General features: G+C 41.3%; 2 protein-coding genes and 1 pseudogene across 3 annotated transcripts; 1 reads left to right on the top strand and 2 right to left on the bottom strand.

Moving 5' to 3' along the window:
- The first annotated feature begins 57,628 nt into the window (after window positions 1-57,628).
- On the top strand, window positions 57,629-251,213 carry CRADD (CASP2 and RIPK1 domain containing adaptor with death domain). 2 transcript variants are annotated; one of them, XM_045165491.1, is made up of 4 exons: window positions 57,629-57,875; window positions 59,094-59,397; window positions 97,809-97,905; window positions 99,803-107,145. In XM_045165491.1, exons 1-4 carry the CDS (start codon window positions 57,669-57,671, stop codon window positions 99,822-99,824), a joined length of 630 nt encoding a protein of 209 aa, XP_045021426.1. In that variant the 5' UTR covers window positions 57,629-57,668; the 3' UTR covers window positions 99,825-107,145. The 2 variants fall into 2 exon arrangements, with proteins under 2 accessions (XP_045021426.1, XP_006064551.4); XM_006064489.4 differs by lacking the exons at window positions 97,809-97,905; window positions 99,803-107,145 and adding an exon at window positions 250,524-251,213 and having other exon boundaries at window positions 57,718-57,875.
- On the bottom strand, window positions 204,809-205,326 carry LOC102404995 (annotated as a pseudogene).
- LOC123465696 (electron transfer flavoprotein regulatory factor 1) lies at window positions 229,496-229,953 on the bottom strand. Its single transcript, XM_045165492.1, has one exon. The coding sequence runs from the start codon at window positions 229,945-229,947 to the stop codon at window positions 229,681-229,683; it is 267 nt and encodes an 88-aa protein (XP_045021427.1). The 5' UTR covers window positions 229,948-229,953; the 3' UTR covers window positions 229,496-229,680.
- Window positions 251,214-288,358: the final 37,145 nt, after the last annotated feature.

The raw sequence follows: 288,358 nt of genomic DNA, 5'->3' as shown, positions 1-288,358 counted from the left end.
TTGAGAATGCCTTCAAATGTCAGTTAAGCAATATTTATCCTACCTGCTTACCATTGTTATACTTTGAGTGATGTTTTGCAATATCTGAAAAGGTAACAACGCAAAGACACTTTGGCTGAATGGGAAGAGCACTGGCTTGGAAGTTGGGAGGCCCAGGTATGAAGGGTGACTCTAAAAGAGAAGGAGATGCTTTTGATGGGATGGGCTGGGTTTCCCACTACAGTCAAGCAGGCCTCATTCTCATTCTGTTAGAGGCTGTTGGCCATGAGCAAGTCACTGAAGTCCAAAGATCCCTTGCTTTCTTTAGGTCTGCTCTGTTGTTATTGTTCAGTCGCTTAGTCACGTCTCTTTGCGACCCCATGGACCGCAGCATGTCTTTCACTCTTGAGGAAGCATGGGTTTAATGGAATCAACATAGGCTCTAGAAAGTTACATTCTTGAACCACTTTGGCTTACTAGCCTATAGTGATTCTATAGGCAGGTTACTTGTTTAAATCTCAGTTTTCTAGGTGAGGATTAAAATACCTACCTCTCTGAAGATGCTGTATGATCAAAGTGATAAAATAAAGAGCATCCATACAAACTTTTGACCTGCAAAGGATGCTCAATAAATATTGGCTTACCTTAAAGCAGTAATTCACAGCTGTCCCCTAAGGATTTGTGAAAATCTCCAATGGAATCTTCAAGCATCTCACCCACAAAATTATATTAATTTTAAAGTACACATACCTCTGTTAGAACAGTGGTTCTCAGATTTTAGCACACATGAGAATCATGTGGAGTTAATCAACCCATTTCAGATTGCCCTGGACTTTACAGTTTTGACACTGGAAATTCCTCATCTCAGGAGGCTCCTCAACCCTGGACAAGCTTGGACGCTTGGTCACTCTGCCAGGAGAATTATTCAAACCCAGTTTTCTGGTCTCCCACTTTCAGAGATTCAGAATCAGCCAGACTGGTGTGGGATGCATGCGTGCTCATGTTCAGTCGGTCAGTCATGTTTGACTCTTTGTGACCCCATGGACTGTAGCCCGCCAGGCTCCTCTGTCCATGGGATTTTCCAGGCAAGAAGACTGGAGTGGGTTGCCATTTCCTACTCCAGGGGATCTTCCTGACCAAGGGATTGAATCCACGTCTCTTGTGTCTCCTGCCTTGGCAGATGGATTCTTTACCACTGAGCCTGATAATTTGCATTTCTAGCAAAGTTCCAAGGTGCTACTATGAGTCTGAGGACCATACTTTGAGGAGCTCTAAGAGTACCTTCTCATATTATTGTCTGTGGTTGGTGTTCCATTTCTAAATGTGAAGGATCACTCACCTTTCAAAACTTCACAGGGGTTCTCACAGTCCATTGTACTGAGGCTTAGCAGGGGGTTAGTAATTTGGTTGAAGTCACATAGATAGGAAGTGACTCAAACCTAGATATGACACCAAAACAGCCTTTCTCAGTCTTGTCCTCTTAAGCCACAAATCTCCAGGCTCCCACTGCTTTAGTTGGGATGAATTCTCTCTAGGGAGGTGCCCTAGTCACCCCCACCCCCGGAGAGAAATGCACTTCTGGCCAGTATTACCATAGATCTGCAGTCGACACAAAAGAGCCTCAAGTGGGGACTTCTGCTATGACATTTTTCTTATATATATGTACTTTTTCTAATGAAAAAATGAATTGTCACTATGTGATTTTTGCTTTGCAGATTGCCTTATTTCAACAAATTTTGCACCATCAGATACAGAAATCAGTACATAATTGCTTAACAAAAAATATTTTTAAAAAGATTCTCTTTCATTACAGTGTATTACTAGCTGCCTTGAGAGTCATCTTATTCTGTTTCAGAACAGTGTACTTGATTTCTGCAGTTCCCCAAATGCAGCATTGCTAAATGAATGTAAGAATAAATCAGATCTAAAATTTTATTGAATTTTGTTATAATGATCAATGCTATTATGTGTATATTCAGTAAACTTTGCTTTGGTCTTCAGTTTACATTGATTGCTTTCCTTTTTCATTTTCCACAAAGGCATCCAAGTCAGATAGCTTCTCTGTTTTCCTTAAAATTCCTCTCTCTACTCAGAGAACTGGCTAGTTGGATCTCAGCCCCCCCATCAGTTCATTGTGCTTTTGACTCCATGACTGTCAGGCTTGTCACTTCTGGCTTCACATGGCTCCAAGGAATGTTGTTCTTTGATCTCAGGAGATGCGAGAAGGGCCTGGGAGCAATACCTTCCTCATGAAGTGAACTAAGGGATGGATTGAAAGTGCTGGACACAGTGACTGACAGGTGGCACTTAATTCCTTTTTCCCTTCAGGGATGTTCTCCAACCCATTTCCCTTCCCACGCCTTCCCAATCCAGGGCTTTGCAGATGGGCTTCCCCTGCCTGGAGCCCAATGTCTCCTTTGCATCTTGGCTGCACTCTCTCAGGTACTGTGCACCTCTCCTTTGCGGCCCAAATTGCATGCATTATACATTTTTTTATGATTATGTTATGGCTGCTGCCCCATCTACCAGACTACATGTGCTGGACGCTCTGATGAGCTGCTCAGACCTACCTTCAGGATCAAAGGCTATTATTGCCCCCACTGCTGGAAATGTAACCTCTTTGGCCCTGAGTCAACTGAAGAGAGATCCCCAGTACCCCATACCCCCTGCCCCACTGCCCTGAGGCCACACTCCCTTTCAATGATTGATCTACATGGGGGTGTGAAGGTCTGGCTTTCTCACTTATCTGGGGACAGGTCTGAAAAGTCACCCCTCTTTGGAACTCCATGTGGGGCTGGCTCAGGCTTCCCTTGAGGCTGTTTCATATTTTGACTGCATCAGAGGATGCTCAGTCCTGCTAACTTGCCTTCTCTGCATGGATGTTACTCCTAAGAGCACTCTCTAACACAGTGTATGCATTCTAATCTGTCTCAGAGTCAGCTTCCTGGGGAACATAACTTGCTCCACTGTACTCTAAATAAAGGTAAGAATTACATTGGTTTTTGCCAATTGTGTGCATTCTCAGAGCCTGTGAAAGTCCCTGGTACCAAACGTGGAATAAGTGAAGGTATCCTGATAGTAGCATCGCTGGTAATTTCTGTTTTAGGTTCCACCCCGTCTCCTTTTTTCAAGGGGAAATATAACTTTTACACAAGAATTGGTTGGGGTTCCACTCAGGGATTGATTTTGTTTCCCTTCATTCCCCTCTCCTTTCCTGTTCTCAGTCCTCTCCTCCTACCCTTTCTCAAATCCCTGCCTAGCAGTCACCCTTAAATGCAGCTGAGGAGGGAGGAGGAAGCTGAGATGCAGCTGAGAGGTGGTGATGGGGAACAGCTAAATTACTCAGAGGCCAATTCAGAAACTCCAGCTTCCCTTCTATCGGGAGCCTGTGTGGAGCCCTATGAAAAAGGGTAATACCAAGGAACAGAGGAAATCAGAATCTGAAGGCTCTACTAATTGCATGGCTGTCAGAAGGTTTTTGCTCATTTGGAGTGAGAAGAAAGGGCCTTTTAAAACGACAAAGCTCTCGTACAAATAGAAACAAAACTGAGAACTCACATTTTGAGTCCACATGAAAAATGGTCTCTTTGCTATTAATTTCGCGTCCTCATGTAAAGCTTCGGCAGTCAGCACTTTATTTTTTGCAGCTCAGTTTTTTGTTTGGTTTTGGCTTCTTTCAAGCCCTTCCTAGGAAAAACATCTTGGATTCAAGTAAGAAGCTTGGGTTTGAGATCAGCTCAGTCACTTGACTTAGATGTGGAGGGTCTCTGAGCCTCACTTCCTTGTCTATAAGGTGGGCATTTGCTAGTTAAGTCACTGAGTTGGGTTACTGAGAAGCTCAAATGAGACAATGGATACAAACAAGCTTTGAAGATCGCGACAGACTCTGAGATGTTGTCATTGGCACTGTCATTGCTGCTTAATCTTTAGTGAAACAGAGCTTGAAAGTTAAAGCTAGTCCAAAAAAAAAAAATAGAATGCATTTCCAAGTCAAATATAAGCTAAAAAAATTACTCCTCATTCTGCAGGACATTTGGCAAAGGTCCCTGTTATCTTGCATGATTGAGAATCAACTGTCTTTGTAGTGGAGTGAGAATGTCAAACTTCTGTGGAAGCCAGCCATTTTTTCATTTATTCCTTAATTTATGACAGATTTAGCCATTTCTTTTCTAGGTCCCATGTCAGGTCCCATTTCAGGTTGATCAGGACTTCCCTGATAGCTCAGTTGGTAAAGAATCTGTCTGCAGTACAGGAGACCCTGGTTCGATCCTTGGGTCGGGAAGATCCCCTGGAGAAAGGAAAGGCTACCCACTCCAGTATTCTGACCTGGAGCATTCCATGAACTGTATAGTCCATGGGGTCACAAAGAGTCAGAAACGACTGAGCAACTTTCACTTTCACTTAGGTTGATCGAGTAGATGTTGTTTTCACAACTCAATGCTTCTCCTTGTTTCTCTTCATTCTAAGGCAGTCCTGGTGTTCAGATGCATCTCTGCTTTTCCTTCAGACACACGATACTCTGAGGATTTATGCCATTAGGAATAATCTCTTACCCAAGCCTGGGTGTGCAGAGTGCCATGATTTCTATTGGGCAGAACAATCTTCTGTAGAATATAGGACTTTCTCCCTTCTGTAGAAGGAAGACCTATGGGCCTCTGTGAGCGGCCAGCAGAGGGTCCCAGGTGTCTCCACTGGATGCCGATGGATTATTGTGCCTGCAAGCATGTGTGCCAAGTCCCTTCAGTCGTGTCTGACTCTTTGTGACCCTATAAGCTGTAGCCCTCAGTCTCATCTGTGCATGGGATTCTCCAGGCAAGAATATTAGAGTGGGTTGCCAAGCCTGCCTCCAGGGGATCTTCCTGACCCAGGGAAAGAACCAGTGTCTCTTATGTCTCCTGCATTGGCAGGCAGGTTCTTTACGACTAGCGCCACATGAGAATCCTTGTAATAATATTCGGCGGCTAAGAGATCTTGAGCTGTTTTATAATCAGCTGTGAGGTGTGTCTTTTAGCAGAGACTTACAGATCACCTTTAAACATTATGTCTCAGGTGCAGGCATTTTTTTTCTGAAGAGTGAACGTTATGTGGAACAAGGTAAGGGTGTGAATAAACAGACGTACACACAACAAAACTACAGAAGCAAGTGGTCAGATACTGGCTATTGAAGTCCTTCCTCTATCATGATGGTGTGAGCACTGACTTCTTCTTTTTAATTAAAAAGAGTATTTATTTTTCAGCTGTACTGGGTCTTCGCTGTTGCACATGGGCTTTCTCCAGTCATGACAAGTCAGGGCTACTCTGTAGTTGTGACGCGAGGGCTCTCACTGCAGTGCCTTTTATTGTTGCAGCTTGTGGGCTCTAGAGCATGAGCTTCAGCAGTCGTGGCACATGGGTTTAGCTGTCCTGTGGCTTGCAGAATCTTCCCAGGCTAGGAATCGAACCCCTGTCTCCCTGCATTGACAGGTGGATCCTTAAACACGGAACCACCAGGAAAGTCTGTGATTACAGACTTCTTGAAGACAACTGGTCTTATGTCTCCCTGACCCCACGTGACACTGGTAGATGCTTTGTAAATAAGAGCGATATTGTGTTACCTTCCTGCTTAACATCCTTCAGTGGCTCCCGAGCATCTCTATGGTACTCCAGGAGGTACATCTTCTTGGTTTGGTCCTCCAGGTCCCTTGCAATCAAGCCTGGCCTTACCTCTTGCCACTGTCCCATTTAAATTTCCACATGGCAGCCACTTGCAACAAACTGCAATGCTCGAGCCTGCCCCGACTCGCTGGGTGTGAATGCTCTTTCCCTGCTTTTCTTAACTGGCTAGATTCTCCTTTCTCCTTCCAGACCCTGTTCAGGATCTCCTTCTTAGAAATAACTTCCCTGACTATTCTCTCATCTCCTTATACCCCAAAACCCTGTCTCCCACTGGGTGTTGTGTCTCTCACTTGATCTACCTTACCATCCTGCCACAGTCCGTGACCTTCTGAATTGTCAATCAGCGGTTTGCTTCTGTGTGCCCATCTCAAGACTGTGGTCTTAGAAAACAGGGGCTGTGCCTTCCTCGTGTTCATTTCCAGATCCTAGTACAGTGCTGGGGTTGTAGGAAGTGCATGATCATTGTTGGTGGAATTATGACAGTTCCAATTCCATCCCTTCCTCTCCATTGGCACCAGCCTCTCTGGCTTGTGTCTCTACAGGGTTACTGGGGGCAGAGATCCCACAGAGCAAATGGGGAAGGCCTGCACTATGGTGGGTCTTACCCCTCCCAAATGACTTACCATGTAGGTGGTTATGTCCCTGCTACTGCTGCTGCTAAGTCCCTTCAGTCATGTCTGCCTCTGTGCGGCCCCATAGACAGCCGCCTGCCAGGCTCCTCCGTCCATGGCAAGAGTACTGGAGTGGGGTGCCATTGCCTTCTCTGGATTATGTCCCTACTGCTTCCCATTTTAATTGGCTTGAGAAATTATTCTTTGGGATGTAAAAATACTATGTAGCATGCCCATGAGAAATTAGGTAGAGTTATGAAGTGTCAAAGTAGAAGGGATATTAGAGGTTGTAGGGTCCATCTGTCTCTTTTTGCAGGTGAGAAACCAGGCCCAGAGCTGTAAAGATCTGTCCAGGTCTTATGATTAATTAATAACTGAAGAGGACACCTATGGCTGTTGCCTTCCTCAGTCCTTCTGGGGAATCAGCCCCTCCCACTCTGTCCTAGCATCTTGGGTGGTGCTAACTTTACTCTCAAATCCACAGTGAGCAAATGAGCCGAGCCTCATTAACCAGAGCATCAGGACATGTGTTCCCAGGAGGCCAATCAAAACTAAAGAGACTTGATTTCAGGACTTTGGAATAGAGAAGTTCATGGCCTCCGTTGGGGTTGCTGGGAGGGTTGGACTGTAGCCAGAGAGCCAAAGACAGCAGTGCCAAGATGTGGAGAGAGTGAGTCTGCCTTTAATGACATCTTGGAGACCCTGATATAGCTGTGTCTGATCCCTGACCCTAGTAGGAACTCATTCATCTCTGGGTTTTTTGTTTGTTTGGTTTTTGCTTAAGTTGAATGCTGTCACTTTCAACTAATTAGTTATCCTAACTGATGTCATGTTAGAACTAGAACCAGACCCCTTAACTCTCAGATGCAGTGCTCTTTACACTAAACCATCATGGCCATTCCTTGGCTAAATCTGATATCACTCATTATCACATAACAGAAAGCAGAACTGGGAGAGAATGGAGGCAGGAAGGCTACATTTTGATGGGTAGGGCTATGCCTGCTTCCAGTGAGGGACTCTGCGGCCAGTGGGAGGCATGAGGTTATTGGAGTAACAGGAGGGGCCAGAATTGGAGTGAGCAAGAGAGTCCATTCAAACCAAATCTTGCCTGCTTCCCTGTTTTGACCCTGGTGGTGTAATGAATGAGGACTGGTGGGACAGGGATGAGAGCCTTCCTGCGACTTGGGGCAGATTCAGCTGGACTTTCCTTCTGATTAAAGAAGACACCTTTTAGTCTGGACCTGGGAAAGCTGCTGGAGTGCAGACTAGGAAAGCAATGACAGAAGTCAAGACATCACTGTTTTATTCTTAACATCTCACGAGTCATCTAAGGTGTGGGGAAATGTTATTCTGCATGACAGGCACAGCCATGATAAACAGACATTCTAATACATACCCAGGACTACTGATGTGACTGTGCTGGGCCGTGTCCACTGATGGGGATCCACTGTGATACGCTAATGAAACTGCTTCATGCCTTGGGGATAATTTGGTTCCTAGTCTCTGAGGTCAGATCTTCATCACAATGCCCAGGAAGCATGAACTGAAACTGAGGGCTGGTCCCTAGTGGGAATCCCATGCTGCCCACACACTGTGATGGGATTTTTAGAGGCCAGCTTCATCCCATTTACATAACTCTCATCTCCGCATTCATCAAAAGTTCCAAAAGAAGCTAAAGTAAATCATGGTGCTAGAAATCAAGGAGAAAGTTACACTGGGAGGGGTGGGGTGGGGAGTGACTTGGAGAAGGCAGGAGAGGGGTTCCTAGAGGGTTAGGTTCTTAAACTTTGTGTTGGTTCTGGAAATGTTCAGTTTGTGAAAACGTATAGAGCTATATCTTCTTACGACTGGTATTCTTTTCTGTATGTGTGTTACATTTTAATAAAATCATCACATTATGTTAAATGCTGTCATTGTTGGCAATCATTTGGTGCTGGGAGGTCTTAGAATCAAAATGAACTGGGACCACTGAAATTATGTGATAATACTATTCTGTTATAAGATGGGCATACAGATGATCCAGGATATGTTCACACTAATTTTGAAATATATAACCACTAAAATAAAAGTATAAATTAAAAAAATATAGTAGAGTGCTCACCATCCTCTAAGGGTCTAGGACACTGGTTGGGAAGAACTGAAATATGATGATACCTCAGGGTCACCGTGTAAATGAATCTCAAGTTCATTCACATCTCTCCACTGCCATTGCCAGCCTTCCAGTTCAAGCCACCAGCAGCTCTTCCATGGCAATAACCTCCTACTCTTGCCTGATGCATAATCCATTGCCCACACGGTGGAAGATTATGGATTCAAAACATCGCTCAAATTACTCCCCAATCTGCAGCCCTCCAAAAACATCCTAATGCACCTCGTCTCTGAGTCCAGGCCCCTTTCCATGGCCCATCACACCCAGCACTGGCTGGCCCCTACTGCCCCTCTGACCATCCTTCCGCCACTCTTCCTGCAGGCCACCAATTTCCAGCCCCAGTGGCCTCTTTTCATTATTCCAACACCTCATGCTTGTCTTCACTGTAAACTCTTATACAGCACTTCTGCCTGAAATAGGGGTCTCCCAGAACTTTGGATTGCTGACTCTCCCTCAGCTTTTAAGTCTCTGTTCAAATGTCACCCCCACTCCCGTTGAAGCCTCTCTCTTTATCACATTACCTTGTTTTCTTCTTTGTACCCATGGCTATTTTGCCTATGCAATTGTTCATCAGAATGTAGGGGCAAGGATTTGTCTGCCTTCTTCATCACGTATGTCAGTCAGAGTCTCAGTAAGCAGCAGACTCGAAAGTTCAACTGAAGGGAATTGCATAAACAAACCACATTCAGGGTGAAGGAAACCCACGAGGCATGGTGGGGGCCCCAGAAAGTGTCATCCCCACCCCTTAGCATGAAGGGGCAGGAGGAGGGAACTGTGTCTCCCAAAAGCTGAGAGCTGTGCTAAGGAAGAAGAGCTGCCTACCACCCCCATGTTGAGACAGGGAGGAAGTGGAAAGCAGGGTAAATTGTCCAACTTCTTTCTCCTCCCACCCTCAGATTTCCTGCCAGTGTTTCCAACTGGAAGCCAGAGGGCATGGGAGCCTGGGTGATGCAGTCCATGGTTGTCAGGCTCCTGGGGCACAGCACAGAGCAGCAAGGAGTGTGGAATGGAATTGGATGAGAATGGACCAACAATAACCAGCCCAGTGCTGGTACGTGGCGGGGGCTCAACCCTTGTTGAATGAGTGAATGAGTGGATGAACAAAGAAAACAGAAGAGAAAGAGATAGCAAAAGAATTTGCTTTAACAATTTTCCACTATGGGCCAGGCATCCTATATAAATGACCTTGTTTAACCTACACGGAAATCCTCTGAGATGTATTATTGTTCTTGCATGCAAGTAAAGAACCTGTGACCTCAGAGGTTATCTTAAGTCATTTGCAGAAATTACAGGGCCAGGGTCCCAATTCAGGCCCTGGGTTCTTTCCACTGCATCACATTAAACATACCTTGCATGTTTCCATACCTTCACCAGTATGGACTTGATGCATCCCACCCCCTGCTTGGAATGCCCTTTGGTCTCCTGAAATCCTGGTAAGCCTCTGGTTCAGCGCCCACTCTGCTCCTCCTCACAGCCTGCCTGGGTCACCACAACCAGAGGTCAGCTTCCCCTCCTCCGAGTATTATAGCAACTGTTATAAATTGTTCATTTCCAATTACCAAATTTCTTTATGATGTAATTGTTAGAGAGCATCTCATCTCCTTGATTATTTCGAAAGCTAATAAAAGCAGGAAGAAATTTTTTTGTTTCATGTCATTACTTTGCATCTACAGTACTTGGTAGTTAATACATACTTGTCGGTTTGCCTATTATATGAGACTTGTATTATATGTATTGTATTATATGAGTCATTTTCAGTGTTTTTTATTCTTTAAGAAAAATTCATTTAAATGATGTATTTTGATATATGCTGTACAAACAACTTATGTCCTTTTCTCATTTATTATTGGATCTTAAGTATTTTTCTATTGCATTCTTTGTAAGCAGTGTTTTTAATGGTGATCTAATAGTCAATCCTATGGATATACCAAAATACACTTTTTTATTGCTTGACATTTAGGTGTGTGGTTTTCCCACACTCCTCTCACCTCTACCCCCATCATTTTTGGAGTTGCGTTTCTCCCATTGGAATCACTTCTGTAAGAGCCCATTTTTAGGGGACGTTTGATTAAGACTGATTAAACACTACAGTTGTTAATTTATACCAAGTGAATTTAGCTTTGAAGCTCTGTCCATCTTGGAACTGACTCTAAGGGAAGAGTCAAAATAACAACGTCTCCTACTGTATGCAGATGTGTGTACCTTTGGAGCCAATTCATCATCCATCCATTCATCCAGTCCACACCATCTAGGAGCCTTGGTGGAGAAGTTGGCTGTCACCATGAGAATTTGGTGGTCTTTTCTGAAGGTACAACATTTCACCAGGTTCAGAGCATCCCTGTTGTTTGGTGGCCAAGAAGCTGAGCACAAATGTCATAACAGTGGTTTCACCTTCCAGCCAAGACCATATAGATTTCATTTATTATGATATTGATTACCTGCCTGGATATTATGGCAGATTTTGAGGTGCCAAACTGAAATGACAACTGTCATTAATATCTAACATGCGAAGCTGTCCTCTTTAGCATCAGAAAAATCCCTAATTCTATTTCTGAAATTGCCTCAAGCAGAGGAGGCGATGGGGTTGGGGAACTTACATAGACTATCAATTGCAGGTCAGAAATTTGTATGGAATGTTTTACAAGCATACCATATTGACTGCTGTTGTTATTTAGTCGCTGAGTCATGTCTGACTCTTTCCAGGCTCCCATGATTAAATGTAGTGAAATCTGGAGCCAGATTACCTAGGCCCAGTCTCACATTCCTGCTGTACTTCATCGTGACTATGTGACCAGAGCAAATTGCTCAACTTCTCTTCTCCTTACTTTCCTTTTCTGTAAAGTGGAAGTGGCAGTTACATCTCTCCATAAAGCTGTTGTAAGACCTGGTTACATATGAGTATTCGATTGGTAAAGCAAGCAAAATGAATGGTGCCTGGCCCATATTAAGTGCTGTGTGAGTGTTTGCTATTATTATTACTGATCTTATTTTAAACACATTGAATTCAGTACTCACAGCAACTGTCAGAGGTACTTCAAGGGTTGAAAACAGTGTCTGTGGGCTGAATTTGGCCTCCAGATGTCTTTTGTTTGGCATGCACATATTCCTTTAAGCCAACATTTAAAAAATCTGGACTCCTGGCTCTTCTTGAAAAATCCTCATCTGGCACCCACCAGTGGAAGCTGAGTGTGCCTGAATTCTTTATTTATTTTTATTTATTTATTTGGCTATACTGGGTCTTAGTTGTGACACATGGGTTCCTCAGTCTTCAATGAGACATGCAGGATCTTTTGTTGCAGCATGCAAACTCTTAGCTGCGGCATGTGGGATCTAGTTCCCTGGCCAGGGATTGAACTTGGACCCCCCTGCCTTGGGAGCATGGAGTCTTAGCCACTTAGCCATGAGGGAAGTCCCAATGGTTGACTTCAGATGATGACGAGTGCCCCCTTGGTAACGTGCCACGATGCAGAGAAGATGATTTCAGTGTGAGTGATAGAAAGCCAACTAATAGCTTCAAGTATTTATTGCCTCAGTTAAGGTAGGGAAGCTCCAGGTTTCGTACAGTGGCACAAAAATGCTGTCAAGGACTGCTGCCTCCTGCCACTGATGCTGTCCACCTTTCTCCTCTGACATCTTCAGCAAGTCTGCTATGATGTTCCTCTCATTTCTATCAATGCCTCCAAATAGCGCTCATGTCACATGCAGACACACACATGTCTGGAAGAGGAAAGCTTGTCTTCCCACTGGTCTCTCCCCATTCTTGTAAAACTTAAAAAAAGAAAAGTCCCTAACTGACTTCCCCTGAAGGAATGATGCTAAAGCTGAAACTCCAGTACTTTGGCCACCTCATGCGAAGAGTTGACTCATTGGAAAAGACTCTGATGCTGGGAGGGATTGGGGGCAGGAGGAGAAGGGGACGGCAGAGGATGAGATGGCTGGATGGCATCACTGACTCGATGGACGTGAGTCTGGGTGAACTCCAGGAGTTGGTGATGGACAGGGAGGCCTGGCGTGCTGCGATTCATGGGGTCGCGAAGAGTCGGACACGACTGAGTGACTGAACTGAACTGAACTCACCAGTAACCAAGACTGGCTCATATACCAGTATCCTAGTTGCAAGGGAGCCTAGGAAAGCATATCTCCCACTTCTTGCTGCTCTAAGTAGGAAGGCAGGATCTGTCTACAGGAAAGAAGAGGCAAGTTTATTTTTTATTTTATTTTCAAATTTTAAACTTTTTATTTTGTATTGGGGTATAGCTGATTATGTTGTAGTTTCAGGTGAACAGCAAAGGGACTCAACCAAACATATACATGTATCCATTCTTTCCCAAAGCCCTCTCCCATCCAGGTTGGCGCATAACACTGGGCAGAGTTCCATGTAAGAAGCAGCATCCTATCCTAGTAAATAGGCCCCCATGATTACCAGGTGCATCTCACTTAATAAGCACTCAGTACTGACACGTAGCTCCCTCTACTTAGTTAGTTGCCTGTCAGCAACTGACTTTGTGATTCTAGAAAGACAGTGTTTTCCCCATTTTACAGATGAACTGAAGCGCGTAGAGAATACATGATTTACCCAAAGTGGCACAACTACTAAATGCTTAGCAGAATGCCTTCCACAGAAGAAGTGTTCAACAAGTGATATTTACTAATTGTTTCGTGGGAAGTTTGAGACATAATAATGTAGGCAGATTTAAAAATTCAATTTGAGTTCTTTAGAAAGGAGCCCCACATAAGTTCAAAGTAGCGTGATGCCTTTGCTATTTAGAGTTTGAAATACAGCTGGGGTATTAATTCCTGGCTGGACAATCAACAGTATCAAGCAGTATTTATGGTGTCTCCAGGCGTATATAAGAAGACGTTTAAGGTGCTAGACAGGGATGTGGGCACCAATCTCTAGGTACTCGTCACCCAAACAACTCTGGAGGGCTTTGTTTTATAACAAACAGGGTAGGGCCTGTGAATGTTGCAGACATCAGAAATTGCTGGAGAATCTTGACAGGGCTTACAAGCCATGCTATCAACCAAGTAAGGGAAAAGCTTTAGCAGAAACTGAGTATGTAAAGTTGGTTTTGATTCCATATGAAAGAACCTGAACCAAGCTCTAGCAGGAATTGCTGGAAAGGATCTCGTTGGCTTAGCAATCATAGTAGCTGATGCTTCTTACTGTTCTTTTCATCTATACCTTATGAGCTGCTTTTAGAACAGGCAGGGTGGAGCCTGGCCCTTCAGTAATCCCCTGGGATAATCTTTTTAAGACTCTCAGCAACAACGAAGGTCCCACTTTTCCCCCCACCTGTGATGTCTCTTTCAGATCCGTTCACTGGTCACGCTTGCCCTTACTGGCTATTTCCCATGCTGAATCATTCACTGACAATCTGGCTGTCTTCTAGGGGAGCCAAATGATTTTAAACAGTTTCCATGACTCATGTATCCTTACCAGTTCTCTTATTTATTTATTTTTTGTTGATGTCTCTCTCTCTCTCTCACAGACACATGCAGAATCAGTTTAGTTCAGTTCAGTTGCTCAGTCGTGTCCGACTCTTTGCGACCCCATGAACCATAGCACGCCAGGCCTCCCTGTCCATCACCAACTCCCTGAGTTTACCCAAACTCATGTCCATTGAGTCAGTGATGCCATCCAACCATCTCATCCTCTGTCATCCCCTTCTCGTCCCGCCTTCAATCCTTTATAGTCCAATTCTCACATCCATACATGACTACTGGAAAAACCATAGCCTTGACTAGATGGACCTTTGTTGACAAAGTAATGTCCCTGCTTTTTAATATGCTGTCTAAGTTGGTAATAACTTTCCTTCCAAGGAGTAAGCGTCTTTTAATTTCATGGCTGCAATCACCTCTGCAGTGATTTGGGAGCCCCAAAAAATACAGTCAGCCACTGTTTCCACTGTTTCCCCATCTATTTCCCATGAAGTGATGGGACCAGATACCATGATCTTAGTTTTCTGAATGTTGAGCTCTAAGCCAACTTTTTCACTCTCCTCTTTCACTTTCATCAACAGGCTCTTTAGTTTTTCTTCGCTTTCTGCCATAAGGGTGGTATCATCTGCATATCTGAGGTTATTGATATTTCTTCCGGCAACTTCTTTCCCATCAAGAAATTCTTAAGCTTTACAGTGCTGAATCCTGACTTTGACACTCTTAGTTAAACTTGGGACTTGGTTAAAGATTAAACAATCAAACTTTTATTTCAACCACATAAACAAAAAAATAAAATACAAGTGAAGACACATTGACAAAGAAGAGATTGGTTTTCTGTGACTGAGTAATGGAAACTTTTTTTTTTTAGCATCCTATTCTGCATGTGGCCCCATTGCAGAATATGATGCTAAAAAAAAAAAGAGTTTCCATTACTCAGTCACAGAAAACCAATCTCTTCTTTGTCAATGTGTCTTCACTTGTATTTTATTTTTTTGTTTATGTGATTGAAATAAAAGTTTGATTGTTTAATCTTTAACCAAGTCCCAAGTTTAACTAAGAGCGTCAAATTCAGGATTCAGCACTGTGAAGCTTAAGAATTTCTTGATGGGAAAGAATGCCATATAATTACGATTTGGCCCATGGGTGATCAGTTGCTTTGCTGTCTTCAACTGCACTGGCATCAAACCCTGTATCTGAAATCTAAGATTGCCAGTGGTGCAATCTTATTTTATCATTTTTAAAAAGCCCTGAAAATACAGGGTGCTGAGTGTGAGAACAAGGCCTGATGAAAGGAACAGTAGAGATGAGAGGATGCAGAATGGATGCGGTAGTGAATACTTAGTCCAGCTCTTAAACTGTCCTAAGACTTGGCTTTTTCCAGTTTGAGATCCTTGCTTAGGTCTTTCTAGATGGTTCCAAGTGGCTCCGTGGTAAAGAATCTGCCTTGGTGCTGAAGATGCAAATTCGATCCCTGAGTTGAGAAGATCCCCTGGAGAAGGAAACGGCAACCCACTCCAGTATTCTTGCCTGGAAAACCCCATGGGCAGGGGAGCCTGGTGAGCTACAGTGCATGCGGTCGCAGAGTTGGACATGACTAAGCATAGAGCATGCTGCTGCTAAGTGGCTTCAGTCGTGTCCAACTCTGTGCGACCCCATAGACGGCAGTCCACCAGGCTCCCCTGTCCCTGGGATTCTCCAGGCAAGAACACTGGAGTGGGTTGCCATTTCCTTCTCCAATGCATGAAAGTGAAAAGTGAAAGTGAAATCGCTCAGTCCTGTCCAACTCTTAGCGACCCCATGGACTGCAGCCCACCAGGCTCCTCCGTCCATGGGATTTTCCAGGCTAGAGTACTGGAGTGGGGTGCCATTGCCACATAGGGAGTATTTAAAGTAAAATGAGACTCTTTTTGTTAATTCCACAGCTGCCATTTTGTCTGAACAATGTACTCCCTGAAGGCTTCTGAAGGAATGCTGATCAGCCAGCTCTTTACTGGCTATGCTAAGTACTGCTGTTCCTAGACGACTGCTTATCTCTGTGTTGCCTGTTTAGATTTGCCTATTCTGGGTGTTTCATACACATGGAGTTATGCAATATCCAGTTCTGCAGCTCCTTGTGTCTGGCTTCTTTCTCTTAGAGTATTTCCAAGATTCATCCATGTTATGTGGTTTAGTCGCTAAGTCGTGTCTGATTCTTGTGACTCCATGGACTGTAGCCCACCAGGTTCCTCTGGTCATAGGATTTTCAGGCAAGAATACTGGGGTGGGTTGCCATTTCCTTCTCCAGGGGATCTTCCTAACCCAGGGATCGAACCCAGGTCTCCTGCACTGTAGGCAGATTCTTTACTGACTGAGCTTACCAGGGAAGCCCATGTTATAGGATATATCAATACTTCATTCATTTTTACTGTTGAATAATATTCCATTGTGTGAATATACTACATTTTATTTATCTGGCCATCAGTTGATGTTCATTTGGGTTGTTTCTACTTTTTGGCTATTGTGAATAATGCTGCTATGAACATTTATGTACATCTTTTCATGTGGACATACACATGTTCATTTCTCTTGAGTATTACTTAGGAGTAGAATGCCTGGGTCAGATGGTAACTATGTTCAGTGTTTAACATTTTAGGAACTTGTAGAATTTTTCCAAAGCAGCTGCATCATTTTACATTCTTACCAGTGAACTATCCTATCAGTTTCAAATTCTCCACATTCTCACCCACACTTATTATTATCTGCTTTTCTAATAATAGCTGTCTTGGTGGGTTTGAAGTACTATCTCATTGTAATTTTGATATATGTTTCCTTGATGGCTGATGAAGTTGAACATCTTTCTATGTGTTTTTTGACTATTTATATATCTTCTTTGGAGAAATGCCTATTCATATTCTTGGCCTATTTTGTAATTGCATTTTTGTCTTTTTATTATTGAGTTGTGAAAGTTCTTCATATATTTCAAATAGAATTCCTTTGTCAAATATATGAGTTGCAAGTATTTTCTCCCATTCTCTGAGTTGTCTTTCCACTTTCTTGATAGTGTCCTATAAAATAATAGTTTTAAATTCTGATGAAGTTCAATTTATCTGTTTTTACTTTTGTTGCTGCGTTTGTGGATTCACCGGTGGCTCCAAATGGTAAAAGATGGTAAAGAGTCTGCCTGCAATGTGGGACACCCGGGTTTGATCCCTGGGTTGGGAAGATCTCCTGGAGAAGGAAATGGCAACCCACTCCAGTATTCTTGGCTGGAAAATCCCACGGACGGAGGAGCCTGGCGGGCTACCGTCCATGGGGTCACTGTGTTTTTTGGTGTCATATCTAAGAAATCATTGCTTAATCCATGATCATGAAGATTCCCACCTACATTTTATTCTAAAGGTTGTGTAGTTTTAGCTTTTACATTTAAGAGATTTTTGATCCATTTCAGTTAATTTTTGTAAATGATATAAAATAGAAATCTTACTTCATTCATGTGGACATCTAGTTGTTCCCAGTACCATTTGTTGAAGAAATTATTCTTTCCATTCAATCATTTGGGCACTTGCTGAAAATCAATTGACTATAAATGTGAGGATTTATTTCTAATTCTCAGTTCTATTGATCTGTATGTCTGTCTTGTGCCAATACCACACTGTCATGCTTACTGTAGTTTTGTACTAAATTTTATAATTGGGAAGTATGAGTTATTCTTCTATTTCAAGATTGTTTTGGCTATTCTGGATCTCTTGAATTTTCATATGAATTTTAAGATCAACTTGTTAGTTTCTACAAAGAAGCCAACTAGGGTTTTGAAAGGATTGCATGAATCTGTGGACCTATTGATGGAGTATTGCCATCCTAACAATATTAAGTCTCTTGGTCAGCAAACATGGCATGTCTTTCCATCTATTTAGATCTTCTTTAATTTCTTTCAGTAGTATTTTGTAATTTTCAGTGTATACACTTTGCGCTTCTTTTCTTAAATTTCTTAATAAAAGTGAAATTGTTTTCTTAACTTCATCTTCAGATTGCCTGTTGCAAGTGTATAGAAACACAGTTGGCTTATATATATTGATCTTATATCTTACAAGCTTGCCTAACTCATTTTTCAGTTCTAGTAGTGTTTTATTTATTTATTTATTTATTTTTGGTTAGTGGTTTCCTTAGGATTTTCTATATACAAGATCATGTCATCTGTAAATAAAGGCAGCTTTACTTCCTTTCCCATCTTAGTTCCTTTTATTTCTTTTTTTGCCTAATTCACTACAATATGGTGTTGAATACAAGTGGTGAAAGTGAATATCCTTATCTTGTTCTTAGTCTTATGGAGAAAGCATTCAGTCTTTCATCATTAAGTATGATGTTACCCGTGAGTTTTTCATAGATGCCTTTTCTCAGATGAAGAAAGCTTCTTTCTATTCCTAGTTTGTGGAGTTTTTATTTTTTTGATTAGTGAAGAAGCGTTGGATTTTGTCAAATGCTTTCATGCATTTTTGCGCCTGTGTTTATAAGGAATGTTGGTCTGTAATTTTCTTCTGTTGTAATGTCCTTTTTTTTAAAAAAAATCTCAAACTTCAATTTTATTTTTCAAACACTCAAGAACCTAGAAATCAACTTAGTTATTAACTTCTGAGATTCTTATGTTAGGAAAAGAGTTCTGCATTACTACACTGATTCTGTTCAGTACTTTAAATCCCATAAAATGCTGTTTTAGTATTCCTGAAAACAATTGTATTTGTGTAATGCTTGCACAGGAAAACAAATTGTCTGATGGCGTTTGAAGAATGAAAAAGCAAAATGAAATTGTCACAACCATTTCTGTGTTCACTCTACATGCCTTTTCCTTTTATTAACAGAATCTACAAAAATAGCAAGGAGAGATATAGGAAAGTTTATTATAGACACAGAATCTTTTATAGGAACTTGGAATTTAGCAGATGTTTTAAGTCAAAATTCTATAACAGAAGCATTTGTAAAGTTTTCTGGTTTTAGTTTCATGGTCGAACTGACCTCATAGAATGAATCAGCAAATTTTCCTCCCTTTTCTAATTTTTGGGAAGAGTTTGTGAAGAATTGGTCTTATTTCTTCTTTAAATATCTGTAGAATTCACCAGTGATGCAATCTGTACCTGAGGTTTTTCTATGGATAGTTTTAAAATTACTATTTGTTTTAAAACATAGCTTTTATTATTATTCAGGTGTGGTGAGGCCATTTGATCGGGAGATGATTGCCATTGAAAAGAGTTTTTTTACTCATAGTTCTCAAGTTCCCACACACATAGGGAAATAACAGGGTCAGACAGGAGGCAGAAGGAACTAGGGCAAAACACTGGCGACAACTCGTTCATTTTTTCTTTGAAAGGCAGTGTTGGTAGGTTTAGGGTTCGCTGTTTTGAATTTCAGCAGGCTTTGTGCTGTTATTGTCAAGTATACTACGCTTCTATATGTTGAATGCCCAGGAATACGACTCTATACATATTGTTTTATACAATTGCTTTTCAAATAGGAGAAGAAATATGCATTCATCCTTTCATGTAATTACTGATATAATTACCTCTCCAGGTGCTCTTTGGTTTTTGTGTGGGATCAAAGTATTCTCAATGGTCACTTGCTTTCAGCTTGAAGAATTTTCTCTAGTGGTTCTTGTAAGATGAGCCTATATATATATATATATATTTTTTTTTTTTTTAATGAAATCTTTCTTGTTCTTTTTGTTTTTCACTTAATAATGTACCATGTCATTTCCTGGCAACTCTTCTTCAAAAATACAGCTTATTATATACCTACATGATGTTTTGTGGTTAACATATATCTATTATCCTAAGGGGTTATTTTCAACTTTTCATGATTACAAATGATGCTATTATAAACATCTTTGCATAGGCATCCTTTAGGAAACACATTTTATTTTTAAAGTAGGTAATTAATTTGGGAGTATTTGTATCTAAAACCATTCAGCCTCCTTTCAGAGGTGTTCTCCCTGCCCATCCCCATCTCCTCAAATGTAATCGTTCCTATAAGCTTGGTGCGCACTTGTGTTTTCCTGTACTTGCCTATGGATTGAAAGAGAGAAGAAAGGAAAGAGGGAAGGAGGGAGGGAGAGAGAAAAAGAGAGAGAGAAAGGGGAGGAGAGGGATTGTTTTTGTTTGTTTTGCTGCTAGTTTTAGTTTTACCTCAGTGGGGTCGTCCTGTATGTCCTGATTTTCACCTGTTTTCTTTAACAACACGTCTAGGAGATCTTTCCACATAGAATTTGAACTCATTCTTTTTTTAACTGCCACGTAGAATTCCAGAGCCATTTAACAAACATTTATTGAGTTCCTACAGTGTAGCAGAGTCTGGGGATTCAGAGACTATATTCTCACAATGCTTTACTGTCACAGTATGGATGTACTAAATTTAATATTCCCATTTTGATGAATGTGTAGGTTTTCCCTAAAGACAGATGCTTAGGAGCAGAGTTACTGAGTCAAAATATATGAAAATTTAAAAGTATCTTGACATGTAATATAAAATTACTTTCCAGGAAGGGAGACCAGTTTATATTCCCAAGAGGAGTGCTAGCCTGCTAATTTGGTAGATGGAAAATTTCAGTCTAAATATTCATTTTTATATTACTACTGAGGTTGAATATTTTTCCATATTTATTAGCCAATTACATTTTCTTTCTGGGTTGTTAAAAAGTTTTTTTCCCCCAACTTTTAATAAGGTCTATTTTTATGTTTTCTTTTTAATTTGCATAAAAGTTTAATACATAGTGGATATGTTTCTTTTGTAGTTTTTGTTGTAAATATTCTTTCCTATTTGCTTTTTGTATCTAATTTTTTAAATGATTTCTTAATGAACAGAAAGATTTTATTTTTTAAAGTTTCACTTTAACAGATCAAAGCATCCATTTTTTTTCCTCTTTTTTCCCCCCTCATTGCAATTATGCTTGCAAAGTACTTCCCCAAATCAAGATAAGATAGAAAATCATATATTTGTTTAGTTATTGGTTTCATTTTTAACATCAAGTTTTTAAAGTCTGCCTGAAAAAATTACTACTTTATTATTTTTTTCCCCAAATTGTTTTCATACAAATTATTCAATGACTCCTTCTATGCTCATTGTATCTGATACCACAGAACTCTGTGTCCATACATCCATGCACGACCCTTTTCTTTCTTTTTATGTTCATGAAACAAACTTTTTTTTTTTTACTAGCTGGTTAACAATGTTTTAATAATTCCAGGCAGACAGCAAAGGGACACAGACATACATATTGCCCTCCCATCCAGGATGCCACACACATTGAGCAGAGTTCCATGTGTTATAAGTAGATCCCCGTCAGTTATCCATCTGGAATATATCAGTGTATACACAGAGCGGCTGAACTGAACTGATACATAGCAAGACCCTTTTCTTTGTTTATTCCTATTATTTTCATCATCGATTGTACTCCTGTTTTGTATGTAACATAGACCCCACCTACTAAAATGTGCTTTATATAGGTCCTTGAATAATGTGTGTGCTTAGTCGCTCAGTAGTGTCCAACTCTGTGAGCCCATGGACTGTAGCCCACCAGGCTCCTCTGTCCATTGGATTCTCCAGGCAAGAATACTGAAGTGGGTTGCCATTCCCTTCTCCAGAGGATCTTCCTGACCCAGGGATTGAACCCGGATCTCCTGCACTGCAAGCACATTCTTTATTGTATGAGCTACAGGGAAATTCCTTGAATAATGTATACATCCTTATAAAATATGAATTGATTGTTGCATGTGCTTAAAATGTACATTCATTGTAAAATCCCATGGATCATTCTGTGTTTTACTGCATCACTTTCATTAGAGTTGCATCTATTTTGTTCATCTTTTCAAATAATCCATGGCTCCTTTATTCATGTTCTCTATTTTATTTCTGTTCCTGCCATTATCATTTCTTCCTTAGGTTTCACCAGGCTTAATTTTTTTTCCAGTTCCACAGATCAAGAGTTAGCTCATTTTCTTTCAGTTTCCTGCCCCATGAATGCAGGCCTGGTCATTCACCACCTTGCTAGGACCCAACACCCTTTAGCTATCATGAAGAGTTATTTTGTTAAATTGCCCCCCTCTGCCAATTCTCTTGAGATTTTGATTAGGATGGGGGATTTTAGGTATTTGATTGGAGTTGCATTAACATGAATTTGGACAGAGTTAGGCATTTTACAATAGTTAAGACTCTCTTATTGAAGGAATGTGCTAAGTGTTAGTTTCCCAGGCTGCTGTAACAAAATACCACAAATGGGGTGGCTTAGAATAAGAGACATTTATTGTCCTGCAATTCTGGAGGCTAGAAATCCAAAATCAAGGTGTTGGCAGGGCCATGCTCTCTCTGAAGTCTCTAGACGAGGGTCTTTTATTGCCTCTTTCTAGTTTCTGGTGTTTGTCTGTGGTTCTTGATGTTCCTTGGCTTGTAGCTGCATCATTCCAATGTCTGCCTCCATCATCAAAGGCCATCGTCATTTTGTGTATGTCTGTGTACAAATTTCCTTCTTCTTGTAAGAATATCAGTCACTGGATTAGGACCCACTTAATCCAGCATGATCTGATTTTAGACCCTATTTCCAAATGAGGCTATATTCACAGGTTTCTGGGAGACATTATGTGGGGTGGCTTTTCACCCCAGTACAGTTAGGCCCTTTCTTTTATGTCTTTGTGACCATTGGAAAGGGAATATGTACATAGTTTTCCAAACCATCACATTTTTGAACTGGTAATTACTATTAAGGAATGCATTTTGGATAGTAGAAGTGGGAAGACCCCACCAGATTCCTACCAAGCTCTCCTGTTAGTAGACATGAGATTTCCATCAGTAGAATCAGAAGGAGATTGTTAATAAAAACTGGACCATTATTTCTACCCTACCTAGGACTTGTTCTTTTGTCCTTTTCTGTTAGTTGATAACTATGTGTAACTTGGCAAGAGAAGAGACTTTCTGGGCTGATCAGAAAGGACAAGTAAATTAATTTTAGTATGAGTGAATCAGCAGTTCGGCAGTAAGTGGGGCCGACCCACGCATACGGAATGGATACTTCATGTGATGAAGGGGCCAACAGTGGGAGGAGGAATTCTGAGAGAAGGAGTTGTTTCTGTCTCAAGTTCTGTAGCCATTTATTCAGTTTCCAGGCAGAGAGAGTAACTGGATACCAAGAGTAGTGGGGAAAACATATGTTTGACTCTGACATTTAGCAACTGACCTCTGGGTAAGCATCTTATTATTGAGCCTTGGTGTTCTCACCTGGAAAATGGGGCCATAATACCTCAGAATGTTGTTGTTAAAAGTTTGTGAGATCAGGATTTCCCTGGCAGTCCAGTGGCTAAGACTTCACCTTCCAACACAGGTGATGAGGGTTCAATTCCTAGTTGGGGAGATCAGATCCCACATGCCTGGAGGTCAAAAAACCAAAACATAAAACAGAAGCAATGTTGTAACAAATTCAATAAAGACTTTTAAAATGGTCCACATCCAAAAATCTTTTTTTTTTAATGAAATGTGTGAGATAATATAAAGAGAATTCCAAGCACAGTGTCTAGTCCATGGCAGGTGTTTTTAAAATATTACTTCCTTTCTCCAAACACTCCTCAATCATTTCCCTTTCCATTGAAACATTAAAAACACAAGGCAGGAGAACGAATGCTACGATTTTCACGGTATGTGAATATCTCAATATTTTATTTACAATTCTTTTTCTCCTTATTATCACAGCTATGTTTCTTTCAGTTATTGCAAGTCAGGAATACAATTGGCAATTAAACTGATGCACGGGTATCTGAAATGCAAGGAAAACCAATGAAGGAAAACATGCCTTGCTCTTTCATTCCTGTGCTTCTGCACTTTAGCCCAAGCCTTTTTACTTTCCCAAACTTTCATTTTGGCACATATCCGAATCCTAGAATATAAGCAGGTGGTGGGTAGAGGTAGTCCCCTTTGTATAGAAACATTTACAGCTTCTGTTCCAAGAGTTACATGGCACATTTGCAGTACTTTTTCCTCTTGTTCTTTCACTCCATTTTTACACTTTTGCAAAACAACTGCTATTGTTAGCTCTTCTAAGTACCCTTGTGAACATTGGGAATAGTTCTGTTGTCAAAATCTTTGCAGCTGGCTCCCAGCTAGTATTTTGTAATCCATTCTGAAAATCTGAATAGCGCCTACTTTTTCATGTCAGTTGTGTTTGCCATCATAGAGATAATTGTAAGTGATGGTCAAGGTTTGGTTGACCCATCTCCCCTCCTTTTCATATGACTTTAAGAGGCATTAGGAATTCAGATTCCTAAGGCTGATAGAAACGAATTCTTTTCTGTTTGATGTTACAACTTTCCTCAAAGACATTATTATTTATTCCACTTCTAAGCATTGATTTGTCCTTGAAATCTGTGTAATTTATCCTTGATATGCATGGGTGTTTTCTAAGTTTTCTTTTCTTTTTTTATTTCTATGTGAATGACTCGTATAGAGCTTCGGACTTTTGAGTGGGTACCAGGCTTTTCAATTTCACGGACCAATGAGAGGGAAAACAAAAAAGTTAAGGACTAAAATCGCGTTGCCAGCATTTTATTTTGCCAGGAGTATATATTTGAAAAAAAAAACCAAAACTCCACCATTTTCTATCATTGTCATTTCATAAAAGGACATTTTAACATCAAAACAAGGAAGTAATCTTGCAATAAATGACAGTCTTTCAAGTGGAATGCAATTTTTTTTTTTAAAGTGCTACATTGTCCTTTTGGCCTGGGTCCAGTGGACATCTCTATAAAGACGTGTGAGAACTGCTGCCTGCAGAGCACTATCTGTGTCCTCTTACCCGTTGTCTTTTAGCACTTTCTGTTACCTTCATTTCGTCAAGGTTGTTCCTCCCGGGCATTTCCCCTCGCGCTCCAGCAGCATTGGAAGCCCTTCCCCTCTGGCCCTGGCTTCACTGCGCCTCAGGAGGACCTTGACCGTCAGTCCTGTGGCTGGATGTCGTAGGAGCCAGTAGTGGGAAAGCCCAGCAGAGGCGGCAGCTGTTAGTGCTGAGGAGACAGAGCAGCTGTTCGCTATCATTCCAGAGCTGTCTCATCATTTGTTGTGCACAAAGGTGGCTTTACAGTTCTCCATGCCCATCCTTCTCCTCCAGCCTCGGAGCACCCAATGCCTTTCATCTTGGTGCCGTGACTCAAGGTCTTGGCCATTTGTCTTCCTTTCCTTCAGGGCTTTTAATAGACTTTTTGTGTCATAGACTGGAGTGGTTCGATGTCAAATACAAAACGCAGGCCTCCAGAGAACAAGGATTGCTGCCCTTTTGGCTTTGATCAGATTTTCTTTCTGAATTCCAAGTACAGCCTCTGCACATCTGGGAAGAATATGAAGAGTCTGGTGTGGCTGGGCTTTCCTCTCTGCACCCTCCATTTCAGTCCCATCCACCTTTCTTCCTGAGAAAGGCTTGTGGCTTTGTGCTGTTGTTTGCTCTTCCTCCAGGGGGCAAGTAATCTGATAATACCACTCACAGTAAGGGGCTAGAAGCATAATTTCCCTGCTGCCAGATGTTCTTACACACTATGAAGTTGAAAAAAGAACTCAGCTTTAGAGTTGAAGGAGTTAATTCCAGCCCTGGCTGTAGTTGTTGTGATGGGCTTGAACAATTGATACAGTTTCGGGGAGATTCTGTTTCTTCGTCAACAAAACGAGGCTGATAATCATATCTATCTCCCAGGCTTCTTGTTGTTGTTCAGTCACCAAGTTGTGTCCAACTCTTTGTGACCCCCTGGACTGCAGCACGCCAGGCCTCCCTGTCCCTCACTGTCTCCTGGAGTTTGCTCAAACCTGTGTCAGAGGCTTGATGTCAAAATTAAATGTGAATGTGAGCAGTCAAAATACTTTATAATCTGAAAAGTGTTTTGATGATTTGTTGGTCTTTTCCTTGGGTTTGTAAATAGTAGAAACCTACTTGAGCTAGCTTGTGTAAGGATACTGGGTTTGACCAAGTCTTAAGTAAGGCAAGATTGAGGTGCTGTGGGAAGCCAGGCAGTTCTCTTTCCCCACATATGGCAGATCCTTCTAGTGTTCAGCAATATCTGGTTCTGGTCTTCTTCATAGACACTCAGTGAAGCTGTATTTCCTAGCCCTACTTTCCTCTAGGTAGAACCATGTGACTGAGTTCTGCCAGCATATTGTGGGAAGAAATGATATATGCCTCTTCTAGTCCTGGATACAAAATGTCCCACGTGCTGGGATGGGATAGGATGATGCCCAGGGGATCTTGAAACCACAACATTGTGGAGACATGAGATGATATGAGAGGATTCTGGGTTCCCGAGTCACCACTTGGAGAGAACTGCATGGGGGAGCCACCCAATCATTAGTATTGGACTTTGTGTGAGCAAGAGATAAACTTGTATTGTGTGAGGTCACTGAGATTTGGGATCGTTTCTTACAGTAGTTGGTTTACCCTAATACACCATATCTTGAGTCCACTTCCCCTTGCCACTGGTATCATTTATCTTCCTTGCCACACACCATCTTTCTCTGCCTTGTTATCCATCGTGGTGAATAATGGCCACCATCAAAAGCAGCTAAGTTGACCCCTCTTCCATTCAAGAGAACAGCTTGACTGCAGCTAAAAACACTTATTTCATATTTCAAATTCCTTCAAGAGAACTGAGTCCAACTGGTATTGGATGCTGATCCTGGTCCAATCCATATGTGACATCTATGAGGATAAGGAGAAGGGGCAATTTTCAGAAAAGCAGTGATTGGCAACCAGATCCAAACATATTTATCAACGTGCTCTATACTTGCTGTTAACATTTTAAGAAGAGGAGCATGGGAAGGGTGCAGACATACTTTTCTTCTGATACACCCCTGAAAGAATGAGTCTCTAAGGAAGCTTGGCTCTTCAATCATCAGGTAATGGTTTACTTTACACTGGGTGGTGCTTCCCAGTTGCCCACAAGCTATATTGGTTCAATGTAACAATATTGCCTATACGTAGTGAGGCGCTGGTTAGCGGCTGTATCTTCTGGCTCATGGGCTACCCCAGGCATGATGACCACACTCGTACCTGCAGGAGGTGAGAGGTGGGAGTCACTATCTGGTGCGTGGGTGCTTCAAGTGGAATGAAGCAAAGTCCATAAAGTGACCTTGGGATGGTGGTGTAAAAGATGAGACAGGAATAGGAGTTTGATTCCTTCCGAAGCACAGAATGAATGTCACAAACAAAAAGGCAGCCACAGAAATGTCTGCTTTTCCGTGTAAATAATTTCCCCATCAATGTCACCTCTCACCACCTAAAAGTCGAGGTTCTGAGCATGATGAACAAGGCCCTTGGTGAATGGCTCTCTCAGCCTGATGCCCCAGTGGGTCCTCACACACTCCATCTGCCAGCCTCCAACCAGACTGGACCATGAGCATTTCCCCAAAAAAGGGCCATGTTTTCTGAAGCCTCCGTTTTCAGTGTATGCTTTCTTCTTTTCCTGCAATACCCCCTTTCCCGTTCCTGCAAAGAATCCTGCCTAGTGTCAGGACTCAGCTCTAGCACACCTTCCAGGACTAGCAGCCTATAGGTCAGGTTAAGCCATTTATTTTTCCTGCTCCATTGTAATATCTGAATGTGCTTTGTGTTTTTGAGCATTTTTTTCTCTCTCTAACTGCAAAGATAAAAAAAAAGTTAATGTTACCAACTTTGGAAAGTCCAAATAAGCACAAAAAAGAAAATAAAAATCTCCCGTTATCCCACCCTTCAGGGGGAATATATATGCAGTGTACATGAGCACACTCACACATGCACACCCAACACACAATACATGTACATATACTTTCCAAAAAATTTTTGCTTTTGTGTTTGCTTTTTCCTCTTAACAAATATATCATGAAGAATTACCTATATTTTAATAATTTTTAATGAATAGTTAATAACCTGTGGATACCCCATAGTTTATTTGATGAAACTTATTGTTGGATGTTTATGATTGTTTTAAATTTTTCACTGTAATAGATAATCCTGGGATGAATAACCTTGGATGTAAGTCCTTGCATACATCTCTGATTATTTCTTTAGGGTAAAAACCTAGAAAGAGAGTTACTGGGTCAAGGAGTGTGCAAACAAAATTCAAAGGCAAGACTGCAAAGAGAATGACTGTCTTGGGAGCCTTTTTCAGAAGAGGAAATCATTCCCAGGAACGCTTCTCCCCAGATTATTACTCTCTTTGTTTCAGGGACAGAAGTGCATACCATGTATATGCAGAAACCAGGTACTGGCAAGGGTAGCAAGACTACTACGTTTGGCTTAGACCACCCAGATGTATCCTGTCACATCCAATATTCAAAAAATGGCCTTTTGTTATTAAGAAAGATTTAAGAGTAACTTTTATTTCACATATTGCACACATACTCATATCCTTTCAAAAGTGACTGTGTTTTACTCTCTGAACCTTACAGAGCACAAAGCTTTGTCTGCCATAACATCAGCTCCAGATAGAGGCTTGTCAGATGAATGAATGCCTACATCTATGTGTGCCTATACACAGTTTGCTGTGTATTTTGTAATTGTGATTAAGAACAGGCAGGAGAGTCGTTCACCATACAGTTTTCCTCTAGAGACTGGATAGTTGAGGGATATAGACTTAAGGCAGCCTGGGAACAGAGTAAGAGATTTTCCCAGGACATAGCAGGCAGTCACTTCTAAAACTCAGCTTACTTTTCTATTAGTTTAATGTATTTTCCATTGGCTAGCTTTTTTTTTTATTGCCAGGCATCTTTCTATTTTACATCCATTTAAAAACAAACAGATAAATATTAACTATTAAATGGTAATTAAAACTTTAACCACAATGAACATATCCATAAGAAAATTTACCAAGAATCTCTGGCCACTGGCTAACTTTTAAATCAGTTTTATACTAACCATTACAACGCCATCCTTATTTAAGCTAAAAGATCACTGATAAGCTATGGAGAAAAATATCCATCACCTGGAGAAATAAAACAACCCAGATATTAGTTACAAAATTGTTCACCTGTGAATGAGTCCTAATATAATTATTATGAGAATGAATTTGCAGTTAGAAGTTGTCATGGTCTCTTAAGGCTAGAGTTATAGAACTCTGGTGGCAATAGAAAGAAATATCAGTCTATTGTTGAAGAATTAGTATGGTAAGTCATCAATTTGAGTCCTGAAGTTAATGGGAATTGAATAAGTGTTTTTGCGTAGTGGGTATTTCTGTAAGCTTCTTTTGACAGTGGAAGAGTTGGACATTTGTCTTCTAAACCCAGGACCTTTAATAAGAAAAGTGCCCAGTTTTTAAATTTCATAATTAAAAATAAAAAAGGATTTTTAAAATATGGGGAGAGAAATTAAGAACTGCCTTCTATGGAGCCTTAAGTAAATGAACAGGGCTTCCTTTTTTTGTGGTTGATGATGTCCATCAGCATGGTCATATATCAGCATCATCTCCAAAATGATGAATAATTATGCACCTTTTGGTCCATCAATAACCAACTACTTGGTTATGTTAACGTAACCAACCTTCATGTGAAAACAATATATTTGTAATTATTGATAGTGCTATTAAATTGGTTTTTATAGTAATATATCTAAATCTAACAGTTTATGTTTCTGGTCTGCTTTAAAAAAAACCATAGAGAATGAATGCATCAAATCACTTTCTTAGTTTTACTGGGATTTTTCAATAATTAAACATTGAAATGACTTTTGCATGAAGGAGATGTGGACTGTTCAAGGCTGTGTAATTGATTATGATATCCAAAAATCCTCTATCATCCAAACATGAGAGCAATCAATGGCAAGCTGATGAGAATTAACGAAGTGAATTATGAAGTGTTAATTTTACAACTCATTGGCACTCCGTTGTGTGAAAAGATCATATAAATGTGCTGGTAAGAAAAACGCCGTGTGATTCTGCCACCACTGCCTTCTCCCTGTCTCACTCAGACACAAATCTGAGCAATGGCTAGTAGTCCCCAGAGCCCAGGCTCACTTTGCAATTATGTCCAGAGGTGGAGGACGAAGTTTGGACTGATGTTATGAACCGAACATTTGTGTGTCCCTCCTCCTCCACCACCGCTCCCAAATTCATATGTTGAAGCCCTAACCTTCAATGTCAAGGTAGTTAGAGAAGGTTAGGTTAGGTTAGGTTCGCTCATGAAGGTGGATTTTCATGATGGGATCAGTGGCCTTATAAGAAGAGAAAGAGACAACAGAGCTTGCTGTCATGTGAAGACACAACGAAAAGGCGGCCAGGAGTAGAGCGCCCACCTGGAATCAAACTGGCCAGCACCTTGATTTTGGACTTCCTGGCTTCCAGAACTGTGAGAAATAAATGTCGTGGGTTTAAGGCACCCAGGCTACAGTGTTTTCTTATGGCAGTCTGGGCTAAGACAGACTGAGATCTAGGCTTCTGAGGATTTGATAAACAAATTAGACTTCTCAGGTGTATTGTTTCATGATTATACCTTTCTTTGTATTAATTTCATTCTTTTTTATTAACAATCTTATCACACTTCAGCATTTACAGATATGCAATTTGACTTTATTACTTTATTGTGCAAATATTTATTAAACATATACTAACGTAGCCATCTGGCCTTTAGCTTTGAATAAGATATGAAGGTGACTAAGCATCAGTTCAGTTCAGTTCAGTCGCTCAGTTGTGTCCGACTCTTTGTGACCCCATGAATTGCAGCATGCCAGGCCTCCCTGTCCATCACCAACTCCCGGAGTTCACTCAAACTCACGTCCATCGAGTTGGTGATGTCATCCAGCCATCTCATCCTCTGTCGTCCCCTTCTCTTCCTGCCCCCAATCCCTCCCAGCATCAGAGTCTTTTCCAATGAGTCAACTCTTCGCATGAAGTGGACAAAGTATTGGAGTTTCAGCTTCAGCATCAGTCCTTCCAATGAACACCCAGGACTGATCTCCTGTAGGATGGACTGGTTGGATCTCCTTGCAGTCCAAGGGACTCTCAAGAGTCTTCTCCAACACCACAGTTCAAAAGCATCAATTCTTCGGCGCTCAGCTTTCTTCACAGTCCAACTCTCACATCCATACATGACTACTGGAAAAACTATAGCCTTGACTAGATGGACCTTTGTTGGCAAACTAATGTCTCTGCTTTTTAATATGCTATCTAGGTTGGTCATAACTTTCCTTCCAAGGAGTAAGCATCTCTTTATTTCAGTCCCTGCCATTGAGAATCTAACAGTTTGCATAAAAGGATAACTGAGTCATAAAAGCATAACTAACAATAGAGGACTGAACTAGATCTGTGGGAACCCAGGGAGTGAGACTTCCAGAGGATTCCAGGAAGGCTTGCAAGAGGGGTGACTTTTGAGTTTTAGTAAATAATAAAAATGCATGTGAAAATTAACACTCTAAATTATGAAACATATTAAACATACAGAAAGCACAGAAAATACTATCACAAACATCTGTATATCCATTACTCAAATGAAATACAAGTAAGTTTTGTTATAGATAGCTCCCCTTCACTCTTCCTTTTTAACTTTTAGAAATAAAATGCAGTAGTTACAGATTAAGTTCCATCCTTTATCCCTTTATTTTTTCTCTTATCCAGAAGTAACACTATCTGAAATTGATGAGTGTCATTATACATATTTTGGAATGCTTACTACATAGGTGAGTATGTATACATAGAACAGTTATATATATGTTTTAAATGCACTTCATAGTGTTCTTCTCTAATTTGCCATCTTGATGTTAGCACATGTTTTTGAGATTTAGTCACATGTGGATAGGTTATTCTTCTACTTTTTTGGGGAGTGCTATGAATCAGTAGTATAATTAACTTTCTTATAAAAATCTCATATGCATTTGAAAGAGTATTCTTCAGCTGCCTGGAAATGGAGCTTTTAAACACCATTTTAAAAGAAATGCTCAGACTACATTTTAATCACTTCAAGAAAGTGTTGTTCTAACTCACGGAATTACTTCATCCCTTGAACACAAACTGCGATATGAATCTTGCTGGTAACAAAATAACACCATTGTTATTTATGGAGACTTCCTATATGGCAGGTGCTGTTAACATGTGGTACATAGGAATTACTTCTTTCATTGTTTAAACTTCACCTGTTCTTTTTTTTTAATTTCAACTTTATGTAACCCAAAGCTTTAATTTTAATACAGTCCAACTTAATCCAAATTTTTATGGATCATACTTTTTAAAAATTATCACTGTAGCATAAAATTTACTACCTTAATCATTTTTAAGTATACAGTACAGTAGTGTTAATTATAAGGATATTGTTGTGCAACACATGTCTAGAGCTTTTTCATCTTGCAAAATTAAAACTCTGTACCCGTTGAACAACAGCTCCCAGTTTCCCCTCCTCAGCAGCCCTCCAGAAGGACGTGCACCTTTCTGTCCCTATGCGTTTGACTACATTTAGATACGTCAGGTAAGTAGAACTGCACAATATTCTGCGATTGGCTAATGTCACTTAGCATAGTGTCTTAAGAGTTCAGCTATGCTGTAGTGTGTGACAGGATCTCCTTCTCTTTTAAGGCTGAATAATAAGACATTGTATGTAAATATCACATTGTGTTTATCTACTCCCCTGACATTGACATTTGATTGCTTCCACCTCTTGTGCACATATCTCTTTGAGGTCCTGTTTTCAATTCTTTTGGATGCACACTCAGAAGTGGCATTGCTAAATCATATGGTCATTCTATTTTTAACTCTCTGAGGAACCTCTATGCTGTTTTCCGTAATAGCAGAACCATTTTACATTCCCACCAATAGTATACAATTGTTCCATTTCTCCACATCCTCGTCAGCATTTGTTATTTTCTGTGTTTTGGATAGTGGCCATCTCATGAATGTGAAGTGATATCTCATGGTGGTTTTGATTTGCATTTTACTCATGATTAGTGACCCTGAGCATCTTTTCATATGCTTTTTTGGACATTTGTATATCTTCTTTGGAGAAAACTCTGTTCACTCCTTTGCTCATTTTTTTCCTAATTCATATTTAAAATATTTTATACAATTTTACACTGTGTCTGACTCTTTTGCGACCTCATGAACTATAGCCAACCAGGCTCCTCTGTCCATGGGGTTTTCCAGGCAAGAATACTGGAGTGGGTTGCCATTTCCTTCTCTAACACTGTGTTTACAGGTTATTACAAAACATTTGCTATATTTCCTTGTGTTGTACAATACATCCTTGTAGCCTGTCTTACACCCAGTAGTTTTTACCCTCATCCTTACACTGCTTCCCTTCCAGTGGTAACCACTAGCTTATTCTCTGTATCTATGAGTCTGCTTCTTTTTTGGTATAATCACTAGTTTGTTGTATTTTTTAGATTCTACATATAAGTGATATTGTACAGTCTTTGTCTATCTGACTTACTTCACTTAGTATAATGCCCTCTAAATCCATCTATGTTGCTGTGAATGGAAAAATTTAATTCTTTTTATGGCTGAATAATATTCCATTGTATATATATACCACATCTTCTTTATTCATTCATCTGTTGATATACACTTAGGTTGCTTTCATATCTTTGCTATTATAAATAGTCCTGCTATGAACATTGGAGTCTATGTATCTTTTTGAATTAGACGTTTGTTTATGTTCTTTGGAGAAATGTCTGAGTGCTCTGCCCTTTTTTTTTTTTTTAAGAAAAAATGGAGCTATTTGTTTATTTTGTTGTTGAGCCTCCAGAGTTCTTTATATATTCTGGGTATTAACTCCCTATCAGATATATGGTTTACAACTATTTTTTTCCCATTCCACAGGTTGCCTTTTCACTCTGTTGATTGTTTTTCTTACTGCATAGAAGTCTGTAAATCTGAGGTGGATTTATTTGTCTATTTTTGCTTCTTTTGTTTATGCTATACGTGTCATATGAGGCAGATCTTGAGATGCCTTCCTGAAGTTAGTCCTCACATAAAACAATGCTGGGGAAGTGGGTTCTGTGCTCTCAATTTGGGATGGCAGTTTTATTCTTTCCTTACGGTAACCTGCTTTTTCTTCCATCCTTACCTTCAGGGCCTGCCAGCAGATATTATTTGAGACTTTCATGGCTTGAGGTTCCATTAGATTGGGTCTTGAGTACAAAATTTAGTTTAGGGACAACTTAAGAAACTTGCCTGAACTATGACTAGCCACCTTTAGAGCTGGACTTGAACTTAATCTGACTACATTGCCTCTCTTGTAAGCTGCCTCACATACCACCTCCCCTTTAGTCACTGAAGAGCCAAGTAAGAAGAGGGGCCTTGGGATATTTATCATGGCTAACAATTATTGAAGTCTTCCTACATATCAAGCACAACACCCTAAATGCTCACAACAACCCTATTCAATTATTAGCCCATTTTACAGGTGAGGAAACTGAGATACCAAGGAATTAATTTACTTGCCCAAAGTCACATGGTTTTTAAGTGCTGAGGAGGGATTTCAATCTTGGCAGTCTCCAGAACCTGGACTCTTAAACCTTGTCTTCCCCTGGGTGAAGGGATGTGCCTGACCTCCATTCCTGAAGTGTCCCTGAGGCCTTATTTGTCTGAGAATGAAGTCCATCTGGGTTAAGAACCACCTCTGTGAAGTGACCAATCAGTCCTGGGCTCCCGAGAACACAGAGAACAGGCTGTGCTGAGATTTGGGCTCCAGACAGTCCCCTGGCTTTGCGGTGGGAACTGTCCAGGCACTTGCTTGATGACGGGTTCTCTTAGGCGGATCATATGTTAGAGCCAGCAAGTAGGGCCGACTACATGACTTACCAGGTTCAGTGCAAAATAGCAATGCAAGTCCCTTTGTTCAAAAAGCCAGGAAAAAAGTGCCAGTAAATTTGTTAAAATATAAAGCTGTTTCCTTTCTTTCAGTCTCACTCAGCATGGCATGATATTTTGTGTGTGCTATTTAATGTCTTTCTAAGTAAAGAAAATTTTTAAATTTTAAATAATTAGCATCAACCTTACTTTTCATGTTTATATCAGGCAACACCAGTTTTAAATGTAAACGTCAAGCATTTAATTCATGTGTGGAATCAAGGAATCACATAAGTTATATTCTACATGTTCTACATACATATTTATTTTGTTCTTATCATAACCGTGGAAATGCTGCACAAAACTAAACTAACTCAATGGTTTTTATTTCACTTCTTAGTATGCACACTTTGCATTAGCACTCTACAGAAGCTGGCAATTTCATAGTACTATATTTGCTCTCATCTCGTCTTCTGTCATGCTCAGTTGTGTCTGACTCTTTGCGACCCCATGGACTATAGCCTGCCAGGCTTCTTTGTGTATGGAATTTCCCAGGCAAGAATTCTGGAGTGGATTGCTATTTCCGACTCCAGGGGATCTTCCCGACCCAGGGATCGAGCCTACGTCTCTTGTGTCTCTGGCTTTGGCAGGCAGATTCTTTACCACTGAACCACCTAAATTTGCTCTAATATTCACTAAATTTCCACACATCATGGGTCTGAAATTCTGTGGACATCAAGAATGGGACATCAAGGAACCGAGAGTGCACAAACTGGGCATATCTCATCGGCTCATGTGCACATGTCATCATCTTATTAGATTTCACTCACAAAACACAGGTTCAAAGATGAAATCGTGATGAATTTCAAGACAGTGACAGTAGAGCATTAAACTAGGCATGGGCCATTCTGATCAGAGCATGAGGTGGTGTGTGACTCTACACCTCATGTTCAGGAAGCCAACCCTGCTAGAAAGGACTCTGAGGCTTCACTGAAGTGCATCCATTTGTGTTAGTGGGAATGCTACCTAGCCAGAGTGTGGTGACTTCTGGCACCTCCTACATCAACCAGATTTAGGTTCATCCTGAGCCTCTGATGGAAATGCATGACATTCTTAATGATCCAACTCTAAAATTCGTAGCTGGGAAGGAACGCTTTTGGCTCTTTATTGCTCTCTTTTTTAAATGAAGCCTATGTTTTTAAATATAGAAAAAGACAGAATACTATACTGAACATCAATTAATTTCAGAACCAATCATTGCTAGCATTTTATCTTTTCAGAGTCTTTTTTTTTTTTAAATTAAAAAACTGGGATATTTTAGGTAAGGATAAATACTCTTTGTCTTCTACCCCTAGTCAAATCCCACCCTCTCTTTAGAGGCAGCCATTGCTATGAATTTGGTATATATCCTTCCAAGCCATTTTAAAACACTTTAACTTATATATAATCATGATAAACAAGACAGATGTTTCTGTATGTATGTTTTGTTTTTTTCCTTAAGATTTATACAGTGGTACCTTACAATATTATTCTTTAACTTGCTTTTATCTTCATACAACACTGTATTATTTTTGAAGGTTGAGAAAAAATTTTAATTCAATTTTATTTATCAATTTATAGTTTTATTTCAGTTTTCTTTTCCTTTTCTCTATGCTAAAGAGTAACATAATATTAAAATAAAAATACCTAAATCTAAAATAAATCTTTTTTTTAAATAAACTTTTTTTTTTGTATTGAGATATAGCTGATTAATGAGACTTCCCAAGTGGCACTAGTAGTAAAGAACACACCTGCCAACGCAGGAGATGTAAGAGATGCTGCTTTGATCCCTAGGTCAGGAAGATCCCTTGGAGGAGGGCATTAAAACCCACTCCAGTTTTCTTCCCTGGAGAATCCCATGGATGGAGGAGCCTGGTGGGTTATGGTCCATAAGGTTGCAAAGAGTCAGATACAACTGAAGTGACTTAACACTGCACGCATAGCCGATTAACAATGTTGTGATCGTTTTAGGTGAACGTTGAAGGTGACTCAGTCATACATATACATGTATCCATTCTCCCCCCTGACCATCCAGGCTGCCACAAACCATTGAGCAGCATTCTGTGTGCTATACAGTAGGTCCTCGTTGCTTGTCCATTTTAAATATAACAGAGGTAACACTGTATTTTTGAGATCAATCTTTAAAAAAAAATTATTTTAATTGGAGGCTAATTACTTTACAATATTGTGGTGGTTTTGCTATATATTGACATGAATCAGCCACGGATATACATGTGTCCCCCCGTGTACACCCTCCCACCATGTACACTGGCTTTGAGTGCCGTGTTTCATGCATCGAACTTGAACTGGTCATCTATTTCACATATGGTAATACACAGGTTTCAATGCTGTTCTCTCAAATCATCCCACCCTTGCCTTTTCCCACAGAGTCCAAAAGTCTGTTCTTTATATCTGTGTCTCTTTTGCTGTCTTGCATATAGGGTCGTCGTTACCATCTTTCTCAATTCCATACATATGCGTTAATATACTGTATTAGTGTTTTTCTTTCTGAATTACTTCACTCTGTATAATAGGCTCCAGTTTCATCCACATCATTAGAAGTGACTCTAATGATTTCTTTTTTATAGCTGAGTAACATTCCTTTGTATATGTACCACAACTTTCTTATCCATTCCTCTGCCGATGGCCATCTAGGTTGTTTCCATGTCCTAGCTATTGCAAACAGTGCTGCAATGAACATTGGGGTGCACATATCTCTTTCAATTCTGGTTTTCTTGGTGTGTATGCCTAGTAGTGGGATTGCTGGGTCGTATGGCAGTTCTATTTCCAGTTTTTTAAGGAATCTCCACACTGTTCACCATAGTGGCTGTACTAGCTTGCATTCCCACCAACAGTGTAAGAGGGTTCCCTTTTCTCCACACCCTCTCCAGCATTTATTATTTGTAGCTATTCTGACCGGTGTGAGATGGTACCTCATTGTGGTTTTGATTTGCATTTCTCTGATAATGAGTGATGTTGATCATCTTTTCATGTGTTTGTTAGCCATCTGTATGTCTTCTTTGGAGAAATGTCTGTTTAGGTCTTTGGCCCATTTTTTGATTGGGTCATTTGTTTTTTAGGTATTGAGCTGCATGAGCTACTTGTATATTTTGGAGATTAATTCTTTGTCAGTTTTTTCATTTGCTATTATTTTCTCCCATTCTGAAGGCTGACTTTTCACCTTGCTTATAGTTTCCTTCATTGTGCAAAAGCTTTTAAGTTTAACTAGGTCCCATTTGTTTATTTTTTCTTTTATTTCCATTACTCTGGGAGGTGGGTCATAGAAGATCTTGCTGTGATTTATGTCAGAGAGTGTTCTGCTTATGTTTTCCTCTAGGAGTTTTATAGTTTCTGGTCTTACATTTAGATCTTTAATCCATTTTGAGTTTATTTTTGTGTATGGTGTTAGAAAGTGTTGTAGTTTCATTCTTTTACAGGTGGTTGGCCAGTTTTCCAAGCACCACTTTTAAAGAGATTGTCTTTTCTCTATTGTGTATTTTTGCCTCCTTTGTCAAAGATAAGATGTCCATAGGTGCATGGATTCATCTCTGGGCTTTTTATTTTGTTCCACTGATCTATATTTCTGTCTTTGTGCCAGTACCATACTGTCTTGATGACTGTAGCTTTGTAGTATAGTCTGAAGTCAGGCAGGTTGACTCCTCTAGTTCCATTCTTTTTTCTCAAGATTGCTTTGGCTATTTGAGGTTTTTTTGTATTTCCATACAAATTGTGGAATTATTTGTTCTACTTCTGTGAAAAATACCGCTGGTAGCCTGATAGGGATTGCATTGAATCTATAGATTGCTTTGGGTAGTATACTCATTTTCACTATATTGATTCTTCTGATCCATGAACATTGTATATTTCTCCATCTATTTGAGTCATTTTTTATTTCTTTAATCATTGTTTTATAGTTTTCTATATATAGGTCTTTTGTTTCTTTAGGTAAATTTATTCCTATTTTTTTTTTTTTCCCATTGCAATGGTGAATGGGATTGTTTCCTTAATTTCTTTTTCTGTTTCCTCATTGTTAGTGTATAGGAACACAAGGGATTTCTGTGTATTAATTTTATATCCTGAAACTTTACTATATTCATTGATTAGCTCTAGTAATTTTCTGGTGGTGTCTTTAGGTTTTTCTATGTAGAGGATCATATCATCTGCAAAGAGTGAGAGTTTTTACTTCTTCTTTTCCAATCTGGATTCCTTTTATTTCTTTTTCTTCTCTGATTGCTGTGGCTAAGACTTCCAAAACTATGTTGAATAGTAGTGGTGAGACTGGGCACCCTTGTCTTATTCCTGACTTTAGAGGAAATGCTTTCAATTTTTCACCATTGAGGATATTGTTAGCTGTGGATTTATCATAGATGGCTTTTATTATGTTGAGGTATATTCCTTTTGTCTGTTTTCTGGCAAGTTTTCATCATAAATGGGTGTTGAATTTTGTCAAATGCTTTCTCAGCATCTATTGAGATAATCATATAGTTTTTATCTTTCAATTTGTTAATATGGTGTATCACATTGATTGATTTGTGAATACTGAAGAATCCAGCATCCCTGGGATAAAGCCCACTTGGTCATGATGTATGATCTTTTTAATATGTTGTTGAATTCTGTTTGCTAGAATTTTGTGGAGGCTCAATCTTAATACATAGTGCTAGTTTACTCCTATTTAATGCTATAGTACATTTTATGAATGTGCCACATTTTATTTACTTATTATGCTGGTGGGTGGTTTAGTTGTTTCCAGTAGTTCACTGTTGTAAACAGTTCTGCAACAAACATGTTTTTTGCACATGTGAGAATTTCTGTATGATGGAATGTGACATGTACCAAACTGCTCTCCAAAGAGGTTGTGCTAATATACTCTCTCACTGACTGTGTGTGAGAGTTTGCATTTCACTACATCCTGGACAATGCTGGATAGTGTCAGAGTTTTTTCATTCTTTTCCATTCTTTCCATTTTGTAGACTTTAAAAAGACCCTGATGCTGGGAAAGATTGGGGGCAGGAGGAGAAGGGGGCAACAAAGGATGATATGGTTGGATGGCATCACTGACTCAATGGACATGAGCCTGAGCAAACTCCAGGAGATTGTGAAGGACAGGGAAGCCTGGTGTGCTGCAGTCCTTGGGGTCTGTACAGACACAAGCAAAGTCAGAAACAACTTAGCAACTTAACAACAACAAAAACCCTCAGGACTTGGGCAGAAATAGTTCTAGGACCTAGGAATTCACTCCCAAACCTAGGACTTGGGAATCAGTTTATCTTCAATTTTACTTCTTTACTTATTTATTTTTGGCTGTGCCATGTGGCATGTAGGATCTCAGTTCCCTGACCAGGAATCGACCCACACCCACTGCTATGGAAATGCAGAGTCTTAACCACTTGGACTCCAGGGAAGTCCCAGGAGTCAGTTTAAATATTAACCATTTATGCACTTTTCCCTCTACTTTGAACAATGCTTTCAGAGACAGTTTAAGGCAATTGACACAGTCGTAGGCCTGGAGTTTGGCTTTTGCCCTGACACACCCCCTCACCCCAAGTCTAGTGGTGAGGGGATACAGTCTGTCTAGCCTCCATTTCAAAAACCTCCTGGAAAACACAACCACTTGTCTTATGTGTTTTTCTGAGTATGTGTGGAGAATGGGGGCAGAGTGTCAGGGGTGACATTGTCTACTGTTATTTGAAGAGTCTGGGACACTTCAAGATAGAGCTGGAGGTAAATTTCAATGAACCATTGAATTAAAAAAGTTGCATCAGAATAGGCTCAGGCATTATTAATGCAATTGAGGAGAAAGTTTGTTTGGATAGAGATGCTGAATGATTCAAATCTGAAAGGTAGATATGATTCGGCTTAGTATGAAAACGGTGTGCTTTTGTAGATCAACATGCTTACTACTATACAAATCACGTATCATGCTACATAACTCATTGCTTGAAGTTAATATACATAAAAAGAAATCCTCCTTCTGTACTCTGTCCCAGAGGACTTCCTGTTGGCTGAAAGGTTGGAAGGGACAGGTATTCATTCACAGAGGTTTATAGGCGTGAATTAGAGCTTAAATCTTTTCTCAGAGGAACACTGGCCTGGAATTAAGCCTTGCATTTATGAATAGTGCAGAGAGATGCCAGGGAAAAGGGCAGTGTGGTGGCTGGGTCTCTGTGTAGCCACACTCCACAGAGCTCTCTCCTTTACTTAACTCAGACCTAGGTTTGTTTACTCATGAGCTAATTAACCTTTAAGCCTTAGTGTTCTCATCTGAAAATGAGGATGATAATAATTCTGACTTCACAGGACTGTTGTGACAATTAAAATAGATAATGCATTTGAAGTGCTTGTAGGGAAGCACTTGATAAATGCCAGCTCTTCTTATTATTAGCTTCTACCCTCTCTGAATTCTTAAAAGGCTTTTGGTGGAGTGCCCATCGTTTAGTAGTCAATAGCATACTGTCTTGTCTAGTTTGCTAGTGTTTCTTCCGGGTTAATCTCTCATGCATCATTGATCTTATGAAGGAGATACTATCTTAATGTCTAAACCTGCTCCTTTACAATGTACAGAGTGTGTCCACAGGTATTCTCTTACGTGTCTTTTGAATCTCTCACCTGCCCAGCCCAAAGCTGAACACAGACGAGGCAGTCTAAAATATGGATTGATGGATTGATGCTTCTTTGTCAGAAAGATGAATCCCTCCAGAAGTTACTGCGATGACTGTGAGTCAAAGAGCTTCAATTTGAAGAAAGAGCACAGTGCATTTTAAAACGTTGTAAAAGAAAGCTTCTCATCTTGAGAATTTTTGTCTGCTAGATTAAATACAAAATGATTATTCATCCTTTTCTGTGGGCGCACTCTGGGGAAGTTAAAAAGCTCCTGTGGCACACTGTCCCTTTGTGAAGAGGAAAACACAATACTGTAAAGGTTCATGGAGCCCATTGCTAAGCAACAGAGCCAGGTCTGGACTCAACAGGGGTAAAAATTCTTTGTTCAATAGGATAAATTATGAAATAGAAAATGCTTAATAGAATCTTTAGTCAGTTCAATTCAGTCGCTCAGTCGTGTCCGACTCTTTGCGACCCCATGGACTGCAGCACGGCAGGCCTCCCTGTCCATCACCAGCTCTTGGAGTTTACTCAAACTCATGTCCATTGAGTTGGTGATGCCATCCAACCATCTCATCCTTTGTCATCCCCTTCTCTTCCCACCTTCAATCTTTCCCAGCATCAGGGTCTTTTCCAATGAGTCAGTTCTTCGCATCAGGTGGCCAAAGTATTGGAGTTTCAGCTTCAGCATCAGTCCTTCCAATGAATATTCAGGACTGATTTCCTTTAGAATGGACTAGTTGGATCTCCTTGCAGTCCAAGGGACTCTCAAGAGTCTTCTCCAACACCACAGTTCAAAAGCATCAATTCTTTGGTGCTCAGGTTTCTTTATAGTCCAACTCTCACATCCATACATAACTACTGGAAAAACCATGGCTTTGACTAGATGGACCTTTGTTGGCAAAGTAATGTCTCTGCTTTTTAATATGCTGTCTAGGTTGGTCATAACTTTCCTTCCGAGGAGCTAGCGTCTTTTAATTTCATGGCTGCAGTCACCATCTGCAGTGATTTTGGAGCCCAAGAAAATAAAGTCTGTCACTGTTTCCACTGTTTCCCCATCTATTTGCCATGAAGTGATGGGACCAAATGGCATGATCTTAGTTTTCTGAACGTTGAATTTTAAGCCAACTTTTCACTTTCCTCTTTCACTTTCATCAAGAGGCTCTTTAGTTCTTTGCTTTCTGCCATAAGGGTGGTGTCATCCCTGCAACAATAACACTCATTATTTTTCAAAGCACTAATCTGCAGTCGATAGCTAATTTTCATGGTAATCTCTGATAATAGGGCTTCCCTGGTGACTCAATGGTAAAAGCACTTGCTGCAATGCAGGAAACATGGGTTCCATTCCTGGGTCGGGAAGATCCCCTAGAGAAGGAAATGAAAATCCACTCCAGTGTTCTTGCCTGGGAAAGCCCATGGACAGAGGAGCCTGGCAGGCTACAGTCTGTGGGGGTCACAAGAGTTGGACACAACTTAGCTACTAAACCACTACCACCATCCCTGACAGTAACCCACAGTTATGTTTTCTGAGTAAAAGACTTCAGCAAGAAGGTTTTGAATATTCATTTTTGTGGAAGACATGGATCTGGCATCTGGATTTTAAGTCACCATTCCCTGTGTTCTAGAATTAATCCAGGAATATAAAAATCCATCTGAAGTAATTTCAGTGTGGTTAGTCTTGATGGAAATGTGTTTATCACATAATTTAAAACAGTGATCTCCAGACAGCATCACCTGGGAACTCGTTAGAAATGTAAATTCTTTTTTTCTTTCACTTTATTTTTTTTAATTGAAGGATAATTGCTTTACAGAATTTTGTGGTTTCATCACAGAATTTTGTGGTTACATCAACAAGAATCAGCTGGAGGTACACCCATGTCCCCTCCTTCCCTTGTTTCTCCCCATCCCACCCTTCTAGATTGTCACAGAGCCCCTGTTTGAGTTCCCTGAGTCATACAGCAAATTCCCACTCTTGAGCCCCATCCCATAGCTACTGGATCTGACTTTGAGGTTAGGACCTAGCACTTTGCTTTCGTAAGCCCTCCTGGTGCTTCTGATGCTGTATAAAGTTTGAGAACTTAGAGAATCAGGATAATTGTGTGAAACATGTTCAAGGAGACAGTGAAGAGTTAAGTTCAATTTGGCACTACTGCATCATCTTGAACTACTGTTGAACTGTTGGACCATTTTGGACTGGGAAGAAAATTATAGTTGTAATTCAGAAAGTAACTGCAGAGGGAAAAGGCACATGTAATGGAGGAGAGTCTTTAAGGTAGCTTTCAATTACTTCCTCCTGAAACTGGAGCCAATTAGAAATGCCTTCCACCGGTTGCAATTGTGACATTCAATTTTTGAAGAGTTTATTTACCAAGAATACATAATAATTTTTTTTGTTATTTTTTTCCTAGGACATGAAGGAGGAATGATGTCCATTGTTTGTTACATGAGAGATTGATAACCTGAAACTTTTAAAATAAAATAAAATAAAATACAAAGTCTAGGAAAAAATATGGGCAGTCAGTATCATAAACTTGGCATAATTTTAGAAGTTAGAAGTAATGAATATTGACTCCAGAAAAATGACTGAAGAGGTCCTTGCTCAGTTATAATACATATTGAGAACTAAATTTGGTAAATGATGTAATTTCATTCTATCAGCTACCAGCTCTGCAGTTACAAGTCCTTTTACACCTCGGTGCCTCATTTTTTTTTTTTTTTAACTTTTGTGAAATAAGAGGTCCTGTCTTAGTTCCTTTCCATTTCCAGAATTTTGTGATTGTATAAATAATGCACACTGTGAAATATCTCAAGTTTGTCTCCAAAGAGAGAGAAACCTACTGGCTCACTTGACCTTTACGAGAACCCAGTCCTTCTGTACCGTAAAAAATATGTTTAACTTTGTAGACCTAAATCTTAGAAAACATGTAACAGTCATTGCATAGCTTCTGCAGAAGCTTCAGACATTTAATAATGGGCTAACTTGGCAAATGCTGTTTTGGATAGTCTTGCTGTGCCTGCAGGATGTACACCATAGGAAGAGCATTCTTATGTTAGCCAAGCCTTGATCTCCCTGTGCCTCCAAGTGAACATTATCTGTTACCTTATAGGAGAGGGATGTGAGCTCTAAGCTGAGGACTTTACTCTCCTGGTGAATGTTCACAGGGAACCTGACCCACTCGAAGGGAGCGTGCTATCAATAGGCAACCTAGCTTAGGTTGGGACTTAGGTCTTTGGGGTAAGACTGATTTGTATTTGAATTCTGGCTCTGCCACTTGGCTAGCTGTATTTCGTAATCTGTGTGTGCAAGGATTGAATAAAACTAGAAATGGTATGTGTAAAGAATATCCATAGTTCCTGGCCCATGTAAATGTTCAATAATTGTTAGCTTTGAAAGTTGAGGTTAAAGTGGTTGAGGGAAACTGGATAAATGCATTCTAGGCTTATTAGCTAACTGATTCACTGACTTCTTTATTCAAGAACTATTTATTAAGCACCTGCATGAGTCAGATTCTCTTGTAGACATTGGAAATATGGCAACAAATATGATTTAGAAAGATTAAATTTGAGTTGCCTATTGACCTGTAAGTGGAGATGTCAAGTAGACAGCTGGATACATGAGGACAGAGCCAAATATTTGGGAGATAATTTTACCTTTAGATAATATTTAGTGGAGTGGGTTGGTTGAGAGCACTTAGGGAGAAGAGTACAGTTAGAAAAGAGAAAAAATTCTAGGAGCATTCTTAAAGTTTCAGGTACTATGGCTCATAATAAAATCTTATAGTAATAACATATAACCCTTATAGAATTTGCTACATAAAAATTTATTGATATGAATTTTTTATTTTCTTATATTCTTAAACAATTTTTTTTGTTGTTGTATAGTTGATTTATAATGTTGTGTTAGTTTCAGGTATACAGAAAAGTAAATCAGTTACACATACACATACATCCACTCTTTTTTAGATTCTTTTCCTGTATAGGCCATTCCATGGTATTGAGTAGAGTTCTCTGTGCTCTACAGTGGGTCCTTATTAGTCATCTATTTTATATATAGTAATGTGTATATGTCAATTCCAATCTCCCAGTTTATCCCTCCCCCCTTACCCCTCAGTAACTGTAAATTTGTTTTCTACATCTGTAACTCTATTTCTGTTTTTTAGATAAGTTCATTTGTACTCTTTTTTTAGATTCCACATATAAGGAGTATCATGTGGTATTTGTCTTTCTCTGCCTGACTTTTTTCACTGAGTAGGACCATCTCTAGGTTTATCCACATTGCTATAATTGGCATTATTTCATTCTTTTTTATGGCTGAGTAATATTCCATTGTATATATGTACCACATCTTCTTTATCTAGTCCTCTGTCATCAAACATTTAAGTTGCTTCTGATGTCCTGGCTGTTGTAAATAGAGCTGAAGTGAACATTGAGGTGTATGTATCTTTTTGAATTATGGTTTTCTCTGGATATATGCCCAGGAGTTGGATTGCTGGTAGCTCTATTTTTAGTTTTTAAAGGAACCTCCACACTGTTCCCTCTAGTTACTGTACCAATTTACATTCCCACCAACAGTGTAGGAGGGTTCCCTTTTCTCCACACCCTCTCCAGCATTTATTGTTTGTAGATTTGTTGATGGTCATTCTCACCTGTGTGAGGTGTTATCTCATTGTAGTTTTGATTTTCATTTCTCTGATAATGAGTGATGCTGAGCATCTTTTCATGTGCTTTTTTGGCCATCTGTATGTCTTCTTTGGAGAAATGTCTATTTAAATCGTCTGTCCATTTTTTGATTGGGTTGTTTGTGGTTTTGATATTGAACTGCATGAGCTGTTTGTATGTTTTGGAGAGTAATTCCTCGTCAGTTGCTTCATTTGCAAATATTTTCTGTCATTCTGAGGGTTGTCTTTTCATTTTTGTTATGGTTTCCTATACTGTACAAAAGCTTTTAACTTTAATAAAATCCCATTTGTTTATTTTTGTTTTTATTTTCAGTACTCTAGGAGGTAGATTGAAAAAGACCTTGCTGAGCTTTATGTCAAAGAGTGTTCTGCCTATGTTTTCCTAGAAGAGTATTATAGTATCCACCCTTACATTTAGGTCTTTAATCCATTTTGGCTTTACACTCTTTAGTGTACACAAGTGGAGACCAAAAAGAAGTGTGGTTGTAATACATTGGTCTTTGCCTTCATCTGACCCATATATTTGAGCGCCTACTGCAAGGCACCATATTACATTCTATGTGTAAAATGAAACCAATAAAACAGTCATGTTGTTGGTCAAACTTATTTACTGAGCACATGCTGTGTATACAGTACTTGATGATTTGAGGAGAGATCACAAAAATGGAAAATTAACTCTCTGTCTCTAAGAGAAGACAGTCTAAAACTGTCACTCAGAAGGAGAACAAACTACCCAAAAGTGGTTAAGAACAGTGTGTTTCCTTTTCTTTTTGCGTATCTGATGTTCTTAGGCCATTAGGAGAAATCTTTGTGGGTCAAAAGAATTCGGTGAGGTAGGTCACAGTCCATTATTCATTTTGTCTTCTCCCCTCCCTTCTACTTGGCTGGTCAATGGGAGAGTGTCACGGGGTGGAGAGAAGCTTGTTTCAGCCCATCTCATACTTATAGTTAGTTGACTGGTACTCCAAGCATCCCAGCATCTATATTCTCATTATCTGCGGAGAAGAGACAGCAAGAATCCATCAGCATTTGTAATGGCTAATCTCTTTTCCTTATGAAACCAGCAGTCTCCCTGAAGAGCAGCTCTAGTTTGTCCAGAATTCTATACTTCCTGTTGTAGCTAGTGGATGGAGTGGATGCAGGCCCACTTATCAGTATAGATGGGGAGGAAGGGAAGTACCCTCTTCTGAACTGTGGTTGTATTCTTCTGACTAATGGTTATGTTTGCTTTATTAAGATGCAGCTGAACCTTTTGGAGGAGTGTTATCAGGAAGAACAGCCTGGCATCAATTATGCTGAAACAATCATTATATTTGGCAGTCATTGTCTAATCTCTAAATGGACTTTATTAAATAAATCCAGATAAAAGCTTAATTCATTCAACTACATGGTGCATTAATGATAAAGCATCCTGGTGGACTCCTGATGATGTAGTTCTGCTTGGAAAGTAATTCTCAGTACAAAGTCCGTGTGACCTCTTTTGGTGGTCACTGTGGCCAGTTGGCAGTAGAAATACTTAGGGTCTTGGAGAGGGTCAAAGTAATTCCTTTGTGCTTTATGATATCACATTTTGTGGTCTCAGCCAAATACTTGGCCATATGCTTAAATGGCTTCAAATGTTCTTTTGTTGTTCATTGAGAAACATTTTGACCCTTTTCCCTGATAACAGCATAGCTTGCTTCTATGTCACTTTGCTTGAACGAGAATGGAAGGTTAGCTACTAAATTGTTCATTACAAAATGTTGAAAACCCTTTTACGTCTGCTATCTGAAGTGTATGCATTTCTCTTCAATCAATGATATATGATGTCATCCCTGTAGATATCCAGCAGAGAGAAAATTCACCTGTTAAATCTTGCCATGTAGAGTACTTAGGTTGTGTCATTAGCTAGTAATTGAAAAGTGAAAGAAAGTGTGAAAGTGTTGATCGCTCAGTCACGTTCGACTCTTTGCGACCCCACAGACTGTAGCCCACCAGGCTCCTCTGTCCATGGGATTCCCCAGGCAAGAGTACTGGAGTGGGTTGCCATGCCCTCCTCTAGGGGATCTTCCCAACCCAGGTCTTCTGCATTGCAGGTGGATTCTTCACCAACTGAGCTATGAGGGAAGCCCCAGATAGTACTTAAGAAAGCCTAAGCAGGATCCATGTACTAGTTTCTTATAGTCGCTACATTTGGTTACATCATCAGAAAGTCATTTATTATCTTGGGCTTTATATTGGGTCAATACCAATAATGTACACTTGAAGATAATGTTGGTGTCTTCTACAAAACACGACTGAGTGACTGAACTGAACTGAACTGAACAAAACAACACAGGAAAATCACAGTTTATTAGTTTATCTGATGTTCCTTATATAAAGAATCATGATAAATTCCTACTTGACCCCAGTGTCAGAGACATATTATTTTCTTTAGATGACTCAGTATGTTTTCTTTCTTCTGTGGATGGGAGCTATACAACACAAAAGGCTCTCTATTTTATTGTGAATGGCAGGAAACTAAGAACTTATTTTAGCAAGTCCTAATATCTTTGCTGCTGCTGCTGCTGCTAAGTCGCTTCAGTCGTGTCCGACTCTGTGCGACCCCATAGATGGCAGCCCACCAGGCTCCCCCATCCCTGGGATTCTTCAGGCAAGAACACTAGAGTGGGTTGCCATTTCCTTCTCCAATGCATGAAAGTGAAAAGTGAAAGTGAAGTCACTCAGTCATGTCCGACTCTTAGTGACCTCGTGGACTGCAGCCTACCAGGCTCCTCCACCCATGGGATTTTCCAGGCAAGAGTACTGGGGTAGGGTTGCCATTGCCTTCTCCACCTAATATCTTTAGATATGTTAATATCTTAAATTCTTAACTGGTTTCTTATCCATCTTTTAAATGTCTATAGTACAGTTTTATAACTACTGTGAGTTTTTTTCTTGGAAGCAAAATAAGAGAGGTCACCTCCTCAAAGAGGCTTTCTCTGAAGAGTCTACTGAAATCAGCTCCCCTGCTCTGGCCCCCGGCCTGTTTTTTCTTATCAAAGCACTCTTCCTTTATTGCACTTACAACAATTTATATTTATTTTTATTTGTTTCCTTGTTTCTGTTTGTTTCCTTCTCTAGACTCTAAACAAGACCGGGAGCTGACTGTGGCTCAGATCATGAACTCCTTATTGCCAAATTCAGACTTAAATTGAAGCAATTAGGGAAGACCACTAGACCATTCAGGTATGACTAAATCAAATAGCTTACGATTAAACAGTGGAAGTGACAAATAGATTCAAGGGATTAGATCTGATAGACAAAGTGCCTGAAGAACTATGGATGGAGGTTCATGACATTGTACAGGAGGCAAGGATCAAGACCATCCCCCCAAAAAAAGAAATGCAAAAAGGCAAAATGGTTGTCTAAGGAGGCCTTACAAATAACTGAGAAAACAAGAGATGCTAAAGGCAAAGGAGAAAGGAAAGATATACCCATTTGAATGCAGAGTTCCAAAGAATAGCAAGGAGAGATAAGAAAGCTTTCCTCAGTGATCAATGCAAAGAAATAGAGGAAAACAACAGAATGGGAAAGACTAGAGATCTCGTCAAGAAAATTAGAGATACCAAGGGAACATTTCATGTAAAGATGGGCACAACAAAGGACAGAAATGGTATGGACCTAACAGAAGGAGAGGATATTAAGAAGAGGTGGCAAGACTACACAAAAGAACTATACAAAAAAGATCTTCATGACCCAGATAACCACAATGGTGTGATCACTCACCCAAAGCCAGACATTCTGGAATGAGAAGTCAAGTGGACCTTAGGAAGCATCACTACGAACAAAGCTAATGGAGGTGGTGGAATTCCAGTTGAGCTATTTCAAATCCTGAAGATGATGCTGTGAAAGTGCTGCACTCAATATGCCAGCAAATGTGGAAAACTCAGCAGTGGCCACAGGACTGGAAAAGGTCTGTTTTCATTCCAATCCCAAAGAAAGGCAATGCCAAAGAATGCTCAAACTACTGCACAATTGCACTCATCTCACACCCTAGCAAAGTAATACTCAAAATTCTCCAAGCCAGGCTTCAACAGTACATGAACCATGAACTTCCAGATGTTCAAGCTGGATTTAGAAAAGGCAGAGGAACCAGAGATCAAATTGCCAACATCCGTTGGATCATTGAAAAAACAAGAGAGTTCCAGAAAAACATCTACTTCTGCTTTATTGACTATGCCAGAGCCTTTGACTGTGTGGATCACAGCAAACTGTGGAAAATTCTTAAAGAGATGGGAATACTAGACCACCTGACCTGCCTCTTGAGACACCTATATGCAGGTCAGGAAGCAACAGTTAGAAATGGACATGGAACAACAGACTGGTTCCAAATAGGAAAAGGAGTACGTCAAGGCTGTATATTGTCACCCTGCTGATTTAATTTATATGCAGAGTACATCATGAGAAATGCTGGGCTGAATGAAACACAAGCTGGAATCAAGATTGCCTGGAGAAATATCAGTAACCTCAGATATGCAGATGACACCACCCTTATAGCAGAAAGTGAAGAGAATTAAAGAGCTTCTTGATGAAAGTGAAGAAGTTGGCTTAAAACTCCACACTCAGAAAATTAAGATCATGGCATCCGGTCCCATCACTTCATGGCAAATATATGGGAAAACAATGGAAACAGTGACAGACTTTGGTTTTTTGGGCTCCAAAATCACTGCAGATGGTGACTGCAGCCATGAAATTAAAAGAAGCTTGCTCCTTGGAAGGAAAGTTATGACCAACCTAGACAGCATATTAAAAAGCAGAGACATTACTTTGCCAACAAAGGTCCATCTAGTCAAAGGTAAGGTTTTTCCAGTAGTCATGTATGGATGTGAGAGTTGGAATATAAAGAAAGCCGATCACTGAAGAATTGATGCTTTTGAACTGTGGTGCTGAAGAAGACTATTGAGAGTCCCTTGGACTGCAAGGAGATCCAACCAGTCCATCCTAAAAGAAATCAGTCCTGACTATTCATTGGAAGGACTGATGCTGAATCTGAAGCTCCAGTACTTCGGCCATCTGATGCTAAGAACAGAATCATTTGAAAAGAGCCTGATGCTGGGAAGGATTGAAGGTGGGAGGAGAAGGGGACGATACAGGATGAGATGGTTGGATGGCATCACCAACTCAATGGACATGAGTTTGAGTAAGCTCCGGGAGTTGGTGAGGGATAGGGAGGCCTGGCATGCTGCAGTCCATGGGGTCGCAAAGGTCAAACACGACTGAGTGACTGAACTCAACTGACCTAGACTCTAAGCTCTAAAAGACAGAGATCATATCTCTCTTTCAGTCTAAATACCCTAGATGATTTTATCACATGCTCAGTAAAAACCAATTGCTGTCAAATTTTGATAAATTGCAGTATCCTGGTATTATCAGTCAGTATAAAAAGTTGTACCATGACATTTTAGATATCTAGAAATGTTGTTGAGATATGAAATTAGTATGCAGTAATTTGGATAACAATGTATTTGGCTCTTTTATTTTTTTATATTTATATTTATTTATTTATTTATTTATTGGCTGCATGGGTCTTCATTGCTGCACCATTTTCTCCCATTCTCTAGTTGTGGTGTGCAGGGGATACGCTCTAGTTGTGGTGTGTGAGCTTCTCATTGTGGTGACTTCTTTGTTGCAGAGCACAGGTTCTAGGGCATGTGGGCTTCAGTAGTTGTGGAGTGAAGTTTTAGCAGTTGTGGTTTGCTGACTCTAAAATGCAAGCTCCATAGTTGTGGCATTGTGGAGCATGGGTTTAGTTGCTTTGTGGCATATAGAATCTTCCTGGACCAGGGATCAGGTCCATGTTTCCTGTATCAGTTGTTAGATTCTTGCTTTATAATGTTGTGTTGGTTTTTGCTGTACAACATGAATCAGCTGTAATTATACTTGTCTCCCCTCCCTCTTGAGTCTCCTTCCCCTCCCCACATCCTAGGTCATCACAGAGCACCAGGCTGGGCTCCCTGTGTTATATAGTGACTTCTCATTGGCTATCTATTTTACACACGATAGTGTATATATGTTGATGCTACTTTCTCTATTGGTCCCAATCTTGACTATGCCACAAGTCCATTCTCTAAATCTGCGTCTCCATTCCTTCTAAGAAAATAGGTTCATTAATACCATTTTTCTAGATTCCATATGTATGTATTAATATATAATATTTGTTTTTCTCTTTCTGACTTACTTCACTCTATATGACAGGTTGTAGGTTCATCCACCTCACTGGAACTGACTCAATTCGTTCTTCATTCTTTTTATGGCTGAGTCTATATGTGCCACATCTTCTTTATCCATTCATCTGTAGATGGACATCTAGGTTGCTACCATGTCCTGGCTATTGTAAATAGTGCTGCAGTGAACATTGGGGTACATGTGTCTTTTAGAATTGTGACTTTCTCCAGGGTATATGACCAATAGTGGAATTGCCGGGTCATTTCCCTGGTGGCTCAGATGGCAAAGAATCCACCTGCAATGTGGGATCCCTGGGTTGGGAAGATCCCTTGGAGGAGGGCATGGCAACCCACTCCAGTATTTTTGCCTGGAGAATCCCCACGAACAGAGGAGCCTGGTGGGCTACAGTCCATGGGGTCGCAAAGAGTTGCACGCGATTTAGAGACTAAGCATATAGTAGATTTATTCCTAGTTTTTAAAGGAATCTCCATATTGTTCTCCATAATGGCTGTTATCAGTTTATATTCCTACCAACAGTGTAGGAAGGTTCCCTTTTCTCCACATCCTCTCCAGCATTTATTGTTTGTAGATTTTTTGATGATGGCCATTCTGACTGGTGTGAGGTGATACCTCACTGTAGGTTTGATTTGCATTTCTCTAATAATTAGTGATGTTGAGCATATTTTCATTGTATATTGGCCATCTATCTGTGTGTCTCTTTGGAGAAATGTCTGTTTAGGTCTTCTGTCCATTTTTTTGATTCGGCTGTTTGTTTTTCTGATAGTGAGCTGTGTGAGCTGCTTATATATTTCAGAGATTAATCCTTTGTCAATTGTTTTGTTTGCAATTTTTTTCTCCCATTCTGAAGGTTGTCTTTTAATCTTGTTTATTGTTTTCTTTGCTGTGCAAAAGATTTTAAGTTTAATTATGTCCCATTTACTTATTTTTGTTTTTATTTCCATTACTCTAGGAGGTGGGCAGGCAGATTCTTAACCATTGAACCACCAGGGAAGTCCATTGACTCTCATAAAAGTTTGCAATTTAGGTTTTTGTGAACAATCCTGCTGCTGCTGCTGCTGCTGCTAAGTCGCTTCAGTTGTGTCTGACTCTGTGCGACCCCTGAGATGGTAGCCCACTAGGCTCCCCCGTCCCTGGGATTCTCCAGGCAATAACACTGGAGTGGGTTGCCATTTCCTTCTTCAATGCATGAAAGTGAAAAGTGAAAGTAAAGTCACTCAGTTGTGTCCGACTCTTTGCGACCCCATGGACTGCAGCCTACCAGGCTTCTCCATCCATGGGATTTTCCAGGCAAGAATACTGGGAACAATCCTAGGATTTTTAAAATAAGCAATATTTCAGTTCAGTTCAGTCACTCAAGTCATGTCCCACTCTTTGCCACCCCATGGACCGCAGCACTTCAGGCCTCCCTGTCCATCACCAACTCCCAGAGCTTGCTCAAATTCATGTCCATTGTGTTGGTGATGCCATCCAACCATGAGGTATCAGAGAACTGAAAGAATCATTAGAATTCATAATTTAATAAAAGAATAATTAATTAGTGCACATGATTCAGGTAATATTATCTACATAATAATACCTTTATTAAGAGTTACACAGGCAGAGGGGATAGTGTAGCTGTGTATTCCAAGGGTAGTTTTAGGAATTTCAGTTACAGGCATAGATACCAATTTTTGCTTTGGAAAATTCTGTTTTTATTATTTTGTGGTATAGGGAAGGGAGGCTACCTGGGATTCTACTTGCACATCAAGGAAATAATAAAGAAATGAGAAAAAGAATTTAGTCTAGAAGTCCTCATATCTTCCTGATGATGGGCAAGTCCTTTGCTATCTTTTTTATGGCCAAGTAGTATTCCAGTGTGTGTGTGTGTGTGTGTGTGTGTGTGTGTGTTTATACTACATCGTCTTTATCCATTCATCAGTTGAGGGACACTGGGTTTCTTCTAGGTCTTGGCTATTGTAGATAGTGCTGCCATGAATATTAAGATGCATGTATATTTTTAAATTAGATTTTTGTTTTTTCAATAAGACATTTCTGATGTTCACCTGATCACGTAGTTTAGGGGGTGTATACCTGGTTTTTCTGCTATACAATTTTTTTTCTTTCTTTTATACTCTGTTGGTTAGAAGTGTGTGATTTTTTTTTGTCTCTAGCTTTACTGAGGTATAACTGACAAAAATGGTTTATACTTACATTTATAATATAACAGTTATAAATGTTATAATTGTAACAATTATAACAGTTATAACAATTATAAACAATTGTTAAACCCTTAAAACAGTTATAAAAAGTTATAAATGTAACAAAAGAAGATATACTTTTGTTAAAATTTCCAACTTTATTGTAAAATGGAAATTAATTCCTTGTGAATTAATTCATGACCTATTTCTGTAACTGTTTCATGTGTGCTTGAAAAGAATCTGTTTTTCTCTGTGGCTTAATACCCACATTTATGAAACAGGAAGAACCAAAAATATCCAGCTCCTTTGATTTTTGTTTTGGAGTTTGCAAACCAAAGCCCAAACTGAAAGACAGAAGAATATGACCCTTGTTCTTTTTGACTTTCACTGGCAAACTCATAATTGGTTATCTTGACACAAGCAAGCATGTAGGGGACCAAGAAAAAGGAAAATTGCTGTCCTTCCTGAAAATAGATTTGTTACCGCTGAGTAACAGGTGCTTAATCCTCTGTGGGGGCACAATTCCAGCCTACAGAGGGGGACGAGATGGGAATGGAGGAGTAAACACCTGTGATAGTGATTCCGATCTGTGTTTGATTCCTGCTGGCCTTGGATATTTATAAAAGGGAAGCTGAACCTTTGCTGTGCTGCTCAGACTATCATTGTATGCTTGGGTATGGTGGTCCTCCAACAGGCTGACTAATAATAGCAGCCGGCTAGTCTAATCAGAGAGCCAGCCTGGTCACTTAGGAGGCAGCATGGATGCTTACCTCAGTTTTCCATTGGAAGGGGCATTTGATGGTCAGTGACTTCACCTATGGATGTAGGTGAGACCCTTAATAGCCAACCTCTCAGGCGACTTCACTTTCCCTTTTCACTTTCATGCATTGGAGAAGGAAATGGCAACCCACTCCAGTGTTCTTGCCTGGAGAATCCCAGGGACGGGGGAGCCTGGTGGGCTGCCGTCTATGGGGTCTCACAGAGTCGGACACGACTGAAGCGACTTGGCGGCGGCAGCAGCAGCAGCAGACTGTTCAGCATGAAGATTCCATGTACCTCGGCTCCAGCACTAACTTTTCTCATGCAGCCTCTCTGTTCTCTTCTGTGAGCTCTCATGGAAGCCACTGTTGGCCTCCAACCTCCTCCAGTTGTCATCAGCAATGTTTCCTTCTCGTTCCTAGGAGATCTCAGCCTTTCCAAACACAACGAGTCATTAAGAAGTGTTTTTAAAATAGGCATTTTCATATGGGTGTTTTTGATCTTGTTTATTTCAACTTTGCTATATGTTTGAAAATTATAAAAGTTTAGGGTTGGAAAAAATACATTTTTTCCTCCCCACAAAGTCAATAACCTCAGCTATTGGCACTGTCACAAGAGGTCTGCACTTTAAGGGGATGAACACGGAGAATACAGTTAACACACCCCAGGAAAGGACAGCAATTCTAGACTGAAAGAAGAGGGGAGAGTAAAGAGGGTACCTGGAACTCAAGAGTATCAAGAGTAGGAGGTGGCACCAGAATGACTTCTAATATTTTGGTTGTCATTAGAACAGTATACTCTTCACCATGCAGGGGTGTGTAATGTACTGTGTACTGGAAAGAGCGTAATATCAGAAGGACCTTGTTAGAATTCAGGTTTTGCTAGCTGTGAAATTTTGGTTAAGACACTTGACCACTTTGATTCCATAGTCCTCACATATGTAAAATGCTAATTATAATAATAACACTTGCCACTGGATGTAAAAGTATTGTCACTGGCATAGTAAAATGGTATAGTAATACTCTAAACTGGTTACAAAAATTAGAATGTTTTGAGGAGGGAGGTTGACATTTCCATTGATGGTCAGTCACTTGCTCTATCAGTGTTGAGAAGAGGGTAGGACTCTGGAGTGGGGGTTTCTTGCCTTTCTCATTACAGGACTGATTGACTTGTAAAGTCCACATTCCAGTTTTGGCAGTATTGTTTAGGGAGTCAATCTTAGATGCCAAGACCCTCTCCAGCCTTTCTGATGATTGTGTGTGCATGTGTGCATGCTAAGACACTTCAGTCCTGTCAGACTTTTTGCGACCCTATGGACTCTAGCCTGCCAGGCTCCTCTGTCCATGGCATTCTCCAAATAAGAATGCTGGAGTGGGTTGCCACGCCCATCTTTGGGGGATCTTCCCGACCCAGGATGGAACCTGTCTCTTACCTCTCCTGCATTTGGCAGGTGAGTTCTTTACCACCAGTGCCGCCAGGGAAATCCCTACTAATGACAGTCGCTCAGTTGTGCCTGACTTGTGACCCCATGATCTGTAGACCGCAAGGCTTCTCTGTCCATGGAATTCTCCAGGCAAGAATACTGGAGTGGATTGCCATTCCCTTCTCCAGAGGATTTTCCTGACCCAGGGATCAAACCCTGGTCTCCTGCATTGCAGGCAGATTCTTTACCATTTGAGCTTCAGGGAAGTCCTTCTAATGACAGTGAGTGAATGAGTGAAGTCGCTCAGTCGTGTCCGACTCTTTGCGACCCCGTGGACTGTAGCCTACCAGGCTTCTCCGTCCATGGGATTCCCCAGGCAAGAATACTGGAGTGGGTTACCATTTCCTTCTCCAGGGGATCTTCCTGACCCAGGGATCGAACCTGGGTGTCCCACATTGGAGGCAGACACTTAAACCTCTGAGCCACCAGGGAAGCCCCTAATTGTCCCCAATTCCTCATGACAAACCCCTGTCTTTCCAGAATAGCTAGTTTGTAACTGAATCCTGACTGACTTGTAACTCTGTGGGGAGTACCCCTGTGATATAAAGGAATTATCTTATGTTGGGTGGGGAATAAATGATTAAGTAAAAGTTTTAGTAAGATAATGACACATACTCCAGATAAAAACAAAGCTGGAACTAAGGGGATGAGGAGGTGAATATTGGAATTTTAAACAGTTTGGTGGTCAAAACTGCTGCTTTGAGTAACAGTGGTCCTGGAAGGCCTCCCTGATAAGATGACTTTTGAGGCCCAACCATCTGCCAATTGAGTGTAAGACCCAGGCGGAGATAATGCGTTAAAATGCAATTATCCAATTACTCCTTTCCTTAGATAACCCCCTGCTGCTACTAAGTCACTTCAGTCGTGTCCGACTCTGTGTGACCCCATAGACGGCAGCCCACCAGGCTCCCCCTGGGATTCTCCAGGCAAGAACACTGGAGTGGGTTGCCATTTCCTTCTCCAATGCATGAAAGGAAAAGTGAAAGTTAAGTCGCTCAGTCATGTCTGACTCTTAGCGACCCCATGGGCTGCAGCCTACCAGGCTCCTTCATCCATGGGATTTTCCAGGCGAGAGTACTGGAGTGGGTTGCCATTACCTTCTCCCTAAATGATGCTATTTTCCACCTCCAGGTGGTTATTTTATTTACCCATAACAAACATGGCAGAAAAGGCTTCATCCTGGCCACCAATAAAGATGACCACAGTACTTCCTGTGCTTGCCCTTAACAAAGATGGAATCATGACTTCCTGTTCAGAGGTTCTTTGCCTTCAACAAAGATGGTGCTTATGGTACAGGTTCCCTGACAGTTTGGATTCCGGTTGCAGTTTTTTTTTTTTTTTCCCCTTAAGATACGTGTTTGCAGACGTAAGTAACAGGAAACTGGCATCCCCCTATCCATCTTTTCTTAAGGACCCCGCGCCGTGGCGTCTGCGGCCTGGTCCCTGTGCGGCTCCCACGCTCGCTAACTTCCTCGCGGCGTTTCGGAGCCGGCCGGGTTGGGGTGGCGGTGGGGAGGGGTACCTGGGCCGCTCTCCCTTCGGTCCGCTCTGCAAGTCATTCCCAGCACCCTTTTTTTTTAGCGGGTCAGGTTTCCCGAAAATCTTTCGTAGTTCTTCCCGTTCCTAATACCACAGAGCTTCAGCTGATGAGGAAGGGAATGAAAAGAAATTCCACAAGGGCGGGGGCCGCCAAAGTGCACACCCCTCTGCTCACCTGCCGCCTCTCAGGGTCGCCCGCTGTGCTTGTACTTTATGTGTCACGAGGCCCCACCTGCCGCCTTCGCGGCCCCTCCCCGCTACTTACTCTTCTAGCCATAGCTCTCCTCACTGATGCAGTGGTCTTGGAGACAAGCCTTCAATGGCGTGTGGATTGTTTTATTTTTAGTCTTTTAAAGGAAAAAACCCCACGACATTAAGTGTCCCATACATGTGTGGCCATGACAGTGTTGTGATGGAGATTCAAAATTCTTCCAGACATTGTAGATGTAAGATGTATGCCATAGACAGGGCATGAACGCTTCATGTTCTCCTTGAAGGCAGTGGTGTATAGGCCTTTTCTCTTAGGGAAAAAGACCCTTAAACTCACTGGTACCTGCCGGTTTCTGGCCCCACTCCCCTTGTTGTTCAGCTTCTGCAAAAGCACACGGTCTAAAGGGCACTTGCGTGCACCTAGGCCATTTCTGCGGTGGTGGGTATCTCTGATGACGTCAATGTTAAAATAAAAGCACTATTTCTTCCCAAGTTTTTCAGAATGAAATGCTGCTCTGTAATCCTTAGGTAAAAGCTGCTTTTTAAGCAGGGTCTCTGATCCACTTTTCCCCAAATCTCTTTATAGAACAAGGAATGGAGCTAGGTTCCCATTGTGTAGAAAAGAAAAACAGAGAAGAGGATTCATGTTCAGTGCTGTTCATCATGTTCTGAACCATTCAAAATTAATATTACTTGGCTTAACAGCCACTGTGGCCTGGTGCTTTGCTAGGGTTCAAAGATGTCCATGACCTTAAGGAGCTTGCATTGAAAGACACTATCTTTAGGGGCTCATCAGACTTCCTGTGATCTGAGTTACCATTTTGTCTCTTACCAGGGGGAAATGGAGGCTAGAGACAAGCAAGTGCTTCGCTCCCTTCGCCTCGAGTTGGGTGCAGAGGTACTGGTGGAGGGGCTAGTCCTCCAGTATCTTTATCAGGAAGGGGTCTTGACAGAAAGCCACGTTCAAGAAATTAAAGCTCAAGCCACAGGCCTCCGGAAAACAATGCTACTGCTGGATATTCTACCTTCCAGAGGTCCTAAAGCCTTCGATGCATTCCTAGATTCTCTGCAGGAATTCCCTTGGGTAAGGGAGAAGCTGGAGAAGGCAAGAGAAGAAGCCGTAGTTGAACTGCCTGCAGGTAGGCCTCAAAAAGTTCACCCCAGGCCAGCTCCAAAATTGTTGAAACTATGCCCTTTGGATTTGAAGTTGCGATTTTAGTCTGGCTGGAGGTCGGTGGATCCTGAAAGTGGGTAAAGAGTTTGGTCTGAGGGCACAGGCTGTTGGAGGGACCAGATGAGGAGATGGAATTATGAAGTGCAGGGAAGGAGAGAGGAATGGCCCATGATGGAGAGGTGGAGGAGGGAACTCCGAGGATACATTTAGAAATACTTCCAGGGAAAGTTGGCAGGTCACTTGGGAGGCATGCTCTCATGTGAGAGCCAGGTCATATCTTAGTCCTTGGCATCGGGAGCCATTTAGAAAGTGTAGATGGGAAAGCAGGCTTTCGGCTTCTTGATAACTAATTTGTGGGGTGCCAGAGCGGCTGGCTGGAAAAGGTCAGACTCCTGAAGGAGACCGCCTCCAGGAAGGCACGCCTGCACCTGTTTCCTGTCCTGCATGGCCAACGAGAATTATGTGGAAGGCTGGCTTAGTTTGTTTTTAAAGGCTATTGATTTAAAGGCATCCTTTTTAGTTTGACTTTGTTCAAACACCCAGAGTATTTACTTTTATAAGGACAGCAGTTTTTTGGGGTGGGCAGTAGGTGTCTCATTTTGATTTTAAGGAAAGTTGGAAGCTATGGAAAAGAGAAACAGTCCTGGTGCTATCAGCGTGGCTTGTAGCAGGAAGAAGATGTGATAGGAAACACTTGTTCATGCTTGACACCTCCCTGTCTTCTACTTTCTGCAGAGACTGAGGAGCAGAGAACTGAACTGGCAAAAAAAAAAAAAAAAAAAAAAAGAAGGAAAAAAGAAAGCTAAGGTTTTTACAGCAATGATAGTTAGAACTACTCCAACTTAGGGGTCCCCAGAATTTGTTATTGCTGTTTTTTAAACACCAATATAACTGGTAAAAAAAAAAAAAATACCAGTAATAAAAAGACCATTTGTGGCTTAGCTGGTAAAGAATCTGCCTGCAATGCGGAAGACCTGAGTTCAATCCCCAGGTTGGGAAAAATTCCTGGAGAAGGGAAAGGCTATCTACTCCAGTATTCTGGCCTGGAGAATTCCATGGACTGTATTAGTCCATGGGGTCACAAAGAATTGGGCACGACTGAGCAACTTTCACTTCACTTTGTTATTTTTGTCCCATGGTCCTCATATTTTGAATGATTTTCCAGACCACATGTATTAAATAATACTGATTAATTCTTCTGTTTTTATTAATGGCATATGTCTGAATGTTTGATCTGTATGAGATAACTGGTTGACTTAGGAAGGCCTTGTAAAACCCCTGTGGGAAAAGCAAAAATATTTTCATTTCATTCAATTGAATTGAATATTTCAGTTTTCAAATTGGATTATCCTTACAAAATAAAATACTCCAGGTGTGTGAACAAAGCTAAACTGAAGTAGCTAAGATGTTTCTACCACTTGATTGAAAGCAGAATAAATAACGTAGAAGTGGGGAAATGGTAAAAGAAACGTTAGGGAGTCCATGTTACATGATATTTGACTTAGAGGTTCCTCTTGGCAATACATAATTGGAAACAACAAAACAGACAAACTGAAAGCTTATTACTACCAAAATATTTAATTTCATAATCATTGTGGGTGTTGTAAATAGTACTTTTGTATGTTGTTCAAAGAGGTATGACCCCATTTTCATTTCTTGCAGTTCATTCAAAGAACAATAAAAATTGAAATTATGGTTTTACTAATGTGAAAGTTAACAGAGATGTTGAAGAAAAAAATTTTTTTAAGAGAGCAGTATGAATCATTAGAGTGGGGAAAGAATTGAAGTTTGGGAAAATAACATTTGTTAATTCTGTGGAAGAGGTCAAATGGAACAATAGGTTGGCTGCTGCACAAATGAAATCCTCTTCATTGTTTTACTTCTTGTTGAGTAACACTGCTATTGAAAAAAATATCCTGAAGAGAGAGTTTGATTTATGTAATGCTCTGTGTACCTCCCACATTGGCAATTACACAAACTCACTTTTTAAATAGTTTTTTATAATTATTGAATATTTTTAAGTAAGATTACAAAATATAATCAAGTATGAAGAATAGTGATAAAGTGAACACCCATTTCCCTGTCACTTAGTTAAAAAAATTATTGCATGGCCTTTGAGGACCCCTGGGTGTCCTCCCAATCTTAGCTCATCCCTAGCCTCCACAATAAACCCCAAATTTTGAGTTTATCATTCCATTCTTCACTTTGTAATTTTCCATCTTATAAAAATCACTTTTAAAATCAACATATGTTATGGGAAATTCACTGCACCATAAGTTTCAGCACTATCTATGTATGTAAGGCATAGAGGAAATGATATACTTTAAAGGAGTTGTTAGTTAACAGCCTTCTTTATTTGAGACCTTAAACCTTAAGTTTTTAAATCAATTAATTTGATGGCAGTATTTTAATTATAAAATTAAATTAGGACTGAATTGGAAACCTATTTAAAAACATTCTGTGAAGAGTACTAGACTTGAAATGCCTTCAGTTTAATGTCCCTATAAAACTTGCAAATGGACCCAGAGGCCTATTTCCCAGGATCCCTGTGCTTCTTCCGTGTTGTAATGGAGTAATTTTAATAAGCTTTTAAATAGTACATTTAAATTTTTTAAAAGGCATGTTTGAATTTTGAGGAATTGGAATGTAGGAAAATGTGGTGCTTATATATACATGTGTGTATACGTGAACCTCTTCTGATTTCTTACTCATTTTGGTTGCAATTATTAATTTGTGTAGGCTTGGTGGTCTCCTCTTGGGAGGCTTTGAAAACAAATGGGGAGGAATGGCTTTCTCTTTGGCCAAGAGGTCAATCCTGATTGACCTGCATGAACTGATTTTATTTTATAAAAAGTTTTCTTGTTTTGGTCTTCTTGTTTGGTTCTTGGTTTTCCTTTTGTTTGTCTGGTTAATTTTTGTGTTTCACTTGTAAACTTTGAGCTACCTCAAAGGCCATATTTGGTGATTAATTCCAGTTAGTTGCTTTTAATTTATTTTCTGGGTGTCATTTTTTAGAAAAGAATCAAGTTGTAGCTTGATCCTCTCTGTTCTTCTAAACTGTGCCTCCAGGAAATCCCAAAACATAAAAACAAAAAAGCAAACACCAAAGAAAATACTTTAAATCTTTGATTGTCTCAGAATATGCCTAGATAACGGGTATCCCTATTTTTGTTGTACATTTTTTAAAAAGCCCAGCACTTTAATGGATAATTGACTTCTTGTTTTTCTCACCTTATAAAGACTTTTATGTTTTAAAAGAGGAATTCTGGTGATAAAATGACTTAATCCGTTTTGGCACCATGGAAGGGACGCTTCAGTGTGTCCCTTACTGGCCAAGGTCACACACTAGACACTAGATCAGCTGGAAATCCTCCCGGCTCCTGGCAGGTCACTGAGAGGGTGAGGACGGTGCTGAATCGGGATAAACGTGCATGTGCTTGCGTGCCTGGCTGCCCACTACTCATGGGCCCCTGTCTAGGCTGACAAGCTCATGCGGGTGCCCGAGCTAATCTGGATCTGGAAAGGAGGTTTGTCAGCAGCCTGGTCACACCAGCTGGTAGGACTTAGCCTTAAGTCATGATGGGAGAGACTTCTGGGCCCAAGGACTCCCTGTTCTACCATGTTGGCCCCGGCTGTGGGACTGGGTCTCTGCCGTGATTCCCACTGAACAGTCAGCCTGGCAACTCTTCTTTTAATTCCAGTCCTTTTTAGGCTCAAGAGTTTTTTTTTTTTTTTCCCTTCCTTTCTCATTGGGCTAAATTTCTGCTTTTATAGTCTCTTAGCCACCAGCAAGGATGAAGGACGGATACCTTGGAATGCAGCTGATCGCCTCCTGTGTTAGCATCGGATGCCTGCTGGAGTAGCTGTCCTGGGGCTGACATTTGTTGTAACTTTGCCTGAGCTGGTTCTCGCCATGGACCCTTGCCCTGGACTGTGTGGCTGCCCTCACAGAGCAGGATGTAGGGTTGGCTTGTTTCCTCTCTACCCCAGAGTCTCCAGGACTCAGCCTGTCCCTTTTGGAGCTGGCCTTGTGTGACCACGCAGAACTGCACCAGTCACCGTTTCAGGATATACTCAGGCTGTCAGATGTATACTTGGATACATCTGAAGTTACTGAGAAATAAAGGGGGAAAAAAAACCCCCCAAAACTGTAGGTATTATAATAGGTTTATTAGAGAGATTTCTAGGGTCGGATTTTTGAATCATACCATGAATTCATACCTACTCTGGGGCTTCCCTCATAGCTCATTTAGTAAAGAATCTCCTGCAATGCAGGAATATGCCTGCAGTGCAGAACACCCTGGTTCGATTCCTGGGTCCGGAAGATCCCCTGGAGAAGGAAATGACAACCCACTCCACTATTCTTGCCTGGAAAATCCCATGGATAGAGGAACCTGGTGGCTGCAGTCCGTGGGGTTGCAAGAGTCAAACATGACTGACTTAGCGACTAAACCACAACCTGGGTATGGTAAGTTCAGGGTTGATCTTAGTTCATCAGACTCATGGTCTGTTCAGACCCTTCCTCTGTGGCTGAGTAGAGTTCACTCTGTGGCATCCTGTGTCCTAGAGAGGGTGTGCTGTGTCAGCATTCAGAGCAAGACCCCTCCTCGTGCTAAAGGCAGAGTCTACGGTGAGCCTGAGCTTGTGTGTGTCTCCAGCACAATTATCATATACCACTTGAGGGCTAAGTAAGTGCCAGGCACTAGTTAATAAGCCTCTTCAGATCAACTGAGAAGATCCATTCATTCATTTGGCAAATATTCGTCCGGACCACGTGCCAGACATTGGGTGCTGGGGTACTGTAGTAAACAAAGCCCCTGCTCTTCTGGACTCCTGTAGTCTCATGGGGACAGACAACAAGCAAGTGAATGAAGAATACATCAGGTTGAGAGTGCTTTGAAGAAGAACAGCATGCAGGGTGGTGAGGAGAGGCTTTCCACAGTAAATGGGGTGGTCAGAGGAAGCTGCTTTGATGGGAGGACATTCAGTACAGACCTGAATTCTTCAACAGAGTGGATGCCTGGAAGAAAAGCTTTCAGATAGAGGAGACCACAAGTGCAAAGGAACTCAAGTGGGAGCTCCAGTGACAACATGGCTAGAGCCCAGAACTTTCTGGGGGAATAGCCTTCCTTTTGCAGAAGGCAGTGGCACCCCACTCTAGTACTCTTGCCTAGAAAATCCCATGGATGGAGGAGCTTGGTAGGCTGCAGTCCATGGGGTCGCTAGAGTTGGACACGACTGAGCGACTTCACTTTCACTTTTCACTTTCATACATTGGAGAAGGAAATGGCAACCCACTCCAGTGTTCTTGCCTGGAGAATCCCAGGGATGGCGGAGCCTGGTGGGCTGCCATCTATGGGGTTGCACAGAGTCGGACACGACTGAAGCGACTTAGCAGCAGCAGCAGCAGCAGCAGCAGCCTTCCTTTCGGAAAGATGCTGCATCCCGTGGCTGGTCGCTAAGGCCCAGTCTCGCCTGTTTGTCGTGCTTCCCAGAATATGAGATGCGTGCACAGCCATAATCTTGGGTGGTTCTTAAAATGATTTCAGGTGATATGTGGACATGGAATTAATCCTGTTTTAATCCAAAGGAAAACCTCCATTTGGTACAAGTATTTCTGTTACGTCTCTTGCAACCCTTGACAATTTTTCTTCTTAATAGACTGAAAAAGCTCCTCATTCTTAAAGCCTTTTATGGACAACAGTATTGTTAGAATTCAGTTGTTTTGCTTTTTTTTTTCTTGTATTATTGTAGTGGTTTTCTTCCATTTATCACAAGTAAAACAGGCTTCTATTTTTGAAGTTCCTTTAAAACACATGGTATTTAGAAATGAGTTAACATAAAGGAAAATACTAAGAAAATAATAATGGTATGAGAGACAGCAAAAAGCGTGAAGATGTTTTTCATGTATTTCCTCTTTTAAAAAGAGCAATGGGAGTTTGGGGACAGGAAGCTTAGTGTGGCTGGCATAGTTGGGGTAGAAAGGCTCTAACCATCCTTCAGACAGAAGGTAACATCTAGTCAAGATGCTTTACTGTTTTGCTTTCTCAGTGGATGCACAGTAGCTGGCAACTGGTTAAATTTACTAGCAGAATTGTGAGAATGACTTAATTTTAAGTTGTCTAAATTGTAAATGCCTTCACTTGCTAATGTAATAAGTTAGCAAAATGGAGAAACATCCTGATATTGTGCACTTTTAAGTTTGGAAAGGTGATGATCATAGATCATCTGATTTTACTCTGAGAAAATTGAGGGCTAGGGAGATGAAGGCAACTTGCCCACAATCACACAGCTAATGTAACTTGTTGTCAAGACCAGAACCCAGGCCTCTTGACTCTGGATTTAGGACATTTGCTATGTAATTTTGGCTCCCTACTGGCTGAGAAATGGAACTATATAAAGCTGTAGTGTTAATAATCAAAATTAGCCTTTAAAAAATTGTACTTATGCTTTTCTCTTCATTTTAAGGGGAAATTTTCAAAGGCTTTTTGAGGTATACTACGGTGAGATTTTCCTAAAATATCTTATTTTTATTGATGCCAATTTTAATCATTTAAAAGGAAATTTTGATGTGTCAGCCCTACATTTTGTCAGAAAGCTCCTCCTCCCACCCTGTCCTTCCCCTCTTCTGCAAGGCTGACATAAAGCAAGAGCGGAAGACTTTTATCAAGTATTTATGGGACTGATGAAATAATGCATCTGTTGGCAGCAAACTGCTGCTCTTTCTAGGAACAGCAGACCATGTGACAGGTCTCTCCCCAGGAGGGATGCCTCCATATCACTCTAAAAAATGGATTTAATGTTATTTCCTTTTTGAAATCCTCCCTGTGATATTTGTTTCTCTCTCCTGTGGATGTATGGGTCGCTTGGCTATATCAGTCATGCTGATCATGCTGATCAATCAGGGTTGATTTAGCTCGGTGGTTTTCAACTCTGGCTTAAAAAAAAACAACCACCAATGATCCTCAGTATTTGCCCCAGGCCAGTTCATGCTGAAATCTTTGGAGGTGGGGTCTGGGCAGTGGTGTTAAAGACAGAGGTGCAAACACAGGCATGAACACTTTCCTAGGTAATTTTAAAGTGTCGCCAAGGTTGAAAGCCTAAAGACCTCACCATCAGATTGGGCTCCTTTTTCACCTGTTGCTTCCCAGGAACGGCCCTCCTAAAGCTTTGTGCTTGCTTGAAGAGTTGCTCTTATTTTCAGGTGGGGGACCATGAAAGGAGGTAGGAATGGAGATATAGAAGGATAGGTAGTTTTGTTTTAACTCTGTGCTCACCATTGTTTTTAATTCTTTGAATTCTGTAAACAGTGTAGCTTAAGAATGTTCTAGCATTTCATACCCCATGCAGGTGTGAGTCTACTACCAGCATTAAACTCCATTAGAACTTTGTGGGGATTCATAGGCTCTGTGTTTATAGAGAAAAACTGATGGGAGGGCTTTGAATTATCTGGTGAATTTGGATTTGGGGGAATTACTTTCATCGTCTGTTCACATTGTTTGGTAATTACAGACTGCCCACAGTACTGTGAGCGCTGGAGATCAAGCTGTGTCCAAATGGAGACAGAAGCTGCCAGCGGAGAGTGAGTTGAGTGTTGCCGTCAGCCTCAGGCGTGCGTGCGTGCTCAGTTGCTTCAGTCGTGTCCAACTCTTTGTGACCCTGTGGACCGCAGCCCACCAGACTCCTCTGTCCATGGTCTCCTTCAGGCAAGGATACTGGAGTGGGTTGCCATTGCCTCTTCCAGGGTATGTTCCCGGCCCAGGGACTGAACCTGTGTCTCTTACATCTTCTGCATCGGCAGGCAGGTTCTTTACTGCTCCTGCCACTGTCAGCCTCAGAGGGAGCTGATGGTGGCTGAAGGACGCATGAGGGGAGGAGAGGCGCAAACGGCCAGTCGTCAAGACCGAGACCGGCTTGGTCTGTCTGTCTGTGGGTTGGTCAGACAATCTGTCTGCCCACAGTTTCAATTTATAATAAAAAACTAATTTTAGTCTTTTCTGTGTCTCACAAGAGCCTCAAATAATACTAGTGGAATAATAATCACAGTATTTATTGGGGGCTTACTTTACTATGTGCTTGGCACTGTGCCAGGACCTTTGCATTTATTAATTCATTTAATCCTGACAGTAACTTGATGAGGTGGAAGGTATTATTACCCTCACTCACAGAGATGTTAAGTCACTTGCTCAAGGTTATACAACATAGTTAAGTCTAATTTGGAATCTAGAGACTTTGACTTCAAAGACTGCTGATTCATGTCCTGTAAAGACACTTTCTCAAAATTTGCATTTCTCTCCTCCCTAATCCTGAGAGCCTGTGGTGCTTCAGAGCCTGTTATCTACCAGTCTGCTTTCTTCTGCTTTCCCCTACTCCAGTCTGTCTCAGAAGTGCAGCGTCAGGGGCTTTTCTTTCTCTTCCCCACCTATTGTCTAAAGGCTAATTCCTGGTTGGTCTCTTTCTCCCGCATCTCTCACTTTATCCTTTTATTTTAGCGGGAGGAGTAGGGTGTAATGTGAGGCCATATGGGGTCAAGGAACAGGCCCCTGGGTACCTTGAGAGAAAAAAAAAAAAAAAACCTCAATCTTCTTGGCTATGGTCAGGAGATGGTGCTTCGGCTCTTCTAATCCGGGAATCAGGCCCCACTTCTGCAGCTCCTAAATCATGCTGTGGAAAGTCATCAGTTGCAATAACCAGCTTTTCTGGTGGCTCGGCCTCAGAGTTAAACTGTACGTTTAGCAAGGTAGTGTTCTCTTGTTATGGGTATAGTTCAGACTTGTAGGCTGCTGTTGTAGCTAGCTGCAGGAATGTTTGCCTTTACTTAATTTTAATAGGCAGCTGTGTTTATACTTGTTCCTCAGTTTGAGCAGTAAGGAGTATATGGATATGATTCTTTGGAGGACTTCTCCCCCAGAAGGGAAAAAGGAGTACATTGTCCTTTTCCAAACAGTAAATTTGAATTGAGAAGGAAATGTGACTTCTAGAAGAAGTTTGGGGCAGGTTTTAGTCTTAGGCTTTATTTTTGTTAGTGTTTTAAAAGAAATCTTAACTCCTTGTGAGAAGTGCCAAGTTGACAATTCCTGGAAATGTTCATGTTCTATTTATGCTCAGCACCAAAGCAGAGAGGGTGGCGACGCTGTTACCAAAATAATACTGCTGAGATGTAGCAAGTGGCAAACGAGAGGCTTGTGGTTTTATAACCTAAATATAAGACTTTGAAAGCATCTCTCAGTCCCCCATTTGTCCATAAGGTGTATGGGGGCTGGGTGGTAATGGTGCCATTGTTAACGGAGAATTCAGAACAATCAGAGCACGTCTTCTGGGACTTGCCCTGTTGTCAGAATTGGGGAAGGTTAGAGCCAGAAGGCGACTTAGCAGCAGCAGCAGAGCCAGAAGTTATCTCAGAAACTTTACAGATGGGGAAACTAAGGGATGCAAGTTAGTCAGACTTGTATGTGGGCCCTCTGGTTCAAGCAGTAGACCTCTTGCTAACATAAGCAAAAGTAGGAGTTTCTCTAACATGCACTGGGTAGTTCACAACTTAAAAGGAGTTGCTCAAATTCCCGGACTTAGTAAGGGCAGGAGTGAGGCAACCCTGGGGATTTCTGGGCATTGATGACTGTCTGCAGCTCAGTTCCTCCACTTCGTCTTCTTCCAAGGTTCAGAGTCTGGTTAGCTTGCATTGAGTCGTGAGCCCTTCCCTTAGGACACCAGAGTCACATGGAGCGAGGGAGGGACAGATCCACAAGGAAGAGGTAAGAGCTGATTGAGAAATGTCGGCTGTACTGTATCACTCCGGTTCTTTTTAACAGATTCCATGTTTGTGGGCCTGGAAAGAAGTGGTAGCCCTTTAAGGAAGGAGAATATTCTACATCTTATTTCAGCAGGGTCCAAGTTGAAGGCCAGCAATGGTAGGAAGAGTAAAGGAGAACAGTTTTGAAAGAAGATAGGTCTTCTGAAACCTTTTTGATAGATGCAGATTTTCAATTAGTATTCAATATCTATTTCAATAGGGATTGATCAGTAATAATCAGGTGATACTGGGGAAAAAATGGATTGAGCACATTGAAGTAGAGAGGAGGTTAGAAAGAGAATTTGGATAGAGTTCTAGCCTCAGGGCTTTATATATATAAACTTTATCTTTATCTTCATAGAGCTTTGAAGTAGGTACATTATCGTTATTAGATAAATTGCCCAAGGTCACACAGCTCAATGGTAGCAGACCTCAGATTTGAACACTGACGCTCTGGTCCTCCAGTCTTATGGATCACTAGGCAATCTTGCTCTAATTCCAGTTCTTGGTTCTGGTTGGAGTCACATGTCTTAGATGACCTGACCTGGGCTAGCCACAGCTTCTTTATTTTCCGACCCTTTCTTGCCTTGGGTCTCACCTGTGGCCAATATTTGCATTGATTTTTTTTTTTAAACAGTTTACCAAATAGGAGATTGAAAGAAATACCAAAAAATATAAAATATGTTTTCTAAGAAATGTGATTAGACATAGATTTTAAAAGAGATTGGCATGCCAATTTTTATTTGTTGACTCTTTATTTCAATTTCTTTTTATTCTTAATTAGTCATTTGATGGTGCCATGGGAAAATGTGCTTCTTCAGGCCTCTCATATTTGTTTAAGAGGCCTTTTATTCCTTCATGTGCCTGCCAGAATCCATTCTAGAGACAAAAACCACATTTGAATAAGGAAAATTTAATATAAAGCTTTACACACTAGTAAAAAGTTAACAATGCTTAACTACTAATAGGGTGAAAGAGGTCTCCAAGGAAAGCAGGCATAACAAATGGAAGAAGCTACGTTTTTCAAGGGCTGAAGGGGAGTACAGGATGCAGTACTAAGAGCTTGCAAGAGGCCCCTTTCCACCCCCAAGACTGAGGTTCAGACATCATTGAAGATGAAGTGACTGCCACATGAATATGCAGCCTGCTGGTGGCCAGTGAACTTGCTGGAAGTTCTGCTGAAACTGGTTTTTAAGAGCAGCTTACCAGGTTGAGAAACTTGATAGAAAATGCAGTAATACACTTTAGAGGGGATAAAAGTGAAAATGAAAAATGAAAGTGTTAGTCGCTGAGTCGTGTCTGACTCTTTGTGACCCCAGGGACTGTAGCCTGCCAGGCTCTTCTGTCCATGGAATTTTCCAGGCGAGAGTACTAGAGTGAGTAGCCATTTCCTCTCCAGGGAATCCATTGCAGGCAGATTCTGTACTCTCTGACCCACCAGGGAAGCAGAGCATCCCAAACCAGGATGAAAAGCCCCTTCCTCTGTAATCGTCTTGCAGTATCTCACCAGTGCCCTCTATGGATGAAAACTAACACTGTACCATCTGACAAAGGAGAAATGTTTGCAGGGTCCAGCCCCAGTATTATGAAGCAGTACAAAGAGGGTAAAATTAGAGCTAAGAAGTAATATGTTGGGGTTTCCCTGGTGGCTCAGGGGTAAGGAATCTGCCTGCAACGCAGGATTCTGTCACAAGAGTCAGACAACTTAGCGACTAAACCGCCACCAAATAATATGTTGCTAATTGGTACACTTCATCTGTAAAAGGATGATAGTAATAGGGATCACTGTAGTATTAATAATTACATAATCCACGAAATAGTTCTTAGAACCTGGTTTATTCATTCATTCATCAGGCAGCATTCATTGAGTATCTACTATTGCTGGCTGTTCTGCTAAGTCTTTGAGATTATGATTGTCATTGTCATTTTTTTTTTGTTTCTCCCTGCAAATAGAATGTAATCTTCTCTAAGGCAAAGGCTGTTTTTTTAATCTTTGTACTTGCAAAATCCATCTAGCAGAGTCTGCATGCGTGTGTGCTCCTTGTGTCCAACTCTTTGCGACCCCATAGACTCTGGCCCACCAGGCTCTTCTGTCCATGGGATTTCCCAGGCAAGGACACTGGAGTGGGTTGCCATTTTCTACTTCAGGTGATTTTCCCAACCCAGGGATCAAACCTGTGTTTCCTGCATCAGCAGGCAGATTCTTTACCACTGAGGCACCTAGGAAGCCCCTCACATAGTCTAGATACGTGTTAATCCTCACGTTTATTGAATGAATGGCTATAAAGATAAAGTTATGACCAACCTAGACAGCATATTAAAAAGCAAACAAAGGTCTGTCTAGTCAAGGCTATGGTTTTTCCAGTGGTCATGTATGGATGTGAGAGTTGGACTATAAAGAAAGCTGAGTGCTGAAGAATTGATGCTTTTGAACTGTGGTGTTGGAGAAGACTCTTGAGAGTCCCTTGGACTGCAAGGAGATCCAACAAGTCCATCCTGAAGGAGATCAGTCCTGGGTGTTCATTGGAAGGACTGATGCTGAAGCTGAAGCTCCAATACTTTGGCCACCTGATGCAAACAACTGACTCATTTGAAAAGACTCTGATGCTGGGAAAGACTGAAGGTGGGAGGAGAAGGGGATGACAGAGGGTGAGATGGTTGGATGGCATCACCGACTCAATGGACATGAGTTTGAGTGAACTCCGGGAGTTAGTGATGGACAGGGAGGCCTGGCGTGCTGCGGTCTATGGGGTCACAAAGAGTCGGACACAACTGAGTGACCGAACTGAACTGAACTGAAAGGCAGAGTCATATCCTCAAATAGTTTATTTATTTTTCAAAAGGTTTTTCTGTTTTTTAAACTTATAGGGGTCTTAGTTTCCTGACTGAAGTTTGAACCCAGGATCCCAGCAGTGAAAGCTCTGAATTCTACCACTGGACCACCAGGGAATTCCCATCAAAGTGTTTAAATTGTAACTGGGGAGAGGTGGAGGCAAATGCATTAAGTGTAATATGGTGTTCTGGTTATCTTTTGCTTGGAACAAGCTACTCCAAAACTTAGTAGCTTTGCCCATGAATGTGCAATCTGAACAGGGCTCAGAAGGGACAGCTCATTTTTGCCCTGCTGCTGCTGCTGCTAAGTCGCTTCAGTTGTGTCTGACTCCATGAGACCCCATAGACTGCAGCCCACCAGGCTCCCCCATCCCTGGGATTCTCCAGGCAAGAACACTGGAGTGGGTTGCCATTTCCTTCTCCAATGCATAAAAGTGAAAAGTGAAAGTGAAGCTGCTCAGTTGTGCCAACTCTTAGCAACTCCATGGACTGCAGCCTACCAGGCTCCTCTGTCCATGGGATTTTCCAGGCAAGAGTACTGGAGTGGGGTGCCATTGCCTTGTGCCAACTGAGATGGTTTACTTGGGGCTGGAGGACCAGTTCCCTGGGTGGGCTGCTCACATTTCTGGTAAATTGGTGCTGCTTGTTGGCTTCTTTCCACATTGTCTTTTGTACAGGTGGCAGGGGTGTTTCTCACAGTATGGTGGTTAACTTTCAAAAGACAGGAAGTAGAAGCTGCTAGTTTAAGTCTTGGATCTGGACACTCTCATAGTGTTGACTTTCACTGTGCTCTTTCAGTTAAGTGGTCCCGAAGCCCAGATTCAAAGAGAGGAGATAGAGACCTCACATATCCAGGGGGCTATGTTGATCATTTGGGGGCCTTATAGACTTATCAGATGTAGTGGTTTAAAATAAGTATATTTCTTATCATAAATGGGAAATCAGTCCGTCTAGTCAAGGCTATGGTTTTTCCTGTGGTCATGTATGGATGTGAGAGTTGGACTGTGAAGAAAGCTGAGCGCTGAAGAATTGCTCCTTTTGAACTGTGGTGTTGGAGAAGACTCTTGAGAGTCCTTTGGACTGCAAGGAGATCCAATCAGTCCATTCTAAAGGAGATCAGTCCTGGGTGTTCATTGGAAGGACTGATGCTAAAGCTTTGCATGGCCACCTCATGTGAAGAGTTGACTCATTGGAAAAGACTGTGATGCTGGGAGGGACTGGTGGCAGGAGGAGAAGGGGATGACAGAGGATGAGATGGCTGGATGGCATCACCGACTTGATGGACGTGAGTTTGAGTGAACTCCCGGAGTTGGTGATGGACAGGGAGGCCTGGCGTGCTGCGATTCCTGGGGTCGCAAAGAGTCGGACACGACTGAGCGACTGAACTGAACTGAACATGAAAGTGACTTGTAAATTAATAACAAATGTTTTTAATGTGTAATAAAAAATATGCTTTTAAAAGTGAAAATAGATTTTTTCTGAGTATAAATCCTTTTTTTTTTTTTAATAAAAATAGATATCAAGAAAATGGAAATCACCCATAATCTTATTGCCCAGAGAGAACCATGGTTTATAATAAATGATTAGTGAAATGTAGTTGTTGGGTGTTTGCCATAGGACATTTTGTTTTAGAAGTTCTCTCTTTTTTGAACTCTAGTCATTTCTAAAAAGTTACTATTTACTTAATACTAACACTTAAATCCACATGATGCCAAATGGAGAAAAAAATCCAGAAGGTTCTGTGTCTGTGTGTAAAAATATATTTATTTTCTTCAGAGAGTAAAACTTTCTGAATCAATTTGAAGTCGTCTTTTCACGTTATTATTAAGGCTGGTTGCTATTTCAGTTAGCAGAGGATGGGGGTGGGGAGCACTGAACTTAAATGACCTTCTCCAGTGACTCTTAAGGAACTATGAGTAGTAGGTTTCACTCTGCTGTTTAAAGTATTTTTCTGTTTATCTTTCTGTGAGTATTCTATTTCAAAGTGTTTCATTAGATTATTATATAACCTGACTTTTTTCCAAGTCTCCTGTTCATATGCATTTAAATACTACTGTATTTCTAAATCTTTCTTCATTGTTTTTCCCAAACTTTTGGGTTATAGGTGATTAAGGCTTTGCCTGTGGCATGTTAAGATATAATTATATCCTTTGAATTGACTAGATTTGTAAATATGCAAATATTCTGAGTTGTAGATTAGATTCCCCCCCTTGCACTTGGAAAGGCATTCCTAGTAGCTTTTTTTAAAAAAACAAAATCAGTATATTTCAAAGAAACTGTTAAGACCTTGGGCAGAATAGTCATATCCTATTCCTCCTCACTTTTTATTACCAGCGTAAATTCCATAAACCATTGTAGGAGGGGCTATATAAGGCAGAGAAAAAAAAAAAAAAAAAAACAGTTATAAGAAACTCTAAAACTTTGCTTCCTGCATTATTTTAGCAAGTATTTATTGAGTATCTACCACATGCCAAGAGTTAAACAGGTACAAAAATTAAGGTATAATCCCTGCCTTCAAGGTGCTCCAGGTAAATGAGATGATCCATGTGAAGTGCTTAGAATAGCCTGGTATATTTTACATATTCAGTTAATGTTCATTGAATGTTAGGATGTTAGTGATTGCTGTTATTATCATTAGAGGTAACTGGAGTTGTGCTGTGTGAAAGGGACAGTGACATTTCTAGTTCTCCTGTGGTAAAACAGAATTGGGAAAGGCTTTAAAGAGCATGCGTGTACCTTATTATGTTGAGTGTCGAGGGGGTAAGTAGAAGCTCATGGGGCCGGCAAAGGGGAAGGGCATTCTAGGTAGAGGTACCAGGAAGTGCCATGTTCTGGAGGCTGTGGCTGTATGCTGTGTATGCCTGCTGCCTCGTGAGGATGTGGGGGTGGCAGCCAGGGCTAGGGGTCAGGCCCAGGACTGCTCCGCAGGGACCTTGAGTGCCATGGAAAGGTCCAGCAGGCGTGGGGCACAACTGATCACTTTTGAAAAAGTGATACGCAGGAGCGGAGTTGCACTCAGCTCACTCTGGAGCATCTGGTTGGGAAGCTGGGAGCTGCTGGAATATATCAGATGAAAAACTACATGTAAAGACGAGGCACTGGGCGTTGAGGATAGAGGAAAGGAGACATGGGCTCGAGAAAGATTTTGGAGGAAGGACTAGTACAGGTGTTCTCAGTGAGGGGATATGGCCCCAAGGAGGTAAAAATTGGTTGAGGTGATGTAAAAAATTCATAGATGTAACAGTGGTTTATGGTCTGTGAACTAGAGGAGTGGGATGTGGGTGGGTGAGAGGGTGGCTCAAGAGGCAGGGGATGTGTGTATGCTTATAGCTGATTCACGATGATGTACAGCAGAAACTAACATAATTCCGTAAAGCAATTATCCTCTAATTTTTTTTTTTTAAAGGGCCACAGTAATAAACAGATACACAGTCACCCATGGTATTAAAACTTCATGGGAGGGATACAATTGGGGAAAAAATGTCGAGAAAATCTCCTTAGGAGACAATAATGAGAAATAAGGTTGAGAAGCACTGCATTGGAAGGACTTGTTACTTGACTCAACTCTGAGGGAGAAGGTGGTTTCTGGGATGATGCCCAGATTTCTGGTTTGGACAGTTATTGGAATTCACTGAGACTGGTTACACAGGAGGTATGGTGATGTACACGTTACACTCATTGATTTTAAGCTGGTCGTGACTCCCATTCATTGGGCACTTATTGTGAGCCAGCCCCTTTGGGTGCTTTACATTTGTCAATAGTGTGACGTAGATACTGTTTTTGTTCCCATTTTTTCAAATGAGGAAGCTGAGAGCCAGCCCAGGCCCAGTTAATACTTCCTTCAGTGAAAATGCTTGGTGAGCTTTTGGAGACATGGGTCTAGGTTCAGGATGAAGTCCTACCCTTTGTTTGTTGTTTGACCTTGGGGGATGCTTATTATTTTTTTTCTCTGAATGTAATTCCATTGTGTGTAAAATGCATCCCAGGTGGCCCAGTGGGAAAGAATCTGCCAGCCAATGTAGGAGACGTAGGAGACTGGATTGGATCCCTGGGTCAGAAAGACCCTCTAGAGGAGGAAGTGGCAATTCCTATATTCTTGCCTGGGAAATCCCGTGGACAGAGGAGCCTAGAGGGCTACAGTCCATGGGGTCATGAAAGAGTCAGACACGACTGAGCGACTGAACAAACACATTTGTTAAAAAGAGCTGCCTCGTTGCTTTTCTCCAAAAGTAGTTGTTCAGGTTAAATGAGAGGAGATATGAACAAATCTTCTACAGCATAAGATGCTGTGTATATGTAGGTAGTATTTTTAATGTTAGCTGGTACCCCATGGTAAAGGGCTTCCCTGGTAACTCAGATGGTAAAGAATCCTCCTGCAAAGTGGAATATCTGGGTTCGATCTGTGGGTTGGGAAGATCCCCTGGAGAAGGGAATGGCAACCCACTCCAGTATTCTTGCCTGGGGAATTCCGTGGACAGAGGAGCCTAGCAGGCTGCAGTCCACGGGGTGGCAGAGTCGGACACGACTGAGTGAGTTTCATTTCACCCCATGGTAAATGCTGTTTTCTCTCTTGTCATAGTAGCTCTTACCTTTCTCTTCTTTGTTCAGTTTGCTCCCAGAGGTACTGGAAGACAGAATGAGAAACCCTCCACCCCATCCCTGCCACCATCCCTCTACCATTTTTTTTTGCAACTCTGTCCATATCATTTGATGCTTCCCCACTTATCCATCCCAGAAGATGACTCAGGAAGCTTTTATTTCTTGGGGTTTTCATGAACGTCCTCCCATCTAAATCTAGTGATTTACTTTTAAGCTATAGTCATTTGACTTCTGCTACTTGCAGCTGTTTTCACAGAGGTTATCAGTGACCTATGGTTAAATTGATTGACTTAACTTTTCAGGTTGCCACTTGGCAACACCTGACATGTCTCAGCAGCATCTGACATGGGGGCTACTCCCTCTCGCTCATTCTTGATGTTGCCACCTTCCTGGGTTTGTGTTTTTCCTCCTGTCTCTCCGTCTACTGCTTCTCTCAACTTAGTCTGCTTGCCTCCTAAATGCTTGTCTTCTCCCAAGTCCTAACAAATCCTTCTTCTCGCACTGGCACCATTCTTCTTGGACAAAACCAATCTGTACCCCTGATTTGATGACCCCCTCAAAGTGAACTGCTTCTAAATCCCTGCCTCCAGCCCAAATAGATAGCTGCACTTCAGTCCTTGGTCCCTTAACTCATCATGACCAAAAGACAACCCCACCTCTCACTTATCAGACTTTCTCCTCCTCAACAATACTCATTTTCTCCAGTTCAAAAATATATTCCTATATATTCTCAACCAGAAGGTAGCCATTTTGTTGTTGTTGTTTGTTTGTTTTAAGCTCTTATTCCAGACATCATCTCATTCTTAAAGCTTTGCATGACCACTTGCTGGCTGGCTGAGAAACTCCTGTGTTTCCCAAGGACTTGGGGTGCATTTCTGTCACAGTGCATTCATACTCCAGTGGAATTTTGTCCTCCAGCAGGCAGTGAATTTGGCAAAGACATGAATTTAGCTTTTCATCCTTACAGACCCAGCACCTCACATGTTGCCAGATATCTAGTGGGGTAACACATGTTGGTTGAATGAGTGAATCTATGGTGGCCTTATTTGCTACCACCTTCCTCTTAATCTCCATATGCTGTAACTGTTTATATTAGTTTGCTTGGGTTGCCACAATAAAATACCCAGAGCAGGTGGTTTAAGGAACAGAAATTTATTTTCTTGCAGTTCTGCAAGCCAGAAGTCGAAGACCAAGCTGTGGGCAGGTTTGGTTTCTCCTGAGGCCTCCTCCTGGTCTGTAGATGACTGACCTCCTGCCTCCTCTTAACAAGGTCATCCCTGTATATGTGCATCCCTGGTGTCTCTCCAAGTGTCCTAATTTCCTCTTCTTATAAGAATACCAAGCAGGTTGAATTAGGGCCCCCTTAATGGCCTCATTTTAACTCAAGTTACTTCTTTAAAGACTCCAAATACATCAGTCATAGCTATTAGGGGTTAGGGTTTCAACATACGAATTTTGTGAACATATATGAACAACATATGAATTTTGGGAAGATAAGTCAGCCCATAGCACTATTATCACATTTTATGAAAGTTTATCTTATTTTTCAGCTTTTCCTGGATAGCCAGCAGATAATAACTGTTTAGTTTTTGACCCTCCATGAAAGTCATTTTTTGGCATTTTGTAGTAGTTTCTGTTTAGTGTTTGCTGGATGCTATTCATTAGCCACTCATTTTACCAGATTTAAAACAGAATTTGCCCTGATCTCTATGAAGCTTGAAGTTCTGACCCGTCTGTCTGGGTATTGAGCCATTTTATCAGTGTTACTAGCAACTGTTGTAATAATGAAATCTCACATGGGATGGTGTTCCCTACTTTCTTCTTGCTGAACACGCAGTTGTGGTGGTGCAGGGTAAGTCCTGGAGTGGGTACCATGGTCATGGCCCCAGAGCTGAAGCCCAGCTCTGCCAGGGCTGTATCACTTTAAAGGTGAGGGAACTTTGAAGACTGAACTGATATTCCTGGGAGCTCTGTACAAAATAAAAGTAGAAAGAAAAATCGCCCCACCAACATGCACATACCGCGGGAGGCTTCTGACAGCACACTGTCCTTGCCTGCTGAGAGCAGTTTTGTGCACGGAGTCAGTAAGTAGCCTTGTTCTTTAGTTCTGGGCTTGTCCATTAATCTGCTGTTCAGCTTTCTTACAGTTTAATCTGCATCCTGTCCCCTAGTCATTCACTGACATCCCTTTTGCCCTTTCATTTCCCACCAATGCCCAGGTGTCTTGGCCTCCTGCTTCTTTCTGTTACCACCAATTAATTACTGCCCCCTCCTCCCTCCCAGCTTTCACCTCCTTTGGATTCCTCTCCCCTCAGGGGACAGTCTTCTAATTTCTCATGGGCATCCCTTCCTCTTTTACTCACTTTCTGTTCCTTCCTTCTTTCCTTCCCCAGCGGCCTTCTCCTTTGAAAACCAGGCTGAACGCTTTCTGAGTTCTTTTTGACTTTTTGTTACCACCTTGTCTTTACTGTAAAGCAGGGGTTGGTGAACTGTGGCCAAGTCCTTGGGAGCCACAGACTGCTACCTGTTTTAGTCTGGCCTGTGAGCTAAGCATGGTTTTTCTATTTTTAAAGAATTGAAACAAAAATGAAACAAAAGAAGAATATTTCTTTTGACCTGTGGAAATTATATGAAATTCAGATTTAGGGTCTATAAAGAAGGTTTGGCTGGAACACAGCTTATTTGTTTATCTGTTTTCTGTGGCAGCTTTCATGCCATGCCAGCAGAGCTGAGGAGTTGCAGTAGAGACCTGGTGGTCCACGAAGCCTGAAAAATATTTACTCTTTGGGCCTTTACAGACAAAGACTGCCCGTTCTTCGTATAAAGAGTGAGAAAGGCCAGAAAATAGCCTTGCATGACGGGAATCAGCTTTGTTTGCCTTTCTTTTCTTGGTGCTTACCAGAGGGCCGGATTAAAGCTAATGCTTAGTTCTAAAATTGTTTTGAGAGTCAAAACTGGAAAGGCCTTTCTTCAGGGCAAACTTTTCCTGTGAAAGTATGTCATTATCTCTGCTGTTCTTTTTGACTAAAATTTTGCCAGAAGAGATTTGTCATACCAGCTCCATTGAACCTTTTCTTTCATTTCTAAAACTATACATAAGAGAAAATGAATTAGGTAAACTAAACAGATGAAACTCCTTTGTACTCTGCACATTCACACGAGGATTTAATTTCGGCTTATCCTGTGTACTCACTCATGGTTTAGTCTCAAGATGTTTAAGTATTGGGGTGATGAGATAATGTTAGCGTTTAAGTACTAACCACAAAGAGAGTTGAGCAAGGTTTACAGTCATGAGCATTTGCCTTTTGTTCCCATCCATTAGGTATTTTTGTGTATTTTTTTTTCCACAACACCCCACCTTGTCTTTGTTTTCATCTCGTTTAAAGGAAATTATCATTGAAACTCAAATCTCCAATCAAATAATGCCAAGTAAGTGTAAGAATTTCCTCCCGTTCATTCCTTGAGATAGCCATTGTGCTATTTCTGTCCATTATTCAGAAGTGGGGCTGTATTGGGTTTCTCAACCCCTAAGGCATTTGTTAACAATACATTTTGGGTGTTCGGGGAGTCCTGTGGGCTCCAAAAGGCAGGAAAGGGGTTCATCAGAAATGGAAGGTAGAACAAGGAGTCTGCAGTCTGTACTACAAGAGAGGGGTGACCTGTACATGAAATTCTGAACATTTAACAGCAGCTTATAAGGAAATACCAATGAATTAATGTCCACCAGAGCATGCAGCACACAGGTGTGATCTCTGTGGAGGGGAGGGTAGAGTAGGGAGTGCTTCTAGGATGATTTTGGGTTTTAAGGAAGGTAGTCTTTGCTTGGGCTTCCCTGCTGGCTCATACAGTAAAGAATCCACCTGCAATGTGGGAGACCTGGGTTCTATTCCAGGGTCAGGGAGATCCCCTGGAGGAGGGCATGGCAACCCACTCCAGTGTTCTTGCCTGGAGAATCCCATGGACTGAGGAGCCTGGCAGGCTACAGTCCATGGGGTTACAAAGAGTCAGACACGACTGAGTGAGTAACACTAACAGTCCTTCCTTACTGGGGAAGAAACCAGTCTAGACAAAGGAGATGCTGAGTGCTATCTCCTAGACATCTTCTCAGGGTGCCTTGCTGATCATTAAATCCATGGCATTGCAAATGGAATGAGTTTTTCTCCAATAAATCCAGCTCTTCTTCCTACTTCTAGTCTTCTCACCCATGTCATTTTTGTTTTCTGAGTTACATACCTGCCCTATTTACAAAGTGGGTTCTTGAGTGAGTGGGTTCTGTGAGGAGAAAGACAACACACAGACTGTTTGACTCAGAGGAAGAATTTATTTATTTATTTTTTAAAAAACAAGAGACAGGTAAACGAGGGAAGCTGAGTTGGTGGGTGATCTTGTTATCAAAGCATTGGATTTGGGCTTGATAGAGCTGCGGAGTGAGGCTTGAATGTGAGGAAACTGGCCTAGGGAGAGAGAAAAGCAACCCTCTAACTCCCATCTTCCAGGGCTGACTTCAGTAACTGCCCCCTGTCCTCCAGATTTCCCCCCAGATTTTAGTTGTCACCCCACTCCAGTACTCTTGCCTGGAAAATCCCATGGATGGAGGAGCCTGGTAGGCTGCAGTCCATGGGGTTGCTAAGAGTTGGATACGACTGAGCGACTTCCCTTTCACTTTTCACTTTCATGCATTGGAGAAGGAAATGGCAACCCACTCTGGTGTTCTTGCCTGGAGAGTCCCAGGGACGGGGGAGCCTGGTGGGCTGCCGTCTCCGGGGTCGCACAGAGTCAGACATGACTGAAGTGACTTAGCAGCAGTAGCAGCAGAGACTTTAATTCCACTTTTCATCTTAACTAAGAAACTTCTTCCTGCGTTGGCTTCAGGTTGGTGCTGCTGCTGGGTCCTGAGAGTGATAGGCTTTGGTGGGGGACTGAGATCCCACATCTTACGTGGCATCTGACTGTGGCTTAACTTGACATGACCCTCAAGTTTCCCTTGTGAGAGGGAAATGTCTCCACCTGTCCTTTGATTCCTTTTCAGGGTCTTCATACCTCCATGCTTCTTAAAGCATGATTCACTGTGTCCTATCATTCCTTCCGTCCTTCCTCTACCCCTGCAAAACAAACGAGCAAGCAAAAACCCCACAGCTCTTCTCAGGCCAGCACACTTTACTGGTACTGACTGTGGTGGCCTGCAGATGGGGACGCAGCTGTTGGTCTTTGGCATTGTTGATGGTTCTCTGCAGGGCCTTGAGAGTGGTGGCCCTGGACAAATAGGATAACTTCACCCACCCCGAGGTCACTGGTTTTTCTGTACTGCGGGCCATTTGGATTTGGTAAACTGGTGCTGGAGAAGACTTTTGAGAGTCCCTTGGACAACGGGGAGATCAAACCAGTTAATCCTAAAGAAATCAACCCTGACTGTTCATGGAAGGACTGATGCTAAGGCTAAAGCTTCAATACTTTGGCTACCTGATGTGAAGAGCCAACTCATTGGAAAAGACCCTGATGCTGGGAAAGATTGAGGGCAGGAGGAGAAGGGGGTGACAGAGGATGAGATGGTAGAATGCCATCACTGACTCAACGGACATGAGTTTGAGCCAACTCTGGGAGACAGTGAAGGACAGGGAAGCCTGGCGGGCTGCAGCCCATGGGGTTGCCAAGACCTGGACATGACTTAGCAACTGAACAATAACAACAAATTCTGATTCATTCCACAAATGGCTTAAATCACTTGCACCGTTTTGTTCATCTCAGGAAAGGAAAGCGTAGACATTTTAATTGTTTTAGAAAGTGTTTCACACCTGCTGCAGACTCCCAGGGCCATCCAAATGCAGATTTTCGCTCCAAGGTTGCTGGCTGCGTGCTGTGTTCTTGAGAGCAGAAGTGAAAACAGCCCTGGACAAAAAGGCAGTTTTGCTTTAGAAAGCGAAGGAGAGCAAATAGGCTGCCCCTAAATGTGCCACTTTGGCATGTGGATTGTTTTGAGCTGAAGGCAGTCAAGATCCAGCAGACGCAAGAAGAACTTGTACCTCTCCCTTAACTACCTAAAAGAATTTAGACAGGAGGCCTGGCTCAGAAGGAGAGCTATTATCAGAGATTAGTTTTTTATCTGAATGACCTTATCTGTTTGGCAGGGCAAATATCTCATTTACTAAACATCTGATCTTCTTGTGAACTCATCTGTCCTCTGAAATACTCTCTTCCCCTTTGAAGCCCCAGACTCCTATCCCATTCCTTAGCTCAGGATTGTACATAAGGCTCAATCTCCCTACTCTTCCTTGGGTTTCATATTTTTATTGGGCTCCTGTACATATAAAATTAAATTTCTTTTTCTCCTGTTAATCTGTCTTAGATCACTTTAATTATTAGGCCAGCCAAAGAACCTAGAAAGGAAGAAGGAAAATTTTTTTCCTCCTCTACAAAAGTAATGAAACAGGTCCTGTGAAGAAAACAGATGCCAATTAGGTATTACTTCCCACCCCCCTACCCCTGCCAAGGTCCTTTTAATTTAAAGAACATTTGAGATAACAAAGGCTTACTGTATAGCACGTGGAACTATATTCAATATATTGTAATAACTCATAATGGAAAAGAATATGAAGCTGTACACCTGAAACTAGAACAATACTGTAAATCAACTATAGCTTTAATTTAAAAAAAGAACATTTGAGCAATGGAGAATATAGTCAAAAGAACTAGAAATCAGTTGATCTAGGCTCAAATATTACCTTTTTCTCCTAGTTCTGTATCCTTAGACAAGATTTAAAAAAATAACTTTTTACTTTAAAATAATTTTAGTAGAAACAGTTCCCAGGTGCCACCACACCACACCCTCCACCCCCTTTAAAAAATCTTACATATCCATAGGCCATTGCCCAAACCAGGAAGTTGATTTAGAATCATTAACTCAAATACAGACCTTATTGGGATAGTTTTTACATTCACTCTGCACATGTGTATAGTTCTATGAAATTCTGTCACATGTGTGGATAGATTTGTGTAAGCTTTTCATTTTTAATGCACACTTAATCTTGAAATTATTTTGTGCCTTTGTGTGAATAATTAGTAGTAGCAGAATAGGAAAACTGGAAACAATTAATCTGGAAATCGCAATTTAATATTCTTAATTAAAAGACTTCTGGAATAGGAAGTAGAAGGGCAGGCTCTATTGATAATCCAAGCTCTCCAACTGGAGAAGAGAAGAAGAAGCTACATCAAACAGAAATCTTGATTTCCCATGGTTTCAGCCAGAAACCTAGAACTCATCCTTCTTTTGTCTTTCTCTGCACCAAACGTCCTCTCCAACGTCTGTCCTGTGAGCATGCCTTCTGAAATATCCCCCAAATCTGTCTACTAGTCTCCTTCCCTTGTTGGAATGACTGCAGTAGCTTCCCTGTACAATCCATTTTCCGCACAGCAGCCATAACCATCCTTTAAAAGTATACACCAGGTTATGTTGTTCCTCAGTGTAAACCCTCCTCCAGTGGCGTCCCATCAGCCTGGGAATCCGATGGAGCTCCTCCCCAGAGCCACGAGGCTCCTGTGGTTTGCTTCTCCCATTCCGTTGGCGTTTTTCCCACCTTCTTACCGTGCCCCAGCCACCAAGGCCTCCCTCTGTTGTCTCTCTGGTTGGCCACCATAGTCCTCCTGGGGGTCTTTGTTCCAGCACTTTTCTTGGTTGGGTGTGCCTGGGTCCTTTTTTGCTCTGATACCTTGCTCCTTCTGGTCATTTAGGTGTCAGTCCAAAGTAGACACTTCCCAAGTTACTTGCTATCATATCATCCTGTTTTATTTCCTCCATCACATCTGACATGATCTCAAACTATCTTCTGCACTTGATTGGACTTGTTTTTACTTGAAAAGTGGGGTTGCCATAACTTCTGGGTAACCTTCAGAAAACTAAGATCATGGCATCTGGTCCCATCAGTTCATGGGAAGTGGATGAGGAAACAGTGGAAACAGTGTCAGACTTTATTTTTTGGGGCTCCAAAATCACTGCAGATGGTGATTGCAGCCATGAAATTAAAAGACGCTTACTCCTTGGAAGGAAAGTTATGACCAACCTAGATAGCATATTGAAAAGCAGAGACATTACTTTGCCAACAAAGATCTGTCTAGTCAAGGGTATGGTTTTTCCTGTGGTCATGTGTGGATGTGAGAGTTGGACTGTGAAGAAAGCTGAGCACCGAAGAATTGATGCTTTTGAACTGTGGTGTTGGAGAAGATTCTTGAGAGTCCCTTGGAGTGCAAGGAGATCCAACCAGTCCATTCTGAAGGAGATCAGTCCTGGCTGTTCTTTGGAAGGAATGATGCTAAAGCTGAAACTCCAGTACTTTGGCCACCTTATGTGAAGAGTTGACTCATTGGAAAAGACTCTGATGCTGGGAGGGATTGGGGGCAGGAGGAGAAGGGGACGACAGAGGATGAGATGGCTAGATGGCATCACTGACTCGATGGACATGAGTTTGAGTGAACTCCGGGAGTTGGTGATGGACAAGGAGGCCTGGTGTGCTGCAGTTCATGGGGTCTCAAAGAGTCGGACAAGACTGAGTGACTGAACTGAATTGACCCTTCGATCCTGGAGCCTAGGACAGTGCCTACCCCATAGAAAGCATCAATAATTATATTTTGAGTAGATGCATTAAAGCACCAGGTAATCACAGAGGTTTTTAACATTGAAAAAAAAATATTTGGGACTCTTGAGAACATTGTGATTAAATTCCTGTATACTATGGATTCTCTGTTTGTACCCATGTGTTAATAGCCGATCTTTTTCTGAAGCAGAGCCATGTTAAATGGGAAAGATAAGTCTTTTGTCCCCTGGTAACAGGTTCCTGTTTGCCTGAACATGTCAGACAGGCTACCTTAATCCTTTGAAGTAGTAAAATTGAAATACATTGACTTCCCCCATCAACTGAGTTTTTTTGCATTAGAGAAGACCATTGAGCAGGTTTTCATACAGAAGGTGCAAGAAACTTAGTATCATGTGGTTTGACATTTAGGCAAACTTGCTTTCATTATTTAGTTTAGGTTGAACACATCCCTTTTCTTTTGAATTTAACATGTAAGTAATGACTCCCCACAGAGAAGGCAACGGCACCCCACTCCAGTACTCTTGCCTGGAAGATCCCATGGACAGAGGAGCCTGGTGGGCTGCAGTCCATGAGATCGCTAGGAGTTGGACACGACTGAGGGACTTCACTTTCACTTTTCACTTTCCTGCATTGGAGAAGGAAATGGCAACCCACTCCAATGTTCTTGCCTGGAGAATCCCAGGGACGGAGGAGCCTGGTGGGCTGCTGTCTGTGAGGTCGCACAGAGTCGAATTCAACCGAAGCGACTTAGCAGCCGCAGCAATGACTCCTCAAACTGGGAGACATGGAGCCGCTACTGTTCTGACTTAAATGGAAGGAACAGAATTTATGTCCTTTGCCTCATTTCTTAAATTCCCATTTAACTTCCATCTGTTGATTGTCAGGGTCATATAACCAAATATTTCTCTATTTACTTTTAATGATATTTCCAGCCACTTGTGCCTTTTAAGCAGTTTTAGAAATGTGATACAATGTAGGAATATAAATACATATGTTTTTAGACATGTTATGTTGAATTAGTGATTTACTATAAAGTAGTGATTTACTGCTGCTGAAGGAATGGTTTCTATGTGAGAGAAATGGTTAGTTTGTCACTAACTGTTTTTTATCAGAGGTTAATACATTTTTTCTTCTCTAATTAAATTCTAGTGTTCTTTTTTGAAAAAATGCATGTACCTGTATAGCTTCCAGTAATGTAATTGTTGATTTTTGATTCCTTCTGCTGTGTTTTTATTATTGTTATGGCTAATGAATTAATTTCCAAACAAATATATACTTTTAAATCTGGAAGATGATATTTATCTCTTAAGAGCCTTTTGCCATTGTTATGCCCCTAGCTTATAGGGTGTTTTCTTGAGAATTCATTTTCTTCTTGTTGATTTTTTAAAATGGCATACTCATGGTAAGTGTGAATTCATATTATGAAAAATGTGAGGATGGAATATGATTAGACATAATTCAAAGTAGTAGTTTATATGAAAAATCAAAAGTCTAAAGCATTTATTACCAAAATTTGTTCTTTTTGTGTTACCCTCCACCTCAGGTCCTCTTAATGGTTCTGTGTTTTTGGTGAGCCAAACATGATTTGAAGAAGATAAAGGGGGAGAGGGAGGTGTCAGAAGGATTTCAAGTGAGCAGGCTGCTTTTCCAAGAGCCTCTCACTTGCAAGGTCTGAAATGACTGTTTTGGAGAAGAAGTGACATTTACACTGAGGCGGTAAAAATGCCTGCCTGTTTTGAGGAGCTTTTGCTTTCATAATAGAACTTCACTATGCAAGCAAAAGGATGTTTTAAAGGAGAGAACCATTTGCAACTGAGTGTTTTCCATTCAAGTAGGATCTGACAGAGAACAATTTTCATAAATCCTTAGTACTGCATGCAATCACAGCTTAAGAGTTGGATCTTTTTTTTTTTTTTTTTTCCTTTTCTTTGTGACCGTGGCATGAGGTTTGCAGGATCTTAGTCCCTGGACCTGGGTTTGAACCTGGGCCCCTTCAGTGGAAGCATGGAGTCCTAACCACTGTACCACCCATGAATTTTTGGATCTTTTTATCTTTATGATAGAATTGTACATTTCATTTCTAATTCCTACCCGTGTTTTTAAGTAGTGTAATAAAGTAGTGTTTTAAGCAGTGTTTTGATGAGAAACGCTGGACTGGAAGAAACACAGGCTGGAATCAAGATTGCCAGGAGAAATATCAATAACCTCAGATATGCAGATGACACCACCCTTATGGCAGAAAGTGAAGAGGAACTCAAAAGCCTCTTGATGAAAGTGAAAGTGGAGAGTGAAAAAGTTGGCTTAAAGCTCAACATTCAGAAAACGAAGATCATGGCATCTGGTCCCATCACTTCATGGGAAATAGATGGGGAAACAGTGGAAACAGTGTCAGACTTTATTTTTCTGGGCTCCAAAATCACTACAGATGGTGACTGCAGCCATGAAATTAAAAGACGCTTACTCCTTGGGAGGAAAGTTACGACCAACCTAGATAGCATATTCAAAAGCAGAGACATTACTTTGCCAACAAAGATCTGTCTAGTCAAGGCTGTGGTTTTTCCTGTGGTCATGTATGGATGTGAGAGTTGGACTGTGAAGAAGGCTGAGCGCCGAAGAATTGATGCATTTGAACTGTGGTGTTGGAGAAGACTCTTAAGAGTCCCTTGGACTGCAAGGAGATCCAACCAGTCCATTCTGAAGGAGATCAGCCCTGGGATTTCTTTGGAAGGAATGATGCTAAAGCTGAAACTCCAGTACTTTGGCCACCTCATGTGAAGAGTTGACTCATTGGAAAAGACTCTGATGCTGGGAGGAATTGGGGGCAAGAGGAGAAGTGGACGACAGAGGATGAGATGGCTAGATGGCATCACTGACTCGATGGACGTGAGTCTGAGTGAACTCCGGGAGTTGGTGATGGACAGGGAGGCCTGGCGTGCTGTGATTCATGGGGTTGCAAAGAGTCGGACACGACTAAGCAACTGATCTGATCTGATCTTGCCTGCAGGGTGACTGAGTGCAACTGTGCATGATTTTCCCAATGGCGTAATTCTGTGATCTGTATAATTCAGTTTATGGCTATGGCTTTTGCACTGGATAATTTTCAGGTGACTTTTGTTGACCTGCAATCTTATTAAGTAAGATTGATTCAGGGTACTCATTCAAAGTTACCTAATTTGTGTTCTTCATATCCTAAAAATCAAATCTCTGAGCAGAGCAGTTGTTGGATTTAGGACAAATCTTGGACTGAATGTATCTGTCACTTTAATAAAAAATCAATGGAGAGGCACTCTGAGAGTAGTGATGTTCTATGATGATTCTTTTCTTTTTAAAATAAAAAATCTGCTATATAACAAGCTACCCCCAAACCTGGCAGATTCAAGCAACTGTTTTGTTTTGAAGGTTAGGGATTCAGGAAGGGCTCAACTGGGTGGTTTGTCTCTGATATGCATGCTGTTGGTTGAGGTGGCTGGAGCTGGAGGATCTGCTTCTCAGAAAGCTTTTTCACTCCTGCATCTGGTGCCTGGGTGGGGGGGTGATGGCTGATGGTCGGTGCTGGCTCTTGGCAGGGGACTTGGTTGGGGGCTGTTAGTCTCAGCACTGCCATGGGGTTCTCCATGTACTTGGGTTACTCACAACATGGCAGCTGGGTGTTTAGAGGGAGCATTTCCAAAAGGTGTGGGTGGAAACTTTAAGGGTCAAGCCTTCTTATGACATATCCCTGTAAGTCCCAGAATACCACTTTCCCTGCATTTGATTGGTTAAGTCACTAAGAACAACTCAGACTCAGAGTGAGGGGAGTTACCCTTCACCTTTCAGTGGGAGAAGAAGCAAAAAATTTGAGGCTGTGTTTGATAGCTGATGATGGAATCACATCAGGATAGTGTGTATTTAATTGCAATTAATGCCTCTCCTAAGGTTCATATGGCTTAAAGTATAAATACTAATAAGTAGTTCCATGTACTGGGACCACTGTTCCAAGTGATGTAGTCTTCATTTAAAGAAAAACTCTGATGTCATTCATTCCAGACATTTAATGCCCTAAAAGTGGCATGACTGTAATCTCATAATATCTAGAAAGATGTCAATCCTCTGAGTCATTGGGCAAACTAGCTTGTCGAAACAGTTCAAAGGAATCATAGATCTTACAGCTGGAAAGGACTCTAAGGGATTACATCATCATTATCACCTTCCAAAGAGATTTATTGAGTTCCACTGGGTGCCAGGCCCTAGGAATGTAGAGGAGAATATGACATAATTCTTGTCCTTGAGACATAGTTGAGAAAATAGGACTGATGCATAAGAGATGAATAGAAATCCATAGACTGAGTAGCAATTATAAGTACAAGTGAAATGTGTACAAGAAGTGATCAGTAGAGGCTGTTGGGGCTGGAAAAGGGTGTAAGAAGAAAGGCTTCCCATCCCAATGAAACCAGAATCCATTACCTGCAAGTCCGTATGTGACCTGGTTCCCCGCTTTCTCTCAGCTCCTTTTCTGCCTCTCTTGTCCTCACTCACTGGCCTCCTTCCTTGAATATGCAGGCATTTTAGGACCTTTCTGTTTGCATGTTTTTCTGTCTGGAATGCTCTTTCCCAAGATATTCTGATGGTTTCTTTTCTTAGTACGATCAGATCTCTGGGCTAATGTGCTTTTCTCAAGTCTTCTCTGACTACCTACCCTGTCTGCTTCCTATCCTTCATCATTGTTTGTCTCCACAAATGCAGGGCTGTTGTCTGCCTTGTTCATTATTGTATCCTCAACACCAAGAACAATGCCCGGCAAGTAGCTGGTGCCCAATAAAAAAAAAAATTGAATGAATAAATGAGTAAGTGAATGGAGAACCTTGAAACAGCAGAAGGACTTAAAGTGAAGAACAGATGATGTGGCTGGCTAACTGCAGGATACAGTGAAAGAGAAATGAAAGTGTGCATGGTACATTCATAAATCATCTGTTTCAGTATGCTGACATCAGAGGTTGTCGTTTTACAACCTTGGGTCCTTTAGACCACCCTCTTCTTAGTTCCATGTGATAAGCACTAAATTAGGGCTTATACAGGGAGCAATTTATTTGACTAGAATGGCTGGGTCATACCTGGTTTCTGTTGTAGGTGAACTTGCCATTCCTGAAAAATACTCTGTACTATACCACATCTTTGTCTTTGCTCCTATTTCTTTCTGCAATATCCTGTGTTTTGTCTTGACATTGAAATTCCATGTGAATGCTCCATTTCCTCCATTGTACTTAATATTTACATGACTTGATTATCACATAAGGACATTCTGCTTCAACTGGAAGTATTTGTTTCTTTCACTTGAATATAAACTTTTAGAGGGTAGAGCCTGGGTCTAGTTCATCTTTTATTTCCCCATACAGTACATCAGTTCAGTTCAGTCGCTTAGTCGTGTCCGACTCTTTGCGATTCCATGGACTGTAGCACACCAGGCTTCCCTGTCCATCACCAACTCCTGGAGCTTACTCAAACTCACGTCCATTGAGTCGGTGATGCCATCCAACCATCTCATCCTCTGTTGTTTCCTTCTCCTCCTGCCTTCAGTCTTTTCCAGTGAGTCTGTTCTTCGCATGAGGTGGCCAAAGTATTGGAGCTTCAGCTTCAGCATCAGTCCTTCCAATGAATATTCAGGACTGATTTCCTTTAGGATGGACTGGTTGGATCTCCTTGCAGTCCAAGGGACTCTTAAGAGTCTTCTTCAATACTGCAGTTTTCAAAAGCATCAATTCTTTGGTGCTCAGAGCTTTCTTTATGGTACAACTCTCACATCCATACATGACTACTGGAAAAACCATAGCTTTGACTAGATGGGCCTTTGTTGGCAAAGTAATGTCTCTGCTTTTTAATATACAGTCTAGGTTGGTCATGGCTTTTCTTCCAAGGAGCAAGTGTCTTTTAATTTCATGGCTGCAATCACCATCTGTAGTGATTTTGGAGCACAAAAAAGTAGTCTGTCACTGTTTCCATTGTTTCCCCATCTATTTGCCATGAAGTGATGGGACCGGATGCCATGATCTTAGTTTTTTGAACGTTGAGTTTTAAGCTAACTTTTTCATTCTCTTTCACTTTCATCAAGCTCTTTAGTTCTTCTTCACTTTCTGCCATAAGTGTGGTGTCATCTGCATATCTGAGGTTATTGATATTTCTCCCAGCAATCTTGATTCCTGCTTGTGCTTCATCCAGCCCAGCATTTCTCATGATGTACTCTGCATATAAGTTAAATAAGCAGGGTGACAGTATACAGCCTGACATACTCCTTTCCCAATTTGGAACCAGTCTGTTGTTCCATTTCCAGGTCTAACTGTTGCTTCTTGACCTGCATACAGATTTCTCAGGAGGCAGGTCAGGTGGTCTGCTATTCACATCTGTTTAAGAATTTTCCACAGTTTGTTGTGATCCACACAGCCAAGAGCTTTGGCGTAGTCAATAAAGCAGAATTAGATGTTTTTCTGAAACTCTTTTGCTTTTTCAATAATCCAAAGGATGTTGGCAATTTGATCTCTGGTTCCTCTGCCTTTTCTAAATCCAGCTTGAACATCTGGAAGATCATGGTTCATGTACTCTGTTGAAGCCTGGTTTGGAGAATTTTGATCATTACTTTGCTAGCGTGTGAGATGAGTGCAGTTGTGTGGTAGTTTGAACACCCTTTGGCATTGCCTTTCTTTGGGATTGGAATGAAAACTGACCTTTTCTAGTCCTGTGGCCACTGCTGAGTTTTCCACATTTGCTGGCATATTGAGTGCAGCACTTTCACAGCATCAACTTTTAGGATTTGAAATAGCTCAACTGGAATTCCATCACCTCCACTAGCTTTGTTTGTAGTGATGCTTTCTAAGGCCCACTTGACTTCACATTCCTAGATATCTGGCTCTAGGTGAGTGATCACACCATCATGGTTATCTGGGTCATGAAGATCTTTTTTGTATAGTTCTTCTGCCTGGAAAATCCCATGGACAGAGGAGCTTGGTAGGCTACAGTCCATGGGGTCGCAAAGAGTCGGACGCGACTGAGCGACTTCACTTTCACTTTCACTGTGTATTCTTGCCACCTCTTCTTAGTATCTACTGCTTCTGTTAGGTCCATGACATTTCTGTCCTTTATTGTGCCCATCTATTATGTATACAGTACACAAGAGATTCTTAAGTAAAAACTTTAATTTTAATTAAATATAGAAACTAGAGTCCTTATGTAAAACAAGTAACGTATGCCTAAAAATCAGAAACAATGCCAAATTCCCAAGGAAACTAAATAATAATGAGGTATCTTCATCCATGGATTTTTCTGGTTGTTTTGATCTGTTTAACTTCCTCAGATTGCATTCATGATTTGCAAAAGGCCCATAGAATCAACAGTTTACATGTTATATGTTTTATTTCATTATCTCTTGCTGCATAATACAGCACCATAAAATGTAGTGGCTTCAGACAATGACAGTCTATTATTTCTCACAATGTGTGAGTTGACCAGACTCAGCTGGGTTGTTATTTTGTTCCACATGGTATTGGCTAGTGTCATCAGTATACCATATGCTTTCGGTTTCAGAGCTTGGCTGGGACTGGTATTGGCTACACAAGGCATGCCTGTGTTCTCCTCAATAAGGCCTCATTTCCTCTGGTTTCTAGGCCAGCCTCCTTATAGCATGGTGGCTGGATTCCCAGCATGTGGAGATGGAGGTGGCCTCTTTCCTTGAGGCCTAGATCTGGACCTGACACATCATCACTTCCACCACATTTTGTGACGTGAGCCACAAATTCAGAGAGAGAGGAAGTAAATGTCATTCCTCAATGGCATGGGGAGCATGCATATTCAGGGATGGGAGAGATTATTATGGCATTGTTTACAGGCAACATACATCAGCATGCTTAGATATTCATTAATGTTGTCTTTTCAGTGGGAAGTAGAATGATGTTAGTCAACTCCCAAGCCTCTGAGTTTGATTTGAACTGTTCAGTTTTGAGTTGTGAATTGTTTATATAGAGAAGTGCTGTGAATATTTTGGACATAATTGAGTAGTTTCTGAAGATAAATACTGACTGTTGACCTCGTTTTCTGCTCTACTTGTCTTTATATTGTGTTGTACGTGTTCCCTTGGTTTGAGTGGAGGTTGGAATCAGAAGCCAAAAGATCTGAAAAGTGGTTCTGAACTCTTCTCTGGTTCTCAGGGTAACTTAGAGCAAGTGACTCTAGCAGCAGGACAGGTAAGCACAGACCACGAAGCAGAAGCTGATATTTAATGTTAATAGATGGCAGAGGAAAACTTGAGGTAACTCAGCTGTTTGGCCTCCAGTTTCTCTCTCCTAACTGGCTTCTTTGATTCCCTTTTCCCCCACAGCATCCAGAGATCTTTTTTAAAATATGTAACCAGATCATGTCATTCTCCAGCTTAAAATACCCCAGTGGGTTTCCATTGTACTTGTAATAAAATACAGACTCATCATAAATTGGCTCCTGTTCCCACCTCTTCAACTTCCCCTCCTATGACTGTTCTCCCCTGCTTTATGTTTTAGCCACGTTTTGGTTTTTTTCTATGCCTGGAGTCTCCCAGGTTCATTCTCCCGTGTCCATCCCACCCTAGGACCTTTACACTTGCTGTTCCGTCTCTCTGGAATACGCTTTCTCTAGATCTCTGTGTGTCTGGTTCCAGATGAGCAGAGAGATCTGACCTGACTGAACCTGTTTCTGTTTTCTCAGGTATAAAAATGGGGCTGATCAGAAACTAGTGACCTAGAAAGTCGAATTATAAAAATTATTGTAAGAAAGAGGGAGGAGGTATCAAGTTGACCTAACACCGGAGTGCTAGTATGCCAGGTGCCAAAGTTTTAGTCGAACTCATATAGCTCCTGATGAGTTGGGTAATTATGGAGCATTTTGTGAGAAATTCAGAACAGAGCTTTAGCAGCAAGCAGCCAGGCTGTTCACATTTTTCAGGGGACTTTAAGGAGAAGGGAAACTCCTCAGTAATCCTGGGACCTGGTCCGTTCAGTTCAGTCGCTCAGTTGTGTCCGACTCTTTGCGACCCCGTGGACTACAGCATGCCAGGCCTCCCTGTCCATCACCAACTCTTGGAGTTTACTCAAACTCATGTCCATTGAATCAGTGATGCCATCCAACCATCTCATCCTCTGTCATCCCCTTCTCGTCGCGCCTTCAATCTTTCCCAGCATCAGGGTCTTTGCAAATGAGTCGGTTGTTCACATCAGGTGGCCAAAGTATTGGAGTTTCAGCTTCAGCGTCAGTCCTTCCAATGAATATTCAGGACTGATTTCCTTCAGGATGGACTGGTTGGATCTCCTTGCACTCCAAGGGACTCTCAAGAGTCTTCTCCAACACCACAGTTCAAAAGCATCAATTCTTCAGTGCTCAGCTTTCTTTATAGTCCAACTCTCACATCCATACATGACTACTGGAAAAACCACAACTTTGACTAGATGGACCTTTGTTGGCAAAGTAATATCTCTGCTTTTTAATACGCTGTCTAGGTTGGTCATAGCTTTTCTTCCAAGGAACAAGAATCTTTTAATTTCATGGCTGTAGTCACAATCTGCAGTGATTTTGGAGCCCACCCCCCCAAATAAAGTCTCTCACTGTTTCCACTGTTTCCCCATCTATTTGCCATGAAGTGATGGGACCAGATGCCATGATCTTAGTTTCCTGAATGTTGATTTTTAAGCCAGTTTTTCCACTCTCCTTTTTCACTTTTCAAGAGGTTCTTTAGTTCTTCTTCACTTTCTGCTACAAGTGTGGTGTCATCTGCATATCTGAGGTTATTGATATTTCTCCCAGCAGTCTTGATTCCATCTTGTGCTTCATCCAGCCTGGCATTTCACATGATGTACTCTGTGTGTAAGTTAAATAAGCAGGGTGACAATATACAGCCTGGTATGTAAGAGTGAATTTGAATCCTGAGGTAATGATCCCCCTCAGATGACTATTGTAAATAAAGACATCTGGAGTTGGTCAACTTCAAAAAATAAAAAAAATGAAAATGAGGTTGATAATAACAGCATATACTTCATAAAGCTGTAATGAGGATTCATAAGTTAATATTTAGAAGGATATCTCACACATGGTGGGCTTTCCTGATAGCTCAGTTGATAAAGAATTGGCCTGTGATGCGGGAGACCCCGGTTCAATTCCTAGGTCAGGAAGATCTGCTGGAGAAGGGATAGGCTACCCACTCCAATCTTCTTGGGCTTCCCTGTGGCTCAGCTGGTAAAGAATCTCCCTGCCATGCGGGAGACCTGGGTTTGATCCCTGAGAAGAAGGGAAGATCCCCTGGAGAAGGGAACAGCTACCCACTCCAGTATTCTGGCCTGGAGAATTCCATGGACTGTATAGTCCATGGGGTCACAAAGAGTCAGACATGACCAAGCAGCTTTCACTTTCCCTTTCTTGCACAAATGTGAGCTGCATTATTATACCATGGTTTACTACCTGAAGTTGTCCTGCTCATTTAATTTCTTTCATCCAGCTCTAGATTGTCCTCTCTTTGCAAGCAGGAACTGATTTTGCCTGTCTTGTTCATGTCCCATTCGTATTCCCATTGTGTTGGCATATGCAGTGTATCTTTAGCATGTATCTGTAAAATGAGTAAATCAAAGACAGAATGGTCATCCTGAACAGGTCAGTAAAATTCATGGTAACATACAATTAAAGCTTGAGAAAGCTGAGTGGATTGTAAGAGATTATTTAGTTGTGCAAAATGAGTGTAAGATATTTTGCTCCAGAAGAATTGTATTTTAGTAATTGTAATTGGAGATATTGTTTTATTTTTATGGAATTTTGAAAAGTGGAGAAATGTCAGAATTATGAAGGAAGGTAAATGCAATCCTGATTTTCAGTAGTGAGGGGTATGGGTTCAAAAACCATAGACTTGGGAACGCTATGGTGATACAGTGGTTAGGACTCCACACTTCCGCTGCAGAGGGCACAAGTTCAGTCCCTGTTCAGGGAACTAAGATTCTCATGCCACATGGTACAGCCAAAAAATAAAATAAAAATATTAAAAACAAACAAACCATAGACTGAGAAGGAGCTTTATGCTATTTGTGGGCAGAGTTCTAGAGTGGATTATTGAAAGGATGATTTTTGAATGCTTAACAGTGTTGCTTAGTGGCAAAGTGGAACTCTGTTTAAGAAAAGAGGCCTAGAAAAATAAACTGATTTTTTCCCATACTTCTTAGTTTGGTGGCAGAATCAAAATGAAAATAAAGACCCCCTGATTCTGTTCCAAGGGTGTTTTCAAACTGGGATCTTAGAGCTTCTCAGATTCTATATGCCATAGAGACTTTTTTGTATATTTTTATTTTGAGGATAAACTGGAAAAAAAAAAAAAAAAAGAGGCACTTTTAAAGACACTTTCTCAGTTGGGGAACATTGACCCCTGGAAGTTCAAGGACATAGCCACAGAGGTCCATGAGATTTGATTCTCCTTCCTACTCCTTTAAAAGAGATCTGTGCAGTACTCTAGGTCAAGAAACTTGTCACTGTGACATTTTGCCAATTTATCTGATTAACCGAGCAGTGCATGTTGTCCATCTATAAGAAACAGCACGTTCTTCCCTCAGACCTGTGCTTTCCTATATGGCAGCCTCCACCATGCGTGGCTGTTGAATAATGAAACTGTGACTGCTCCAAACCGGTATGTCCTGTAGTGGAAAAGTGTGTCTTGAATTTCAAATACCTAGTACCAAAAGAAAAAAAAGTAAAATATCTCATTATTTACGTTATTCTGAGTATCTGTTGAAGTGAAAAGATTTTTTGATAAATTGGGCTACCTAAAATATATTATCAAGATTAATTATACTTCATTTTTCTTTAAAAAATGTGACTGCTAGGTCAACATAAAACTTATAATTGTGTATGTAGCGTGCATTGTTGGATGGTGCTGCATTAGAACCTGTTGCCTCTCCCAGGAGGCAAGGTAAAGGATGTTGGTGAACACAGGTGTGCAATGAGGTGATAGGACAGCTGCTTTCATCCATTTGGATGGCTCTCATTCATAGCAGAGGTTCTGTCTGTTGTATATTTTTCAGAAGGTGGAAGGAAGACAAATAGCTGGAAATGTCAGGTTAATATGAGAAAGATGTTTCTAAAGTTGTCCAGATATGGTTATGGGCTCCTCCTAGATGTAGCAAACCCGTAATCATTATTATATCCCTCATGCATTATTCAAGCAGCAGCTAAGTTGCGGCTTCAAAGATTATTTAGAGAGCTCAGGTGGTTAAAATGAATTCCCTTCCCAACCCCGAGATTCTGATCCTGAAATGAAATCAGGCCAAGGGCTGGTTTTATAGAAATATGAAATAGATGGATTCTGTGGGCAGGAGAAGAAAACAAAATTTCCTTCACTCTTTGTGTCCTTTTCCTTTAAACTCTCATTTGAGTGTTTTTTAGTTGAGGAGCTTTGCATTCTTGGTTACAGACAAACATTTGATTCTGTGAATCTGGTGAATAGTGCATCGGTCGGGAATGTGCTTGCCAACAAGTCAAGCAAACGGACAAAATCCACCAAACTGGCAATGGCAAAGTGAGTCAAGATCCCTTTAAATCGTTTAACAGGAAGTCTGGAAGTCAGCTGCTTCTGGCATTGGTTCATTGGCTCAAAGGCCTCAGGGCGAGTGTTTCTGTCATTGGTTCATGGCTCAAAGGCATCTGGGTGAGTGTCTTTGTTCTTCTCTTGGCTTCTCTTTTCCTCCTGGTAGCAAGGTGACTGCCGCTACCAACAGTGCAGCTATAAGACTGGAAGCTGGGAGAAGGAGTGGCTCCTGACACATCTGTCACTTTTATCGGAAAAGCAGTAGTCTTTTCAGAAATTACCAGCACACCCCCTCTTTTGTTTCATTGGCTGAAACAGTCATGTGGCCACTCCTTGCTGCAAGCGAATGTTTGTTGTCCTAGCCTCTAGAATGGAGACAGTACAAGAGAAGAAGGTTGGGGTGGTGGTTGAGTTAGCCTGAAGAGCAGAGTCCGCCACATATTAGCCTCACGTGTGACTGAGGGTGCCACTGCCAAGTCAACAACTCCTTTTAAAAGGTGGGAGAGACTTCCCTGGTGGTCCATTGGCTAAGACTCCATACTCCCAATGCAGGGGGCCCAGGTTTGATACCTACTTAGAGAACTAGATTCCACATGCCACAACTAAAAGATCCTGCATGCCGCCACTAAGACCCGGCACAGCCAAATAAATAAATAAAAATAAATATTAAAAAAAAAGATGAGAAAACGGAGGACCAGAGAAGTTGACATCTTTGATTCTGATATAAAACATGGGTTTGATCCCTGGGTCGGGAAGATCCCCTGGAGGAGGAAATGGTAACCTACTCCAGTATTGTTGCCTGGAAAATCCCATGGACAGAGGAGTCTGGTGGACTGCAGTCCATGGGGTTGCAGAGTTGGACATGACTGCGCGACTGAGCACATAAATTACTTGTTCAGTTCAGTTCAGTTGCTCAGTAGTGTTCGACTTTTTTCGACCCCATGAACTACAGCACGCCAGGCCTCCCTGTGTCCATCACCAACTCCCGGAGTCCACCCAAACTCATATCCATCAAGTCAGTGATGTTATCCAACCATCTCATCCTCTGTCGCCCCCTTCTCCTCCTGTCCTCAATCTTTCCCAGCATCAGGGTCTTTTCAAATGAGTCAGCTCTTTGCATCTCACTTTGCCCCTCTACCTTACAAACTTCACTAGCAAGGAAAGCATATTCCCAAGTGATAGGGCACATTGGATATAATTGTCACTATCTTGGATCCTTTTAATGTAGGTTTAGACATTTTGTGTTATTGCAAAGGAATTTTGAGTAAATGGTTGTAAAACTTGTAAGGAACAGCCTTATAATTTTTACATTCATCTCCCGTTTTGTTTTATTCCCCTATCAGTGTTCCCTGTGGTTATTTTTTTAAACCAATGGCCCATTACAAGTATCAGTGAAATAATGTATGTCTAAGAGTAAAATAGCTTTAAGCCACCTTGGTTACTGGCAGTGTTCAGCTGAGTATCTGATTGTCACTCACTGCTTCACATACTCCTTAGATATGCAGTTGCATAATCTAAAAGGGTTCTGTTTTGAAGCAAAAAAAATACTATTGATGGATTGTAAAAATGAAAATTGAACCAGTTTCCACTACCTCTTCTGAAGGCTCAAGACTCCCCTCTTCCCTGCCCACTACCCCACTGCTCTCAGCAAAATCCCCTGTGAACTATATTTTGGGAAATGATGGTGGTGGCAGTGTTGTGATGGAATTTGTGAGAGCAAGGAAATGGACATATATAAGAAAAGCAAGTTTTGATGAAGAGGAGAATTGACCTGTGGAGTATTGTCAGGCAAAATGAGATTGGTGTGTAATAATGGAAATAATTTGATATATGAAATAGTAAGAGTCCATTGTGGGTTGAGAAGTTGGGGACATTTGCTTTGACCATTTAGTGGGCAGAGAATTTGAATAGGGAACTGGCTCTGTGTGGAATGCTTCCTCTGTCTCTTCATTGTTGGGTTTTCTATATACCTCTGTCTTAACCTCTTAATGAGGTGGGTATTTCCCCCATTTTGCAGCGAAAGAAGTTCAGAGAGATGAACTTTTCCAGTGGTTGAAAACTAATACATCATGGTGCTATTATTGAGACCCCAGGCTGACTCTAAGACCTGTGCTGTCCTACTGAGCTCATCTGAATGTTTGCAAAATCTGCAGCTCTGATTGTTTTTGTGGTTAATGTTCTTGAACTGCCAACAAGTAAATGGTTTAGCTATCTAATGAGTTGAGCCTCTTTAACTTTGTTAGGTTTCATTAGAGAGCATCTATTATTTATTTGGGACCATCAATGCATTTTTACATTTAACTACGTATTTGATTTTTCTCAGGTCTTACTTTTTGTATTAGTGAACCAAGCTTTACTAGTACCCTTTTTTTTTGGAGGGGTACTTGTCTTATCAGAGAAAAACTTTATTCAGGTAAACAAATACATGCCATGACAATAAAGAACTATATAAGTTATTAGTTTCCCCCGTTCTTTTGTGCTGTGCATCTTACCAGGTAGAAGTTTGGTTGTCATAGCAAGAAAGAACAAGTAACAACTTTCTGAACTGTGGCATTTGAGATTAGACGGATAAGACAGTGACCTACAGCACACTAGTTAACCAAAAGGAATAGAGCTGCCGCCGAAGAAGACAGAGGAAGGTCTGTTGTAGCTGAGAGTACTCTTTGGCATTTGGCCATCACAGTGTCACGATAACATGAAGAAGCAGGAACCTTGGAATTGCTTTCCTTTATATTCCTTTCCTGGATAATTACCAACCATACTCAGATTTTGAAAAGTCCTTTTATTTTGCGATTGCATCTTTCAGCAACAACTCTTATTATCCTGTTATGCAATTTGTCTCATTTATGATGCTCAGGTGGGAAAACTTTCAGCCTCAGCAATCGTAAAGATCACCATGATTGAGCATTTTGTGTCGCTTTCACTTGTTTTGCTGTTGAGCAGGCAGGGTTCAGAGCAGGCGAATTCTTTCCAGATGCATTTTTAAATGACCGAATAGAACCCTGGGGTCTCTTCAGGATAGCCCAAGTGAGTGTGTGTTCTTGCCCTCTTCATGCACGTGCAGCTTCCTGAGGTCACTCTGCAGAGGGCTCTGTGGTTGTGGGATAATTCCACGGTTCATACTGAACAGAGGAGGATGGGTAAGTAGTCCTCCAAGCAGGGAGTCCCTGGGCATTCCAAGGTCTGCTTGTTTGGATACCAGAACCTGTCCCTCTCCAAGAAACACACAGCGGTTATGCTTTCCTTTGCTTTCTCACCATCTTAGGCATGAAATGGAACTGTTTTCTCCCAGAAGACAATGTTCCTGTGTAGAAGTAAATGGTAGCACTTCACAAGCTTTGAGGAGTCTAGAGTCAGGCCTGTTAGTAACTGACACTCTAATGACTCAACTTGACACCAGTGGCCTTCTGAGGTTATTGAGGAGGGGAGGTATGGGAAGTGTGGTCCCTTGACCGACTATGCCCAGCACCCAGCTCAGCGACGGGCAGCCAGGATGGCTGAGCCAGCCAGAGAAGCCTGCAAGCGGATGGGATTTTCTGCCTTGTCCTGACATGGAAGACAGAGCACGCCAGCCTCCGCATCAAGGTACTCATTGGGTCTGGAGGACTGAATGCAGCTTTGAGATGTGCCTCTTCTTGCCAACTATGTTCAAGGGAAAACTGGGACCCCCCTTGGGGGTTGGGGAGAGCTCTTTATGAAGCTTTTCCTGACCAATATATTCCTGGAGGAGGACATTGCGTTGTTCTCCTGGGCTCACCTCTAACACAGAACTTACGTTATGCTTGTCTGTTTTCTTTTTTATCTCCCTAGACTGTGAACCCTTGAAGACAGGGATTGTCTTATCACTGTTTTAATACTCAGTTTCTATGATGTGTTCAATAAATGTTTGTTTAACAAAATACTAATGTTCACTTCCTTTCTTCGACATGGTACTCCATCCTGTCCAAGGATAGAATTATATCAGAAATTATACCAGTTATCTTCAGTTGGTCCTTACACTAATGAAACCCAGTAGCATAGATGGAAGTAGAGTTGAAAAGTGAAGGTGATTATAAAATACATAGAAATATGCTTAATAAGAATTGGTCAGAATTTATGTGAAAAAGACTTCCAAACTTAACTGAGGCACATAAAAGAACACTTGAATAAATAGAGAAAAAACATACCATGTATATTGGCTGGAAGAGTTGATATAGTTAATGTATCAGTATCACTTTGTCCACCTTAGTCTAAAATTTAATGCTATTACAGCAGAACTTGCAATGGGATGATTACTCCATGGAACTTGCTAAAATAAGTCCAGAATAATATTGTTTGGGAAGAATGAAGACTGAAAAATGGAGATTTTTATCTCATCAAATATTAAGATATTGTGAACTATAGTAAAAACAACATAGCATATAAAATAGAAGTCAGTATAACCTGGATTCCGAAACTTGATGAAGACATTTTAAGGAACAGATGTAGACTTCATAACCATAGATGTAAAAATCCTTAAAAAATATTGACAAGTTGAATCTAGCAAAACAGAAAAAGGATAATACATCTTTACCAAATTTATCTCAGAAACTGCAGGTCAGCTTAGTGTTTCAAGCTATGTACTTTATCATGTTAACAGAATAAAAAGAAATTAGAATGGAATTTAGAGCTAGCCTAAAAACAAACTTGTGTATACATATGGAAACCTGGTACAAACCCACAGTTCCTTATTTGAAACATATTTCAGAATTTTGATTTTTAAGCAATATCTCATAGTCAAACATGTTTATTTCCATAGCAAAACTGATTAGTAGTGACACTAAGTGGAATAAAGACCAGAAATAGCATCAACATTACCTCAGGTAAAGCTTTGCCACCACATAATTTCGGTACCAAACTTAAAAAAAAAAACCCAGAAAGTTCTTTGTTTTTAATATCTTTATGATTTCAGAATCTCAGAGAAGGAATTATCTACTGTTTTACATAAAGTTGGCACATTTCAAATCATTGATGACAGGATTTCTGAAGGATGTTGTGATTATATACTAGTCATTTAAGACAAAAAGAAATAAAGTTAAATCCCTACTTTATAGCAAAATTAATTTTTTTTTTTTTTGCTGTGCTGCATGGCTTGCAGGAACTCAGTTCCCTGACCAGGGATTGAACTCAGATCCTCAACAGTGAAAGGGTAGAGTTCTAAACACTGGACTGCCAGAGAATTCCTAATGATTTATAATTAGAGATCTTACTGTTAAGAAATTAAAGAATCTGTAAAAGTAACAATAAACTATACACCCAGTATTTATAATCTTGTGATATGGAGGTCTTTGTAAGCATTACACCAGTGGTAGAAACTGAAGAATTAAAAAGATGAAAAGAGAGATTAGATTTAATGATGTAAAAATTAACTTCTATACAGCAAAGAACACAATAGTAAGTTAAAAATGAATGCCAACACGGGAAATATATTGGTATCATGTATAGTAGCAGCCAAGGAGTTATTACCCATAATTTATAACAAACTCGTACAGATAAATAAGCAAAAGATGAATTCTCCAGCACATAAAAAGGACCAATTATATGAAAAGGCCATTTGCAAGAGAAGAAATACAAATGGCTGCCAGTATTCTACCAGACGGCAGTTTGGACTGTACGACGTCTCCAGCTCCTGTAGCCAGTACAGCTGGTGGCTGCTATTTATTGAGTGTTCACTGTGTGTTGGGGACTGGGCTGAGGGCTTTACCCGTAATGCTTAAGGAAATACTAAGGTACAGTTATTTACACTTTGCAAAGACATGTTAACGATTTAGCGAATCAAGGCAGCTTGTCCTAGATCACACATTTAAGCAGGACTTTTGTAACTCAGGACTCTTAGCTTCCAAAGTACTTGCTTTTCAGTAGACACTGACTTACTGCCTCAGTGTATCAGTGTACTTATGAAGTGAAAATGCAAATGAAAGCAACCTGAAGTTACCATTTGTTTTGTCTATCAGATTGGCAATGGTTTATTTATTTATTGTTTTGAACTTTTATTTATTTATTTAAAAAATTGTTTTTAATTACTTTACAATATTGTATTAGTTTTTGGCAATGGTTTAAAAAGGATCCTCATTGCCAGGGAAGCTCAGGATGTGGAGAAGCCTGCAGTCTTTTCTATGGCTGGTGGGAGTGTCAATTGGCATGATCCTTCTAGAAGGCAGTTTGGCAATATGTATCAAAAGTCACATCCTTTGACATAGTATTTCTACTTCTAGGAATTTATCTGAAAGGACTAATCTGACATTCTCATATGTACAAGGATATTCGATTCAGTATTGTTTATAAAAACACAAGGTTGAAGGAAGTTTACTTGTCCTTCAGTGAAAGATGGGTTAAGTGGGTTGGGGGAGAACTGATGACATAGATAGAACTGTATTTATTAATTGTTAAATATTGTCCTACTCAAACTTATTATTGGGTAGAAAAAGAAAACAAAGTAAAACAAAGCAGGTTGCAAAACATTACATGTGGCGCAACCCTATATTTGAGAAACTCAAAATGTTTATGTATGTGTATATGCCAAGAAGAAAGTCCAGGACACAGTGCTGACAGTCGTGTAATTATAAGTGACTTATTTTCTGTATATTTTATGAAATATTTATTGATTTATTTTTGCTATACACATATACTCTGGTTTTTACAAAGTGCTTAAAAATATATATAATCTTCTGGTACTGCTGGAACATCCCAACTCGAAGATTAAGCACGAAACTTGGGGATCTCATCCAGGTCTGTAAATTTGCTTTTGTTAGCAGGTATTTAGGTACTTCCTGTACTTACATTTTACTCTTTGAAAGTTGACACAGGCATGAGTCTACATAAACATATGATTTCCTATGTGTTCTTCCAAGAATTGCCAGACTTCTTTTTCACTGATTGTGTTTGAAGTCATAGTTTGCCAGCTATTTGGCTTACAAAATCCAGTCAATGTGAAATTGACGTGAATAAACTTTCTAATAGATATAAGGAAGTCCTATTCACGTTTGCCCAATTGGGAGATCAAGGTCAGATGGCTGATATCTTCTTAATAATAAATAGAGTTTTCAAAAGTAGTCTTTATAAATTGTAGCTGAGGCTCAGTTTGTGAAGAATCTACCTGCAATGCAGGAGACACAGGGTATGCAGGTTCCATCCCTGGGCTGGGAAGATCCCCTAGAGGAGGGCATGGCAACCCACTCCAGTATTCTTGCCTGAAGAATCCCATGGACAGAGGAGCCTGGTGGGCTACACTCCTAAGGCTCGCAAAGAGTTGGACATGACTGAGCGACTAAACAGGAGGAGTCCTGCCCCAGAAAATGGTTTAGAAAAGTATTATTTCTCATAGGGAAGCAGTCATGTTGAGAATATATTAAAAGGTTTGATATAACCCAGAATTTACTATAAAACTGTGGAAATTAACATAAGGCACGTGAACAGTTTGCACAGCGCTTTTCAGCACCTTTCTAACCATTCACATTGTTTAGTGATGAGAACTGTGGACTAAGGAGTGTATATTTTGGTCATGTTTGAGGATTTGGATGCAAGGATTTGAGTCCCATTAGATTGAACTGGCAGTTTAAGACATAGATTTTTAAACTGCTTACCAAATGAAAGGGAAAACACTTGGTAGTGAAATTGCTGACTGTAGACAGTTCTAGAGGCCATCTATGGTAACAGAACAAGGTGACAATCACTGAGCAAATGATTAGTAATGGGCTCTTAGAGACAGTGTCTTTATGTAGTAGTTATTTTAAATTATCTTTAAAGTGGTTTATTGACCCTATTCTGTTTTGACATTCTCTTTGAAAGCTGCAAGTTACACTGATACTATTTAAATAGTGGAACTCTTCTGTAGCAGTGAAGAAGATGCATTTTGGACACAGGTAGACCCAGGTTAAAATACAAGTTCGACTACATGGTAGTTTGTTGGCCTTTGGCAGGCTACCCAATCTCTCTAAGTCCCTCTCAGTTTCTTCATCTCAGAAATACCAACCTTACAGGGCTGTTAAGAGGACTAAATGAGATAATTCTCATAAAAATCTTAATAGCATCTGACTCATAGTAAATGCTCAGGTTGCTCTAATTATATAGTTCAATCTCATTCAGAATATTTTTTATAATATTTTGTGGCATAATGGAAAGAAGGGATGTTGTACTGTGTAATGGATGCACGTTTGAATCCAGGCTGTGTCCATTAATAATTCCAGAATCTTGGGCCGATCACTTACGTGCTGAGCCCGAGTTTTCTCCCCTGTGAAACAGGGTCTGTAATACTTACTTTGTCAAATGTTGTGAGGATTAGAGGTGATAGGCCAAGTGTCCAACTCTTATGTTTGGAGCAATGCAATAGATATTCAATGAATGATAACTATTGTCGTTGCTATGAAAGCTAATAAATTTCAAAGAACATCTTAAGGGCTTTTTATACTTTCTCTCTTTGTTTTTACCTTTAGTTTCATTTCTTTAAGAAACTGGGTACACATAACCAAAACTATGCAATATTAGAAAAGTTTAAGAAGTTGTATAAAATTGATCATAATATTACATTTGGTAAACCAAAAGAACAAGAATCTGAAGTAATGAATTATATTACTACAGAAGAATGTGTACCCAGGGCCCGTCCTTGGGGTAGTTTTTCTTCGTAAAGCTGCCTGTCACAATTACTGGATTTGTTTGCTGGCTTCCTCCCAATTTAGCAGATAAGCTCTATGAAGGCAGGAACTCTGGTTATCTTGTTTCCACTACTGTTTCCCCAGCTAACACTGGGCTTTATATTAAATGCTCTAAAAATATGGAATAGAGACTGGCTGAAGCAAATTTATGCTTTATTCAGTCCCTTCTTGAATCTGATTCTAACAATGCAGGCAGTTTATGAAATGGTGCAGGTATCCCATGTTTTACTAATGTTTAAATAAGAAAGGGGAAAGCCACTGCTAAGATTTGGAAAGTTAGTAAAGTAGCAGCAAAAAATGATGAGGGGCAGAAGAAACAAGACCCAGTACAGAACTGGGGGAGAATTGAATAAAACAAGTTATGTGTCTTTGTGTCCTTTTCCCACTAGACTTTAAGGCGTTTAAAGTCAAGCACCAGAACTTGTTTATTTCCTGTATTCTAAAATGAAGCACAGTTTCTGGCTTTTAGTAGCTATTGAATAAATGGATGAATGAATGAATGAGAGACATCTCTTACCTTTGAAGTGGCCTTCTTGTGTTCTTAATGCTGAAATTAGAAAAAGTATAGATCCTTATTGCCAAATTCAGACTTAAATTGAAGAAAGTAGGAAAAACCACTAGATCATTCAGTTACCACCTAAATCAAATCCCTTAACGATTATACAGTGGAAGTGACAAATAGATTCAAGGGATTAGATCTGGTAGACAGAGTGCCTGAAGAACTATGGATGGAGGTTCATGACATTGTACAAGAGGCAGGGATCAAGACCATCCCCAAGAAAAAGAAATGCAAAAAGGCAAAATGGTTGTCTGAGGAGGCCTTACAAATAGCTGAGAAAAGAAGAGAAGCTAAAGGCAAAGGAGAAAAGGAAAGATATACCCATTTGAATGCACAGTTCCAAAGAATAGCAAGGAGAGAGAAGAAAGCCTTCCTCAGTGATCAATGCAAAGAAATAGAGGAAAACAATAGAATGGGAAAGACTATATATCTCTTCAAGAAAATTAGAGATACCAAGGGAACATTTCATGCAAAGATGGGCTCGATAAAGGACAGAAATGGTATGGACCTAACAGAAGCAGAAGATATTAAGAAGAAGTGGCAAGAATACACAGAAGAACTGTACAAAAAAGATCTTCATGACCCAGATAAGCATAATAGTGCAATCACTCACCCAGAGCCAGACATCCTGGAATGTGAAATCAAGTGTGCCTTAGGAAGCATCACTACGAACAAAGCTAGTGGAGGTGATGGAATTCCAGTTTAGCTATTTCAAATCCTAAAGATGATGCTGTGAAAGTGCTACACTCAATATGCCAGCAAATTTGGAAAACTCAGCAGTGGCCACAGACTGGGAAAAGGTCAGTTTTCATTGCAATCCCAAAGAAAGGCAATGCCAAAGAATGCTCAAACTACCCCACAATTGCACTCATCTCACATGCTAGCAAAGAAATGCTCAAAATTCTCCAAGCCAGAGTGCACAGTTCAACGTGAACTGTGAACTTGCAGATGTTCAAGCTGGATTTAGAAAAGGCAGAGGAACCAGTGATCAAATTGCCAACATCTGTGGGATCATAGAAAAAGCAAGAGAGTTCCAGAAAAACATCTGCTTTATTGACTATGCCAAAGCCTTTGACTGTGTGAATCACAACAAACTGTGGAAAATTCTTTAAGAGATGGAAATACCAGAGCACCTTATCTACCCCTAAAAAATCTATATGCAGGTCAAGAAGCCACAGTTAGAACTGGACATGGAAGAACAGAATGGTTCCAAATCGGGAAAGGAATACATCAAGGCTGCATACTGTCACCCTGCTTATTTAACTTATATGCAGAGTACATCATGCGAAATACTGGGCTGGATGAAGCACAGGCTGGAATCAAGACTGCTGGGAGAAATATCAATATCCTCAGATATGCAGATGACACCACCCTTATGGCAGAAAGTGAAGCCTCTTGATGAAAGTGAAAAAGAGGAGAGTGAAAAAGTTGGCTTAAAGCTCAACATTCAGAAAACGAAGATCATGGCATCTGGTCCCATCACTTCATGGCAAATAGATGGGGAAACAATGGAAATAGTGACAGACTTCATTTTTTTGGGCTCCAAAATCACTGCAGATGGTGACTGCAGCCATGAAATTAAAAGACGCTTACTCCTTAGAAGAAAAGGTATGACCAACCTAGATAGCATATTAAAAAGCAGAGGCATTACTTTGCCAACAAAGGTCCATCTAGTCAAAGCTATGGTTTTTCCAGTAGTCATGTATGGATGCGAGAGTTGGACTATAAAGAAAACTGAGCGCCGAAGAATTGATGCTTTTGAACTGTGGTGGAGAAGACTCTTAAGAGTCCCTTGGACAGCAAGGAAATCCAACCAGTCCATCCTTAAGGAAATCAGTCCTGAATATTCATTGGAAGGACTGATGCTGAAGCTGAAGCTCCAGTACTTTGGCCACCTTATGCAAAGAACTGTCTCATTTGAAAAGACCCTCATGCTGGGAAAGATTGAAGGCAGGAGGAGAAGGGGATGACAGAGGATGAGACGGTTGGATGGCATCACCGACTCAATGGACATGAGTTTGAGTAAGCTCCAGGAGTTGGTGATGGACAGGGAAGCCTGGAGTGCTGCAGTCCATGGGGTCTGAAAGAGTCAGACACAACTGAATGACTGAACTGATAGTATGATTTAGAGAAAGAATGCCGGAGATAGAACCAGAGAGACACAGGTTTAAAACTGCATTGAGGATAGGAATAATAATGCCTTCCAAGTGGGTTTATTGGGAGAGTGGTATACGAAGTGAGTGGCGCATGTAAGAGGTCCTCAAGAGATATTAGCCCCTGTTTTTTGCCTCACTCTCTTGGGTCTCATCTGGGGAAAACTTTTGAGGATTATGGTACATAAATTGTTAAAATGAAGAAAGAGAACCTCAAAGCAGAATCACAGCAGTGGAACTATGGTGTGAATCTGTACATGGCACTCGCATTTGTCGGAGCAAGCATGTTGCTGGAGTCTTAAACAGCAGTGGAGGACGTGGTGGGAATCGGGAAATCACATTCCTATTATTCTTATCTGTGGTCAACCTATTACTAGAAAAAGAAACCAAACTGATCTCTAAAGTCCTTAGGTTCAAAACTTTCCATTTTGACTTCCACCATTAATGTTTTCCCATCTTCACTTAAAAACATCACCTAATCCCAGCTCTCCCTCAGATTCTTCCTTCTCCTAGAGTTGTTTTGTTCTCCATGGTAAATTCTCTCTTTTATGTCCATCAATGGCATTTCAAATATTTTTGATGGATTGATGAAAGATGTGTTAAATTTTGATAGATTCAATAATTTCCTTGAGTTCCACACTGATTTCTTTTAGGACGTAACTAGGTAGCCTGATTATTCCCCTGTTCCCCAGCTCCCACCCCCATCTGATTATGCTAGAGAGGACAGAGAAGTGTGACCAGTTTTTCTGTTCCTCTGAGGACAGACCTGGAACAAATGGTTTCAGACTATGGCATGATAGACTTGGGTTCAACCAGCAGGATCTATATAAGCCTTGCACTAGGCTCATTACGTTTAAAAGCTAGAAGTCATTTCACAACCACATCAGGTTAGTTCTTGTTTATAGCACCATGGTTGTGTGTGTGTGTGTGTGTGTGTGTGTGTGCAAAATATGCAGGGCACTGGAGATACAAGAACAATTAGTTTCTCAAGGAATTTGAGTCCAGCAGGGGAGACAGACATGAAGAACACGGTGCTATCTGATAGAGGCAGTGCATTTATGTGTACAAGTGACATAGGAGGCAGGGATGGAGTTAGATCTGGGACAGGTGAGCCTCTTCATAGGCCATCTATTGAAGAATAAATTCGAGTTTGCTCTGTGGCCAAGGTTGGAGAGGGTGTCCCAAGTAGAGGAGACAGTGCGTGGAGAGACAGAGAGACGTGGGCTAGCGTGGCGGGTGCAGGGACTCCCCAGTGATTAGATACTGCTGGGTTGTCAACTACAAAGACTGTGGTCAGGTCTGGCAGTGCTGAGGTGGGTTATGGGATCTCTTTCTTTTAAGTCTGGAAAATCCAAATGAAGCATTTATGTCTCTTAGGTTAGTTTGGGTAGTATTTTTGCCAGAGGTAGGGGCATATACTATATATGTCAGAGAAAAATCAATGACTGTTTTGTAAACATGGAAGTTGTGTTAAATAATTTGAAAGAAAGGACCCAAACCTTGCACTTGACTGGATTTGCTATTCTGGGATGTACGGTTTTCAAGTCACATAACGAAGAACTGTGTTTTGTGCAACTCTGCCCTTTCTTCATGAAACAAATGCACTCATAACAAGCAATACCATTTCAGGGCCCCCTGAAACCCCTCTGCATTGGAGGGGTGTTTTCTTATGGAGCAGAGGTAACCGAATTAAAATGGAGGGTGGCCTCTCTTAGGTCACTCGTGGCTGCCTGGGAGTGCAGTGGAACCTTGGATATTGTGTACCTTTAAATCGTCCGTGTTGCCTGTTTCATGGCCTTCCCAGGCCAAGGAACTGGGTAGTCAGTTTCTAGTTCTCAGAACTGGAGCAGGACCGCTGTGCTTGCAGTTGCATGCTTTTTATGGAACAGGGAATGTTGTTTAGGGAATTTAGGCAGCTGGAACCTGCCGCATTAGCAATTTGGACGCAGGAAGAATTTCGGAGTGAGAAAATAAAGCTTATTATATAATTTCATTTGGGTATTTAGGAGGCTGAGAAGGGAGATGAGAGTATTATGAAGACAGGCAGGAGAGTTTCATAAACAGCTCCCTTCCTCCCTCTCTATTCATTTTTACTGTAAGAGCTGGATTTAAATAGGATGATCACGTGGCCCATTTTGAAAAGGGCAGTCATGTTCTTCTGCTGTTTCTTAGCTGTTTTGTCAGTTGGAGCAAAACAACAGCACTGCTCACTTTTTTTTGCAGGGTTAGAGGAAAAAGGAAGGGCTGGCAGAATGATGAGGTGGAAAGCTAGATGAGAGAGGAGAGGCCAAAAGTGTCAGACTGTGGGGACGAGGACCTGAAGGAGGCCCCTTTGGCCTCAGGGATGGGGCCTGGAACTCTGCCTTTTTGAAGCCTGTTGACGATCTCATCCTAATTTAGCCTTTTGTGGAATCTTCCATGAGGTGCAGTTGCCAACTTCAGCCTTCCTAGAGAATAGAGGCTGCCGAATCTGTTATGAAGTCTACCCAGAAGAGTTGGCAAAGCAGGCCCCCTCCTTAGAACCAGAACACTAACAGAAGGTAAAAGTCCACTCCTCCTTTAAGAAAGCAGAGTCAATTCCTCACACCTGTCTCACCCCCACCCCACCCCACCCCCACTGCACAAAAGGGGGAGAAACAAAAAACACCAGCTCTCAGCAAAAACAAAAATTGACGTCACTGTAACCTTTGGTTGTTCTTTTTTTGTGCGTAAAGTGTTAACCTCTTGTTTCATCTTAGTAAACAATGGAAATCTCATTTCTTTCCAGAAAATTACAAAAGATAACAGGGACCAGATTCAAGCAGAATAAAACTTCTAAGTACCCCCAGAGAGTCTGGCTTAAAAAAAGAAAGAAAAAAAGTAACATGTCTTCTCTGCCTTAAAATATGTCTTAAAGGGAAATCATTTAGGTTCCTGGTGGTTTCTTTCTTCATCATACTAATTTCTAGTAGCAGAATGTGATTCTGAAAGGATGCAGGGAGTTTGGCAAGAGAGTTTTATATATTTGTTTTTTCCGTTTTCTTACAGCAAAATACAAAGGTATCTGACCTTAGAGACGCTTGAACTGAGCTATTCTGATTGACAATGGTCAGAACACAGTAGGATATATAATGTCCAGGGACAGGCAGCTGCTCACCTGATAAAGAACCTGTCCGGCTGTACTTTGCATCTCTCTCTCGTACACCCCAACAGGGAGATTTGAGCAGGGATTAATGTAGCCTCTTCCTCTTTTAAAAAATGTGTCCCCTGCTCATTTCCAACACAGATCTGAGGTTGGTATTCACTTATCTTAATAGAATATATCTCTTGAAAGTATAGAACATACTATTTAAAATATGTTACTTAGGTCTTATTACATTATTCTGTGTTTAGGGTATGTCAATGGACTAAATTTGTCTGAACTACCGAGATTTAGACTATCTAACTTTTACTGGCATTGGAGGATTTCTCTTAAAAAAGAGCTATTGAGATTACGTATCAATATCATATAAATCTTTCTAGGAAAATATAATCGAAAGCATCAAGGCTCCTACAGTTGGTGGTTTCTATTATCTTGTTTCTCAGAGCTATGACAATGTCACTGAATTTCAAGAATTCATAAAGAAAGAAAACTCGTAGTTTTGAGATGGAGAAAAAGAAAGATCCTGGAAGTTGTCTTCTGTTTTTAAAATAGTCATTCTTAAGTGTACAAAAATCAGAAAATTATTTTTCATTTTTAAAGAAAACACCCTGCCAGTTTATACTTCTGAATTAATGCAAAGACCAGTATTTTATAAATTTCATTAGTAATAATTGTGGAGCCTATGTACAACTCTGCTTTTGATTTATTGCAAATATGCCTTCAATTTTCTTCCTCATTACCAGTTACCTTCTTTAATTATAATAGGACTTGCCTACAATATTTGTATCATTTATTTTGAAATGTCTAACTTTAAAAGAGGTTTACTGATTTTTAGAGCATAAAATGCAAAGGTTTTTATTTTAGGATAACAGATCATAAACTTAAACATTACTGGGGTAGTTTGGCCAAGAATACAAAAATATATGGAAGGAAAAGTATAATCACCTAATACTGTGTACATTTTTACAACAGAATGAAAGACATTTGGATTTAGAGTTTTAACTAGTAGTAAGCTTATTTGTTTAGTAATGATTTTTAAAATAGAAAAAAAAAAAGTCGGCTGAAACAGACAGGCACTTACTAGATATTGAACTGAATGAGCTGAAGTTAGTGAAACAGGGTAATTAGAACAACTTTATCAACATCTAAATATTTCTCCATTTCTTTAACATTTCAATTAAGTGTGAAGAAATCCCAGAAATGAGATACCCATTAGCTATGTGAAAGGAATTCTGAGGATTATAAACTATCTACATTTTTCTATGGCATGAATACTGCCCCCTCTTTTTTAAAATATAATTTGGAGGGGATTTTAAAATTTGTTAAGCTTCTGTAACACTGTGGTTTACCACTTTTAGTTTTAATTAAAAAATATAAAAAAGAAGCTATCTGAGTCAATTCATTTTTGTTTGTAGTCATTTTTGTTTGTTATTGTGGTTAAAAACTAGTGGGCTGTATTCTGTGAAAACGATATTCTTAACGTCACTACCTACGTAGAAAATATAGGAGTCATCCTCGATCATTCCTAATCATTTTGAAATTCTCCGGTCATTTTTTTTTTAAGGCCAGAATTGACTAATAATACTGTGTGGCTGGTTATTTATTCTTGTCATAGTAGTTTAGTTATTTTTGTATAACATTAGTTTTCCCATAATAGTTGGAGATAATTCTACTTGTGATATAAAAAATATGTAAATTTGATCATTTTGTTGTATAAAATACTTAATACCTGTTCAAAGCTGTCTGACTTTCGGTTTTAAAACAGCTCTGTAGTTTGGTGAGTCCTGCAGAAATTCCAGCTTTCTCCGTGGCCTGCCAGCCAAATAATTTTTGCAGCATTTTCCTTTGCTTTCTTATAAACATTTAAAAATTTTCTTTGCTTTTCTGTAAGTTCAACCATTAAGTTAGAAAGCACTGAAGTTGCTATTTAGTTTTTTGCTGTATTAGGGAGGAATGATAGATTTTGTGTATTCCCTGTGAGTTGTTAGAACAGAAATACTGAGGATTGCTTATGGAGCTGTACACTTGCCCTATTACAGATGAAATGACTCTGTCTAACTGCATTGCTTTAGAATGAGTTTTGTTGCTTTCACGCTCAGGCAAAGATACTTAATTTTACTTTTGTTCAGAAGATCATGTAATATACTTCTTTCCCATCTTGTGCTTCCAAAGCTCTGGGATAAACACTGAATCCTTTTAGGACTGCAGGTTGCTGTCTGATTTACTAGAAAGCATGATGCATGTAGTAAAATAGTAGCTAATGATTACGGAGTCCCACCTTAAAGGTTATTAAGAGAAAAAGTTAAAATATCAAGGAAGGCGCTACTACAGTAAAAACGTTATTTCCTCTGGAAAACCCTGGTGTCTCATAGGAAGCCTTGGGTCTTATCTCAGCTACTAACAGTGTTTAAATATGAAAGTAAAGAGGACACAGGAGTTCATTCTGTTTTAAGGCCCACTGTTCTTAAGGTGTGTGGTTATTAATCTTGGTTTGAATGTATGAATTATATAAGATTAATTTGCAGATAGGATCAATGGAGGTTAGTGCATGGGTTTTTAGAATGAGGAGGGAGATACGATTTTACTCATCAGCCTTTCTGCTTCTGTTTTTGACTCTTTGGAAATGCTATTAGTTTTACTCTGTTGTTTTCTTAAAGCTGTGGTCAAAGTAAATAGGCTTGGAGAGAAAAACTCATATTATTTTCTCCTTTGTGAGATAAGGGGGCTGGACCGTGCTCTTTCTAGACAGTTTTCAGGGACCTGAATCTCGGATTCTGAACTCTCACTACTCATTCCGAGCTCTCTACCTTTCTACTCTGCCGGCTTTTTTGTTATCTGATTTGCAAGTCAATGTTATGGAAAGTTTCTATTGTAATGCAAACAGCCTCAGCTTCGGGTTCCAGCTGATATCCACAACCCAAACAGGCTATTCAAGCCACCTCGAAAAGAAAAATCTTTTTAAAAGATGGCAAACTTTGCTTTCATGTTCACCCCAAACGAAGTTCTGGAGCACATCTGGCTGTGCAGAGTAATCCAATCTATTTTAATGCAAAGATTTTCCAAGAAGGCAGGAAACAGTCAAGGGGAAGGCTTTCAGGCATCTGCTGTTTCGTTTCCAGATCCCTTGTGTTAATTTAATGTTTCTAGGGAACCAGGCTCGTTCTCGTTTCTCAGAATCCCTTCTCTAGGAACTGGTGAGTGCGGTGGCGCTGTGCGAGCAGCAGATAAGCAGACAGCTTGGCTGGGGCGCGCGGCGCTCCTTCGCAGCCCGGTCACCCCACCACCCCGGGGGCGCCCCGGGAGTGCTCTGCGGGTGACTCGGCAGTTTCCCTTCGTTCCCAGCATCTTACGCAAACGCAGCGCTCGGGGTGACAGGGGTATACTTGAAAGACGTGTTTATTTGCATTTGTCCACTTTGGCCTTAGTGAAAGGTAACTAGGAAGCGATTGGCGGCCCTTCCTCACTCAACCAAAACCAGGGAAAGTCGGCCGATCTCAAGGAAACAAACCAAACCTAACATGAACCTGAGCGAAACGTGAATCTTGCATTAAACACTTGCATTTCTGTTCGGGAAAGAAAATCCCGAGAAAGTTGGCATTCCTTACGATAGGCTGCTGCTCATTCTCGGTGAATTCGCCGTCGCAGGTTGCCGGGAAATTTCTTGTCCTTGTGCGATGAGCGGGTTCCGCAGATTTTGTTTTGCAGGGAACTGGTCTAGTGGAGTCAGGTGTCTGTGCGGCGCCAGAGCATTAACGCCTTGTGTTCCGGGGCCCTTATCTTCAGGGAGGAACTCTTCCCATTCTCATCTCCCACTTTACAACCAGAAGGATGCATCCAAAGTTCCCTTCTGAAAAAAAAAAAAAAAATTCTGTAGAATCAAAAACAACAACAAAAAAGGCTGTCTTTTAAAATACTTTCGTTTTTGTATATTGCTATCTGTTATTCCTGTTTAGAAACTTAGAATGCTAGTTTATGTTGCTATGAGAATTGCCCTGCATACCTAAATGTTAAAGTTTAATGAGTTCACTTGTAACTTAGCTAGTACTCTGATAATGCCAGTATGCTTCTAGCAGCCGGTCTAACTGTGACTAGGTTGATGGAATCACAGAATCTAAGGTAAAAGAGTGTAGAGGTCATTTAGGCCAGTTTTTAAATGGAATTGTAAGAAACTCTTTTATAATATTTCTGACTGCTTTTTGAGACAGTCTGTTCTTTTGCTGGAGAGCTCTGATTATTATTAGAATGTTATTCTTTTTACTAAATTGAATTCTCTCCTTGGTTCTTGTTCTTTAAATAATAAAAGCCTAAATTTTTTTCACGTATTTTAGTGAGTATGTTATATACTTGGAGATCATAATAAGACAAGAGATTAGATTCATAGTAAAGATAACCATATTTGAAGCTCCAAATTCTTGCTTTATGCCTTATGAATCTTCTCTTGAACTGCTTAGAAACAATGGCAGAATTTCCCATCTCAGGGTAGTACTTGAGATTAAGCAATAAAATGGTATATTGGCAACACAGTTTTCGTTTAAAAGATCCCTTTGATGATGTTATGCTTATATTCAGTTTTCTGTTATGGTAAGTTTTTTTGTTTACTTTTAGTTTTCTATGTAATGTTCCGTGCTTTAGCTGAAATCATTAAATAAAGATAAGTTTACTGGACTCAGAAATGCCCATCTTTTGGTTCCTTTTTGCTTTACCTCTATTAGTTTTCTACTGCTGTTATAACAAGTTCCCACAAAGTTAGCATGAACAACATCCATTTATTGTCTCACCTTTCTATGGCTCTTCTCGGTTCTCTGTTCAGGTCCTTGCGAGGCCCCATGTGGAGAGAGCAGCAGGGCTGGACTCTTTATCTGTAGATCCTGGGGGAGAATTCAGTTCCATGTGGTTGTGGGACTGAGGCCCCCTTCCCTTGCTCGCCCTCAGCCAGGGGTCTTCCTCAGCTCCACATTCTTTGGCTCATCCTCCCCTACCCCTCATCTCCAGGGCCAGCAATAGTATGCGGAATCCTTGTGCTGTGAATCTCTCTGCCTTCCCTATCTGTTTTCTTCTCATGCAGTTCCGTTGGGCTCACCTGGATAAAGTCAAATGATGAGTAACCTTAATTACACAGCAAAATCCCTTCACAGTGGTACCTAGCTGAGTGCTTGATTGAATATGAGGGGATGGGAATCTCGGAGGCTTATCTTTAGAATTTTGTTTACCTTATTCTTCTAGTGACAGATTTTCTGGGATGGTAATAGTCATAATCCCACATTTTAAAGAGATTTTAAGCATCTTAATTCTCAAAAGTTTGCAGGGTAAAATTAAAACTAAAAGTGTCAGGTAACATCAACTATTACTTACAAAGAATTTTTAGAGGTTTAATAAAATAATAAACAATCACTTATAAGTTTTTTGTTTTTAAACTCAAACTTCTGTATTGTGAAGCCTTTCCTAATCTTCTTGTTTTGTTTTTGGCATTATTATAGGATAGCATCAGATAGCAATCAGTTTATACTACCAATACTGTATATACTACTAATAATCATATTTTTAAAAGATTGGTTTTCCTCTGCAGTCTCATTTTGGCCTTGGAGAATTTTTTATATATTCAAGTAGAATTCTACTAGAATCTAATTTTAGATAAGAAACTGGGTCCCCTGACCTAGCTGCCACTTACTCATACCTAAAATGTGCTTGAATATGCAACTTCCTAACATTGGCCCACGCACAGCCCCTCTTCACTCTTTGTTAGAGCTACATGGTTCTTACGCCTTGGGGTAGGGGGCGTGCAGGCTTACATTTTGCATCCTAATTTACTATTTATGAATCTTGACTATCATTTCTTACTTAAATTCTTATTTTTCCCTTCAGAGATTTTTAACTAGGCAGCAATTCAAAAGTACAGATTATACATGGGAAAATTCTAGTGTTTTGGAACTATCAAAAAGAAACTAAAAGGATGCTCATCAGATGCAGCAGTAGAACAGAAAGTGGCTCTTGGGGAGTTTTATGAATACTCTTTAGGACTTTCCCACCTTCTTCCAGGAACTCCAGTAAGAAGGGGGCCTGGTGCAAGAAGTGGGAATCTGCCAGTCTCAGGCTCAGATGTGATTCTGTGAGACGTAACTGATGGTCTGGAGATACAGGGCTGAGGGATAGGCAGCACGTATGCTGAGAGCCGAAACTTGTGCCTTGGCCTTCAGATGAGGTAATGATCAAATCACAGCCACACATCTCGGGTGACTATATATTTGAAGCACACAACTTAGCTAACGTGTTTCTTTTGCTTTCCCTAATTTGGGACAATTTTCATGTAATGAATGATGGTTATGGGCATTTTTATATAGAAGATTTTAATTATGTCTCAAGCCTTTATGCAGTTGATCAAGCATTAATGATTTAGAGTTCTATTATTACTGAAGTCTTTTTAGCTGGAAGTCCATGGATCTGCACCAGTTCATTATTACATATACAATTACTTGTTTATTTATCTATAGTCCACCTTACTACAAAAGGATTTTGAGGAAATTTACACATACGTATATATCCACCATCATTACTCCCACCACATAAAAGAAAGAGATGAAGCAACTGTACAAAAGGAGGATAAAGTTAGGAGAAAAATAACAAGACTGGTATAGGAGGGTTAGTGCAAAGAAAGTGTAGTATAAAATTCTATACGGGTGCTGGAACTAGACTATAAATTTGGTTCTGATTTTTTTCTAGCCACCAAAACAAAATGGCAGCAAAGTAATCAGCTACAGGATTCATCACATTCATAAAATGATTATAAGAAGATTGGAATTTGCCTTTGAACTCATCTTGATGCTTTCCTTCTGCTAGAAAGGTTAACTTTGAATTGCAATTACAGTTATAAAAACATAAGTTTGGCGTTAGTAAGAATGAACAGAATGGCAGAATGGAAGCAGTTAGCAGGATTTCTAGTATTCCCTCTCTTTTCCTTGGTCCATGTTCTAATATTCCAACACATTCCAAAACTCTCCTCAATGCACAGAGAGGTCCAAGGAGACTGGCCATTCTTTTCGGAAGCTGGAGACTTCCCTGAAGATTCCGTGAGAATGGGAAGCAGAATCTGATTTTTTTTTTCTTTTTTGTAGAATGGAAACCTTTTATCATGAAGAATTTTTTCTTTATTGTATACTTTTATATAGTTTCCAACCCATGAATTAGTGGTATTCCAAAAATTCATTTTTAAGTTGCTTGTTTGAAATTAAGAATATATTTTACCAAAGAAATGATGTTGTCTACGACCTAATTTCAGACTTGCAGTGTACCCAAGGTTCAAGGAGGTTAAATCTGAATAAATACAGGTCTAAACTTCTGTATTCAAAACCTTTGAGGCCAGATTTTGCTGACTTTGAGTTTTGTTTTGTTTTTTTGAGGATAATACTGTGCATATACCAGTTATTACATAGTGCTGCAGTGTGGTCTGGAGCAGGATCCTATAATCAAACACATTAATATTTCTGCAGTGAAACTGATGAATATTCACACTCAGTGGAATAAATAAAAACTATAAATAGCCTCCTGTCAGTTCAGGTCAGGTTTTGTCGCCAAATGAATTCAGAGTTCAGGTCAGGTCAGGTTTTGCTGCCAAATGAGTTATGAAAAAACTTCTGGTTTTCAGAGTATTTTGGATTTCAGATTAGTGGATCTCTTTTATACTTTTTTTTTAATATAAAAAAGTACTGGTATTATAAATCCTAACCACAATGCAATGTTATTTTATGGAAAAATGTGTTGAATTCCAATTAGGGAAGCCAGTAAATCATCACTATATTGCAGCCCTACAGCAAGAGTTAAGTGTTTCCATAAGGCTGGATCAGAGCAGAAACACCCTCTTCTCTGTAACCCAGGAAAGGGCTTGTGTCAGGCAGGTGCTGGTGAAGGTTCAAGTCCAAGGGCCAGGGACTGGTAAGGAGCGTGAGAGAGGGAGGGTGGGAGAACAAGATGGGGGACTTTCTTTCCCTTCCCATATTCATTTCTCTATTCCCCACTGTCTCTCTTCTCTTAACTCTTCCTTTCCTTTGAATGCAGGGAGCCCAGCAACTATGTCACAGATGGTATTTCCTCTCCCCACCTTTCTCCCAAAACTGCTTGTAAAGGTACCAGATGGTGCCAGAAATAAAAAACTTCTAAAGGTAGTTAGACTTAGGTCTAGATCTAGCCTCTGCCACCCTCCGGCTGTGTGACCTTAAGCGGTCTGTTCAACTTGTAAAAAAAAAAAAAAAAAAGTTCAATCTGCTTCATGGGATGGTTGAGAAGACATTAGGTTCTGAAGTCAGTGTGATGTTACGTGCAAGGGCCTCACACGGAATGGTGCTCGATAAATGATGGCGTCCTTCATCACTGTGGTCCCCTCACATACCTTGTGGTAATTTTTTCCTTCTTCCCCTGAACATTGGCCAAGAAGCAGGGAGCCAGGATCCAGTGGAGATGTGGCATGTCTATAAGCAGGAGGGGAGAAGCCTCTCAAGTGATGTGTGTGGTGGTTGTGATGGAAAAGTGCTCTGTAAAGGCTGCTGCTACTAAGTCGCTTCAGTCGTGTCCGACTCTGTGTGACCCCATAGATGGCAGCCCACCAGGCTCCCCTGTCCCTGGGATTCTCCAGGCAAGAAAACCGGAGTGGGGTGCCATCGCCTTCTCTGTCTGTAAGGGCATGAAGGCCCTAAAATGTGTCCATTTGTTTCTGACTTGACCACGGCATCCAGTCCCTGCTTAGGGTCTGATCTAGGCTTGATAAACCCTCAGACTAGGAAGTTTCTGGAAGAAAGAATCATCTGCAGGCTCTTCTGGAAGTTAGTCTGGGACCTAAAATATCTTTGGAGCTTACGTGAAAGTTGTTTGCAGCCACAAGGGCTGACATTACCCCATGGACTGGGGCTTAACAAGAGTAGCAATAAGACTTTCAAGAAGCCACTATAAATTTCACAGCTATTCTGGGGCTTTGACACAGGCGCTGCTTGGTGGCACTCTAGCTCTTCATATTGACTACATGCATTCTTTTAATAATATTAAATGCTTAGTTAATCCCAGGCACTGTTCTGGGATTATAATGGCATAGACAAGATTCATGCTGTCATGGAAACAGATACGGGTACTGTGTTAGAACATTGGTAAGATGTGAATGGGTGGGTGGGTGAGTCGGGGTGGTTAGGGAAGGTCTGAGGAGGTGATGTTAAAACTGAGACCTGAAGGATGGGTAGGACATAGCCATGCCAGGAGCATCCTAGATAGAGGGCTGGCAAGTTCAGAGGTCCTAAAATGGGGAGGGGGCTTCCCTGGTAGCTCATTGGTAAAGAATTCACCTGCTAATGCAGGAGATGTGGGTTTAATCCCTGGGTCAGGAAGATCCCTTTGAGAAGGAAGTGGCAACCCCACTTGCCTGGAAAAAAAACAGAGGAGCCTGGCGGTCCATGCAGTCGCAAAGAGCCAAACATGACTTAGCAATTAAACAACAAAGGATGGGGAGGAGCATGGTGTGTCTTAGGACCTATCAGAAGCAGATTATTTGAGTTTCTTGAGCAGAGTGGAGAGGATCAGGTGTAGAGGGGAAGGCAGGCTGGGTCTAGACCGTACTGAACCTTGTGTGTCCTGGACGGGAGTATGAATTTCATTCAAAGAACAAGAAGCCCATGAAGGTTTTCAAGCAAGGGAGGAACACGGTTTGCATGATGTCCACTTGGCCTCTCAAGTGGACGTCGTGAACGTTAAAAGCTAGACTAGGCTCCTTTGGGAATATTCCAGCGTTTCCCTTGCTTTTTTAAACTGAGATGTGAGTACTTTGAAGTAACTTGTTTCTCTTTAGTTTTTAGGTTTTCTCTTCAAATCCGATTAACTGTCATCATAAATTTAGCTTTTTGGTGAAAGAAAGCATGAGCAGTCACCTCTGTAAGACTGAGCGAGTCTCCTGTTACCTGTTTTTTTGTTTCCTGCTATGTTTTTTGTTTGTTTATCTTCTAACACACACACCCGTTGCTGCCAACATTGACATGCGTTCTCTTTTAATCCTTTCTCTTTTCCTCCCTTGGCTTTGCAATTATGGTAGATTTTTTTTTGTTTGTTGGTGCATTTCTTCCGTGACTGTTGAGGCATTCTGTCCTGGCTATACTCATTTCCTTTAAAGAACTCTGTTCAATATAACAAACCTAACACAGCTCCTTGTACAGAGGAGTTACTCGGTGAAGTTTTGTTCTGTGACTGAATAAACAGCAAGATCTGCAGGGCTTTTGTGATGAACATGAAGATGAATAGGTCATTTTTATGCCTGTAAGCGGGCCACTTCAGAATCTAAGCTCAGTGTTTGTCAGGAACCCTAATAAAGAGGAGTAAGGACGGTGTGGAAGGAACTTTGGAGAATGAATTTGACACTGAACCTCAGATTCAGCCTCTGTTCTGAGGCAGAGGGGAGAGGATCAGGTGTTTTTTATTTAGGCGAATTTTTCAGGGAGAGAAGTATAGTTGTTATTATTGTGAACAACTGAATCAGGTGGTTAAGAAAACTGTTCTGAAACTTGGTAATAAGATGATAAGTTGGGGATACAGCTTTTCAAAGTCAAAGTAGAGCGTTGTCTAGTAAGCCCTAAGAGTCATTTGATTCTCTGGAAACTGGAACTTTGTTTTACTTACTATTTGCTGTTAATTAGTACTCAGCCTCTGTTAAAGTTAGAACTTAAAAAAAATTGTTATTGATGCACATAATTTCTTGCAAGTAGAGAAGATAACCCCAAAGGTTATATTTTATTGCCCTATAGAGTATTAACTAGTTTTGTATGTAATTCAGCAGTCCTATTCCAGTATTCTTTTTAAAACATTTTTTATTATATCAATTTCTTTGCCACCTTGCTATTTTCCTCATTATGAGTTACTTAAGTTTTTGACATGTGCCCAGTATATATTGGTATGTGAGTTATATTTCTAACCTTTTAAAACTTATATTTTGACTTTCATATTCAGTAAAGTCCTTAGACATGCATGAATGTGCAAGTCACTATCCAAATTCCCCTCATTTTATTCTACCACATGGGCTTCCGTGGTGGCTCAGTGGTAAAGAATCTGCCTGCCAATGCAGGAGACGCGGGTTCAATCCCTGGGTCAGGAAAATTCCCTGGAGAGGGAAATGGCAACCCACTCCAGTAGTCTTGCCTGGAAAATCCCATGGACAGAGGACTCTGGCAGGCTACAGACCGTGGGGTCGCCAAAGAGTCAGATAAAACTTAGCGACTAAACAAACAACAGAGCTACCGTATAATTTCTGAATGGGAACATCATAAATGGGAACATCTATAGTATAATATAGAGGTAAACATTTTACTTACAGAAAACCTGTACTTTAAAAGGGTATCTGTCCCTGTATAAGTTCAATATAAGCAATCTTAACGAATTTTAGGCCAGTCTCAGGGAAGGTTCTCATTGAATTAATCTGGGTACTAGTTTGTACTTACCATGCTGTTTCTTGTATGGTGGCAAATATAATAAGTAAACTCAAGGAACATTCCACAAATATAAATCTTGCTTTTTTTTTTTCTTTAAAAAAAGCCTGCTGCTGCTACTGCTGCTAAGTCCCTTCAGTCGTGTCCGACTCTGTGTGACCCCAGAGACGGCAGCCCACCCGTCCCTGGGGTTCTCAAAGCAAGAACACTGGAGTGGGTTGCCATTTCCTTCTCCAATGCATGAAAGTGAAAAGTGAAAGTGAAGTCGCTCAGTCGTGTCCAATTCTTAGCGACCCCATGGACTGCAGCCTACCAGGCTCCTCCGTCCATGTGATTTTCCAGGCAGGAGTACTGGAGTGGGGTGCCATTGCCTTCTCCGAAAAAAAAAAAAAAAAAGCCTAAATATCATTATAAGAAAAATTTGATTCTGAATTATTTACCCTAAGCAATCACTAGGCCAATAGTGTAGTAAGTCATGAAGTATAAGTGACTAAATTCTTACCAATCGCATTTGGAAGTTCGGTACTGGATGGTATATTTTCCTTAGAGACACCTTACCTGCAATGAGGGCAGCCTGCCACCAGCTGATGCCATGTTCATAGCCTCTTGGTCTAAACTGGAAATTCAGTTCAAGTCACTATTCACTGAACTGACATTAGTCTGTATTCTGCCCCATTAAAAACTGTTACGAAAAGGAAGATTGATACCATATTTGAACAGAGGACACATTAAGAGAAGAACGTAAGGAAATAAAACATGCATTTAGTGCTTTTTGGTAAATTATTGTTTTCCCCAGTCATCACTTAAAGGAGTCCTAGCTGTGACCTAGTCAAGGTTTTAGTATAGTGCTTTACACACTTAACTCAGTCTTTTTCTTTGACTGCTCCTCTCTGGATAGCTCTGGAACTGGAATCTCCTTTTCAGAGCTTTGTTGTCAATTTCTGCAGTTTGTTTATACTGTGGTCACTTAAGGGCGTTTGTATACCTGCGTTGCTAGGGACTGTCCTGTTTTGTGCTTCTTTTCTCAACAACATTCTCATTTGCTCTCAGAAAAATCCATGTTTTTCATCATACATTATATGGCCACCTCACTTTACCCTGGCTAGTTGTTGTTAAGACTTATTGGCACCAATCTTGTCTGCTTTCTTTGGTCTCTCTACCCTCTTTATTCCCTTCCCCACATATGGTAGAAGCAAAAAAAAAAAAAAAAAAAAAAAGAGTAACACCCAGATGAATGTGTTTTCCCAGTTCTTCCTACTGTCATTTTCCCGTTTTATAGAGAACAGCCTCATTTATTTATTCCTACATCACGCAAAGTTATATTTATTGAGCTCTTATTACATTCCTGACACTGTTTTTTACTAGGATTAACTCAGTTCTCAACAACAATTGTATGAGGTACATGCTATTACTATTCCCACTTTACAAGACTGAGTGGATGAATAACTTGTCTGGGTCACATGGTATGGAGCTACCTTTGAACTTGGTTAGTCTGACTTCAGAGTCCACGCTGTTGACTACCAGTATATAAGAATTGTTTATTTAAGTGTATGTAGTTGTTGGTCTTAGTTTGAATTGATATTAATAGTTAACATCTAATTGTTCATTTGTCAGCTAGCAACTTAACAATATAAAGTTTTATGTTAGCAATCTATTGCTGCGTAACACACCCCTAAATCTAGCAGCTTAAAATAATAAGCGTATATTATCTCACAGAGTTTCAGGGATTTGAAAGTGTCTTAGCTACGTAGCTCTGACTTGGTGTCCCTGATGACATCTCAAGATGTCAGCTGGGACCAGAGTCAGTTCTCTTACGGCACTGCTGCTTCCAAGGTGGTGCACTCATATAGTACAAGTGCCTAGCGTTATGCTTCTTGATGGTGGTGGAAACGCCCAGGTTGATTGCTGAGGCATCCATTTCAAAGATATCATCTTGAGTAAACATATTGCCAGCTCTATAACACTGCTGCTATTAGCAAGACAATTAGATAATGAACCTATTGCCTCCACCCATGAAGTTCCCCTTTTATCTGGGTACCCTAGATAACTGACCACTTGAGTGACCGTGCTTCTCCTTCCCATGCCCTAAAGCTTCATGTTTGCCAATGAAGAGTGAACCTGTGAAACCACAGGAACCCTACCTTCAGACCCTATTAAAAGCAGAGCCCCAGGTCGTCCTTTCTGTCTCTCTACCCATGACCTCACTGTGTTGCCCTCAGGCATGCTGTGTACCCTCCAGGACCTGTGAGTGATAAGTCTTATTTTTCATAGTTCTCTCATAATTTGCTGAGGTGCATCTTGGGATCATAATAAGAACCACAGGGCTGGTCCAGCCACAGCACTGGCTTCAATCAGGAAAATGTCCTTGGGGACTCGCCACAAGCCATACAGGCCTGGGTGATGCCTTAGGCATTTCTCGCTCGTAGCATTGCTATCAGTAGGCTGAGGCTGACACAACTCATATAGTGTTGGCTGTTGGCAGGTCTCACTTCCTTCCCGTTTGGGCTTCTCCCTGAGCTGCTTGCGTGTACTCACAGTATGGAGGCCAGCTTTCCCCAGAGCCAACAAGCCTGGAGAGCAAGGTGGAAGCCAAAATGTCTTTTGCAGCTTAGTCTTGGAAGTCACATTTCCGTCATTTTTGTAATATCCTATTGGTTACATAAGTCAACCTGAGTCAGGGAGGAGGGTAGGAGGGCTCCGCCAGGGTGTGAAAGAATCACTGGGTTATTTTGCAGGCTGGATCTTATAAAAAAGCTAATGTATTTTAAAGCAAATGATTAAAAACAATATTTTTCCTATTCTTTTCCATTATGATTTATTATAAGATATTGAATGTATTATAGTTCTCTCTGCTATACAATAGGACCTTGTTATTTATCTATTCTATATATAATAGTTTTCTTCTGCGAATCCCAGACTTCCAATCCAACCCTCCCCCGCGCCCTCTTTTCCATGGGAACTGCACATCTGTTCTCTATGTCTGTGAGTTGGCTTCTGTTTTGTAGATAAGCTCATTTGTATCATATTTTAGATTCCACATGTAAGTGCTATCATATGGTATTTTTCTTTCTCTTTCTGAATTCTTCACTCTGTATAATCATCTCTATCTAGTTTCATCCATGTAACTGCAAATGGCATTTCATTCTTTTTTATGGATGAATAATATTCTATTATGTACGTGGATAAATGTATCTTTATCCATTCATCTGTAGATGAATATTTAGATTGCTTTCATGTCTTAATGATTGTAAATAGTGTCACTGTGAACATAGGATTGCATGTATCTTCTCAAATGATAGTTTTGTTTGGATGTATTCCCAGGAGTGGGATTGCTAGATCATATGGTAACTCTATTTGTAGTTTTTTGAGGAATCTCCTTACTGTTTTCCATAGTGGCTGCACCAATTTACATTCCCACTAATAGTGTAAGAATGATGGTTCCCTTTCTCCACACCCTCTCCAGCATTTGTTACTTTTAGGCTTTTTAATGCTGGCCAGTCTGACTGGCTTGAAGTTGTACCTCATTGTAGTTTTGATTTGAACTCCTCTAATAATTAGCGGTGTTGAGAATATTTTCATGTACTTTTTGGATATCTATATATCTTCTTTGGAGAAATGTTTGTTTAGTTCTTCTGCCTGTTTTTTGATAGGTTATTTATTTTTGTTATTGAGTTGTCTGAGCTTTTCTGTCTTGAAAATTAAGTCCGTGTTGGTCACATCATTTGTTAATATTTTCTCCCAGTCCATAGGTTGTCTTTTTGTTTTGTCTATGGTTTCCTTTGCTGTGCAAAAGCTTTCAAGGTTGATTAGGTCCCATTTGTTTTTTGTTTATTTTATTTTATTTATTTATTTTTGCCTCGGCTTCCCTGATAGCTCAGTTGGTAAAGAATCTGCCTGCAATGCAGGAGACCCTGGTTCAATTCCTGGGTTGGAAAGATCACTAGAGAAGAGATAGGCTACCCTCTTCAATATTCTTGGGCTTCCCTTGTGGCTTAGCTGGTAAAGAATCTGCCTGCAATGTGGGAGACCTGGATTCAATCTCTGGGTTGTAAAGATCCCCTGGAGGAGGGAAAGTCTACCCACTCCAGTGTTCTGGCCTGCAGAATTCCGTGGACTGTTTAGTCCATGGCATCACAAAGAGTCGGACATGACTGAGCGACTTTTACTTTCACTTTCTTTGCCTTGGCGGACTTGACCTAAGAAAACATTGGTACGATTTCTGTCAAAGAATGTTTTTCCTATGTTCTCTTCTAGGAGTTTTATGATGTTGTTTCTTATGTTTAAATCTTTAAGCCATTTTTGTTTATTTTTGTGTTTGATGAAAGGCTGTGTTCTAACTTTGTTGATTTACATACAGCTGTCCAACTTTCCCAACACCACTTGCTGAAGAGATTGTCTTTTTCCCATTGCATATTCTTGCTTTCTTTGTTGAAGATTAATTAAACATAGGTGTGTGGGTTTCTTTCTGGGCTCTATGCTTTTCCATTGATCCATATGCCTATTTTCCTGCCAGTACCATGCTGTTTGATTACCATAGCTTTATACTACAAAGGGTTATACCTCCTGCTTTGTTCTTTGTCCTCAGGATTGCTTTGGCAATTTGGGTCTTTTGGGTTACATATAAATTTCAGGATGGAGAAGGAAATGGCAACCCACTCCAGTATTCTTGCCTAGAGGATCCCATGGACAGAGAAGCCTGGTGGTCTACAGTCCATGGGGTTGCAGAGAGTCAGACACCACTGGGTGCACACACACACACACACACACACACACATACATTTCAGGATTGTTTGTTCTAGTTCTGTGAAAAATGTCATGGGTAATTTGGTGGGGATTGCATGAAATCTACAGATTGCTTTGGGTAGTATGTCCATTTTAACAGTATTAATTCTTCTAATCTAAGAGCATAGAATATCTTCCTAATTTTTAAAATCATCTTGATTTTCTTTTATTAATATTTTATAGTTCTCAGCATATATATCTTTCCTCTCCCTAGTCAGGTTTATTCCTAGGTATTTTGTATTCCTAATTTTTAAAATCATCTTGATTTTCTTTTATTAATATTTTATAGTTCTCAGCATATATATCTTTCCTCTCCCTAGTCAGGTTTATTCCTAGGTATTTTGTATTCTTTTGGTGTAATTTTAAAAGGAATTTTTTTTACTTTGTCTTTCTGATATTTCATTGTGGTATAAAGTAATGCAACTGATTTCTAAAGCAAACAATTTTTGAAGGTTTAACATTTTAAAACCTAAAACAGATTCTCTTTTTTCTTTTTAATTTTTTAAATTAAAGGATAATTGCTTTACAGAATTTTGTTGTTTTCTGTCAAACCTCAACATGAATCAGCCATAGGTATAGATATATCGCTTCCCTCCTGAAACTCCCTCCCACCTCCCTCCCTATCCTACCCCGCTAGGTTGATACAGAGCCCCTGTTTGAGTTTCCTGAGCCATACAGCAAATTCCCATTGGCTGTCTATTTTATATATGGTAATGTAAGTTTCTATGTTACTCTTTCCTTACATCTCACGCTCTCCTCCCCTTTCCCCATGTCCATAAGTCTATTCTCTATGTCTGTTTATGCATCTGGTTCAGTTCAGTTCACTCACTCAGTCGTGTCCGACTCTTTGCGACCCCATGAACTGCAGCACTCCAGGCCTCCCTGTCCATCACCAACTCCCAGAATTTACTCAAACTCATGTCCATTGAGTTGGTGTTGCCATCCAACCATCTCATCCTCTGTTGTCCCCTTCTCCTCCTGCCTTCAATCTTTCCCAGCATTAGGGTCTTTTCAAATGAGTCAGTTCTTCCCATCAGGTGGCCAAAGTATTGGAGTTTCAGTTTCAGCATCAGTCCTTCCAATGAATATTCAGGACTGATTTTCTTTCGGATGGACTGGTTGGATCTCCTTACAGTCCAAGTAACTCTCAAGAGTCTTCTCCAACACCACAGTTCAAAAGCATTAATTCTTCAGCACTCAGCTTTCTTTATAGTCCAACTCTCACATCCATACATGACTACTGGAAAAACCGTATCCTTGACTAGACACACCTTTGTTGGCAAAGTAATGTCTCTGCCTTTTAATATGCTGTCTAGGTTGGTCATAACTTTTCTTCCAAGGAGAAAGCATCTTTCAGTTTCATGGATGCAGTCACCATCTGCAGTGATTTTGGAGCCCAAGAAAATAAAGTCTGACACTGTTTCCACTGTTTCCCCATCTATTTCCCATGAGGTGATGGGAGCAGATGCCATAATCTTAGTTTTCTGAACGTTGAGCTTTAAGCCAACTTTTTCACTCTCCTCTTTCACTTTCACCAAGAGGCTCTTTAGTTCTTCTTCGCTTTCTGCTACAAGGATGGTGTCGTCTGCATATATGAGGTTATTGATATTTCTCCCAGCAATCTTGATTCCAGCCTCTGCTTCTTCCAGGTTCTTCAGCCCAGCGTTTTTCATGATGTACTCTGCATGTAAGTTAAATAAACAGGGTGACAATATACAGCCTTGATGCACTCCTTTTCCTATTTGGAACCAGTCTGTTGTTCCATGTCCAGTTCTAACTGTTGCTTCATGACCTGCATACAGATTTCTCAAGAGGCAGATCAGGTGGTCTGGTATTCCTATCTCTTTAAGAATTTTCCACAGTTTGTTGTGATCCACACAGTCCAAGGGTTTGGCATAGTCAATAAAGCAGAAATAGATATTTTTCTGGAACTCTCTTGCTTTTTCAATGACCCAATGGATGTTGGCAATTTGATTTCTGGTTCCTCTTCCTTTTCTAAAACCAACTTAAACATCTGGAAGTTCATGATTTACGTATTGTTGAAGCTTGGCTTGGAGAATGTTGAGCATTACTTTGCTAGGGTGTGAGATGAGTGCAATTGTGCAGTAGTTTGAGCATTCTTTGGCATTGCCTTTCTTTGGGATTGGAATGAAAACTGACCTTTTCCAGTTCTGTAGCCACTGCTGAATTTTTCAAATTTGCTGGCATATTGAGTGTAGCACTTTCACAGCATCATCTTTTAGGATTGAAATAGCTCAACTGAAATCCCATTACCTCCACTAGCTTTGTTCTTGGTGATGCTTTCTAAGGCCCACTTGACTTCACATTCCAGGATGTCTGGCTCTAGGGGAGTGATCACACCATCGTGATTATCTGGGTCGTGAAGATTTTTTTGTGTAGTTCTTCTATGTATTCTTGCCACCTTTTGTTCTGCTTCTGTTAGGTCTGTATCATTTCTGTCCTTTATTGAGCCCATCTTTGCATGAAATGTTCCCTTGATATCTCTAATTTTCTTGAAGCGCTCTCTAGTCTTTCACATTCTATTTTTCCCCTCTATTTCTTTGCTCTGATCACTGAGGAAGGCTTTCCTATCTCTCTTTGCTATTCTTTGGAACTCTGCATTCAAATGGGTATATCTTCCCTTTTCTCCTTTGTCTTTTACTTCTCTTCTTTTTACAGCTATTTGTAAGGCTTCCTCAGAGAGCCATTTTGCTTTTTTGTGTTTCTTTTTCTTGGGGATGGTCTTGATCCATCTCCTGTACAATGTCATGAACCTCTGTCCATAGTTCTTCAGGCACTCTGTCTATCAGATCCAATCCCTTAAATCTATTTGTCACTTCCACTGTATAATTGTAAGGGATTTGATTTAGGTCATAACTGAATGGTTTAGTGGTTTTCGCTGCTTTCTTCAATTTAAGTCTGAATTTGGCAATAAGGAGTTCATGATCTGAGCGACAGTCAACTCCTGGTCTTTTTTTGGCTGACTGCATAGAGCTTCTCCATCTTTGGCTGCAAAGAATATAATCAATCTGATTTCAGTGTTGACCATCTGATGATGTCCGTGTGTCGAGTCTTCCCTTGTGTTGTTGAAAGAGGGTGTTTGCTATGACCAGTGTGTTCTTTTGGCAAAACTCTATTAGCCAAATTTGCCTGTTACTCCAGGTGTTTCTTGACTTCCTACTTTTGCATTCCAGTCCCCTATAATGAAAAGGACATCTTTTTTGTGTGTTAGTTCTAGAAGGTCTTGTAGGTCTTCATAGCACCGTTCAACTTCAGCTTCTTCAGCATTACTGGTCAGGGCATAGATTTGGATTACCGTGATATTGAATGGTTTGCCTTGGAAATGATCAGAAATCATTCTGTCTTTTTTGAGATTGCATCCAAGTACTGCATTTTGGACTCTTTTGTTGATTATCATGGCTACTCCATTTCTTATAAGGGATTCTTGCCCACAGTAGTAGATATAATGGTTGTCTGAGTTAAATTGACCCATTCCAGTCCATTTTAGTTCACTGATTCCTAAAATGTTGACGTTCACTCTTGCCATCTCTTGTTTGACCTCTTCTAATTTGCCTTGATTCATGGGCCTAACATTCCAGGTTCCTATGTCATATTGATCTTTGCAGCATGGAACCTTGCTTCCATCACCATTCACATCTACAACTGGGTATCGTTTTTGCTTTGGCTCCGTCTCTTCATTCTTTCTTGAGTTATTTCTGCACTGTTCTCCAGTAGCATATTGGGCACCTACAGACCTGGGGAGTTCATTTTTCAGTGTCCTATCTTTTTGCCTTTTCATACTGTTCATGGGGTTCTCAAGGTAAGAATACTGAAGTGGTTTGCCATTCCCTTCTCCAGTGGACCACATTTTGTCAGAACTCTCCACCATGACCCGTCTGTCTTGGGTGGCCCTACACGGCATGGCTCATAGTTTCATTCAGTTAGACAAATTTCTCCATTGCTGCCCTATAAATAAATTCCTCAGTACCATTTTTCTAGATTCCATATATATATGCATTAGAATACGATATTTATCTTTCTCTTTCTGACTCACTTCACTCTGTATAATAGGTTCTGGGTTCGTCAACCTCATCAGAACTGACTCAAATGCATTGCTTTTAATGGCTGAGTAATATTTCATTGTGTATATGTACCATAACTTCTTTATCCATTCATCTGTTGATGGACATCTAGGTTGCTTCCACCTTCTAGCTGTTGTAAATAGTGCTGCAATGAACAATGGGATACATGTGTCTTTTTCAGTTTTGGTTTCCTCAGGGTATATACCTAGGTGTGGGATTGCTGGCTTATATGGTGGTTTCATTCCTAGTTTTTTAAGGAATCTCTATACCATCTTCCATAATGGCTGTATCAGTTGACATTCCCACCAACAGTGTAAGAGCATTCCCTTTTCTCCACATCCTCTCCAGCATTTATTGTCTGTAGACTTTTTGATGAATGCCATTCAGACTGGTGTGAGGTGATATCTCATTGTAGTTTTGATTTGCATTTCTCTAATAGTGATATTGAGCATCTTTTCATGTGTTTGTTAGCCATCTGTATATCTTCTTTAGAGAAATGTCAGTTTAGGTCTTTTTCCCACTTTTTGATTGGGTGATTTGTTTTTCTGGCATTCAGTTGTATGAGCTGATTGTATATTTTGGAAATTAATCCTTTGTCAGTTGATTCATTTGCTATTATTTTCTCCCATTCTGAGGGTTGTCTTTTTCACCCTGCTTATAGTTTCCTTTGCTATGCAAAAGCTTTTAAGTTTAATTAGGTCCCAGTGTTTACTTTTGCTTTTATTTCCGTTACTCTAGGAGGTGGGTCATAGAGGATCTTGCTTTGATTTATGTCATCGACTATTCTGCCTATGATTTCCTCTAAGAGTTTTATAGTTTCTCTTCTTACATTTAGGTCTTTAATCCAGTTTGAGTTTATCTTTGTGAATGGTGTTAGGAAGTGTTCTAATTTCATTCTTTTACATGTGGCTGTCCAGTTTTCCCAGCAACATTTATTGAAGAGGCTGTCTTTGCCCTATTGTATATTCTTGCTTCCTTTCTCAAAAATAAGGTACCCATAGGCATATGGGTTTATTTCTGGACTTTGTATCTTGTTCCTTTGGTCTGTATTTCTGTTTTTGTGTCAGTACCATACTGTCTTGATGACTGTAGCTTTGTAGTATAATCTGAAGTCAGGAAGATTGATTTCTCCAGCTCCGTTTTTGCTTCTCAAGACTGCTTTGGCTATTTGGAGTCTTTTGTGTTTCCATGTGAATTGTGAAATCTTTTGTTCTAGTTCTGTGAAGAATGCCATTGGTAATTTGATAGGGATCACATTGAATCTGTAGATTGCATTTGGCAGTATAGTGATTTTCACAATATTGAGTCTTCCTATCCAAACTTAGATTCTTTTACCTGCAAATTAACAGTAAATTTTTTTTAAATACCCATACCTAGTTGCTTTTCTAAGTTTTCCACTGACACTAGAATATTTTTGTATTTGTATAAAAACTACAAATATTATTTATCCTCTGGTACAGACTGAACTGAGACGTTCTATCCAAAAATGTGTGTTGACAAAGGAACAGCTTCTGAATACCTGATAACAATAAACAGTGCACATAGGCACTCTGAAGAAAATAGTGAGGAAACAGAAGCTAAGATAGTTTTTGGCCTCGAGAGGTTTGAGGTGCAGGGGCAGGCAGGTAACTACACACTCTCTGTGTGCTTGAGGGAGTCTCTTTACTTACCAAAGGTGCCATGACTGTTTTTCTGGATCCTTATTCCCTCTGAACTCCAGTGGGGGATAAAGCAGGGTCTTTGCTAAAGGTTTCCAGGAAGCATTCCGAAGTACAGTTAGCATTAAGGATTAGGGATGGTGACCATCTGGCTTACTCATAATGTGGAGGCCTTTGGGGTTCACTTATAAGGCTTTTCTGTTTAGGCCTGCTGAGGATATCAGCTATGTTAATGTTCAAGGTGGGGATTTTAGGTTGTGATAGTGATCACTGAGGAATTTTGATAGCTCATTTTGCCAACTACTGTGACCACATCCCCTGTTAAATCTTCAGGAGAAATAGGCTGGTCAAATCAGCACTGTTTGCTTAGACTATAAGAGTCTGAGATGCCTATAAATTAGTAGGTTAGCAGACCTGAGGCACTTGGACACATTCTTATACTAAGGGCTGTAGCTTTTAGTTATCTTGGGTGAAATATATGATCCAATCAGTTAGGAGAAAGGCTATATCTAAGTGTTGCCTTGTCCCTCACAAAGGAGTGGTGAGCTTATGAGGTCACGTGTCAGAGGAGTCCTGCATCTCACCGATGTAGGCTTTTATCTTCTAATTTGGAACATCCTTCACCTTTATCCTAGCTTCATCCTGTACCCTAACAGAACAGTGCAGGCTTAAGCAGAACTGGTATCAGCTGCTTATTCCAGAGCTTTTCTTGTTCACTGCCATATCCTCAGCATCTAGAACAGGACCTGATAGGCAGGAGATGTGCAGGAAATAGTTTTTGAATGAAGAAGGGCACAGTCTTCCCAAGTGGTTCAGTTCAGTTCAGTCGTGTCCGACTCTTTGCGACCCCATGTATCGCAGCACGCCAGGCCTCCCTGTCCATCAGCAACTCCTGGAGTTCACTGAGACTCATGTCCATCGAGTCAGTGATGCCATCCAGCCATCTCATCCTCTGTCGTCCCCTTCTCCTCCTGCCCCCAATCCCTCCTAGCATCAGGGTCTTTTCGGTGGGTAGCCTTTATGTACAGGATAAAAGAGGACGTGTAATCCAAAGAAGAAATGGGTCCAGTGGGAAAAAGCTAACGAGACATGCCGTACAGGCATAAAACCATAGCCTCTTAGCTTGTCAGGTGGTAGGGAACGTCTAAGTAGTAAGGATACATAGCCTTCTTGCCTTCATCTCTAGGTGTTAGTATGCCTTCTTCCCTTTCATACTGTCCATGGGGTTCTCATGGCAAGAATACTGAAGTGGGTTGCCATTTTCCTCTCCAGTGGACCATATTTTGTCAGAACTCTTCACTGTTACCCGTCCATCTTGGGTGGCCCTGCATGGCATGGGGTGAAAAGAGAGAGTTGAAAAAACTGGCTTGAAATGCAACATTAAAAAAAAACTAAGATCATGGCATCTGATCCCATCACTTTCTGGCAAATAGAAGGGGAAATAATGAAGACAGTGACAGATTTTACTTTTTTGGTTTCCAAAATCACTGTGGATGGTGACTAAAGTCATGAAATTAAAAGATGTTTGCTCCTTAGAAGGAAAGCTATGACAGACCTCGACAGCAGATTAAAAAGCAGAGACACTACTTTGCTGACAAAGGTCTATATAGTCAAAGCAATGGTTTTTCCAGTAGTCATGTATGGATGTTAAGAGTTGGATTATAAAGAAAGCTGAGTGCCGAAGGATTGATGCTGTCAAATTGTAGTGGAGAAGACTCTTGAGAATCCCTTGGACTGCAAGGAGATCAAACCAGTTAATCCTAAAGGAAATCAACCCTTAATATTCATTAGAAGGACTTATGCTGAGCTCCAGTACTTTGGCTACTTGATGCGAAGAGCTAATTCATTGGTAAAGACTGCTGCTGGGAAAGCTTGAAGGTAAAAGGAGAAGAGGGTGGCAGAGGGTGAGATGGTTAGATAGCATCACGGACTCAATGAGCATGAGTTTGAGCAAACTCTAGGAGATAGTGAAGGACAGGGGAGCCTGGTGGGCTGCAGTCCATGGGGTGGCAAAGAGTCGGACAGGACTTAGTGACTCAAAAACAGGCTTTCTTCCTCCCCCAGCATGCCTACAGGTGGGAAGCCTTGAGCGCCCTCTTGAGGCTGAACATGCCACTGACAGAAATTTCTTTAAAAGCTCACTTTTTACCATTGTCTTGGAGGAATCCAGTGGCAACCCACTCCAGTATTCCTGCCTGGAGAATCCCGTGGACGGAGGAGCCTGGTGGGCTACAGTCCACGGGGTTGCAAAGAGTCAGATACGACTGAGCGACTTCACGTTGGAGGAATCCATTTTTCATCTAAGGGATGAATGAATTGCAACCTTTTAAGCACAGTCACTTAAAACTATTCCAACATTTGTGTTGGAAACTTTACTAAAATATTGTATATATTTCTCCATCTTCTTAATAAAGTACTTGGGATATCGTCTGTTTTCCTATTATTTCAGGATCATTTTGGAAATACCATGCTATAAATACAGTGATACACTTAGGGTTTACTGCAGATGGATTTTTTCCATTACACTGAAGACCATCTATTGTTGTGCTTTTTGAATTCTCTCGCCCATTTTTCATAGTTTTTCTCTGGTAAGCATTCTTGTTCACTTCCTGATGCCACTCACATGTCTCCCCAAGGGCTCCCAGTCCCCAACAGTATATTCTCTCTGGTTATGTGTAGGAAAGTAGATGACTGAGTTTATTAGGTTTTCTAAAATACAAGGGAACTTTAATATGGGGACTTTGTGGTATCTGTGAGTCTCCTTTCTAGTTTTTCCCATCTCTAGTTCTTCTCAGGGATATTCTAGAAAGTTAGGCTCATCAGACATGTGGCTTCTGAATAAGTGAGATGTTAATGACTCTTAGAGTTATTCTGTTCCAAATTTTGAAAGTAGTAGGATATCAGTACTAAAAATAAGCTATTTTGGTGGTGGTTTAGTCACTAAGTCATGTCTGACTCTTGTGATGCCATGGACCATAGCCCACCAGGCTCCTTTGTCCATAGGATTCTCCAGGCAAGAATACTGGAGTGGGTTGCCATTTCCTTCTCCAGCGGATCTTCCTGACCCAGGAATTGAACCCAGGTCTCCTGCATTGCAGGCAGGTTCTTTACCATCTGAGCTACGAGGGAAGCTATTTTGGGCAACCACTTTTCTTAGCCCGATTCTCATCAGAGCTTAGGAAGAAGAAAACAACAGTAGGATGTTGTTTATCCAGTCTTTCCATTTCTGGGTAAGACAGAGGAAGAAGGGAAGAGAAAACATGTGGCATTGTGTCATGTTCTAGTAGCCAGTTTTGAAAGATTCCTCTAGGTTTGGAGTGGAAAAATGGATTATAGAGGATTAAGGGGGGAGCAGGGAAGATGGTCAAGATGTCACAGCAGCTGTCCATGTGAAGGATGGTGGTGACTTGAACAAGTGTAGAAATGGCGCATGTAGTAAAGAATAGCTGGACTCAGAGTATGTAATCGAGATAGAGCCTGTGGAGTCAGATGTTGGTTCTGGCTCCACAGGCTCTTATTATATTAGAGTTCAGTAGTGTTTACAGCCTGCATTTGTTTTTAACTGAAGGAAGCAAGTGTATCAGTTATTCCTCATTGGTACTGATATTACCATGGTTGGATTTGCTGCCAAAGTTATATTACCAAATATAGTATAGAATGAAAAACATTCCCTATCTTAGGGACAAACAATCCAAATGTTTGAGGTTAGACTCTAGAATGTGGTGCTGAAGATGTATTAGAACACACGTTTAGCAATGAACATAAAATTTTTCCCTCTTGCAGTTGTTATTCTATAATTTATCAAGCAAACATAGTTTGGGGGCTTGTATAGAAACTCCACAGTTTTAAGGAAATAAACACAAATCTCCAAATAAATAACTAAATATTCCTCAGAGGATACTAAGAAATATAATTTAGAATTTAACTCATTTCTCTTAGCTAAATTTTTTGTGATTCTTTATAGTTCATGACAGCATTGAATTAAATAAGCATCTTTTTTCCAGGGTTTTAGATGCAATGGAGGCTTTTACATGTATCATTCTCAAATTGTTTGATTTATTGTTAGTTTGATTTATGTGAAAATTTTATCCTTAATTTTAGATTTAGTAGATTTTTAACCTGATATCACTTTATAGGAATTTATATGCAAAGGCTTTATTGAAAGCCTGGGGGTATACATTTTAACTATAAGTGTCCTATCTTATTATTTTATTATAAGAAAGAAAAGTACGGAGCCTTGTGGCTGGGACTGTTCATGCTCCACTTTTATAAAATCAAGTTCTCATAATCATCTCTGCAGCCCTTATTTGTTGTGCTTTTGCAGAACCTTATTTATTCCAAGCTATCCTTACAGGTTTCTAGGAATTCAAGGGCCAAGAGACATTCTACTAAGAATTTGGAATACCAAAGCACTTAATTTTATGGGAGTGTTGAGTGTTTACTCCTTTTTAAGTTTTGAGGACCAGCAAAATGAAGAAGTGTTTTGTGTTACACAACATGTCGTATTATAAATATGTTTTACTTTTATTGCCCATGATGTAACCAGAATGGGAAAAAACATAGAAAAAATAATTGTTGATATGACCTTGCCTGGGGTGGAGGATGAGGCATATGACACAAGAAGAGATCTGTTACCAATTATAGTAAAATTATTAGCATTAAAAAGAGTTGCATAGATGAGTGAGTCATAATCAAACTTACACACAGTTTTCCTGAAAATTTGCTGTCTTCTTTCATCTTTTTTTGCTTAGGTACTTGATAAAGGGAAAAAAAAATCCTCTTGGGTTTTTTGGATGAAAAACTAATTCCACGATTTTGCTCTCTGTAGCTCTTTGTCTTTGATTTTAATCCCCAGAGAATACCATTTGGCTATTTTGAAATTGTTTCTGTTTCCAACTGAGCTTGCACTTTGCCGACTGAGAGCCTTTCCCCATCTCATTCTGCCTTTTCCTCTGCCCCACTGCTCCCCCTGCTCCCACCTTTTCTCCTATAGCCAAGGAAGGAACTTGTTAACCACCACTTTCTCTTTTATAAACTGACTGAGCAGTCCCTTCGATACAATACATTCACAGGCACCCTACCTCATTCTGATCCCAGAAAAACAAGCAACAGGAAATACAGGAAAACACGCCGCTCAACTCAACCCAGATAGACAGAATTAGCCAAAGGAAAATGCCAGAACAACAGAGACTGTTCATTTGGTTTCCAGGAACGGAGATTATTGGTAGTCTGCTCTTTTCAAAATAAACTTTGATCTGGCGCTGATCACCTTGTTAGTTATTCCCATCGGATGCTCAGGACTGGTAGCTGCCCTTGTTGGGTTTTCAAGGTCAGTCTGTTAAGCGCAGACATAATGGGCTAACCTGTCTCCAAGAGAAGTGGAGAATACCAGTCACATGTCAGCCTGGGCCCCAAGGTAAAAGCAGCACCAGGGTGTGTATATGGGATATTCATTTGAAATGGAAAGGAGATAGAAACGAAGATAGGCAAAAACACAGAAATGTGGCCCGAAAAATTACAACTAGGAGAAAGCTGCTGCTGTTGCTATTTGGTCGCTCAGTCGTGTCTGACTCTCTGCGACCCCATGGACTGTAGCCTGCCAGGCTCCTCTGTCCACGGGAGTTCCCAGGCAAGAATACTGGAGTGGGTTGTCATTTCCTTCTCCAGGGAATCTTCCTGATCCAGGGATCGAACTCAAGTCTTCTGCTTGGCAGGCAATTTTTTTTTTTTTTTTTTTTTTTTTACCACTGAATGACCTGGGAAGCCCAAGAAGAAAACTATTACCTTACTAATCTCTGTGTTATGTATCAACTATAAAGGAATTTTCTCTAATGCTCATGTTCCCTGTAGACTATCCTTCCTTATCTCTTTCTTACAATTTCCCTGTTTTGTGCTCTTTTCCCCTCTCCTTTGTTTTCTCTCTTCCTTATTTCCTCTCTCCTGAATCTCTTTCCTTTTGTTGTCGTTCTTTTTGAGCTTAACCTGGTGCTGTGGCAAAAACAAAGATGATTAAGAACAAATCTAGCTTGCCTAATGGCAGATCCGTATACAAGTAACTGGAATACAACATAGCCAGTGAGAATACTGCTCAGTTCAGTTTAGTCGCTCAGTTGTGTCTGTTTGTGACCCCGTGGACTTCAGCATGCCAGGCTTACCTGTCCATCACCAACTCCCAGAGCCTACTCAAACTCATATCCATAGAGAAGTAGAAAACAAAATTCCATGGGGTTCTGAGGTAAAAATGACATCTTTATCATTTGTGGGGAGACATGACTTTTTGCACTCACTTGTTCATTCATTCATTCACTAACCCCTCCCTCATCTGCCCAGGAACTGGCAATAACAACAGGGGCAATGGTAGGTACGATCACTGCCTCCCAGGAGCTTGGATGCTACTGGAAAAGACTAGAAGCAGGCAAACGAATATCAAATAGTTACAGGTTATGAAGAGGATTGTGAAGGAAACAGTTTCTCTTTGCAGTGGCAGCGAGTAAAGGGGGAAGCTGTCTTCCTTGTGTAGTCTGCGAAGGGATTTAGGAGGGATATTGCAGGAGACAGCTGAAGGATGAGAGCAAGCCCGTCTTGGGGAGAGGCAAGAGAGGCGTGGCCCGGTCAGAGGGAATGTGGGTGCAGAGACGCAGAGGAGAGGGGTGGGCCACTGTAGAACTGTCAGGAGGTTGGGATGGCTGGAGGACTAGGCTGGGCATAGCCGAGGCAAGATCTAAAAGGAAGGGGGGCCTAGATCCTTGACGAGCTGGGGTTGAATTCTGGGTGGAGTGGGAAGTCATTGAAAAGGAGTGTCTTGCTGGGATTTTATTTTTAAAAATATCCAATCTGTATGAGGTATGGAGAAGACATTTTAGGGGGTAGCCAGAGTGGAAGCATGGAAATCACCCCCCAAAATCTCTCTACTATAGGAAAAAAAAAGGAGTATTAGGAAATTATGGGATTAAGAGGTATGTTATCAACATGGTGACATTTTATCTGGGCTTTTAAGACTGGTTGGAGTTTTGACAAGCAGAGATTTGGAGCGAGGGGCATTTCTAGAGCAAGAGGCAAAGTGACCCAGGTACGGGGGTGAGAGGCATGAGGTGATCTGGCAAAAGGCCAGCTTACTTGGTGGCCTTGCTCTTACTGAGCAAGAGATGAGGGTGACTGAGATGAAGGTGGCAGTGGTGAGAAGTGGGGAGTGGGGCTTAAGATAGAAATCAAGGATGCTTCTGACAGAAACGTGGCTTGGTGGAGTGGCCATCAGGGGTGAGAGACAGCTGAAGAAGGAAAGGCAGCTTCGGTTGTGCAGGGAGACGGGAGGGGGAGGTCAGTTGGCCTGGCTTGGCATCTCCTTTCCAGTGTCTCCTGACAAACTCGAACTGCTCCTCTTGACTCTCTGCAGCTCTTTCAGTTCCTCTGTTACAGCACTATTAGGTGGACTCTGTCATATTTTCAGCAAAAATCACCATGGGACCACATTGGTCTTATGAGCACTAGTTTCTTTTTGTGACAAATAGGAATGGAGAGAAAAATCCTCAGTAATTTCCCCAGTTTTAATTTTCTGTTTCTCAGTATGCTTTGGGCCCTGATGCTAATTTTCAGAAAAATTCTGCCCATGCTTTAAAGTGAAAGAAGGCAGATGAGTACTGTGGGTTCAGAGAACTGCCATGTCTTCTTGGAGGCAGAGCTTTGCTTTTCTGCCATCTTTGGAGCTTTGTTTCTTCCCAACATTAAAGGAAATACTACCCGATAGCAATGAACACCTAAAACGAAGATCCAGCTCAGCAGAAAGTAAAAGCCCAATAAGTTGAAAATAAATTTGAAAAGGTTAATGACTTGAAACCCTTTTTTAAGCTCAAGAAAGGACTCATTGTCTTTAAAGTGATAGTCTACTTCTTCTGGGTTTCATCATATGTTCTGAATAAAGAACATATGATAGAGAGTAGCAATAGCTACTCTTGAGTTATGTCAGGCAGTGGTGTTAATTGCCACCATTCCTGGGATGAGGCTGAGAGCAGTAAGGAATCACAAGGCTTGTTCCTTCCCTTTAAGGATTTGCAGTGTATTGGAGAAATACGCCTGGCTTTCTTGAACCAGCTCATAAATGCAAAGGAAGTGATTGGGAGCTAAATTATGGAGAGGACAGCAGTGGACATTCAGAGCAAGGGGAGGTCAGTCAGGAAGAGCCATGAGGTCAGTGAAGTCCTATGGGCCATAGGAGTTGGCTCTTAAGTGTTTGGTTGAGTCAAGGTGAAAGTTGAGCTGAACCCTAAATGATATACCTTGATTTATAATATAAATGATATACCTAAATAATAGGCCTTTATTTAATGCTGTGTCTTCAGATTGAACATTTTACTTACTTTGAACTGCTCACTTGCATAAGTTCCAAATGGTGAAGATCTCCTTTCTACTCCTATCCCCAGTCCCTCAGTCTCCCTAACCCAGAGTGCCTGCCATGACTCATTTCTTACAGTCCCTTCCGGATGGAATGTAATATTTTTGCACATATGTAGCGTTTCTTATTTGAATTTTTAAAATGTATCCCTTTCTAAGTGCTAAAATGTAGAAAAGAACATGAAAGGTAAAAAACACCCAAACCAAACAAACAGAAACCCAACAAACTGCTGTCCCGTTGGGAGACCACAGCTGTGCTGGTCTCCTTTAATGGTGGTGGGCAACACCTGAGTGCGAAGTGCTTCCCTGGGATGTTTGCATCCACATCAATGGGAATAGCCCTGGCGGGAAGGTAGAGCAACCACGAACCCTCCATGGCTTGGAGAACAATAATACTGTTGTCCTGAATGTGATGCTCTGCGAGAACCTCACAACTCTTTCGCTTGATCTCCATAACAACTCCACAAGGTAGGCCTTTTCCTTCCTTTCAGATGAGAAAGTTCAGACTCGGGCCACAGGGCAGATAGGAGGTGCTGTCAAGCTGTGGCGCTGACTTCTAAACCTGGCCTTTCTCTCATTTATCAGGCTGCCCTTCTAGATGGGATGGTCTGTATTTCTGGAATCACTGCTGCCATGTTTTTCTCCTGTGGCTGTATGTTCTGAGATGTGGAGGTGAACTTGTGGTGATCTAAGGAAAAAGTCACCAGAAGTTTTCTTCTTCCCTATTTAAAAAAAAAAAAAAAAAATCTGCTAAAAGGAAAAGAGTAAATTCACAGCTCAGTTATAGGGGCTGTAAGTCAAGACATGTTTTCTTTTTGTGTGCCTCTCTCATTTTGAGTTTTTCAGCCTGAAATGAAGAGCGTTATGAATAACAAATATACCTCTAATGAGCATTTTGGATTTAAGTTCATGTTGAGGTATGGCAAAACCAATACAATATTGTAAAGTAATTAGCCTCCAATTAAAATAAATAAATTTAAATTAAAAAAAAAGAAATTCTTTTTATTTATTTTTTCTTTTTGTCTAACCTCTCCTTTGAAAAAAGATTGTTAAAGGCAAAAACTAAAATTGGGAAGACAGCAGTCTTCTTGCTTTTCTGCTCAGGGAACGTATTTTCTTTTGTGAGCATATGTGTAATTGTGGCCCAGGCTGTGCTCCCAATGCCCAGACCCTGTGACAGAAGCTCCATACCTTTCCTCCAGCATCTCAGTGATGACACCTCGTGAATTAGAAGCAGAGGTTGGGGAGGGAGCGCATATCTAGAACATATTTGACAGGCTGTTTTTGTTTGTTTGGGGGAGGCTGAATAGATCTGGTTAAAGAACATGGACTCTGGGTTTGCATCTTGAATTGTCCACTTCCTAGCCATAGAACCTTGGGCAAGTTATACCCTTAAAAGTGAGGAATAGACTAGAATGTCTACCTCAAGGCTTTGAATGATTTAAATGAGTTTAAAGCACTTAGAACACTGTTTAGCCCAAAGTAAACATACTCTTGACTATTATTATTATTTTTCATAGTCCTACGCTATTTTCTAGTTTCTCTTCCTACTTTCTTTGTGCCTAGAATATGAATGCATTGTCTGTGGCTTCCATCTGGGCCCTTGAGGGAGAGGCCAAAACAAGAGCAATTCATTGGCTCTGAAACCATTGAGATGTTCACAGTGTCTCCTGCCACTTACTCATGATCTTCTTGTTAAATGAGAGAAATAAACCCTCTTATTTTAGGTTGCTCTGTCTTCCCCACAGCCTGGGAGCAGAGAGAAAGTATGACTTATCCAGGGAATTTTAAGGAACTCAGGACGATCGGGGGCAGAGTGCTTGGAGCCAGCTTGGGTTGGGAGATGACACTGGAACCATGTGTACGGCTCAGATTTTGAAGAGTAGTTGGATTTAGGACTCCCCCTGCCCTCCCATGAGCTGTCTTAATCAGGTAGTCAGACATGACCAGTGGCCCAGATGGTAAAGAATCTGTCTGCCATGCAGGAGACCCGGGTTCAGTCCCTGGGTCAGGAAAATCCCCTGGAGAAGGGAATGGCCACCCACTCTTGTCTTCTTGCCTAGAGAATCCCATGGACATTGGAGCCTGGTGAGCTACAGTCCATGGGGTTTTAAAGAGTTGGACACGACTGAGAGACTAACACACACACAGACATGATCAGGTTTTTGGCTTAAGAAAGATCACTGTGGCTGCTCTGTGAACAATGAATTGGAAAGGATAAGACTGGGGGCAGGGAGACCTGACTGAAGGCTCCATATGCAGTCACTAACCTGGGTGAGTGTCAGTCGCGGGGATGGAGGCAAGTGAGAGAGTTCTGGAAATGTTTAGGGAGAGAAGTTCATTTCAGTTCAGTTCAGTCGCTCAGTCGTGTCCGACTCTTTGCGACCCCATGAATCGCAGCATGCCAGGCCTCCCTGTCCATCACCAACTCCCAGAGTCCACCCAAACCCATGTCCATTGAGTCGGTGATGCCATCCAACCATCTTATCCTCTGTCGTCCCCTTCTCCTCCTGCCCCCAATCCCTCCCAGCATCAGGGAGAGAAGAGAACAGGCGTAATGTGCAGAAGAGGGAGGAGCACACAAGGACAGCTTGGGAGTTTCTGGTATGTGTAACTGCTTGGATGGTGGTTTTCTTAGCTGACAAAGGCCATGCAGAGGAGTAGTTCTTAGTCCTTCTCTTGATGGGGTTTAATAAAGTCACTGCAAAGCTTCATATAATATTTCATTTCTTTTCATGTTTCTTCATGCTCTTTTTTTTTCTTTAACTCCTTTTTCTTTCTTTTTACTTTTTCATTGGAGGAGGGTTTAAGAGCCTCAGTTGTGTAGGAAATTCACCTTCCTGCTAGGAAAGTGTCTGTGGTATTCTTAGAACTGTTTTCCTCCTAACTACAGAATTCTTTGTGGTGTTAGTAATTATTCTTATTATTTGTCTACAGGGAGTGGAATGGAGAGCATTATAGTCTGTAAAAAATGTTATCTCTCCTAACAGCTTTTTGATGCAATTTTATGTGCCAGAAATTATCTTTATGGAATTCAACTTTCTGTGAATGTGGTAAAGAGGGTAATACCTCATTTTAATGAAAGGCATTCATCCAATTTTGAACTATTTGGGAAGGAAATCTCTGTGGAGACCTGAACTTAAGGGATCAATAACTTTCTCTATTTCAGAAATTGAGATATAGCTGAATGGATATTTTAAATCTTGAGTGTGGTTATAAATTGGAAATGTAGATTAGGTCCAATTCAAAAAGCAAAAAAGTCTCAATATTTTTGAAGTCATTAGTGATTAGACCGTGAGCTTGTCATGCTTGAAGATAAACATCATCTTAGCACAGATTTCCTGCTGCTCAGGGAGTAAGGGTCTCTTTGAAGTCATTCAGAGAGGTCAAGAGGGAATAACGGATTTTCCTTTTGTTTTTAATGAACACTTAATTAATAATAGTAGTAAAAATAATGATGCATTCTCTGTATAGCGCTTAGTAGTTTACACTGCCCTTTAAAATGCACCATCTATTTAGCCCCATGTGAAGTAGGCAGGACAAGTATTTTATCTCTGCTTCAGAGATGAGGAAACTAAAATCCAAGAGGTTTTCCTCAGGTCATCTGATTCCTGGAGCAGTACTTTTCCCAGAAAACACCAGCTTCCCTGTGCCTTACAAAGGTCTCCACAGTGCAGCTGTGTGGTGGGGAAGGGAGCCTCTTTAGGGGGAGTGAGCAAACTGGTCTCCGGGTGTGCTCTCCTAGGATTATGTTAGCTCCAGTCACACGTGTGAGTGGAAACAAAAAAAGATGTTGGACTACACATGATCAGCTATTGCTCATTTTTTTTCCCAGTAAATTTTAGTTCTTTATCGCTTCTCTTCCTCTAAGATTCTTCAGGAAAAGCATTCATTAATTAGTGCCACAGCCTTTAAAATTTTTTTGAAAAATACTTTACATTGAGAATGTTTTGTTTATCGACTTCTTTCCTGTGAATTTATAAAAGATTGCTGTGTGTGATCTTAGCAGAGTGTCTTGGTTCAGAGTGAGGAACTCCAACCAGTAATCCTGGGAGGCATAGTTTTAGAATCTTTAACAAACATTTCGAAAGTGATTGAAATGGACATCCTTAAAGATGTAGTTTGTTGCCATCCGAGGAACATTTGCATAGGTTTTAAAATTATTCGTATTTGAAAGACTAGCATTATACTGACAAAATATTTTTGAAATAGAGATATCCTATGAAAAGTGAAAGTGGAAGTCGCTCAGTCTTGTCTGACTCTGTGGATTGCCATGCTGTCCTCCAGGGGATCTTCCTGACCCAGGGATCGAACCCAGATCTCCTGCATTGGTAGGCGAGTTCTTTACCACTAGCGCCATCTGTTTTGTAAGTTCATTTGTATCATAGCTTCTCATGCTTCTTTCTAGTTCTCATTCTGCCTTTGGTCAAGGTTAAAACAAACTCCAAAGTGCAGCTGGTCCTGGGAAAAGTGGTGTGTCTTGCTCTTTCTTTGATATTCCCCCCTTCACAGAAAACGGCTATTTTAGGCATAAATGGTATCAACTATCTTTTGCCGGGTGGGAGAGTCAAACCTTCTAAAATGTAAGCTCTGTGAGAGCAGTGAACTTACTCTGCCCATCCCTCTCTTCCCAGTGCCCAGAACAGGTCCTGGAACATTGTAGAGAAAGACTGGTGGCTAAAGGAATGAAACGTTCCTGTCGGGGCTCCCTGGAGGTAGTTGGCTCAGCGTAGAGGTCTGTGCATCAGGACTCATGGTTGCAAGTGAGAGAGAATGGGCTCAGTACATCTCTACGATTCTCTCCCTCTTGTACCCACCTAGAGACAAAGCTCTTGTCTTTTCTGTCTAGGCCCAGGCAGAAAGCCCATTGCCTGTGCTCTCCAAAATATTAAATCTCACATTCACAAAGAATCTGGTTTCTTCAGGTTGATCAGTATGTTCCAAGCTCCAGTCCATATTCAAAAGGTCTCAGCAAGTATATTTATGATTTCTTCATATCCTTTCCCTTCCAGAGACTGGGTGAAATGTTAAGCTGTTGATTTCTATTTTTCACTTCACTCAAGCTATAATTGTAGCCCCTTCTTATATAAGAAGCCTTCTCCAATCAATTTCATTTCCCTTAGATCCCTGTGTACCTTACTTTGTGTTTCCTTAGCATACTGCCACTAAGTTGTGTTGTGCTGTCTCACATGTGATATGTGCTGTGTATACATTTGTTCTGTTTGCCCTGTTTTCAGCTTTTAAAACTAATTCATTTACTGTATTTCACAATATACACACAGTAGTCTCAATGTAACAATACTAACACTACCACCAACAAAGTGATTACTGAGAACAATTTAGTATTTAAAAATTTTCAATTTTGTTTCCTTCCTCTATCCCTCCCCTCTTTCCTTCCTTAGACTACTACTCTCTTAGCAAGTCAAATTTCAGTTATACAATACAGTATTATAAACTATGGTCACAATGTTATACATTTAATCCTCAGACCTCACTCATCTTATAATAACGTTGCTACTGTTTTACCAACCTCTCCTCATTCCTGAGTTCAGTCGCTCAGTCATTACTCTTTGCGACCCCATGGACTGCACCATGCCAGGCCTTCCTGTCCATCACCAGCTCCCAGAGTTTATTCAAAGTCATGTCCATTGAGTCCGTGATGCCATCCAACCATCTCATCCTCTGTCGTCCCCTTCTTCTCCCGCCTTCAATCTTTCCCAGCATCAGGGTCTTTTCACATGAGTCTGTTCTTCCCATCAGGTGACCTGAGTATTGGAGATTCAGCTTCAGCATCAGTCCTTCCAGTGAATATTCAGGACTGGTTTCCTTTAGGATGAACTGGTTGGATCTCCTTGCAGTCCAAGGGACTCTCAAGAGTCTTCTCCAACACCACAGTTCAAAAGCATCAATTCTTCGGCACTCAGCTTTCTTATAGTCCAACTCTCACATCCATACATGACTACTGGTAAAACCATAGCTTTGACTAGATGGACCTTTGTTGGCAAAGTAATGTCTCTATTTTTTAATATGCTGTCTAGGTTGGTCATAACTTTTCCCCCAAGGATCAAGTGTCTTTTAATTCCATGGCTGCAGTCACCATCTGCAGTGATTTTGGAGCCCAGGAAAATAAAGTCTGTTTCCATTGTTTCCCCATCTGTTTGCCCTGAAGTGATGGGAACAGATGCCATGCTTTCTTAGTTTTCTGAATATTGAGTTTTAAGCCAACTTTTTCACCCTCCTCTTTCACTTTCAAGAGGTTTTTTAGTTCCTCTTCCCTTTCTGCCATGATGGTGGTGTCATCTGCATATCTGAGGTTATTGATATTTCTTCTGGCAGTCTTGATTCCAGCTTGTGCTTCATCCAGCCCAGCGTTTCTCATGATGTACTCTGCATATAAGTTGAATAAGCAGGGTGACAATACACAGCCTTGATGTACTCCTTTTCCTATTTGGGACCAGTCTGTTGTTCCATGTCCAGTTCTAACTGTTGCTTCTTGACCTGCATACAGATTTATCAAGAGGCAGGTAAGGTGCTCTGGTATGCCAATCTCTTGAAGAATTTCCCACAGTTTGTTGCGATCCACACAGTCAAAGGCTTTGGCATAGTCAATAAAGCGGAAGTAGATGTTTTTCTGGAACTCTGTTGCTTTTTTGATGATCCAACAGATGTTGGCAATTTGTTGGCTAGCATGTGAGATGAGTGCAATTGTGCAATCTTCAAACTGAAGATTCTTTGGCATTGCCTTTCTTTGGGATTGGAATGAAAACTGACCTTTTCCAGTCCTGTGGCCACTGCTGAGTTTTCCAAATTTGTTGGCATATTGAGTGCAGCACTTTCACAGCATCATCTTTCAGGATTTGAAATAGCTCAACTGGAATTCCATCACCTCCACTAGCTTTGTTCATAGTGATGCATCCTAAGGCCCACTTGACTTCGCATTCTAGGATGTCTGGCTCTAGGTGAGTGATCACACCATTGCGATTATCTGTGTCGTAAAGATCTTTTTTGTGTAGTTCTTCTGTGTATTCTTTCCACCTCTTCTTAATATCTTCTGCTTCTGTTAGGTCTATACCATTTCTGTCCTTTATTGAGCTCATCTTTGCATGAAATGTTCCCTTGGTATCTCTAATTTTCTTGAAGAGATATCTAGTCTTTCCCATTCTATTGTTTTCCCCTATTTCTTAGCAGTGATCACTGAGGAACGCTTTCTTATCTCTCCTTGCTATTCTTTGGAACTCTGCATTCAAATGGGTATATCTTTCCTTTTCTCCTTTGCTTTTTGCTTCTCTTCTTTTCACAGCTATTGTAAGGCCTCCTCAGATAACCATTTTGCCTTTTTGCGTTTCTTTTTCTTGGGGATGGTCTTGATTCCTGTCTCCTGTACAATGTCACAAACCTCCGTCCATAGTTCTTCAGGCACTCTGTCTTTCAGATCTAATCCCTTGAATCTATTTGTCACTTCTACTATATAATCATAAGGGATTTGACTTAGGGCATTCCTGAATGGTCTAGTGGTTTTCCCTACTTTCTTCAATTTAAGTCTTAATTTGGCAATAAGGAGTTCATGATCAGAGCCACGGTCAGCTCCAGGTCTTGTTTTTTGCTGACTGTATAGAGCTTCTCCATCTTTTGCTGCAAAGAATATAATCAGTCTGATTTCGGTGTTGACCATCTGGTGATGTCCATGTGTAGAGTCTTCGCTTGTGTTGTTGGAGGAGGGTGTTTGCTATGACCAGTGCATTCTCTTGGCAAAACTCTATTAGCCTTTACCCTGCTTCATTCTGTACCCCAAGGCCAAATTTGCCTGTTACTCCAGTTGTTTCCTGACTTCCTACTTTTGCATTCCAGTCCCCTATAATGAAAAGGACATCTTTTTTGTGTGTGAGTTCTAGAAGGTCTTGTAGGTCTTCATGGAAACCTTCAACTTCAGCTTCTTCAGCAACCACTGTTCTACTCCTTGTTTCTGTGAGTCTGACTTTTTTCCTTTTATATTCTACATATAAATGATACTAGGCAGTATTTATCTTTTTCTCTCTGACTGACGTCATTTAGCATAATGCTTTTTAGCTTTATTCATGTTGTTGCATGTGGCAGGATTTCCTTCTTTTTTTAAGGCTGGATAATATTCCATTAAATATTGATATATCACATTTTATTCATCCATTATTGTGTGAGCAGACACTTAGGTGGTTTCTGTACCTTCACTGTAGTGAATAATGCTGCAATGAGTATTAGAATACAGAGATATCTTTTCAAGGTAATAATTTCATTCCCTTCAGATGGGTATCCAGAAGCGAGATTTTTGGATCATATTGTATTTACGTTTTAAATTTCTTAAGGAACTTCTATACTATTTTCCATAGTGACTGTACCAGTTTACATTCTCACCAGCAGTGTACAAGTGTTCTTTTTTCTCTGCATCCTTGTCAGCATGTGTTGTCTCTTGTCTTTTTGATAATAGACCTCCTAAGAAATGTGGGGTACCATCTCACAGTGGTTTTGGTTAGTGTTTTGCTGATGATTAGTGATGCTGAGCACCTTTTCATGTACCTGGCCATTTGCATGTCTCCTTTGGAAAATGTCTATTCCAATCCTTTGTTCATTTTTAAAATAGGTTATTTGGTTTGTTTTGCTATTGAGTTGTATGAGTATCTTGTATATTTTGGATATTAGTTACTTATTGGATATGTGATTTGCAAATATTTCCTCCCAGGAAATATTACCTCCCAGGAGGTAAGCTGCCTTTTCATTTTGCTGATGATTTCCTTTCTTGTGCAGAAGCTTGTTAGTTTGGTATAGTCCCACTTGTTTACTTTTGCTTTTATTGTCTTTGCTTTTGGTGTCAAATCCAAAAATGTATTGCCAAATTAGTACCAAGGAGCTTACCTTCCATGTTTTCTTCTAGGAGTTTCAGGTTTTATCTTCATGTCTTTAATTCATTTTGGTGGGTTAATTTTTAAATCTTTATTTCTGGCTGTACTAGGTCTGTATTGCTGTGCATGGGCTTTCTTTAGTTGCAGCAAGGAGGGGCTATTCTTCATTGCATTGTGATAGCTTCTCATTGCAGTGGCTTCTCTAGTTGCAGAGCACAGGCTTTAGGTGCATGGGACTCAGTACTTACAGCTTGTGGGCTCTAGAGTGTGGGCTTAATAGCTGTGGCACATGGGCTTAGTTACTCCATGGCATGTGGGATCTTCCTGGAACAGGGATCGAACCCATATCCCTTGCATTGGCAGATGGATTCTTAACTACTGGGAAGTATCCTTTAATCCATTTGAAGTTGATTTTTGGATATGGTATAAGATAGAGGTACACTTTTATTGTTTTGCATATGGTTGTCCAGTTTTCCCAGCATTATTTATAGAAAAGACTCTCCTTTCTATATTGTATATAATTGGCTCCTTTGTTGAAAACTAGTTGACCATATGTGCATGGATTTTTTTTTTTTTCTGAGTTCTATGTTTGGCTCCATTGACCTGTATGTCTAGTTTTATGCCAATTCCATACTATTTTGATGATGATAACTTTGTAATATATCTCAAAATCAGAAAGTGTGATGCCTCCAGGAGGCATCTATGAAACCAAATATACAGCTCAGAAAAAACAAACAAACAAAAACCCCGTGCACCTATGGTCAACTAGTTTTCACCAAAGCAGCCAAGAATATACAATGTAGAAAGGAGAGTGTCTTCAATAAATGTGCTGGGAAAACTATACTGTTCAGTTCAGTTCAGTTGCTCAGTCATGTCCGACTCTACAACCCCATGCACTGCACCACGCCAGGCTTCCCCATCCATTGAGTTGGTGATGCCATCCAACCATCTCATCGTCTGTCGTCCCCTTCTCCTCCCACCTTCAATCTTTCCCAGTGTTAGGTCTTTTCAAATGAGTCTGTTCTTCCTGAGGTGGCCAGAGTATTGGAGTTTCAGCCTCAGCATCAGTCCTTCCAGTGAATATTCAGGACTGCTTTCCTTTAGGATGAACTGGTTGAATCTCCTAGCAGTCCAAGGGACTCTCAAGAGTCTTTCCCCAACACCACAGTTCAAAAGCATCCCTTCTTTGGTGCTTAGCTTTCTTTATAGTCCAACTCTCACATCCATACATGACTACTGGTAAAACCATAGCTTTGACTAGATGGACCTTTGTTGGTAAAGTAATATCTCTGCTTTTTAATATGCTGTCTGGGTTGGTCATAGCTTTTCTTCCAAGGAGCAAGTGTCTTTTAATTTCATGGCTGCAGTCACCATCTGCAGTGATTTTGGAGCCCAAAAAAATAAAGTCTGTCACTGTTTCCATTGTTTCCCCATCTATTTGCTATGAAGTGATGGGACCAAATGCCATGATCTTAGTTTTCTGAATATTGAGTTTTAAGCTAACTTTTTCACTCTCCTCTTTCACTTTCATCAAGAGGCTTTTTAGTTCCTCTTCACTTTCTGCCATAAGGGTGGTGTCATCTGCATATCTGAGGTTATTGATATTTCTCTTGGCAGTCTTGATTCCAGCTCGTGCTTCTTCCAGCCCAGTGTTTCTCATGATGTACTCTGCATTTAAGTTAAATAAGGAGGGTGACAACTTACTAGCCTTGATGATACTCCTTTCCCTATTTGGAACCAGTCTGTTGTTCCATGTCCAGTTCTAATTGTTGCTTCTTGACCTGCATACAGGTTTCTCAAGAGGCAGGTCAGGTGGTCTGGTATTCCCATCTCTTTCAGAATTTTCCACAGTTTATTGTGATCCACACAGGCAAAGGCTTTGGCGTCGTCAATAAAGCAGAAACACATGGAAAGTACAAATTTTAGTATTGTTTTTTCTATTTTTGTGAAAAATGCCATTTTGATAGAGATTTTGCTGAATCTGTAGATTTCTTTGAGTGTGGACATTTTAGCAATAATTTTTCCATTCCATGAACGCATATCTTTTCATTTATTTCTTTCATCGAAGTGTTACAAAGTTCAGTATACAGATCTTTCACCTCCTTGGTTAAATTTATTCCTGTATATTTTGTTCTTTTTGATGCTATTGTAAACGGGGTTGTTTTTTACCTGGAGGATAATTGCTTTACAATGTTGTATTGATTTCTGCTGTACATCAACGTGAATCAGCCAAAGTATATATATATTCCCGCCCTTGTGACCCTCCCTCCCACCGCACCCCTCATCCCACCTCTCTAGGTTATCCACAGAGCACTGGGCTTAGCACCCTGTGCTTTGCAGCAATTTCCCACTAGCTATCTAGTACATGGGGTTATTTTTTCTTAATTTCTCTTTCTGCTAGTTTGCTGTTATTTTATAGAAATGCAGCTGATTTTCATATATTGATCTTTTTAATCCTGCAACTTTACTGAATTCATTTATTAGTTTTAAGAGATTTTGAGTGGATTTTAGATTTTCTGTGTATAATATCATCTCACCTGCAAACAGACAATTTTATTTCTCCTTTTCTCACTTGGATGCCTTTTATTTATTTATTTTCTTTCCTAATTGTTCTGGCTAGGACTTTTAGTACTCTGTTGAATAATGTGGTGGGAGTGGGCATCTTTGCTTGTTCCTGATCTTAGAGGAAAAGCTTTCATGTTTTCACCACTGAGTGTGATGTTAGCTGTAGGCTTGTCATATGTGACCTTTATTTAGGTACATTCCTTTTATACCCAATATGTCATGAGTTTTCATCATAAAAGGGTGTCACATTTTGTTAAATAATTTTTTTACATCTATTGAGATGATCATTTTTTTTAGTCATTTTATAATGTGTATCACATTTATTGATTTGCATATATTGAATCACTTTTGCATCCCAGGAATAAATGCCACTTGATCATGGTGTATGATCCTTTTAATGTACTATTGAATTCTATTTCCTAATATTTTGTTGAGTTTTTTACATCTATGATCATTATGGGTATTGACCTATAATTATATTTTCTGGTTGTCTTATAAAATGAGTTTAGAAGTATTCCCTCCTCTTCTATTTTTTGGGAGAGTTTGAGGAGGATTGGCATTAATTTTTTAAATGTTTGATAAAATTCACTAGTGAAACCACTTGATCCTAGACTTTTCTTTGTTGGGAGGTTTTTGATTACTAATTTAGTCTCCTTACTAGTAATTGGTCTGTTCAATCTTCTGATTCTTCATGATTCAGTCTTGGTAGGTTGTATGTTTCTAGGAACTTATCCATTTCTTCTAGGTAATCTAACTTTTTGGTATATAACTTTTCATAGTAGTTTCTTATGTTCCTTGGTGTTTTTATGTTATTGTTGCAATGTCTCCTCTTTCATTTCTGATTTTATCTAATTTATTCAATGTTGAGTGCATAAATATTTATAATTGTTATATCCATTTGATGAATTAACCCTTTTATAATTATATGATGACATTCTTTGTCTCTTGTTACAATTTTTAGCTAAAGTCTATTTTGTCTGATAGAATTATAACTATCCCTGTTTTCTTTTGGTTTTCATTTTTATAAAATATCTTTTCCCTTCACTTACAGACTGTTTGTATACTTAAGGTTCAAGTGAGTCTCTTATATTTGGCATATGGTAAGAGTCTTACTTTTTAATCCATTCAGTCACTCTGTGTCTTTTGATTGGATAATTTAGTCCATTTATCAATACAGTTCATGTGTTGATAGGTATAGACCTACTACTGCTGTTTTGTTAATTATTTTCTGGCTTTTTGATAGTTCTTTTCTTCCTCTCTCACTTTCTTCTTTTGTGATTTGATAATTTTCTATAGTGGTATACATAGATTCTTTTATCTTAATTTTTTTGTGTCTATACTATAGGCTTTTGCTTTGTAGTACTACAAGACTTACATAAAACATCTTGTATTTGCAACAGTTTATTTTAAGCTGATAGCAACTTAATTTCAAATGCATACAAAAGCTTTACATTTTTACATTCCCCTTTATCCATATTTTATGTTTTTCATGTCACACTTTACATCTTTTTATATCGTGTGTCTATTAACAGATTATTATAGGTATAACTGCTTTTAATACTTTTACCTTTTAACCTTTATACTAGAACTATAAGTTATTTATCCATCACCATTATAATGTTAGAGAGTATTCTGAATTTAGCTCTGTGTTCACCTTTATCAGGGGATTTTATTCTTTCAGATGTTTTCCTGTTACTAATTAGGATCTTTTTATTTCAGCTTGAATAACTCTCTTTAACATTTCTTGTAAGTCTAGTGATGATGAACTCCTTCAGCTTTTGTTTATCTCTTTATCTCTTCTTTAATTCTGAGTGACAGCATTGCTGGGTAGAGTATTCTTGGTTGGCAGCTTTTTTCTTTTAGCATTTGAATATATTATTCCACTTCCTTCTGGCCTGTAAAGTTTCTGCTGAAAGTCTTGTGGGAGTCCTCCTGTATGCAACAAGTTGTTTTTCTCTTGCTGCTTTTAAGATTTTCTCTTTGTCTTTAATTTTGACAATTTAATTACAGTATGTCACTGTGTGGGTCTCTTTGGATTAACCTTATTTGGTACTTTTTGGACTTTTTGTATTTGGATATATATATTTTTAGATTAGAGAATTTTTCAGCCATTATTTCTTTGAATACACTTTCTCCCCATTCTCTCTTTCTTTCTCTTGTCTATTATGGGATGCTTAAATGCAAATATTGATCTGCTTGGTGCTGTCCCATAAGTTCCTTAAGCTGTTATTCTTTTTTATTCTCTTTTCTTTTTCACTTTTCTGGATGAAGTCCACTTCCCTACATTCAACTTTGCTGATCCTTTCTTCCACTTGATCTAGTCTGCTGTTGAGTTCTTCTACTGAATTTTTCAGTTCACTTATTGTATTCCTTAGCTCTATTATTTATGTTCATTACTTTTTGTGTGTGTGTGTGTGTAATAAAGTTTTATTAAAGTATAAAGGAGATAGAGAAAGCTTCTGACATAGCCATCAGAAGGGGACAGTGAGAGTACCCACTTGCTAGTGTTAACAATGAGGTTATATAATCCAAAGAATGTCTGGAGGTTGTAAAGACCTTATCAGACCTACTCCTATAATTTACATTTTAAGATAACACTGTCCTCAGGCAAGATACATCCTTGTAAAGACCAGGTCTACTCCCATAATTAACATTTTAAGGTAACAGAAGGTTGAATCCAAAGACTGTCCTTAGGCAGGATACATTATTGTTATATAATCCTAAGGAATGTGGAGAAAGAAAAAAGTTTGTCCTTTCTTCCTCCTTGAGAATTCCAGACCCCTCTCTCCTTGGGGACCCATAGACTCCCTATCAACCTGCCTAGAAAATGACTCTCTCATTCCCCCCTTTTCTTTTAGGAGAATTATGGTGCCTAGGGAAAAGGGGCGTCGTTCTCCTTCCATAATGGCTTCCGAGCTGACAAGGGGCATTGTCCCTAAATTGGTGAGGCAACATATTCTCCTAATCCTCATATTGAGGATATCTGATCCAGGGTCCCCAAATAGTAGCTGGAGGAAGCTACAGCAGTAGCAGGAGTTTGAGCAACCATTTGTAACTTAAAAGCTTTCATACAGCTAGAAACAAATCCAGTTATACAATTACAGATGCAGGGAGCAAACAGCAAAAACACAACATTCAGAATCAAAATTAAAAGTCACATCATGTCCATAGTTAAAGTGCAAAGTGTTGCACCAGTCCATTTTAGGGTTGGTAGATGTTCATTACTTTTTAATATTTTCCGTCTCTTTGTTGAAATTCTCACTTCATTTAGGCATTACTCTTCTGACCTCAGTAAACAGCTTAATGATCAATATTTTGAGCTTTCTATAAGGTAAATCACTCATTTCTATTTTATTAAGATTGGTTTCTGGAGGTTTATCTTGTTCTTTTGTTTGGAACATTGTCTCCTGTTTCTTCATTAGCCTTATTCTCTGTGTTTGTCTATGCATTAGGTAAAACAGCTACTTCTTCCATTCTTGACAGTGTGGTTTTATGTAGGAGTTGAACCTTATCAGTCAACCCTGTCTGGGCTCCTTGTTGTCTCTCAAAGATCGTCCAGCTGCCATCTTTGTCCTTAGTGGCTCCCAGAAGTAGGATTATAGTCACCTCTAATATGCACGCTAATTAGAAGCCAGATCCTCAAGCAGCAGCTTATAGAGTGTGCAGTCAAACCTCTCCCAGGGAAAACTAGAAGATGGGCATTTTTGCCTGTTCCCTCTGTGTTGATCCCTTATGGTATAACAACAGTGAGTGCTCACACATGCATTTTAAGAACTGATTCTTTGTTTGCTACTGTTTTGTGGGACTCATGAATGCAAGCCCTGCTGGATATCAGAGCTAGGCAATCTAGAAGCCCATCTCTCAGGTGGCAGCTGCAAAACTGGGACACCAGAAATGTGTGCAAGCTTCTTCCAGAGTGATGCTGGTAACTTGTTTTTATCATTGGAGCAGGTCAGAGGGAGAAAGTGGAGTAAGTGCCCATCAGCTCCCCTAGGCTCAGGTGTGGATTGTAGCCAGCCTCTAGATGCATGCTGAATTGGAAGTCAGACCCTCAAACAGTAGCTTAAGTTGCACTTAAACATCTTCTAGGTAAAGACTGGGAGATGGGCATTTTTGCCCATTCCCTTTGCACTGGGCCTCTGAGGAGTAGCCTTGACAAGTGCTCCCTGCCTAAGAACTGCTTCTTTGCTCTAGTCTTGTGGTCCTGTGGATACAGCCCCATTGGCTTTTATTTTTTTATTTTTATTTTTCACAGCATTCTGTGTATTTTAATAGCCAAAAATTGTAAACAACGAAAATATCCATTAACAGGTGAACAGATAAACAAATGATGGTGGAATTCTACAACAGAATAGTTCTCAAAAATAAAATGGAAATCAACTACTGATAAATGTTGCAATATGGATGAACTCAAAATCATAATGAAAGAAGCCAGATTACACACAAAAAAGAACATGCTCTATGATTCTATTTAAATTCTGGAAAATGTGAACTAATCTGTAGTGACAGGAAGCAGATCAGTGGTTGTCTAGGAGCAAAGTGGGCAAGAAGCAAGGATTACAACAAAATAGGATGACACTTTCAGCAATAATGGGTTGCTCACCATCTTGATGGATGTGATGCTTACCTGTGCTCACGTGCTCTGTCGTCTCCGACTCTTTGCAGCCCTGTGGACTGTAGCCCACCAGGTTCCTCTACCTGTCGTATTTCCCAGGCAAGAATACTGGAGTGGGTTGCCATTTCCTACTCCAGAAGCTTTCCTGGGTACATATATGTCAAAACTGCTCAGACTGTCCACTTTAAATATGTGTAGTTTATTTCAGTCATATTTCAATAAAGTATTTAAATATGCTAATATAGTAATAATGTAGTGAGAGGACTAAGAAGAGTAAGTTTTTTTTTCCTTCTCAAAGGAAGGACTGTGTGGAGCGTTGAAATTCAGGACCTTAGATCAGTCAGTATTATTGGACGTGCTTGTCTGCAAGCTGTTACTGGTGGTGGTGGTGCTTTACTCACTAAGTTGTATCTGACTTTTGTGACCCCATGGACTGTAGCCCACCAGGCTCCTCTGTCCATGGGATTCTCCAGGCAAGAATACTGGAGTGGATTGCCATTTCCTTCTCCCCCATTGGCTTTTAGAGCTAGGTGTTTGGGAGCTTGTCTCTTGGTTGTGAATCTTAAAAGTTGGGGCACTAGATATGCAGTCTAAACCCTTAGTATTTAATTAATACCCTTATGTTATGAATTTAAGTTCTTTTTTATTTTAGTCATTGTTACAAACACTATGGTCATGAACATCTACTTGTGTACCTTTTTTAGTCCTTTTCTATCTCCTTGGAATTAACTCCTGAAACTGAAAGTATGGGGTCAGCTAGCAGGTACACTTTTCTTCCCCTGCGAACTGTATCATTAAACTTCTCACCCACAGTTATGATAGATTCCACTCTTGAAACCTAGAGAATTAGTGATTTTTAGTATTTTTCAGTTTGATAGGAAAAAACACCATTGTTCTTTTCAATTTGCACTTTTATTACTAGTGAGATTGAGCAAGTTTTCAGTTGGTCATTTGCAGTTTTGTATGTGTGTGTGTGTGTGTGTGTGAATAGCCTGTTTATGGCTTCTGCTTATTTTCTATCAGTGTTTTTATTTCTTTCTTACTCATACGTAAGTGTTCTTTACGTATCACAGATTAAAAACCTTTTGTTATATATATTTTCAAATATAAATCTGTATAATAAATAACTAACCAGCATACTTTTGCTATTAGAGTTGGCCTCTGCAAAGGAGCAAAAAAGGAGCCCTGTTTAAATTGTGATTATTTCTCAAATACTTATGTCCTTTGCATACTTAGTAATATTATAGTAATAATGTGCTTTGTAACAGGGACTAACAGCAACTACATAAAATAGAAGTAAGATAATATAATAGAGTGGGAAAATCATTAAAATTAGAACTGGAAGTCTGGGTTCCAGACCTGGCCTCACCTTTCTTTACCTCTGTGATCTTGGTTAGTCCACATATTCTCCCTGAGCCTTAATTTCCTCATCTATATAGTGGTCAAATTTATATTAATCTCACAGGGCTAAGATGAGATCATGTGTGAAAAAAATTATTGCAGTAAGAGTTACACAGTACAAGTGATATGATAGTAAGTGTGGCATAAGTGTAGCAGGTTGAATGTTTACTTTATTAAAATGATCATCTTTTGAGGTAACCTAATTATAAAATATTTAGCCTAACATCTTTCTGAGTCTGTGGTTTTTGAGTTTGTACTACTTTGCAGGAGGCCTTTAGAAAGAAATAGTTTGCTGTTCAAAAATTCACGCTGGTGTTCTTTGCAACAGTGCAGAGCATGTTTGTGGTGTGCTGGCTTCTAGGGCACTGCGCGTCTGTCTCCAGTATTGACACCTTTGTGAGCTCATTAGCCACCTTTCTGGTAAAAGCCATTTTGATCTGTGATGAGGGCATTGCATTAAAAGGGCATCGATGTTGGAAATCTATATTTTGGTCTTTTCATTAAAAGGCACTCTTCACAGAAGAGGCAGTATGAATTTGCATTGCAAAGGATAGCTTATTTCTTTTAAAAACTCTTGAAACCAGGTAATTTAATTATGTCTCTGCCACAGCCTTTTATCTTCCTCTGCATAGGAACTCTGTTTTCTCTTGACGCTTCATACTGGAAGCCAGTCTTCTTATTCTCAGAATTAATTAACATGCAAATACTTGTCTGGAGACTCAGGACCACTCCTTTTTTTCCATTAGCATTTAAATGTCACTCTTAATGATGTCAGATTGACTCTTTTAAGGGTAAATTAAAATGGTATACTCATCATCTGATTATTTCCCAGAGCATGTTATTGGTATTTCTGATTATTTGGTCTTAGTGTGAGTTGCTACTGTTCCCAGGCTAATCAAGTCAGAGCCAAGACCATACGATGTGTGTGTTGTGTTAGTCGCTCAGTCGTACCCGACTCTTTGTGACCCCATGAACTACAGCCCGCCAGTCTCCTCTGTCCATGGGATTTTCCAGGCAGGGATACTGGAGTGGGTTGCCATTTCCTTCTCCAGGGACCATACAGTAGTACCCTCTTATCTGCAGTTTCACTTTCCATGGTTTCAGTTACCTGCAATCAACTGTGGTCCAAAAACAGTAAGTGGAAAATTGCAGAAATAAGCAATTCATAAGTTTTAAATTGTACACTGTTCTGAGTAGTCTGATGAAATCTTGGGCTGTTTTGCCCTGTCCACCCAGGATGTGAACCATGCCTTTGTCTAGTGCATCCCACCTGTTAGTCACGTAATCAGCATCTCAGTTGTCAGATCCACTAACTTGTATCACAGTGCTTGTATTTAGGTAACCCTTATTAATGGCCCCAAAGCACAAGAGTAGTGATGCTAGCAATTCAGATATGTGAAAGAGGAACTGTCAAGTGCTTTTTAAAATAAAAAGGTAAAAGTTTTGACTTAATAAGGAAAGAAAAAAAATTGAAAGAGGAAAAAAATTGTATGCTGAGGTTGCTAAGATCTACAGTAAGAATGAATCTTCTGTCTGTGAAATTGTGAACAAGGGAGAAGAATTTTGTGCTACTTTTGCTGTAGCACCTCAAACTACAGCAATACTGTGTGATAAGTGCTCAGTGAGAAGATGGAAAAAGGCATTAAATTGAGGGTAGAAGATATGCAGCAGCAGCAGCAGCAGAAGACATGAACAGAAAATGTGTTCCAGTTGATGGCAACATACCACGCCGGAAAGCATTGAGTCTATACAAAGATGACAGCAAGGGGTCCCCTCAAGCGAGTGACACGAAGCCTTTTACTACAGGTAAGGGATGGTTACACAGATTCAGGGATGGGTTTGAACTAAAACAGGTTACTGGAGAGGCTGAGTCTGTCATCAGAAAGCACTGTCACGTTTCCAGTGGGGTTTTAGAAGTTGATTAAGGAGAGAGACCACATTCACATACCTTATATTACAATGTATTGTATAATTGCTGTATTTTTAGTTATTGTTGTTATTCTCCTACCTAGTTTATAAATTAAACTCCATCATAGGTATGTATGGGCTTCCCTGGTAGCTCAGATGGTAAAGAATCTGCCTGCAGTACAGGAGACCTGGGTTTGATCCCTGGGTCAGGAAGATTCCCTGGAGAAGAAAATGGCTACCCACTCCAGTATTTTTGCCTGGAGAATTCCATGGACAGAGGAGCCTGGCAGGCTACAGTCCGGTGGGGTTGCAAAGAGTCAGACACGACTGAGTGCCTAACACACACATATGTATGTATAGGAAAAAACAGAAAATGCATTCAGTACTATCCATGGTTTCAGGCAAACGCCGAGGGTCTTGAGACATAGGCTGTGCAGATAAAGGGGAACTACTCTACTTGATTGCTGAAAAGCTGGGTTATAGCCTTTCTTTGCCTATGGCTTCTAGAAAGGCCTACCTGCCATACCTTACACGTCTCAGCACCAAGTGAGATGCTATAGTGGAGGACTATAGCATCTATAGTGCAGGAACAGCACCTGCACAAAGTGTTAGCAACAGGCCAAGGTGCCCAGAAATTAGGTGTAGAGGGGCTTGGGTAGCGGCCATGTGGTATGAAATAAAGAAGGTGGACTTTAGAGTTAGAGACTCATAGGTTCAAATCTTGCCTGTGTCAGTTTGAAGCTATGTGACCTTGAGCATATTACTTGTCTTCTCTGAGACTCAGTTTCCTCCCCAGTAAAACATAAATAGGAACGTGTACCACTCAGGTTGTTGGGAGTGTTAAAGGTGATAATGTGTATTAAGTACTACACAGAGTAAGCTATCTGCTTTATCAGAGAACCCCCAAATTCTAGTGATTTATTTAGATTATTTCCATCTGAGGGAGGGCGGGCTCTGTTCCATGAAGGCATTCAGCCACCCAGACTTCTTTTAGCCCTTGGTTGTGCCATTCCCTAAGGCTGTGTAGCCCTTCACTGGATTATTTATCTCTTGCTGGCAGGTGAAGAAAGAGTGTGAGCATGTGGATTGCGCAGGAGGCTTTATGGGCCAGGCTGGAGATGGTGCACAGCCCTGCCGCTCGTCTCCTGCTGGCCAGAATGCACTTCCATGGATGCACCTGCTTCCAAGTTAGCCTGGGGAATGTGTGCCTAGGGGGAAGGCAAAATAAGTTTGTTTGGTGAACACATAGTCTTCCACTATGCCGCCGCCGCTGCTGCTAAGTCACTTCAGTCGTGTCTGACTCTGTGACCCCATTTCCTTCTCCAGTGCATGAAAGTGAAGTCGCTCAGATGTGTCCGACTCTTCGCAACCCCGTGGACTGTATAGCCTACCAGGCTCCACCGTCCATGGGATTCTCCAGGCAAGAACACTGGAGTGGGTTGCCATTTCTTTCTTCAATGCGTGAAAGTGAAGTCGCTCAGTCGTGTCTGACTCATAGTGACACCATGGACAGGCATCCAGTAATATGTGTTGAGTAAATGAAAGAAAGAATGAATGCATTCCCTGTTCATTATCCTCTCCATGGACTTACAGAGTGTTAGAGCTGGAGAAGGCAATGGCACCCCACTCCAGTACTCTTGCCTGGAAAATCCCATGGATGGAGGAGCCTGGTAGGCTGCAGTCCATGGGGTCGCGAAGAGTCGGAAACAACTGAGGGACTTCACTTTCACTTTTCACCTTCATGCATTGGAGAAGGAAATGGCAACCCACTCCAGTGTTCTTGCCTGGAGAATCCCAGGGACAGGGGAGCCAGGTGGGCTGCTGTCTCTGGGGTCGCACAGAGTCGGACACGACTGAAGCAACTTAGCAGCAGCAGCAGTAGCAGCAGTAGCAGAGCTGATAAGGGGCCTTAGAAGTGATTAAGTTTTACTCTCTTTATTTTACCGATGAGGAACCTGAGGGCCTGAGGAACTTAGTGACCTAATTAAGATCTTCCAGATATTAGTGGCAAGTCTAGAGACCCTGAATCTTCTTTCCCAAAAGCTTCTGTTTATCCTGCATTTAATTATTTGAAACATCATTCTTTGTTTTTTACCACAGGGTTTCCTTTGCTCTTTGGCATGTGAAGATGAGGAGTTTTAACACGTTAGTTTGGTCATTGTAGGTAGACTTCGATTTTGTTTGGGAAGAGGAATTTGGTATTTTAGGGTGGTGGGAAAGATACCCTCAGAGGCTGGAGACTCCACAGATTTTTAGTATTTTGCACCAAGAGTGAAAATTAACCTTCATTCACCCACTCATGTGTTTAAGCAACCTTTGTTTAGCCTTCTTCTATGTATAATGAATTATACAAGGTGATCTAGATTATACAAGGTGGTTATTAATTCAAAAACATCCACAGCTTGAGGAAAGTGTCAAATGTCAAACAATAATTATTATATAACATGAGAGTGCAGTGGAAGCAGTACCATAAGGTGAAAGTGACCAGCTGCTGGAGTTAGAAGGAGAGGGAGTATGGCAAGCTTCATGGAGGAAGTAGGTCTTGGAACTGGATCTTAAAGAATCCAGTGTACTGAAAATTTGATCTGCTCTGAAATGTACACACTGGTGTATTTATACAATTGGTGTGGACAGTGACTGCAGCCATGAAATTAAAAGATGCTTGCTTTTTGGAAGGAAAGCTATGACAAACCTAGACAGTGTACTAAAAAGCAGAGACATCCCTTTGCTTGCAAAGGTCCATATAGTCAAAGCTATGTTTTTTTTCCAGTAGTCATGTATGGATGTGAGAGTTGGACCATAAAGAAGTCTGAGTGCCAAAGAATTGATTCTTCGAACTGTGGTGCTGGAGAAGACTCTTGAGAGTCCCTTGGACAGTAAGGAGGTCAAACCAGTCAATCCTAAAGGAAATCAGTCCTGAATATTCACTGGATGGACTGATGCTGAAACTCCAGTACTTTGGCCACCTGATGCCAAGAGCAGACTCATTGGAAAGGACCCTGGTGCTGGGAAAGACTGAGGGCAGGAAGAGAAAGGGGATGACAGAGAATGAGATGGTTGGATGGCATCACTGACTCAATGAATGTGAGTTTGAGCAAACTCCAGGAGAAGGACAGGAAGGCCTGGTGTGCTGCAGTCTTTGGGGTTACAAAGAGTCTGACACAACTTAGCTACTGAACAACAATACCAATAACTTACCTGGTTGTGGCTGTGCATTGAGAAAAATGGGGTAAGAAAACCAAACAGACAAAAAGCCAAAGCTGTGATCAAGTTTCCTGTGTTAAATAAGCATTTAGCACTCACATTTACCACATCATTTCGTTGCAATATTACTAGTAAATAATTACATACGACAACCCATGAATACAGGTGAATCATTATCAACAAACATTTTATTGTGAGCCAGCAAGTTCTTGACACCATCCTTTTAGGTCCAGCGGGCTTTGCATAATTTTTGGTTAGGTTACAGACCCTTAAAAGAATTTGTAGAGGCAAGGATTAGAAGGATGATATTCCAGAAAACTATGGATCAGTATAAAGGGAAGGGGCATACAGACTCTGTATATGACCCATGAAAATGCACATAGATTTAGATCAGGAGGCTTGATTTTCAGAGGTACTTCTCTGAGAGGTACTATTTGGAACCTAGATTTGTAAAGATTGGAATTGCTTGGGAGTTGGCATCTCACGTTTAGCTGTTAAGTCATAATAATTGAAAGAGCATGGGCTATTCCATAATCTGGCAAGGAGAATTCTGATGAGGAAAGGTTGAGTGAAAGTTTCACAGGAAGTGGCAGAGGCTGGCTGAGCACTCAGGCTTGTCTGCAGTCTGTCCTCGCACAGCTCCATCCTGCCGCCTTGAGAACGCAGCAGGAGTCGGAATCCCATGAAGCTTTCCATCCTGGAGGTTAGAATCAGGGTTGCCCAGAATCAGCCAGTGAGTGGGAAGTGCTTGTCTTCAGTATCTCCAGCTCCTCTTTGGTGTATCTTTCTTCTCGTTAGCAAATATTTGCTCACATTCTCCTGTAAACTTTTCATAGCAGAGTGTCAGGAGGGTTCGTATTATTTTATTTATTTATTTATTTAATTAGAGGCTAATTACTTTACAATATTGTATTGGTTTTGCCATACATCAACATGAATCCGCCACAGGTGTACACGTGTTCCCAATCCTGAACCCCACTCCCACCTCCCTCCCCATACCATCCCTCTGGGTCATCCTAGTGCACCAGCCCCAAGCATCCTGTATCCTGCATCGAACCTGGACTGGTGATTCGTTTCTTATATGATATTATACATGTTTCAATGCCATTCTCCCAAATCATCCCCCCCACTCCCTCTCCCACAGAGTCCTACTGTTCTATACATCTGTGTCTCTTTTGCTGTCTCGCATACAGGGTTATCGTTACCATCTTTCTAAATTCCATATATATGCATTAGTATACTGTACTGGTGTTTTTCTTTCTGGCTTACTTCACTCTGTATAATCGGCTCCAGTTTCATCCACCTCATTAGAACTGATTCAAATGTATTCTTTTTAATGGCTGAGTAATACTTCATTGTGTATATGTACCACAGCTTTCTTATTCATTCATCTGCTGATGGACATCTAGGTTGCTTCCATGTCCTGGCTATTATAAACAGTGCTGCGATGAACATTGGGATACACGTGTCTCTTTCAATTCTGGTTTCCTCGGTGTGTATGCTCAGCAGTGGGATGGCTGGATCATAAGGCAATTCTATTTCCAGTTTTTTAAGGAATCTCCACAGATTCTCAACATCACTCATTATCAGAGAAATGCAAATCAAAACCACAATGAGGTACCATTTCACGCCAGTCAGAATGGCTGCGATCCAAAAGTCTACAAGTAATAAATGCTGGAGAGGATGTAGAGAAAAGAGAACCCTCTTACACTGTTGGTGGGAATGCAAACTAGTACAGCCATTATGGTTAGTATTATTTTAAAATACACATTTTAAAATTTAAAAGCATTCATATACATTAAGATGGTGAAGGACAGGGAAGCCTAGCATGCTGGAGTCCATGTCATCTCAAAGAGTCAGACCTGACTGAGCAATGGAAAACAACTGTCTCTCTGTTTCCAAACCTTTAATCTTCATTAAAAAAAAGTATCCTTCTAGACATTTTATTTGGACATACAAGCACACACATGTATATCATTTTTTATTTAAGTGGACTCATGCATTTTCTATAACTTGCTTTCTGTAATTAACATATAAATTAAAAGCTAATTAATAGATTTTCCTACAACTATATAGTTCCACCTTATTTTTGTAATCAGCAGAATAATCTCTGTGGTGCTTCTACATGATTCCTACTGAATAATCTTTAAGCTTGTTTCCTTAATCCTTAGCTATTTATTATATACTCTGCTGCAGAGAACCTCCTTGTAGCCATCTGCAGACTTGTACAGGAGTTACTTACAGGGTATTTATAAAGGAGTTCCTAGGTCGAAGAGTTATCTGTATTTAAAAAGTTTGATAGGTATTGCTGAACTGTCCTCCAGAAAGGTTGTACTTATTTTTCATTCTGTCCACAGTGTATGCAAATTCTTTTTTGTGTGTGTTTTTCTTTTTAAAGAGGATCCTGGACTTAGGGCTAGAGAAGAAGAGGCAAAGAGGAGATAGCCTGCTAAAAATAAGTGGTGGCCGAGAGAAATGAAAACATATGTTCACACAAAAACTTGGACATAGCAGCATTGTTCATAATAGCCAAAAAGCAGAAACAACCCAAATGTCCATCAACTGCTGAATGAACTAACAGAATGTGGTATATTCATACAATGGAATACTATTCAGCAATAAAAGGAATGAAGGACAAATACGTGCTATAATATGAATGAGCCTTAAAAGCATCATACTAAGTGAAAGAAGCCAGCCACAGATATCACACATATGCAATGTCCAGAGTAGGCAAATCCATAGAGATAGAAAGTATATTAGTGGTTGCTTAGGGCTGGTTGGTGGGGTAGGCAGAAATGGGGGTTTGAGAAGTGACTGCTAATAGGTACAGAGTTTCTTTTGCAGGTGATGAAAATGTTCTAAAATTAGATTGTGGTTATGGAGAAGGCAACAGCAACCCACTCCTGTACGCTTGCCTGGCAAATCCCACGGATGGAGGAGCCTGGTAGGCTGCAGTCCATGGGGTCGCTAAGAGTCAGACACGACTAAGCGACTTCACTTTCACTTTTCACTTTCATGCATTGGAGAAGGAAATGGCAACCCACTCCAGTGTTCTTGCCTGGAGAATCTCAGGGATGGGGGAGCCTGGTGGGCTGCTGTCTATGGGGTCACACAGAGTCGGACACAGCTGAAGCGACTTAGCAGCAGCAGCAGCATGGTTACACAAGTCTGTGAATATGCTAAAAACCATTGAATTGCACACTTTAAATGGTGAGTTTTATGGTATATGAATTATATGTTAATTAAGCTGTTGAAAAAAAAAGAGTGGTGGCAGAATGCATAGAATGGAATGGAAAGGATGAAGACGTGGCCATTGGCATGGGCCTGTGGGACAGACAAGAAGACCCTGTTAAAGTCATGTGGCAGGGAATTCAGACGGTGAAGGCATTCCTCTGGGCGACAGTGTTCAAGCGGCTGCTGATAGGCAGCTGCAGAGGTGGATGGTGGATTTTCTCCCCGCTGGCAGCATGGAGACAAGAGGCAGTTACTGCATGCCTGGGCAGGGAGAAAATGGGAGCTAGTACGCTGGATTACTGATTCCTTGTTCTTGTTCAGTCCTTTGAATACACAGAAGATACTGTTCTCCTGGAAGGCAGCAATAGTTTTTTTTTGCTGACCTAGAAATGCCTGCTGTGCTCCAGCATTTGGAAAAGGAAGGTCAGAGAGAGGAAGCTGAGCTCAGCTGCTGAGTCAAGGAGAAGGGGAGGAAGACCTAAGGTCACAAAGGACAATGGGGCCCTCGCTTGTGAATAAGAGCCAGTGGTCAGTTTTGAATTCAGCAATTAAGCTTTTTCTACACAGTAAAATGAGTCGTACTTGCAAAGAGTCGGACACGACTGAGCAACTGAACTGACTTAGTGGAACTGACTGTTCTGGAATGTGTTTGCTAGTAAATATCATGCTAAGAAGGTTTAAAAGGAAGTTATGATTTTAACTGGCCTCTGAGTTGTGCTGATTGGTAAAATTTAACTCAAGGGAAAGGAGTTAATTTTGCAATAAACAGTGAGGGTTAAAGGAAAATCAACCCGCTTTTCTGCAAAAGCCTGGTTTTCTTTGTAACAGCTTGAACATGCCCTCTACTTCTCATTCCCTATCATGATGATTCTGTAGCACAGATTAGACAGAACTGGAACATCCAAAACCTCCTTAATTACTTTTAGGTCTGAGGCTTTTGGCTTCAAAAAGAGCTAAAGTAGGTCTCCATGGTTCTGTTTTGAAGGTTAATCATCTTTAGGTGGCTTTGACTGGTTTACCAACAGTTTGCTTCCAGAAGCCCAAGACCACACATGTTTGGATCAGTATACATCCTGATGGCAAAATGACTGTGTCAGGTTGAAGTCTTTTTCTTTGTCACTGTGTTTGATTCACTCCCCTCACTATGTTTTATTCTCCAAAAACTTAATGTAAGTATATATGATGAATATTAAACTCTTAGTCTTGGTGCTCCCCACTCCAGTACTCTTGCCTGGAAAATCCCATGGATGGAGGAGCCTGGTAGGCTGCGGTCCATGGGGTGGCTAAGAGTCAGACACGACTGAGCGACTTCCCTTTCACTTTTCCTTTCACGCATTGGAGAAGGAAATGGCAACCCCCTCCAGTGTTCTTGCCTGGAGAATCCCAGGGACGGGGGAGCCTGGTGGGCTGCCGTCTATGGGGTCACACAGAGTCGGACACGACTGACGGGATTTAGCAGCAGCATTCTTGGTGCTTGATTAGGATGTAAACAAGCATCTCATCCTCTTTTAAACCTTCCCAAGAAGTAACTTCCCCCTCCCATTTTATTTGACTTGCTAAAGAACCTTTGGCATTGAGAGAAAATTTGGCTGATGATTCAGTGAGCGAGAGGAGGGGAGAAGTTCTGGCAGATGCATAACAACTGGTGGATATTTTTATATTTATTGCTATTCTTAGTCTAAGGTCCATAGTTAACTAGGGAGTAACTAAGCTCAGTTACACTTATTAGGCTTAGAGACTTTAGTTTGAATACGTCACTATCTAGGCCTTTGGGAAACCCGTATGTTTAGCTGATTGCAGAAATGCAAACCTTCTCCCAGTGGAATTCCCTCTCATTCAGTAAATGAAGAATAAACTTCTAATAGATTAAACTGTGAGATAATTAAAATTGCTGTTTATTTCTGGCTATTAACCAAATCCTAACCATTGCATATAACCGCATAAGATTTTTGTTTGGTTTTGGCTTGTTTTGCTTTTTGGTTCATTTCCTTTAATGTATTTTAAGGATAATATAAAATAAATTATGGCTTGTATTAGTATTCCTTTTTGTGTTCTTGTATTAGAATTCTGGAAGTAGCAGTGAATTCACAGGAGGACTCAAGAATGTGAGAGATCATATGTTGATTATATCTTAATTTTAAAAATTAATGAAAATAAAACAAGTATAGGTGCAGGGTGTTTCCACCACTTACTGAATTGGGGATATAAACTTTCATCCATTGCCAGCCCACTTAAAAATTGTGACTGTGAGTTGTCATGACTTAACTTCAAAGCCCAGCTTGTTCTCTTGGTAGCAGAGCCAAACCATTTTAATTATGCCTGAACAGCTATTATAAGTTGGTGTAGGCAAGTGAGTAAGAGTCTTACTTTGCTGGTTGATGATATTGCACGTATTTCAGTTCAGTTCATTCATGTCTGACTCTTTGCCACCCCATGGACTGCAGAATGCCAGGCTTTCCTGTCCATCACTAACTCCTGGAGCTTGCTCAGATTCACGTCCATCGAGTCAGTGATGCCATCCAACCATCTCATCCTCTGTCATCTCCTTCTCCTCCTGTCTTCAATCTTTCCCAACATCAGGGTCTTTTTCAATGAGTCAGTTTTTCGCATCAGGTGGCCAGAGTATTGGAATTTCAGCTTTGGCGACAGTCCTTCCAACGAATATTCAGGACTGATTTCCTTTAGAATTGACTGGTTTGATCTTACAGTTCAAGGGACTCCCCAGAGTCTTCTCCAACACCACAGTTCAAAAGCATCAGTTCTTTGACGCTCAGCTTTCTTTAAAGTCCAGCTCTCACATCCATACATGACTACTGGAAGCCATAGCTTTGACTGATGGACCTTTGTTGGCAAAGTAATGTCTCTGCTTTTTAATATGCTATCTAGGTTGGTCATAGCTTTTCTTCTAAGGAGCAAGTGTCTTTTAATTTCATGGCACATATTTAGATTCAGCTAAATGTCAAAATTACTACCAGCCAAGATAAAGTCATTGATGAGGACATGAACTTTCTCAGTGTCTGATAGATGTTTCGTAGAAAGCAAAACTCTTTCTTTCATTTTCTTTTTTTTAAACCACAGATTGAGGAAGCAATGTGATGGAAATACTACTCTGAACTTGGTTCTAACTAATGAGAAAAACTGTTTATTGAAGTAGAATTGACTAAAATCTTGGGAAGGAAGTAACCATGACACTATTATTTTGTAACTTCAAAAGGAAATAGGTGGGGTATAGCCATATAGTAACAGTGACTTTAGGAAAATACACATTTAGAGAAAGGATAGAAGTTTTTCAGTCTCCAGAGACTTGAAAAGTGAAAACAATACAAAGAGAAAGACAGAAAGGAAGAAAAAATTTAAGTTGTGGGAACGAGGAAGAAAAAAGAAATGGAATCATTTTAAGCAGAAGGACGCTTTTGATGAGGTGGGAAATTAAGAGAACATGTACAGAAGATTGAAGGACAAGCACAGGCTCCAGGACAAAGGCAAGAAAGTGGCATAAAACCAGTAAGAAAATACCTGCAAAGCTCAAGTTCAGACTGAGCTGAGGTTGGAGAGAGTGCGAAAGACAACAGAAAAGGGCTCTTTAAAGCTATGTTCCAAATAAGAACAAGTAAAAGCTAAGCTCATTGCTTGGGGCAGATGAAATAATGTTAACATGATGAAAAGCAGACCCACACAGCTACTTGGCTTCTCTCTTCCTCTATCAAAGGGAGTGATCTTTAGACTGGAATGTGTAACATAAACATGGTTAAGAATAAATTGAAGCGCAGAGGATCCGTGATGATAATAATAACTGCAACTACAATTTCTTGAGATCTACTCAGGACCAAGTATTAGGAAAGATAACTTAGTTTTGTTTTTTTCCAAATTCTTATGGCGGCTTTTGCATAGTAGAGATTATTGTCACCAAACCCATTTTACAGGTAAGAACACCAAGGCTCAGGAAGATTTAGTAACAGGCCTGAAGTTATACATCCAGTAAGTGATGGGCTGAGATTCAGATCCAGGCCTGACTCTTTTGCCCGGACACCCTGCTGCCCATGCCTTTCAGCCCCTGCTGCTGCTGCTGCTGCTAAGTCACTTCAGTCGTGTCCGACTCTGTGCGACCCCAGAGACGGCAGCCCATGAGGCCCCTGCCTCCGTCCCTGGGATTCTCCAGGCAAGAACACTGGAGTGGGTTGCCATTTCCTTCTCCAATGCATGAAAGTGAAGTCGCTCAGTCGTGTCCGACTCTTAGCGACCCCATGGATTGCAGCCTACCAGGCTCCTCCGTCCATGGGATTTTCCAGGCAAGAGTACTGGAGTGGGTTGCCATCGCCTTCTCCGTTCTTTCAGCCCCTAGATGTTTTAAATCAGATTGTGTCTTTCAGCTTAAGTTATGTTCTGAGACACATAAATGGACAAAAAAGCCAATAGATGTTATTGAAAATCCATAGTATGTAATCGCAGGGGAAACAAGAAAAATGGAATATCAAAATGATGAAAAACAAAGACTATCTTAATTTCCTTTTTAAAGGTTCACCGTAGACTACCTCAAGCAGAGTCAGGACACTTGAGATTTTGTTCTGCAAGTAAACGGTTGTAAATGAAAGCAAGGATCCTTAGGGCAGCAAAGGTTCACAAAGCATCAAAAATTAGACACCCCCCCAACTCCCTTCCTTCTTAATTATATAACTGGTAACCCTATCTTTTGATAGAGAATCCTATATGGCTTATAAACAGGTTGAATTAATCTAGGCTCAATTGAGTAGATTGATATTTCTTTGAACTCCTTTACACAAATTATCGACTTTAGACAAATAGGCTTTGTTGTTGCTATTCAGTCGCCAAGTCCTGTCCTACTCTTTGCCACCCCATGGACTGAAGCATGCCAGGCTCCTCTGTTCTCCACCATCTCCGGGGTTTTCTCAAATTTATGTCCATTGGGTCGGTGATGCTATCAAACCATCTCATCCTCTGGGTTGCCATTTGCTTCTCCAAGGGATCTTCCCAACCCAGGAATAGAACCCTAGTGTCCTGCATGTGTGTCTTGCATTGCAGGCATATTCTTTACTGCTAAGCTTCAGTTCAGTACAGTTCAGTCACTCAGTCATGTCTGACTCTTTGGAACCCCATGAATTGCAGCAAACCAGGCCTCCCTGTCCATCACAATCTCCTGGAGTTCATTCAAACTCATGTCCATCGAGTCAGTGATGCTATCCAGCCATCTCATCCTCTGTCGTCCCCTTCTCCTCCTGCCCCCAATCCCTCCCAGCATCAGAGTCTTTTCCAATGAGTCAACTCTTCGCATGAGGTGGCCAAAGTACTGGAGTTTCAGCTTTAGCATCATTCCTTCCAAAGAAATCCCAGGGCTGATCTCCTTCAGAATGGACTGGTTGGATCTCCTTGCAGTCCAAGGGACTCTCAAGAGTCTTCTCCAACACCACAGTTCAAATGCATCAATTCTTCAGCACTCAGCTTTCTTCACAGTCGAACTCTCACATCCATACATGACCATTGGAAAAACGATAGCCTTGACTAGACGAACCTTTGTTGGCAAAGTAATGTCTCTGCTTTTGAATATGCTATCTAGCTTGGTCATAACTTTCCTTCCAAGGAGTAAGCATCTTTTAATTTCATGGCTGCAGTCACCATCTGCAGTGATTTTGGAGCCCAGAAAAATAAAGTCTGACACTGTTTCCACTGTTTCCCCATCTATTTCCCATGAAGTAATGGGACCAGGTGCCATGATCTTTATTTTCTGAATGTTGAGGTTTAAGCCAACCCTTTCACTCTCCTCTTTCACTTTCATCAAGAGGCTTTTTAGTTCCTCTTCACTTTCTGCCATAAGGGTGGTGTCATCTGCATATCTGAGGTAATTGATATTTCTCCTGACAATCTTGATTCCAGCTTGCGCTTCATCCAGCCCAGCATTTCTCATGATGTACTCTGCATAGAAGTTAAATAAGCAGGGTGACAATACACAGCCTTGACGTACTCCTTTTCCTATTTGGAACCAGTCTGTTGTTCCATGTCCAGTTCTAACTGTTGCTTCCTGACCTGCATACAGGTTTCTCAAGAGGCAGGTCAGGTGGTCAGGTATTCCCATCTCTTTCAGAATTTTCTGGGGCTTCCCAAACAGGCTCTAGTGAGCTCAAAATGCCATATTTATGGCATTTCTCCTGTCTATTCATATAGCAACTCTGTAAAAAAAGGAAATGAATTTTTTTAGCCTGAATTGTTCTTGCTAAAACCCTTGTGGTTTCTGGTATCTGTTGCCTTCTGAGTGCTTATGAATTGTCTGTGTCAGCATTCCTCAAGCTGTTTTCTGAAGAATTCTATAGATGTTGGAAAGTAAACAGGTGTCATCTTATGAAAGCGCAGTTTGGGAAATGCTGATCTGTGTAACAGTTTATTCTTAAAGTTTGCCAGGGATAGATATCAAATTCATGGATCTGTGACTTAGGGAATCAGACTCTTTGATCGTTTAAAAAATCTGGGCTGGACTGTTTGCATCCTCTTTGGTTGTTCAGAGTATCCCACATCTTTATACCTATCGGTGCACTCAGCATCCTAGAGTGTAATTTACCTTGGCTTGGTGACTTGAAGTCCTTTAAAGGAGTTAGGCATACTCTTACTTTTGGGACTTTAATTCCTACTTAATGCTTTTTACCTTTTGAGGTTTGAGGAGCAATTAGATATGGCATACCTAATGCCTGATGGCTTAAAGTAGGAGCAGCACTTGAAGTTCCAGTTTGAGAGATTTCACATCATTATAATGAAGGGCTATCTAATAATTTGGAGGGGAAGCAGAGATTATATTTGTTAGTGACATATAAAGAGATTAATTCATTGGATGAGATGTTAGAGAAGATGACTTTCTTACACTAAGATTTCATGATTTACAGATGTGTTTGTTTCATACTTAGTGAAAAAGAGGATAGCTCTTGGATGCTGTCAAAATCTTAGAAATCAAAGAGTATTTTTATGGTACTGTTATTATCCAAGAAAAGCATGTTCAGCTTCAAGTTCTGAAGAGGAATTGCTGCCTTGGTTATTCAAAGGGCATGGGTGGCTGGGCAACAGATATATTTTAGGAACGGTTCAGTTTATTACAGTGAAATCACCACTTCCTGCTCTTCAGTAGCACTCCTCTAAGTGCTTTTGTTTTTATTGATCACCAAAGAAGAGAAATCAAATTTTGGTTAGAACCCTATTTGTATGTAACAGGACTGTGTTGAGATCAAAACTTTGCAGAGATTTGAAATGAAATGGAATTAATTAACAGCTTCACCCTGTAGGTAGGTTGGAAGCAACACTCGTTGAGATGTTTGTCAGAACAGAGAGTTGCAGTCAGTATTCATTTTTTCAAAACAACTAATGGTTCTTTGAAAATAGCTCATTTCCCCCACAGTGATGAATAAATTACCTAAAGTAATGCGATTAACCAGATTGTACTTTGTTGTTGAAACAAAACATTGCCAGGAGTTATAACAGATATTCAAGACCAGACTGGGTGAATTCCTTGGCAACATGAGCATTTGAGGAGTATAACAGAGAATAGGTTTGTAATATTCAGTGTACACTTGGACCTTAACAATATAAAATGAAAAGGGACTTATAAAATACGACTGTTGTTGAATAGATTTGCATCAGGAGTAATGTTGGAGTAACCATCACTAGTCTTGCCTGATCATGAGAATTGTGGGATATTGTTGATTATGATGGTGTGGACAGTTATAACATATTTTTTGGGATTTTTGTAACTTTGCCCTCCCTGTTCCAAAGTGCTTCAGAGCACTAACCATATGTATTGTCAAAATGGACTCATGTGTCTCTTTCCTGGTAGGTTGTAAGCTCATTGAGGGCAATTATGGAATGTGTCTTAGTCATACCATACTGGACTCTGGTCCTGATGGATGCATGTGGCTACTAGTCTGATGATCACTCGACTTCACTGGGGCCATGACATCATGATGGTCTACGCCCCCTCCTCTCCTCAGTTGCGCAGGCTTCTAGCCAGCATCGGGGGCTGTAACAAATGTTTGTTGAATGAACAGGCTAACTATTTTTTCCTGTGTACTGGCAGACTGTTCTAGAATAGGACTGACTGATACAGACATCAGTATTGTACTGGGCGTGTGGCAACCAGGCACTGTTTCGTGGTGCTTGCGGCAGTGTTGCACTCACCTCCCCTTCCTCCACCGTCTCTGTTCTGAGACACACAGCACGGTGTAGTTTTCCATCTTTCTCTTTTTTCTGAGTCTCCGTATTTCGGGAATACCTCGCACATACCAAGCACTGTGCTAGTGCTTTTCCTTATATTCTGTATTTCATCATGTATACTGCTTTCGCTTTGAAAAATATCTTATTTTACTGGTGTGGAAACAAAGACCCAGAGCGACCCAGCCTGTGGTTGTACAGAAATAAATGGGAAGTGCCAGGGTCCAGCCCAGGTGTCTCTGACTCCAGGCTCCATGTTCCTTCCTTTGCACCACGCAGCCTCCCTGGATTGTGCCTCTCTGTTGCTCTTTTATTTCTCTCTGTCTGTCATCCCTGTCCTGCCTCACGGGCTGTCTCCTCACCCAAAACACAGATGGGGGTCAGTCCTTGAAATAACACTTTTCAGAGGATACTGAAATTGTTCGCATCTTACATGATGTCACCAAACGTTCGGCCTTGTTTAACCCTTTGGTTATAATTAGGCCACTTCCCACTGCGATGATCACAACTTAGCCTCTGGGTCTCCTGTTTGTTCTCAGACAAGTCTGAACACTGTGGAAGAACTCATCTTCCTGCTGGGCCAATTGCCATTCTCCCCAGTATATCCTACAGTGCCTCTCCGTCTCTTCTTCTAGAGAGGCAGCCTTGAGGGCTGGTTGAGGTCATGGTCTCTGGAGTCAGAATGCTAGGGTGGGAACCCCAACTTTTGCTCCTGGCTAGCTGTGTTACCTGGAATAAGTTACCTCTGTGCCTCATTCCCTCACCTGAAAAATGGAGATGACGGCAGTACGGCCATCATAGGATTGTTGATTTAATCCACGTAAAGCTAAAAGCACAAAATTAGACCCTCAATACATTGTAAGTATTATTTTGAATAAAGGCCAACAGGCTCGCTCATGGTTTAAGATTCATCCCTGAACTGCTTCAGTATTGGAAATCTTTTGATTCTCATTCAGTCTTCCTTTTCCTCAGCCTCCCATCTTCTGCCTGTTCCTCCCATCTACCCGCAGGTCATCAGCCCACCGCTGGAGCCTGAATCATCTTCTACCTGCATCTCATTCTCTGGGCCAGCCTGATCCTCCCTGTCCGCGTCTGTCACCTGGCCTCCCTTACAGAGAGTCCAGAGCCTTCCAAAATCCTTTGTCTTTCATGAAGCCTTTCTTACTGAAGGGAGAGATGGGAATAATTCCCCTGCTTGTACCTTTTCTGAATATGCACCTTTGCCTCACCAAAACACAGTGGTATTGATGTACATTTGAGAAAAGAAACCATTTGATTCCACTGCTTGCTCCGAACCTAAATGTGTGTTTGGAAGATCAGCGTTCATTAGAAAGGGGCACTTTTTCTCTCCATGCCTGTTCTGAGCCCACAGCTCATGGGAAATAAAGGCTCTGACTTCAGAGGCCCTAGTCCAGAGTCACCTGGCCATCTGTAAATAGTAGATTCTTGATTCAGACGAAAAACAGTTTGAATTTAGTTATCCACACACAAAAAATAAAAAACCCCTAATCCCTAACATACATTTTGACAATGGATGTTTAATGCTTTACTCAGATCTAACAGTTGAAAGACCATTTAAAGCCTCTCATCTTGCATCAGGGGTTTTAAATTTCTCTGCATTCTCAATAAATGTTGACTAAAGATATTTTCCCCAGAGTAGACATAGAAAGGGACTCTTGAGAGTCCCTTGGACAGCAAGGAGATCAAACCACTCAACCTTAAAGGAAATCAACCCTGAATATTCATTGGAAGGGCTTATGCTGAAGCTGAAGCTCCAGTGCTTTGGCCACCTGATGTGAAGAGCCAACTCGCTGGAAAAGACCCTGATGCTGGGAGAGATTGAGGACAGGAGGAGAAGGGGATGACAGAGGATGAGATGGTTGGATGGCGTCACCGACTCAATGGACATGAGTTTGAGCAAACTTCGGGAGATGGTAAAGGACAGAGAGGCCTGGCATGCTGCAGTCTATTGGGTCACAAAGAGGCGGAGACAACCAAGGGACTGAACAACAACAAGAAGACATGGAAAACACCCATCCTTCTTCCTAGCCATTCATTCCCCTCCACCCCCCGCTTCTGAAAGCTTTCTTATTTATCCTTGGATATTGTTTGTCCCTGCCTTGTATTTCTGCCTGGATTGGAGGAATGACTCTCACAATCAGTGGCAGGAACTATTCTGATCCTTAAGAAAAAACTGCCACTGAATAGTGCATAGTCTTCCACTTTGGAGAGATGACAAAAATTATAGTGGTTTTGCCTGTCATTTAAAAAATAAGCAGACTCTGAACCTGTCTGGATTTATTGGCTTTGCAGAGCCAGACTGAGGGTACACTGTGCAGCAGATTATAGCGGGACAGATTCTTCTTCAGAACACTGACTGTGGCTTGGGCTTTTCTTTCTGTGTCTCATTGCCAGCAATGAATGTTGAAGCATCAAGCCTTTTCCACCTTTGTATAAAATTAATCACCGGCAGACTCAGTGGCCTTGAGCTCCTTTTCATCTCTGTGTTGGACCAGATCCTTGTCATGACTGCTTTGTGGTGTCCTAGACAGAGGTGAGCATTCCTGAAGAGCAGCGTATATTCTATAAGAAATGCCTTTTGGATGCTGATTGGCTAGGTTCTTTTATGGGAACCGTTAAAAATGAAACAGTGAAGGAATAGAGGCATTCAGGGCAAAAGATACAAGTCTTTGTTTTTATCTTTAACATGAAATGTTGGAGTAGGATATTTGTTAATGGAGAAGATGGAACTGTTGCTTGAGCAGAAGTCCTTTTTATTGCTACATCTAAACTTTTACATTTACTTTAGTTTCCAGACTGCTGTCTTATACATAATTAAATTTTAACTTCACAGCAATCCTGTGAAGTTGTAAGAAAGATATTTATTATCTCCAACACATATACAGAGAATCATTCCTGAAGAGGCCAAATCTGATCAGCTTGGCTTGTGACTGAACCCAGATGTCTGTCTTCCAGTTCCAAGTACAGTGCTTTCCCTGCTAGATGTGGAAATCTCACTCTTGATGGTTCAGATGGTCTGGGCTTGGGCCTAGAAATGACACTTTCGTCACACACTCCCAGAAACTGATTGTGATCAAGGTATGTGCTGGACCACACTTTAAACCCACCCCCCAATTCTTGTCCTCATTAATAAGAATCTAGGTTTCAGCTCCTTAAGTTAATTATGATGTATTAAAGTATAAGTGGAACAACCAAACACTTATATCCTCCTGATATGATCTGATGGAAATGATATTAAACATATGGTTTTTAAGATGGAATGTTTAACTTAAGACTCAGAAGTTCATTTAAATATTGTGCCAAAAATCAAAAATGATACATGCACAAGTTTATTTATCATAACATTGCTTGTGATAGCTGAAGACAGTAACCTTCCATGTGTCCATTAAAAAAGGAATGGTTGAATAACCAAATGGTATAATCATAAAGAGGAGTAATATGAATCTAAGAAGGAATGAGAAAGATTTCTATTTCTTGCTATGAAGTACATCAGTCAAGTCCTAAATGTGAGAAGTTCTACAAAACAAATGACTCAATATCTTCAGTAAATAAATATTATGGGGAAAAACTAGGGAGGGGGAACTGTTTGTTTTAAGTGAAAAAGGCTTGCTGCTGCTGCTGCTAAGTCACTTCAGTCGTGTCTGACTCTGTGTGACCCCATAGATGGCAGCCCACCAGGCTCCACCATCCCTGAGATTCTCCAGGCAAGAACACTGGAGTGGGCTGCCATTTCCTACTCCAATGCATGAAAGTGGAAAGTGAAAGTGAAGTCTCTCAGTCGTGTCTGACTCTTCGCGACCCCATGGACTGCAGCCTACCAGGTTCCTCCATCCATGGGATTTTCCAGGCAAGAGTACTGGAGTGGGGTGCCATTTTCTTCTCTGAAACAGGCTTAAGAAACCTATAAACAAATGCAATGTATGACCCCTGTTGGGAACTTGATCTGTTCAAATGAACTATAAAAATGCCTTTCTTTTTTAAACACCAGGAGAAAATAAAAGATTTTTTGCTTATTACATTTTATTAAGAAATGATTGATAATTTTATTGATTTTGATAGTGGTATGTGATTATTTTTTAAAAGTCCTTACCTACTAGAGGCACTTGCTATTGAATTGATATGATGCCTGAAATTTTCTTTTAAAATACTCTGTCAAAAGGACATTTGTTTAGCTAAATAGAAGAAATCAGAATGGTAGAATGTAATCCTTATTGAATCTTGGTGATATGTTTGTGGGGTTGTTTACACTTTTCTCTCCACTTTATTGTATATGGAAAATTTACACAATAAAAAAGATCAAGTTGTGCTATTTTAGAGGTAGACTTCTGGCCCAAGTCCTGCATTGTAGCCTCTATATCTGTATAACTCAGGGAGAGTCACAGCTGCTCACTCCTCCTTCTTTCCATCCTTTTTATACTTGTTCAGTTCCTTCTGTTTCTTCAAAAACTGTTTACTGAACCACATGTTCCACCAGGCACTATTTCGGTGTGACCAGCTTTATGAGACACAGAGACTGTTCTCACTTTACAGGTGAGGAAACTGACGCTCAGAGAGGTTAAGTTTCTTGCCCACAAACCCACATCTGCCTGTCCCCCAAATCTGAGCTCTTATGTGTTTTGAGCTGCTTCCCAGGAGTATTCCTTTCATTTTATAGTTTCTAAATTTCATTTATGGACACATTGTACACGATGAGTAAATAAGGATAAATCAAGTGGAGCAGTGTCTATACATTACTTGTGTGTGAGGAAGATATAAGATCTCTTTCTTACTGTAATAATTACAAAGACCTAATCAAAGGAAAGGGCTTCCCAGTTAGTGCTGGTGGTAAAGAACCCATTGGCCAGTGTAAGAGACCCGGGAGAGGTGGGCTTGATCCCTGGGTTGGGAAGATCCATTGGAGAACAAAGTAGCAACTGGCTCCAGTATTCTTTCCTGGAATACTGGAAATTTTCATGGAGAATTCCACAGCCAGAGAAGCTTGGTGGGCTATAGTCCACGGGATCTCAAGGAGTCAGACATGACTGAGCCACCAAGCACACACACGCACAATCAAAGGCGAAGTGGAGATGAGAGCGAAATCCATAGCAACGTTCTTCATATTCATGAAAAAGTAAAGCTCTGTGAATTGTAACTTTAAGTCACAAAATAAGGCTTATTTGTGCTTGTTCTTCAACAGCACGCATTTGATCATCTTTTTTCTGAAAATGAAGGCCAGAGGAAAAATGGTTGATTTCATTTCTTATGTGTTTGAACAATACTTTTAGGACTATTGAAATGGAGAAGTCCTTTCAAACTAACAAAGCAAACAAATAAAATCTTGAACTTCCCATGGGCCACTGTTTGCTTTACTGTCTTGCAAAATCATTTTGGCATTGGTAAAAGCCGGGTGTGCCCGTGGGCATGTGCAGCCATGCCCCTGCCATCTGTCATGTATGATGCTCTAGATGGAAGACACAGCAGTCATCATTCAGGGGACAAGAGTGAGTGCTTCCCTGAATTCCTGCTGCTGGGCGTGTGTGAATCGTACCTCCTGCTTTACAAGATTTAGTGTGCAAAACCTCTTCCATGTGCTCCTCTTTGGCTGCTCCCACATAATGACATATGCTGTAGAGATGTCTGACCAGAATCTTAGAAAATTAGATTAATGGGTCTGAAGCTGTTGTTTCCTTCAAGAATTGAGGCTTAACTACAGTCAGGCTGAATGAAAACATTTTACCCATATCCAGGGCATGCCAGTGAGAGCATCCAAAATGGATGAATAGTAAATATTGTTAATATTTATGGAGTCTACTGGATGCCAGGAACTTTCCTAAGCCCTTTAAATACCTAATCACATTTAACCCTCTCAGTAGTTCTATTTTATATTAGAGGTGGCTGAGGCACAGAGAAGTTAAGTGACTCACCCAGGGTTACACAGTAAGTAGCAGGGCTGTCAGGAAGTCTCAGAGCGCCAGCAGAAAGATAATTAGCAGCCATTAATCCACACGGCCATGACTTGTCCCTCTGTGGACTTTCAGGGCACCTTAAAAACCTTTGTTATATATAGAGCTCCATTTTACAGTTTTACAGATGTCTGGAGCCAAGCAGAAAGCAATGAAGAGACTGATAAAAGTACACAAAATCCATGGTATTTGATATTAGATACACAGAGTTGATAATAGAACACAGAGTCCTAGAGTGATTTACTGACTAGCGGGAAAGCCAGTTGGCTTGGCTACCTTGCAAGATGGTTAAAGGACGTAAGCATGAATATTCATTCAAGACTGTCAGAAATTAGGTCAGAAATGAAATAAAAACAAATGGCGAAGATACCATCTTGATATAAATTTTAAAATCTGTTCTGAGTGATGAAAGAGGTGTCTATTCCTTATTGATTTATGAGAAAAGAATGGAATCTGCTTGTTTTGAAATCCTAAAACCTCTTCAGGCCCAACTATTATTCATAATTAATGTAGTGTACTTTTCTTAAAAAAATAGTATTTCACAAATGCTGTTTCTGACTTCAGTCACATATAGAAACACTGGAATATGTACAATATGGTGTTTTAATTTTTTTTAATAGGAACTATATTTGATAATGCATATGCTGCAAACATCTCTAAAAATAATTTGCAGTTGGTAAGTTGTTTCTTTAGTGTCTTTTCCTGGTCTTGGAGAGCAAATTTTAAAATTTAAATTTGATAAGGTTAGGAGTAAGGAGGAGAAGTTTTGCCAACTTATATAATTGGAATATGCTTTAGCAGTTATGTAATAGTTGAGAATGACTCAACATAATTTTTCTCTGGCTAATATGAGAAATAAAAGTAAAAAATTATATCTCCTCTAGAGTGTTGTAGGCTCAAGTCAGCCACTGGTATGCATGACCTATGAGTCACTTGCTAGTTATCATCGTCCTCATCTTCCCTATCCCTGACCTGTGGGTGAGACGTCAAGGATGATGGTTCTTTGGGGTGTCCTTCATAGCTTCTCAACCACACTGCTGCGCAGCTCCTGGAGAACAGAAAAGAGAGGCCCAGGAATGGATCTGTAAAAGCAGAGTAATTTGTACATACGAGATCTCTGGGGAATAAAAGAAAAAAACGATGATTTGCTGTCTTGGCAGTACCAACAATATTTATAAGTGATGTGAGCTCATAAAGGATTTTGGAAGAATAGTGATCCCTTGCTTCCCTGGTCATTAACTAAGACACATGATGGTTACCAGTGAGGAGCTGGGTAGCAAAGCCTACAAGAATAAGAACATTCCAGATCTAGTCCTGTGGCTCATGACCACGAGCCAGTCTTTTAATTCTTTGACCTTAGATCCGTGTAAAGGGTTTGTACTTGAGCTCAGTGACTGTGCTCTACTTCATGAAAATGGTATGACTCTAAGTTTCTGTGAGATATCCAGGTAAGGCAGGACAAGTGGAGTATTAATTTGGTTTTGCTTTAAAAGAAAGTACTGGTGAGGCAGCAGGACATAACAGGGGTGATAGACTCAAATGCAGTGTCTGCTTGGCCTGTGTAGGCAGATGAGTGAAGTGAGTTTGGTATACGGGAGGTACAGACCTGCGTTTTATGCAAAACACCAGATTTTTGACCACTGACTATTCATGTCATTGTTACCAGATCACTATTGTAGGCCACATAGGGCTGGCTGGGGGGCCTTCTCCTCTACACGTCTGGCCTGCTCTCCACATTTTAGAGCTAAGGGACAGGCATTTTGACTCTGACAAACCTGAGTGTGAACCTTAGCTGTGCCTCTAATAAATTATGTAAACTTGTACATCTGTATTAATTTCTCAAAGTTTCACGGTTGTTTTGTCTGTAGAAATGAGAATGATAGTACCTCTTTTGTTAGGTTTCCTAAAGATCACACACCGTGGCATGTAATGCCCAGTAAGTGCATTCTAAATTCTAAATGTTAATTGTATAGCTGTGGTGGTGGATTTTATTTGTATATATATATATGGAGAAGGAAATGGCAACCCACTCCAGTATTCTTGCCTGGAAAATCCCATGGACGGAGGAGCCTGGTGGGCTGCAGTCCATGGGGTCGCTAAGAGTTGGGCACAACTGAGCGACTTCACTTTCACTTCACTTTCATGAACTGGAGAAGGAAATGGCAACCCACTCCAGTGTTCTTGCCTGGAGAATCCCAGGCACAGGGGAGCCTGGTGGGCTGCCATCTATGGGGTCGCACAGAGTCGGACACCACTGAAGCGACTTAGCAGCAGCAGCAGCATATATATAAAATCTCATTAGCCAGTTGCTCAGAATTTAAAAGAGAATGGTAGATGCTGGTGCTTTTTCATAGATTCTGAAATTTCTTAAACTTTTATTTCAGTTACTTAGAAATAAAGATTTCGTCCCAAAGAGACACCACTCAGAGGAATAAGTTTTGTATTTGCCAGTGGATAAAAGAGGCAGTAAAATCCACTAGATCTTCAATTACTCTCAAAAACCACCTTTGAGGATGAGGAAACCCGAGGTCACGTTTCCTCCTTAAGAAAAAGTCTGGTGGATAAAGGACTCATTGTTCCATGGTTTGATGATTCTCAAGGGAAATGTATTTTGAAAAACATTTACTTCCTGACCTACTATGTGCAGGAAAAAAATATAAAGATGACTGAGATGTAGTGGGATTGCTGTATACAAGAGCACCCTGGCTCTTTAGACCACAGTTGGTGCAGAACCCCACATGAATTCTCCTTAAGAGGCTGCAGAGGCAGTCCTGGACTGCCGCTGTTGCTTAATGTGTCTCTGAAATCTCTCACTGGAATTTGCCTTTAGAGCCCTGGCACTTTTTTGCTGAAGATTTTTTTACGCTAATGGTATTCTTAGAAGGTGGATTTGATTTGGGGGACTGGCCAAGAACTGTTCATCACTATGTCTGCCACATAGGTGGCGACCAAATTGGCTAGAATAATGTTTGGTTAAAAATAAGCCAGGACCATAAGTTATATGACAGGTTTTCTTGTGTGTCATGTAAACTGATTATGGAGACGAAGGCAGCTCCAAAAGAGGTTTTCTGTAAGTTTTTTGCTCAAAACCAGTCCAAAAAATTCCAGTCTCACTGGAATATCTCTGTACCTTCCCAAAAGGGCTGCTTGGAAGGGAGTGGTGCTTATCTGTGCACATGTTATAATAGGTGCCCTTAAAGAACCTTGTAAATACTTACCTCTTAGTAAACCCAGTTTTTTTTTTCCCCCTTTTAAATGTTATGGCCTTCTACCAAGCTCAGGGATATATTTCTTCCAAGAAAATGAAACGAGTTAAATCTACTCTAAGGAGACTTTAATGGGAAAAAATACCTGTTTATACTAAGTCTTTAAAGTTAGCTGGATGGAAACCATTTCCTCATTGTTGACTATGACTATTTTACCAAGATTTAGGGGCAAATAAACTGCCCACCCATTGTTGAAATTAGAATGAAACTGTTCTGTGGTATACCTCATTCATGCATTCCACAAACATCTTTTGAGGCCAATTGTATGCCAGTCGGGCTTCCCAGGTGGCTCAGTGATAAAGAACCCACCTGCCAAGCAGGAGCTGCAGGAGACGTGGATTCGATCCCTGGGTAGGGAAGTTCCCCAGGAGTAGGAAATGGCACCCCACTTCAGTATTTTTCAGAATCCAATGGACAGAGGAGCCTGGCGGGCTATAGTCCATGGGGCCACAAAGGATCAGACCTGACTGAAGTGACTGAGCACGCATGCACATGTGTCAGTCATTATCAGGCATTTGTGATAATAATGACAAGAATACAAACTTCACTCAGGGAAGCCCAATATGCAAGAATACAAACTTATTCAACAAGTAACTTGAGTGGATTTAGTAGCTTCCAGGGAAGGGTGGTCACTGCATCTTTCTTGAGCGGGCTGTGCTGCCACCTGGATACAGCAGGCTCTGTGAGAGCTTGAAGGAACCAGAAGACAAAGCATGGAACGTCCAGTAGTTTATAATTTGAGGGAGAGAACATAGGGTGATTGGTTTAGAAGAAACAGGGAGAGACTAAAGGAAACATGCAAAACAATGTTAAATTTAGGTTTTTGTTTTTGATTAAAAAATTTACAAATCATATAGCTTTAAAAGTTGAGAGCAAAACCGTGGTTGCCCTGGATTTGGGAGGGAGTGATGACAAAGGGGCAGACAGAGACTTTGGGGGATAATAGATATTATCTTTGACAATGGATAATGGATATTATCTTGGTTGTGGTGATTGTTTCATGGAGGTGTGCCTATATCAGATTGTATCACAGTGCATACCAAAATATATGCAGTTTATTGTTTGTCAAGTATGCTTAAATAAGGTTGGTAGAAATTGTACAATTTCGTTATTGTGGAAGGAGCTCCCAGAGGAGCCTGTCACTTAATGGAATTATGCAGGAACTCCTACTAAACAATGTGGCCCTGGCCCAAGTTCCCAGAGTCGGGGATATTGTCAGCTCTATTACTCAAGATCACAAAGTCACAGTCCATTTGAAAAATACTTGTGGAATTCTGCTCAGGAAGAACTTTGTTTCCCTGGGTGGAAGCAGTGCATGTTCTCCTTTCTGATAACTAGAATGAATGCTACTGCTTTCTTCTTTCTGGCTCCCAAGAAACTCAGAAGTAAACTTGAAGCTTAGTTCTAACAATCGTGGTCTGCATACTTGTGTTCATATTTTCACTGGTCTTGAATTTCCATTTTATCTATATTTCCCTCTCTTAAGACTCTGTATTTTTTGAATATTGATACATTTATATGTTCTTGATGGAAATCCCCTAATATCCTTTTTGTAGTGAGTCAGAGAATGAAATCTGCCGACTATGATTTAATCTGCTGACTTTTCTTTGGGCAAGGGATACTTGGACTAGAAAACCAAAGAGTATAGTAAATTTGGAAAACCAATATAGTTCTTTATGTTTAAGCATGATCAGTCCTCAAATTTGCCCTGACCTTAGGAATTAACTCTCTTGGTCCCAAGTTTTAACTAGATGTGAATTTCTTATGAATAACAATCATATTTACACCCTGCAAAAGAGAAAGGAAAGAAGCCACTTAATTAACCGTGATTATTATCATCATCTCCTGCAAAAATAAATCATCTCTCTCTTTCTCTCTCATACAAATGGCTAACCCCAGACGCCTCTCCCACTTTTATTCCCTCCTTTCACTCAAAACATTGTGGTCTCTGCTACCATAGGAGCTGTTGAAGGGAAAGAAGTTAGATTAAATAAATACTTTGTTGTTGTTCAGTCGTTCAGACATGTCCAGCTCTTTGAGACACCATGGACTGCAGCATACCGGGCTTCCCAGTCCTTCACTGTCTCCCGGAGTTTGCTCAAACTGATGTCCATTGAGTCGATGATGCCATCCAACCATTTTGTCCTCTGTCACCCCCTTCTCTTCCTGCCCTCATTCTTTCCCAGCATCAGAGTCTTTTCCAATGCGTTGACTCTTCTCATCAGGTAGCCAAAGTATTGCAGCTTTAGCATCAGTCCTGCCAATGAGTATACAGGTTGATTTCCTTTAGGATTGACTGGTTTGATCTCCTTGCAGTTCAAGAGACTCTCAAGAGTTGTCTTCAGCACCAATTCGAAAGAATCAATTCTTCATCACTCAGCCTTGCTAATGGTCCAACTCTCACACCTGTACATGACTACTGGAAAACCCATAGCTTTGACTATACAGACCTTTGTCAGCAAAGTGATATCTCTGCTTTTTAATATACTATCTAGGTTTGTCATAGCTTTTATTTCAAGGAGCAAACATCTTTTAATTTCACGGCTGCAGTCACCATCCACAGGGATTTTGGAGCCCAGGGAAAGAAAGTCTGTCACTGTTTCCATTGTTTCCCCATCTATATGCCATGAAGTGATGGGAGTAGATGCCATGATCTTAGTTTTTTGAATGTTGAGTACATTGTTTCAAAAGAAAGAAAAGAAACCATGAAAATAATGCTAATGAATTTTTCATTTCAAGGCCAGCTTCCAGAAAATGCTCTATGGTGGCCCAGACTGTTTGAATTTTTTCACGTAGCTTTGTTCCTCTAAGTGTTCAGTAATTAGATATTTTGATAAGAACTTTCTTTCAAGAATAGAGATACTTCTGAGACTCAAGGTGTTAGTAATCATATACAAGTAATTGTAAATTCTTAAGAAAGCATTTTGCTCCTCACAACTAGCTGGGGTAGAGAAAGAATTCATTTTTGAAGAAGATTCTATTCTGAGATATACTAGGGGCTTCCCAGATGGCTCAGTGGTAAAGAACCTGCCTGCCAATTCAGGAGACGTGAGACATGGGTTCAATCCCTGGGTAGGAAAGATCCCCTGGAGGAGGACATGGCAACCCACGCCAGGATTCTTGCCGGGAGGATCCCATGGACAGAGGAGCATGGCGGGCTACGACCATAGGGTCCATGGCATCGCAAAGAGTCAGACATGACTGAAGCGAGTGAGCACGCAGGTATACTCTGTGGGAGAACTGCCGTGGTAAGCATTACAGTAAGACTGTGGACAAAATAAGGGTATGGGGTCTTAGAAAGCAGGAGTTCAAAAGCAGGACAGGCTTGCAGAAAGGTGATGAGAGGCGGCTGAAGAAGCTCTTAAACCTATTTTATAGTGTTCTTTAAGGCAGGCCTAGCATTCATGAAAGAATTCATTCATATCTTCTCAGTGCTTTCTGCACCAGGGTTCCAAGATCCCAAATCCAGGCCAGTACTCCTCTTGGTGAATATAAGTTATCTCGCCTATATTACTATTACTATAGGTGAGATAACTTCTTTGCTTTGTCCTTGCTGAAGTGTTTCAAAGAAAGTCCTAGATAACATGACATTTCTCTCTTAAATACTTCAGAATTCATCTATAAAAAATAAAAAAAAATTTTGTATATAACATATTAATCTTATGTAAGAATAATGACGTAACGATATTGTAATATGTATGCTGTAACACCTGGGATTCTAGTTGGGTTTATTATTTATTAAATAGGTTTGGGCATAAAGCTAGCTTCTGTTTATGCTCTTATCTCTACCACTTAAGTCTATTTCAAGCTATAATTTAGTAATTTTCAGTGTTCTTAGAACCCTAGTGTCACAAACTATAATATTAATAGTAGCAATTGTTTTTGTAATGGGTATAGTATTTTTTATGGAAAAACATAGAACTTAATATGTTCCAGTTACTGTTCCATTTATGGATATTCACTTATTTAAAGATATGAGGCATCTACTACTATTATTCCCATTTTACAGATGATGAAACTGAGAAACAGAAAAGTTAAGTAACTTAGTTTTCCAAGGTCACACAGCTCTTAAGTAACAAAACCTTGATTTGAACATAGACTCTCTATATCCAGTTAGAGCTTGTAATTGTTATACTGTCTCTACAGGATTGAGGTTTTCCACAGCTAAAATAAAATTATAAAATCCCCCTCAAGCCACAGAAAAAAATTAGCAATATATACAATTTCCTAGGTGTTAACTTTTTCTTCCTCAAATCTTTGTACCCTGGACCATAGTTAACCAATGAATGAACAAATTACTGTTAATGATACAAATATGTATCACTGCATATAAACAACCCACAGTAAACTAAATTGTTGCTGAAGTAATTTGGAGTCAAAAAGCAAAAATAGGAGAATTGTAAGCACAAGTAACTCAAAACATGCATGGGTGATTAGGCATTATTCCTCCAATTTACAGAAATTCCCACCATCTGTAAATGTTCTGCCACAGTGCCAGACGTTGTATGACAGTCAGACTGCTTATTAGCATAATTTTGAATGAGAGTCATTTGCAAACTCTAGTAATGTACTAATTTTAGTAAACCTAAATAACTCACTTAATAAGTTATACTATTTATTCATGTACAAGAACAAAATAAAGACCATGAACTTGGATTTTTTCTTCCCCCATCCATAAGAGCTGAGGAAAGAACTTGGGTGTGCCCAGCTTGCTGCTTACCTGGAAGCCCCTCATGGCCCACCTGCAGACTGTGGGCCATAGTTTGAGAATCCCTGCTTTAAAGGAAAAATAACTTTTATACCTTTTATTGAAGTTACTCTGTTAGTGTAGTGGAGTTTGAATTTTTTCAGTGATAGCATTGTTTAATCGGGCTTTCTGTTTTCCTTCTTCATAACAGTATTTCTCACTTAAAATAAAAATCAACTTTCCTTGAAATAATGTCTGGGCTTTTCTTCAAAACAGCCCTCTGGATAGAGAATTGGGAATGAGCTGGGGGTAGGGGCGGCAGATAAAGTATGATGGGGAGGAGAGAGCTGTCAAAGCCGGATAATATGGGGCATTCATCCACTGTTCTGTTTTTCTATGTCTTAGAAAACAAAAGCTAACAACAACAACAACAAAAAACTCTTCCTCAACCCCCACCCTACCTACTACGTTTCTCTGGTCTCCTTTGTAACAGAGCTTCTAGAAGGAGCTCTCCATATAACCCCTTTCTCTTTCTGCATCCTCCACTCTTGTCACTTGGGTCAGTTTCCATCCCTCCAGTCCACAGGTACCTCTGTTAAGGTACCTCTGATCTCCATCTTGCCATATATGGTGGTTAATTCTTTTTTTTTTTTTTTACATTACTTGACTTTCAGCAATATTTGAAATCACAGGTCACTTTTTCCTTCTTGGAATATTTTCTTGTCTTGGCTGATGTCAACTCATACCTCTTGTTTCTGCACCTCCTTGATTGTTCCTCCACCTCTTGACCTCTGGCTATTGGAAAGCCTCCTGGGACTTCTCCATCCTCTTTCTCTGGGCAGTCTCAGTGGGTCTTATTGCTTTACCTACTTTCTGTTTACTAACATCTCTGTAACCCTGACTTCCAGACTTAAAGTCTGAGAGGCAGCTCACATTTTATATATTGAGATCAGAACTCTTCATCTTACTCCTCCTTTCACCATCAGGCCTGGCCCTCCCCATTATCCACATCTCAGTAAATAACCCCATTGTACACCCAACTGCCTGAGCCCCACACCTGAGCACCATCCGTGATTGCTCTGTTCCCCTCATCTCCCACATCCAGTCTGTCGGGATCACCCTCTGAAATACCCCCATATTTACCCAGATCCATTATCTCCTCTCTGCTACCACCCTGTGCAAACCTCTGACATCTCTCACCGGACTTCCAGATGGCCTCCTTACCTGCCTGTCTGCTTCTGTGCTTGCACCCACAGTCTACCTGAGATAGCAGCTGGAGGGGCCTTTTAAAATAGAAATGTCACTCTCCTACTTAAAATCCTCCATTGCCTTCCTGTCACACTTAGAAGAAAATCCAAACTCCTTTATCCCGTGGCTCCTGCCTATGTCTGCCCCTTATCCTTCATTGCTCTCCCATGGCTCATCACTTCCATCAGATCAGATATTTCTAATCTTCAGATATTTTAAATGGGGGTCCTGCCTCAAGTCTTTGCAGTTCTCTCGCTGGTATGCTGCTAAGTCACTTCAGTCATGTCCGACTCTGTGCGACCCCATAGACGGCAGCCCACCAGGCTCCCCTGTCCCTGGGATTCTCCAGGCAAAAACACTGGAGTGGGTTGCCATTTCCTTCTCCAATGCGTGAAAGTGAAAAGTGAAAGTGAAGTCGCTCAGTTGTGTCCGACCCTTAGCAACCCCATGGACTGCAGCCCACCAGGCTCCTCCATCCCTGGGATTTTTCAGGCAGGAGTACTGGAGTGGGTTGCCATTGCCTTCTCCGCTCACTGGTATACAGGCCATTATATAAGACTGACTTCCTCTTGTTACTTAGGCCTTAGCTCAAGTCCCCTCCCCTGGGAGGGTTTCCCTGACCACACTACTTAAAGCATCTGACCCTAGATCACACTCTAGCCCAAAGCCTGTTTTCTTTGAATTTATATATTAATAAAACATGCATATGTATTTGTGTATTTGCATACTTACTTTTGCCCCTAAGCTATGAACCCCAGAGAGCAGGTTCTGTCTTGTTCAGTACTGGATCTCTGGTACCTAGAACAGTATCTGGAACATACAGAGGCATACTTATTGCATGAATAAACAAACAAATGACTTTAGTTTCTGATTCCCCATCAAAGATCTTGGCTTTCAAGGGCCAATTTAAGCAACCTTATCCTTATTTCTTCCCCCACCCTCCATCGTCTGCTCATCTGGATGCTGTGCTTATGTACTGGGTAAACCTTGTTCAACATTCTTAAATCATTAAAGAAATACTGTACTTTAGGATCTTTGTAATTTCAGATTCTCTCTGGGGTACCATATGGAAGGGTCTTGTCATGTTTCCCTATTTCTCAAAAAGACCCTTTCACGATTGCTTGCATCTCTTCTTCAGCAGAATTTGAACTTCACACCCTTCATTAGCAGGGCCAGGACCTTTCCTTCCTCTGAACCAAGAGCCACAGAGCTCACCAGCTCCATTCACTCTTTGATCTAAGACACACTTGTTTGTTTTCATCTTTTTCTGCCCATCCTTGTCAATTTGCTCCTCCTTTCCCTTCCCCTCTATGTTTCTCTTTCTGTAGAAAACAGCTCGTCAATTTCTAGTTTACTTAGATCAAATGCTTGAAAGGCCATTTCCCAGGCTTGTCTATATAACTAAAAGCTATGCTCACATTCTAATTTTAATATAACTGTGCAACCTTTTGTAAAATAACTAGAGCAGGGGTAAAGTTATGAATTTGACTCTCAGGTCTGAGTCAGAGATTTGAGCAAATTCTAGCCTTCTCTAAAGAGGGCGTAAGGAAACTCCTGATCAAAGTGGAATCCTTTCTCATGCCCTAGAGTAGGTCAAGATTTTAAGAATCTTCTGGATGGGGGATAAGTTGGAATCACCAAATTTTGTCTACTTATCTAATGAGTACAGTAATAGCCATTTCTGCTTGATAAAGTGGTTGGGAGGTTAAAGTTTTTTCTTTACGGAAAAATTTTAGGCTCTTTCTCAAAGAATTATAACTTAAGGAAAAACTTTATATAAAGGTAAGCCATTGAGTTGTTTTTTTTTTTTTTTTTCTGCTATAGCTAACAATTTTGTGCTTGACATTCTTTGCAGGGTATAAATAGAAGACTTGTTTTGTCAAGTGGTTCCTTATGAATTACTATATAAAAGTTATCTGAATAGTACTTACTCCTTATAAATGTTAAGTATTTACTATTAGATCAGTGAAAACATTTTAATGGGGCTAGACCTTTCCTTGTCAAGGTTGTAATTTTTCTCAGGAGTTTTTATTTGAAGCCCCTGTTTCCTTAGGCCCTAGGGTTAATGGGTCTCTTTGATGTGAGTAGTTTTCATTTTGCTAGTTCATATCCACCTCTGCCTCTATTAGAGTTCCAGCCCTTCGCAAACCTCTCTTCCACCCTTGAGCTTGCCCCGAGGGCATGTAACGTGCCCTGGTCCCACCTCTGCTTCTCGCACCAGCCACTGTCGCATCCCTCGGCACAGCTGCTGCTTCCACCAGGATCAGCCCCTCCTGTCCAATATAAAATTTAGCTCGGAAGCTAGGGAAAATGGAAATGCGATCATCTGAACATCTGGCAGGTCAGATTGCTTTATGAAGGAAGTGACCTTGAAGAAAACACCTTGATGAGTGCTTGAGGAAGAGTAAGAGGCCCCAAAGGCCTGCATTTTGGCAGAGCTTCTCTATGAGAGTCCAGGGGAAGCATTTACTGGTTGTTGAGAGAGTGAGTCGGGTATAGGCAAGAACAAAAGTGAGGGGAAGGTGGAGGAGGGACAGAGCACCAGCTCAGGGCAGGAGGTCGTGGGCAGGGCTGGGGGTGGGGAACGCACTGCCACTGTCCCGTGTGATCTCCCACGTTTCTGTGAGGTCTGTCCTCTGCCTGTGCCTGCCCAGCTTGGCATGGATTTCAGGGCTGAACTTGGGGATGCAGAGGTTCACAGAACAGTTGATGCAGTACAGGGTGGAGACAACACTGATCAGATCTGGAGCCCAGAAAGTAAAGGGAGCCTGGAGAATATAATGTCACCAAATGTTGAGAACTTTGGGATCCCAGAAGCTATAGAGTTCATGAAAGCTTGAGCTGATTTCCTGAAGGTCAGTGAGAGCCCTAGCTAACACCTGGGGTACATCCAGGTGAAAGTGAAGTCGCTCAGTTGTGTCCGACTCTTTGCAACCCCGTGGGCCGTAGCCCACCAGGCTCCTCCGTCCATGGGATTCCCCAGGCAAGAATACTGGAGTGGGTTGCCATTTCCTTCTCCAGGGGATCTTCCCGACCCAGGGATCAAACTTAGGTCTCCTCCATTGCAGACAGATGCTTTAACCTCTGAGCCCAACGTTGGCCAAAGAATTTTACCACTGCAGGTAGGTGGCTCTACTAATATTGGATTTTATGCATTTGGCGTGTTTGTATGTCTGTAATTCTATTAAAATTTTCTTTATTGCACAAAGAACATTATAACAATTCATAACTCTGTACCAAGAACAATATTAAATCAAAAGACAAGGGACACATTCAGCCAAATGTGTCTCGAATGTCTGGCAGAAAGGTCGTCAGGGTGGAGCTGTGTGAATAGAGAGCCCAAAGGAGGCAGTTCGTGTCGCTCAGCAGTTCTCGGAGTCCACAGGCCCAGCACCCTGTGAATCAGCTGTTTTTGTTTTCCATTCTAGTAGTCGGAGAAGGCAATTGCACCCCACTCCAGTACTCTTGCCTGGAAAATCCCATGGACGGAGGAGCCTGGTAGGCTGCAGTCCATGGGGTCGTGAAGAGTCGGAAACAACTGAGGGACTTTACTTTCACTTTTCACCTTCATGCATTGGAGAAGGAAATGGCAACCCACTCCAGTGTTCTTGCCTGGAGAATCCCAGGGACGGGGGAGCCTGTGGGCTGCCATCTATGGGGTCGCACAGAGTCAGACCTGATTGAAGCGACTTAGCATAGCATAGCATTCTAGTAGCATCTTTTAGACTTTGGGTAATTTATTCCAAGAATCAGTAAGGTTTTGTGCAAGACCGGAAACAGTTTTTTCCTGCATCGTGTGAGCCTCAGTTGCAGGCTCACCTCCTTTATTAGTCTCATCAAGCTTCCTTGCAATTCCTCATCTATGCTTCTTTCTCATCCCTGATCAGATAGCACTTTGTTCACTTCTTGGTTTCTACATTCAGCGCATTATTTGTAATTGGTTGTGTGTATCTGTTTTCTGGGAAGTTATACTTATCTTGAAGGCAGGAAGCTGTATCTTGTCTGTGTTTTGTGATTCCCTGGAAATGTCTGCTGAATAAATGTCTTGGGAGACATAAGTAAAGGTATACTAGAAGTGTTTTCATTCCCTCTTCACCCTGGAGTGAAGGGTAAGTGAAGAGGTATAGTGAGAAATAAGATTGATGAAGTAAAATAAGAGCTGTGTCAGTCACTGTTCTAAGCATTTTATATATATTCATTCATTCCTTATAACGATCCTATGAGATGGCAGTTATCATCCTTCCCCATTGTATAGGGGTGGAAATGGAGACACAGAGAGATCAAGTGACTTGCTCAAGGTCACACAGCTAGTAGGTAGTGGTCGGGATCTGAACTCCACAGTCTGGACTCTGAACCGTTATTCCTTCTCTCTAAGGTTGGAAGAGACTGTGAGAGCTCAGGTCCCCAGCATGCGCTAGCCAGCAGGTCACAGCTGTTGCTATTACTGTACTATTACTAAAGAGCTGAACTGAACCACGTGGCTGACTCCTTGTGCAAACCCTTCCCCGACTTAACACTGGGATAGTGAGGACACATGAGGCCTAGGACAGCAAGCTGAAGAATGCTGAGGAATTGCTCTCTGTGGTCCTGGGAATGCCAGCCAGCAGCCCACCCGAGGTCTTGTAATCTGGGTGTGTAGCCACAGGCGCCCAGCCCTCTGCCAGCCTGCAGAAGAGAAGGGGACTCCAGGAACAGAGTTCTGAGAGCGTAGGTGGGGCCAGGGCCAGGGATGCCGAGGGGCGTGTGCTCCCACCTGTCTGTTTTGGTTTCCTTATCTTAAAATGAACGACTTGGAACTCTATTATTCTTTCTCAACTTGAGGTTTGAGGACCCAGGGAATCCAAAAGTTCTATATGAACTAGCTATTTTTATTTCAGTTCAGTTCAGTCGCTCAGTGGTGTCTGACTCTTTGTGACCCCATGAACCGCAGCACACCAGGCCTCCCTGTCCATCACCAACTCCCGGAGTCCACCCAAGCCCATGACCATTGAGTCGGTGATGCCATCCAACCATCTCATCCTCTGTTGTCCCCTTCTCCTCCTGCCCTCAACCTTTCCCAGCATCAGGGTCTTTACCAATGTGTCAGCTCTTCGCATCAGGTGGCCAAAGTATTGGAGTTTCAGCTTCAACATCAGTCCTTCCAGTAAACACTCAGGACTGGTCTCCTTTAGGATGGACTAAAAGATTGTGCTGTCTGCTCAGTCGCGTCTGACTCTTTGTGACCCCATGGACTGTCACCCACCAGGCTCCTCTGTCCGTGGGATTTCCCAGGCAAGAACACTGGAGTGGGTTGCCATTTCCTCCTCCAAGGGGGATCTTCCTGACCCAGGGATCAAAACCTCATCTCTTGGGTCTCCTGCATTGGCAGGCGGATTCTTTACCACTAGGGCCACCTGGGAAGCCAAATTTAACCGTATTTGGGATCATCTGCTAAGGGACTCCTGCCTCTTGATTTGGGTTTCTTAAGTTGTGTTTGTGACGGTGACTGTGCTGGGTGTGTAAAGCAGGCAGATCCAGGCTTTTTGAAATTTATTTTACATCTTAACCCAGCACACACATCCATGTGAACATAAACACAACAAAACATTTCCTAAAGTGTCGTTTACCTTTTTACAAAGGAAGTACCCATTGTTCCTCTCCCTTCCCCAGCTAGTCACGACCTACAGTCTTCAGTTAGAAAGACTACGGGATTCAACAGCAAGCATGTCCAGGCTGCTGTTTTTTTTTGAAGTGGAAAATTTCCACTGAAAGATGTTTACTAGAATAAATCTTCAGTTTTTTAACTGATTTCAGAGATTTCAGTTACTTAAGAAACTGAGTCATTGACTTGAGGTTATGAGAACAAAGCTAAGGTATGAAGTAATGACTGTTTTGTTCTTGATCACTGAGGAAAATATACAGGCAGTTTAATCTGTTTATGTCTGTGAATCAGAATTACAGTCGACTCTTGAACTGTGCAGGTCCACGGATGCGTGGATTTTTTTCAATAAATACGTGAGGTACATCACGTATTTATTGGTTGTGGTTGATCGAATCTGCAGATGTGGAACCACTGATGGGAAACCAGATGCAGAGGGGCGAGGGCTAACTATTCAGTTATATGCAGATTTTCGACTGCTTGGAAATCAGGGCTCTTAATCCCCCACCTTGTTCAAGAGTCAACTGTACTCACCCCCCCCAAAAAAAACTAAATCAGAATCTGTTTGCTGTACAGAGTTTTGTAGCAGAGATTAGTAAACTGTTACATCAGAACAACCGGGCCCCAGTACCCGGTGCTTTGTGAGGAGATGCAGTGCATGGATGGATCCTGTCTCTGAATGTACCAGCTTACCTCAAGTCATGAGCACAAAATATGGTCACCAGTGGATAGTGGGGTTTTGTTTTTTTTCCTGTTAAACTTGATTTTTTAATGTTATATATTTTGGAATACATTGTTAAGGTAGATGTCTCATTTATCTTCTACATTTTTTCACATTTGGGTAATTTTATTCTTGTGGTGGTGGTGAATATGGTCTTCCATTTTCTATAAACTAGTAGTTGGATCTAGAGGTTTGATTAAACTCAGGCTAAATAGTTCAGGCAGGGACTCTTCATTGGTGGTGCTGTGCGTTCTCAAATATATCTCGTTAGTGGGGAAGCATAATGCTAGGCAGTCTTGTTGGTGATGCAGGGAGGAGGCCCACCTCTCCAACCTGTTCACCTGCCCAGTGCCATTTGTGAGCAAGAGAGAAAATAGCTACTGTATTTGCACCTACCTGGTGGCTCAGATGGTAGAGCATCTGCCTGCAATTTTGGGAGACCCGGGTTCGATCCCTGGGTCAGGAAGATCCTCTGGAGAAGGAAATGGCAACCCACTCCAGTACTCTTGCCTGGAAAATTCCATGGATGGAGGAGCCTGTTGGGCTACAGTGCATGGGGTTGCAAAGAGTTGGACACGACTGAGGGACTTCACTTAACAAGTATGGGGCTGCTCGGGTAGCACAGTGGTAAAGAATCTACCTGCCAATGCAGGAGACACAAGTTTGATTCCTGGGTCAGGAAGATCCCCTGGAGGAGGGCATGGCAACCCACTCCAGTATTCTTGCCTGGAAAATTCCATGGACAGAGGATCCTGGCGGGCTACAGTCCATGGGTTTGCAAACAGTCAGACACAACTGAGCACACATACACATATAACAAATACACTTTCCCTTAAAGTCATTCCACATCTACCTTTTGGCATGAAGCATCTAAAACCATCCAAAAACTGTAAGTGCCTGCCTTGCCAATAAGCTGTTAGCAAGTCTTAACTCAGGAGATCTGTCTCTCCTGGCATTCTGAGAAGCAGAAGTCTCAGATTACTTCCAGCTGAAGTGGAAAATAAACCAAACAAAATAGAAACTCATAGGCCAAATGATGACCCTACCACCCCCAAAGTTGTACCCGTCTTAATCTCCAGGACCTGGGAATATGTTACCTTATATGGCAAAAGAGACTCTTCAGATGTGATTAAGCGTACTGATTTTGAGATGAAGGGATTATCCTGGATTATCTAGATGGATCCATTCTAATCACATGAAGAAAAGGAAGGCAGAAGAGTGGGTCAGAGAGATGTGACATGAGGATTTGGCCCATTTTGAAGATGAGGGGAAGGGGCCATGAGCCAAAGATTTCAGGATGTCTTTAGAAGCTGGAGAAGGCAAGGAAGCATAATCCTTCCTAGTGCTTCCAAAAAGGAACACAGCCTTGCTGATGCCTTGATTTTAGCTGGTGAGATCCACATCAGACTTCTGCCCTACATAGCTGTAAGATTAAATTGCTAGGTTTGTAGTCATTTGCTGTGGTAGCAATAGAAGACTAATAATACCATTTCACAAGAAACAAACTTTTATCTATCTGTCTATCTCTGTACAGCACATACCTTTAAAGGTCTTTACTGCCTGGTATCGATCTCTGGAAGCTTGGGTGCTTGATTAACTGCATTTTCACAAGATTGACGTTAATGAGCATGTTCCTTGGCGGCTGAAATATATCCAGGCTGTTAAAATGATGTCAGACAGTCAAGAGCAAATGTAAATATTTAGTCTTCACAGGTATTATTGCAAACATCTCCATATTGGAATTGCAGAGCCAGGTGTAGACCAGAAACATCTGAGAGGAACTTTTCGGTTTTCAGCCCATGTCTGGCAAGTGTTGACACAGCCAGACCATGTGAGATCTGGCTGGAACTAAGGAAGTCCCCATGGCTCTGGAGAACAATGAAATGTGGCCCTGGATGTCTGCTGGAGTCATGGGGCATTCATCAGGATGAGCTGCTGAATGTTGTGGTCAGGCCCTTGGGCAAGCCACACAACTGAGATTCTGTTTCCTTCTAAATCACCCCCTCCCCCACCTGCTGTTGAAATGTGGCTAGCTGCTTCATCTCTCTGTTAGGGTGTCACCCTTCTAATTCACACCAAGCAAAACAGTTGGAAAATAAAACCTCATGGCCAGGAAGAGGGGAGGAGGAGGGGAGTAAACACATAACTGGAACCAAAAGCTGAAAGATTAATAGATTCAGATCGCATCTTAGTTTGTCCCTAGACCCTGTCTTTGAGCTTGCGCTGATTTCCCTGATCCTTAACTTCCCAGAACTCTAAAAGTTGCTTATTAAGCACCTATCACACAAAGGTGGTGAGAACTAATAAATAGTAGTCATGGATGATGAGTTAGCCAAGTGTAATGACTGTTGCTTTTAAGGTTTCCCAGAATATATATTCAAGTTACTTTTGTTTTAAGGACCATGATGAGTTCAATAAGTCATTTCTGAGTAGGGTACCAGTTATCTTTATGTCTTAAATATTCTTAAAGCTATAGTAATTTCCTTGTTGTAGCTGTAATTCATTTCCTCTGGTGGTTTTGAAACTAATAAGGTGTCCTCGACCCTCTGATGAGCTACTTCTGCTTCTCTTCTGCTCTCTCACCCCTTCACACCTTAGCTGTTCTTGCTGAGAAATGCTGTGAATATAAAGCATACAGTAATTGCTTTATTTTAGTGTTTTGACGTGTAGTGTTTATAAGAGATCAGGGTGAGACTTTCGGGTTGCTAACACTTTCACCATAGAGACCAGATTATTTTTCAAATAGTGGTGAGTGACTGAAGATAGTCATCTGACACTCTCTCCCATCCTAAATGAAATGTAAAATAAATATTTTGCTTAAGTGCTGGGAGTCAGGGAAAGGTGCTGTCTATGTGTCCAAAACCAGAAGGAGTTTTTTTTACTAGATGTAGTCTTGCTGGTTCTGGAAAATTCGTTTTCAACTCAACTTTACAAAACAGAAGCATTGTCTTGAGAGAAATAAATGTAGGTCCATAGTCTTCAAACTTTTGCTGGATGCCTCATAAAAGGATTTTTTTTTTTAAACCATGTACTTCCTTGCATTTTTAACTTGATATCTAAATGTTTTCATCATTTTTTTTAATAGGAGGTAGAAAACATTACACATTTCATAAGTTGAAGGAAGGTGAACATTGATCTTATATGAAATTAATTGTTGTTAGACATGATTTGGTAAAATAGGTTTTAATTTTAAAACCTATTTTAAACCTCACTGAATTTTAAACCTCACTGAATACCGTATTACATCTGTAAAGAAATCAATTAAAAACAAAACTTATATGTAGACTTTGTTCAGAAGATCTGAGGAAATCTAGAGGTTTCAGATTTTTTTTTTTTTAATTGCAGTTACTTTAAAAATAATCCACATCAGTAATTTGTTACCTTTCTGAATTCAGAACTTCCTAGCCTGTCCAAGCTCACCTTTTCAGACCTGTTTACAGGACAGGGGGAGACAGAAAAGCCCAAGGCCTCCCCCGACCAATATTTGGAGTCATGTAGGGCAGCACACCTTAGGGAGACTCGAGATACTTGAACAGTATGACTTTTTTTTTTCCCCTGTAGAGTAGGAGAAAGAGTATTGCTTATGCTGGAAATCTCTCAGGCAGTTTTAGGAAAAAAAAGTGCAGGTGCAAGTTGAGGATATAGAAATTCACTTTGTAAAACTGTGCCTTAGAAGGTCCATTTAAAGACTTTGAAAACTGCTGGAATAGAAACTTCTGGGCGAGATCATGGCCCTGATAGATGCCTTGCAGCCTTGTCTGTTTCTGTTTTGTTTGTATCCTTTTTTTTTTTTTTAGATTCCACATAGAAGTGATACAGCACGGTATTTGTCTTTCTCTGTCTGACTTACCTCATTTAGTATGATAATCTCTAGCTCCATCCATGTTGCTGCAAATGGCAAAATTTCATTTTCTTTTTATGACTGGTTAGTATTCCATTGTATGTTTATATCTTCCCTGGTAGCTCAGCTGGTAAAGAATACACCTGCAATGCAAGAGACCCCGGTGCGATTCCTGGGTCTGGAAGATCCCCTGGAGGAGGGAACGGCTACCCACTCCAGTACTCTGGCCTGGAGAATTCCACAGACTAGAGAGTCAGTCCATGGGTTCGCAAAGAGTCGGACACGACGGAGCAACTTTCACTGTCACTTCGTATATATATTACACATACATATGTATGTATACACACATATATATGTATATATAGCACATCTTCTTTATTTATACATATGTTGATGGGCACTTAGGTTGCTTCCATGTCTTGGCTATTGTAAATAGTGCTGCTGTAAACACTAGGGTACATGTATCTTTTCGAATTAGAGTTGGACCATGTGCTAACTCTACTTTTAGTTTGTTAAGGACTGTCCATACTGTTCTCCATAGTGGCTGCACCAATTGACATTCCCACCAACAGTGTTAAGTTTCTCCACATCCTCTCCAGCATTTGTTACCTGTAGACTCGATGGTGGCTGCATTTTCTAACTATAAAAAAATGTTCATCACTTAATAGAACCAGCCCTGCAGGAAAATGCACCATGTTTATCCTGTTGCCTTGCATACTGCTTGTGCCCCAGGAAGTGGTTCTGCCTCAGTTGAAGGAACATGGATCTACTAGAAACCACACTGGGTCAGGGATGGAGATCTTTGAGCACTTAATCCCATCTTTGCATAAATGAGCTATGTGATCTTGGGGAAATCATTTAAAGCAGGCCATCTCCATTTTCCTTTATCGTAATTGGAGGGACGTGAGCAATCAGACTAGATAATCAGAGTCCCTTCCTTCTGTCATTGTGTAATGACAGAATCTGGAATGCCAGAGCCCTCACTCTGCAGGGCTTGAGTGGTTGCATTTTAAACTGTAAGGTCTAGTTTGTACAACTTACTGTCCTTATCTCTTTACCACTTCATAATCACAGTAAATAGTTTTCATTGTTGAATAAATAAATAATGAGTGAGCCTCTCGGCATAGCTGGTTTTCACATTCCTTCTCCCCTTTTCTATCTAGAGAGTAGTATGAATTAAATCCATAGTCCTCCCTTGGCAAATAAAGACATGGGCATAAAATTTCCATGAGTTTAGCCTGCTTTCATATCCAACAGTCTCGTCTCTTTTGCTCAACCTGTGTCTTCCCTGATTGAAATCTCGCCATACTACAAGTGGCAGCCAAAGAAATATTCTGCCAACAGCTGAAAAGTTATACACCTTCTTAATAATTTTTTATTTTTATTTTTTAATGGAATATAAAACTATTTATTGACCACTGTTCACCAGTATTTACAATAAAGTAAACACTATACAGTTGAATAACATTCTGCTTGAAGAAAGTGAAAGTGAAGTCGCTCAGTCGTGTGGGACTCTTTGTGACCCTATGGACTGTAGCCTATCAGGCTCCTCCGTCCATGGGATTTTCCAGGCAAGAGTGCTGGAGTGGATTGCCATTTGCTTCTCCAGGGGATCTTCCCGAGCCAGGAATCGAACCCGGGTGTCCTGCCTTGCAGGCAGATGCTTTACCGTCTGAGCCATCATGCTGATTACTACAAAGTTACTGTTTTTCTTGGCTTCTGCTGAACTAGTCACCCAAAATACTGAGAAAATTGAACCTTCATGTAAGGAATGGATTGGAGTCAAGTCTGAAAAAACATGCAGGTCAAGCGTAGATTAGAAAAGTTTGTTCACTCATTTATTCCTGTAGATAGTAAATTGCCAATATTTTAAAACTATCTGATTAGGTTTCCATGAACAAATCTGAGACATCCCATGTATCATAGCCTTTCCGAAATATAGCACAGAGATTTCAAGTTCTTGTAAAACAATGGTTCACCAAAAGGAACCATCAAGTGTCCATTTAACTAAGTTTTGCTTTGCTATATTAAAACATACCAGAATTTTTCTACTTTTTTCATTTGGTTGGGAAGGCTGTTGATAGTGATAAAAATTTTCTTTCCAGAGTTTCTGCATATAAAACTGCATTTATATGCAGATATGAATGCAGATTCTGATAGGGATGCTTTAAAAATTACCCAATTTAAACTGCTTTATTTGTCTAATTAATTACAAAATTATTTAATTTGAAAGGTTAAGACTTAAATTTTCAATCTAAGTTGCAGTTATTTCTTACATTGCTCAAAATGATATAATTCCAGAACATGGGCTTATCCATGGTTATGAAAGGCTATTGTTTAAATATATTTACCAAAACAAAAACCACAACAAAAAATTAACTCCCAAACCATTTACATATGTCTTTTATGTATACACATACAAAAAACTTAGAATGGTCCTCAGGCGTATATGAGTTAAATGCAAATTTTAAATTCTGATTGAGTAATGACTATGGAGATTTCCTCCAACATTTAGAAGAACTGTTCTCTAATGCTGAAGAAATCATATACCATGGTATCAAATTCTTTCCTGCTGAAGGAAGCAACTATAGAAAGCTTTTATTTGTTCAAAGTAACCAGTGCTATAGATGGGAAAAAAAAAAAAACAATGTAACTTCTCCAATACTACTGCACAACAAACATATCAAACCTGATTTTCATTAGAATGTAGTTATTTCTTCACACTAAGAAATCAAAAAACCAAGATGCGCATTTTATATATATATATTTATATATATATATATATAAGGCAATGCAAACAATTATTGAGACTCATCTTCTGGACAAGAATGCCAAGTTAGTCTCTCTTTATAAAAAGCAATTACAATTTGAGGACACTTCATATTTGCCTCTTTTGCCAGCACCAAGTCCGCCTCATGGGAATCTTTCCATTTCATGAGGAACATTAATTCTCCAATGCTGTCTGTGGCACCAATTATTCGTTCTGGATCAAGACCTCTGGCAAAGCCTCTTGGTTTATCAGCAGCATCTCTTTTCTTCTTTGATTTGCTATCATCAGATTCACTGTCAGACAAAGATTTTTTGTTCCATCTTTTTCTTTACCAGCTTTTTGAGAATTAAGAAATACTTCAGTTAACTCTGGACAATCTAAATTTTCTTCAGGTTCCCAAGTATTGTCTGCATCTGTAAACCCCTTCCACTTCAGGAAATACTCCGCCTTCCCGTTCACTACATGGCGGTCCAGTACTTTTTCTAATACAAATTCTTCAGGTTCTGCCTCTTCAACTCTTTTACCCTTTCCATTTTGTTTCTTACCCATTTTTTGCAATGTAGTTTTATTGGAGGCCATTTTTTATTGCACACTTGAAGAGCTATTATTCACGGCCTCTGAGTTGCTCTGAGTCCCGGGTCTGCAGCATTTCCTTAATAAAATTTTAAAGAGATGAGCATTAGCAGAGGGTGGTGCTTCTAGGCTCATCCAAATTACTCTTTTTTTTTTTCTTTTTTTTTAAAAATTTTATTTTATTTTTAAACTTTACATAACTGTATTAGTTTTGCCAAATATCAAAATGAATCCGCCACAGGTATACATGTGTTCCCCATCCTGAACCCTCCTCCCAAATTACTCTTTAAAGCACACTCCCTAAATTAACCAGATTGCATTAATATTATCCATGAGAGCAAGCATCACTCTTCTTCTTAAGCTATTTCTCCAAGCTGTACCAAATTGTGCTACCTCTAGAAGTAGGACATTCTGTGCCCTGTTTGAAGGCTGGTGTGACTGATGTAGTTGGAACTGCTGAAAGGAGGAGAGGGGAAGAGAAAGAATTGATACTCTTTAGGGAATTTCACTAGGCTCTTTGCAGTATCAGTATGGCTGATACGTGTGTTATTGTGTGAAAAATATTATCCTCCACCTTCTAGATGGTGGAATGGTCTCCATATCATGCTTAAAGGTCAGACTATGTAAGTAAGCCTAATAGTGAAGATAGGCTGACCATGGTGCCCGCTTTCCCCAGCCATCCCTGCCTATCACTCCTCCCCAACACCTACACTGTACATTGTGATGATCAGTTACCTGAGGTGCTGGTGTATCTGGATTTCTGCCCTGCTTAAAAATTAGGAATACCTCATACAAAACTCCCTTGTCTTGAGCTGAAAATATAAAAACATTTTAAAGTCACTAAATCCCTTAGTTAACTTACAGGTATATTGGAAGGACAGATGCTGAAGCTCCAGTACTTTGGCCACCTGATGTGAAGGGCCGACTCATTAGAAAAGACCCTGATGCAGGGAAAGACTCTGATGCTGGGAAAGATTGAAGGTAAAAGGAGAAGGAGGAGGCAGAGGATGAGGTGGTTAAATAGTATCACCAACTCGATGGACATGATTTTGAACAAACTGTGGGAGATAGTGAAGGATGGGGGAGCCTGGTGTGCTGCAGTCCTTGAGGCTGCAGAGGCAGACACGACTGAGCGACTGAACAAGAACAACATGAGTCTATGATAGTCATCTTAAATTGTTTCTGGAAAAAAAAAAAGAACTTACAAGTGGCAGCAAATGACTTTTCCCCCCAGCCCTCAATCCCAAAGCAGCTGGTATTCTCGATCTTTGAAAGAAGCCCTGAAATCAGAAACCTGATACTGAGGCATTTGGTTAGTAGTTGTATTACTGAAAGTATGTGTGTGTGTGTGTTTAATGGAGTGTTACTGCAGTTTAATGTCTTTGTCTTCAACTGGAGCTGTATTATATTGAGATATTGAGGTGGGGCTGCTTCTAATACCTGCCTGTTCACAGGGCCTGTAACCCCTCCCCGGAGCTGTGGCAGAGGAGGAGGAGAGAATGATTCTAGGGGGAGAGTTATAAGGCTTGTGCAAGGATATTTTCCTGGTGTCTGGTTTTAAACTCAGGACAGGAACATTAACTCATAGAGTAAGGATTGGCAACACGCTCTCACACCGTTAAAGGACCCTGACTTGGCTGAGTGTTTGGCTCGCATAGTACAAGATCGCTGCCTTTAAAGCCAGACCAACCCAAACTTGAATTCTGGCATTAGCCATTACTCTTTCGCATAACTTTGGGCTCTTGGAATCTCAGTTTTCTCATCTGACAGGTATAACATACATACACTGAGGGGTAGCTAAAAGATTAAGAAATAAGAAAGCAAAATAGAATAGCACTTTGCAAGACAGTTTGGCAATTTCTTAAAAAGATAAACATAATCTTACCACATGATCCAGAAGTCCTGCTCTGAGGGTCTGCCTAAATAGTTGAAAACTTATGTCCACATGAAAAGCTACACACAAATGTTTATAGTAGCTTTATTCATAATTGCCAAAATTGGAAGCAACCAAGATGCCCTTTGGTAATTGAATGGATAAACAAACCGGTACATCCATGTCATGGAATATCATTCAGCAATAAACTGGATTGAACTATCAAGTCATGAAAAGACTCGGAGGAGCTTTAAATGCTTATTACTCAGTGGAGGAAGGTAGTCTGAAAAGGATCCATACTGTATGATTCTAATCATATATGACATACTGGAAAAGGTAAAACTTTGGAGACTGTTAAAAGATTGCTGGTTGCCTGGAGTTTGGGCAGAGGGGCTGAGGAATGAATACAGGAAATAGAGAATTTTCAAAACAGTGAAACTAGCTTGTGTGAGGTAATGGTGGACACATGGCATATATGTTTATCAAAGCCCTTCGGATGTACAATACAAAGTGTGAACCCTAGTGTAAACTTTTTTTTTTTTAAGATCAAACAAGACAATATATGTAAATTGGCTAACCTACTAATGAGTGCATGTTAAACTCTAATAAATGATAGATTTTATTTATACTTTTTATTCTTACTCTAATTTCTAATAATGTCATTTAGACATTGTTTGTGTTAGATATATCAGTTTTAATTAAAAGTGGTATTTAAAAATCTAGCTGTTTACCAAATGAGAATTAATTGTCCTTTATAACCATTTTCTCTTCTGCTGTCTGTCCTGTGCAAAGTGGATAACTTGTTTCCGGGTCCAAGGAAAGCAACCTGTGGCTCAGACTTGAGTTTTACTTCAGTCTGTGATTTACAGTTGGTGTAAAATTTGTGAGTGGAGTTTGTTAGTTATAATGTAATTGCAGTACAAGGCATCTTGAATTGATTTTTGTTGTATCCTGTATTGTTATGTAAAGTGCTAACTTTAATCAGGAATTGTTTCAATACAATCTCCTTACTTGTCCTGAATGCAGTTTCTCTTCTTTTGTATAAGCTTTTTTGTATGGTTCAAATTAGTGTGGGAAGAATAGTAGGCAGGAAATATAAATTTAAGCATGTTAAATCATGCTTAATGATTTAAGCATGACACATGTTAAATCATAAAAGAATTATATCACAAAGCATTAAAATGGTGCGTAGAGAACTTTTCCAACATCTGATAGAGTTGTGGGGATTGTATAAGAACAAACACCTATTCTGTAACTGGAGATCAAGTGTCAGAGTCCCTTTCCCTTTTTCACTGGATGCTAGGAATCTAACCTTGCAAAAATGTCCCGAGTGGCCAAGTCCCACAGAACTTGAATCCAGCGAGACACTGCAGAAGTTGTCGAGCAATGCAGTAGTCTTTGGGCTTTTACAAAGCAGCAACAGTTAAATGTGACTTTTATCTCCTTATGCACTTTTCTGTGCCTAAATGTGCTATCTCCTCCTGCATTCACGTCCACCCCATTAGAGAAATTGAAAAGACCAGTATTGTTGGTTTCTTTTGTCTCATCCCTATTACTGTTTTAGATTGAGGTCTCTGGTTTACCTACTGGGGTCTGTATGACATTATCTCAGAGCCGAAGGGGCCTCAGTGATGCAGATGCCAGGAACAAGGCGAACTTGCTGGCATGGTGTGGGCTTCTCTTGGGTTCTGTGGATATTGGGGAACCACTGGCCTGAGGAAGAAGTTGGAGCTGAGCTAGGGAAGGGGGCAGAATGAGCTTAGAGCTCCTCAGGAAAGGGGAAGAATATATGCTTGAGAAAAAAAAAAAGCTGTTTCTGGGGTATCTGAGAGCAGGTTAGAGTCTAAGGCAAGCTGGAGGCACCTTTTACCCAACTTGCTGAGGGTGTTGCGAAAAAAAAGGTTGATCTGGAGCCAGAGGATATTGCCTGCAGAGCACATGCTGAAATGGAGGGGCATGGACAGGTAGGGGGATGCAGGGGCAATAGCCAAGGTGATTGTCAGAGCCTGCTGCTCAGGCAGGGTTCCGCCACTGCCTGCCGATTCTCTGGTGGGGCAATGCCAGCCACGAAGCACAGACCAGACTTGGTGCTGGCTGTAGGCGTATTGTTTTCCCATAGCTGCTGTGGTTCAAACAGGATCTGGTGTCTTGTCATGAAAAGATTGTTCCCACTGAGCACAAACACTCTTCTGTGAGCAGGGCCAGCGGATCTTCTGAGGAACTAGATGGAGTCCCCATTCCAAGATGAGCAGTTAGCGGGTTGGGGGAGATGGAGAAAAGTGGACTTTACCTTCTGTTTGTGTAAGTTTTGAATGAACTGGGTAGAATCCACATTCCCACCCCCACCCCCAAAGTAAGTGAGGTTCTAGTGGGGTTACCCAGCAGGACTGCAGTTTAACTTCTTTGAAGGATCTGAGGGAGAGATTTAATCCTAGAATCACACGTAAGCAGCCATGAAAGAAAACACTGCCATGGGAGACAGAGTGTTGTAACCACTGAGATTTCTACTGTGGTGTCCTAGAAACTTTTGAGTATGCAGAGGAAACAAGCCTGAAACACGGGCCTGGCAGCCTGGAGGCCTGGCCTCTCCAGCCCAGCCTGCCTCAGTGTCTCTGAGCCACTTTTGTCCAGTGGGAATGTGGGCAAAAATGTCTCAGAGGACAAGCCTTTCTAATAGATTGAAACGTGACTGAACCAACAGTGATCAGCAACATAAATGTGAAACCTCAGCTCTTGATTCCCTTTGTTCTGTTGTAGCGTATATATGCAACTGTCTTAAAAATAGACCGTCTTTTCAAAACTTTACTGTATATGTGCTCTCACATCTTATTCAAATTATGCCCGTAATTAAAAAGTTTTGCCCGTGAGGGATTCTCTTCTGTGGTTGGCATCACACCCTGGGGTGCTTTTAGCATCCTGTGGGAGTGTACTTATTTTTTATTTTGTTTATGTGGCTGCATCAGGCCTTAGTTGCAGCAGCAAGATTTTTGTTGCAGTGCACAGGCTTCTCTTAGTGGCACACAGGCTTAGCTGTCCCACGGCACATGGGATATTAGTTCCCCAGCCAGGGATCGAATCCATGCCCCTGCATTGGAAGGTGGATTCTTAACCATTGGACCACCAGGGAGTCCATGGGAGTGTTTTCAGATGTCACAGTGATCAGGGGTGGGATGCTAGTGATATCTGATGGGCAGGGGCAGAGCTGCTGTGTAATACTCTGGACAGTTCTGCAGAGAGGAGAATGGTCCCACAACCCTCACGACTTCCATATGTTCTGCCAGGTTTTCAAAGAATCCAACTTTGTTTTACACATTAATGTATAGCAGTTTTCATGTTTAAAGATATACACAGAATTCTCCAGGAATATATATAAGCAGAGGTAAGATTGTACTCTGTTTTGCTCAGAGCTTTACGGAGTTATTCACCGTTTCAGAAAAATCATCTCACCATTAGCAAACACTGAAAGTGTTTGCGTCACCAGAACAGCACACCCGTGCCGTCTGCGTCGTACTGCCACACCCATGGTGATTCTGTAGGTGTGTGAATCTAAAGCTTCATTGCACTTCAGAGCAGTCATGTAGAGCATTTATATATTGAAATACATATTATTTTATAGAAGTTATGCTATTTTCATTTCTCCTTTGTATTACAGTTTGCACATTAATTTTAAAACGTGTATAGGTAGGTAGGTTACATTATTTTATATCAGATTAGCAAATAACAGAATTGTAAAATGTTGGATTGTAAAAATTGGATTGTAACTGATTGAATTGAAAACCACTGGACCAGAGGGTTCTAAAGTCCCTTTTTGCTTTAAAATTCTGTTAACCTATCAGATTACTTAGTCTGATGCCTTCATTTTTACAGGTGGGTGATGCTGGGAGGGATTGGGGGCAGGAGGAAAATGGGACAACAGAGGATGAGATGGCTGGATGGCATCACCGACTCGATGGACGTGAGTTTGAGTGAACCCCAGGAGATGGTGATGGACAGGGAGGCCTGGCATGCTGCGATTCATGGGGTCGCAAAGAGTCGGACACGACTGAGTGACTGAACTGAACTGAACTAAGTCTTTCATGCATTGCATTCAGCCAATTTCTATTGACTACCTCCTCAAGGTGTGGATACACAGTGGACAAAAATCGGATCCCTGTCCTCAAGCAATCTTCAGCTTGGCAGCCAAGATGAGATATATGCCAAGAAATAAAAAATAGAAAACCCCAGGGCTTGTTAGCAGCTCAGCTGCATCTAGAACCCACCATTGCTTTGAAGACTGGTTCATTTTTTATGTGTGGTACTCCCTGGGCCTGAGGTGGGCCTGCATTCTGAGGCTAGAAATGTTTCTGTCTATCTGTGGTCATTGGAAAGGGGTAGACTGGGAGGAATATACCACCAGCCCAAAGAAAACGATTTTAGTTTACTCTCTCCTTTTTCCCTGCAGAATAACAGAAGCCTAGGAGTGGCTAGTTAGCTTCCCACTGCTCACTCAGGTGAAGGGTTAGTTAGGACTAAGCCTGAGGATGGCAGCGATAAGAGGGCAAAGAGCACAGAAAGCAGATTCCACAGCTTTATCCTCTGATGGAAATATAATGCAAGCTACACTGTGAACACCTGTGGAATTTACATTTTCTAGTATAAAAGTAAAAGCGTTAGTCATTCAGCCATGACGAGCTTTTTGTGACCCCATAGACTGTAGCCCACCAGGCTCCTCTGTCCATAGAATTCTCCAGGTAAAAATACTGGAGTGGGTTGCCATTCCCCTCTCCAGGGGAACTTCCCAACCCAAGGATTGAACCCAGGTCTCCTGCATTGCAGGCAGATTCTTTACTGTCTGTTACATTTTAAAAAGTAAAAAGAACATGTGAAATTGATGTATTTAACCCAGTATATCCAAAGTACAATTATCATTTCAACCTGAAAGGAATAGCAAACAATTTTTAATGAGGTATTTTACACTTGTTTTCCACACCTAAGTCTTCAAAATCTGGTGTGAGCTTCGTACTTGCAGCACACTTCAGTGTGTGTCAGGCTCTTTCTTTAAGTGCTCAGCAGCCACACGTGTCTAGTGACTACCACACTGGATCAGTTCAGTTCAGTTCAGTCGCTCAGTCATGTTCGACTCTTTGTGACCCCTTGAATTGCAGCACACCAGGCTCCCTGTCCATCACCAAATCCCGGAGTTCACTCAAACTCATGTCCGTCAAGTTAGTGATGCCATCCAGCCATCTCATCCTCTGTCGTCCCCTTCTCCTCCTGCCCTTAATCTTTCCCAGCATCAGAGTCTTTTCCAATGAGTCAACTCTTTGCATGAGGTGGCCAAAGTACTGGAGTTTCAGCTTTAGCATCATTCCTTCCAAAGAACACCCAGGACTGATCTCCTTTAGAATGGACTGGTTGGATCTTGCAGTCCATGGAACTCTCAAGTGTCTTCTCCAACACCACAGTTCAAAAGCACCATACTGGATAGCGCAACTATATAGGAAAAGGACTTTTTAGCCCTTTTTCTGCCTTCATCCTGTTCCCCTATCTAGGCACTCCATCAGAACTGCTCTCATTATAAGCAGTGACTCTTCATCTAGAGGACACTCCCATCCCTGTGAGATGACAGTGGACAGGGAATGGGGGTACAGGTACCGTTACCCACACACTCTCTGGACAAGAGTCAAAGGCTCTGAAAATACAGGCGGTTCCCGCCAAGTCTTACCTGCCCAGTTTAGTGTGCTGGGGTGACGTCTCCAGAAGGGACGACTGCTGATTTGGAATGAGAGATCTGGATTTGGAGAAGTGACCAGGAAATTCAAGGGCTCAGTACAATAGAACTTTACAATAGAATTTCACAAATTTACTACTCTTTAAGTTACGTCTTTTTCCTTTTCATTCTGTCTTCGATTGTTCATTTAGCTCCTTTTAGAAATCACATGCCAAGGGTATTGGGCCAGGTGACTTCCCAGGGACCCTCCCTGTCCATGTTACTGTCTCCTCAGGTGGAGGGCAGCCCAGCAGAACCTGGGACCTGGTCCTTCAAGGGACTGCAACCTCCGACCAGGTCTCCCCAGCAGTGGCTCTGAGGTATTTGAAATGTGTTTTCAAAATGCCTGGGAGCCGTGTTCAGGGGTGTGTGGGTGGTGGGTGGGTGGGGGCAGAGAATGTGGAGGCTGACTGGGCCAAGTGCTTTACGTATTATATATCACTGTGCTGAATGGGCAGGATGATCATTTGAAGCAGGTCCTAGATTTATCCTCATCCTACAAGAGGCAATGGAGGGAGAAAACGTGGAGTAACTTGCTCTAGGTCCCAGTAGCTATCATCATCCCATTCTTTATGGTTGGCTGGCAGAATTTTCTTTCTTGGCAGTAAGCTGCCTGCTAAGTCACTTCAGTCGTGTCTGACTCTGTGTGACCCCAGAGACGGAAGCCCACCAGGCTCCCCTGTCCCTGGGATTCTCCAGGCAAGAATACTGGAGTGGGTTGCCATTTCCTTCTCCAATGAATGCAAGTGAAAAGTGAAAGTGAAAGTGAAGTCGTGTCCGACTCTTAGCGACCTCATGGACTGCAGCCTACCAGGCTCCTCCATCCATGGGATTTTCCAGGCAAGAGTACTAGAGTAGGGTGCCAAGCTGCCAGCCCCTTCTTATTCATTTTTCTTGTTCCATGACATCTTCTCCTCCACACTAACTCACCTCTTTACCACAGAGGTGCTTTAGGTAAGATCTCATCATAAAACAAGTTGAGGGCTTCTAACCCCCTGTCTGTGGCCTTCAGATGGGCATTCCCCTTGATGGCTCAGATTCCCTCTTCAGGAGACTCAGTCTGGGGACATGTGACATTAAGCTTAGATGAGGTCATTATTCAGCCAGTCAGGGATCCATTTTGCCTGTCATCTCGTGGGATCCAGAGCAGGGAGCGGCTGCTACCACCTTAGCCTTTCATTGAAAGAAAATCTGCTTCCCAAGACCAGAGGGCGCTGTGTGGCCACTTGGCAGGCCTTGCCCATGGACAGTGCCTTGCCAGGATGCCCCTTCTCCAGGCCTGGACCTCAGCTTCACAGACCAAGGGATTCCTGGACCAGAGCAGAGCAATCTGGGAAAGAAGATGGAGAAACTAATTCATGAGAACCAATCTTAGAGACTGGTGGAGAAGTCACAATGCCCATTCATTAATATGTTGGAAAGAATTCTTCCTAAGCAAACACAGATATTCACGTTTGCAGGTTAGCATATTTTTCTCCCTGCAGAAAACCTTGTGTGAGGAGCCAGACTTTTATCAGAAGGTTATGTTAACACACCTGGAATCAGAACTAGGAGAGCTATTAGGTTATTATTGGAAAAGTAAGTATTTGTAGCTGAAGAGAACATGGTACAAAAGGATGCTTAGTGATAAAGCTCACCTAGGCCTCCCCTGACCCTTGCTCCTTAGCCCCTTCCCCAGAGGCAACCCTTATTAATAATGAACTTCTTCCACATGTTGGATTGTCTGAGGCCTCCATTTCCTGAGCAGGGAAGTTCCTGCTGTACCGGCCAGGTGCCTTATATCATCTGGTTAGGCTACCTTCCTGGATCAGCTTTTACTTGACATATTAGTGGATGGGAGACAGAAGGTACATGAGCAGGGGGAGTGACCGAGGCAGTTGGGAGGAGAGACGCAGGAAGCTGCTGAGTTAAAAGATCTGCATTCTCTAGAGGGGGGGGATCCGGAGGAGGGGTGTGGAGTGACCCAGGAGCTTCCCAGTGACACTAGAAAGGAGTGCTCCCAGGCCCCTGGCAGGGAGCAGATGCCAGGTCCCTGGCAGAGTATTCCCTGACCCTTCCTGGGCCCTGGGGAACAGAATGGGAAGGAAAAACGTAGAGCAAGAGTTAAAGGGGAACTCTGCCTCAACTGTCTTGAAGGGACAGCACCCGCCCCAGAACAATAGCCCCAAAGAGACAGAGCAAGATGAAAAGCACTGTGAGAGGTGCCCCATCCCCACCGCCCCCTCCCAGCCCCAGAGCAGCCACACCATTCAAGGTCAGTCATATCTTATGGTGCAAAAAGGCACCTTCCAGCTTCCACACTGTGACCTGGAGACAATGCGGGAGAAGGTCTGTAGCAAGAAGGCACAATTAGCCGATTCATTATGCTGACATTTCTAGCCACAAAATAAGGCCTTTCCCCTTAATTAGGGTTGTGACAGATAAAAGCGTATTCCCAGCCGACTTCTGTTATTCACGCGGGCAGGCCTCTTATCCCTGCTTGGTCTAGCCCTGTCTGTATATGAGGGCTTGCTCTGTGTGTGCGCTCTTGGCAGCTTTGTAAAGAATTCAGAGGAATAAACACAGGGCCTGCTTCCTGCCCTGCATCCAGAAGAGAAGACATATTCATACATATGGTCTGAGCCAGCAAACCTTGGTGCTTCATAAGCAGGAAAAGAGCTAATCAGGGGGTGGGGGGTGTCTAAGACCAGTTCATGTGAGGAAAATAAAGCTAATGGGGGATCTAGAAGCCAGTTCAAGTGAGGAACCAAGGGTGGTTAGAGTTGAAGAGGGGAACCAAAAGGTGCCATGAACATCATCTCCAATCTTCGAAAAGGTGGTGGAATATAGTGTATGGTGGCTAAAAGCCAGATTATTGTTGTTGTTTAGTTTGTAAGTCATGTCTGACTCTTTTGCAACCCTGTGGACTGTAGCCCCCTCCAGGCTTCTCTGTCCATTGGGATTTCCCAGACAAGAATACTGAGGTGGGTTGCCATTCCCTTCTCCAGGGGATCTTCCCCACCCAGGGATCAAACCCATATCTCCTGCTTGGCAGGTGGAGTCTTCACCGCTGAGCCACCAGGGAAGCCAAAATCCAGATTGCCCAAGTTTAAATTCTGGTTAAGGTGCTTTACGACCTGTGTAACCATGGGCAAGTGACTTCAGCTCTCTGTGCCTCAGTCTCCTCATTTAAGAAAGTGAAGATGATGTGATGCCTATCACATAGGGCTCTTGTGAGGACTGAGCAGGTCACAACCTGGTGAGCTCTTGTAACAGTGCCTGACAAGGTAAGCACTCAAGTATTTGCTACTCTACATAAGACAGGGAGCAGAAAGTTGGTTGCACCAGAAAACCAAAGTAGAATCAGGGATGGAAAATCTACCTTAATATATAGATTAGCTTATTTTATTGTTAGAGTTACCCAATAAGGGGCTTGGAAAAATAATAAGCAAAGACAGCACTAGAGTCCAGATGGATTTATTCTCCGGTCCAGACCCATTTGAGTTCTGCGTGTCTAGACACCCTGACATTTCCATTTGGATATCTTCCAGGCGTCTCACATTTAACATGTTCAGAACTCATCTGGGTCCTGCTTCCACCTGTTTCCACCCTCAGTCTTCTCCATTTCAGTGCTGGCAGTGGCAATACCAGCCACCCGGTCACCCAAGGTAGAAGTTTGACAGTCATCTTTGACTCCTCCGTCTACCTCGTCCCCAAAGTCAGTAACCCAGAGTTGTCCATTCTGCCTCTTCAGTATCCCTGGTGTCCATCTCCTTTTCTCCTTAGTCACGACCTCTATTCTAGTCCAAGAAATGATCACCCCTCCCTTGCAGTAACTCACTAACTGGCCTTTTGCTCTTACCTGTGCCCCGAAGCCAGAAAGCCTACAGGGCACCTTGGTGTACAAAAGTACGCTGCCCGTATGAAGAGAGGCAGACCTGGCCAGGCCTTGGGGAGCAGACTGGGGCCAGATTTCACCCCTCACTTATCTGCTTGGCCAGCACTCTTGTGCTTCAGCACCTGCTCAACCATGTGCAGTGGTCCTTCTTCCCAAATGATTTTTCCAACAGCAGTTGGAGTGGTTTTATTAAAATGTAAATTGGATCATGCCACACTTCTCTGTAACATTACCCCATCCACAGTCCTTCATGGGCTTCCCTGGTGGCTCAGCTGGTAAGGAATCTGCCTGTGATGTGGGATACCTGGGTTGGATCCCTGGGGTAGGAAGATCCCCTGGAGAAGGGAAAGGCTACCCACTCCAGTATTCTGGCCTGGAGAATTCCACAGACTGGATAGTCCATGGGGTCTCAAAGAGTCGGACATGGCTGAGTGACTTTCACTTTCACTTGCACAGTCCTTCATGGCTTTCTGTTGCCGTTGAGCTCTGAGTCAGATCCAAGCTCCATCCTATCATTTATATTGATATATTAATATCCATCATATTAATGTATTAATTGTATTAATAGCCATTAATCAGGTTGGAGTGCCGAGGCCATAGACTGAACACCTAGGGGCATTCACATTTAATTTGGCTCACGCAGCGTTTTAAAAAATTTTTTAAATCAGTTGACACTATTTCAAATTGAGATTCCACTTAGAATATAGATTCTTGGCTTCTCTTGGAAGATTAGAACATGTGGAGTTGAAGGACCCTCTTCCTCCCACGTGGCTGGTGCTGAATGGTGACACTTGGCTTGTGCTGAGTGGCAGCTGCTTCCCCCAGCTGGGGTGCGGGCACTCTGGTTTTCCCCAGTCCCCACTGCTCCATGGTTTGTCCTTTACTTCCTGCAAGTAATCTGCTAGGCCCCAGTAAATGTCGGCCTTTGCAGCCTCTAAGCTTGATCAACCCCTTCACTTTACGGTGAGGAAGCTGAGGCTAGAAAGGTGGCATTTTAGTCTCCAGGTCTAGTGCTGGGTCATGAAACATGTCATGACTTCTGCCCTGTCTGCTAGATCACAACTGCCTCTCAGTTACTGAAGGAAAGGAAACACACCGTGCAACCTGGTTAATTATTCTTCCTGCTGTGTTTGCTAGCCAACGCGCCCTTCTGTTATCTTGCTTATATCTTGACCACATGAAAATTAGAACACTTGGTCTAGAGGATTGGGATGTTGTTCTGTGAATATCACCCATTTGGCATGAGAGTCTAGCTAAAATAGGAAAAAAGGAGAAATGGGGGAGGATTGGAAATGACAGGAAAAATAAAATCTTTTGAGAGGGGGCACAGTCTTCTCCTTGTGGTGTTAGAGAAAGGTGGGGGGCTGGCTGGATCACCACCTCTTCAGGGATGTGGAACTTGAGATGTGGATGGCAGTGAGTCAGGGGCAGAAAAAGGACTGAAGAGCACGTCTTGGGCTCACTGCCCCATACCACACTGTCACACCCTGAGAATGACCATGCACAGATCCATCATTGCAAAAAAGGGAAGTTTGCAGTTTACCTTGGCAAATAATGACTTTGGCCAATCAAGAGGAATGGGAGTGAAGCACAGCCCCAGAGCCTTGAGTCAGATGAAAATCGTCTTCCTGAGAAGAAAGCCACATCACGCCACAGGGAAATGAGTCTTGACAACCACCAGTTCCTCCCGGACACTGCACCCTCCTTGTACCACACTGAGTCAGTGCCGTGACGCTGAGGGACGAGACTGCTCCAAGGCATGATGAGACTCCACCCTCATGGCCACTCCGGGGTCCTTCTTCATAAGCTGTGGAAGGGCAGGCTGCTTCTGAGGAGGGGAAGAAGTGACAAGATGGGTTCCCAAAAGCAAGCCATGGGAAGGGTTGGTGTTACATGAATTCCCCTTCGGGGCTGGGTCTCTATTGTAGTGTTCTCTTATTTGTTTTGCATTGGAGTCTAGAAGTGTTTAATGATTCCTATAGTACTCTTAAAAATCTACATTCAAATGTATCTGAGAACTTTTTCATATATTAACACTCTTAGGATTCAGTTCAGTTCAGTTCAGTCCAGTCGCTCAGTCGTGTCCGACTCTTTGCGACCCCATGAATCACAGCACGCCAGGCCTCCCTGTCCATCACCATCTCCCGGAGTTCACTCAAACTCACGTCCATCGAGTTGGTGATGCCACCCAGCCATCTCATCCTCTGTCGTCCCCTTCTCCTCCCGCCCCCAATCCTTCCCAGCATCAGAGTCTTTTCCAAAGAGTCAACTCTTCACATGAGGTGGCCAAAGTACTGGAGTTTCAGCTTCAGCTTCATTCCTTCCAAAGAAATCCCAGGGCTGATCTCCTTTAGAATGGACTGGTTGGATCTCCTTGCAGTCCAAGGGACTCTCAAGAGTCTTCTCCAACACCACAGTTCAAATGCATCAATTCTTCGGCGCTCAGCCTTCTTCACAGTCCAACTCTCACATCCATACATGACCACTGGAAAAACCATAGCCTTGACTAGATGGACCTTTGTAGGCAGTGTAATGTCTCTGCTTTTCAATATGCTATCTAGGTTGGTCATAACTTTTCTTCCAAGGAGTGTCTTTTAATTTCATGGCTGCAGTCACCATCTGCAGTGATTTGGGAGCCCCAAAAAATAAAGTCTGACACTGTTTCCACTGTTTCCCCATCTATTTCCCATGAAGTGACAGGACCGGATGCCATGATCTTTGTTTTTTGAATGTTGAGCTTTAAGCCAACTTTTTCACTCTCTTTCACTTTCATCGAGAGGCTTTTTAGTTCCTCTTCACTTTCTGCCATAAGGTCATCTGCTCATGATGTACTCTGCATATAAGTTAAATAATCAGGATGACAATATACAGCCTTGATGTACTCCTTTTCCTATTTGGAACCAGTCTGTTGTTCCATGTCCAGTTGTAACTGTTGCTTTCTGACCTGTATACAGATTTCTCAAGAGGCAGGTCAGGATTAAGCCCATGTAATTAGACTGTTTTATCAATACACCATATGCAAAATGTTTTCCTTTAGAAATAGATGTAGAAATCAAATTCTCTCTTTCAAATCTCTGAGCCATTGCTCAACAATGGAAATCAGGCTTATGATTTTATAGATTGTCATCTCCTTACAACAGCAGACTAACAAACACAGTGATTTAAGCAAACAAAATGTATTCATTTAAGAATAGGCTCACATTGCTGATTTCATTTCTAGAATCCCTGGGCTTTTATGTTTTTCCCCCCTTAAAGAATATACCAAAAAGAGTGAGTAATAGATCAGTAACTCTCATCATCCCCTTCCCTTAGACAAAAGTAATTTTCAAACTTCAGACCAAGATTACTTCCATTAATGGTGTAGCTCTATTAATTGATTGGGTCAACAGGAATAGAAAGTTTTTTCTGTTTCTTTTAGAAATTTTCTGCCACCAAGTTCTTTCTGCTAAAGAATGTTCATTTGTTATAATACTGCTCAGTTCAGGCATTTACTTTATTCATCTGAAGTGTGGATCCATTGCTATTATCTTTTGTCTAACTCGAGGTCTTTTTCCTTGCCTGTGGTTCATGGGAAAGTGGAGAAATGATTTGTGTTGAAAGTGTAGGGAGAGTCTAGAAGTAGGTAATGGAGATGATTGTGGGGCAGAGAACTGTCAGAGCGGAAAGAAGTAGGGCTGTTAGAATGGAGTTGCCCGAATAAACTGAGCCCTCGGGCCGGGGGTGGGGGCGGGGTCCCAGCATAAAACCCCAGCTACTGAAGTCTGGGAAATTATCAACAGAGAGCCGATAGTTGAAGCATCTTGGGTGCAACCGCGCTCGGCAGTAAAATGCTGAGTTATGGAGAACACAGTGACCCATGCTGACAAAAATAAGGAAATCGATGGCTTTTCCCTGCTGAATGGAAATTTGCTTTTTCCCATATTCCAAAACACTGGCTCCAGTTTGGTGCATGCTGTGTTTTCATTTCTAATAGTCTGTCTTGACAGTTCCGGAAAACTCTCCCGTGTGCCTGTGAGTTTTGATGTGGGCTCTATGGTGGCCTTGCCGTCACCTCCAGCCACCATCATGACACACCCTAGGTCTTGTTTTCAGTGTCTCGGCATACTCTCCAAGGCTTCCAGTAATTGATTGTGCAAAACACAAAACCAAAAGCAGATGGGACATATGTAGATAAGCTGTTTTTGTTTCTCATCCCTATAATTTCCTAGGTTTGATAGCACTTCAATTTTCTAACCATAAAAGCTGCCTCTATGCTCTTTGGAACACACATACACGCACCCCATGCTGCCAGTAAGTAGGCTAAATGAATATTATATGTGGCTTTCTCTTGTTGTTGTTGTTTTTCTTTCATTCTTTTTTAAGGAAGTACCTTGCTGCTAGAGAAGGAAATTCAAAAAATCGGCTTCAAGTATTTTTGTTAAAGTTCAGTTTACTTAATGGAACTATTGTGTTAACACAGAAGAATACTTTAGAGTGACATATCATAGCTAAAGCTGATTACTAGAGTCTGCATCTTCTGGACTGGGGCAGCGGGGAGGGAAGACTGACTCTTCTGTCCACTGAATGCGACTGACCAACAGGAGGAAACAGCTGCCAGTAGACAGCGTGCAGCCTTTTGGGGGAGAGGGTAAAGCACATTAAAGGAGATGTCCCTTTGGATCTATTATATGCGCATTTTATCTTTTCAATGATACAGACCTTACAGGCATGGATTTACAAGGGCTTTAGGTCCATCATGAGCATAAGTTTTGGTTGTCAGTATTATTTATTAAAGTGCGTGAGTGCCTGCTCAGTCGTTTTAGTTGTATCCAAGTCTTTGTGACCCCGTGGACTGTACCCTGCCAGGCTCATGCGTCCATGGGATTCTCCAGGCAAGAATACTGAAGTGGGTTGATATGCCCTCCTCCAAGGGGATCTTCCCAACTCAGGGATTGATCCTGCATCTCCCGCATTGTAGGCAGACTTTTTTTTTTTTTTTTTTTACTGCTGAGCCCCTGGGGAAGCCCACCTACCCCCAATTTTCAGTTTGTAAAATGAATAAATTCTTCTCTGCGGGCAACCTCTTTGCACATTGGCTCCAGGCTCAGCCATTTAGTAGTGTTTCTGGGTATCTGCACAGTTTGGGAACTGTATCGAAGCTGCACAAAATTATTGCCCAGTAAGCTTTTACCTCTCTTAATGGATTTGTTAACACTTATCTGGTCAGACAGAAAAGAGAGCATAGAGAAACTCACAGGAGGAGCACTCTGGAGCCAGATGGACCTGAGTTTAAAACCAGGCTGTCACTTCTTCAAAGGAGTTATTTGGTCCAAGTCATCCAGCTTCTCCTAAAAGTAATGCCCTCCTTATAAAAAGAATATAGCAATTACATCTGTCTCATGGTGATGGCTTTGAGTAGAAGTGTTTCTTTTGTCTTCCCTTCCCCTTGTTTTAAAATGACACAGGATGGAGCATGCTTCGATGAGAACTGTTTGAAACCGAACGGGGCTGTGTTTGAGACTATGTGTAGACATGAAGCAGGGCATTTGTCATATGAGTCATGCAGTGAGAAGGAAATGACTTATCTTGCTTGTCTTCTCTGTTATCCATCCAGTAGCTGGGCGGGGAAAAGGAGGGGCTCATTAAGGAAGAGCAGCAGGAAGCACCAAGGAAGCCCCTTCCATGTCCGCACCAAGGAGGGGTCAGCAGGACCTTGTGGGCAGGGCCTCTTAGACCCAGCCCTGCACGGACCCCGCCCACACAAGCCGACAGCCGTGGGGGCCATCCCACATGTCCCCTCTGCCCCTCCTTGGAGCTGCCTGATGGGATTGTTTTTCCCATGGATAAAAGTACAGTTCCTTTTAAATGAACAGAAATTGAGACAAACACATCCCCAGAACCTGACAAGTATTTATGGAGCTCTGTGCTTTTATTTTCTGTTCTGCCTGCAGAGTGCGTAAATGGGAGGGCTAAACTGTCTTCAGGCAAATCTGAAAGCCAGGGACTTATTAATAGGCTTGACACCTGCCTCCGTGAGGAACTTCTGAAGCCAGAGATTCTCTTTGTAACTGCAATCCATCTGTTGCACAGATTTTTAATTCAGATATTCTTCCTTCTTGAGCCAAGGCTGAGAAAGCAGCCAATTTTGTGGAAAGATCTCTTTAATAAGAAACGAATAAAACTATCAGTGCTAAATAAAGTAGACCACTGTGAAACTTGGGTTAAATCCCACAGGGAAGAGTATGTGAGATTAACTGCATTATATAACAAGACCGCCTTTAATAGCTGGCACGGTTCTTTTTGTTGTTCCAAGGGAGAAGCAGCCAAGGCTGGGGCCAGAGCACATGATATTATTTTAAAGTACTGCAGCCTTTGGAATTTTTCCTCGGAGAGATGTCAGGAGTCAGAGTTGTACTTTGATTTATGGTTGTTTTAAATGTTTAACACTTTTTACATTTCAAAGCTACATCCTCTGCTTCTAGCAGCCCAGGGGTGCATTTCTGTTGCTTTTGAAAGATCATTTTCAAATAGGAACTATTAAAATTATGCAAAAAAGGAGGTTCTACCCTCCCAGGGTGTTTGAGAGATTTTTAAATGGACAAAAGGAATGAGGCCGTTAAGGCAGGACCCTGTAGCCATTTCCCCAGCTGCCTGCGATGACCCAACTGAGAACAGGGCAGCTGGAGAGAAAAGGATTTTCACAGCGGCACCATATTTGCCCAGCAAACCTCATTGGGCCAGGTCTTCCTTAGATCTCAGAGCGCTCACCTTCAGGTCTAGTTGACAGGCAGGCACTTAGGTGGAACCACATGAAACTGCCATTTTTTAGATTAGAAATGGTTGGTAGTGTCATAATGGCTCAACTTAAGAGTTGGGTGAAAAACTATGCTCATTGATAAAGATTGTAACAGGGCCAGCATATGGTGCTATGGGAGAGTCTAGGAAAGAGGACCTAACACAGTAACGTGCGGTCAGGTGGCAAGAAAGGACAGCACAACTACTGTTTGTTTGTTTGTTTGATACCACTTTACTGCGGTATTACTGGCATGCACTGAACTGCATGTGTTCTTAGTGTATAAGTTTTGACACATATGTACCGTGAAATCTTCACTATGATGAAATAATGAACATATCTATCACCTCAAAGCTTCCTCCTATCCCTTTGTAATTCATTTTTTCTGACACCCCGACTCTGGCAAACATTGATGTGCTATCCTTATACACTATTTCATTGCCTAGAGTTTTATATCAGCGGAGTTATACAGGGCTATTTTTTTGTCTGTTTTTTTTCACTCTGCTTTGTACTTTTTATTCATGTTGAAGTGGGCATCAATATTTCATTTTTTTTTTAATTACATAGCAGCATTTCAATGCACAGATATACCACAGTTTGTTTTTCCATTCACCTATTGATGGACACATGTGTTTTTGGCCTTTACAATTAAAGCTCTTCTGACCATTCATGTTCCAGTCTCTGTACAGACACAGGCTTTGTTTTCTCCGTGGTCTTCATCTACAAGTGAAATGGCTGCATTGTATAGGAGATGTATGTTTACCTTCTTAAGGGATTACCAAACTGTTTTCCAAAGTCCCATCAGCACTGTATGAGCATTCCAGTTCCTGTACATCCTCAGCAACACTGTATTATTGGTCTTCTTAATTCTTACCACCTAATAGGTACATAGTGGTATCACATTATGGTTTTCATTTAAATTTCTCTAATGACAAATAATGTTGGGCAGTTTTTCATGTGTTCATTTGCCATCCATTTATCTTGTTAACTGAAATATATGTTCAAGTTTTTGCCCATTTCTAAATTAAGTTGTTTATTTTCTTATTAAGCTTAGAGAATACTTTGTCTATATACACTACATACAGCTCTTTATAAGATATATTGAGACCGCAGAAATGCACCTGGAGGTGGTTCCAAGGAACTCTAATTCTTTATCTCAGTGCAGAAAGAATTCACTGATAGGCAGTGATAGATAAGAACCAATTTATTAGAATAGGATGCTTGTGAGGTTTACAAGTGGGTAGGCAAGGGGGTGCTACCCCAAGAACTTAGTGGGTTACTGTTTTATAATCAAAGGACAAGTGGGGAGGGGGAGAAGACCACTCTTCCTCATTCTCGAGTAGATGTCAGGCTTCCATGATCAGTTTCTCCTCCACTATGGGCAGGGCAGTTTTCTTGTCCCTACACAGTCAAGCCTGGACTGTCGTGGTGCAATGGAAATGAGCAAAACAGTGGTAACATATACTAAAACACAGTAAATCATCTCAAGTTTCAGTGTAATATCACCTCTTCCTTATATTTTTGTTTTTACTATGCACAGACAAGTATATCCTAAGAATCATTAATTTACTGACCTCACCAGTCAGGATGTGGGTCTCATTCCACCATTGTTTCATTGTTTTTGGGGCTTGTCACATACTTCTGTTGCATGGTTTTGTTGCTAAGCAAGCTTGCTCGGTATTGTGATTAAGCAAACCTGCTTTCTTGACTGATCATTAATTTACAGCCATCTCCCATACTTTTTCCTTTATTTACAATCCCTTGGTGGGATTAACTGTTTAATCACCTATTTTGTCTCTTTACTCTGTCCCTGTCGATACGATTTGCATGTAGCTTGTCTCTTCATTCTCTTAACGGTGTCTTTCAAAGAGCAGAAATTTTGCATTTTGACAACATCCACTTTATCCATTTGTTTTTATATAGATCATGCTTTGGATGCTATTTGTAAGAAAACTTTATTTAAACTAAGGTTGCAAATGTGTTTTTCACCTGTTCTCTTCTGGAGATTATGTAGTTTTAGGTTTTTCATTTGGGTCTATGATCCGTTTTGAGTCCATTTTTGTATATGGCATGAAGTATGGATGGAACGCCTCTCTATTGTCGTGCGTATAGATAGCCAATTGAGTCAGCATCATCTGTTGCAAAGGCTGTCCTTTCTCCAGCGAATTGCCTTTGTTAACTTTGTTGAAAATCTGCTGTCCATAAAGGTGTAGATCTGTTTCTGGACTTTAGTATGTCCCATTGATCTGTTTGTCTGTCATTTTACTAATATCCCATTCTCTTCTTTTAGAATAAGTCTTGTAATCTGAGTGCTAAACAAAATTAAACTCGCATACATGACTAATATAGCAGCCTTACTTTGGTGTAAGTGTGACACATTTTCTTGCTTTCCTATGTAGTGTAATTTCTCTAACTTTGTTCTTTTTCAGCCTTACTTGGGCTGTCACATCGCCTTGTAAGTTTTAGACTCAGCTTGTCAATTTCTATTGTAAAATGTGCTGGGATTCTGATGGAGAATAGTTTTGATTGAGAGTTTTGGGTCTTTCAGGGCTTTCATGAGGATGTATCTGTGGGAGGAAGGTATTCAAGCATCACTTTTATATCTGAACAACTGGAATTTTGAGACCAATACAGCATTTAAAAAATTTTTCCACAGTCTTGCTTCCAAGTTTATTGAAAACCCACCTGTGCAAAATGGTGTTATTCAATGCCAGAGGATACAAGGAAAAATAAAGTGTTCTAATTTTGGTCCTTATTTCCTATGATTCTACGTGGTTTTTTTTTTTTTTTTTCTTTTCTTTTTTTCATCTCCTTCCATTGAGAGAGAAAGAGGATATAAAGACAGTTGTCTCAGGCAGCCTTTCACCTCTGGTAGATCACAGATATGGGAGGGTCTGTGCTTTCTTGAGTGAGACGGGTCCTTTTCACTATGCTCTCTTTCTTACCGCAGATGGTGGAGGCTCATTCACTCCACGTGCTTTTGTCCCATTGCTTGGTACAGGAGTCACAGATCACACACCTGTAGGACCCAGGAGGTCCTGTACATGGGAAAGCAGCCCAGCACCTGGGCTTTTACGAGCGCTGTGGAGAGAGCAGAGGTTCAGAGGTGACCAGCCTGAGGATGACTCTGGTGAATGGACAAGCAAAGCCACAAATCTGGAACTTTATGAAACCTCCCAATTTTCAAATGCTTTCACTTTAGTTTTTTGTATTGCACAGGCCAAATGAAACACATCTGCGGGCCAAATTCAGTCCATGAGCTCCCAGTGTGCAGCCTCTGATGGATGGGCTCTTTTATTTGCTTTCAGGATAAGCTCTTTCATCCGCTCCCTAAAGGATTTATTTCAACAATTGCTTAATGAGCATTTATGATGGGTCTGGAAGTACTCAGTACCCAGGAAATCAATCAAGGGTGAGGAGGGCCTTCTTACCCCTGTGCTCGAGGGGCTCCTGCTCCAGTGTGGAGCTCAAGTGTGGCACAGAGAACTATTCCAGCACCACCTCCTGTTCTCTCCTGAATCTGCCCATTCCCTGTGCCCTAACTGCCACTCAGGTCAGGCTTTATAAAGAAGGGCATGGTTGATTGTGCTTGGAGGAGTCCTGGAAGGCTTCTCTGAGGAGGTGACATGTGAGCTCATTATTGAATGCTGCTGCTGCTGCTAAGTCGCTTCAGTCGTGTCCTACTCTGTGCGACCCCAGAGATGGCAGCCCGTCAGGCTCCCCTGTCCCTGGGACTCTCCAGGCAAGAACACTGGAGCGGGTTGCCATTTCCTTCTCCAATGCATGAAAGTGAAAAGTGAAAGTGAAGTAACTCAGTTGTGTCTGACTCTTAGCGACCCAATGGACTGCAGCCTACCAGGATCCTCCGTCCATGGGATTTGGCAGAGTAGCAATTAGCCAGCAAAATGCCCACTTGAACAGTGTTGCTACATGTTAGTGGAATGTGAAGTCACTTTAGTGGTTGCTGATCAGTATTAGAGCAAAATAAAATACAATAGGATAACATATAGAAAAGGTAAGAATTTTTTGTTTTGTTGAACTTTTCTTTCAGTTTCACACACATATATGTGCACATGCTTCTAATACATGTATGTTTGTTTGAAAAAATGTTAGTTAAAAAACAGAAAAACATAGTCTGGAAAATTTTTCATTTTGGGGAATGCTAAAAAGGAGATTAAAAGGAAATTTCTTAACAATGATCTTATATTTATAATTTCTGAGTTCCCTTCATAAATATGCCCCCAGATCGTTAACTTCAGCTGCTTATTTGCAGCTGTAAGCAGGCACTGAGTCCCTGCTGGGCTAGGCATCTGTAGATCACTTTCTTCAGAGCTCCATGGACAGTTAATTGTGAGAGTGAGCAAGTGACTTTAATTCCTTTCATTTTATTTTTTTCTTTGATGAAATAAATGAGTTGGTTTAGGTAGATAATTGTAAAGACCTAAGTGCTAAAGCTGAAACTCCAGTACTTTGGCCACCTCATGCAAAGAGTTGACTCATTGGAAAAGACTCTGATGCTGGGAGGGATTGGGGGCAGCAGGAAAAGGGGACGACAGAGGATGAGATGGCTGGATGGCATCACTGACTCGATGGACATGAGTTTGAGTGAACTGCGGGAGATGGTGGTGGACAGGGAGGCCTGGTGTGCTGTGATTCATGGGGTCGCAAAGAGCTGGACATGACTGAGCGACTGAACTGAACTGAAGTTCCACAGAGGTGCTTTAGACAAACTGCAGGCAATTTACCTAAATAGCCAAATTTGCCTACTGCTGAATAGCTAACACTAAAAGGTACCCAGTACATAATAGACCTCAAATGCTCACATGCTAAGTCACTTCAGTCGTGTCAGATTCCGTGTTACATGAACACTCTAGCCCGCCAGGCTTCTCTGTCAATGGGACTCTCCAGGCAAGAATACTAGAGTGGGTTACCATGCCCTCTCCAGGGGATCTTCCCCACCCAGGGATCAAATCTGCATCTCTTAGGTCTCCTGCATTGGCAGGTGGGTTCTTTACCACTAATGACACCTGGGAAGCCCCAGATGTCAGTATTTGCTAAATTAACATGTCTATCCTCTGAGTGCCCTTGCGTTTTATGTGATATTAGGCATATTTGAATTAAGTTGATAATTATTACTGAAATCATACTTTAGGCACACAATTTGAAATAATGCAAGTCCTAGAATATTTAAATTTTGCCGAGAATCACAAAATTCCAAATCCAAGAGGATTTTCTATAAGTGCTTTAGCTCTTGCTCGAAGCTAGTACTCCTGCATTTTGCCAGGTTAGTCTCCCACTGTGTGAGACTTTCTGAATGCATCCCCTGTATAAAATGTAACCACTCTGTATATATATATATATTTTTAGAATAACATAAATCATTACTTTTTATTGAAGAAGGTATTGATATACAACAGGTGATTTGTTTTAAGGCCCAAAGGCATCCAATTGCAAAATTAATACCGGAAATAATTAAATAGGCATATTATGTAATGCCAGTCACTGGTAGGCTGTTTCAAGTTCTTAACTCTACACATATTATTTCTACTAACTGCACTTAGACCATTACCAGACGCTGCTTCTTTCACAGCGAACACTGGATATGTGCTGTTGGCGTTTCACATGGGGTCAAAAATGAGCTCCTTTAAAAGTTAAGGGAAATAAACTTGCAAGAAATTATTCTGCTTAAGTGTTAAATGGCATTCTCTTTTCAGTAAAATGCAGAAATGAGCTAAGAATAATTGGCAAATTTTTCACTAAAACTTAAGTACATTATATTTTCATTCGAAATTGGGTGCTCATCAATTTTTAATAAGTAGTTGGCAATATTACATAGCTAAATTACTATAAAATTGACATTTAACATTAGTTAATTGTTATATAAAAATTGAGCATAAAGGTTGCTGATAAAGCAATAGAAGTTGAAACCTGTTTTAGTTCAGTAAGGCAGCTCAGGTATTTTTAACACAGTGTATATCTTGACACTTTAAAGTTATTTTTGTCATAGCTGGTACATAAACAGCTGGCACTGATCTTCAGTCAAATGATAGTAATACTGATCATTTAGTTTTGTTGGTATCTGAGTAATAGCGTTGTTTCATAGCTCTGTATTTCCTAAGGAAGTATAATGCTTCTAGTTCTTTCATTACAAATTTGCCCCTTTCAATAAGTTCTTTGATCTTCTCTGGGTCCTTCACATCTTTGTTTTTAAGGAAAACATTCTTCAGACGCCTTTTGAAATAGTCTGCTCCTTTTGGATAGTCTCGTCCAAGATACAGCAGATTCTTATAAAGATTCAATACTTCTCCTCTTAAAGGATTGGCCATTTTCACTTATCATGGAAAATATCCACTTTTATATGTAATATACCCTTTAGAAGATCTGCTTAGAGGTTGCAGCTTAGAGACTTTGGGGCTTCACTGCTGCTGCTGCTAAGTCGCTTCAGTTGTGTCCGACTCTGTGCGACCCCTGAGACGGCAGCCCACCAGGCTCCCCCATCCCTGGGATTCTCCAGGCAAGAACACTGGAGTGGGTTGCCATTTCCTTCTCCCGCTCTGTATATTTTTAAACTAAAGTCTTAAAGTTATTTCTTGGGAACTGTGATGTCCCAGATATGTGCTTGGTCCTCGCCGTGAATAAGATAGGCACAGTTTTCTACCTCACTAGAGCTCATAGTTCACCATAGTAGACACCAAATTCTTCCTTTCACGTGGAGTTCACATGCGCTTACAGGTTAACCTTTTTGGGGAGACCTTGCATTCAGGCTTTGCCTGCTTCCCTGTCCCTATAATATGCAATCAGGTCATTGACTTAGAAGGGATCTGTCTGACTAATACAAATCTGTGAAACTATCGTCTCCCTTCTTCCTGATTCCAAAATTATGTACAGTACTTGGAACTAACATTGTGCTCAGTTTTTCTTTTTGTTCTTTTTTCCTAGAGTTATATTGCATGTGCAGTCAATTAAAACATAAGGGTCTTTTCCAATGAGTCAGTTCGTCACATCAGGTGGCCAAAGTATTGGAGTTTCAGCTTCAGCATCTGTCCTTCCAATGAATATTCAGGACTGATTTCCTTTAGGATGGACTGGTTGGATCTCCTTGCAGTCCAAGGGACTTTCAAGAGTCTTCTCCAACACCACAGTTCAAAAGCATCAATTCTTCAGCGCTCAGCTTTCTTTATAGTCCAACTCTCACATCCATACATGACTACTGGAAAAACCATAGCTTTGACTAGATGGACCTTTGTTGGCAAAGTAATGTCTCTGCTTTTTAATGTGCTGTCTAGGTTGGTCATAACTTTTCTTCTAAGGAGCAAGCGTCTTTTAATTTCATGGCTGCAATCACCATCGGAGAAGGCAATGGCACCCCACTCCAGTACTCTTGCCTGGAAAATCCTATGGACGGAGGAGCCTGGTGGGCTGCAGTCCATGGGGTCGTGAAGTGTCGGACATGACCAAGCAACTTCACTTTCACTTTTCACTTTCATGCATTGGAGAAGGAAATGGCAACCCACTCCAGTGTTCTTGCCTGGAGAATCCCAGGGACAGAGGAGCCTGGTAGGAGGCCGTCTATGGGGACACGCAGAGTCGGACATGACTGAAGCGACTTAGCAGCAGCAATCACCATCTGCAGTGATTTTGGAGCCCCCCAAAGTAAAGTCTCTCACTGTTTCCACTGTTTTCCCATCTATTTCCCGTGAAGTGATGGGACTGGATGCCATGATCTTAGTTTTCTGAATGTTGAGTTTTAAGCCAACTTTTTCATTCTCCTCTTGCACTTTCATCAAGAGATTCTTTAGTTCTTCTTCACTTTCTGTTATAAGGGTGATGTCATCTGTGTGTCTGAGGCTATTGATATTTCTCCCAGCAGTCTTGATTCCAGCTTGTTGTGCTTCATCCACCCCAGCATTTCTCATGAACTCTGCATATAAGTTAAATAAGCAGGGTGACAATATACAGCCTTGGCGTACTCCTTTCACTATTTGGAACCAGTCTGTTGTTCCATGTCCAGTTCTAACTGTTGCTTCCTCATCTGCATACAGGTTTCTCAAGAGGCAGGTCAGGTGGTCTGGTATCCCTATCTCTTTAAGAATTTTCCAGAGTTTGTTGTGGTCCACACAGTCAAAGGCTTTGGCATAGTCAATAAAGCAGAAATAGATGTTTTTCTGGAACTCTCTTGCTTTTTCGATGAGCCAGTAGATGTTGGCAATTTGATCTCTGGTGTCTCTGCCTTTTCTAAATCCAGCTTGAACATCTGGAAATTAATGTTTCACATACTGTTGAAGCCTGGCTTGGAGAATTTTGAGCATTACTTTACTAGCATGTGAGATGAGTGCAATTGTGCGGTAGTTTGAGCATTCTTTGGCATTGCCTTTCTTTGGGATTGGAATGAAAACTGACCTTTTCCAGTCCTGTGGCCACTGCTGAGTTTTCCAAATTTGCTGGCCCTGATGCTGGGAAAGATTGAAGGCAGGAGGAGAGGATGACAGAGGATGAGATGGTTGGATGGCATCACCGACTCGATGGACATGAGTTTGAGTAAGCTCTGGGATTTGGAGATGGACAAGGAGGCCTGGAGTGCTGAAGTCCATGGGGTCACAAAGAGTCAGACATTACTGAGTGACTGAACTGAACTGAACTGAAAACATCTGAACCTTTTCTCCTAAACTGCATTTGAGGCCAGTTGAAAACAGACTGTATCTTTTTTTTTTTTTTAACCTCACCACGTGGCATATAGGATCTTAGTTCCCTGACCAGAAATCAAACCTGTGCTCCCTGAATTGGAAGGCAGAGTCTTAACCACTGGACCACTGGTGAAGTCCTCAGTCTGTATCTTTATAATTGTTTTTTTAAGTTTGGTAGGATGTCGCATTTATCCCAAAACAAATTAAATCTTGTTGGTATCATTCCATCAATCTATCCAAATTATTTTGATTTTTTGATTATATCAGTCAGTGCATTAACTGTCCCTTCCAGTTGTGGGAAGGCAGCAAATTAAAAAGCCTGCCTTCTCTTTCTCTCCCTAGGTTGCTGATAAGAAGACCAAGTTTCATTTTTAAGATTATTATTGTGTCATAGCTTTGAAAGGTTTTGCTTGGCAAATTTACATGACCTTCATCCTTTTTTAAATCTTTGGTCTTATCACCAAGCCACACAACCCTGCTGAACTCCCATCAAAGGAACATACTTTTGATGCCTAAAGTCAGGTTCTGTAAGCGCTCCTTAATGGTGATCTTGTCCTCGTAAGTAGGTTTTAGGACCAAGAAGGAAAACATGAATCTATCAGATATGTTACTTTATAATTCTCATATACAACTGGAAGCTTCTTAAACTAACTCTCCTTATGGACCAGGGGCCAGCAGCAAAGACAGAATCAAGTGACATGAGGGCAGCTTGTTTTCTTCAGTTTGGGTATCAGTTTAAATATTTATCTATCTGATCTTGAGAACGAAAATAAATTTACAGATACTTCTAAATAATTTTGAACATTTGGGAGAACAATCATCTGTGGGAAATACTGTGATTAAGGAGTTCATTTTCCCCATTTAGAAAAAAAAAAAGCCTCAAAACTTTATATCCTTATCATGCAACTTCCGTATGAATGGCTTTAATATCATCTGCTAGTAGACCATAGGAGAAGGCAATGGCACCCCACTCCAGTGTTCTTGCCTGGAGAATGCCAGGGACGGGGGAGCCTGGTGGGCTGCCGTCTCTGGGGTCGCGCAGAGAGGGACACGACTGAGGCGACTCAGCAGCAGCAGCCGCAGCCGCAGCCCATAAAAACCAGTGTTGTCATTGATGTTGAAAATCTACATTTAGTCATCCGTGCACTCTGAGTAACTGACAGGGTACTTTGGAATTTTGTCTGTCAACAGCTACACTGTTTTCAAGTTGGAAAGGTAGTTTTTTAAGTACATGTTTCAATAAACCAAGTAATTTTTTGCCATCTGCCAATGAATTTGTGATTCAGAAACAGGGCCACATTATGAAATTTCATGGACTGGAGGCACTGCTGATTCTGTGGGCCTTTTCCTCCATAAAAAAGTATGAAAAAAGTACAGTTAACAACTGGGTTAGTATAAAGATAAATATATTCACCTGGATGGGAGAGCAGTTTAGGGGAGAATGCATACATGTATATGTATGGCTGAGTTCCTTTGCTGTCCACCTGAAATTACCACAGCATTGTTGATCGGCTGTATTCCAATACAAAATAAATGTTTTTTTTTATTAAATAGTTGCATTTATATTAGTATTATATATTCAAATATTTTCTTTGACCTGAAGTTCACTTTTTTCTTCTGATTTTCAAAGAAATTAAAACATTTTCATGGGTCCCCAAAAGTACTGTGGGCTCTCTCAGCACCATTCCCACTGTGCATAATGGGTAACTCAACTCAGATTAGAAGTTGTATTTCCTCTTCAATTTATTAATTGTATTTTTTGCATTTAACGTCCATATCTTTTTAATGGGAAAAACCAAATCTGTTTCCATAGTACACCTCTGTTAAACTCAATAAGCACTGCATATTTGGTGGGAATGACCTGTATCAGCAAGATATGTCTCAAAAATGGGTAGAATAGAAATGTATGTCCTTTACATACCTGATTCAAACTAGCTGCCTGGCCTGAAGCTGTCAGCATTTACGCATTCTATCATTTCAGATAGTGCTAAGTCTGCATGCTAAGTCACTTCAGTTGTGTCTCACTCTGTGCGACCCTCTGGGCTGTGGCCCACCAGGCTCATCTGTCCATGGGATTCTCCACGCAAGAATACTGGAGTGGGTTGCCTTGCTCTCCTCCAGGGATCTTCCTGACCCAGAGATTAAACCTGCATCTCTTATGTCTCCTGCATTGGCAGGCGGGTTCTTTACCACTGGCGCGATCTGGGAAGCCCATACAGTGTATAACAATCATGAAATAGCATTCCTTTAATCCCTCTTCCTTTCCTGGTGCCATATATATATAAAAAAAAAAAATCTCTTTTGCCATCTGGTGATTTTAAGGCTTGATAGTAGAAGGCCAAGTGTTGTTTCTAATTCATTCAGATTCTAATGATTCTACTGTGTTTAAAGAAGTGATACATGCTTATTATTTAAAAAATTGAAGGAATGCAGAAAAGTAAAAAGAAAAAGATAAAAAAAAAATCCTAACACTCAGAAATAAGCCTCATTAAGTGAACATCCTGTTGGACATCTGACATCTCTCTAAACTTGTTTGCAGATGAAAAAAATGGATGGATGGATGATAGGTAGGTAGATAGATTGAAATGCTTTCATTAAAGTAGAATCATATACTGCTGATTTTTAAATTTTAAAACTAATGTATTTAATTTTATTTGAAGTTAACTGGATAAAAAGAAACTAAGTAAGAATTAAGAAATTACTAAAATTTATTTTTTTTTTAATTTTATTTTATTTTTAAACTTTACAAAATTGTATTAGTTTTGCCAAATATCAAAATGAATCTGCCACAGGTATACATGTGTTCCCCATCCTGAACCCTCCTCCCTCCTCCCTCCCCATACCATCCCTCTGGGTTGTCCCAGTGCACCAGCCCCAAGCATCCAGTATCGTGCATTGAACCTGGACTGGCAACTCGTTTCATACATGATATTATACATGTTTCAATGCCATTCTCCCAAATCTTTCCAACTTCTCCCTCTCCCACAGAGTCCATAAGACTGTTCTTTAAATAAACATTTCTTTTTTTGCACAGTAGGAGATGTTATTTTTTTCCCCCCTTAGGTTAAGAAAAGAGATGATGAACTTGATGTTTCTGGTTCTGGCTTTTCTTTTTCTCCAAGTGTATTTCTTGGTAGATCTTATTGGTGTTCACCCAATTCTCTCCCTGTTCTGGAGTACAGGAGAATTGCATTTTCCTTACTCCCTTCAAGTTATGTATGATCTTATGACTGGCTTTAGCTGCACAACGTGAGCAGAAATGACTTGCATCACTTACGGATGGTTGTATTTAATTGCCAGATCTCCAGTCTCTCACCCCTTCGCTCCTTGTCTTGTTGAGCATGGACATTTATGTGATTTGTGAATGTGGAGGAGCATAATGCCAGTGTGGATATGGAATGCAATGCCAGCTCAGGGAGGCGCTGCCCTAAAGAGTCCTGTGAGGCTGTGGTGGATGGCGTGTGAGTGAGACATGGACTCTTCTTCCGTTAAGTCATGAGACTCAGGGCTTATTTACTGCCACAGGCTGTCCTGCCTGCTGCTGTCTCCATCTCAGACCATAGGGATTTCCCCGCCATGATAAATGAGCACACAGGCGCTCGCACTCTCCTTCCTTCCTCCCGTCTAGAGTTTGGTTTATTACATCGTTATTTTCATGCAGTCAGAGTATTTAGTGTTTACATTCCACAGTATTCTATCATCTAGCCTTGATTTTGATTGGTTATATTACTGTTTTCATATAATCAAGACATGTAACATTATGTTCTGTTCAGTTGTTTAAAATTAGTTTTATACTTAAATAAATTCAATATCCAGTACTGATCTTTTTACTGTGGCTTTCAAATCACCGTTTTCAAGAAGCAAGTCAAGGGGTTTAGAGGAGACTGTCTGGTAGGAAAATGTTCCACTCAAGAAAAGAGGAATATTTTTATCATTTGCATTGCTGAAGTTGTTGTTACATGGTGATATGAAAAGCAGACTGATTTTTTAGTGGTTTTATTTCTAATTTTAAATTCTCTATAAACAATGCTTTCTTTATTGCTTGCATCTGAAGCAAACCATTTCCATCTGCCCATGCTTCACTTGCCACTGTTGATATTTTTATTTTATTCATTGCACTGACTAAATTGTCAAGACTTTTAAAGGAGGGCTCAAAATGAAAGTGAATTCTTACGTTGTTTTTATGTTCTACAATATCTACTGATTATCTTTCTATTTGAAAATCATCTTGGCTAAGAATAATATTCAGAGACTACACTTTATCCCCCTTAAACATTTTTGTGAAATTGCTTTGTCTTTTGCATTTAAAGCACTGTGAAGAAATTTGACTTTATCCTTGTATACAACTTGCTTTTTCTTTCTACTTGAAGAATTATATTTTGGAATTGGAAATTCAATTATTTAGCCAGAATATGTCTCATAGTTGGTTATTCTATGTCAGTTTTTTTTCTTAAAACAGAGTTTGTTCTTTCAACGTAGAGATTAGATTCCATTGTGTATCCATTTTAGGGATATTTTCTTGTGTTAGATTTTTGAATACTTTGGGGTGGATTTTCTACTTCAGGAATACCCATCAACCTTTTAATGGACTGTATTTTTCTGTCCTCTATCTAGCATTTTTCTCTAATTGCTTTAAATTCTGCCTTGATTTCAAGTCTTTCCTGAATATGAATAATTTGGAGTCATGTTACTGCTATTCTTTGGTATTTCTAATTTATGTATTAGTTTATAGGTGATGCTATTTGGTCATCAATTTATCATTTTAGTATGACAAGCTTCCTTTAAAATCTCATTTTGTTATTTGATTATCTCATTGCTAAGTTCTTGTTTTTACTATATTCATGTTTCTATTATGCTTTTAAGTTATTCTACGACAAATTACTTTCTTTTATTCCTTGAGGATCATGAACTTTTATCTTTTTTTTTTTTTTAATATAATGTCCCCTTTAAAAATCACTTGTTATGGTAGAATGTTAGTTGCTGTGCTGTTTCATTCCATCTTGCCCATGTTTGGGCAGCCATGCTCAGCCTTTGGTGCTGTAACAGACTGGAGTGGTTTCTCCTTGGCACTCCTGTAACCCTCTATCTGTTGCCCCTTGAGGACTGGATATTTCCTATTCTGTCCACTTCCTTTAGCTTAAGGGCACACACCGGCAGAAGAGTTGGGTAGAGGATTGAACTCATCTAAGTTGCTTGTGTGGGCCACATGGTAACACCCGTGCCCTGCAGTGTCTCTCCTGAGACCCTGTGAAATGTCTCATCACTTCTTCCAAGAACAACAGTCTGTTGTGGTTGTTCATGTTTCTGATCTTCCCATCCTTCCCTGTGGCAATTACCACCCCCAGTCTACTGAAGTCATAGGAGAGAAAGTGAGAAGAAAACCCACATAATTCATTTTTCCTTTCCAGATTTGGGGATGTCAGTCTTTCTCTTAAAGTTGAGTTTGATGCAACTTCAGAGAGGTTTTGGAGTGTGGTTCTGCCATTTTGGGGGGGGGGAATGGCTTCTTTTCATTACCTTTTATTTCCTTAGATACTAGTGGGTTGGAACCAGAGTATTTACCCAGAAGCCATCTTGGGGTCTGTCAGTGGTTCTGACTCTCTTAAACATCGATGTAGAGGGAAGAGTCCCTTGTGGCCCAGTTCAGACAAAGAACGGGAACCTGCACACCCTTAACCTTGACAATATCTTACTGTTATAAAGTTGCCCCTGCCTTTTAAAAATCTGTGTTCACTCCCAGATAATACAATAGTTTCTTTAGTTTTTAAGTGCTAAGTAACTAAAAGTAGGCACTCTTGGTAATACTGTAGCCATAGAAAACACAACCCAATGAATATGTTGTAATTGTAATGGATCATTCCATTTAATTAGTCCATTTATCCAACAGTGTTCATTTATGTAGTGAGTGCCTACTATGTTCTGTTCTTGGTGCCTAGGATACAACATTGAACATCACTGAACAAAACAGAAAACATTTCCCTTCCTGTGAGGAGCTTACATTATGGCAGGGATGGGATTTGTGTGTGGAGTGGGGAGAGTCAGCAACAGCAAATATAGCACATCCTTAGAATACATGGTATGTTTGAAGGTGATACGGGGATAAGGGGGAATCACAGAGTGGAATGGGAGTTGTAAGTGGGAATCGGGCGGTCAGACAGGGTTCCATCGAGAAGTCACATTTGATGGAGGGAGTCAGAGAAAGAGTATTCCAGGAAGAAGGACCAGCGAGCACAAGACCCTTAAGGTTCCAGGCAGCCTGCTTGTTCAGAGCAGGATGAATGGTAAATTGATGGAGATGGGTCAGGTCTGTGCAAGTATGTGAGACAAATGAGTGGCTCAGCAAGTTGTAACATGAACTTTTAAAGTTTTTAATACTGTTTTGAATAAATTTACTATACCAATGTTCAATTAACTTTTTCTTTTCTTTTTTTTTTTTACTATAGAAAGATAAATTTCCATGAGCAATATTTTAAAAGCAGAAACAAGCCATAAAACATCACTAAAACCCCCAAAATCTTGGTTCTCTTTTAGAAGACAAGTAGGGGAAAATGATGAGACCTGCAGGAAATAAAATTCCTTTTTAAAAAGATAGTGTAATATGTCATATCTAAATAAGACCTTGGGAATCATCTGGTTTTGCCTTTTAACAAATGAGAAAACAAGAGAGCCTAAATGATATAGTCAGTTTTATAGCAAGTTGGTGGCAGATTTGAATTTAGATAGTAGCCAGGCCTGCTCATTCTTAGCCCAGAGCTCTGTCCACCCTGCCTCCCTTCTTTTAACTCAGTGAGAACTCAATTATTGCTAATAGTCTTGTCATTGACCTTCCACAGACTCGATGGTGAAATCAAGTTTTCCATGACAAATAGGTATGACTTACTTGCATTTTGCAGTAGGACCTTCATCTAGCTGGAAATCAGTTTTAGACCAGTTTATTAATATTTCTGCACCTCTCTGGACACCTGATTGTTCTCTGTGATTATCTACCAGAACAAGTGGCTCTAATTACTTTTCTTTTCAAAGTGCTTTTCTTTCATTTCCAGGCAGCCAGTCCCTGACCCAGAGGGATTTCTCTGCAGGACCATTGCCTGCAGGGACCCAGATTAACATGTGGGCCCTGGGAGGTGGCCTGTCATGCAGTTTTGTCAGCCTGGCAGCCTCCCCACATTTCCTTCCCTTCCATAACTAACTATTCTGTCTTATACATTGTTTTATTTGTGTATGTTTTTTATAAATGGTGTTGTTTTAGACATGGATATTAAAATTCACATTGTTGTGGAGATCATTCTTTTAACACTGGCTTTAGTTCATCCTTTCTGACTGCACAGTATTCTCTATGTGCTCCTTCATATTTATCTATCGTTTCCCTCGTAATGAGCTCTTATGTTGATTCCAGCTCCTTTCTTCCCAGTGTTACTTGATATAAACCACTTCATACACAGCCCCTCATGGATCTGAACGGGAGTTCTTCTGAGATATATAAGCCCCAAAACAGGGTTGCTGGGTTACAAGGCTTATGTATATATGTTTCCTAACACAGATTATTTAGCCTTGTGCAAACAGTCTTGTACATATCCCTTATCAATCTTTTTCAGAATTTTTCTTGGGTACATACACCATGGAACAAGGTTATATACTATATTCCGTTTTATTCACATGGCTGACTTGTTTTTATTGATGGAGTGGCTGCCCAGTCTTCATTCTTATCAGCAGTGAATAAAATTTCATACTCTGACACATCCCAGTCAAAATTTGTATTGTCTAGGTTTCTATGCATATCAAGTAATTTATCATTGCTATTTCATTTGTTATTTCTTAAATTTCTGCATTTGAGCATCTCTTTATATATTCGCTTTCACATTTCCTCTAATTCCAATCACCGGGCCATTTCTTTGTCCTTTTGCTTTTGGAGGTTCTTATCTTTTTTCCTATGGTTTCAGGAGTACCTTATAAATCCAGAGATTATGTCCCCTTTGGTTTTAGACATCAATAGATGTCTTTTCCCATTCTGCTCTGTCAACTTGAATCATAATCTCCTTTGATGTAAAAAGGTTTATCTGATCATCTTTGGGGTATTCACTTAAAAAGTCACTTCCAGTGTGAGAGAGGGATAAATTAGGAGCTTGGGATTAGCATATACACACTGCACTATATAAAATAGATAACCAACAAGGACCTACTGTATAGCACAAGAAACTGTACTCAATGTTTTATAATAACCTATAAGGGAAAAGAAAAAAGAATACACACACACATGTAGAACTGAATCACTGTGCTGTACACCTGAAATTAGCACAACACTGTAAATTAACTGTACTTCAATTTTAAAAAAATAATACATTGTTTTTCCTTAAACTCAAAATAAAGACCCGTTTCCACCACAGGTCATAAAGATACTCCAGTGTTATTTTCCATTAAGTTTATACTTTTGCCTTTTATGTTTGGGCCTTTTATCCACATGACTCTGTCACTGTTTATGGTGTGATATAAAAGTCCAGTTTCTTTTTATGTAGAATTAGCTAGTTTTCCCCAGTTTGGAGAAAGCCTCTCCTTACCCCATTATGAAATTTTAATTGTCATTATAAGCATTCTCCTCTTTATGTCATAATAATGTCTTCCCAGCCAGCACAAGAATAACTCTCCATTTATTCAAATCTTGCTTTATATCTTTTAATAAAGGCTTAAAAATTTCCCCACAGAGGTCTTATGTGATCTTTGCTAATTTAATTCTAGATTCTATGTAGTTTTTGTGTTTATTTTCTTTTGTATTTGATTATTGCTATAAGGTTTTGTTGTTTTGTTGATTGCTGTTTTGTTGATTTTTGTTTTGAGTTGATCTTGTATCTGACAATTTTGCTCAACCCTCTTATTCTAATGAATTGTCTATTGATACAGGCCTTTTTCTACTTATTAGGTCATATAGTCTGAAAATGCTTCCCTTCAAGTGCTAATACATAATTTCTTTGTCTTTCTTTACAGCATTGGACAGGACTGTCTACTACTGTATTCAATAGTAATATAGTAGTTCTAGTGGGCATATTTCTTCCCATTCTTAGAGGGGATACATTTTAAAGTTCATTAAATCAAATGCTTATTGAAGGTTTTTATAATTTTATTGTTTTAAAGACTGCTCATATTTCTAGTTTTTGAAGAAAATTAATGATAAATAAGTATCAAATTTCATCAAATCTCTTTTTTTCATCTATTAAAATAATGAATTTTCTCTTTTGACTGTTGATATGTTGAATTAATTGGTAAATTTTATGATGTTGAGATTATTATAATCCTGAGATAAATTCTACTTGTTTACAATATATTCTTTTAAATAGTTGTTAAACCTGTTAAAAAAGCTTCTCTTCCATAACTCTTTTAAGTTTTATTTATTATTTTATTCCTGGCTGCGCTGGGTCTGCGTTGCTATGCAGACTCTTCTCTACTTGTGGCAAGTGAGGGCCACCCTCCAGGTGCAGTGTGCGGGCTTCCCACTGCAGTGGCCTCTCTTGCTGTGGACCATGGGCTCTCGGGCTTGCAGCCTTCAGCACTTGCAGCACGTGGGCTCAGTAGCTGTGGCGTACAGGCCCAGCTGCTCCGCAGCACGTGGGACCCTCCTGGACTGAGGGATCCAACCTGTGTTTCCTGCATCGGCTGGCATATTCTTCACCACTGAGCCACCAGGCACCCCTATTTTAAATATATTAAAAAAAACTCAAATAGTTACTATTTAGGATTTTCACATCTAAAATTATAACTGAAGTGAGCCTCTGATTTTTCTTTTTTCTCCTTGTTGCTTGGGATAAAAAGTACAGGAGTCTAATAAAATGGACTACATAGTTTTCATTCTTTTTGTATTTTCTGGAACAACTTACATGAGATAGGAAATGAAATGTTCCATGAATGTTTGATACAACTAATGTAAAAAACCATTGGAGCCCAGGGCTCTTTAGGGCTTTGATTACCACTTCGGTGTGTTTGAAACTTTGGTTTATTCAAGTTTTCTATTTTGTTCTATACCAGCTTTGGTATTTTATATATTCCTAGTAATATATCACCCCATCTACATTTTAAGAATTTATTAGTATACTTGTAAGTGTTTATAGATCATTGCACAGCAATTTTCAAATTCCTCTCACCCCATGAGATGATTTAATTCCTTTCCTGTTGGCTTTGGTCTTGGCCACATGTCTTGCTTTGGTCCATGGCACATTAGTAGATTTGACCTGAGCAGAGGCCTTAAATGTCCTTGAGGCAGGGTTTTTAGCCTTTTCTCCTAAAAAGTGGCTATACTAGAAGGGTACAGTCTCTTAGCTCAACTTTTTTTTTTTCTCCTGGTCCAGCAAACCTGAAGCATATGGCACTTCCATTGGTGAGTTAAGGAGTGTGATATGTATCACCAGCTCTCCAAAGAAATGTGTATGGTTTTTCAAAGTACTACCCCATTTGCAACTGAGTCACTTTATAAAGCACTCATATGTACTTACAAAACCTCCAGTTGTACCTCCAAATAACAGGTTTAAAAGGGAGGTCTATAGTTATATCCTTTGCAGTAATTCTAGACCCCTGACTGCACCTTTATCTGACTTTTCCAGCAGACATTTACATGTCTGCCATGCCTCTCCCTTACTCCATGGCCTTCAGTCTTTGAACTGTGCTTTTGAACTCTGTATAGGTCCTCTTCTCAGGTCACTGTTAAGGTGGCCACATATTGTAGGATGCAGGGTACAAAGCAGAGGTCAACCGGGCAGGACACTGGGCCTGTGGACTTTCCCTCACCAGCCAGGGTAGAGCAGAGAGTGCTGTCTGCACAGAGGTTTGTTGGAGGTGATGACTTTTTTCTGTAACAAGTCAGAAACACGTAGCTATTAGAGAAGGTGAGTTGCAAACTTGACTTGGATAACCTTTTGATTTTAAGAATGTCATCAGTTACTGGAAAAGTATACATGAAGTTCCATATTGTGCTGAGCAAGGGGCTAAAGTTTGTAAAGGAAGGACACAGAAGTACGAGACATGGTCTCTGCCAATAAGGAGCTTGAGAGACAGTGATGTCATATAAGAAACAAAAAAGCTGTATGGAAGTGTTTAAGATTTAAGCCCAGAGCAGCTATGGTTAGCCACAAGTGTGGGAAGAAGAGATAGTGGTAGAGAAGGGGAATCACCATGCACATTTCATTCATGTCATGACCACAGAGTTGGAAGGTGGAGGGGAGGCGGCGGGGAGGTGGGCAGATGGTGGTGGGTGAGTACTGCAGGTGTTCATCCCTTCAAATGGATTTTCATCATGGTAGATGGGTTTGTCAACAAGTGATATTTCTTTTGAAACGGGCAAGTTTTAACTTCACCAAGAATGGGATTAAAGGATTGCATGAAAGAGACAGGATCTATGTAAGGGAGAACAGTTGTCAGTATAAAAGGAGTTAGCTGCCTGCCTAGGATTTTTTTTTTTTTTTAAGGATGGACATTCTTCTGCCCCAGTATCTGGTGGTTCTTAACCAGGGGTAGTACTGCCTCGCTCCAGGGCACGTGGACACGTGTGCTCAGGCTGGGATGGGGATGTTACTGACACTTAGTAGGTGTAGGCCAGGGGCGCTCCAGACCCTGCTGTGCACTGGGGACAGCCCCGCACGATGGATTGTCCTGCCTGAGATGCCAGTAGCTCACTTGTTGAGAAACACTGGACTTCCCAAGCTTCAGTCACTTCTGTTCTACTTATACAATTCCTGCCTTATTTTTGTATCACCTGTATTGCTAATTTAATGCTGTTATTTAAACCTACTTTCTATTTTTAAAACTTATGTGTTTTTTTTTTTTTTTTTTTTGGTCTGTTACTTTTTGGTCATTCTACATCTGCTTTTTAATTTACTTGCCTTAATCCTTGCAATCATGGGTTTGAAATGCTATTTGTACTTTCCTAACCATGTTAAGACAGATACATGACTGTTCTAATACAAAATGTTCCCCTGTGTACCCCCGGCATCATCTTGCCCACCAGTGGTGTGCACATCAAGCATCGAGGAACAGTGGCCAGATGGTCACAGTGGATTAATTTCTAGCTTGACCTGATTTGATGTAGTATGTCCTTGGGAGTTGACACTACCGCCTTAGGGCTCTCGTTTTTAATTAACCTCATATTCCGCAGAATTCATGAGCTGGAAGGGCTTCATGAGGATACTTTTCCAGACAGAGGTCAGACGATCCAAACAGCTGTTATTCTCTGTGTGTGTGTGTGTGTGTGTGTGTGTAAGATCTCCTTGGAAAGGCTTGATTTGCTCTTGGCTGGGTCATGCCTATGTGCCAGTTATCTTTGCTCAAGTCTGTGTCTGCAGACTGCTGGCCATCTCCCAGTTATGTGGCAGTATTCACAAGGGATATGTGACCCTGAGAGTGTAGAGGAGTAGAGCAAATACTGCCTTCACTTCCACATCATTGGCTCAGAGCATATGTTGCATGAACAATTGACCAGGAGTCAGAATGATGACAGAGTGTAGCAGAATCACAGATGTTCCCACCCAGCACCCATTGAACTGACCCAAAAAGAAGTTCAGAATAAAAGCAGAGCCCAGCAAACAAGAAAGCCGATCACAGCTTTATGCCGAGCACTTTGAAAAGTGCCAGGCAAAGAAGGAAACCTCCCATCCTGCCCCCTCAGGAGCGATGCTGGAAAAGGAAGGTGAGGGGCCAGTAGCCTGAGGGTTCCCAGTCGTACAGGTCAGTTGGAAAGAAGCTGTCTGAGGAGAGTGGGCAGCCTCAGTGATGTCAGGCAACACCCTCTGCAGAGGCGGAAAGGCAACTCGAAGCAAGCTCTCGCCCCAGTTAAACGGGAAAGAGATCACAGAAGTGAATGCACCCCAGCAGAGCAGGCTCTGGTATAAGACATTTAATTGGCTTTCAAAAGAGAGAGCAGGCCTTCCCTGGTGGGACAGTAGTTAAGAATCCACCTTGCAATTCAGGGGGACACTGGTTCGCGCCCTGGTCTGGGAAGATTCCACATGCCTTGGAGCAAGTAAGCCCGTGCACTGCCTCCAGTGGGCCCACGCACCCTAGCGCCTTGACTCCCACACAAGAGAAGTCACTGCAGTGAGAAGCCCGTGCACCACACTAGAGAGTACCCCCTGCTCACTGCAACGAGGGAAAGCCGTTGCACAGTAACAAAGACCCACCATAGCCGAAAGAAAGCTTTGGTACACACACACAAAGGAATATTACTCAGCTATTAAAAAGAACGCATTTGAATTGGTTCTAATGAGGTGGATGAAACTGGAGCCTATTATACAAGGTGAAGTCAGAAAGAAAAACACCAGTACAGTATATTAACACACATAAATGGAATTTAGAAAGATGGTAACGATGACCCTATATGCGAGACAGCAAAAGAGACACAGATATAAAGAACAGTCTTTTGGACTCTGTGGGAGAAGGCGAGGGTGGGATGATTTGAGAGAATACGTTGAAACATGTATATTATCATATGTGAAATAGATCACCAGTCCGGGTTCGACGCATGAAACAGGGCACTCAAAGTCAGTGCACTGGGACAACCCAGAGGGATGGGATGGGGAGGGAGGTGGGATGGGGGTTCAGGATGGGGGAACCATGTACACCTGTGGCTGATTCATGTCCATGTATGGCAAAAACCACCACAATATTGTAGAGTAATTAGCCTCCAATTAAAATTAATTAATTAATTAAAATTAAACAAAAAAGAAAGAAAAACAAACAAACAAAAATCAGTGCCTAGCACCTCCAGCAAAGCCTGACCCTGTGGGTCCTACCCCTCCTTCAGGGCATAGCACCACATAGGAAGCCGTGGCCAGCCTCAGAGTGTAACCCCCTGTAAGTGAACGGGCTGTCAAGGATACATCTACTTACTGTGGGAGACCAAACAGAAGTTCTGGACGGAGATACCCACATCAAGTATGAACAAGATGAGTCTAAGTGTTGTGGAAATGCTGCATACAAGAGAGGAATGAAAGACAGGAACACGGCTTGTGAAAAATAAACATGCAACCGATGTGGTCTGGGGGAAAACCGAGACCAAGACATCTCAATCTCATAGCCATTTCATGCTGTAGAAGAGCTCAGTGTCAATTCAGCAGAAATAAAAACTCAGTGGTATGATTAAACAAGATCCTTTTCATGTTTTATCTTTCATTGTAAAATATACAACTTGCTATCTTTTCCATTTCCAAGTGTGCAGTTCAGTGGTTAAGTGCATCCGTGTTGTTGTGCAACAAACCTCCAGACCTCTTTCCTTCTTGCAGCTCAGAAACTCTGTTCCCGTCAAACAGCAGCTCCTCATTCGCCCCTCCCAAGGCCCTGGCAACCATCATTCTTTCTGTCCCACCAAATTTGACTATTCCAAGTACCTCATGTGAGTGAAATCATGCTGTAGTTGTCTCTTTTGTGACTGATTTATTCCAGCTAGGATAATGTCCTTAAGAATCATCCATTTTGCAGCATGAGTCAGATTTTTTTTCCCTTTTTAAGGTTGAATAATATTCTGATGTATAATATACCACTTTTTAATTTATCTGTTTATCCCTCGATAGATGCCTGAGTGGCTTCCACTTTCTGGGTGTCGTGAACAATACTGCTATGAAGATGGATGTACAAATATCTCTTTAAATCACTGCTTTCAATTCTTTTGGGTATATAACCCAGGATTAGAGTTGCTGGATCATAATTCCATGTTTAATTTTTTGAGGAACTGTTTTCCGTAGCAGCTGCACCATTTTACATTTCCACCAAGAGCACAGAAGGGTTCCAGATTTTACACGTCCTCACCAGCACTTTTTTTTTTTTTTTTGATAGAAGCCATCCTAATGGGTGTGCAGTGGAAAGGGATTTTTAAAGATTGAAGGGCCAAGAATAATTGGCAACAGAAATATGATATAAGATTTGAACCAAAAGGAAAAAAAATACAGAATAGCCTGAAGTGGTAGTCAAATGAATGGCATGGTGGAAAGGCATGAGATAATCACTGGAAGGGAGTTGAAATGATAAGAGAAAATGATAGCTGTGGAAGATAGGCAAAACCACCCAACATAAGGAATATAAAAAAAATAATGCAAAAATATAACTCAGAAATATATTTTTGGAAAGGAAGAACTAAATCTTTGGTCAGAAGGCCATGCTGCATATAGAGTGACCAAGATAAACTCTGGTCTAAAGCTTCAGTATTGCAAACTCCAGAGAGAAAAAGCAGGTTATACCAAAAGGAGGATGATGAAGTTAGTATCAGAATTCTCCATACCAGCATTCTCTACCATAAAATATGAGCAAGTTCTACAAATGTAAGAGAAATAAAATTAAACAATATAAAATTATATTAATAATTTAAAATATAATATAATATGACATTGTTTTTATAAATATTGTTCTTGTTCAACAGTGAAGGCACTCAGCAGATAGTCTTGATCTGAAAGAACTCAAGGAATATAGTAACCATGAACCTTTCTTGGGAAAAAAACCACCCTAGGAAGAAGAGACTGACCAATTGAGATTCAAATCAAAATAACAGACTCAAGAGCAGAAAAACTGTGTTAAAAAAACAATAACAACAACAAAAAACACTGGTGAACATTCAAACCATTATAATGTAGTTTTAAGACTAATCAATGGGGGAAAATTATTATTACAGAAGCATGTAAATGTTGAGCATCCAACAAAATAAAAATTAGAGAAGCAGCAAAAACCAAGAGGTATGAGAAAAAAGAGAGAGAATATAAATGTTCATTATACAGCATTAATGTGGAAACATGTTTACCTGTTAAATTTTCATTAATTTTTTCTCAGCATTAAATATTCTGTGTATTTGTGTTTTTTGTTATTTGTTTTCTTTTTTTTTAAGCATTTAATTGTAGATCAGAAAGTCATTTAGTTCCACCTTTGCTGGTTTTCCTTGTTATATTCAAGCAAAATGAAGTAACTCTTATTGGAAAAGACCGTTATATTCTCCTTCTCATAGTATACACACATAAAGAGATGTCCGGAATGATGTTCACGAACTGTCAGTAAGATGGTAGGGTAGTGCAAATTTTGTTTTCTTCTTTGTATTGTTTTGTATGTTTGAGTTTTAAAATGAGCCCATATTTTTATAAAAGCCATAAAAGTGCCAGTGTTAATATAAGATACTGCTCAGTAGTATCATTATTCTAATTTGCTTCTTAGTCATTTAAAAAAAAAAGCAGTCTTGACAGACACCAGAAAGAGTCCTTGACAATATTTTTGCAACTTGTGCCTAAGCTGTTGGCAACTGCTTAGAGACCAAAGGTACAATCCATGGAAGATATCAACTATTCTAACAGGCTGCCTCTTGCCTTCTCATTGAATTCATAAATCCAAACAGTGAGCTGTGAGTGTGAAGTGGGATTGACCTGAACTCCTGGAATGGTGGTGATGGAAAGTGTAGTTCGAGGTGCTATCGTATGGAAATCCGAGCTTTCAGTCCTGTTCTAGCCGATAACTGGCACCATCATTTTGGATGTTCGGAGCGTGTCTCAACCTCTGCTCTTTGCTGCAGTGACTGCCTTTCACCTGCCACGTTCTGTTGCCTTGGGGCCTTTGCAGATGCCTGACCCATTGCATAGAGTGCCCTCCTTTCCTTTCTCTTCACTGGGCTCCTTCTCCTCATGCTCAGGACTTAGCTTTAATCTCCTTCTTCTGGAAGGCCTTCTGTATAACTAGTGGCACCTTTCAGCACATCTGTAGTCACTCACTTGATGTGAGACTCCCTCAGCAGACTGGCCTTGGGGATACAGGACTCCAGTTTAGGAAGTGCAGTGGCAGGTTCTGTCATTGCCCATTGGCAGCACGTGCTTGCTCTCCTCTTCTGAGCTCAGCCAGGTGGTCATTCTCCTCCTGTGATCTGTGCTGCTCCCTCATGGCCTTTTAGGTTTTATTTTTTGCTTCGGGCCTTTCTTAGGTCATGCTTCTGTAGAAACTGTCACTTTTCTCGGAGGTGTTCAAGTTGGTCATGAGAGACTAGCTGTTCTGTACAGCCCATTGCTGCTGCTGCTGCTGCTAAGTCGCCTCAGTCGTGCCCAACTCTGTGCGACCCCATAGACAGCAGCCCATCAGGCTCCCCCGTCCCTGGGATTCTCCAGGCAAGAACACTGGAGCAGGTTGCCATTTCCTTCTCCAATGCATGAAAGTGAAACGTGAAAGTGAAGTCGCTCAGTTGTGTCCGACTCTTAGCGACCCCATGGACTGCAGCCTACCAGGCTCCTCCGTCCATGGGATTTTCCAGGCAAGAGGACTGGAGTGGAGTCCCATTGCCTTCTCCGGTACAGCCCGTTACCCTCTAGCAAATTACCCTCTAGCACTGACCATTCCTACAGGAAACAACACCACAGGCCAGTTCCAAACGGAGGAGGGCTACAAAGGCATGCTTAGATGCCCCCGGAAGCTTCAGCTTGGCCTCCCTAGTAAAGGAGGTGAAAGTGAAAAATGCATGTTACAAAGCATCGTGTGTGTTAGTTGCTCAGTCATGTCCAACTCTTTGTAACCCCATGGACTATAGCCTGCCAGTCTCCTCTGTCCATGGAGTTCTCCTGGCAATAATACTGGAGTGGGTTGCCATTCCCTCCTCCAGGGGATCTTCCCACCCCAGGGATTGAACCTGGGTCCTCTGCATTGCAGGCAGATTCTTTAACATCTGAGCAGTACCTGCAGTGTAATCCTAAATGTATGTTTTATGCATAAAAGACTGAAAAGAAATAGATCGAAGTATTCTGAATGGGTGTTTCTCTGATGGGATTTCAAGTTATTTTTATTTTCTTGTTTTCACATTGTCTGTAATAAACCTATCCCTAGGTGCTAAGTGCTTTTTAAGCCCCTACATATGGCTTTTTACTGAGCAGCCCCTGTGAAGACTAAAAGTTGGCCCCTGACACTTGGGATGTGTATCATCCCCCTGCATTTTTCATTTCTGCCTGCCCCTGCCCATCTGGTATGTTTGGGCTTCCCTGGTGGCTCAGACAGTAAAGAATCTGCCTGCAATGCAGGAGACACGGGTTCGATCCCTGGGTTGGAAAGAGCCCCTGGAGAAGGGAATGGTTACCCACTCCAGTGTCCTTGCCTGGTGAATCCCATGGACAGAGGAGCCTGGTGGGCTATAGTCCATGGGGTCACTTAGAGTCAGACACAACTGAGCATCTAACACTTTTTTCATTTTCTAATGTGTCAGCTCCCTGTCTTCACCATGGTGTCTTTCTCCTCCCCAGATGACCAGATGACTGGAATCCCCCCGCACATCCTGCACAGCTCCCCGTCCGACCGGCAGATCAACCAGCTGGCCCTGAGGCTGGGCCCCGAGTGGGAGCCTGTGGTGCTGTCTCTGGGACTGTCCCAGACAGACATCTACCGCTGTAAGGCCAACCATCCCCACAACGTGCAGTCCCAGATGGTGGAAGCCTTCGTGCGCTGGAGGCAGCGCTTCGGGAAGGAGGCCACCTTCCAGAGCCTGCACAGGGGCCTCCAGGCAGTGGACGTGGACCCCTCGGTGCTCCAGCACATGTTGGAATGACTGGGCCCTCGTCCATGCTTGGGGCTAGTCACATGGCTGAATCGTGACTCTCACCAGGGCAGGTAGATTTGGGGGTGGGGTTGTTTGTTTGTTATGGTGATTTTTAGATGAGAGGGCATAGTGGAATTTGCACTTGACCTTAGTTGACAAGCGGGATTACTCAGGAGTAATGACTTTCTAATTGCTCAAATACTGCATTTTTTGAATTGTGCAGGTTTTAATTGTGTAGTTTCCTTTTAATAGACTGGTGAGTCCTACTGGTTCAAAAAAAAAAAAAATACAGGTGTTCTGTGTATAAATCATCCACTTTTATGTTGCCTGGGAACGATACAGTGGACTTAACTATTAATGATGATAATAATAAAAACAAATTGCTGTATATAATGTAGCCCTTTCGTGAGAAAGTATTGCTTGTTTTTTTTTTCCCCCTTTCATTCTTGTATTGCCTAGATTTAGGGTGTAAAATTACCGTAGTTGTGTCTTTGGAATGGAATTGATAGTAATGGTGGAATAGTTGCTTGCTCTAGTCAGGATGAATAGTTCAGGCAGGGTGTCTGCATTGAAGTTAAGACACTAAAGCTCCCTGCAAAGACCAGTTCAAGTACCAGCATGCAGACCTGAGCCCTTTATCTTTAAAAGATTTGCTTAAGAAAATCCAGTGCCCTTTATTTAAAGAACTGGAGGTTGGGGGACAGTGTGGTCTTTCTCCTGAAGCCATGATGATTGAAGCGTTATGCTCCTAAGGACTATGACTTAGTCTTCTGACTTTTTAAAATAACACATGCTATTTGTCAAATGCTTTACTGTTTTCAAGGCCTGTAATACATAGGATCTCATTTAGGCCTCACAAAAAGCCTGAGAAGTAGTTGAGCAAGAGGTGAGCTCCGTCCCATAGCAAGATGGAGTGATTTACTAGCAGCATCTCCTCAGGCAAGTTACTTCACTTCTCTAAGCCTCAGTTTCCTCATTTGTAGAGTGAGGCAATGACTGTCCTCACCTCCAGGATATTTGTGACAAGTAAGCCATGGGCTCATCCAGTGCCTGGCCCATCGTCAGCTCTTGGGAAACGGTAGCTGTTAATTCTCTGCTGTGGCTAAACATGGATACAGTTCCCAGGTCAAGTGGAACAGTGGCTAAAGCTGAGGGTTCTGTAGGAAGAAGTGCTGTTACCATGTTTCTGGTTAAGCTTTAAAAGGTGATCGGCTTTTATTAATGCTATTATGGGTCCAATGAAGAGAGTGCAGACTTCCCAGGTGGTCCAGTGGCTAAGACTAATGCTCTCAATGCAGGCAGCCCGGGTTCGATCCCTGGTCAGGAAACTAGATTCCACTTGCTGCAACTAAAAGTTTGCATGCTGCAGGTAAAGATCAAGGGTTCCTCATGCCACAGCTAAGACCCAGGATAGCCAAATAAATAAATAATAATAATTTTTTTTTAAGAGTAACAAGTGAACATTCCCATCTGTGATCCATCCTTTGGAATAATTGGAGAATCTATTTCCCAATACCAACCTAACTCAGAATTTTTCAAAGGGAAAAATATTCTGAGGAGAAGCATATGGAGTAGTGAGGTTTGACAGAAGGTAGGTCTTCAAGACAATGACAGTGGTGTGTTAATTACATTCTGTCAGATGTCTGGTAACCATACTCTCTTTCCTAAAAAGGATTGGTTATTTAACAGTCCAGCAGTTTGGCAGTTTGGTTCACTGGCCTTATCACCTCTAATTTTCCATTCTGTAGTCCAGTCATTAATTCATGATCTTGTAAAATCCTTACACTTTTGGCCTCATTGCTGCACTGAGTGACTGATTGTACTTCTACAGTATCTTCAATAACTGCTTGTTACTTTGAACTCTGGACTTGCGTTGCTGTTCGTCCCCCTGGATTTTCTAACAGAGTTATTTCAGCTTTTGTTCTCACCACATTTATGGATGAGTGAGTATAGCTGGGCTGGACTGCATTCAGTCAGATGACGTTTTATTAGTGGATCTGATGACTAGGGGCCTCCCAGGAGGTGCTAGTGGTAAAGAACTCACTTGCCAATGCAGGAAACAGGAAAGACGTGGGTTTGATCTCTGGGTCGGGAAGATCTCTTGGAGGGGAACATGGTAACCCACTCCAGTATTCTTGCCTGGGAAACCCCATGGAAAGAGGAGCCTGGTGAGATACAGTCCATAAAGTCGCAGAGTCGGACGAGACTGAAGTGACTGAGCATGCACGGATGACCAGCTGGGGCCTTCCCGCCGTTTATTGGGCATCTGTCACACACAGACACCTGAGTGCTCTGTCACCAGTGAAGGACAGTTCCTTATGAAGTTGTCCACGGTGGGCTGCCAGGTTATTAGGAAGCTCTGATTTGTCGCTCTTAAGGAGCGGAGTGTCCCTACCATCAAAAAGCAACTTCGACCCTTTAGGCCTGCTCATGTTCTTGCAAAAGACTTGCAGCATGGAAGAATCGAGTATCAGCTTACTGCCTGGTTTTTACCTCCTGCTGAGAAGAGTGGTCTGCATCACGTCTTCCTACCACCCAACGAGAATCTGATTGGGGATGCACCTGCAAGGCATATCCGTGTGTTTTTGTACAGAAGATTCTATGATCCCAGTGAATGCCTACCCCCCAATAAAATTTTAAGTGAGTACAATGATGTGGCAGAGGATCTGTAGCTGCTGACAAAAACTAAAGATTAAAAGTCTTACTCCACTTTGCTTGGGGTGTACGTGCATGTGTGCAGATACACGCGTGGATGAGCATGCCCCCTAACTTTTTAAAAACTTTAACTTCTATGAAATTTTCTCAGTATATACATAGAACAGCTTTTTTTGTAGCAGTGAAAAATTATACCAGTGAGCAAAAAGAAAACAATAAGCTTCTAGTCCCATCTTCCAAAGATAAGCCCTGTTACAGCCCAGTTATGGTCTCTGTCCTCCAGTCCCTCTGCCATGCCTGCATATTCCTTCTGTAATATAAACAGGATTGTATCATACATGCTGTTTCACAACTGGCTTCTTTTATTTGATGTATCACCATCTTTCCATGTCATTAGAGATTTTTATTTACCAGTGATTTTCAACATCCTTTGTGTTTGATGCGCACTTTCAAACCCTATGAATTTTAGCCACATACTTGAAAAAAATGAAAAGACCCCAGCGACCAAGTATACAGATGTCTTTTTGTTGTCAAAACATCCACCATAATCCGCCTGTTGGCTTGTTCCCCCTTTAGAACCCGTTTGTTGCTTGAGTAGAGCTATTGACGGCCCCCACTGTGCACTCTCATGCCCTCAAAAAGCAAAAGTTGAGGACATTCCTGTAAATGTCCTGGGCTTTATCCTGAGTTTCTAATCTCTTTCTTACAGCATGATACGCTGTCTACTGCAGCATGTGATCCACTCAGTTCTGTGTTCTCTTCCTCCAAGAATATGTGTTCCAGGGCACAGACATGTTGTACCCATTGATTCGAGTTTGGTGCGACACCAGATTTGATCTGCGTGCAGCTGCTGGTCTGCCCCTCATTTTTAGTGGTGGCATGCTTTCCAGTAGATGCCCATGCCGTGACTTGCTGACCACTTGCCTATTACATGAGGTGGATCTGTAAGTAGTCTTTTCCTTTTTCACTGTAAACAGTAATGCAAGGGAAGTCCTTGTTAAATGTTTACATTCACCAGAGGTTGCAGAGACAACTGAGGCAAGAGGATGAGTCTGTCTTCATCCTTTTCTCTGGACAGGGGTCCCCAGTCCCGGGGTCACAGACTGTAGCCTTTTAGAAACCAGGCTGCACGGTAGGAGGTAAGCGGCAGGCGAGTGCGCAAAGCTTCATCTATGTCCAGCCACTCCGCATTGTGCGCATCACTGCCTGAGCCCCACCTCCTGGCAGAGCAGCAGCAGCAATAGATTCTCACAGGAGCACAGACACTACTGAGAACTGCACGTGCAAGGGATCTAGGTTGCACTCTCCTTATGGGAACCTAATGGCTGATGATCTGATCCTGCGTTATGGTGAGTTTTGTTAATTATTTCACTCTGTGTCACAATGGAATAATGATAGAAATAAAGGGCACGATAAATATAATGTGCTCAAATCATCCTGGAACCATCCCCTCCCCCAACCGGAAAAAATCTTCTTCCCCAAAACCAGTCCCTGGTGCCGAAATGGTTGGTGACCACTGCTCCAGGGAATTCCTCAGAAGTGGTCGTTCTGGAAAGACTCCCCTCATTCGGTTATTCAGGGGACACTTACTGAGAAGCTCCCGTAAGCCAGTTACCCTAAGTGTGGAGGCAGAAAGGTGACCGAGAAACACACAGCTCCAGTCCGCCAGCTACTCAGTGTTCGGCCAGCGAGACCCACATGGATCTCCCGTCACAGCACAAGGCAGTGAGGTCTGGGCCTGAGTAGCGGGTCTGTGGGAACACAGAGGAAAAAAGGATTCACCCTGCCTTGTTTCAGAGGTGAGAGGCATGGAGACTACTCACAATACTCACACAGGGCTTGTCTGTTTGGCAAGTAACTCTGCCTTTCTGTGCCAGTTTCCTGGTATGTAATGTATACAGTAACAGTCCTGTGCTTTACAAGGAGGCTCCCACGAGATAAAAGCTTAGAACAGTGCCTGGCACCGAGAAATGCTTTTGCTGAATCATTGAGTTGAATTACTTTTAGTCATCAGGGTTTTTCTAATATTCTCACCCCTACCGGGGGCCCTGAGAAGTGTGGTCAGAATCCCCCTTTCCTGCTGTGATTTGCACGTGAAAACAGGAAGTACATGGTCCTTCAGTACTTTTACCAAGGCATGTGACCTGGTAGGCACACTTCAGAGTGTATTCTGAATTGGGATGGAATTCCGGCCTAACACTCAGCTCTCCTTAAATGAATCCCTGCCGTCAGCAAACTGGCAGTTTATGTGCACTACCCAAGATACAGAGATAAATAAAACATAGTGCCTGCCCCAGAGGACCTCGGCCTGTGGAGGAGACCAACATAACAGCTAGCAATTGTGATGCTATTTGGCCAGCACAAAGGAGGGAGCAATTAAATTTGCCACTGAGGAGGTGACACCTCAATTGAGCTTTTTGTAGCTTCTGCCCAAGTTACTATGTTGGTCCCTTTAAGGGAAGTTAATGCATGTGAATATCAGAATTCCACTTAATACATCCAGTTTAAAAAGTGACACTTCTTGCTATGGGTCTGCAAAATGCTTCCAAGTTACTGTCTCAAGGCAGGTTAGAAACCTAAGAGAGTCTTAGAAAATAAGAGTTAGATAAGTGGCCAGTACTATCCCATTTTGTACCTGAAGACAACAGCTATGTTGAGAAGCATGTGGTTTATTTAACCACAATGGAATCAGATCAGGCTTCAGGTTTTAGGTATCAGGCATATTTGGGGGTTCTTTGTGCCATCTCTAGCCCTTAGTTCCTCCTCTGAAAGCCCCACAGGTTAAAATTAGATGTTACTGGCACACAAGGAATGTTTTTAATGTACTAACTGCCTGTTTACTTCTTAGAAGTGTAAACAGCCTAGAACAGGGATGTCTATCTTGTTGGCATTTGCTGTTTTATGGGAAAACTAAAGTCTCACAAAGATTCAGTTCAGTGAGCCAGTTAAGCCTTGCCTGTTAAAATTATGCAAAATATATGGCAGTAACTATAAAACCTGTTATTAATTCAAAGCATAGACCATAAAATCCAGGTTTCAGTGCTTACAAAGAAAAAAAATTTTAAAAAATGGACCAAACATCTTGGTAGCACTCATGTGTTCCCATTTCATTTTCACATTGTCTCTAGCCAGTACTGTTTTGGGTGTCAAATTACAGTCTTGGTGGAGAATATTTGTGGAAAATATCCATTCTGCCCAGATGTTTGTGTCCCGTCCTCCTCCAGAATTCACATGCTGAAATATTAACCCCCAGAGGTGAGGGAATGCAGAGATGGGGCCTTTGGGAGGTAACAAGGTCATAGGGTAGAGGCCTCAGGGAGTGATCCACTGACCTCCCTGGCCCCTCCCGGCACGCGAGGACACAGCAGGATGGCCCCAGCCATGCTCCAGGAAAGGGCTGCGCCGCTGCCTTGCTCTTGCACTTCCCAGCCTCAAGAACCTTACCTGGAGCAGTAAGTTCTCGTTGTTTATAAGCTGTCCAGTCTGTAGTATTTTGTTGTATCATCCCTCACAGACAATATCAAATGGGTTGGATTTAATCATATAACCTCCCTCTTGTCAGCTTCTAAGAAATGAACTGATTTAGTCAGACTTTGCTGATACCAAACTCCTTGGCATGACTTTTTGGCTCATGGCTGATCCCAGGAGAAGACTGAGTGCCTACAAATGAAGTAAGTAAGCCTATTCATAAACTGGTGGTGAACTTGGTACTCCTGGGCATGTCGGAGCCAGTGATGAGGGAGAGCTGTCTAGATGATATTTCTTCAAAGGACCAGAATATCTGTAATAGGTAATGGTTCTTATCCATTCAGGTGGCATGGATCCTTAAAGAATGTGAGGAGACTGTGGAATCATTCTTTAGAAAAGTGCACATGCATGTGTGCACGTACACACATGCACACACGTGCACACACACACATACACACAACATTTGGTGTATAATTTTTAGAGGATTCCCAGTATACCTGAATCTAATTTACTCATCCCAAGAACCCTGAGTCTGTAGGTTATAAATGGGCCCCTGGCACCAGACTTCAGTAGCATCTGCGTCCAGCTGATCATTTTTTCGGCTTTGTAGGGTATTTGGAGGGCTTGTGTCCAACAGAATGGAACTAAGTGTTTCTCTGGGGTTGCTCTAGAATGTAAACTCTGGTGCATGCGTGCGTGCTCAGGTGCTTCATTTGTGTCCAACTCTTTGCAACCCCATGAACTGTAGCATGCCAGGCTCCTCTGTCCCTGGGATTCTCCAGGCAGGAATGCCGGAGTGGATTGCCATGCCCTCCTCCAGGGGATCTTCTTGACCCAGGGATCAAACCTGCATCTCCTGCACTGTGGGCAGATTCTTTACCCACTGAGCCACCAGGAAAGCCCTGTAAACTCTAGTAGGAAGGACTAACAAAGGTATTGGAATAAACTTGAAGCCATTTATCTAAACCCTAATCTTTATATAGCTGACCACAGATCTGCCTGATGGGAGGGCAGGCTGGTGGACCTCTTGTATCCTTACCTTGGAAAGGTAAGAGCATGCAGACATGAAAGGTATGACTGTCTCTAGCTTCTAGGAGCATCCTGCCACCATCTCATTTCTTTAGAACCAGGGATCCTAGACAGGGAAAGACTGAGAATTTTGTGCCCAGCAGAGAGGAGATAGTTAATTTCAGGAAGAAATTACATAGAGCCACATCTACGTTATATACTAGGAAATTATTTCCAACAGTATCTTTTTGTCCAGCCATCTGCTTGAAACAAGTTTCTGTCAGCCTCTGGAAGTAGTAATTATTCCCTCCTCTGAAACTGAGCCCCATGCTGGCTTTCTGCTAAGGGAGTAGACCATTTGGTAGTCTGTGGTCTATTGTCAAGAATTATTTTGACACTTACTATTGTTAGCTGCTGATTTTCCAACGGATACCATCTTTGAGGCTAAAAATAAATCCTCCCACCCCAAGTCCCCTCTTTATGAAGTGTGAAAGACAATATGCACCAGTCAATTATGAATATGATTTTACAATAGGGAGAATACTTATTAATGAGGAATGTCTCAGAGAAAAGAGGCGTGAGTTTTTATAGAGGCCAAGAGGACTTGCCTTGGACTTGTGGGACTCCTGAGACAGGGTAGAGGTGGGTCTTATATCAGAATATGGAAGGCTGGGTTGTCCTTTGTGGTGGTTGACTGTTTCTTGGAACACAAAGAGGAGTATTTCTTAACCATCCCTACTTTCAGAGAGCACAGTGCTAAGATAAACTCCATCATTGTCAAAAGTCATATCTTCTTCGACTTTTAGGAACCTAAAGCAAATTTGAAAGAAACAAAAATGTCTTTGTAAGGTTTAGGTAGGAGATAAAATCAGAATTCTGGCATCTCAATTGCCTGTTCTAGAAAAGACACTTAAGCTACTCCTCCTCTAACTCGAGTAAAGAATACCAAATACCAACCTACATGACCAAAGCTTAACATAAGAAAAGGAATTGAAGCTACCGTGGCTTTCTTAGGGACTTGAAGAACCCATGGAATAATTTTCAACTTGGGCCAATGATGGGAACTCTTTCAGAAGTTCATTCAACATGTGTATTTTTGAGTACCTGTTATGTGCTAGGCATGGCTATAGATACAACGGGCACAATAGTCAATGCAACATTCCAAAATTTCTCCCCTTGTAGAGATCCCTGCTATGGAAAAAACCAAGCAGCAGAGAGACTGGGAGAGCCGGGGGATAGAGCATAAGGCGACATGAGTGAAAACCTGGAGGAGACGAGGACAAGAGCCATGCTGAGGTCCAAGGGAACATTTTGGATGAGGCGAAGAGTAAAATGTGAAGGCTTCAGATGGACGCTTGCCAAACACTTTTAAAAAATAACAAATGGGTCAGTGTGGCCTAGAGCGCAGTGGGCAAGAGGGCACGTAGCAGGGGCTGAGGTCAGAGAGCCATGGGAGGCAGAGAGGGTGGGGTCTGATGGGCCACTGTGATGACTTGGGGTAGGATGGGCAGCTGCTGGCTGGTTTACAGCAGCATCAGTTGCTCTCGCTCTCACTCTGGCTTCTCACTCTTGCTGATGTCTTGAGAGGGCTGGAGCAAGGAAATGGTGAGGAGGCTCTTAGACTAATCATGAGAAGTTGGGATCTTGGATCAAGACAGTCATGGCGAAGTGCGCTGGGCGTGTGGTACCCTGCTCAGATCCCCTTCAGAAATGAAGTATTTATTATGCTGGAGGTCTCCAGCTAATGGCCTTTGCCTGTCATTCCTCTTGAAGAGCTACCTCCTCTGAGGAGAGCTGCTTTATCCAGTGGCCTCCTGCCCTCCTAGGGCAGCCTGTGTCCAGTGACATGTGGGTAGAGGGTCTGAAGACGTGGCTCCTCACCTCAGTTCAGCACGGCTCCCAAGAGCTGTCCTAGCTCAGAGCTCTGCAGAGTCAGCTCAGGCCTTCCCTGTGAGAGTTCCCCAGCCCCACCCCTCCCTCTTCCCAAGCTGTTTCCTTCCTTTTCGTAGATATTCCCAGGAGCACTCCCCTGATCACCTTGCTTCCACTTGGCTCCATCCCAGGGTTAGCTTCCAAGAGAACACCTCCTGTGATGTGGAGGTGGTGAGCGGGGTCAGGCTCTGAATATATTTTGAAAATAAAACCAAATGGACATTCTGATGGATTGGATAAGACAATTTTTTTTTTTTTTGAGGAGGGGCAAGGGAGAATTTAGGGAGTCGATCAGAAATAAAAATAAACTCTTAATATTCATGCAGGTAAAAACACTTCCATTTCCAGGAGCATATTCTTAACTTCGAATATGCCCAACATTATACAGTTTTAGATAGAATCTGTTGTAGCATACATTTCATTTAATTTGAGGAATATCAGAGTAATTAAACATAGACAGAACACATATGTTCAGTCATTACCCAGTGATTGCTAATTCACAGAGAGACAAGCTGTGTAAGAGGTTTTATAAGGGAACAAAGCCAGCCATTGGCACATCCACCAGGATACACATCAAGAAGTATTTTTTCTACAAGACCCATGGTGTCCATAGACATTTAGGGGCTCTCATGAGCTTTGCCTACAAACAGCATACATCACACCCCAGACAATAATCCCAAGGCATCATAGAAGGGATCACACTGACGTGACACCACCTTTTGTAGATACAGTTCTGGGAAAGTTCACTGTGGGGAATAGTCGTTAGGACATGAATCTTGAACTGGTGCTTTGCCTGAAGTGTGGAGTCCACGGGGAGGCTGAGAAGGGCATTTCTAGAGGACGGAGGAATGTGAGAGAAGGCCCAGAAGTGAGGATGAGTAACGTGGGAGCAGCAGTGATGCGTCTGCCTCCCAGGAAAGTAACACTGATCAGGTAAAGTGGGACAGGTCTGTTGACTTTTAAACCTGGCAAGGAGTTTGGATTTCACATTTTAAATAACCAAGGGAACAGAAGAAATATTTCAAGACCTGTAAGTTGCCAATGTGTTTTGTGAATCTCCGAAACGGAAATATGCAGTACTTCCCAAACTTATTTGAACAAGCTTTTTTTCCATGACCACCCATGAGCAACTTTGGAAAGATTTGTTCTACAGACACATTGAGGCAGAGGACATTCCACCTTGGAGTACATTGGGAAAACTAGGGGCTCAAAGGTACCAAAAATACCCAAGATTTTTAAAGGGCATGAATGGTATCTTGGGTGGTGTACAAACAGCATCACGTTATTCTCATCCTCACAATTCATCCTCACTTGGAAAGAGACTCGTGGCTTTCTGAGACCTTCTCTTCTTTAATGGTTGGTAAGTCTGTCCCATGTTTCATAATACGATTCCAGTGTTCTTGCAGAATACTCTCTCAGTTTGGTATGCAAGAATACCTTCTTGCACTTAGTTCAAGCAATAGGTTGTGCTGCCTGTTCACCAGCAGGCAGCAGGCACTCTGGTCATTGTCAGGTGCCAGGTTGTACCTGTGAGACAAGCAGAAAGAAACTGGTCTTGCTCATAACAGCAGCCCCAAACCAGGAAGCCTCTGTCTGCAGCCCCAGGCCTTTTCTGTCTGTCCGCATTCTCACCAGAGCGGCTTCTGTCTTTGTTGTCTTTTCATTTGGGTTCTCATTTGCTTACTCTGGGCTTCCCTTGTGGCTCAGCTGGTAAAGGATTTGCCTGCAATGTGGGAGACCTGAGTTCGATCCCTGGTTTGGGAAGATCCCCTGGAGAAGGAAAAGGCTACCCACTCCAGTATTCCGGCCTAAAGAATTCCATGGACTATACAGTCCACGGGGTCGCAAAGAGTCGGATACGACTGACGGACTTTCACTTCAGTCACTTGCTTACTCTGGTCCCTCTTCACTCCCCACCATCCCCCGACCAAAGCACTTGGTAACTGAACTTGAACTTTATCTTCCCTTCATTCTATTTTTAAAATATCTGAAAATAGCTTGTTTTTCCAGGGAGGCCTCCAGCAAGACTTTAACTTTAGCAGTAGTTCCCGTGCAGGAGTGGTATGACATCTCCCCAGCCTTGTACCGTGTGGCGTTTGGAAATATGTGGAGGCGTTTTGTGGGGAGTTATCACTGTGCGTTGCTGGGGGCGCTGTCCCCGTGGAGCGGGCAGTGGCTGAGGCTGTTAATCTGTAGGCAGTGCGGGAACTAGCCCTCCACAGTGGAGAGCAGCAGTAATGAGCCCAGTGAGCATCACTGTGGGCTTCCCGGACTCCGGCCCATCTGAGTACCACTTGGATCATTTTTAGCTTGCAATACACCACCTGGGCCAATATTTTTTTTTTTTTTTGGTAACTCACTTAATTATTTTTTCTTTGAGCAATAGTACTTTTGAAACAATGGATCAGTGCTATTTATAAAATGTTATTTAAAGTACATGTAAAAATAAATACCTAACACTTCACCCAAAATATTCCTCATTGGTGACACATATGAAGTTTGGGAACATTGGGCCCTGCTTATGGCCACATGCCTTTTCTGGGTTTTGGTGAGGGCATTAGCCTCACACACACTTCTCTTCTGAGCTATGAAGGTCTAAGCAAGTGGACTTGATGGACTTCTTAGTGTGGGCCTTATGAGGTCAAAGGTCACATATCTAATGTCCCATAAAAGTCTTTTTTTTTTTTTTTTAGCTGCATGGCATGTGAGATCTTAGTTCCCTGACCAGGGATCGAACCTGCACCCCCTGCATTGGAAATGTGGAGTCTTAACTGCTGGACCACCAGGGAAGTCCCAAAGGGCATTTCTTTAATATAAAGAGGAAGTTTACTCCAATGGCATTCTTGACCCAGGTCAGCTATCTTTGCTGGTGGCAAAGTCAGAGGATAAAAATGAAGCTCCTTTGGCATTTGCCTCCTTGTAGACTCCATGAAGAGAGGCCTGCACCTCGTGTATGCCGCTTTTCCTAAAGCAGTGTGGCACACACTTGAACAAATGAGAACAGGAACAGGCGCTTGTCCCTCCCGCTGGACAAACAATGGAGGACTGTAAACGTCCCCATCACCACATCCAAAGAGTGTTGCATTATGGTTTCTTGGGCAAGTTCTGTAACTTCTCTGTGCTTCAGTTTCATTACCTCTGAAATAGGGTTGTAATGATACCAACCTCACAGCACTGTTGTGAGGCGTCAATAAGATCGTGTTTGTGAAGTGCTTCAAACAGTGCCAGGCATAGAATTAATGTTATAGAAATATTTGGTGATGAATGGATGATATCTGTCTTATGCTCAGGTTTTCTCTGTTGAAAGAGTGGATCAACAGGTGCTGGACCGCAGTGTTGCTCTCCTTCGTGTCCCGATGTGCAGCAGCAGATGCTGAAATAGAACATCCCCAGCTCCAGCCAGGTGGGGGGCAGGGGGAAGCCTGGGCTGGGGGGCTGGGTCCTGCTCCAGTTCCCAGCACAGGAAGAGGTCTTCCAGAAACAGGTAACCTTGGGTGATGAACCCACCCCCTCCTCAGTCCCAGGCCACACAGAGAGCTCGTCCTGGTTTTTGTTTAAGGCAATGCTAGAACATGTCCAGTGAACTCAATTCCTGCTCGTCTCGGCTGACTCATTCTGCAGGAGCACCGCATCCACAGTTGATGAGCGTGGGGAGGCGGGAGGGAGGGCAGGAGAGGAAGCAGTGCTGGCGGAGCATCTGTCAGGAGCCAGGCTCAGAGAAGGTGGTTTCAAGTGCATCGTGTCCCTCCATCCACTGACAGCCTTAGGAGCCAGGATTTCAGCCTGATTTTACAAGTCAGGAAACGGATGCTCAAGTAAGTTAGCTAATCCGAGGTCATACAGACCAATGTCACAGTTTGAACTCAGGACCGTCCAAGTGGTTTCATAACCCCCTGAGGTGCTGCCGAGGACCCCAGCATGGCCCTGTCAGCTTCATGCTGAAATGTTTGCAGTCTACCTCCTGGAGCTGTGGTGTCAGCAGCTCTCTCCCCTCCTTATTACAGAGAACGAGCAGGTGACATTCATCAACCAGAAGATCTTTGGGAACTCCTGCCTGCTGCCAGCCCTAGAGTCACGTGAAATAGTACAGCAGAGTGAGGTCGCGTTACTGCCCCATGGAATTGCGTCAAAACCAAGATAATCCGGTTGAGACAGTCTGCAGGCATGGGCAGGAGCTTTTGAATGAGGTATTTATCTCATTGGCTGAAGGGAAAGAGCTCTATTTGTGGCCTTCTCCTGATAGCCCTTTGCATGAGGAAGTGTAGGAAAAGCCAGAGAAGAGGCTGGTCCCCTTTCTCTAAGCAGAGAGATCCCACATCCCATCCCTGGGAAGACGATTGTAGATAAACAGTTGAAATTTCTTTCTCCCACAATTATGGGGCAGCACTAAGACATTGTCTTAGTATCTGAGTGGTCTGGGGAGTAGTCTGCCTCTTTGTAGCCACGGGAAATCTGAGCTGCTTCCTGACGTCACTAAAAGTCCTTGTTCCTCTCTCTCCCCACCCCAAAACCTTCCTTCTGTCCCCACGGAGAGCAGATTTCAGTTCTGTGTGCTGAGTGAAATGTCATTAGTCCCCTCTGCCCTCTGAGGAATAGTCTTCCTGCCCTTTATAGATGACCATTACTGTATCCTTCCTTCTGAACAGCTCATCTTACTAAATCATCCACAGGATTAGGAAATGACCTATCTTCTGAGTTTATTAATTCCAGTGAAGATGATATGAGGTCCCTTTGGTCAACCTGAAGTTTGGGCTTCCATGTTAAAACCTGAGGCATTCCCTTTCCAGTCCCCTGTCTGTGAACTAAACAGGTCTCCTGCCATGGTGGCTGTGCCCTTGTAGCGCAGGGCTTGCCTTGGCAGGAATGACCCCAGGATTCAGGATTCATGGTGTGTGCTTCAGGCACAAAGCCGTGCGTGTGTGTGTGTGTGTGTGTGTGTGTGTGTGTGTGTGTGTGTGCTTCAGGCACAAACCCGTGTGTGTGTATGTGTGTGTGTCTGTGTGTGTGTGTGTGTGTGTGTGTCTGGGTATGTGTCTCTGCATGTGTCTGTGTGTGTGTCTGTGTGTGTCTCTGTGTGTGTGTATGTCTGTGTGTCTGTGTGTGTGTCTGTGTGTCTGTGTGTGTCTCTGCGTATGTCTGTGTGTGTGTGTCTGTGTGCATGTGTTTGTGTGTCTGTGTGTGTCTCTGTGTGTGTCTCTGTGTGTGTGTCTGTATGTGTGTCTGTGTCTGTGTGTGTGCGTGTGTGTCTTCACTCAGGCTGCTGGTGGCCCATATCAAGTCATCACAGCTTCCTCTTCTTTTCAGTTCAGGAAATCTCTCCAGCCTGTGTCTTACTTGCTACCTCAGACTTCTCTGCTCTCAGCTAGATCATTTGTTCACTCATTTAACCTCTTTTTTTTCTTTTTTGTAGAACCACCTAGTGCTGAGCACAGGTAAGGGACATCACAACAAAACAAGCATAGATCCTGGCCTCATGGAGCTTACAATCTAGTGGAATTAGGAACCATGACAAATGATGAGAAGGGAAAGATCAGCAAGCTATGAGAAAGGGGCCTTCCTGTGAGGACACTCTGGTTCCCCACTCTCTCCCTCACTGCCTCAAGTCTTGGCCCTGGGTTTCCTTCGTTTTTTTAGCCTTCCACTTTGGTGACTTAGTTGCACTATTTCTTTGGCTTTTGGACCCTTTTCTCCAAAATGTCACCTTCATAAAGCCCATTGGTTCCATGAACTACAGCTGTACGTTACAGGGGGAAGGCTATCCATGATGATGTTTTACGAGTGCGGGTCAGTGACTATGGAAGTGGGGAGAAGAAGGTTGGCGTGATGCAAAACAGCTTGTAAGCTAGAAACAATACCATAAGTTCCAGATCCCAGTTCTGCAGCACTGGCATTGAGGTGCCATTTCTTGAGCCCTTCACGCTAGTTGGACAGTATGTACTGTTCTGGGTTCTGTATCCCAGGACCCTAGTATTCCAGAAGGGGTGTCATATAATATGACTTCATTTGCCTACAGGATTTAGTTTAAGAGCATTGTTTCATTTATTTACTAATTCAAAAAATATTTGAGCCAGTGATTGTTTTCCAGCCTTAAGCATTATCTACTGCCTTCTCACTGTGGAGTCACTATGGAGTCATCTCACCTTCTTTTTATGATTTCATTTCCTCTGTTTTCTTTTTTTCTTCTTTCTATGGCTCATACTGGGTTTAGGTATCAGACTTCCTGGTTTGGTCTTTAAATGTTATCTTTTCTCTCCTATATTCTGTCATTTTTGTTGGCCTTTGGAGTTTTATCAAATTTTTCTTCCAACCTTTTTATTGGATTTTCAAGTTATGCCATATTTTTTCATTTCTAAGACTTTTTATGACTACTCCTTTAAAAATACCATCCTATTGCTTTATGTCTACAATGTATTTTCTTAGTTCTCTGATAGTTTTCATCTTCAAATTACTTTAGTCTCTTTGTTTTTCATCTCTTTTATGTTTGATGCTGTCTTCAAATGTCTTGTGATTCTTGGCTGTCGTTTGTGTTTTAAATTGGGGCACTAAAAAGCGTAATGGTAGCTCTGTATTGTGGATGGGGCTTGAAGACCATCAGATCTTACACAGGAGGATAAGACTGGGCTGTTTAATTGGATAACCAATGTCAGTATCTTTAGATCTTTTCTTTTGACTTGTCAGATGTTTTTCAGAGAAGAACTTTCTGATGTCCTGCATTGTATTCTGAAAACCATGTGATGAAGGAGGGCCAGTAGCTATAGCGGAGGGTTTCAATATTTAGTATTTAATGCTTCTTTTTTCAAAATGATTACTACCCTCAACTATACCATGTGTCCTCATCTCAGAGATCTTTTTTTTTTTTTTTAAACTTTCTTCTCCAGAAACCTCCATCTTCTGCTGAAGTAGACCAGAATTTATTACCTGGTTGCATAAAGTGGGAAAGAGGATTTGTAGAGAGGAGTGTTCTAGCTGTTCCTTAGACTTCTGTCCTTTCCTTTATCCCCAAATGATGCTTCTAATTCTTGAGCCTTTGGAGAAAATGGGCTATGACTTAGCTCACTCATTTAGAACAAAACTTTCCTGGGTCTGCTGGGTCAGTTGTCTTTCCTTCTTCTGTTTTCTAATTTGCAACACTTTGTGGTTATCATTTCCTCTCCAGGTATCTTTTCCCTCTTAGATTTATGTCTTATAAAAAGAAATTTCTTTATGTCAGTGAGAATTCAGAGAAAGTACAGGAAAATGTGTATGTTTAGTCTCCTACCTTTAACTCTTCCTTTACATATATTTTACTAAGAAAATGGTCCAGTATTTTATTTACTGTCTTAGTGGTTACTTTTCAAAATTAAAGAAGGTAAAGAAGCTACAGTAATAATTTTGGAGACATTTTAGAGCATTTCTTACTGACAAAGTTCTTTTGAATCAGTTGTTGCCGTTAACGTGGTTCAGATTGCAATGACCTTAATTCACAAAGACACAACTGTCTATTTTAGATTTGGGCTGCTACTGCTGCTGCTGTTGCTGCTGCTGCTAAGTCGCCTCAGTCGTGTCCGACTCTGTGTGACCCCATAGTCGGCAGCCCACCAGGCTCCCCCGTCCCTGGGATTCTCCAGGCAAGAACACTGGAGTGGGTTGCCATTTCCTTCTCCAAAGCATGAAAGTGAAAAGTGAAAGTGAAGTCGCTCAGTCATGTCTGACCCTCAGCGACCCCATGGACTGCAGCCTACCAGGCTCCTCCGTCCATGGGATTTTCCAGGCAAGAGTACTGGAGTGGGGTGCCATTGCCTTCTCCGTTAGGTTTGGGTGAATGACATAAATTGTGAAGATAAGTGAGAGGATGTGAAGGGAATGAGGTAAATTGTGAATATTCATGATGGAGCAACACTAAAGAATAAAGCCCTGGGCTAGGTTGAGCTGGAGATGTTTTACCAGTGAAGTCAGGAAGCATGCCTGAAGTAGAATCCAAGTTTTTTTGATTAGGAGCCCAGAAATATAGCTGGTCTTCATAAGGAGTTACATTCAAAAGAAAGTAATTTAGTACCTTTCAAAGACCATTAAAAGAAGTATAATTCAGTGATTCCTCCCCTAGAATAATTATTCTATGGGAAAGACCAAAATAATAATAATAATAATAACGTACAACATATAATGTTGATTATATCATTGCTTCTGATAAGGAAAATTGAAACAGCCAAAAAGTACATTAACTGAAGATTTTTTAAATTCATGATGCTTCATACCCAAATCGGAGAAGGCAATGGCAACCCACTCCAGTACTCTTGCCTGGAAAGTCCAATGGATGGAGGAGCCTGGTAGGCTGCAGTCCATGGGGTCACAAAGAGTCAGACATGACTGAGCAACTTCACTTTCACTTTTCACTTTCATGCCTTGGAGAAGGAAATGGCAGCCCACTCCGGCGTTCTTGCCTGGAGAATCCCAGGGACGGGGGAGCCTGGTGGGCTGCCATCTATGGGGTTGCACAGAGTTGGACATGACTGAAGCGACTTAGCAGTAGCCACAGCACACCCAAATATAACTGGTCTTCATAAGGAGTTGCATTAAAAAGAAAGTAATTTAGTACCTTTCAAAGACCATTGAAAGAAGTGTAATTCATAAGCTACAACTCCATTTAATAGTTTATCTTTGTTATACAGCCTTATCATCAAATACTTGGAATGCCATATGTCAGACAAAGGAAATAAGCCAATTAATGTATATTGACATGGAACAGTAACTAAAATATGTTATTCAACTTTTAAAATGTTATAAAGGAAAATGTATAGCATAACTTCATTTTTGTTTAAACATATATAAAAGCTTCCAGGTTCAAGTAATGGCAAGTAGTTTTATCAGACTAAACATCCTGCTGATAATAATTATAAACTCTGCTTATATATCTACTTCAGTGTACTAGAGAAGGACTAAAATCACATTTAACTGGCTTTTCTGCTGCAAGCATTCACTAGTCTGCAGAACACACTTATTGGACTAAACAGTTAGAAGCCAGACTAGAAGGCTGCCAGAGCAACTGGAAATTGAAAGGAGCAGGGAAATCCCAGAAAGTTAGGAGTGATGGTGGTGGGGAGCCCCCCGATCTATGTACAAAATCTCAAAAGCTTGGCTGACTCTTCAAATGCACAGGGCAAGATTCCAAGGAACAGAGCAGAAAACAACAGCTGGATGGCTGAAAGAACTGAGCAGAGATTTCAGCAGCTGCCTGGTGCTCAGGATACAGAGTTTGAAGTTAAAAACTACTAAATTAGAAGGGTTTGATAAATATGTCTTGCATTTCTGTGATTTGCCAGCCGTGTCATGCCTTAGATATAAGGACCATATCTCAGGACTCTGAGCTACGGGCTATGAGCCTAGGACTAAGGATAAAATTAAAATGTAACTAGCCTAGCAAAACCCAGAAACAAGCCTGCGGAGGAGTAATGTTATCCACAAGACATTTAGCTGTCTTCCGGAACAAAATGTCAGTACTCATCAGAGGAAGATAGCAGAATTTAGAATGTCCACAATGTGTCAGGTACAGTGTCTAGCATACAATAACAATTAGCAGACTCACAAAAAGGCAGAAAGGTGTGATCCATAATAAAGACACATACACACACACACAAAGAACTGAAATAAAAGGAGGCCCACAGACACAGCAGATATTAAAATTAGCATATGAAGACTTTAAAATTACTACTATAAGTATGTTAAATAATTTACAAAAAAATTGATATAATTTGTGAAGCCATGGGGATTTGGAGAAAGATATGAAAATACTGAGAAAAAGAGAAAGTTCTGGAAATCACAGAACTGAAAAATACAATATCTGGAATAAAGAACAGTTATCTGGAAAAACACTGGGTAAGTAAATGGCATGAGTCTGGAGATGGCAGAAAGGAAAGATCAGGTAACCTGAAGAAAAGTCAACAAAAATCACCAAACTGAAAAGCGGGGGGAAAAAAACCTTGAAAAAAAAGAACAGAGACCCAGTTACCTAAAGGAAAATAAGCAGTCTAACACACATGTTATTCAGGAGAATAGAGAACTAATGGAGCAAAAAATATTTAAAAAACTTTTGGCTGAATTTGACTAATAATATCAATCCATAAATCTAAGGAACCCAGTAAATCCCAGAGGGAAAAACAGAAAGAAATTCATATCAGGTGCATGATTGTTGAATGAAAATTAAGGATAAAGAAAAATAATTCAAAAATATCTCAAAAGAGCCAAACAAAAGATACAACATATACATAAGAACAAAGATAAAATGACTGAAGATTGTTCTCCAGAAATAACAAATAAGGCGGGGTTGGAGCAGGACTTCCCAGGCCTTCTTTTATTTTATTTATTTCTTTTTGGCTGCCCTGGGTCCTCACTGCTGAGCACGGTCTCCCTCTGGTTGCCGCGAGCAGGGGCTACTTTTCACTTCGGTGCACAGGTTCTCGCTGGGTGGCTTCTCTTATTGTGGAACACAAGCTCTGGGCACATGGGCTTCCATAGTGGCATGGCCGGCTCAGCAGTTGGCACAGGGCTCAGTACTTGTGGCACACCCACTCAGTTGCTCCTTAGCACATGGGATCTTTCCCACACCAGGGGTCAAGCAATGGCAGGCAAATCCTCAACCACTAGACCACCAGGGAAGTCCCTCAGACCTTCTCAGCAAAACAATAAGATGTACTCTAGGACCCAGGAGCAAAATAGGAAGTTAACCACACCCCAAAGGAAGGTTTTGAATACATTTCTTCTTATACTGGGTCTGGCACTGGTGTCTCTTTGGGGATCAAGAGGAAATAGTAAATAGTTCTAGATCAATTCTAATGTTGCAAGCCCAGGGTAAGACTATGCGGTTCACTGTTTTGCTTTCTGACTCTGCTTTTAACATTCTTTATGATCATCTTAACCACTCTGGGTTTAAGAATATGATTGAGAAAGGGCCACTTCGGGAGCATGAGGACAGAACATTTGATCTCTTCACAATCCCTCATATATTCCTAACACTCCTCACCACCATCACCCGCCAAAAGTTTCTAAAGAAGAAACTTTTGCTGACACTATGCAAATATTGGACTTCTCATGTGGCTCAGTGGTAAAGAATCCACATGCCAATGCTGGAGACGTGGGTTCCATCCCTGGGTTGGAAAGATCCCCTGGAGGAGAGCATGGCAACCTACTCCAATATTCTTGCTTAGAGAATCCCATGGACAAAGGAGCATGGAGGGCTACAGACCATGGGGTTGCAAAGAGTTGGACATAACTGAGCATGCATGCATTCAAATACTGCTTTACTCCCTGATGTCTGAAGACCAGCAAGATAGGTGGAGTCTTCAGGTCTTCTTTGGAACCGAAAAATCTCTTTATGCCTTTCAGTTGCTCCCATAGATTTGACAGAAAGCCTTATTTTCAGATATAGTTGATGTTTACTCTAGTTGACCTTTGTTAATAAGTCCTCTTTCCCCTACTGGTTTAGGTAGATTTGTTTTAGTTAGAATCAAACTGAGTCATAGGTTGCCTTCTCAGAAATAAAGGCAAATACCTCATCAGGAGACTTGTTTAGCTATCCTTAGGCAAACACCAAATTGAATATTTAACATTTCCTTTTTTTCGAAGCTGGAAGGAAGGGTAAGATGGTCCAAGGAAGCCAAGTCCTAGTTCCAAGAAAGTAGAGGCACTATTTATATACTTTCTTTAGATGATTATCATTTTTAACCAACAGCTGCATGATCAACCTCTGTGACCACATCAAGGCGACAATGTCAACCAAACCTCCATTGGCCTGTCTGCCCTAAAGCAACAGATTTTGTCTTCTGGTGATGATTTGATGAAGCCCAGGTCATCCTTGCAGGGAGGAAGTGAAAAGAGGTTCAGACAACATTTTTTTGGCAGCAACTATATTTCTGTGGCTCATTTCTTTGAACACAAAAAGATCATGGGCGATAGATATGTCAGAGCTTCTTAGACACATGTCCTGTTTGATGTGTGTTTTGCAGTGCTCAAAAATAAAATGAAGTGATCTTTTGTAGCTTCCAAGAAAAAGTCCCTCTTCTTTTTTGTTTGACGCACATCTAAATTCCAGCATCATCTCGGAAAAAGAAGAGGATGAAGACTTTCGAAAGATTTGGCTTCCTCACTACCAACGTCATATTCCACCCCCACATACACAGGCATGTGTAGAAGAGAAGGTACTGTTTGTCTTTCTGGATCTCAGTTTGCACATTTGATTTAAGTAGAGAAGCCTTGTGTCATAGCCAATATCTATTGCATAAGGTTGCCCCTGAGACTAGTCATCAGAAACTGGATTAAGTAGAACTGTGTGTTCAGATAAAATGGCTCCTTGGGAGATTATCCCAGGATGATAATAGAATACTGTACCCTATACCAAAGAAGTGGGTGATTTGAAAATATATACTTATATAGGATTTGTATATACGTATCAGTTCAGTTCAGTCACTCAGTCCTGTCCAATTCTTTGTGACTCCATGGACTGCAGCACGCCAGGCTTCCCTGTCCATCACCAACTCCCAGAACTTACTCAAACTCATGTCCATTGAGTCAATGATGCCTCCATCCATCTCATCCTCTGTCGTCCCCTTCTCCTCCTGCCTCCAATCTTTCCCAGCATGAGGGTCTTTTCCAATGAATCAGTTCTTCCCATCAGGTGGCTAAAGTTTTGGAGTTTCAGCTTCAGCATCAGTCCTTCCAATGAATATTCAGGACTGGTTTCCTTTAGGATTTACTGGGTAGATTTCCTTGCAGTGCAAGGGACTCTCAAGAGTCTTCTCAAACACTACAGTTCAAAAGCATCAATTCTTCAGTGCTCAGCTTTCTCTATAGTCTAACTCACAGCCATACATGACTACTGGGAAAACCATAGCCTTGACTAGACAGACGCTTGTTGGGAAAGTAATGTCTCTGCTTTTTAACATGCTGTCTAGGTTTGTCATAGCTTTTCTTCCAAGGAGCAAGCGTCTTTTAATTTCATGGCTGCAGTCACCACCTGCAGTGATTTTGGAGCCCCCCCAAAATAAAGTCTGTCACTGTTTCTATTGTTTCCCCATCTATTTGCCATGAAGTGACGGGACTGGATGCCATGATCTTCATTTTCTGAATGTTGAGTTTTAAGTGAACTTTTCTGCTCTCCTCTTTCACTTTCATCAAGAGGCTCTTCAGTTCCTCTTCACTTTCTGCTATAAGGGTGTTGTCATCTGCGTATCTGAGGTTATTGATGTTTCTCAATATCAATATCAATTTCTCAATATCAAGATTTTCTGGCAATCTTGATTCCCACTTTTGCTTCATCCAGCCTGGCATTTTGCATGATGTACTCTGCTTATAAGTTAAATAAACAGGGTGACAATATACAGCCTTGATGTACTCCTTTCCCGATTTGGAACCAGCCTGTTGTTCCACGTCCAATTCTAACTGTTGCTTCTTGACCTGCATACAGATTTCTCAGGAGGCAGGTCAGGTGGTCTGGGATTCCCACCTCTTTCAGAATTTTCCACAGTTGTGATCCACACAGTCAAAGGCTTTGGCATAGTCAATAAAGCAGAAATAGATTTTTTTTCTGGAACTCTCTTGCTTTTTTGATGATCCAACGGATGTTGGCAATTTGATCTCTGGTTCCTCTGCCTTTTCTAAATCCAGCTTGAACATCTGGAAGTTCATGGTTCACGTATTGCTGAAGCCTGGCTTGGAGAATTTTGAGCATTATTTTGCTACCGTGTGAGATGAGTGCAATTGTGCAGTAGTTAGAACATTCTTTGGCATTGCCTTTCTTTGGGATTGGAATGAAAACTGGCCTTGAGGTCTAATCAAAACCTCTTACTTCTTCCTGAATCTAAATCTTGGGCTCTTAGTACCCTCTAAGAGGATGCCTGGAGTAAAGATGACAAAGGAACAGAGAAAATAAGGTGACTACTAACCCACCTTCTTAGGCACTTAACACAGGATGCAGTAAGAGAGAGGGCTGAGTCCACTTCCTCAGCCAACTGCATATAATATAAAAGAAAGAGAACCACTCCCAGGGATGGCATCCTGCCCCTAATAACAGTTGTCCCATGGTATCCACAGGGGATTGGTTGCAGGACACTGGAGATACCGAAATCCATAGATGCTCAAGTCCCTTATGTCAAAAGGTTTAGTGTTTGCATATAATCTCCTGTATCCTTTAAATCATCTCTAGATTACTTACAATACCTAATACAATGTAAAAATACCTAATACAATGTAAATGCTATGTAAATAATCGCTGGCAAGTGGCGAAGTCAAGTTTTGCTTTGTGGAAATTTTTGTAATTTATTTCCAAATGTTTTTGATCCACTCTGGTTGAATATGCAGACATGAAATCAGTGGCTACAGAGGGCCAACTGCATAAAGTTCTATCTCTGATCCCAGTTGCTGACCAATCAGATTAGCAGCTCCTCTTCCCTGGTGTTGGGAGGCTAGGAAAAAGCAAGATGGCAAGGAGCAAGGAGTAGAAAGCTGTCATCCCTGTTTTTCATTTTAGAAAACTGAGATACATAAAGGTTATTGAAGTTTAATGAGACCTAAACTGTGAATGAACATCCCAACTTTTAAATTCAGCCCCAGTTGTCACATTAGGTCAAAGATACCATAAATGCTGCTGAACTTGTGATATACCTCAACTTTTTTTTTTTTTTTTTTTTGCATTTCTTCTAGGTTATATGGAGAAGGAAATGGCAACCCACTCCAGTATTCTTGCCTGGAAAATCCCAGGGATGGAGGAGTCTGGTGGGCTGCCATCTATGGGGTTGCATACAGTCGGACACGACTGAAGCGACTTAGCAGCAGCAGCTAGGTTATACATTAAAATAACTAAAGATACACATTTAGGAAACAGAAACATGAGAGGGAACTTTGAATCATTTATTGCTGCCTGTTCTCTGCAGAGGTAAGGAGACTGACATCTCAAGAGTTAACGGTTGGGAAAAGAGGCCAGGTCTTGTATATGTACTCCAGTCTGGTGCTTTCCCTCTTTGACACTGTGACACTGAGCTTATGTTCCCCTGGAAATTGTTTGAATCTTCCTCTTCCCCAGCTATATAAGAGGCAGGAAATGTGGTAGAAAGGTGTTAGAATCCGAAGCCCCACGTTAAGTCCCAGCTCCATTCTGTGCTAGTTCGTGTGATCTGGGCACTCTCTCCTCAGTTCTTCTTCTGAAAAAAATTGTCATAATAATATTTGCCAACTTCCCAGGATGACTGAAAAGATAAAAGGAGGTACTAGCTGTGAAACGTCTCCATGGAGTGCAGGTACTGGGCAAAAGGTCAGGAATCAGTTTGGGGAAATCTATACAGTGTCCAACTGCCAAGCTAGGATAGCCACGCCCCCAGCTTCTTACATTTTGCTTCCTCTAAAATTTTTGGACCCCTCACTTTGCACATCACACTCCTACCTCTCCATATGATGTTATTTCCATGGATGGTTCCTCCAGCTGAATTCTGCAGAGTCCCAAGAGGTCAGTGACTCAGTTTTCTATGTGAGATGAGGTTTTCCCCTCCCGAAAGCCATGAGGATGAGCAGAGTGTGGTGCATACTACTTTGCAGGGAAGGAAGCAAACAGTCCTATTATCGGAGAGGAGTCTTAAAAGTTTTAGCTGCTTGAGTGAGTGTAGGCATTGAGACTGGCTGGCAACTGTTCCTACTAACCGTGGAGAGTCATTATCCTAGAAAATGGTTTCAATCTGCTGAGATTCTGTACAGACTCTTGTGTGATCTGATTAATAGCAGAACTGTTTGGGAAGGGTATCAACATTTATGCAGTGCCTCCCATGCCCAAGGCAGAGAATGAGATGTGAGGTTGGAGTAATTCTTGCTTTGCAGAGGAGAAAGGTGAAGTTCAGAGAGGTTTGGTAGTTGGTCCAAGGACATACGCTTGTAAATGGTAGAGTTAAGGCTTAAATGAAGGTGTTTGCACTTTCTGCAGTGGAGAGACCAGGGAGAGTCTTACCCATTTTGAATCATCTACCTATGTTTGAAAATGAGAGAAGATGTACAGGGAAGTACAATAATTAAGGTAGATTGACCAGTTGCCCAGAGTTTGGAAACTTTGGAAATAAGGAAGTTAAAATGTTGATTAAACATGGAAAATAAAAACCCCATGCTTTTCCTACCTCTTGACATCAGGCATGGATACACTTTTAGTAACAGATTTTTTTCAGGTATCGTCAGTAGAAGAAGATTTCAACACCAGGGCCACTGATGAGTGGAGGGTGTGGAAGGTCACGGCAAAATACAGGGGACCTAAAACAAGGATTTGAAGGCGTGTCAGTCTGGCAAGAAGAAATTAAGAGAAACTCAGAAAGTTCTCAGAGGCATAGCAAGAGATTTTGTTTCACAGCTTCTGTAAACAAACCCCCAAATATGTGGACTTCTAGGGAACAGAGAAATTATCAAATTGCCAAGGTGTTGATAGTCAGTTCTTGATATTGTTACAGCACAGTCTAACTTGCATATCTGATGGAAATGTTTTCCATACACTTTTTCATTAGTGATTTTTAAGGAGTGGATTGAACCCACAGAACCCTGACATTGATTAAACATGAGACATGGAACAGGGAAGCAGTCCAGGATGGCTCCTAGGTTTCTGGGAGCTGTGCATGGAGTTCCCCAATGCACAGAGTTAGAGCAGTGCTGAAGGAGCAGATTTCAGAGAAAGGTGGGTGAGTTCCATTTTGGGAATTGTGAGGGGAAGGAGGTTTTTTTTTTTTTTTTTTTGCTGTGCCATGCATCATGTGGGATCTTACCCAACCAGGGATTGCACCTGTGCCTGTGTATTGCGAGTGTGGAGTCTTAACCACCAGACCACTGAAGTACTAGAAGTTGCTGGGGAAGTCTGCAAGACATCCACATGGAGCTGTTCAATACAGAAGATGAACCATGGGTTGGAATCTCAGGAGAGAAATCTAAATGGGTTATAGATTTAGGAGTGATTGATAAGTGGATGGCCCTTGAATCCAAGGCTGAAATCACATTGGCACCTCTAGCATCTTGTCTTTAGAAAGGGACTGGAAGCTCCCACTGTTTCGCAGTTTTCTTGGTCAGATCATATACATGTGATTTAAACACAATACCCATTCTCATGTCACTACACTTTTTCGAGTGGTCACCGTATGTCCCTAGGACTTTGGGGCAAGGTGCATAGAAAGAAGAGAGTGATGCACGTGTGATACATGTCCAAGGTTGTAAAGTGCTGCGCAGTGACTGAGCTCAGCTCTGGCTCCTTCCTTCCTGGGCTTTTTTCAGTACCCTGTACAGTCTTTGAGGCTACTTCTGACATTCCATAAAGAATACCCTTGATTCACAGATAGCTATGACAGGCTGCGATTCAGAGAAGAAAAGGGACAGCCTCTCTACTGGTCTCTGTGGATTTTAGCTCCTGCTCCCCTTACCCCATCATCCTTGTCCACCCTGTGTTGGCCTCAGCACAGTTTCAGACTGCCTCTCTCTGCCCACAGCAAGTCTGTGACAAAGGTCCATGGCTCCTACGTCTCTGGATGCCTGGCCTTTCACCAGTTTTAAAAAGTGGCCCAACCAGCACCCAAGTGCTCAAAGGCAGAACCAGAGTGTTGTGATAATATGGAGAGATATCTGGTACAGATATGGGAACAGGAGAAGATTTTCTGCTGATCCAGAAAACCATAGTGTGTGAACAAGAGATAAAAAGGTCATTTGGGTTTGGGGCTTTGTTTTTGTTTTCTGAGTAATTCCTTTTCCAAAAGGAATTCTTTAGCAGGATACCAGTATATAAAATAGTTTAAAAAAAAAAAAAAAAAAAAGAACTGTTTTGATAAAAGAAACAGGGGCCCTGGGAGCTGAATCAGCCTCCTGGTGGGAGTGGCGACACTCCCCACCTCCCCTAATACACACCCAGGGCCTTTTAGGCTTCTTGGAACCCTTTTGAAAAACAGTAATTTTTTGCCACAGGATGATGGAAGATACTGAAGAATAAGAGCTCACGCTTTAGAGTCAATTCCTTTGGTTTGAATCTGGTCAAGCTTCTTATTAGCTAAGTGATTTGGGACAAGTTATTTAAGTGTTCTGAGCTTCAGATTCATCTGTTAAATGCAAATAGTAAATACAGAATTGCTTTGGCAGTTAAAACAGAAAAAAGACATATTAATATAAAGTACTACTTGAGTACTGTGCTCAGCATTTAGTATATTCTCAATAAAAGAAATTATTATTGTTGTTGTTTGTGTTATCAGTTTCCAAACATTTAGATTTTTCAAGCCAAGCTGGAAATTTTATTTTTAAAGATGGGCTAGAAATTTTGATTTTTTTGGTGAGGAGCTCCCCATTTTTGGTGGCTCAGACGGTAAAGCATCTGCCTGCAATGCGGGAGACCCGGGTTCTATTCCTGGGTTGGGAAGATCCTCTGGAGAAGGAAATGGCAATCCACTCCAGCACTCTTGCCTGGAAAATCCCATGGACGGAGGAGCCTGATAGGCTATAGTCCATGGGGTCGCAAAGAGTCGGACACGACTGAGTGACTTCACTTCACTTCACTTCACTTCCCCATTTTTAAATGTTGGCAAGTAGTTAGTTGAGAAAAACAACAATAACAAAAATAAATTGAGTTAAATAAAATTGGATTCCAGCAATCCACTGGGGACCTCTGGAGTAAATAGTTAATGCATGTATGATTAAGCATGTATATAGATCCACGATTGGAGAAGGATGAATTGTCCTAGAAGAGGAGGGGCAGGACGCTGAGTGGCTTGGAGGGAGGAGAGGCCTGAAGCTGTGCCTAGGTCCATGGGCTGTGGTTGTGGGTTGCTTTAGTTGGTAGAAATGGGACCCTGGATGAGGGAGCATTTTCTTCCCTGACCAGCCATGTTGATGGCAGGATTCACAAAGGAAAGGCTGATCCTAGAGCTTCCCAGTTTGCATTCAACTCAGGAGCTTCTGCATGGGCCTGTCTTTATTTGAAATATTGATATTTTGTTCATCATGGGTTTTCTGCGTCAATTTTGATTTTTTAAACTGTTGTATTTAAAATTATATTTAATGGAAACTTTGTTAAGTAGAAGACATAATTTTTTTTTTTTTGAGACAGGGATAGTGTTTTATTCTTCTTTTTATACTTCCACACTACTGAACATACAACTATACTCTTTTTTTCCCCCCATGCTATGCATTAGGTCATTGTTGGTTATCCATTTTAAATATAGCAATGTGTACAAGGACATTATCATTATCATTAGAGAATCATTATCTATATGATTATAGATATATCTATATCATTATATCTATATCATTATCTATATGATTATATCTATATCTATTATCATTAGAGAATAGTTGCTAAGGAGGTAGATTCTATAGCTAGATTACCTGCATTTTATTTTTAAATTTTTATTTAATTTTTAGTTGAAATACAGGTGATATGCAGTGTTAGTTTGGGGTAGGCAATGAAGTAATTTGATGTTTAAATACATTACAAAATGATCACCAACAGAAATCCACCAACCGTCCATCCCCATATAAAGTTATTACAGTATTATTGACCATATTTTTATGCTGTGTATTACATTCCCATGACTTATTCATTTTGTAACTGGGAGTTTGTACCCGTTAATTCCCTCATCTATTTGGCCCACCCTGAACCCTCCACCCTTCTGACAACCACCCATTTGTTCTTGTTTTTATGAGTCTGTTTTCTTTTTGCTGTGTCCCACAGATTTTGTAATGTATTTCCCATTTTGATTTGTTCTGATTTCTTCAATGAGCCATTGGGTTTTTAGTACTATATGCTTTAGACTACATGTGTTCATGGTTTGTTTTTTTTTCCAGTTTTTAACTGGTAGTTAATTTCTAGTCTCATGTCACTGTGGTCAGAAAAGATTATATGATTTCAGTCTTCTTAAATTTATAGAAACTTGTTCTGTGGCCTAGCATGTGATCTGTTCTTGAGAGTGTTCTGCATGCACTTGATAAGAATGTGTATTCTGCTACTTTGGGATGAAATGTTCCATATATATTAAGTTCACCTGGTCTAATGTGTCCCCTAGGCCAATGTTTCCTTGTTCATTTTCTGTCTGGATGACCTGTCAGTTGATGTAAGTAGAATGTTAAAGTCCCCTACTATTGTTGTTTTACTATTACTTTCTCCCTTTATATCTGTTAATATTTGTTCTATGTATTTGGGTATTCTTATGTTGGGTGCACATATGTTTATAAGTGTTATATCTTCTTGTTGGATTGATCCCTTTATCATTATACAATCCCTTTTTTGGTCTCTTTTTAGAGCCGTTGTTTAAAAATCCATTTGATCTGATGTAAGTATTGCTACCCCAGCTTTCTTTTCATTTCCATTTTTGTGGGATATCTTTTTCCATCCCCACACTTTAATCTGTGTGTCTTTAAATCTGAAGTGAGTCTTTCGTAAGCAGCATATGTATGGATCTTGTTTTTTTTGGTTTTTTTTTTTTTAACCATTCAGCTACTCTGTGTCTTTTAATTGGAACATTTAGTCTATTTACATTTAAAGTAGTTATCTATAGGTATGTACTTGTAGCCATTTTGTTTTCTGATTTTTTTTTTTTTTTGGTAGTTCTTTGTTTCTTCTCTTGCTCTCTTCCCTTGTGGTTTGATGACTAGTATTATGTTTTGATTCCTTTCACTTTCCTTTTTGTGTATCTATTTTAGGTTTTCGGTTTATGGTTACCAAGAGGTAGGAGTGTGTGGGGGGTGGGGTTGGGGGGTGTATTTTTTTAAGTTGACAATCTCTTAAGCTTGAATGCATTATAACAGCCATGTATTTTAACTGTTAACCCCCCACCACATTTTGTTTTTTACATAGTATTTTATAAATTTCAATTTTGTATCTTTGTTAACTTACTGTAGATATAGATAACTTTACTACTTTTTTTTCTTTAACCTTCCTAATAGTTTTATAAGTGGTTGATCCACTACCTTTGCTATTGTTTTCTTTTACCTGTAAGATACTAACTTTTGTAATTGTCTCATTTCTAAGACAATTGTGGCCTTTTCTTTTCTGCTCTGTGAACTCCCTTTAACATTTCTCATAAGACTGGTTTAATGGTGATGAACTCTTTAAGCTTTTGCTTGGCTGTAAAACTCTATTGTTTCTTCTATTCTGCATAGACTCTGTCTTTATTTGAAATATTGATATTTTGTTCATCATGGATTTTTCAAATTAATTTTTTTTTAAATATTTCATTAAAATATTACTTGTCTCAATTTCTGAGTTTTTGGTGCCCCCTTAACCTTTATGTCCAAGGAAAACCTCATTTGCCTCATTCTAGTCCCTGCCCTAAATCCTAGCCCCAAGTCATGGTTTAGTGGGTTGTCCATGTAACAGGCTGTCTGTTGGAGACTAGAACTCAGCCCTTATAGCTGCCCAAGGGAACATAATCACCCCACAGAGCAGGTGGATGCTGGGGAATGCAGACCAATTTTGAGTGTAGCCAAAGTAAACAGTCTTTAAGAGACAGATCTACTGGAGGAGAGGAGGGAAAGAGCAAGACATCCCAAAGGCAAGCAGGAACTGTTTCAGAATATTTATTCTTTTGGATTCTTGGCACTTCTTATTTCTCCAGTTCCTTAGGAAGGAAATGCACAGACCAGCTTCCAGGGGATCAACTGTGACTGTCATCCCCCCAAGCTTACAGCATTTCCTCGCTTTGTTCCATTATAAAAGGAACAGAGATTGGATTCAGAGGAGCTCAGCTGTTAATGGAGAAAACTATTTTCCCTGAAGCATCTCTCATCCAAGGCTTCCATGAAATCCCAGCTTTGGGTCTGGAGCTGCCTGTGGGGCCTGGCCTTGGAGCTTCTAGGCAGGGCAAGATCTCAGGTAATGGGGTCTGCCTGGGAAGCTGCAGGCCTGCTAGCTGTATTTCAATCAATGTGGCTTGACCTCCATTCCCGTGGGATGGACAGAACAACTATGGGCACTGTCCCCACTACGGGACAAAGTAGCTGCCGGGCAGACACCTGCAATGTGCCCACTGTACTCCAAGTCTTCAAGTAGATGGATTTCATCCAGCGTAGAAGTCCTGCCTGCCTCTGAACTGAAGGGCAAGGTCTGAAAAGTTGGCTGAATCAGTAGGAGTTCTAGATGAGCTCAAATAGATACAGAAAAAAAGAGACCAGTAGATTGAACTTCTCCATACCTTCCACCCAACGTAAAAAATGAACTATTGCTGATACAATCGAAGCTCCTTTAAATAATTTAAGTGTCCACCCTTGAGAGAATGGATATATAAGTGAAGGCATGTTTTAGAATATTCTTCATCAGGTAAACACATGAATCAGAGCTATGTGTGTCATCACAGATAACTCTTAAATATTATTGAGCTTAATTCTTTCCTTGAATGTTTCCTAAGAAGCTTGAACTGACTTCCCTCTGAGAGCTCTCAGCTTAGGACAGGACTGAGAGTCCCTACTTTCTTTTCTTTCTTTCTTTCCTACTTCCCTCTCTCTCTTTTTCCTTCCTATTCTCTTCTCTTACCTCTTCCAATCTTGGTTTATATTCTTCCTGCCTCTCCTGTTTCTCTCCTTCTTACTCATTCTTTTCACAGGAGAAATTTGGGGTGTGGGTGTAAGTATGCAGGGAGGTGTGTGTGTGTGTGTGTGTGTTGAAAAGGGTTAATACCTAGTGTGTACCAGACCATACTGGGTGTTGTCCACACATTACTTCACATAGTCAATCCATTATTGTCCCCATTTTAAGAATGAGAAAACTGAGTCTCAGGGAGGTTGCAAAATGGGCCAAAGTTCTACAGACTATAAACAACTGAGAAGAGAGTTGAATTCAGGTCAGCATCTGAGATCTGGGCTCTGCCCACTTCCCAGCACACAGCCTGCCCCATCCCTCCACCCCTTTCCTCTCTCCTGCCTTTTCTCTCCTTCCTTCTCCAAGTATATCTCCTTCTACAATGATTTCCAGTTGTTATTATTATTATACTTTCTGTTATACATTTCAAGGACCCCTTAAGTTACAGTTTATCAAATGCTCTTGCAAACAAGAACTTATTTGGTCTTAACAACCCCTGTGAGATAGGTGAGGCCCCACTTTACAAATGAGAACCTGAGGGGCTGGGAATATGTTGAAAGCCACATAGCCTTGGGCTGCTTTGTGTCTCTGACTCCTGATGTTTTGTTCATCATCTTTTTTGACATTGATTTTGACATTGATTTGGTTTATATTTGGTTTATATTTGACATTGACATCATCAACTTTTGACATTGATTTTGATTTCGTAAGAATATTGCATTAAAATGTTACTTACTTATCTGATGGGTGGGTTTATTTGATATTCTTAAGTTTTACTCTCAAAGTGATGCCTCACCGTCCTCACTCTAGTCCCAGTCCTGCCTATCTTTATCTAGCACAGTAGCCTCCCTTATCCACGGGTTTGTTTTCCATTGCTTCAGTTACCGACAGTCAACATCAGTCTGAACATGTTAAATGGAAACCCCAGAAATAGACAATTCATAAGCTTTAAATTGCACATTGTTTTGGGTCACATGATGAAATGTTGCATCTTCCAGCTCTGTCCTGCCCAGTATGTGAGTCATCCCTTTGTCCATGCATCTCACCTGTTAGTTACTTAGAAGGTGTCTTGGTTATTAGATCAACTGTCATAGATCACAGTGCTTGTGTTCAAGTAACTTTTATTTTCTTTAATAAGGACCCCAAAGCACAAGAGTAGTGATGCTGGCAATTGGGATATTCTCTTACTCTGCTTAATATTTCATAAACAAAACTTTCTCACAAGTATTTATGTATAGAAAAAGCATATTATCTTATATATATATCTGGGGCTTTCCAAATAGCACAATGGTAAAGAATCCACCTGACAATGCCTGAGACACAAGAGATGTGGGTTTAATCCCTGGGCTGGGAAGATCCCCTGGAGTAGGAAATGGAAACCCACGCCAGTATTCTTGCCTGGAAAATTCCATGGACAGAAGACCTGGTGGGCTACAATCCATGGGGTCGCAAAAGAGTCGGACACCACTGAGCTCACACACACACACTCCTTTTCTTTAAAGTTGCTCAGTTGTGTCCTACTCTTTGCAACCACATGGACTATACGGTCCATGGAAATCTCCAGGCCAGAATACTGGAGTGGGTAGCTGTTCGCTTCTCCAGGGGATCTTCCCAACCCAGGGATCAAACCCAGGTCTCCCACATTGCAGGTTGATTCTTTATCAGCTGAGCCACAAGGGAAGCCCCAGAATACTGGAATGTGGGTAGCCTATCCCTTCTCCAGCAGATCATCCTGACCCAGAAATTGAACTGAGTTCTCCTGCATTGCAGGCGGATTCTTTACCAACTGAGCTTTCAGGGAAGCCCCTCACACACATACATATGTAGTATTATCCGTGTTTTCAGGCATCCCTTGAGGGAGCTTGGAATGTATCCCCCACAGATAAGGGGGAATGACTGTACTAGAATTAGTGCTTGCTTCTGGCGAGGTAAGCTTGTGAGAATTAGTTTTACAACAGTGCCGCCTGGCCGCCTTTTCTCACACTCCATTAGTTTGGTTCAGAGACACTCACTCCCCCAGATCCCCTATGGGAACCTCATCTGGTCAGAATAATTTTGTAGGAGCAAGTGAGTCCCTGGGTCCGTGCAGGAAAAGTGATGCCTTAGAAAGAGGAGACACTTTTTTCCACAGGGCCCCTGCTGTTAGCCTGTGCTCAGCGCTTCGAGCTAGTTAACACAATGAAGTCTTTTTCTGAGAGGGAACTATTTGGGAATAAACTTCCATGGATACCTCCTCACACACCCCTCCAACCCCCTCCCTTGGCTGTTAGCCTTTAAGAAAATAGAAGGAACAGCTTGATGAGGGTTTTCCTAGAAAAGCCCTTCGATGGGCCTATTATAGAAAAGAAGCTGTTTTTGTTTTCTTTGATTAATCACAGTGTCTTGTTTCCCAAAGCAAATGTGGCCTTGGATCTTCCAGTGAACACGGCCACAAAGGAAGGGCCATGGTTGCCTGGAGCTTGACAAGGACCCTGAGACTTGGTTGGGGTGGGGCCAACTGTGGCTCTGTCCTCAAGGACTCGGCTCTTCATTTCTTACCATTGAAGTGGCTCAGGTTACCCATTTCCTTTGTGTTTTTCTGCCAGTGTGAATAAGAGAAATATTAGCCTTTAAAGATTTCTTTACAGTTCCTTGAAAGCTGGCTGGATGAAGTCAGCCAGAGAATTATATAACAGCAAGCCTCATTTAAAGCAACAGTGCCTTTCTATAGGACTCTGGGGTTTCATTGACCAGTTTTTGCTATAAATTATAAAGAAAAAGATACAAATTTTATGAAAAACAGAGGGACCCTCCCATTCTTACTTTCTGTTCTTTCACCGAAGGGATACAATCTCTAGGGTGTTCATTTAAAAAAAAGATACTAAACCTCTTTCAAGGAAGATAAAAAAATCACGTTCATTAATCTCACGCAGTCATAGCATGCTTAATCTTGTTTGAATTAAGAAGAAAAAAAAAGAATGAAGAGAAAATCTTTCTAAAGCATTCGTTTGTTTTAATTTAAGAGTTTTTGTGAAATTTTACAAATATTCAGCTATTTTTTTCCCCTTTCAAATGGAACCAGACCCTTTGAGGTAGGGAAGGATTCAAGCATCAAATAGTCTACTGCTGCAGTGTTTTCTGTGGTGCTCGAATACCTCTCAAAGTACCCACCATGCATTAATTCAACTGTTATTTCCATATACCCTTGGTTTGCCCTTCTCTATCTTTCCAGTTTAGAGATAAGAAAACTGAGGCTCAAGGTTTCTGTGACATGCCTGGCAGCACACAGCTCAAGTGGAGACCACATTCTGCGAGTCTGGCATCACCCTCAGAAGGCCCCCATCTCCTTTCCTCTGTACCAGTAGTACTCAACCAAGAGCAGCTTTGCCTTTCAGGGGACATTTGACAGCATCTGGAGGTATGTTTTGTTACAACTGGTGGAGGGCGGCGCCGTGTAGGTGCTACTGGCCCTCAGTGGTTGCAGGTTAAGGGTGCTACTCAACCTCTGGCGGGGCACAAACGGCCCCCACAAAGAAGTACCTGGTGCCAAATGCAATCATGCAGAGAAGCCGTGGTCCGCATCAGAAGGAAACTCCAACCTCTGGGAGCTGCCAGAGCTCCTCTGCCCAGCGGCAGGCTTGGCCTCTGTCCTGCGGCTGCCATAAGAGCCACTGTCCAGAATGCCCTTTGGCAGTGGCCAAGCGTCCCCTGCGGAGTTCCCTGCAGGACATACAGTGCATCGGCTGGAGCTGATGTGTGTTATAATTTATAGTCACAGGGCGCCTGTCTTCATTTAGCAGCAAGCCCGCTGGCAGCCGCCCTGCCGGGGAGGAAGCAAGTTCCACAGAGGCCCACAGCCCCCGCCAGCTAACAGCCCGAGGTATTTGGGGACGGCTGCTGCTTGGAGGCACCTGGGAATAGGCGGGGGTGGAGATGGCGCTAAGCACGTGGTCTCCCCGACCAACCCATCCGTCAGCGGCGGCCCTGCCAGAAGATGGCCTATTGAACATTTCCAGGAATAGCACTGCCAAGCCTGTCAACTGCTTTCTTGGAAATACACTCAATAAGGATGGCGGGCCTCCAGCAGGGAGAGCAGAAAGCCTGGCCTGGACTGCAGAGCTCAGAAATGGTAGTGCATGGCTGCAGGCCCTATCAGTGCCTTGGGGAAGGGAGCAGTGCTCCCTGGGCTTGGGAGCCTACCAGCTTCTGGGGTCATTGAGAAATGTTTTCAGCCTGGAAGGGAGAGGACCACACCTTTCAAAAGGCCAGGCCCTGCTGACTTCTGCAGTCTCATGACCTTTAGACGCTTGCTGCGTTTGTTTAGACACCAGCAGACTGGAAGGCTTTCCAGCTTGGAGGCCAGATATTAACTAGGTACCACCTGTCAGCGGTGACTGACCTCAGTGTCATCTGGGGAGCCTTGGCCATCACTCCTTTTCATGTAAGCTTCACTCCCAAGTAGAGCCAAAGGAGCACAAGAAAAGCAGAGTATTCCCCCTCCCCCCCCACCCCCGCCCCCGCCCCCAGCCCCCGTACCATCCTTTCTCAGTCACTGTGAAGACAGAGCAAGTTAGAGGCAAAGATGTGACAACTGAAAGAAAAGTATTGTAATCCACCCTTCCCCCACACCCCTGCAGAAGTAACCTTTCTCCTCACAGAGGCCTGACATTCCTGTTGAAATTTGACCACTTGGGACCCTTTGTTGTCTGAGCTACCGCCTTCTCCAGCCTCTGGGGTGCCCAGGCTTGGGGATGCCCTAAGGAGACCAGCTGCCTTCAAAGAAAAACCCTTTGAAGATGTAGGCAGTATAAAAAAGCAAGAGATGAGAAACTGCTGTCTGCAGGGTTCAGGAAGTATTGGTCCCTCACCCTTTAAAAGTAATAATAGAGTTACACAGTTTACCGCAGAGCTGATATGGGACATCTTTCCATTTCTAAAAGCCACCAACTTGCAGGACAAATGTTATTCGAGGCCCACACTGAGCTACAGTCAGTTGGCGGTAGGGCTGCTAGTCCCTGGAGGAGGAAATAGTCACCCACTCCAGTATCCTTGCCTGGAGAATCCAGGACAAGGACAGAGGACCCCACCAGTCCGTGGGGTCACAAAGACTCAGACAGGACTGAGGTGACTTAGTGTGCACCCAGGGCTGCCAGTATATTCTCAGACACCCAAGTAAATTTGAATTTCAGAAAACAACAGATAATTTTTTTTAGTATAAGTTTATCTGAAAGTCAAATTTATCTGGGCATTGTGTGTTTTTATTTGTTAAATATTGTCTCTTCTCTTTGGAGGCTAGTGACCTAGTTGTTAGTAACAGGGAACATCAACACAGATTCAGCACATGTGAAAAATCATAGAAGAGGAGGAAGGCAGGAAAGGAGAAGGGTAGCAATGAAGGAAAGAGGAAGATCAAGAAGAAAGGAAGACAGATGTAGTGAAGGAGGAAAAACCATCTAAGTGAAAGAGAAATGGGAAGTACTGAGAAACGAGATGAAAACACCTCTGAAGGACCTAAAGTGCATTGTAACGATGGCAGTTCAGAGGCTGCCATTTCCCTGGGAAATGCCGTTTCCTTAGCCAGCCACTGTTTCTGGATCTTCTACAAGTCTTTGTTCTGTCTGGTAAAACCCACAGTGACCATTTGGGAGAAATGAGTCCTCAAGCTCCAGTAGCATAATGTAGGCCAATATTACCCTGGAGGCATGCCGAAACCAAACCTAAGCCTCTATCCAACCCTAAGACCTGCCTCCCACCCACCCACACCCACGTTGCTGTCATCAGAGGACTGTGGAATTTCAAAGAATTGTAATCTGAATAATACAATGGGGCTAGTTGTCGCAGTTCAGTTCAGTCGCTCAGTCGGGTTCCGACTCTTTGCGACCCCATGAATCGCAGCACGCCAGGCCTCCCTGTCCATCACCATCTCCCGGAGTTCACTCAGACTCACGTCCATCGAGTCAGTGATG

This window comes from Bubalus bubalis, chromosome 4 (genome assembly GCF_019923935.1).
Source record: "Bubalus bubalis isolate 160015118507 breed Murrah chromosome 4, NDDB_SH_1, whole genome shotgun sequence".
Lineage (NCBI taxonomy): Eukaryota > Metazoa > Chordata > Mammalia > Artiodactyla > Bovidae > Bubalus > Bubalus bubalis.
The sequence above is the reverse complement of the archived record's forward strand: the minus strand, read 5'-3'. Positions and strand labels throughout refer to the sequence as shown.

Excerpts from the sequence above, each read along its gene's own strand:
- CRADD (XM_006064489.4), top strand. The coding sequence starts at position 57,750 with ATGACTTCCTGTTCAGAGGTTCTTTGCCTTCAACAAAGATGGTGCTTA. Across the intron at positions 57,876-59,093 it reads TAAGATACGTGTTTGCAGAC|GGGGAAATGGAGGCTAGAGA; the intron begins GTAAGTAACAGG and ends GTCTCTTACCAG. Across the intron at positions 59,398-250,523 it reads CGTAGTTGAACTGCCTGCAG|ATGACCAGATGACTGGAATC; the intron begins GTAGGCCTCAAA and ends TCTCCTCCCCAG.
- LOC123465696 (XM_045165492.1), bottom strand. The coding sequence starts at position 229,947 with ATGGCCAATCCTTTAAGAGGAGAAGTATTGAATCTTTATAAGAATCTG.